The sequence below is a fragment of the Centroberyx gerrardi genome, chromosome 20 (genome assembly GCF_048128805.1).
Source record: "Centroberyx gerrardi isolate f3 chromosome 20, fCenGer3.hap1.cur.20231027, whole genome shotgun sequence".
NCBI lineage: Eukaryota > Metazoa > Chordata > Actinopteri > Beryciformes > Berycidae > Centroberyx > Centroberyx gerrardi.
The window spans coordinates 18,845,408-19,097,175 of record NC_136016.1 but is presented as its reverse complement, the minus strand read 5'-3'; the positions used below and the strand labels follow the sequence as shown (position 1 = coordinate 19,097,175).

The following is a 251,768-nucleotide window of genomic DNA, read 5'->3' as shown; positions in this document are numbered from 1 at the left end:
TTGGTTGGTGGGTGGTTGGGAGTTGGATATCAGCAAATAAATAAATAACACACACGCACGCACACACACACACACACACGTACACACACACAGGGAGGGGGGAGTGGGGTACTTTGTAAAACACGGCGGGTTTCTGCTTTTGGCCCACAGACCAGAGAGTCCTTGGCAGAGGCTAAATGGAGGAAAGTAAATAAAAGTGGCCATTATGTGTGGGCTCCAATAAATAGCTGCTCCCTTGTCTCTCTGTGCTTCAAAAAGAGGGGCGGAAGATGCGATCACAAAGAAAGCCCGTGTCTTTTCTTCTCCAACCACCGTGGAGAGGCTCGCTCTCCTCCTCCGCCTCCCCCGTCCTCCTCTCCCTCACCTCTCCCGTTTCCTTTTCTCGCTCTTTTTCAAGTTTCCCTCTCCGCTTTCTGCGTCCGTCTAGCTCTCCTGCTCTCTGACATCCTTCTCTCCTTCCTTCGCCTCTCTCGCTTTTTCCCTCCCACTCTCTCTCTCTCTCTCTCTCTCTCTCTCGCTCTCTCTCTCTCTGACGTTAAACCCTGCTTCGCCCGCCCAGTGTTTCTCAAACACGCAGGACGGGAGAGATCAATGGTGTCCTCGGAGAGAGAATTACACAGCTGAATTTCGATGAGAGGAGAAGAAAGGAAGAGGAAGGGAGAACAAGGAGAGGCGGGGAATGCATGTGAAAAGAGAGAGCGAGGAGGGAGAGAGAGAGAGAGAGAGAGAGAGAGAGGGAAGGAGGATAGCATATCCTCTGAGAAGAAAAGGGAAGTGGGAGGAATGTGGAAAACTATATAAAAGACAGAGTGTGTGAATACTACCATCCTTGCGAGGCTCAAATGTCCTCACGAGGATAGAAAGATGATTAAAATCCTCGAAAGCGAGTCCTCGAAAGTATAGTTTGAGGTGTGTGTGTATGTGTGTGTGTGTGTGTGTGTGTGTGTACTGGGCCGCTGGATTGAATTCAGGGTGTAAAGATAACATCCATATCTGTCTGTATCGGTCCAAAGTTAGTGCTGGCGAGTGAATGCCTGTGCCTGTGTCTTATTTGCTGGTATTAAAGAGATATTTCCTGTTTATTGGAAAGCTGCTGTGTTTGCATCCATCTGTACACACACACACACACACACACACATCTGAATGGTAGAAGACAGATGGGAAAAGAGGAAAAGACAGAGAGAGAGGAATAGGAGCAGAAGGCAGCTGTAAAGAAAAATCGGTTGATTTGGATGTGTGTGATCAGTCAACTTCTCTCTCCTGTAGGGGGCGCTCTGGTTGTGTTTTGTTCCTTCTCTGTCTTTGGTCTTTTTTGCCCCTAACTCCTAACTTTATTTGCATGTAAAGTCTTAACGCGACCCAGTCAAATCCTCGGGGAAAATCTTGACCATATTCTGTGTGGCGAGAAAACTGGTTTTGATGTAGCCTAATGGCTTCCTCTGGGAGCAAATACAAAACAAGACACAGATGGGGAAAAAATAGACATTCAAAAGTTCAGTTTCGCTGTTAAAATCAGAAGCAGGAACGGAAGCCTTCATGTCTTCTTCTTCCACCGCTCACTCTGCGCCTCCATGTGGTGAAAAAGTGAGAACCAAGTGAGCACGAACTCTGAGACAGCGATTGCTTGTTACGGGCACGAATAATGAAGATGAAGATGAAGATTACGTTCCTCCGCCATGAACGAATTATGAGACAATAGCACTAGTTGGACATGCTGTTTTCACGGGTTTGTTCATGTGAAAAGGTTAGCTAACTGTTACGTGGAGGCAAATAAAACATCTTTGGTTAAGGACAGGCAACAAACTATTATGTTCAGGTTAGGGTTAATAAAGTTGTAACTTTTGGTTATGGTTAAATGAGAAAAACTTCCAGTGAAAATGAAAATTAGAGTACTACAGTAGAAAACTTTGCATGATTGGGAATTGGTCGTTGAACTCAAAGGCAAATTTAACACACTCATCCCACCCCTCCGACCTCAACACCCTTACTTAACACCATGCTATGTCAACGTCAAACTACTTCATGTTTCTATAGAAAACTGAGATACTAACACCGCTCTAAGATCGAACGCCTCCAGTGAGCCTTGGACACCGTGCATACAGCTCAAGAGTTTAGTTCTCACTGGAGGTTTTCGATCTTACAGCTGGTATCTCGGTTTTCTATTGATTTGATTCCTGTTCCCAATGAATACCTATAGCATAAACCTACGGACGTCACTGCTTTTTCTTAATCCGCAAGAGTTACTTCTGTCTACTACCTGTTTCTAGTCGTATCTCCTCTGAGTTTCTCTCTTTGCATTTTAACACATCACACACAAAATTCATGAAAGTTGGTGAGACCAGACTGCCAGAGGCCCTGACCTGCAGCCACTGCTGTATCATACAAGCCTATTTATTGGGTCTGTTGAGGCCGTTCAGGCTACTGACATTTCTGCCTCTCTCTGTAATAAATCAGCGAAGCCATAAAAAAAAAAAGTAGAAATAATTCTCCCATCCTGATTTTCACCGGGTAAGGACCTGGCTGTCCATGTGATAAGTGCCACTCCTAAAATCCTAATGATGTTGGCGGCACCGCTGAGACCCATATAAAGCAGGGCTTCAGCGGAGCGGCCTGTTCCTGGCGCGCTGCAGAGAAAGCAGCAGCGGCGGAGGAGGAGGAGGAGGCGGAGGAGGAGGAGGAGGAGGAGGAGGAGAAGCCGGGACAGCGCCGCGGCTTCTGGCTCTGAACCCCGCGCGGACCTCGAACGCCGTCAATTACCTGGAGATATACGGGCCGGCCGGTTTCCGCCACTTTACTGAGTCCCCTTCAGTTGCAGCCCGCTCGGACTGTAAATTATCGCTCCCCCGAAACCAGATTTGCAGCCGCTCGGAGCCACCGGTGAGACCCTCCTCTGTTTTCGGGCCCGAATCTGAAGGAATTCCCTCCCTCTGTGTGCCAAACCTCAGGCCTTTGCGAAGCGAGGCTCTGAAGTGCGCAGCTGCAGGCCGAACGGACACGCTCAGTCACAAACACTGATTTAAACACACACAAATGCACACAAACGTTCATATACAGTATATGAGCCCCTGGAGCTATAGATCATGGGAACAGGTAGAGATTTTAGCATGCACACGCACACACACACACACACACACACACAGGCTGTAGATCATTGGGGTGGGCAGGGGTGTCAGCACTCCCATACACAGTGAGCCTTATAGCAGAGTTTAATAGAGGAGAGGCAGCATGAATCCACACAGTCATTCTGTTCCAGTCAAACACACTGGGCCTGTGTGTGTGTGTGTGTGTGTGTGTGTGTGTGTCTGTGTGTGTGTGTGTGTATGTGCTATGTATATGTGTGCGTGTACATATGATATATATGTGTGTGTTTATGTGTTACGTGTGTGTATGTATGCAGACATGATATATATGAGTGTGTTTGTGAATGAGTGTGTGTGTATACATTATGTGTGGGATTATGTGTTTTGTGTGTATGTATATGTGGTGTATGTGTGTGTGTATGTGTGTGTGTGTACATATTATGTGTATGTTATATGTGTGTATAGGCCTATATGTGTTTGTGTGTATGTATGTATGAGTGATATGAGTGTGTATGTGTGTATGTGTGTGTGTGTGTGTGTGTGTGTGAGCGGTAGGGACGGGGGCCATATTGACCCATCAGTGCTGCTCTGTCACCTCTCCTCTTTATGAGTCTGGCCTTTTAAAAACACACTGGATTTATGGTGAGTTTGGGCGCTATCTCAGACAGGGTGTGTGTGTGTGTGTGTGTGTGTGTGTGTGTGTGAGAGAGAGAGAGAGAGAGAGAGAGAGAGAGAGTCAAAGGGAGTTTTTTTCCCCCCAAAACAGCAACCTAATGTAGAAAATGTGTCTCATTTGCTGTCAAAAGAGGAATTAAACGCATAAACAGTCAAAATGATGAGAGGAATATTAGAGTGTGTGTGTGTGTGTGTGTGTGAGAGAGAGAGAGAGAGAGAAAGAGAGAGAGAGAGAGTAGATATGCTAAAGGTACCACTGGGAGTTTTCTACTGTATTACACTGTCCCACATTCAGCTGATCTATCACCTACTTCGGGGCCTGGATCTCGCTCTCTCTCTCTCTCTCTCTCTCTCTCTCTCTTGCTCTCTCTCTCGCTCTCTCTCTCTCTCTCTCTCTCTCTCTCTCTCTCTCTCTTCGTTTACATGCAGGGAGTGACTCGGCTATCGGCCATATTCAGGTTAAGGTCTTATTCAGGTTAAACTGTTTACATGAACCTCTGACACCCTGCTATTGAGTCTCCATGTTGCCCTGAATAAACCAGTTAACAGAATACTCCAGTCTACCTGTGCTGTCTTGCCTACAGACAGAACAGGAAGTCTGAAACAGAAGCAGCCATCTTTGACTGAGCAGTAGGTTTCTTCTAATACAGGGAAAATAAATGATGATTCCTACAGTAAGTGCTGCACAATTCAGCAGAGGTGGTAGAAGTACACAAATTCCTTACTCAAGTAAGAGTGCAAATACTCATCTAAAAATATACTCTATACCAGTGGTTCTCAACGTGGGGTCCGGGGACCACCAGGGGTCCTTGAGGGGGATACAGGGGGTCCGCAGCAAATTGATGAAAATGTAAACTTCACCATTATTTCATTTACAAGAAGTTAACAGCATTAGAAAATGTAGAAGAAAGTCTGTTTTGATCATAGTTTCAATGTTATCTCTCTACCTACAATACAGATAGTCATTCTGGACAAATTTGGGTTCTCAGATTTGGGTCCGAGATAAAAAAAAATCTCATCAAATGGGGGTCCGTGGCCCTAATGTGACTAAATTAGGGGTCCTTGATATGAAAAAGATTGAGAATCACTGCTCTATTCTATATATATATATATATATATATATATATATACTTGGCACTTGATCAGCTGCTTCCGGGATGGAAGATGTCTTCGGAAAATAAAATAAAAAATAATTTAAAAAATCAGTTGATGATTTCCTGGAGAGTAATGAGTCTGTTTTGAAAATGTAGTGAGTAGAAAGTATAGATTTTTCTTTTGAATTGTAGTGAGTAAAAGTAAAAAGTCTTAAGTGAAAGAAAAACTCAAGTAAAGTACAGATAGTTGAAAATCTTACTTAAGTACAGTAACAAAGTATTTTTTACTTTGTTACTTCCCACCTCTGCAATTAAGTGTCTTTTGTTGACAAAATCCAAATAAAAAAATCGAATCAAAATGTACCCATAATGCCGTGCGAGTCTGAGTGTGCGCAGGCAGCGAGAACCAAAAGAGAAAGATGTTTACATGCCACAGTAACTTGTTTAATATGGGACTAAAGCAGCTATCTTAACCGGGTTATTCTAACCGAGTTATGATGTTTACATGTGTCGACACAAAGAACTCAATTTTCTGTGCATGTAAACACAGTCATAGTAATTAACACACACACACACACATATATACACACACACAGACACATACATACAGAGCTGAGCGGTACAGATGGCAACTTGGCATCTAGATCTCTGCATCGCGAAATCCCACGTCAACTTAAACTGCTCTGCTTCCACACTGATCTTACACAGCGACAACACTCCTCGCGATTAACAAAGTAAACTCCAGTTGCCGCTCTGCGACGGCAGCACCCACAAACACGAGCTCAGACCTCAACCGAGCAGACTTTGGAGGATGTGCTTGAGAGAATATCCCTTATCTGTGATTCTAGGTGCCATCTAATTGTGGCCGGCGTCTAATGTGTGGCCCGTTTGCCGCAGTAATGGGGCGGACGCAAGCCGCTCAGCCAAGAAAACATCTATTGTTCCCCTTTACCTTCCCCTTTTCTCCATGTGTAGCATTAGTCCAGTGGTCGTTAGTGCTTTGCTGATGGTCAAATGACATGAAGTCTTAATAGAATATAGTGGGAGCGGCAGGACAAAGGTAGGCAATGTTCAGCTGGATGCAGCCAATCTCAGTGTGAGAGGCCTGCCTAAAAACCCTATTCATAGGCAGTCTAATGCTGGTATGTAATTAAATGTGATTACTGGAGCAGAGGCCTTCTCTCTCACTCTCTCCCTCTCCCTCTCTCTCTCTCTCTCTCTCTCTCTCTCTCTCTCTCTCAGCGGGCCACACACAGGACAGGAGGCAGGATGCTTGCGCTCATTAAGGAGGCGCAAACAGATGTACACAAGCAACGACCACAGGCATACCCATAAAAACTAACTCGTATCTCTCTCTCTGACACACACACACACACACACACGAACAGATCGCTGTTGCAGGGTGGAAACCTCGTATCTCTCCAAATAGTTTTCAGGAACCAAGAAAAGCAGCCTTGTTTTTACCTTGACGACCGTGCAGTTTTTGAATTTATCTAATTTGTTTTGAAAAGGTTTCATAAACCCAAGGGTTGTAGAATTTATTTAATCCGTGGAAGACCGTGTAATCCTTCAACTGAAGTTAAAACATGAAAATCAGCAAAACTGGAGGTAAGAGTTTTTCACCTGACGCGACGGTATGCACAAAAAACACACTGAAATGCACGAAAACACACGCAAACACACCGAAATGCACGAAAATACACACACAAACACACCGAAATGCACCATGAACACACACAAATACACTGAAATGCACAAACACACGCAAACCTACTGAAATGTACAAAAGCAAACACACCAAAACATACAAAAACACACACAAACACACCGATATGCACGAAAAACACACACACAAACACACACACACACAAACACAGTGACGGGGCAGTAAATAAAATCTGGGTAAACTCTAACCTCCAGTCAGTGATCACATCATAAGGCCAAACAACCACCAATATAAACAAAAATCAATTATGTTTCCATTCCATCCACACGCACACACACACACACACACACACACATCAACTCAACACACACACACACACACACACACACACACACCTTGTCTGGCCTGCTCTCCGGTCCAGTTTCCTGGGCAGACTCGGTCCCCTGGTGCTCATGGGAAATAGTGAGCATGCCAGGCCCCACAAAGGCGTCCTTTCAGCCGCCCGCATGCTTGACCTGTCCGGGGTCAGCGCTCTGCTTTGTGCCCCGCGACCCCCGAGCGACCCGGGGTCACGGCGAGAGGGCCGGGGTCAGATCCAGATGCCTGCGTCTAATTTCGCCCCAACTGGGTTATCCGCCCAAATCTGCCCTGAAATTTGCGCCCCCCACCCCCTCCTCCTAAAACCCACTTCTACCTCTGCACATGACCAAGTCCCGTACAAATACATAGGTACACACACACACACACACACACACACACACACACACAGGCCCGAGCCCCTGTAACTGCCCTAATACCCCATCCCATGGCCTTTGGTCTATCTTGAGGGATTAGGTGCAGAAAGACACACATACAAGCGTATCTACACACACACACACACACACACACACACACACACACACGCAGCAGGCCTGGCTGAGGGTCTACCTTGAGGGATTAGGTGCAGACAGACAGGACCCTCCAGCCAATCAACCGGTCTGTCACATTGATTTTGAGGGGTCACTGGTGCACAATGGCCAGGGTTTTCCTGCCTTAACCTCTCTGATCACACACACACACATGCACACACACACACACACACACACACACACACACGCACACATAACGATATAATCATAATAAACTCATAGCGTTTACCTAAAAGCAGAGTTGGCAAAGTGCTTTTTCAGGAAGGCGTAACAGCAAGAATATGTAAAATACATAATGAGGAGATGAAATAGAAAGCACATTCAAGAGAAAATGGGGTAAAAGAATTCTGAATAAATACGTAAAATGAAATGAGATTAAATAAAACAAAATATAAGAAACGACAAAAGATTAAAAGCGTGCAAGATGAAAAACAATTACTTAAAAGCGAGTTTATAAAAGTGCGTTTTAAGAGGAAATTTTTAAAGATGATACTGAATTAGCGAGCTTAAATTCCTCAGGCAGGGCGTTCCACAGTCTTGGTCACACACACACATACACACACACACACACACATGCGCGCACATACTGCACACACACTTCCACACAATCCCAATTCCCCCTGTCCACCTCCCGAAGCTCCATCAGATCCCTGCCTCTAAAATCCTCCATCCCCAGGGGAGAGCATGCCTGGCTGGGGCAAAGTTCCCAGGTCACACACACACACACACACACACACACCCCTACTTCTCTTTCCTGGTCAAACGACACAATAGCCACCTATCAGAAAGGGCACCGGTCAGAGGTGGAAAGAAACTCACCAGCAACATTTCAGGTGTTGCGGAAGTCCTCGTTGACTGTTTTTCTGTTGCTGTCCGTGATCATTTTGTTCCCCACAGATGCAGAATTCTGTATCTCAAAATAGTCTTTTTTTTTCCACCTCAAGCCCTCACATCCCACCGTTCCTGTTTCCCTTTCCTGAGGGAATCTCTAAGGGATCTGGATGGAAAAACAGGATTCATGCATGTGTCTGTCATTGTAGGCATTATAGGTGGCTTTGTGTGTGATATAGACAGTTTTGAACAAAAGATAAAACTATGATAGAAGAAGAAAGGGAAGAAGTGATGAATAGAGCAACTACTGACTAACAAATTAACTCCAACATACAATATATCAATGGATGTAAATTCACGTTTCTTGCCTGGCCGCTAGAGGGCGCACAAGCATTTCAACTGCATTGAAACCAGCGGGCTGTTTTCTTCTTCTCTCTCCTCTTTGACTGCAATCCCTACTTCCTGGTTACGCGTTCAGGAAATCGACTCGGATTTGTTATTACATTTTATCGAGTTGTCGCTATAGTATTTACGTTACAGACACGAACATGCAGTTTCATGCGGGTAAATGAGTGTTTAAAGTCTCAAATTTACCGATGATAACATAAACAGGACGGCGAGGCGGAGGGCGCAGCGTCGAAGAAGAAAGGTGAGTTTCTGGATCAACGTTAACAGTTAAATGTCACAGTATTTGAAACTATAGATAGTGCTTTAACCTTAACACCTGCTGGTATTCACTTTAAAACATTATATATATGTTGTATATCGGTGCTTGGTTGGTAACTGTTGTACAAAACGACGAAGAAGAGTGCTAACTAGTGTTAAACGGTTTGTTTTTGTGTTTCCCCAGAGCGCCACGTCATTGATCGGCGGAGGAGAAACACACCCGGAATCGGTCGTGTTCAAACCGTCTGTCAACAGTGACCCTTAGGCTAAAGACGAGAGAGTTACACCCTTTATTTCCGTGTTATTTGACGTTTGAAAACTATAACGGTTCAAGATGACGGCTTCCAACTGGGGTCTGATCATGAACGTGGTGAACAGCATCGTCGGAGTGAGCGTGCTGACCATGCCCTTCTGCTTCAAACAGGTGAGTCAGTGTCGCTGTTGTCTTCACATGCGTGTGGATGCACAAACTGTCGTGACCAAATTTGCATCCTCGGAAAATGTGGTTCCACCTGGCTTGGTGTGTGTTGTTATTTTGCCACTGTACAAGGAAGTTAGAGAGGGAAGTTAGTAGATTAATTTATAGTCTGACAAGTCCTTTGTAGAGTCAGTGGAGGTTTGTGGTTTGAGATGAACACAAACAAGCGGTATTTTTGTCCATTGCGACAAGCGAGGCAACTACATTGGTTAATTTCATTAGCCTGCTTTCATTCTTCCCATCCCATTTTTTTTTAAACGTTGAAAACAATGCACAAAAATTGTAATAACTGTTATTTTCTTCCCTGATGCGAAATCAAGGGGAGGATACACAGGGGAAGTACATTTTATTTTGTGGAAACACATTTTGGCATAACACCTGTTGACTTGTTTCAAGCCCCTGTTTCTGCCAAAGTCTGCCCTGCTGAAGTGCCCTTGAGCAAAACACTGAAGAGCTTGGTGTTGCACTTAAAGAGTTACAGTCATTATCATGTGATCAGCACCCTCAATAGGAACCTATAGGCTGTAAACTATTCCAGCCTACTTCCTGGGTCATGTGCCACATGTGCTGTAGTGTATATCAGCATGTAAATACCAAAGACCATATGTTCATTTTTTGGTTGTTTACTCTGCGCTTTACTGTTTTTTCTCTCCAGGCTTGAGTGAATTCCCAAAATGCACCTGCTAAAATATTTTTTTCCTCCTTCATCGCCCTACAGAATGAGATTGGCTTTATTAGCATGACAAGTATGCATGTTGTCCTCAATCAAAATGCAAAATGCATGTTACATATTCATACAGTACTTACCGATATATTTTAACAAAAGGAACAGAATCAAAATAAATAATTACACACAAATACAGTAAAACTAAGTCTTACATGATAATATTGCAGCAGTATTCTGTTTGTCTTACCAATATTATCTTTGTTACTCTTATACTGGGAATTATGACGTAAATATACAAAAATTGCAGCAACGTCAGATGTCTCCTTGCTTAATACAGTTTTCATCTTTTCTTTGTGTTAGGGCTTGGAAGGGGAATACACATCTCTGAATCTCTGATAGGGAGATATTTAGGATAGTATGCATGTTTTCTTGAGTCATTTTTGCTTGCATTGTGAACAGCGACATTCACATCTTTCTTGCCATGAATTTTGATGACAACCTTTTTCAATTGTCAAGTCGTGGTCTCCAAGTAAAGTAATTGTCTTTTACTGAAACAAGGGATTCTGCTGTATTATAATTACTTTCCACAGAATCATAGGGATAGCCGGGTTTAAGTTTTAATTTTGATATTCTTCATGCCAATTACAGATGCATCTGGTTTTATTCTCATTATGAATTTGGGTGTATATTCCTTAGGGGAAAATAATGAATTTGTAATACGGATATCCTGTAGATGGATAATCCCTGCATGCTTTATCATGAAGTGCGTGTATTTACTTTTCCTGAGGCTTTTATCAACAAGCCCAGGTAGGTGGAACTGGTTTGGCCCGTCACACACCATGCCCTTGGCTGAAGAAATCGGTCATTTGTCATTTTTATTCCAATTTTAATACCAGGGGTCCCACAAGGGTCTGGCAATTATGGAAATGTATGTAAAATCTGTTTGAAAATCCCCATGTCTTGAAAAGTCTGGAAAAACACCAAAAAAAAACTAGGAATATTGGAAAAAGTCTGGACACTCACCATCACATTGCACATTGCCTGCCCTTGAGGCAGACTGTGGACTGGTAATATTATCAATTTATGTAGTTAGATGTATGAAATATGGGTGAGAAGTTTGCACTGTAAAAATTAAGGTCTTGACAGGCATGGACCTTTACCATTGAAAATGTGTAGAAACCCTGCAATACTACATTTATTATTAGTATACATAGATTTTATGATATTGCATACTTTCCCCCCAATGGCAGTTTGGAAAATGTCATGGAATAGACCTTCATGCCAGATTGAGTCAAATGCTTTTCTATGAAATCTATGACGGGTGCAATTATTTTTCCTTTTTGTTTGATGGACTCATTTTATAATTAGTAATTTTTAAGTTTAAATACGGTCAGTTTTACTGTAGTTTGGTAAGAAACCGATTTGACTCTTGGCCACGGCATCAAGTGTCCGCTATCTGCAGAAGATTTTATCAGTGTTACTCGTAACACAGATGCCTCTATAATTTTTGATGTCAAAATAGTAGTGATTAGACCTATTCTCCAGATTTTAGGAAAATGACCAGATTTTAGGACAAGTTTATGGATCTGATTGGATACCTCTCTCCCTCTCCCTCTCTCTCTCCTCACAGTGTGGGATAGTACTGGGGACTATCTTGTTGTTCTTCTGTTCATGGATGACCCACCAGTCCTGCATGTTCTTGGTCCACACAGCCAGCAGCACCAAACGTAGGACCTATGCTGGATTGGGTGAGTTTAAAGTAATAATCTGTGACATTTGCATGTAAATGATTGTCAGTTTTGCTACTTTCTATCGCTGGTTGATATAACACAGTAGTGATTCAGGCAGCCTGTATCCAGGTCGTTAAAGTTTTCACATGTGCACAAACACCTGGTTCCTGGGAAAAGTCCTCTGGCACACAGGAAGTGATGTGTTTTACATTTCCGGCAGCAGCAACAGCGGTTTGTTGGGAATAAACAGAAGAAGAACTGGGTAGTTAGCATGAGCAGCGATAGCCACCATGACTGAACAGACAAAGAAAAGAGCGGCACCTACAGAAACTCAAACTTCATCAACAGAAAATCCAAGGAAAAAGACGTCACAGTCCCGCCCACACTGTTTGATTGACAGGTGATCTCTGGGAAGTGCAGTGCAGAAACACCACAGTGATGTGCGCTTTGCACCAAAGATATCACCAAAATAAAAACAACAAAGAAAACAAGGACAAAACAAAGAATTTGGCGATTTCCACTTTAAGCTGCTGTACTGTAACACTAGAACACGCTGGACTGGGTGCCTCTAGATGCAACTAGTGTGCTATGAAAGCTAGATAAGAATAGTTCAAGCCAGGTCAATCCCAGGTACTATTAAAGCAAAGAGACTATTTTGAGGAGTTTTATCTCGCCACGCTGCCGTCTATTTGTCCAAATGTTGTTGTTCACACTGATATCACCTGTTTCTCTGCAGCCTTCCATGCTTATGGGAAACCAGGCAAAACACTGGTGGAGACGAGGTGAGTTTCATTGTTTATTCAAAGCACACATCAATCTGTAAGAAAACATGAGCATGAAGTAGAGCTGCATGATAGTCATGTATACGTGTATATTGTGATTTAAATGTTCTTAATGAATAACCATAGACTTTGCAGTATTGAAACATTAAATTCAGTTCTTGTCATTTAGAGTACCTGTTTTAGTTGAAATAGTCAAGATGTAGATATAAGAGCCCAAATGTAAAATAAAATAGTTTTGTTCCCAAAATCATGGAGACTAATAATCGTGATTTAGGCTTGTGATCACAAGGTCTAGCACAATAATTAAAGCTATAATTTTGGGTATAATTGTGCAACCCTTGCCAGAAGTAATCTAGTGAATTTCATCTCTCTCTTTATCCCATCTCTCTCTTTATCCCATCTCTCTCTTTATCCCTGCAGTATGATAGGTTTGATGTTGGGAACCTGTATTGCCTTCTACGTTGTCATCGCTGATCTGGGCTCGAATTTCTTCGCTCAGCTGTTGGGTTTACAGGTCTGAGATCTTGCCTTTTGGAATATGCATCACTCAGAACATTTTCTAACACTAAAATGATCTGGTCATAAGTTACTTCTCCATTACAGCCTGCTGCTTTCCTCTTAAAAACACACTTTTATAAACTTGCTTTTACCTGTTGTTAGTTTATTACTTTGCCACTGTTTTTTTGTTCTGTATTTGCCCCTTTGCCTCATTGTTAGTAATACTTTTATTGCACTTTTTAACTGTTTTGGAAAATACTTATGAGTAAAGTAAAGTTGAGAACTAGTATTATCATTGTATGATCGTGTCACACCATCCTCTAAAGGTGACTGGCAGTTTTCGGGTGCTGCTGCTGATTGCCGTGTCCCTGTTCATCGTGCTGCCTCTGAGTCTGCAGAGGAACATGATGTCCTCCATCCAGTCCTTCTCCGCCATGGCCCTCATCTTCTACACCCTCTTCATGTTCACGGTGAGCCCGCCGCCACATAGACAACCATAGGCTCTGGAACTGAGTAGCCTGCATCACGCAAAGAGGCATGACTGTCCACTGTGGAAAAAAAGATAAAAAGGCTTTATTAGGCTACATAGTAGGGCAGCACAGTTAGTCATGTATGTACAGTATGTCATCATTTTAGTTTGCACAGTTAATAATCAGAATTCAGCAACATTGAAAGATGTAATTTCATTGAAATGTTCCTGCTGCAGTTGGAAATAGTCGAGGTATAGATATAAAATGCAAAAAGAGATCACAATATTTAGCAAAATGATTAGGTAATGTCAAAATCATCGAGTCCTACTACATAGAGGATTAAATTCAGGACTGGTGTGCGTTGACTGAGCAGATCTACCAGGGTGAGATGATCAATTTTCATTTCATTCACATTTTCCTGGTCATAGGGGGCAATTTTCCTCACTGCATTTTGGATTTTGATTTTGTTTGGAGTGTCAAGCTTTTATAGGCTTTTTTTTAAAAAACATTTTTGTATTTTTTATGTTACGTGTTTTACTTTTTTGACTCTAAAGCCTGTTTGCTGTTGCCTCTTCCCCAAAGAGCGCATCTGAATACTTGCAAACAGGTCTTCTAGCCTGCAATGCAGCTTACCCAGCCTTAATGTTATTGGCCTTCCATTGTAACTTGAAATTGTATTATTTTGCTGTGAGGTTTTTTGAATATTCTTTTGCTAAGTGTAATCATGCAGTCCGTGTTAACTCTGTTCCTTATTTGCTTCAATGCACAGAACTTCCCGTTCCTTACCAACACAGTATTTTCTTGCTCCTCATTGTTAAATATGCATGTGCAGAGTTTTTGTTCAGTTGTGTGACTTTGTGCTGTAGCCGTGTTTCCACAGGCTTTGAGGTGCTAGTTAGTGTTCGATCTCTCTGACCGACCTCTGTGATCTGACTTCTAGTCCCGTAGCATGGCCAAAACCTGGAGCAGCGGTGTGGTGTGTGTTTGGCTTTAGTACCAGGCCCGGCTCGGCCCGGTCCAGACCTCTAACCCTCTAACAGTGACGTATCTCCTTCCCTCCCTCCTTTCATCCTACCCTTCGTTTTTCTCCTCCCTTTCCTTCTTCCCCTCTGCTCATCGCACCGCATTCCCTCTTCGTCTTCGTCTTTCCCTCATCCCACACTGTTTTGTTCCTCTCCCACCTTCCATGTCGTCCCGCTCTCCCTCGTTCCCGCTCACCGATCCCTCCCCTCCTCTCCACTCCCGCTCCTCCTCCTGTGTCTTGCTGTTGTTCCTGCTGCCGGTGCTGTAGATAGTGTTGTCCTCTCTGCGCTACGGCATAGTCTCGGGCTCCTGGTTGGAGCGGGTTCACCTGTGGCGGCTCAAGGGCGTCATTCAGTGCCTGCCCATTATCGCCACAACCTTCTGCTGTCACCCGTAAGTAAACCACGGAAACCGCCCCCAAAATAACACCCCAGTAAGGGCAGTGGGGGGAGGGGGTGCGGAAGGTACCGGTTTTTGGAGCTAAAGGGAGCCCAGTGTTTTTCCCCTGCGACTTTCAGCTCCTCACCCCCCCACCCCGCCACCCAGTCACCCCCACCCACCTGAGCCTTCCTCCCAGTCCTCTCACTCATTCCCATTTTTCACCTTTAAAGCGATGTTAAACTTTACTAGAACCTAGGGTTGTGTAGCTTCCTGGACATGATACAACCCCAAAATCCCAAATTCTGTTATCTGTTGCTCCCGTAGAGACGATTGGTGAATTGTGTTTTTTTCTCTCTATTTTTTCTGCCATTATATGGCAGAACAGGTTGCAAAATCACACTTCAAATCACACTTCACTAGCACACAAAGGAATGCGAACAAAGCCGAGTCTGACAATATCTAAAAAAAACTAGTCCTGTCATGAATTGTGGTTAGGTGAATCGCTTTCTTTATGTTTATTAAACCTTTCAGTTTGAGCAAGTGCAACACCAAAATCCGGTCGGAGGAGGAAGGAATTTCTACCGCTGGAGCAAAGAAAATAGTATATTTATTTTTATATGTTGGCAGAATCTGCTTTGTCAAAGTCCTGTCTCCCAGTTTTTTTTCCGCCTCTTTACGATTATTCGTACAAATACTATTTTCTTCATTTGGGGTTATATATAATGGCCAGGAGGCTACACAACCCAAGATCCTACCAGTTAAAGTTAAACATCACTTTAATTCAGGTTTGATCTGAGCCATTTCAGCTGTGTGTGTGTGTGTGTGCGTGTGTGTGTCTTCAGTGGCAGTAGCATTAAGGCAGAGGGGTGTAATACAGTCAAGAGAAAGTGTCATGGTGTCATGTTTGTTGGCTCTGCTTGCCCTTACTGTCCAGCTGACCCCCCACCACCCCCCACCACCACCCATCTGTGCCCCATACCCAGGATGAGTGGCCCGGGTCTGGGTGTGGGAGGCTGCAGGGTTACGGAGCTTTCTGCATCCCTTCGGGATCGGGGAATGGAAGTGGCAAGAGACGGGAAATGTTACGTTCACTTTTCATATGCCTGTGATTTTTATTTCACTTCTGTTTATCATCTATCACCTTCAGGTTCATTACTTCTCCTTTTTAGCCGTGGCAGGTTTTTGTTCAGTATGGGGTTTCCTGTCATGTCTCTGTATTGTTTCCCCCCCCTGTCATTTTCTCTGGTTTTCTCTCCTCTACCTCATTCATTACTTTCATTATCTGTCCGCCAGCCCTCAGCACGGGCGCCCACTCCCCCCCCCCCCCACCTCTTCTCCGTGCTCCTCCCCCCCCAGTTGTCTTCGTTTGGTTTGGTCCGTAACTCCCCTCCCTCCCCCCCTCCCTCCCCTCAGATGGTGCTGTCCTCGTTCAAACACGGGCTGCTCAGTGGCTGGTGGCTGGGGCGGGTCAGTTTGGTGCGCTGGGAGGGCGTGTTTCGCTGCCTCCCCATCTGTGGGATGGCCTTCGCCTGTCAGTCGTAAGTACTCCTCCCGCCCCTCCACCCGCACAGGACCATATAATGAAGCTAATGTCAAACAAGACTCTATAAAGAATCCTAAGTTGGAAGCTCATAGATCCAGTATAGGGAAAATCTGACTGTAGCCCTAAAAATCATGTGGTGGGTAGATGCTGAAACGTGGCCTTTCACTTTCCACTCTCTAACTCCTGCAGTGGCACAGTGAATTGAATCTTTCATTGCTGCATGTAGAAATTTAGCAAACGTCACAATCGGTGCATGAATACCTGCATTATTCCTTTAAGACACCGTGGAGGGTTTGGGGTGGGTTCGTGATGTAAAGGGAGACGGACAGATGTGTGGTGGAGAGAGGGAGGGGGGGTGGTGGTGTTAAAGGAGTCCTGGTTGCAAAGGGAGGCTGCTTATTTTTGCTGTTGTGCTTTTCACAGCTGTTCACCTAAACATTCAGCTCATCCATCTCTGTGCCGCCGTTAGGTACGCTGTCTCTGTAATTAACCTCTTCATGTTGTCGTGAGATCTCAACCGCTTGTCGTCCAAGAAATTGTTTTCTTTTATCAGACATGATAAGAATAAAACTCAGTTTGGCAGTCAGGGCAAGCAGAGGTTTCTTATTGGAAAGCTGTGTTTCCATCCAACTGTCAAGTGAATTTTACGCAAACTTTTGAAATGTCGCAAAAAATGAAATGCAAATTAGGTGCAGGGAAAATGGAAATAGCCTTTCAAGAATTGATTAGTTTTGGGCAGGTTGTTATTGTTCTTAAGTATCAGCTAACGTTGGCCATATTGCATGCTTTCATCCAAAGACGAAAACAAAGGAAGGCACTTGGCAATATTGTGTGGCACCAACTAATGGCCATGCAACCATGAAGAAGACTTATACATGGGAGGGAGAGCGGTATGACATTTCTGGGAGGTTGTGGTGGACAGATATTTCAGGATGTCCAAAACCACTTTGGACTATTGTGCAGTGAAACTGAACCAGTCATGCCAAGCCTTCGTCATTATTTATTCCACAAATGCGTTTCCATTACAATTTGTCGCATAATGTCTTCATCGCCAAAACCCTTTCCACTTAAAATGAGCATAAAAGCTTTTTTTGTGACATTGTTTTGCTGTTTCCATTCAGCATTTTTAATTTGATACATCATAATTTTCAAAAAAAAAAAAATACTTGGATGGAAACCCAGCTAGTGTGACAAACTTCTACATTAAGAGCAGAATTTTTTTTTTTGGCAGATAGTAAGAGGCTTTTCATGCCTATCATTGCATTCCATTAACTTTCCCCCACAGTGATTGCAAAGAACGCGTGGCAATATTTCCACTCCTCAGCCTAATCAGGACTTCCCTCATCACTTTTTTCATTCATTCTTCCATTTTCACCCATCTGCATGCTCTGTCGCTGCCTCTGCTGTCCTGTCCTCCACGCCCTAGTGCCTGCTGTGGGTTGGTGGTGGGTCGATGGGGTGAAGGGTAACGTTTGGGGTTTTGGAGGGTGTGAAGGCCTAATGGGATCTGGGTATACGAAGTCTTATCTTTGATTGGAATGTGGTGTTGGGGAAGCATGTAAAGAGTGTTATGGGAGGTCATTAGGGGCCAGATGGTTGGGTGGTGGTATATGGGGGTGTGTGTATGTGTGTGTGTGTGTGTGTGTGTGTGTGTGTGTGTGTGAGTGAGGTAGGTGTCAGGAGTGGGTGACTGTGGCGCTGAGACTGAAACGAGACTTTAATTATTGTAATCACACGAAAGCAACACGACATTACGGTATGGTAGGCGTGTTTGTCAGCGAGAGAGGTGTGTGTGTGCGCGCTCGAAGAGGAAGAAATGTGTGCATGTGCGCGCGTTTTGCATGCTTGTGTGTGTTTATGTGTGTGTGTGTGTTGTGCTTGGTTCCCACTAGCAGTGCTGAGTGATATTTGGCAGGGTGATTTCTTGGCCTGTGGTCAGGCAGAGCGAGGCAAGCGCTCCGTTAGGCGGCAGGCAGCTTAAGCCAAACCACTAATCAACACATTGGACAGCCGCCATCTTACAGACACACACTGATGTATTCACAGGCTGATTAAACAGCTCTCAGCACATTGGATTTTTATTACATTCATGAAATGTGTTTACTTTCAGTTAAAGCATTACTTAACATCACCATTATGGTGGGACGAGGGCTGGCCCCGTTGTTTTTTGGCTGAACCGTTTGAACAGTGAAGAGCAGTTAGCCTGTAATAGAGGGACATAAGAAAAAACATGTGCGATGAAAATGTCCCTCTGTGATGCTACTGTCAACATGCGTTAGAAGCCAAGTTAATGGTATTATCTACAATACAGCCCAACACACACACACACAGATACACACAAACATCCTCAATGCGCTTTAAAGGCATTCTCTGTCATATTTCCTCCATTTAAGAGCGGCGTAAAGCAAATAAAAACACATCGGGTTCTGAGTTAGGACTATTGAGTGAGTGTTAGATCTTTTAGCTCCCTGCTTACAATATGCCGTTTTATTTAACCTTGGCCATGAGATTTACTGGTTCGCAGATTAAACAAGCGTCAAAGAATAGCACCATGGGACAGTGCTCGCTCATAAAACTAGTGTGTGTGAAAGTGAGACAGGGAAAGAGAGAAGGGGAGGCAGAGAGAGTAATGGTCTCTTACTCTCTCTCTCTCTCGCTTGTTCTCTCTCTCTATCTCTTTCTCTTTCTCCCTCTCACATACATATAAGAGAGAGAGAGAGAGAGAGAGAGAGAGAGAGGGAAGGAGAGCACAAAGACTCTGCCAGGAAAGTTTATAATGCTCTAAAACCTGCCAGGCACTAGCTGTAATATATAAGGCCTGTAAATTCGCTGGTTAATGTGCCGATGCCCCCTCCCCCCCCCAACCCTCTCTTATAGTACAGTGCAGAATATGACAGACACCCCAGGAAGGCAGGGAGACAGACACGTGGGTTTACAGACAGACAGACAGACAGGCAGACAGACAGGGAGACCGGTGAAAGATAACGCCCACCAACTCAGTCTCAGTCTCAACCTCAGTCGGCCTTGGCTACTGTCACCCACTCTGTGTCACACACACACACGCACGCATACTGTACACACACACAAACACAAACACTTCTGACACACCCCCACTGCCATGACATTGTTTCCATCTACTGCCATTTTTGAAAATCATCTGCTTTTTGTGCTGTTATAAAAAAAAATGCAAAACATTCCTGATCTTTTTTTTTCATTTGTCTCCAATATATATATGAAGCAATCCCTAATTATTAATTTGAGATTACAAAGCAGAGCTCATGTTAGAGTTTTCATGTTTTATTCCATGCTGAATAATGTAGTAATGTTGCATTGGATGTATTTTTCTCCTAACTGTGACACCCGACTTGAGCATTCACGTGCTTTTCGGTAGGATATAAAAACAAACACGGAGGTTCTGAAGCCTCTGATTTATGTCTGCCTCCTAATTTAAAAACTAAAAAATCTGCAGCGCTGTTACCAGTACCTGCATGGAAATGAGGAGGAAAAGAGAAGCATAAGGTGATTTATCAAGTTTAAAGTAAGCAGTTATCTGGACTGTCATTTTAATTCCATGTTGTCAGCCATTTTGGCAGCAATGTCACAACTCGGCCAATTCGTGCATCGTCTAGAACAGTGATTCTCAACCTTTTTTTTATATCAAGGACCCCTAATTTAGTCCACATTAGGGCCACGGACCCCCCATTTGATGACATTTTGTCTCTCGGACCCAAATCTGAGAATATTTTTATTGTTAGATATGATTTTGTCCAGAATTCCATGACTATCTGTATTGTAGGTAGAGAGATAACAGTGAAACTATGATCAAAATAGTCATTCTTCTGCATTTTCTAATTGTGTCAACGTCTTGTAAATTAAATAATGGTGAAGTTTAACAATTCATCAATTTGCTGGGGGACCCCCTCAAGGACCCCGGACCCCACGTTGAGAACCACTGATCTAGAACACCAATTTCCCAGATATCAGAGCCAGACTCAGGACGTTCTGAGTGGTACTTCGTGATGTGAAAGTCGTGTGTCCGAATGTCCCGGCAGCACATGAATGCACAATAAGCCTCCCAGTGTGGTGCCGTCTGATGTGGCATGCAGAGTGTGTTGTTGTGGGGCTGCTTGTCTCTCACAGGCAGGTGCTGCCGACCTACGACAGCCTGGACGAGCCGTCCGTCAAACGCATGAGCACCATCTTCACCTCGTCCCTCAACGTGGTCACCACCTTCTACATCACTGTGAGTGGAGACGCACTTCCACCGTTCATTCACGGCGATGGCATTTGTCACTATTGCTGCTGTCACGCGGAAACCTCGCGATTTTTATATTGTGTTATTCCAGAGTGTCTGCAGGTCCTGAAAAGTGTTAAAATGTCTAAAAGGCCTCAAAGGTCATTGAATGCTGTTAAATGCAGTCTTCAGCGTAGTTTTAAAGGTCTTAAAAATGTTGCGGTTTCTTGGGCCGCTGTTTTTCTCGTGAGAAATCAGACCAGTCACCCAGACCCACACACTGAAAGCACTAAAGTGTGTATTTTTACATTTATTTTAAAAAAATTTTATATCAGTGGTGAAATTAATTTGGTCTTATATTTCATTCTAACAAAAAAGAAAAACACACTTGCAGACACCCTGTTTTCATTTTGATATTTGAATTGAAAGTTTAATATCCTTAATGTGGTGAAAAACGTTTCAAGGTCCCATGAAACCAAATTGAACTGCTTTTTGCGGTTTAAAAAAATATATAGTTGTCTTTGTAAATTCAATTTTAAAGTCGATTTTTGGAAACGGTTATGTTTTCATCGGACAGCAGAAGCATTATGCACGTGCACACCAATGTCATTTGGGAAACGATGAGGAACCTCTGTCCAATTCTCGGTTCCTCTCTTCATATTCATTCCTCCCTCCTTCTCCTCCTCTTCTTGCTCATTTCTCTCCCACATTACTTTCTGCTGTCCCTTCTCTCCTCCTCGCTCCTCCCCCCCCCCAGGTGGGCTTCTTCGGCTACGTCAGCTTCACGGAGAACATCGCGGGCAACGTGCTGATGAACTTCCCGTCCAACCTGGTGACGGAGATGATCCGGGTGGGCTTCATGATGTCCGTGGCCGTGGGATTCCCCATGATGATCCTGCCCTGCCGCCAGGCCATCAACACCATGCTTTTCGAACAGCAGGTGAGCACACATACCGCACACACTTCCCATATGTTTGAAGACACTCCCTCATCCATATGTAGCGTTTATAGTCTGTCACACCCGCAGTAACACCAGAAATGTCTTTGTGTGCCCTTATTGCGGTCGGCAATCATACTGGAAACTGCTGAATCATTTCCCTGAGGTCACCTTCTTATCTGGGTAATGTTGCTACATTTTCTCTCTGTCTCTCTCTCTCTCTCTCTCTCTCTTTCCATCTCTCTCTTTCTCCCACACAGCAGAAGGATGGGACGTTTGCTGCCGGGGGGTACATGCCTCCTCTGCGCTTCAAGATGATCACCCTCTGCATCGTATTTGGCACCATGCTGGGAGGCATTCTCATCCCCAACGGTACATTCTGTGTGCGTGAACAATCGTGCGTGGATTGAATGGATTGAGATTGTGTGTGTGTGTGTGTGTGTGTGTGTGTAGCTGGCTGACTGGAGGTCTTTAAGGTGCATGTGTTCTTTTATGTAGGCGGAGTAGCCGGGGAGCTTTACGACGTGTGTGAATATGACTTTACGACTCAGTGACTGTCACACTCTAACACAGTCCTTAAATCAGGGCCCTAACTTTTATCTCCTTTTAGACGGGCAGACGGGAAGATAGGGCTATTATTCTCCCAGACTCACACACACACACACACACACACACACACACACACACACACACATCCATGTACACACCCATATTGGCTCCTTCCGTCAGGTTCTTCCTCTCTCTCTCTGTCCCTCTCACGAACAGCTCCAGAATGATGGAGATGTGAAGGTTGGGGTTAGTTTATATGTTTTATTCATCCTTTTATATGGTGGCTGTTTGTTAAAGTTTTGATTGGGTGGACACACACACACACACACACACGCACTCACACAGTGTGTTTGGCTGGCTCTTTGTGTATCTAATCAGACTAATAGAGTGAGGAGAAGGGAGGTAGGGCCCCTGGGGAGAATGGACACTAAATCTGAGGGAGACAATATGGCCTCCGTCCTCTGGATGAAGGATGGGCCCTGGGCCCAGCGCCCAGCCAGCCAGGTCCACAGAGACAGGGGTGGGGCTGGGGCTCGCTGCTGCCAGGAGCTTGGAGCCATGGCCTGGAGCCTGGAGCCTGGGGCGGGGGGGCGGAGCTGGTGGCGGGTATGAATGGCAGAGGCAGGTATGAATGGAGCTGCGCAGATTTGGGGTGTTGTTTTGAGTTTTCCAGCTGAAGAGATATGCGCCGGTGGCCCCAGTGGGAATCAAACCTCTGACCCCTGGCAGTGTTGGTGCCTCTGCTCACTGAGCTATACAGGACCACAAGATAATCCTTGTGAATTTTCCTGCCTCTCTCTCTCTCTCTCTCTCTCTCTCTCTCTCTCTCTCTCTCTCTCTCTCTCTCTCTCTTTCTCTTTCTCTTTCTCTTTCTCTCTCCTTTTCTCTCTCAGTGGAAACCATTCTGGGTCTGACTGGAGCCACCATGGGCAGTATGATCTGCTTCATATGCCCTGCTCTCATCTACAGAAAGATCCAGAAGAACGGCCTCATCGCTCAGGTGACACAGACAACATTTCCACTTGTCCAAGCGCATCATTTGCTGCCTGGAAGTAGAAGTTTATGCACCATTTCTTACCTGTACCCCTCTCTCTCCTCTCGCCCGTAGCTGGTGCTGTGGGTGGGTCTGGGCATCCTGCTGATCAGCACCTTCACCACCCTGTCAATTTCGGCCAGTAGCCCCGCCCCCAAAGTCCAAGCCCCGCCTCCGCCTGCCCCTGACAAGAGCAACCTGCTGCTGGTACCGGACCTCCATGAGATACACGGTAAAGACCGTCATGACATGCGCTAATGGCTGCCGATCAGTTATCCACTTGATGGACTGTAGACGAAAGTGGTTTGCTAATGAGGCATGGGAACATTTACCTCAAAGGGCTGAAGCCAGAGGTGTCTGCAGCATCTGAAAGTGGACAGCAATGCCGCATAAAATTATATGCAGACACCGGTGGCAGGAGAGACATCTTTATTGCTTGTTGTATTTTTGAAGACTTGGACCGCAGCGTCCTTAAAGACCAACGTAAAGAGAATGAAACAGAATAAAAGAAAAGCACAAAGCGAAAGAAAGGGTTTGTTTCATCTCTCTGAGAAGAAAAGGCAGAGGAAAAGACTCTGGGTGAGTGAGTGAGTGATAGACAGACAGGCAGGGCTAGGAGATAACCTCTTGATAATATCTAAGAGCAGCGCTGAGTGCTTGACATTGATGGAGCGAGAGTGATGCCCTTCAAACTCCAGCAATTTCTCACCCCCCCCCCCCCCCCCCCCCCCCCCATCCCCTCTACCTCTGTTCATTTCTCCTGCCACCCCCACCTACCCCCCCCAAAATACATTGTCTACCTCCCCATCTTCCCCCCCATATCTCCTGTGGCAGCTATAAAATGCCTGCGAGCTCTGACTGCATAAAGGGAAGGGGGTGATATGGGCTTGGGGATTGGGGAGGGTGCAGGGGTGCAGAGGAAACAAATGGAGATGAGGCGGAGAGGAAACCTGAGAGTCGGTGTTCTCCCGTTTAGGCTGAAACAGGAGAGGCATGGAGGGAGAGAGGGAGGAAGAGAGGGATGATGAAAATGAGAAGGAGCTTCACAACTCTCCAGACCAAAGGACAGCCTCACCCTCCAGTTTCACTTCCTCTCCTTTCCCCGTTTGCTTCTTTTTCTAACCTGTTCCCTGACACAAAAAAAAATCTCTCTTCTGCCTTTCTGTCTCTTTCTTTCTGTCTTAACCCTGTTTCCATTTTACTGCATTTTTCCTTTCCATCTTTGCTCCAGCTGAAACCCACATGGGTCCACCTCCACACCTGTTTCCTGTTTATGTCAGTTTTAGTTTTAATTTGGGCAATCAAGTGGATACATCTCTCTCTCTCTCTCTCACTCTCTCACTCTCTCTCTCTCTCTCTCTCATATTGTACCTATTGTGTGTCCGCCTTTCGCCATTGTCAGAGTGTTTGCTGCCATCTAGTGGATATGCTCACAAAAACAACTAGACCGTATGAAATTAATAGCAGCTAAATATAAACAGTGCATAGAGTGAGTGTGTGATATTCCTGAGTGTCAGTGTATTTTAATGCCAGCACTTAAGTTGGGTGAGAAAATCCAATTAAATATCAGGGCCAGTGTTGGTGCTAATGAATTACAGTAACATTACTTTTCTCAGAAGAGAAAAACCTGGGATAGATGAGGTGTCATATTTATGGTCTCTTAATTTAATTGCAGTAATATGTCTTACATCTTTCTGACTGACTGCATAGGCTAAGTCTGTGGAAAAAAATGTGGAAAAGGCAAGTAAAAAGCTAGTCAGCAGCAGTATTGGGCTACTGAGATATTACATATTAATGTAAGTGATATACAGTAGCACTCCATGAAACCCATTCAAAGTATGTTATAATAGGCCATGGTTTGTGTGTCTGTGTATAGACAAGCCAGCGGAGATGGAAAAACCTAAACTCCCCGTCGTGGAGGTGGTGCAACCCGTGGAGAGGGACCCGGCGGAGCCCCCCCAGATTAAGGGGCCAGTGGAACTGCCTGAGAGGAAGAAAGAGGAGGAGGTGCAGCTGGACCGTCCTGACGCTGGTATGGAAACTGAACCAGGGGTGGAATCTAAAGTGGAACTTATATAAAATTTTAAACCTAGAACCAAAACAAGGGGGTAAAGCCACTTTTGTGGGGCAACCTCATGACTCCAGATGCCATGGGACATCTGGGGAGGAGGGGTCAGGTTTTCTGGGATAATCCTAACCACCCTTTGTACCAGTTAATATGAACTTTTGTCTAACAGCAGTTTTACTGACCTTGCAGACTTTGACAAAGTCTAGTTTTCGCTGTATGGAATGGGGGTTGGAAAGCTTCACAGCCAGTGGTTGAACCGTGTAGAATGGGTGACGTCTTGTCTGTTTCCCCAGGTGTCGCGGTGCCAGAGGGGGAGGCCCATCGCCACGAACCGCCCATCCCTCACGACGAGGTCAAGATAGACACGAGAAAGAACAATGCAGAGCTGGAGGAGGATAAGAAACAAGCTGTTCCTCATGCAGGCGGAGAAGAAGGAAAGGAAGAGCCCAAAGGGGAGCAAGTAAAGGACAAAAAAGAGGAGAAGGTTGAGGATAAACAGAAGCCTGCAGTGGCGGTTGTGAAGAAAGAGGAAGCGGATGTGGGTGGAGGTGAAGTCAAGCCCAATGAGGTGCTGGAGAAGCCGGGGGCGGGGGCAGGCAAAAAGCAGGAAGTTCCCCCGCTAAAGGAAGCGGAGAAACTGGATCCTGTGAAAGATCTCCCTGCTGGGAATGCAGCTGCGGTGGCTGATCAGGCTGCGGCGGCGGCGGCAGCACAGGTGGATAATGTGGGCAAAGCCCCAGAGGCTGCGGGGAAACGTGAGTATTTGTCACTATGCCTGTATAACTAATTAGGAGACCAGCTCAGTGAAAAGACAGCAATAAAAAATAGCAGACTCTAGAGTCCTGTGCTGTACCTGCATTGAAAGCATTCTAATAGGTTTGACTTTGTGATATTTGGTGATCCTTCAGCTCCACCTCCTGAAGGAGAACACCATGCTGCTGCAGACGGGGCTCCAGCTGCAGACAACAAAGATGGAGCGGACGAAAAGATGGACGGTAAGGCAGCAGATGGAGTAGAATACTTTTAAGTGAAGGGGAGTAGGCTTGGGATTTCAGGTCCTTTTACTCAGCAGCTGTCAAATCAGTGACATGCTGTGTAAAAGGGGAAGAATCCAGTTGACTATCATGTTAAAGAAAAAATTCGCCCTAAAACAATTTCTATTTCTGGGCCAATTTTGTTGCTTGGGGATGTATTTTTCTTATTTATCTTATTTAGACAACCTGATGTCATGTCACAGCTACAATGGAGTTTGATAGCAGGGCATTTTTCTGCGATCTAAAACCTCAACAGTAAACATCAGGTTTTGGTGTCAGTCCTTCAGAATCAAAGAGCGAGGGCTTCTTTCTAGAGCCGCCATTTTGCACCGACGTTCAACAGTCATACAGGGAGAAATCCATCGTAGAAGAGGCAGAGAGACCAATTTCTCCACCCACAGTAGCCTCAATAGACCAGAATGCAATGCAGCCACAGCTTACGTCTTTGTGGATCTGTTGCTTATAGCATGTGAAACACAACACCCTCTTCGACAACCAGGCCCAACACACCGCTGCATTGTTCTCTCCCCACTCTCTCTCACTACACCATCGCTGTTGCTCTCTCCACCTACACATATAACCCAGAGCTGAATGCAACATGTTCACATCTGTTCTCTGGGGGTTGTCGAAGGGCATTCTGGGAATTGTAGGAAATCACTGACTGAAGGAGAGGTAGACGAGGCAGGTTGAGGGAAAGTGGGTTAGACAAAAAAGGAAATGAAAAAACACTTACATTACAATATTGTAATAGAATGAAAAGGATTTTGCTGTGGTCTGCAGCATGCTATTTTATGCCCCTCTCTCTTTCCTTGTCTCACTTTGCTTATCTTTTATCTCAAGTGATATCGTCTTTGTGTTATGTTTTTGCTTATTGTGCCAAAACTTCTACCTATTTTTGATGGTACAAATGGAGTGAAACACAGGAGGGATGTTCAGATGTATTTCTTTCTCTTACTTCTTGACTTGGCTTGATACACTTCAGCGGTCTTTTTGGCCTTTGTTGACTTTCTCTTTCTGTTGTTTACTTTTGCCTCTCTCTCCCTGTCCTTTTTTTTTTTTACCCCCTTTTCTCTGTTTCTCTGCCGGACTCCTATCACAGTGATTAAAAAGCTGGTTGCAGGTATGAATCCCCTCTCGCCTCTTTTTCTCTTTGCCTTGGTCTGTCTCTCTAATCTTCTGTAATTCACATTCACTGGGTCAGTAAAGTATTAGTAGTAAGTTTATAGATAAAGATTATAGCAATTAGTCACCGGTGCTTTTACTGTATCCCTAATTATTTCACCCCCCACCAATCCACCCACTCACCCTGCCCTCTAATGTAGTTTGTGTGTGTGTACAGCTCTTGTTGCCCATCCTTAGTTTATGTTTTATGTTACACCCGTTTGTGCATTTGAATAAACCGGTTTCCTGGAAGGACAACACTAAACCATAGTGGAATCCTGACCGTTGAAATTTAATCTCTGAAATGTACTCCTGGCTTAATCTGTGTCTTGGAAACCTGCATTGTATAATACCCTTCCCCTCTCCACTAGCCTAGAGACCGGCCCCACATTAACCTAATAAGTTTCTTACAGATCCCCTAGCATCTTGCTATGCTAATCCACTTAGCTAATGCAAAGTTCTCAGAGGCAGTTTGGCTGTCAGTGAGCTACTTCTGCATGTTTTTGTTTTTGACTTTGCGTCTCTGTCTCTATGTAGAGGGCCAGATTGACCATGCGGTGCTGCTGCAGGTGATCAAGGAGCAGCAGGAGCAACAGAAGAGACTTCTTGACCAGCAGGAGAAACTACTGGCTGTCATAGAAGAGCAACACAAAGAGATCCACCAGAAACAGCCTGGCGAGGGAGAGAAAGGCATCCAGGAGGAGGGGGGAGCAGCGAAGCCCAAAGACTCCGCCCAGGCCTCCGACCCCAAGCAGCCCAAGGAACCGGCTGGAGCTCCACAGGCTGGAGGAGCTGAGCCTCACGTTGTGCCCCAGAATCAAGCTCAGGCTGGGGATAAGGGTGCTGAGGCTGGGGCCCCTAAAGTAGCGGCTCCAGTGGCTTACAAGGAAGACAACCAGGTTAACCCGGTTGTAGTAGCAGGGGGAGCAGCGGTACCTGCAGTAGAGTCCCATAAAGAGAGGGAGCTGGGGGCGAGGGGAGTTCCACTGGGACAAAAAAGACCAGATGACGGTCAGCCCATACCACAGAATGATCAGGCAGCCCTCCCCAAAGATGGAGGGAGACACCTAGATAGAGAGAAGGAGACAATGGAGAGAGAGAGGCTTGAGAAGGAAAAAATAGAGAAAGATAAGATAGAGAAAGAGGTGCAGGCAAGATTAGAAAAAGAACGGTTGGATAGGGTTGAGAAGGAGAAAGCAGACAAAGAGAGGATAGAGAAAGAAGTGCAAGCAAGATTGGAAAAAGAACGGCTGGATAGGATTGAGAAAGAGAGGATAGAGAAAGAGGTGCAGGCAAGATTGGAAAAAGAACGGCTGGATAGGATTGAGAAAGAGAGGATAGAGAAAGAGGTGCAGGCAAGAGTGGAAAAAGAACGGGAGAAGAGGGAGAAGCTGGCCAGAGAAGAGGATTTGGAGAAAGAGAGAGCAGAAAAAGAGAAACTAGTACAGAAGAGAGCGGCCAAAGAGAAAGCTGAGAAAGAGCGAGCAGAAGAGAAAGTCCGTCAGGAGATGCAGAAAGCAGACAACGAGGAGAGGGTGAAGAAAGAGAAGGAGCTGGAGAAGACGAGGGAGAGAGTGGCCCAGCTGGAGCGAGCCATAGAAGCCAAAAAGGCCGCGGAGGCCGCGCGGGCGGCTGGGGAAGACGACGACGAGCCTTTGAAGAAAGGAGGGCGAGACCTCAAAGAGAAAGCCGCCGCTCAGGCCGACCCCGGAGAAGACCCGGAAGACGGGGCCATCAAAGCCGAGGCTCAGCCCCAGGGGTCCCAGGAGAAGGTCAGGGACCAGGGAGACACAGATCTGAGGCGGCGGCGCAGGGCGCTGGGACCCGGAGGGCTCCCCGAGGAGGCCGGGGCGTCCAGGGGGATGCCTGGGCTGGAGCCCTTGCTGGAGCTGGGCGGCTCAGACTTGCACGCGGCCCTGGAGGGACAGTTACTGGCGGGGGCAATGGTGCACTCGCGGCAGATTAAACAGGCCTCAGAGGCGGAGGAAGAGGTGTAACGCATACATCACACACACAACTTTCTCATTCAATAGGACAAACAAATTCATGTCACCGGTGAACACACACTCACCACCTACCTGCAGAACCTACTAATACTGTGGACCAGAAGCCCTTCGCCTTACATCTCACTTGCCTTCAGAGGTGGTTTGGATGAGCAGGAACATTTCAGTCATATTCAGAAGCTGACTGAGTGAGCTGTGAAGTGGCTGCAGGGAATTTATTAAACATTCGGTGTCTCTCTCTTGTCATTCTGTTGCTTTTGCTAACAAACCAAAAGCTGCTTTACTGATCGCTCCTTCAGTGGGTCAAGAGGATTGTAGTAGCTTGGCAAATATTTTGTTTTTGCTTTGATATTGTATATCACTCTGCAAATAATCCAAAGTCTTTATTGAAGAGCTATTTTTATGTAAATATTAACTTATTTTTAAAGGTGAAAGGTGAAAGTTTTGTATGGGTCACTGCTGAAATGTATATAAATCTATGCAAAGACCATACTGTAAGAGTGTTTTTCAGAGGGCAAATATCCAATGGCTGTATTTGAGTCACTTTAATTCCTTTGTTATTCTCCAGTGACGTAGTCTGTTTTTGTGTAGGGATTAATGTGTGCGTTTTATTTTTTTCTTTCTGTACTGATTTTGTTTTGATCCTTCCCGGTCAGTTTGTGTGTGATTATCTGTTACTTCGACGTGTAAATACTGTAAATGTTTCTGAAATGTTGAATAGTGAGCAGTCGCTCTCACGGTTTCTTTGAATTTACATTCCTCATATAGAGGACTTAATGTGGGTTCAGTCCATTTCAGTATTGTGTCCAATCGTATTCCTTTATCTTTCAAATTCGTTTTTGAAAAGAATTCAGTTCAAAGCCGAAGCTACGAGGTACTGCTGTGTAGCCTTATGTTTTGTAAACTGTAGAATATGAAGCAGCTCGATCCAGATGATCCGGATTCATTATTCAGTATCTCTTGTTAACTTTGTTGATTTGTCAGTGCCTTCCAATCCATATGCTGCAGCAGTAATGTTTTATGAAAAGGAAATGTGGTAGTTCTTGTTTGATTTGTGGTCCTTTTTGCTTCCACTGTGCCTCTCTTGATTTACTGTGAAACAATACAATTGGTCAGAGAAAAAAAAAGTTTTGTAAAGTGTGTTAGGATGAATAATGGAAGAAAATACTGATCATGTTTGTAGTGTCTCAGTAATTCAAGTAACTTTTCTGACAATTTTGTTTTCCTCAGATTCCCCTATCAATTAGCACTTCAACAGATGTTGGATCTTTGCTTTATACAAGAGGCTATTTTTCTGACTTTTTTCCAAGTGCATTGTATTTTTGAACATTTTGCTAATAAGAAATAAAACATGACAAAACCTTAACCTGCGGATTACACCCATGATTGCCTGTGTTCAGACAATAGTGACAAACAATATCTTGTAATTTTATTCACATTTGTACATAATTGTTGTTACATAATTGTCTGTTGCTGTTTCACTTGTATATTACAAGACACGGGAATACTAGAAGAAAAACTGATAACTTTGCCTCACTGCAATAGTGGGTAGTCTGATTTTGTTGTATGGCATGAAAAAGTGTCAGCTGATTTTTCATTCTTCGTAGATCCAACCCACCATACACATTCAGTTCAGTCACAGCAGCAAGTCGTGAAAGTGCTCTTGTCATTGAGACTTGGAGAGTTTGCTTCAAGCATCACTCAAGACCTGCCAGTGTCTTCTCTCACAGCACTAGATGTTGATTCCCGGGGCAGGTCAGTTGAATTTACCCCTTTCATACTGTGAAGACTGGAAACACCACATGGAATAAACACATCCAGGAAGGACTCCATTCACTTTACTCCTTTCTTGGCCTGTAAGAAAGAAAGGAAGAGTTTTCAAATTTGATATAACCATCTGTCAGCATTATTAGGTCAATTAAGGGATTGTGGTTTTGACACTCACCGCATTTGCAAAGCAGGTCTTCAGTGCCTCAAACTCCTTGGCACACAGGTCCTTCCTCAGCTCCTGTCTGCTTGTGGTTGTAGCTGACACACACTTCCCGTAAGCTGCTGCCTGAATCACACAGGGTTGACATTAGGCAGAGAAAAAAAAAGACTAAATCACAATTTTTTCCACGTTGCACCCTGGCGACTTTTTCCATTTAAAGAAATAGTTCACCCTAAAATGAAAATTCAGTCATTATCTACTCACCCCAAACACAGTATGTTAGCCCCTGTTCTGTCTCAGCCTTCTCCCAAATGATTTAAGTTAACAGAGCCATTTTTAACAGCTTCAAAAACAGCAGAAATGTCCAAAACAGAAATTCTCCAAACAGCTCGTGCAGCGTAATCGAAGTGTTTTGTAGACAAACAATTGCACTGTGGGTCCAAAAGTCCAATATTTACCTCATTATCTCCTCATTATGAGCATTGTCAGTGATGAAAATATAGGAGACAATTAGGTAAATGTTGGGCTTTTGGATCCACAATCTTTTGGCTACAAAACTCTTGGATTATGCTGCATGAACTGTTTGGAGAAATTTAAGTGTCATGGAGCTGTAAAAAGACGGTCCCATTTACTTCAATAGTTTGGGAGAAGGCTGAGATGAAACCATAGCTAACATACTGTGTGTTTGGTGGTCCGACCAACGTCAATGGAGTTTCGACTGACATGAGGGTGAGTAGATCATGACTGAATTTTCATTTTGGTGGGAACTATTCCGAAGAAGGTAGGTTTGCGAGAATAATGTCTTCTGCTCGAATATGATAAGATACATGGTCACATCCACCACCATCTTTTTCAGTCCTCACCTCTCCTGCACATTGCGCAAAAAGCTCCGGGAAACGTCTTATTCTTTCCCGGCTACGACTCCAGACGTTTGACCCAGACATGGTGCTGCTTCTGCCGCTGTCAGAGGGAGCAGCTGCACTCAACACACACTGTCACTACAGGTATAGTGATCCTTTAGGTTTGGAAGACAACTAGAAATACAGTAGAGAAGGAACGATATTCCCGGAACAGATGTTGCTGTTGTTTGTTCACTGTAATAACTTTAGAAAGCATTTAAAAGAAAGATATATGAAACAGCAGGCGAAACATTCTTGATAAATCATGGGCAGCGCCATATTGTTGACCCTGTGATCAAGGAAACGTTACAGAGAATATCCAGTGATGTGATTCGCTCAGCTTTACGTCAATCAAAGTATGAGCGCTGTCCTCGTCTAAATGATTCGCTGTTGCTCAAGCTTACGCAAAGCCAGAAAGCCAATAGAAACGAGGTTCGCTACGATTGGCTAGCTGTCACCTCAGGCCCCGCCTTCCTAACGGAAACCGAAGAGGAAGATGAGTATCCCGCAGCCTGGATTGCAAAATCATGGCAACATTTATGGAAAGACTTGCTTTTCTTCAGAAAGTAAGTGTCGTTTACAGTTGTTATTGCCTGTGAATACCATCAACACTTGAACGGAGGCATCACAAACACGACACAACGTTTGTGTAGTTCTGTTGTGTTGTGCAATCAGTAGCTTGCTAGCCTAGGTAGCCTGCTAGCTAACCGCACTGACACACAGTCTGTATTGCATGTCATGTTTCCCTGGCTTGTCAGCTTGTTTCGTCAATGTCTAAAAGCAATACACAGGCATTCCCCCTGTTCTCCACCTGCTAAAACTACCCAGACAAGCAGACCGGCCCTCGCTGTCACTTTTGGACTGACGTGATCTGGAATCTGAGTCACATTTTGGATCTCTCACTGTCCATCATTTTCTCCACCAACTTAAGGTGCCAACTCTGATGAAGGCCACAGCAGATGATGAAAACCCCTGTCCCGGCTACCTCTTCCAAGAGATTGGAAGTATCCTTTGGCAGTTTCTGTTGTGGTCCAGCCACAGCCCTGCTAGCCCATGTAACTGCAGAAGGCAAAATGTATCTGTGCTCACATGTGAATTAGTTTAGTTGAGAGCTGTAAAAATACTTCTAAGATCTCATCTACAATCACATATCCGGTAGAGATGCACTGATAGTATTATTGGATATCAAGCCAATACCAGATTAGGGTGTCAGTATTGAGAACTTTTCCAGTCCAGAGCTCAGCCACATGACATGTTAGATGTCAAAGCTAAGTGACTTATTTTCCGTTTTCACATAAAGAGGCACTGTAGTCATTTTTTGTCCAGTATCCCTAAACTTGTGATAGCTGTTCAGTGAAAGTAATGGATTGGTTCAGCACTTGATTTAATAAAGGTTACTACTCTGAACAGATATCCGCAGTGGAAAAAAACTACATCTCCAGTATCCACTCAACAATAAGTATGACATGGTCATGCAGGGAAATAGTTCCCAAAGCAACAGTTAAATAAGGACATCTTCACATGTTTTCACTAATTTAAAGGATTTATTGAAACCCCCCAAATGTGGATCCTTTGATTAAGTAGATCTGTTATTACAAATAAGTGCTTCTAAACAGGTGGGTGTGTTCTTCACGTTTCACAGTTCTCACGTGATCTTCTACTGTTACGCTCAGGGGAAGATCACGTTGCCTAGATCATACATACTTAAATATTGTGCTGCAGAGGTTCAAGTTTATCGGATCCTTAACCACATTCGCACTGTAGAAATCTCCCATGAGTCATCAGGTTGTGGTCAGTGTTTGTTGGAGTACCTTCTGGAGAGGCTGCAGGTGGAGTCCTGTCATGTCAAACTCAAGGTGGGAACAGGATGTCTGTAATCTAAAACTTTGAAATGGAGCTGTTTGATGTTGATGTAATGTATGAAGTTGCATAAAGCCATACATATTTTCCTTCCTTTCCTGTCTTTGGGCAACTTTGCATTCTGTTGCTGTTCTGTTGTTTCAGGTGCTGAAGATCTTTGTCCATCTGTGTGGCCATGGCTCAAATCATTTCCTCACAGAGCTCAGAAGGAACTCCACCTTCATCCAGCAAGCATCAGGTTAGACATCGGTCTTTTGTGCTTTTAACTCACAGAACTCTATGGTTAGGTTACTCTGTCGCTTGAGTATTCACTTTGCTTGCTGCCGTGTGTTTTGTTCTCTCCTAAGTTTACAGTGGCCCTCCTGATCCTATCCACGGCACAGCATTGTACCAGAGAGTGAGGAATACAGCGCAGGTGAGACACTGATTATATTTCATCATCATGTCAATACCAGTGCAATCCTAAATCATCTCTACTAGGCAAACATACACACAATTATTTGCCTTTTCTCTTCACAGGAAGTGGCCAGGTTGCTTTTCACAGATACAATTTCCACCAAGAGTAGCCTCTCCCCATGCAGCCCAGCCACCCCAACTATGGGTGAGTAATATAAAACACAGCTTGATAATGACGAACACACACTGCACACATCATTTGAACGACGTTTTGATAATAATGCATCATCTGACCACTGATGAACATGACTTAAGTTATCAACAAATATTAGAGATAGCATAAGAGCGCATGGAGAGCTTGAGAGAAAGACAAATGTGTGTCAGTGGTCAGTCATTGTCTTTTGTAAACTGAAAGCCATGAGTGTCATCAATTTTGTCTGTCTGTCTGTTCAGGTATGGGCTCAGTGTCCTCCCACAGGTCAGGGATGCAGGGCTTCGGATACAGTCCAGGGAAGCATGGGATAGGTGAGTGACCAGGGACAGTCTCAATATCATGTCTGTATGCCCATGGGACATGGGACAAAAAAACAGCTCTTACTCATAATAAACACCAAAAAAAAATCACCCTTTCTATTCTCCCATGTCTGCACTTGTGCGTCCCAGCAGGCAGTGACACCCTGCTGGACAAGATCCAGAAGGCTGCAGAGGTAGTGGCCAGTGCTGTCCTTCCCCCAACTGAGCACCAGGGCATCCGTCTCCATGACAACCACTACCGGGCCGTGGTGGCGCCCTCCACGCCCATCGAGGTGGCAGTGCCAGCATGTGCCTATAATCTGCCCCCTTGCAGACCCAAAGGTCAGACATGGTTGTTGTTGTTGGGACGTCCTGGTAGAATTTATAATTCCCCACACTTGATTTTACATACTCCCTTATTGGTGACATCAGAATTCGGGAAGTGGGAGGAATCAGGGTCCAAACTAAAAGTTCCCAAGTAGTATTTAACACCTGAAAGATGATGTGAATGGTATTTTTAAGTAGGAAGCTTGAATCTACTGTCTTAAAAGGTTGTCCTAAAGGTTGTGTAGTGTGTCCCCAGCTTAAATGAACCTTGAAGCAGAAATGTCATCAAAATGATAAAAAAAAAGACAATTTAAATTTGCCAATGTCTGCATCCACGCTACTGTTGATGTGCTGTTGAATCTATAAGGCCACGATGAAGCCAGTCACATTATACATGATCAAATATCAGTTTGTTACATGACTGTTTGTCTCGTGACCCTGTGCTCTCACCACAGCGGTGACTCAGCGCTGCCCAGGGCAGGTAGGCGGGGGCTGGGAGGAGATTGACAGCGGCAACAGCTCCTCTCACAACTCCTCTCAGGACATCGCAGCCAATAGCAGGGCCTCTGTGGGCAGCAAGTCGGGTGGCACCGGGAGCCAATCGGGTGCCAGTAGAGAGAGCAGTGGTGACCTATCAGAACGGTGAGCAGCAAATCCGACCACTATGCAAGACTTTTATGTAAAAACACATCCATCTTCAGCTTAAATCGCAAAGTGGGGCCGCATTGGAGAAGAGCGTCCCATCCCCCCTAATTGAGACCCTGTAGATTCTCCCCATTTGCCCAAATCAGGTGTCTGGCATGGTCACTTCACACACTGGAAGTGATGAACTGAAACTTAAGAGCAAAGTAAAACCTGTCTCCTAAACATTAGATTTTTCCTCTCTCGTCTCTTTGGTTTCCTTTGGTATAAAGCATCACAGACCGGCCGGGTTGGTAAACATGAGTGTGCTGTGTGCAGTTTACTGGCTTCACACTACATGATTTCTGGGTTGTGAAATTCAAATAGTTCATTATAATAGTTCAATAGTTCATGCAATTTGGAGCTGCCAATGTGCAAAGTTGTCTAGTGCAGCTTTAAGTTATTCTTTCCACCCTTTTATTTTCAGTTTTGTTGCATGACTAATATTACAGTTTGCTTAGTAATGTTAGCATAATTCTCACATTTGCTTTCCGTTCTGTTTTTTGTCTGTCATCACGCCACATTGTTATTTCTCTCAAACTCCCTCCTGTCTCCAGGGTGGAGGCCATGCAGCTGGGGGACTGTGGCCAGGAGATGGCGCTCATCAGCAGACTGACCGAAGGCTCCAGAGTCTTCCTGTCCAGAGAAGAGAGCCAGCACTTCATCAAGGAGTCAGTGCATCTAAAATCAGACTGAGAATACAGTAGCTGTGCCTGATACTCCCTTTATCTATACTTTATCTATTCACTTTCCCTTCCAGTATAGTGTGTAATCATAGGAATTTGTTTTCACAACTTGGCCTGATTTCTGTCTCTCTTGGCTGTCAGGTGCTCCATTCTCAACTGTGAGGTCGTGGTGGAGTTGCTCTCTAGCAGACTTCAGGAGCCTTCAAACACCGTTCAAATGGTAACACTTATTATGCTTTTATTTAAGTTAAGACCCAGGTTTTCCTTATATTATAAGTGATAATGCCTGGAAACGGTAATATGCACTGTGTTCCTCCCGTCCTGCAGAGGGCACTGTGTGCTGTAGCCTGCCTCATGACCTCTGACCTCCTGTCTCTGGAGCAAATCTTTGGGGTGACCCAACGCAGGCTGGGCCAGCTGAGCGAGGGGCCTCCTGGACCTGTGGCCAACAAAGCCACCAAGGTACGAGAGATGGAGAGAGAGGAAGGGAAACTAAGTTAGAAAGAACTGTAGAGGGTGTAGGCTGATAAAAATATGACAGAACTATAGAAAACTACCAATAAGGTTTTGTTTTGTTCTCCTTATCTCTTCCTACCAGATCTTGCGGCAGTTTGAGGCTCTGATGGGCGGAGCTCTACATACACCCAGGCAGGATACAGCAACCAGCAGCCATCTGGCTACAGCTGCCCAGCCCTCCACGTCTACATACCCAGTCCCTTTACTACCAACACACTCTGCTGATATCGCCAGCTTCAACCATTATCAGGCGAAGGACGTCCAGTCTGACCTCCCATCCGGAGGTGTCACCGAACCCCTAAGTCACCCAGCGTCCCCTTCTAGTCCGGACTTGGCCCAGAGGGGTTCAACAGTGACGCTGATGAACGTCGACGACGAGGAGAACATTTCTCCGAACCACGAGGAAAAGTCAGAGCAAAGCCAGGCGGAGTCTGTCAGGACTAGTGAGGCTGAGGTCGAATTTGTGGTTGAAGATCCAGAGCTCCTTGCAGATAGGGGCTCTCCTCCTCCCTCTGAGCCCCAGAATGAGCAGCCATGTCTGGTCAGACTCTCCTTGTTCAGCGGTATGGAGCTGGTGACCAGGGGGAGGTCTTTGTGTCATGGGCCGCTCACTGAAAGAGAAGACTTGCAGACAGAGACGGACATGACGGAAGAAAGCTTAAGAGACGCAAGGGAGAGTCAAGCTGCGGAAAACTCAGACCGTGAAGTGAACTCACCTCTCCTTTGCGTCAGTAAAACCAGTGATGTCGCTCCTCCAGTGTGTGATATCGCATCCAATAGCAGCCAACCAGTATCGGCCTTCTCATTTCTCAACTTTTGACCATTATTACAACCGGAACTGTTGTGGTTAAACCAATGATGTCATCACGCACGTTTCTTTTCAGAGTCAGTGGTCCGGTTGAGTTTATAAACCGACCTCTGTATTTGCAGATCTGTAAGGTTAAAGCAATATATAGAGAAGGTCTTTTCAGGTTACGTTTGTATTCGCTATTGCTCTTATTTTGTACGGTGCCTCCTTGGAAGCTGCACTTGTGGCATTAGGTTGTTTGAGTTAGGAGACAAACATCCTGGACACGCGGCTCAAGTCCTTGAGGGTATGGATGGGTGTAGTCCACAGTTGGTACGGCCCTCCGCTGTCAAGAGAGAGGAGCAGACTGCGACTTACCCTGCTGTTTGTCGGGCGAGGAGTCTCATTATTCAAAAGTATTCACAAGTCTTACAGTCTTGAATTACAGGTTATTGTTGACAGTTGCTTTATCTCAGGATTCCTTTGAAGTAACTGAAATTACTCTTATGCCTCTGCAGCACACCCCGAACCTCTCTGATGGGAAATCCCTTGATTTGTAGTTTGCACTATAATTGCTTTTCTTATGGATTCAGAAAACCTACAGTATAGAATTATGTCTTCCGTTATTTTTTGGTACTAAGCTATTAATTATATCAGAGTGTAAATGTTGTTTGAGTGTTGATTCACAAATATTTATTATACATTTCCCCTGTTGACTCAGACTTACCAGTGAGACTGGTTGTAGAGTGCATGTCTATGCGTAAAAAAAATAAATAAAAAAAACCTCAGTGAAATATTGTATAACGAACCAATGGAGGAATGAAGTATTGAGATATCTATGTGTCCATAACCATGTTCAGAACTGTCTTTGAGAACACGTCTGGGCTGCATCAGCATCGTGCAAAATATCTGCAGATCAAAACTTCATGAACGGTTGCTCGTCACCAAATAAAAAGCGGCATACCTTCACTACATCACCATCATTATTTCTGTTGCATAGTGTTTTGCACTGTGGAATGCGGCCCAAATTACGTCCCGAAACGGTAATGCAACCTGCTGGTACGTACAATGAATTGTACTGTTTCAACTTCAGCTCAAGCCATGCTGTTGCACATGTACAGAACGAGACTGCTGCATAATAATAAAACATGCTGTATTTTTGTTACAGCACCAACTACTACATAAATGGATCTTGATCTATTTGCCAGTTATAAATGTTGCAGACATCACTGAAATCAGAGTGATTTTTTTTACATTTTAAAAGTTCAACTTATTTTATTGATAATGTCGAATGATTTGGAAAATGACAAAATATAAAGCACTGCTATCAATTTCACAATTCTTGATTTATTTAATTTGCAACACAGTGTATTGGTCATACTGCACAGGCCATAGACGAGTATGGGAGGCAGGCTTTGAACACGCACGTACACACAATGTGTAAAAATGTTAAAGAGGTAAACATTTGCTTACAAAATAAATCAGAGAGCCTGTTGTTGAGGCCATGTTTTTTTTTGTCAGAAGCTCTGTGCTGATTATGCTGCTGCTACAGCCACAGACTCCAGTGCTTGCTCACAGGTCTCTATAATTAGCCGGGGTCTAATTTGAGGTTGGATTTTGGTGGCGAGGCTCATGAAGAATCTCTGTTCCGTTACCCTGAACCCACTGGCCTTACCACACCCAAACATTCAGGACTTATTTAAATATTGAAACTAACTAGCAAAGGTCTGTTCTTACTTTATCGCTTTGGTTAGACATAACAGGTAAGGCCTGAAATGTGGTTTAACTGGATTGTTCCAACAATGCTCCTTGAGAGTGAATAGGTTGGCCTCCATCAGATGGCCGGTTGGCCGGTTCACCAGATAGATGCATAAATACACGAAAACTCCCAACTTCTGCATATGAAAACATGACTGACTTGCCTGGTCTAGAGTAAACAGAACAGGGAGTTACTGAATAAAGTGCTTAGCTTTATTTAGTTTTGCAAGCACTTTGGATCGTACACACACTTGTAATTAGCACCAATGAAAATGTCCACGCATCAACGCACGCATGTAAAGAGAATGATACCCCTTTATAAAGTGCTTGGGGTGCGCACACACACACACACACACACACACATACACATCAATACTGCACAGAGAACCACAGTGGTTGGGCCATGGAAAGGCGGATGTGCTTATGGTCTTGACACATGGTGAAGTGGGGATGAGCCTTCATGCCCAAAATCTGTAAACCTCCCCACACATGATCCCCTCCCTCCTGTCCCGAGTTTGTCTCTTGATGCTTCCAAGGAGGGGCCGCTGTGCCAGTGGTGTCAGGACTGATGGGCGAGGGACAACCAGGTCAGGAGAGAGGTCAGAGGTCACCGTCACGTCGAGCCCGGCCGCCCTCTGGTCTGCAGACTGCTGAAGTGCGCCTCCCTCAGGACTCTGTTGATGTGGTCGTAGGAGACACTGCTCCCGTCGCCATGGAAACCCTGCAGTGAGGAGCTGGCAGAGTCGTCAGGCTGGGGGCTGAGGGAGTTCTGGGAAATGCAGTTGTTCCGGCCGTGTGTGCATAGACTAGTGCTGGCTAACGCCGCCCTCTCTGGACTACTGATCCCACCGCTGCTGTCGCTGCTGGACGACTGCAAAGATAAAGGGAGAGGCATAAAGACAGACTTTGAATTTCTGTAGAAGCTCTAAATACAACATTCAGAGCTTTTCTGACATCGCTGTAAGGCTAGGTTGCTTGGTCTATCCGTAAATGTTGATGAGCTTTAGATTATCCAAATTGGAAGACGCTGGATAAATGATCTGCTATAGAGATTGGCGGGAACCTTGACCTACTCCCCCCAAAAATGTCTTTTTTCACAGACAAGGTCAACCAGATGAAATTTGGGTAAACCTAGTGCGTGTACATGATTCACTAAGGCGAAGATGAAGGCAAAGGTCAGCTCAGTCTCACCTCTGAATCCCAGACATCTCGTCCCGGATCAGACACCAGCAGGTTGGGACCCCCTCCTGACCTCTTGGCCTGAGGGTTCAGCTGCTGGCCCTCCTCACTGTCACAGCTGCGACGCCGCTTCCTGTGCAAACAGCAATGGAAGGAGATAAGACAGAGGGAGAGAGAGATTGTGAGTGCAGAGGCGAGTGAACATGAAAATGGAAGAGATAGAGAGCGTAAGGGAGACATTGTGGGGAGGGAGAGAGAGAGATAGGGAGGAGAATGGGAGAGTGGCAGAGAGAACATGAAGAGGAACCAAAAATAGAAACACCCTACAGCAGTTACATGATCAGACATGTGCTGCTCCTATTATGACAACTCATTGATTAACCCTAATACCATCATTTCACTGGGGTCTGATCATCAATCATTAACAGACACACAATAAATTGATAAGCACGACATTTCAGAAGGGATTTTCGCGTTACCTGTTGTCGGTCAGCATTTTTGGACGAGTCTAGGTGGATAATGGTTTTGGCAAGAGAAAGGGTGACACTCCCTGTTGAGAACCGGCTTGAGATATCCCACTTTGTAGCTTTGGCCCAAACCCAAGCCAATATGAATTCCGTTAACGTTACAGCTCCACGACCATATCGCAGAAACTCAGTATGACAAGCTCACACTCATCTTATCAGGAAGCCCAGGTTGTGTGAGTCAACTCCAGCTGGTTGAAGCACAGCCTTGTCACCGTTAGAAAGCTAAAATCCCGGCTGTACTTCAGACCCGTCAATTCTCCAAGTGCAAGCCGCCTCTGCCTCTGTCTCGGTGGGAGTAGAAACGGATACTGGACGTCAGAAAGCTAGCTAGCTCTCGGTTACGCAATGAAATCTCGAGGAACTTCAGCCATGACAGCAAAGGCAACAAGCTAACTTGCTAGCTGCTACCGTACTACTCGTTGAGCTGCTATGCTAACGGTAGGTTCTTCCGCTTTCGTATTCCCTACACTCGCCGTAAGTTAACTGTTGCCTGTATTTGACAGCAGTCTGAAACAAGACGAGAAATAATCAAATCCTCAGTAGGATAACTGATGCTGTGGCGAAAATGAAAATTAACTGAAAATAACGACACAAGCCACTTTTTGCTAAACGTCAACGGCTGGCTGAACAGCACTGATCCGTTGCCCGCAGCCGGTTCTGTTTACATGACGTCACGTGACGTAACGACAAGGCGGAAACAGAGGAGGCTCCACCACTCGCCTTCCCGTGTCAACATTATGCTGCTAGGCTGCGCTGTAGTTGTCGCATCCGGGGGCACGCACTGCAAACTTCATCTGTGGGCTCCATGAACTAGCCTGGTTCAGGTAAAACTGCGTCTTTTGCATAGATTTTTTTTCGAGAATAGTTTTCCCACTCATTTACCGAATAGTAGCAATGCTTATGCTGCGTTATCCGACACATTTTCAGTTTCCAAATGTAGTGCGTAGAATGTAAAGTTATGTTTCCCCCTCTTAATTACCTATATGTTCATATATTTTGGTTATGAAAATGTCCAATAAATCCTAGACACCACTTCTCATCCTCGGTCAGCTGATGCAGCTGTACCCAAATCTGCATATACTGTACATGTATCTACATCTATAAAGGGAATCAAATCAACTTGATAGGGTGTATAGATTTTGTCTGTTTTTTTGGTACATCCTATAAATATGCTGGAATTTCACATTGTCTTCATATTCTCATATTGCTTGTATTTGTTATATATTGCATATATAGATATTATATTTTTCACTTATTTCATACTGAACATATTTCACATATTTTCACATTTTAAGGTAATATATTCTCATATTGTACATATTTTTCATTTGTTCTTGTTCTCAGTAAATTCTGCTGCTATTACTATTACTACTACCGCTATTTTGCACACCTTCTTAGTGCTGTAATCCATACTTTTTTTATACTTTCATTCATACATTTCTGCCTAACATGTAGTGTCAGAATATCTCATCTCATCTCATCTAATCTCTCTCAAATATATTTAAATATAAACTGAATATATTTCAGACTTTAAGGATCAAATGTCAACCACCAGTTCATTTAAATTGTTTGTCATAAGCATCCATAGGTTGCCACATGTCTAAAGGGTCACCATACCCAAGCTGTATCAGTGAGGAACAGATGATTGATCTCTACATTATAGCCAGACCATGTTGCTATTTCACCTTGATGTCGTCTGTAACCATGTCAGTGTTTTGTCTTAATGTCTGTCCAACAGATGCAGGTGATCCAGCACTCTGCGGAGACGCTGCGCACAGCTCTGATCTCCAGCCGGCGTGACTTGGCTGATCGCTACAAAAAGTACACCAAAAATGAAAGGCGTCTTATGGAGGAAGGGCTCCAGCCAGGAGGGCCTGGTTCCCTGTTCCAGCCCATCACAGTGCACGCTGGCATGGACTGGATGGCCTCTTACCCTGAGGAGCCCCAGGACTTCCAGAGCTTCTACAGTTACCCGCACCGCAAGACCCCCACCGCAAGCCGCAATACCATTTACATTCAGACCATAGGTAAGCTTGTCTGTGTCCAGTAGGGTTAGATCCTCTGCGTGTTAGCCCCCATGATACACTCGATGATGTTGAGACGAACGTGTATATTTACTGTTGCTCTATGCCAGTCCAATAATGCATACCCCTTGAGCACATAAAAAGCCCCAGCACACATGTTCATTTAAATTTTCAATAATGATTTTGATAAATTAATTTTCCATTTAAAAGCCTAATGTATCCCAGATTTCCCCTACCATTGAATAGGTGTGGTGGGTCACCCTGCCCTTAAGAACTTAACATTAAAAGCATTTCATTAACTGGGTTTCAGTGGAGAGTTTTAGTGTCCTATGATGGTGTAAATGCTGTTTCAGAGGGTTTACCACCCTGAGAAGAAGACAATTCTTGGGGAAACACTAAATACTAAGAATTTGGGGCATAAAAATGGCTAAATTTAAAGATTTTGTATATTGGGTATCGGTAGCTCCAATACAAAAATATAGGTGTTAGTCTTCAAAAAGCCATATCGGTCAAACTCTAGTGTCTAGTCTTTGTCTACCTTACAAACACACAAGCTCAATGGCCAGTCAACTCTGTCACTAACAGATGATGTTATGACCGCTTACTGTAGATTTAGTAAGATTTCATGTGAACTGTACAGTGTAAGTTAACTAGCTGCACAGCTAGACAGACAAGCCAGTCAAGCCAGTTAAATAAGATAATTTACTGTATGTTCCATTAGCTGATTTACTGCTCTTAGTCTTTATAACTTTCATGATGACTTTCCACATTTCTGTTGTAGCTCAACACCCACAATCAACCCACTGATGCAGCTAATGAATAGGAGACATGCATTCAAGAAACCACACACTTAATGTATCTAGGGCTTTACAGATGAAAAGGCATGCATGTTATCCAGGGTTTTTTTTTACTCTGTGTACGGCATGTCACACGGTTATTAAGCCTGACATTTAGACTTGTTCCTACACTGTTTTCTGTTAGGTTACTTCGGGGCGGCGGGGGCGCAGACAGACCAGTATGTGGACTGGCTCAGAGAATACTGCCTGGCCTTCTTCTATGGGCTTTCCATCAAGTTGCTGCCGCCAGTTACTGTGGCTGAAACTGGATGTTCTTTCAGGGTCAACAGCAACTCACACAACCTCCAGATCCTCACTGGTAGGCCAGGGAAGATCCCTTCCTCCACTCCTGGCTAGCCTAGATTCTATCTTTATGTTTTTTTGTCTGCTTTCCATGTAAAAATGTGGGAGTTTCGGGGGAAAAGCAGTTATTTCAAGCTGGAATGTCCATGATAGTGGTTTGGCATTATTGCTTTCTCTCAAAATTCAGGTGACCTGCTGCGATTCCTGGAAAAAAGGAAGCCTGAAGATGCTTTTTGTATTGTTGGAATAACAATGATCGACCTCTACCCTGAAGACTCGTGGAACTTTGTCTTTGGACAGGCTTCGCTCACTATGGGTGAGCTTATACTACAAAGTAGTAGTTAAGAAAATATAACTTGTTCTGAGACTTGGGAGCAAGGCTGTTACCAGACTAAAATTGTTAATAATACCCCACAGTCTCTCAACATATTCTAAATCTGAAAATGTCTTAAAATGTCCTAATATGGACATTTAAACAGCAGAGCATGACATTTTGAACAGAGCATCAATAAAACGAGTAGCCTAAAAAGAGTAAATCGTAATATCCTAATATAGTCAGGATAATTTGCACTCTGTATAATACCTCAACATGCAGTCTCAGATGACGTAATATGTCTGAGGTGCCACTAGATGGGGCTAAACTCAAAAACAATCCAACCCAGTAAATAGGAGCGTTTTTACTGCCTGTATCCTCACCTTTGTCTTCCATCTTTGCATGCAGGAATGGGTGTTTTCAGCTTTGCCAGGTATGATGATAACTTCTACAGCAGGAGCTACGCTGGCAGGCTGAAGAAAGGGCTTCAGCCGAAACGTGGGGCCTATTCTGTGTTTGAGGGTTATTACACTCCCCCCATCACCGGCACTCTGCTGCTTCGCTCCTGCAAGGTTAGTTACAAGCATGCTCTCGCACTCCATATTATTAACACTACTTTATCTAAGGTGCATTAATAGTTAGGTCTAAATTTCATTCAGTGCAATTTGGAACTTTCTTTTTGGCCCTTGGCTGATGAAACACAATAACGTCTGTGCCTGCTGATTGGTAGTATAATCAGAAAACTATTAGAAAGTTTTAAATATTTGTTTCCAGGTAATTACGCATGAGATCGGCCATATGTTTGGGATACAGCACTGCCAGTGGGTGAACTGTGTCATGCAGGGCTCCAACCACCTGGAGGAGTCGGACCGTCGGCCGTTGTTCCTCTGTCCCATCTGCCTCCGCAAGCTGCAGTCCTCAATCGGCTTCAGAATAGCCGACAGATATAAGGTAAATAAGGACATTTGGGGACAAAAAATAAAGTGACCCTCATTTTACAGATAATCATGACCTAAAAAAAATCAAATAGGACATTTCACCAGCGAAATATGAGGTAACCCTGACTGATGATAATCACAACTTCAACATTTCTCCATTTAAGAGTTTTTCTTACATTTGAGTTTGGTATTCACCCACTTGGTGCTATGCCAATGAGTTAAGCCTTAGCGTCGCATACAAAGGAAATCCAGGCTTCAATTTCAACCCACTTTCCAGCAACATCCCATGCACTGCAATACTGAGAACATTGTAGTCTGGCAGACATGTCTGAGTTCACAGGGAATCCTTAAAGCAGCATGAATTTTAACCTGAGTGTGCTGAGCTGGTAGATACTGAAAGACATATTTCAGTCTTCATGTCTGTTTCACAATGACAGTTTGAATTTTAACCATGATGATATGATTTGTTTGAACACCAGTGAGCTTATCATCTATTTGCTCTCTTCATAAAATGCCACCCCTCACTAAATGTAGACAACATGTGCCCATATGGCCATAGAGGAGGGAAATGGTTGTTCTGAATCACAAGACTTTAGTCAAACTTCAATGTATAGTGAAGAATGTAGTCCAATAAAAGGCAAAGACTCATCTACACTTACAGATTATACATTCATCAGCAGGAGCTGCTCTTGAATATAAAGAATAAAGAAGAACAGTCCTTGAGTAATTGTTTGAGGAACAATTATAGCACATTTTGATCAAGGCTTACCAGAAAATCACAATCAGATACATTCATGTTTGTTTGTTTTATTGAATGGTTGTTTCTGTGTTCATCAGGCCTTACTGCACTGGATGGAGGAGGATCAGACTGAAACGTCCCCCACTGCCTCTCAGTCTGTGCTCCACTTCCCCAAACCCACTCAGGCCTTTGACACATCCAGACTGTGGCTGCTCAGGTGCCTGGACATACTGGAAAATGATAAACTATAGTAACTTCCCATAAATCTGTATATGAACAGGGCATAATGCAGGAGAATGGGATGTTGCAATGCACTTAGCTCTGAGCTCGTCTCTTGTACCATGCAAATGATTTCTGTGCTTATTATCTGCTGCTGTTTGACTGCATATCAGAATTTTGAGGTTGGTTTGAGGAATTACAGTAAATCCTCTAATGATGATTATAAAGACAGTCGATCTGTTTTAGCTTAGACCTGCTTTCTTTTCCTTGTCCTCCAATTCTATGATTTAATAACTGTTACAGCCCAAGTACAAAATGACCACAGAGCCAACTCATCAATATAGTATTAAGTATTGGTTACTCATAGTGATATGTCAGGAAGTAGAGGCTCTGTATATTAGGATTATTAGGTATATTGGGAAGCGTGTAGATTAAGGAAGGTGGAGTATTACATTTGTCATATTTTGCAGAGCATAATGTGATAAATACAAGACTAGTTTGAATTGGCCAGTTCAAGTTGACGTTTATGAATGCAGACAGTTGCATGCAAATCTGAGGTTCAAAGCACTTTGTAGCTTTATTGTGAATGAACACATTTTTCATTACAAAAATTTCATATCAAATATTTGACACGGTACAATTTCAGCTTCTTGACAGTTTGATTAAAAATAAACGCTTGTAAATTACACACAGTATTTCCTGAGCTTTATGTAAATTCCAAGAGAGAACATCTCTTCCAGTAGATTTCATGTTAGAGAATCAGTGCAATTTGTTGTGCATGCAGCTACATATACTGCACAGTTTTTATGGCTATTGTCATGGTATTGATCACCAGTGGATAATGAGTTCATCAAGTTTCTGTGTTACATCTCCTTTCTTGAATATCTAAAAATAAGGCACCAGGTGTCATATTTGACTCATATTTGACACCATCGTCCGTTCACAGCAACAAATGTTCAACTACTTTCAGCTGGTATTGAACAGTATATTCTTACATTTTAAGGTTAAAAAACACTGTATGGTACAGCAGGTATGTAAGGTACAGTTGTTAAGTCCATACAGTGTTTTTTAACCTTAAAATGTAAGAATATACTGTTCAATACCAGCTGAAAGTAGTTGAACAGTATATTCTTACATTTTAAGGTTAAAAAACACTGTATGGTACAGCAGGTATGTAAGGTACAGTTGTTAAGTCCATATTGTGATCTAAAAGCTCTCATGGTTCCTCTCAGAGACCAGATCTCCAACGGCAGGTCTTAAATCATGAATATGGGTCTTTCCCTACCCATCGTCTTGTTTAAGCGCTCTGCCAGCAGCGGTCTTCCTCCACCCTCATATGGCTTCACCCCTTTATTATCCTCAGGACTATGTTTTCACCTCAAGCAGAATCAGTAACTTCCTGGCCCTTTCCTTTGGTCCCATTCTGGTTGTGGTCCGATTCAACATCTACTTCCAAGCAATCTTGCGGACTGTCTCTTCTTCTGTCCGGTTCATCCACTCCGCTCTGTTCTGCAGAGTTCCCCGTCCCTCAACATGTGGCCTCGTGGCACTGCGGATCCCTCCTCCTGCAGGGTAATCCTCTCTTAGCGGACTTCACCAAACCCAGGAACATGGCGCCCAGAGCCATGCCGGCTGCACAGGAGTAAAACGCTGAGCCGTAGTTCTGAGTCAGATCCACCAGGACACCTGGGGGTAGAAGAGAGTACAGTGGAAGTATGAAGAAAGAAAACATCTATTATATTAAGCTAGATCTAAGCCTTATCAAATGTGATAAATCTGACATCACTGACTATGGTTACACCTGGCATTTCAATGTGATTTTTGAGATGTGATTCTAAAGTAGGGCTGCAGCTATCGATTATTTTAGTAATCGAGTATTCTACCGATTATTCCATCGATTAATCGAGTAATCGGATAAGAAATACTTTTGCTTTATTAAAGAGCAATAGTAAATATACAAAAGAGAAAAGCTGTCCGCACGAAGCTGTCCATACGACACTGTGATTTACTGAAAACGAGGTGAAATAATAATTATTATTGATATTTATTACTAGGCCTAAATATCATACAAGTTCATAAGACTGGCTAATGTACATTTATTTACTATGTTGAAGGGTTGCCCTACACCTGCTGACCCTACTCACTGCAATCAAACTAAACTGAATATACCTGCTGTATTGGACTGGTGCATTTTAGGCTCCAATTGCTACTTACACCACCTGATATTTTGCTTTCTGGGGTATTTTATGCATCACTGTGAGGGGAGTAGGTGTGTGTGTGTGTGTGTTGGGGGGGGGGGGGGGGGGGGGGTGTATGTGTGTGTGACTATCATAATAATAACATGAATGAAGCTCAGGCTTTCACAAATTGACTGCAGCATTTTATTTTCTGTGGTTATTTTCTTGAGCAAAACTTAGCTAACTTAGGGACATCATAACTAGCCACCATATTGATTTACGTTCTTAACTAGCCATTACATATAGCCATAATTAACGTGCATTCTTTACTAGCCTTCATCTCATCCCGTTTTAATATTAAGTGCTGACTCCGCCCACCCGGCCAGTTTCGGCGTACGCCGGTAGCAATTACAAGTGGACCCTATCCTACAGTCCCTGCTCTCAGCGGAGGGAAGGAGCTACACTGTGTGAGAAGCGCTGTGACCGTCAGACCTCTCTGGATTAGACAAGCAAGTAGAGAAAACCGGCATCAGCCGAACCAATTTATTGCCAAATGCTTTGGGATTCAACACATTAACATTGCTTCCCATGGTCAGAAAAAGTCGGCAGATTTGTCGCTAGTCGCTTAATAAAGTCGCCAGGGGGGTCTGAAAAGTCGCTAAGTCTAGCGACAAAGTCGCCAAGTTGGCAACACTGGATCCGAAACTTTGGACACTTTCTGTCGTTTTCTCTGGCCTGTCTCTTCTCTTCGCCCCTCGCTATTTTCTCTCTCTTTCTCCAGCGCGTTGTGCAACAGTAATAATCATCCGTGCGAAACACTGAGCGTGTATATAGATATATGGATTAAACGAAGCTTCGATGCAAATAATTTGCATCGATGATTTTTAGTAATCGAGTTACTCGAGTTTCTCGAGGAATCGTTTCAGCCCTATTCTAAAGATTAGATTTTAAGAGAACAGCCATATTGTACTTGATTCATGGACCAAAGATTACCTGCAGCTCTAAAACACCTTGTTTACAAGTTTAGAAATCCATTTTAGAAGCTCCTCTCTCTTAAGCAATTAATTGCAGCCTCTGCGATTTGGAAATTGCAGAAGTTCATATTGCGATTTCTAATTTTTTTCTATTCATTGTTCAGCTCTACTGCATTACTTTCTCCCACCCTCCCTCTCCATCTCCTTACATTACTTTTGTGCGCATGGTGGCTGGATTGGGTCCAGACTACGTAGAATTCAGATCACAATTTTTTTTTTGTGTGTTCACATCTGTCACTTAATGCATGCTGGTGTGATCAGATGATAAAAGTTGCATTGAAGCAACAAGTGTAACCACAGCCAGTGTTTCTGGTAAGACATCATTCTTACCTCCCAGCGGGGGGCCGGCCAGCCCAGCAAAGCTCTGTATGAACACATAGACCCCAGCAGCAGAGGACATCCTCTGTATGCCCACCACATCGTCCTCAGCCAGCAGGGGGATGTGAGTGCACGATATGGTTCCCATAAAGAACCCATACAAGGCACAGCACACAGCCAGGCCGTAGAACTCCCACACTAACGTAAAGGCCACTAGGACCAGAGTCATGAAGACTACACACGCCAGAAGCACCAGCAGCTTCTTCTTCCTCAGCCGGTTCCTGCTCAGGAGCCACCCGATGGAGAACCGGCCGAAGATTTCAGCCACAGCCATGGTGGAGAGCATGTAGGTGGCGCAGTCCCGCTCCACGCCTCGACTCACGCTCAGCTCGATGATGTAGAGCGGAGGGGCGAAGAAGCCAAGCGTGGCGAATAGTCCGAAGAGAGAGTAGCAGATGAAGCTGCCCTCTCTGAGGATGGAGAAATCTAGAAGTTTATTATTCTTTGTCGATAAGATTTCATCCCCTCCTTCCTTTTCCTCTTCTTCCCTTGTTCCCTTCTCTGCATCTCTGTTGTTTTTCTCCCCCTCCTGTTCAGGCTCTTTACTCTCTGCCTTCTGTGCTGCCTCTAACCTTTCTTCCTTATGCAGTAAAATCCTCTCCTCTTGGCTTCTTTCACCCGTGTCCTTCAGAGATTGGACACCAGAGTCCACAGAGTCTCTGGTTAGCTCATTGTCCTGACTGTGGGAGATGTTCTGTGCGTGCGAGCTCTCCTTTATAATTGAATCTCCTGAGTTTGTGCCCTCTAAGTTCTCCTGCGTACTGAGGGCTTCCAGTTCCTTTGGGGACGGATTGTCCCCAAAGGCACTGGAAGAGACAGAGACTGACGGATCGTCAGTCTCTGTCTCCCGGGCCACTCTGGGCTTGATAATGATCGGCCGAAGCAGAGCTCCACAGACGATGATGGATCCCTGCAGAGCGCCGATCACCACCATGGTGTAACGCCAGCCGATGCTGTCCCTCAACGCAGAGAAGGCTGAGAAGGGAGAAGAGTGAATGAGGGAGTGTTCACTGATAAAACTAAATAAACAAGACAAGACAAGACAAGACAAGACAAGACTAGACAAGACTAGACAGGTAATATTAGGGTTAGACTGATACTGTATATCAGTTTGCCAATCGGGCCGATATTGGCCTTTTTTAAAAGTATTGGATATCGTCCAGTCATATCGTCCACTGTCAATATGATGGAGGTTCTACTCTGACCACACCTACATAGGCTAAAAACAGTCTGTGAAACCTGCAATGAAATATTATTTTCTTGGGACATTTTATTGATTCATTTAAATATAATCTAGGTGAGTCATCCAGCCTTAAAGAGCTGCTTGTTTGGTTTTCAATGGAGCGTTTTAGTGTCCCATGATGGTCTAATTGCCATTTCAGAGGCTTTTCCACCCTGACAAGAATACAATTCCGGGCAGAAACACTGAATACTTGTAATTTTTTGGCTTTAATTATTGAATACTGGCACAAAATATCAGCCTCACTACAAAAATCCCAGTATTGGACTTCAAAAACCCATATAGGGTTCCCCCACCCCCAAAACACAAAATACACCTTCATTACATGCTTTTCATCAGCCACATACACACACCTCCGTCAGTAGGCATGTAAAAAAAAATATCTAAAAACATCAGTGGTAACTCACACACTCACCGGGTGCCAGGGCAAACATGGAGAAGGACTCTCCAGTGGAGGCCACAGCTATGACCAGAGACCGTCGACGGTTAAAATACTGAGACAGGATGGTCACAGTGGGCAGGAAGGTCAGACAGTAGCCCAGACCTGCGCAGGGGAAAGGAGACACAAATTAGTCGTAATAAAGTCTTATTTAGACAGACAAGTTGACAAAGAACACACAGAAGAACCTCATTTTATATTATGAGGCAGGGAGAGAGAGAGACAGAGAGAAAACCAATGCAATACCTGCAACTACTCCAGTGGTGATGTACATTTGATTGATGGAGGTGGCAAAGCCTGTGGTGATGGTTCCCGTGGCGATGAGCAATCCTCCAATCATAACAACCGGTTGGAACCCAAACCGGTTGGTCGTCACGGAGGAGAGAGGAGCTGAGGACCGGTGGGGAACAAATTATTGTTAAAACGTAGGCCTGATAACAGACACCAAAAAAGTCTCATTATGTCATTATAGTCTCTCCTTTTTGGCTTTCTAGGCTTTGCATCCACTTAACTACATCAGCTTCACTCACCAGTGAAGGTCATGACGAAGACGCAGATGGAAATGATCCAGGACACTCGGCTGTTGGTCTCCCCAAACTCCTCCATCAGGCCCTGGAGGAAGATGCCGAAGCACTTGATGGTGCCGTAGGTGAAAACCTCCACCAGGAAGAAGGCCAGGGCCACCAGCCAGCCCCAGCCTCCGTCCGGGGCCTCTGGGTACACGTTGGGCCCCAGGAAGCCCCCTCCTCTGAACACACGCCCTGCCATGGGTGAGGCTGAAACAGGGAGAAAAGGGATGGAGATGAAACTGAGGGTCAGCTTTAGTATGAGGCTTAGTGGTGTGTGAGTGTGAAAATAAACTAGTCTTATAAGCTATTTGACTGAAGTACAAACTTTGTGAGATTGACTAATTTAAAATGCAAAGGGGAGAGACTGAAGGTTTGTGCAAAATGTTTGAGCAGCGGTGAACCTATGAAGTCATCTGTTCTTGTGGAAGCGCCTAGGAAACGTGAACGCGCACGTGGGTAGCGTCAGTTTGCGCCTATCGAGGTCCGCTGTGAGTATACAACTTAAAGAAAGATTCCTGTTTTTTTGTTCATTTACAGCAGTAACAACCATACTTTTAATGGACAGTCGATATTTTATTAACTAAGAAAGCATCAGCCACCAGCCAAATTACATTTTAACACGTCTTTGATCTTAGAAAAACAACAATATTGCAGCCTTATTCTCGGTTTAAGGAATTAAAAGAATCTCGCGTTATGATACTTAAACTATAAACAACCAGCATCAAGAAATTACGGCTGCACGCAAACCAGCATAAAGTTACACCAATTGTATGTAAGATATTGACTCACTCTGCCTAAACGTGTCGTGTTGCTCCTCTCGTCAGGCAGGATATGTTTGAAGAGGGAAACCTGCTCCTGTTTTGGTTCAGTAATGCAAATGATATATCTGCTGGCTCAGCGGTATTATGCTAATTACTGTATGTTGATGTGATCTCTCTCCAGCAGCGCGTGTCATTTAACCAAAGTGCTTCTATGGATCCTTACTAGGCTACTGTTTAATGTACAAACACTGTCACTGTAACCAAAGATGGTAAGGAGGGAAAACCAGCAGCAAAAGTTCAGCCTCTCTCTCAACGCTTGGCCTGGTCTAATCAATAAGTAATACAATAATATAATACATAGGGAGAACGGGTTGACCCTGTTACTTATTAACCACTTTTTGCATTTTTGCTATGGATATTTAAGGTTGTTGGGCATTTATTGAAATAAAAGTATGATCCATTAATAAAAATGGTATTTTACATAGGAGTAAGTTCAGCCGTATGGGGGTAAAATGTTACACAGCCTAAAACCTCCTTTGTTGCTTTTTCTCAATATATCTCTTCAATGTTATTCTGTATTTTCTGTTCCCTTGCCATTGATCAAATCGACTTCTTTGGCTGTTCGTTTTAGATCCTCCAAGGTGGCTGAACCATATTTGCATTGTAATATTTGAAAATACCACATTAGCCTACCACACATTTAGGGTTAGATTAACTAGATTTTAATAGAATGTAAATATAATTAGATCAGGGTATGTTCAGCTCAACTTGCTCCAGGGCTAGAGGCAAATTCCCCCCCCACAACCAACATTTTGGCAGAACTGCTTTGCAAAGTAACTCAGCAACGCAGTTATGCTATGCGTTTATGACATAATATTGTACCTTTTACAGCCTTAAACTAATATATAATAAAGCCTAAAACGTATCTACTTCCATTTAGACACAAGAATCATGACACCTTTACCCTGATGAAATCACTCCATCAAAAATCACGTTTTTTGATCTGGCTTAGAAAGTAGATTCAGGGAAATGATCACACCACATGATTAGTTTTGTGTAGGATTTCCTTGAAATAAAGGGATTATCTTACCCACAGGTTCAATTTACCCCATTCTCCCTTATATAACATTTAAACCATTCAGATTCAGCATTTAAATCTATTATACACCTGATAAGATCTGCCTTCATGATCTCCAATTCATTCTTTTGTTTGGCCCCCAAATTCTCCAGTTACAAACCTGTTTTGTATTTTTTCTTTTTTTCCCAGTTTTTGGTCAAATTTCACAATAGGGGGTGGCTCTTTCATAAGCTGTTCTGGTATTTCTGCCCTTTCTTTTAACTGTTGACTGCACACACTAAACCCAGACGAAAAATCACTATAATATTCTTATAATATCTCTATAGGGTTTATAGTGAATTTATCGTACTTTATGGCATTTTTATCTTCTACAGTATTGCTATAGTATTCCTATGATATACCTATAAGATATTATAATTTATAGTTTTGTCTCCTCGGGTTCAGGGGAATGCCCCATCTGTTGGCTCTAGAAACACATATAAAGTAGGTGGTGAAGACTGGTGATAAAATAACACTGCAGCTCCAGACCAGGGGGCATAATGGTGTGTGATCATATACACTGAATAATAAAACATAACATCAGACACACCTGACTACACCCAACCTATTTTCTAACAGAATAACTGCCAATGACGACTCAACACATACAGGTTCTGTACATAAAGATGAACCGAAATTATAATTAATACATGAGCGGACAATGACTAACCTATATAGCCTACAAATTTATGTTAAACTATCTTATAGCAAATATAAGTCAGCATTACTTAAAAGATAAACATTACAAGTTAGATTGTATCACTGAACATTCCCAGCACATATATATATCTATATATATATGGCACAAAAAGAAGTATAAACTTGGGGATAACAGAATATTTTGGCAGTGAGAGTATTTTTGACGAACTTAATCCAGTTACAATACAAGCACCACTCAGATCACACACATATTATGAGTAATTAATGCTTAAATTATTTCTGCACGTGGATATTAGGGATCAGATAGGCTATGGGGATCAGGCTATAACTCAGACTATAGCTGAATTTCCATTCAGTCCTCAGAAGGACTTCAGTGGATCTCCTGACCTATAGCCTAGTTTAATTATTGAATTAGGTTATCACATGTTAAATTATTATTTTACTCAGTCAGGTTGAGCACAATGAGAGGATGTATTTGTTTCGTTTCATATTGTCCACTGTAGCCTACTACTGTTACCTCCTCACATGTAGCCTAATTCTGTAAAAGTGAAAAAAAAAAAAAACAACATATATTCAGATAGCGCTCATTACTAAATACTATCTAGCCTATAATTGCAGTCCGTGGGCTGATGCGTATTTATTTGATTGTCCTTCAAATAAAATAAAAAAAAATAGTTTGGGGACCCCCTCGGCTTACTATATGACCGGTGAAACGGCCATTGCCTTCTTGGCAAATAGTCAGAAAACACTGCATGCCTTGTTAACAGGCCACGTGTTTTTTTTTCTTTTCTTACACAAGCCACGTCTTTGTGAACGGGGTCTGGAGCCCTCTGGCATGCTTCCTACGGCACTTACCGAGTCCACTGCAAGATATAACGTGTTTTTAAATAGAGCAGAGTTTTAATTAATGAGAGAGAGAGGAGGCATTGACTTGTAAATCCTCTGGCTGATGCAAGTTTTCTGTCAAGCGGCGGCTCATGTGGCCAGTGGTCAATGTGACTTTGAAAACAGTTTACAGACTGTGTAAGTATAACTGTACGTATCTAATGTATTATTAGTCGTGCATTGAATATATTTAATGCATGACTTGTTAAAATAGTTTTGTTTTCATATTAGTAATTTTACTAAAACGTGCCACATGGTTACAATAAAAAAAAAAAGCCTGTATTTAAATATAGTAATGAGCAGTCTGTTTCTCACCTGTGTTCAGATTCAGAGGAAAATAATCCTTAAGTTTCCTCGACCGTCCTGCTGTAACCTCGCTTGCGTCGCGCTATATGAATGAATGACCTCACTGCCCCATATACTCTCTCACATGTATGTCCACACACACACACACACTCTCTCTCTCTCTCTGGCTGCTACACACACAAGCACACTCTCCCTCACATGCAGAAGGAAAAGGGGATCAGGTTACGGTCTGCTCTGTTCCTATCAGTCTGCAGATCCCCCTCAAGCCCCCAACTCTGCAGGGGTGCAGAGATTTGTTTGAAAAGTCCTATAGTTCCGGTCTGGTGTGCAGTGTGTGTGTGTGATAGAGAGACAGAGAGAGAGAGGTTTGGTTTGTGTGTGTTTTGCAATGCTTTGTGTGTGTCAGGGCGGGTTTGCTGCCTGTGCATGGAGCAGGTATGTGTGTGTGTGTGTGTGTGTGTGTGTGTGCGGAGAGCTGGCTGACTGATAGATAACTAAGTGCATTATGTAAGCGCTGTGTTGCAGAGATGCTCAGTAGCTGTCATGGTGTGCGACCTTACAACACTCAGTCATCAACTTGAGCCACCAGTCCTGACAGTCACAATGAATTATTGATGTTATTCGGCCATTCACACACACACACACACACACACACATTCCTCTTGCACCCTTACAACTTCATTAGCAGTTCACAGCTCACTCATTATCTACCTACCCATCCCTATGTCAGTCGAAACTCAATGGAAGTTGGCAGTGATTCTCAACCTTTTTCATATCACGGACCCCTAATTTAGTACACATTAGAGCCATGGACCCCCATTTGATGAGATTTTGTCTCTAGGACCCAAATCTGAGAATATTTTTATTGTTAGATACGAATTTGTCCGGAATTCCATGACTGGAATTATGTCTGTATTGTAGGTAGAGAGATAACAGTGAAACTATGATCAAAATAGTCATTCTTCTACATTCTCTAATTGTGTTAACTTCTTGTAAATTAAATAATGGTGAAGTTTAACAATTTAGCGATTTGCCGGGGACCCCTGGAACCCCCTCAAGGACCCCTGGTGGTTCCTGGACCCCACGTTGAGAACCACTGTGGTATAGGACCACCAAACACACAATGAGTTAGCCTCAGTAGTTCCATCTCAGCCTTCTCCCAAACTATTGAAGTTGAACAGATACATCATTTTACAGCTTCAAAAAAGCAGAAAATGTCTCCAAACAGCTCATGGAGCAGAATCCAAGTGTTTTGTTGCCAAACGATTGCACTGCAGGTCCAAAAGTCCAACATCTCCCTCATTATCTCCTACATTTTCATCACTGACAATGCTCTGCTCGTTCACACACCCTACAGTAGCAAGTCTTCTGCCAGAGCTCTGTAGGGTGAGTGTAGGGACCAACAGTGCAATCGTTTGGCTACAAAACACTTGGAGGTGTTTCGAAAAATTTGAGGGACATTTCATGCTTTTTTTAGACCTGTAAAAACATGGCCCTGCTAATTTCAATTGTTTTGGAGAAGGCTGAGATGGATCTACGGGGGCTAACTCGCTGTGTGTTTGGCTCTGTGAACATCAATGGAGTTTTGACTGACGTGGGTGAATAGATAACGACTGGATTTTCCTTTAAATGCCCTGGTATGTATTCCTCATATAAAGCATGGCAGAGGTGTAGATTTGGGGGTCAACAGGGGGACATAGGAGGAGGAAGACTTATTTTTACACCTCTATTTTTACAGCTCTATACACCTGTAATGTATTTTACTCACTTTGTGTTTTTAGAGGCACAGTTAAGCTTTACCGAAACACACTTTGTGATTGGCTTTGGTCACAAACACCCCTCCCCTTTAAAAAAAAAAAATGGAGCTCTTCCCTTAGTTGTTTGAATCTCCTTTTAATGCCTTTAAAGGAAAGTGTTACACAGTTACCATGGAAATATTTGCGCAATTTTTATCAATGGCTGCGTATTATTCACAGTGATAAGATGTCTTTCATTTCAGCACAGCTAGGTGTGCTGCTGTGCTGATTTGAAGCACGGTTACAACGCTTACTTGACCAATCAGATTGCGCGGTCGGAACTATCTGTTGGATGCTTTAAAATAGATAGATAAGATTAACAAGCTCATAGGGCTTTTTTTAGATTGGCAATTATGTTTTTCTGGCCTTATTCATTATGATCTTAACTCATTTGATTGACATTCGATTTGCACGTGAACAGAGACTTGTTCTTCCTCCATGCAGGTTTTGACCCAAAATGGCGGAAGGTTTTACTCTGCTGCTTCTGTCTGGCATGCTGCTCTGTGGACTGCTGCTCCACACGGCGAGCCGGCATGGAGCCAGGCTTGATAAGGCCAGTAAGAGACCCAACTTCATTATCATACTGGCAGATGATATAGGCTGGGGCGACCTGGCTGCCAACCAGGCCGGGGCGAGGGCAAACAACACGCCATATCTCGACCTGATGGCTGAGCAAGGAATAAGGTGCTGCGGTTGATTTATTGGCCTTATTATTGATCTGTTATAAGAAACTAAATGTCATATATGATTCAGGTCATATCATCAAAATCTGAGTTAAAGTATTATTACCTAAAGCCCCTTCAACATCATGCATATATGCACAGTGATGATACTTCAAGTCAAATCATGAAGGTAAAGAAAGATGTTTCAAGCTATTTATTTCACAGTCTCTGACATCGATTCTCCCCGTGGTGAGACTGTGTGGCAGAGGCTTTATATGGTGTCTCAATCGTCAACAGGGTAGTTTGCCCTTTCTCCTTAAAAATCCCTAGTTTTTTCCAGGTTGACAGACTTCCACTCCGCAGCCTCGACCTGTTCCCCGTCCCGTGCCTCCGTCCTGACGGGCCGCTATGGCCTAAGGAACGGAGTGACTCATAACTTTGCTGTGGGCTCTGTGGCGGGCCTGCCTCTGTCTGAGGTTACCTTGCCCCAGCTGCTACAGAGGGCAGGATATTACACCGCCATGATAGGGAAGTGGCACCTCGGTCACCATGGACCCTACGGCCCAACTAACAGAGGTGAGTGGGAGAGTTTGACATTTATACCCCAAACTAGGGCTGGACGATAATTCAATATTATCGTTTATCGTCTTTCAATGGGATTATATTGTGATGATATGGTGATTTTGGGATATCGAGACGCACAATTCTGCTGTCTGAACTGATGAGAACAAGCTAATTTTATTTAGAAACTCAGACAAAATGAAGTATGGTAGGAATATTATGTGAAAATTTCAGTTTAGTTTGACATCACACCAAATATTACCATTCGGTTCAATATGATGAACATTAATTTGATTATTTAAAGTGATTTCGTATCATTTCCTTATGATTATCGTGATATTGATTTCAACCATATCGTCCAGCCCTACCCCAAACCCAACGGGACCCAGCTGAATGCAACAGGCCCAGATCAGGCTGGATTTTCTCATTGAGTTGTGTGAATTTGGGTTGGGCTTTGGTTAGCTGTTCTTGGAAAGATTTTCATGTAAAAATACATCCATCATATCTGCCTAAATCACAAATGTGAGGGTTAGGGTTAGGGTTAGTTAGAGTGGTGTCAGGTATGGACACTTCTCGGCCCACAGGAACTGCTGAATCAAAACATCAAACTGTCTCCTAAACGTGAGCGAGCGCTCCGTCTAGAGAAAGCTGGACTCACCAACATTAGATCTTTTCCTTTGGTATAAAGCATCACAGGACGTCCGGGTTGGTAAACATGAGCGTGCCGTGTGCAGCTTACTGACGTGATGTTACATGATTTCTGGGTATTGAGGTTCACATTTTTCAGTTAACTCTCGCTCCAATTTACAGCTGCCAAAGTGCAAAGTTGCATAATAAAATGTTGAAAATATAAATTAATCATCAGAAATTATATATCTATATGCAATATATAACAATGAGAGAGCATGAGAAATATGTGAAAGATTATAGGATATATACAGGGTGTGCAAAAATTTGTTTGTATTCACATTAACAGGTCAAATTATGAAAATGCTTTTTGGTATAAATGGGTTTTGAGAATTGATCTAAAGGTTGACACAGCTTTAACCAGTCTAAATTCTTCAGGCAGGGCAATGACAGTGAAAGTCCAGTCGCCTTTTACACATTTTAGCCGAGTCTTAGGAACTCTCAAGATCGCCTTGCCTGAGGACAGAAGGCTCAAAAGGGCCTCACAACGGGTTAAAACCTTCTACCTGTTGGATAATTTCAGGTTTGGACCAGCGTAAACCAGACTGAAAGAGTGAAACTGTGGGAGTGGTGACATGTTATGCGCATGTTGGGGCGTGAGACAGAGAGATATAAAGATAGAGCAGACATGTGAGAGAAAAAAAAAAAAAGATTTGCATTGTCTTTTTGTCTGTTGGGCAGGTTTTGGCTGCCATGTTTAAGTTGCACACCACCGAGAGGAAAACCACAAATGTTTGCATCATGTGTTCGTCTCCTGGCAGGTTTTGACTACTACTTGGGAGTTCCTTACAGTAACGACATGGGCTGCACAGACACACCCGGATACGACCTGCCCCGCTGCGTTCCCTGTGGCTCAGGTGCACAGGTGTCCAGGTGCGGCTCTGTGCTTACGGTATACACACTTCCAGATCAGTCTGGGACTGGTTCTACTAGGTGACTGATAATTAACAGATAATCACACGCACATGCCCAAATACATGGAAATTCGCACACACTAACTGTAGCAATTTCCTTTGGTTCCCACAGAAAATCCGTCAAAGTTTGTGGATTTGATGAAAAATAAAATAAGGCCTTGAATGTTTTTGAAAATGAATGGATGGCCTTTGTGGTGGGAGTTTTCTGTAATAAAGAGACTTGGAGATGAGAAGTTGTCCTTCTGATATCTTTATTGTCTGCAGGCAAGGCGCAATGCTCACCCAGCAAGTGTGTGAGACAAAGAGCGAAGCAATGAGCTTTGTCCACCCTTCTTATAATCATGTAGTAGAAACAGCTGAGTCATGAGAAGTCCGGCACATTCTTATACTTGAAACATTCTACAATTAGGGTACATCTGTGCAAAACAAAGATAAACGGGCTAGAGTTCCCAGGGTCATCTTCACACAGTAGCCATTGTCTCAAGCCAGTGGAAATGTACTGAGAGCAGACAACATAGAAATAAGGCAGTGCTTCATGCATAGAGAAGCAGAATGGTATAATATAATTTCCACTACAGCCTTGACAGAACTTGATTTTTAAATTAAGACATGGCAACAAAATGTCACCAATATGTCTCTTCATCTTAGGATCAATACTTCACATCCTGAGGAAAAGCCTGTGATGGAGATTTGCTATATATAACAGCATGATATAACAGCAGTTTTAAAATGAACCATTTCAACAGGATTTCTTGACTTTACAAGTTCCTAAGTAAAAAAAATAAGGCCTATATGATGTCTTTGACCAATGTCATGTCTGACCCCAAAACATGCCAACTTGCCAACTTTGATGTCCAGGTGAGTGTGGGAACCCCCGGGATGGAGAGAGATCAGTCCACGTGTCTTTTATGTATTTATTTTTTGGTTTATTTTTATATTTTTACCTTTTGGCAGCCACAACCAACTAATGATTTACCAGACACCGACAGACTCTCCTCCTAATGAGTGAGATCAGGAGCTGTGTGTGGGTTAAATGGGTTCAGTGCCGCTCCCGGTCTCTCTCCACCTCCCAACCAACACTAAACCCTGTCCCTATTTGACATCTGCACACACACACACACCGTTTATGTTATTATCATGTTTTACTGTCATGTTCTAGATTGAAGAGGAGCGTACATGGGGGCTGTTATTCCAAAGTGGGCCTTCCTCTGCTTGAAAACAGCAGTATCGTGGAGCAGCCTCTGGATCTGTGGACGCTAACACAACAATACGAATCCACCGCAACCCGGATCATACACAACGCAAGGTACAACACAGCTGCAATTCTATACATAAAGCATAATAAAGATATATATTAGCGTCATGATAGTATGTGTTATGGAGTGGCCAGACATCCAGAAGTCAATAGGTTTGATCCCCGCAACAGCTATGTGAAAGAGACCATAGGCAAGACCCTACATGTTCGCTCGATGCAGGTCACTCTGGATAAGCGCTTCAGCTAAATGTCTACATCCTCATGTGACAATAAAATGCATACAAATATACATATCTATAATGTTGTCAGTCATGAGGTTGCATTGGTTTAACTGCCTCATATTAGATGAAAACAAAAACACATCATGAAGCGATGAAACTCTCTGTAACCTCTGTTTTGTCTGAGCCCTGTGTGGCCTAAAAACCTTAATGTTTCTGTTTGTGTTCCCTGTGTGGCTTGTTGACAGGCTGCTGCAGTGCGAATGCAGTGTGAACGAATGTAGCCCTGAGCTTCAGGACTTTAACACAGATGTTACTGGACCTGGAGCTTCTTCCAGAGCCGCCCAGTTGTGCAACATGTGTGTTTAAAAGCCTGGCCAGTCCTGATTCCCCATTCAAAGACAGCAAGCTCCTCTCACCTGTCAGTGAACCGTCCACTGACTCAGCAGTCGGCAAAACATAGTCTGCCAAGTGTGTGTGTGTGTGTGTGTGTCTATCCACAGACAGTGTATATAAGTTTAAAACTTAAGAACTCAAATGTGACACGAGAGTCCGGGAGAGACACCCGCTCACACACACACACATACATAGGGAGGCATTCAGGGACAAACCCTGACAAGCAGCCACACATTTGACAGACTAATCTCCTGTGACTGACATTCCAGACAGAAGAGAGGGGCGCTTCAGATTTGCCTACAGTCAGAATGCTGGCGGTAGCACAGTAGGAGAAACTGTGTGTGTGTGTGTGTGTGTGAGGGTGGTTAACTGTGCTTCCTGCAGCTGTCTGCTAAGGGAATGTGCCTGCATTCTATAGCAACAGGTCATGTGACTAGCGCAGTAGTTTTCAGTCATGTGCAACCATGACCCAAAAGTGTGTAGGTTTTCATTCTAACCAATCAGTACAGGAGCTGATTTTACTAATGCTGCGTTCCAGAAATGTCGTTAAGTCAGAAGTTCCAACTTCCTACTTGGAAAAATGCAGTGGAATGGTTCTGCAAGATGCAATTCCAAGGGGCAAGGTTTTCCCAAGATGCAGTTATCTGACATTAAGTCTACATGGTGGCATGCACTTCAGTTCAGTTTTCAGCAGTACATGACCTTAAATCCATCAAAACACCTGAAGTGCCTGCCTCCTTCCAGTTTACACGCAAAAAAGTTAAATTTACTATGGCAATAAAGATCATAAATTTACATTAACTTAAACTATACAGGCTCAACACACATACTAGACAAATATAAGACAATGTACTAACCAACAAATTACTTTACACCATAGATTGACTACAAATGCCATTTTAGAGCTATACTGTATCAAATTTGAATGCAACTCACATCAAAGACATCATGCTAAAAATCATTGTTTCCAACATAAATTTTCAAAGGCCTGAATGAAGAATAAATGCCAAACCATTACAGAGCATGACTAAAAATAAATAAATCATTACAGACATCTAATGCAACTTCAGCACCACGGACAAGGCCCCACATACCACCAAATAAAGCAAGCCCAGTGACTGTAGCAAGCGGTCAGTTCAGATGAGGTGAGGTGACAGTGGGAGCTGCAGAAGGTGAAAGGAGCAGCACATTCAGACTGGGACGGTAGTCCAGACCAGCCCACCGCAATCGGCCGGACACCAGCCATCCTTGCTGGTGATTTCACAACACAACCTGTCAGCTCCGCGGCTCAGATTTAACTGTGCCAGTCATTTTATGTGTGTTTGTTTAACGTGGCCAAGCTTCCCGGTTGGGTGGAGTTTGCGTTTTTAAGCACTGTGATTGGCCCGAAGGTCCAAACACCGCCCAGCCGGGAAACTTGTTGTAAAAACTAACCAAACCAGTTGTTTAAGCCACCAAAACTTGTATAACCACCGGTACTAAGCTGACACCCTCTCAGTCTGTTTATAGAGTAGATAGAGGCCCACCGGGAAGTCTCCCGGTAGTCCCGATGGCCAGTCCATCCCTGAATGTATTGCAATGCGTAGGCTATTAGAAATTATGGTTGTTATAAGCATCACAAACCGCGCATCCAGTTCAAAAAGAAAACCTTTCCACAAGCATCAACTCGACCAGTTTGTTCTTCACTCTTTTAAGTTGTGAAAAATATCTCTCACCCTTACAGTTAGTAACAGAAAATCCTGACTGCGGCAACACACTTAGGAAAGTAGTTTTCAGCCTACCTTTTCGCAGCAGCTCTTTCGGTGAACGGCTTTTCTCTTCCCGCGCAAAATGCTTGAACTGGACAAATTCAAATGTGAGGGGTGAGGGGGTGAGGGGGGGTGGGGGGGCACCTACACACCAATCACGATTCTTTCTCTTTATATTCTTTTTTAGTATCAAAGGTTAATTTTGGCCGTGTATGCATTCCCGCCAGAGAGTAATATATAAAGAAAATATGACAAAACTTTTAAGGGTATAATTGTGGTTTGAATGCTGTGATGCCCCCCAACAAGGCAAATTGGCTGGTGCCCGATGCCATATAGGCCTGTGGATAATCCGGCCCAGGCTAAACAGCTAGCAAACATTGTCATAATATCATTATAGGCAAATTAAATCTCTCGGGCGTCCATGTTTCTTACCTTGTTTTTCTGAGCAGGACCGCTGGAGAGCACAGAGGTTGTACTTCTGACCTACTAGCTGGAAATTTCCTAATTCCGATTTTGAAAGGAATGCAGCATAACTAGCTCACCATCAGCCAGAGAGGAGTGAAAACAGCTGCTTTAGTGTTTGGTCGGAATGAAAACCTGCAGACTCTGGGGTCATGGTGGCACACGGTTGAAGGAGCATTTCTCAGTGAAAGTTGTCTGTCACTGTGTCATCTTGTCTTCCCAGGGAGCGGGGACAGCCCTATCTGCTCTACATAGCTTTGGCCCACATGCACGTCCCATTGGCCCCTCCCCACCCTCCCGATGCCCCGCCCCCCGCCGGTCGCCCAGAGGATGACAGAGTGTACGCTGCCAGCCTGCGAGAGATGGACAGCCTGGTGGGGGCAGTAAAGAGCGCTTCAGATGCTGCAGACAGAGACAGCACTCTCATCTGGTTCACTGGTAACTCAACTCAACACTGCTAATGTCACGCCATTGTTATCCTAGAACAACCTGTCTTATGTGTGTGCTTTTGGGTGGGTGTATGTGTGTGTGTGTGTGTGTGTGTGTGTGTGTGTGTGTGTGTGTTGTGTTTAGGTGACAACGGTCCCTGGGAGCAGAAGTGCCAGTATGCAGGAAGTGTAGGGCCCTTCAAAGGGAAGTGGCAGACCAGCAGAGGTAAATGATACTGGCTTTGGCTACTGTATATCCAATTGCTGTGAATCCATTTATTTCAGTTATTTATGGTTTCAGGTGGGGGTTCAGCCAAGCGGACCACCTGGGAGGGGGGTCACAGGGTGCCAACAGTGGCCTACTGGCCCGGCAGGATCCCTGCTAACACCACCAGCTCCGCCCTGCTCAGGTATTTAGAGAAGAATTTCATTTTCCCAATACTTAGAGACTAGTTTAAATCACATAAATAGTTTCTGGATTCTATTCAGTTTCTCTCAGGGAGTCAGTCTTAAAAGGATGTGATGGTTTACCTGCTGTCTATTTACTGAGGGACATCACTAGTTCACTACAGGCAGGCACATGGATGTGATTCTCCTCTCCTTGTATCCCCTCTGCTCCCCCCCCCCCCTTTATTTTTGTTGTTTTTACAAAAAATGTTTGTCACAAATCACTTAACAGAGCAAGAACAGGATATTCATTAACAAAACAAGAGAAAAATGAACATATCATGGAAAACACTCTTCTCTTCTCTCCTTCTCCTCTCCTCCTCTTTCCTTTCCTTTCTCTCCTCTCCTCTCCTCTCCTCTCCTCCTCTCCTCTCCTTTCCTCTCTCCTCTCCTCTCCTCTCCTTTCCTCTCTCCTCTCCTCTCCTCTCCTTTCCTCTCTCCTCTCCTCTCCTCCTCTCCTCTCCTCTCCTTTCCTCTCTCCTCTCCTTTCCTCTCTCCTCTCCTCTCCTCCTCTCTCCTCTCCTCTCTCCTCTCCTCTCCTCTCCTCTCCTCTCCTTTCCTCTCTCCTCTCCTCTCCTCCTCTCCTCTCCTCTCCTCGTCTCCTCTCCTCTCCTCTCCTTTCCTCTCTCCTCTCCTCTCCTCCTCTCTCCTCTCCTCTCCTCCTCTCCTCTCCTCTCCTTTCCTCTCTCCTCTCCTCCTCTCCTCTCCTTTCCTCTCTCCTCTCCTCTCCTCTTCTCCTCTCCTTTCCTCTCTCCTTTCCTCTCCTCTCCTCTCCTCTCCTCTCCTCCTCTCCTCTCCTTTCCTCTCTCCTCTCCTCTCCTCTTCTCCTCTCCTTTCCTCTCCTCTCCTCTCCTCTCCTCTCCTCCTCTCCTCTCCTTTCCTCTCTCCTCTCCTCTCCTCTCCCAGTGGGATGGATATCTTCCTGACCCTGCTGTCCCTGGCAGGACTGGATCCTCCCTCAGACAGACGTTACGACGGCATTGACGCCACAGATATCCTCCTGCAGGGTCAACAGACTGGACATGAGGTTCAAACACCAAGTCTTTATTATAAACATAACTTCCACTTATATAAATCAGTTCCCTAATGATGCTGGCAGGGAATATCCAGTTGAGTTAAGGCCTTGTTGTAGAAGTTACTCCTAATTATCTGCTCTCCTTCCTTGTAGTTCCTCTTCCACCCTAATAGTGGCGCTGCAGGGAAGTTTGGGGACCTGCAGGCCGTCAGAGCAGGGAAACATAAAGCCTTCTATATCACAGGTAAACCTCAGGAGTACAGTTTATTTTTTATAATAATTTTGTATAATTTATGTTTCAAATACTGATCACTTGTGTCCATAGTGCAACCACAATCAAACTCAAGAGCAATACATGATAGAAACTTCATACTTACACCGTAGATTCCTCCTATACAGTAATACAGTAGATGATTTTGGAGCACTTTGCTGCATAAATTTGCATATTAATGAGGAAAACCAGTTTTTCTTGGAACTACTATAACTCCTTAATGCTTTAAGATGCGGAGTTCATATTAAGTAGGCTATATAGACATAGAAATATTTGCTAATTAATGCATTAGTTAGCTCAATGAATGATCTCATTAGCATAACTGGTTATGTTTAATATCTCCTGGTGATGGTGGGACATTATGCAGCTCAAGTGACTCTTGTTATTGTGTTTTCTGTTGCCTTCTGCAAACTCCTTGCCATCTTATCTTGTCTTTCTGTCTTTTTTATTTATAATAACAGCAACAACAAAAATAATAATAATATATAATAATACTATAATAACAAGAAATAATAATAATGTTAGAATTATTACATAATTTTATGACATTATTTTTCTCCCCTTTTCTCCAATTCTCCATCGAGAGGCATTTTGCATCTTGGCAGGCCATCATTATAAATAAGATTTTTTCCTTAATTGACTTGTTTGTTTAAACAAAAGTTTAAAGTGACCTGTCCCCCCCCCCGCCGCCCTCCAGGTGCAGCTGCAGCATGTGGTGGCGGCTCAGGGAGGCAGCAGCTCCATGACCCGCCATTGATATTTGATCTGGAGCATGACCAGGCTGAGGAAACACCGCTGGAGACACGGACACCCGAGTACCAGGAAGCCCTGGAGAGGATCGCCAGGGGGAGGGAGGGGCTATTATGGGACATTGCCACCGACCAATCGGTGTCCACAGCTGACTACACCACAGACCAATCGGCAGCCCCCTGCTGTGACCCACGACACACTGCATGCCGCTGCCACATGCTGGGCTGAGGGTGGGAAGACACACACAAACACACACACAAACAGCCTAAGAAGAGGCATGCAGACCTAAGCAAACAGATATAACAAATAGATTTGTTTGGATTTGGTCAGTTCGGTGATTTATGGGAAGTTCAACGTTCAAAACCTGAATGCAGCAGGGTGCATGCAAACAACCGCAGAGAGCAAAGAGAAGCAGATGGTCGAACTTTGGCCAGTTGGAACAGAAGAGGTCTGATGCAACTCTCTGTGAGGTCAATACTTTGGGAAAAACACGAAAAATGAGTCCACTAATGCAGAGTCATTAGAAGGTCATTCCTTTTCAGTAAAGAGAAACTTTGTACCAGGGTCAGGGCCATTCATGAATTGAATTGAGAATGCATGGTAAATTCCAATTCAGTTCCTAGAGTTGGAATTGAATTCCATGAAAATTCCATGAAATTCCACTTCTAACAGATGCTGTCTTGACTTGCTAAACATTATAAATCAAACATTACGAATCCAATAAAAGACAGTTAAACAAATCAAATACATTCAATCATACGATTACATGTTATGCACCTGAAAGGTACCGTTAACATTTTATGATTTTCAGTATTGATAATATATCACACTACATGTAATCTCATGTCACATAATGTGGTAAGAAAAAACGAAAAAACATGGAATTTCACAGAATTTCATTGAATTGAATTAAATTCCAAATTCCAATTCCAATTGCTCAGTTGAATTGGAATTGATCAGTTCATTCATGTATTGACCCCAACCCTGCTTTGTACCTGTACATACTTTTCTGTATTGTTTATGGATGTATTATTTTTAATTTGTTGCAGTATATCATCATTTGAAAGCCATGTGTTTTGTTGATTTTTATGGTTTGTCTTGTCTTCTTTTTAATGTGTATTATCTGTATCTCTAACATCTTGTGTACAGTTTCCGAAATGTGAACCGTGTTGCGGGACAGCAATATGTACATTTACATTATAAGCATTTAGCTGATAGTGTACTTACAATAGAGCTACTTACAATGAACAGTCAGAGCCTCAGCGCCCTGACAACATATACAACAAAACATTCCTGTGACCCAATGATCATGTATGATTGCATATATCATGTATGATAGAAATGCTACTGCAAGTATAGGAATAACACCTTTTTTTCACCATCAGGTATGTTCTTATATCCCCTTACAGTGAGGAGATAATGGAAATAAACCAGAGCCTCTCCACATAGAAGAGTTTTGCACAGTAAGGCCATTCCTTAAATTTCCTTTTACTGCTACCATTGATATACAAATCGTTGAAGTTTCAGGGAAGAAATTTAAACCTCTGAAATGTCCAAAAAGGTAGATAATGTTCAAGTACAGAATAAATAACTCGCCTGTCACCAAATTTACTATGCAAAATGCCATCATCTGTGCTTTGAAATGTATTGGTTATTAAGGGTTTTTTTTGATAGATGAGTTTTGATACAATTTCTAAACATTTGCAAAAAAAAAAAAAAACATTTGTTATTTTTCTTTTTGACCAAAACTACACACTGCAGCAGAAGTAGAGATCGATTGACAATATCAGCTTTAATGTGTCTCTGGCTCAAATCATCAAGTATTCAACAGCTCAATGCAGAGTAAGGCTGCCCTAACAGCGCCACCTTTTGGCAAATCAGTCAAATGATATTACCATGTTACTGTTTACAATAGTACTATATATAAATGTATTATATACACATTATACACACAGTAAAAATCCTCAATATTTATGTACGCATGGTAGGTCAATGCGTTGATGTGTAATACTTAAACATATTCCAAAATAATATTTAGTACATCATGTTTCAAAGTAAAAATGTCTATGAATTAATTGTTAACATATTCAACATCATATAGTAAATAAAAGGTCTTAATGATATCACTGACAGGACCTGTAGCTTTCTTATGCACAGCTCCATATCAAGTAATTCACATTTCATTTGCTGACTGCTCCTCCTACCTGACTTTTACAGCCAACTCTTCCAGATATAATATTATCAGGTTACATTAGTGACACTCTACCATAACTGGTATCACAGCTGCTTCTGCAAGTCATATAATACTTACACTGTGCGTCATGACTTAAATAGTGTTTCACACTGACAATGTCCTCTCCTTCTTACACAAACCACTGCCTCTCTCTCTTGAGGTGTGACAGTTAATGCCCATCGATTCGCTCCCAAAACAGTCTGTGGTCTCGTCCGTCGCTCTTCCAAACAGCTTTGTCATAGTGTTGTCTTTACACACTTTTGAGTGATTTCATCCATTTCCATTTTCAAATAACTTTACATGTATTGTAAGAGAAGAAGTCTCCCTGAATCACTACCAGTATCTGTAGAAAACTACGTAGCTCGCATCAACCTGGTCATAATTAAAGGGCTGCAGGTCAGACCCGCCTGTCATCTGCTCCGCTGTCAGTGGAAACCAGAGGCCGGACTCACAAAACCTTATGAGGAATTTTTTTTGTTATTTTACCTCCTAAAAAAAGCTTACAAATTAGTGGGATTCTTTGTTTGTTCTTACATTTTTTTCTTAACTTTAAGAAAACCTTCCACTTGTCTTAAAATTGTCGCAGTGAAAAGGTAAGCCTCTAAATTCATTCATTTAAACACATTTTACACTTTTAGAAGTAGATACCTACTTCTAAAAGTAGGTATTAATAGTTTTGCTTTCTGTAACTTACATTTTAAGCTTAACATTTTATTGTTAAGCTGAGCTTGTCGCTGTTTTTATTTGGTGTATATCTTATGTCTCATGTCTCATTAAAAGATGCTAGCAAATTCGACAGGCTTTTAGCCAAAAGGCAGTAACCAGTGTCTGAGCCTTTTCCTATAGTTGAAGTTAGCCTACTTATTTAAGTAAACCATAAATATTGCCACCATAAATAATTCCCAAATTGTCTTGTAGATGAAAGCACTATGAGTTGCTGCTTGGGAGGAAAATCCTCCTTTTACATCTGTTTACACCACGGTTGCAAGGCAGGCCCTATCTGAGAAAGAGAAAGATTAAACTAATCTTAAGAAAATATTGAGGAATTGCACTTGAGGGCTTTCCTAAGAACTTCCTAAAACGTCTTCTTCAGAAACTTTTATCTTACTGTAAGAGGACTTTTGTGAATCCGGTCCCTGGTTATTCTACAAGGCTGCAGGTCAGACCCGCCTGTCTTCTCCTCTACTGTAAGTGGAAGCCAGTTTACAGGTAAGCGCAGCTGGATCATCGTCTGCTGGACCAATCACGTGTTCGTCTGGCCGCTACCACGACAACAGTGTGGGATAATGATGTAGAGGAGGGTGTCGTCAGGGGGAATTAAGGATTTACAATGGATAGATGAGAAATCTAGCTGGACACAGTCATCGTTTTATACAAATAAGTGTAACACTGTTGTCTATGGCGTGACTGTCATGTGGGAGTTGACAGTGGGAATCTTCCTTTAAATGTCTAGAGATGCAGTGTAGTCTCTTCACTGCTTACATCTGATGGATTCACAGGGGACATGAGGGAAAGAGCTGGGGATTTATTTATTTTTTTAACTGGGAGCGGACTTTCCACTCCTTTTTAGTGTTTCTTTTTTTGTCTTTATTCAGTATAAAAAAAAAAGGTGAGAGGGACACAGAATACAGAAGAGACTGGCAGGTTTTGACCCTAGGCCAGCAGGGGTACATGTGGAGGCAGGCGGGGGCAAAATGTCTGGAATATTTCTGTCCCTTCCTCCCAGCTCGAAACAAACAAGTCTGATTGTTTTGCTGAAGGGGGGGTGGGGGTGGGGGTTGGGGGGGTGGGGGGGGTGGGGGTGGTCAGTTACTCTGGTTGCCGACTGGAGGGAACTCGTTCTCGTCATCTAGACAGACGGGGCCCTCGGCGAATTCGTGCTCTGGGATGACCTCGCCCTTCTGAGCTCCGCCGTCCTCTGAGTATCCTGGGAAGAGAGAGAGAGAGAGAGAGAGAGAGAGAGAGAGGGAGAAAGAAAGAGAGAGAGAGAGAGAGAGAGAGAGGAGGGAGGGTTGGAAAGAAGCAAAACAGAGAGAGGTGGCTGATTGACGAGACTAAATACAGACAAAAGGTTCTTAAGTATTCTATTTTTTTGGCCCTTGCTACCAAAACACCCTCTGTGTCCACTGGGAACCTCTCTTTCTTCTTGAGATGGGATGATATATCGAAATTCAATATATCACAATACAGACATGTGATTATTAATATTTAATATAACAGAATATTTAATTCTACTGAAGTAATCACAAATGATTCACTTGATCATCACAATTTCACAAGCTCTCCATCCATATTATATTATTTGCACTTTATAATGACATATTTAAATAAACAGAAATAAACATAATTCTGCGCAGTCAGACTTTGTTGTCATTGAACTTTTACTTATCACATCGTATCGTGGTTTTATTGAATCGTGAACCTCATGTTGCGTATCGAATCATATCGCGAGATAAGCAGATCGTCCCATCCCTACTTCCTAGCACCTACTTCTTTTTCTTGTTTTCATAATTTTTATTGGTAAGGATGTACTGAGGTTTTTGATTGACATGCAGTACAACTAGCTAAAAAAAACAGAGGTGCCCAGTGGACAAAGAGGCTTAAGGTGTGGCTGTTACAAAGCATTCAGGTAGAGTTACTTATCCCCTTCTCAGTGCCAGTGCTGAAGCTTGGGAAGGTTTTTTATCATTTTTTTTTTTTTATCATTTCCAGGTGTATCTTACCCATGAGCGTGGTGGAGGAGGGTGGGGTTGAAGGGAGAGCCACAGTGGCAGCGTATGATTGGTTGGCCGGTTGGGGCAGGACATCCTCCGCTTTCTCCTCTTCCCTCTGCTCCACCGGCTCGTCGTCGGTGTCGAACAGCCTGCAGGAACACAGGCAGAGAGGGAACGCTCACTCACAAAATACACCCGTCTCATCAGGCTACATCACAAAGTGGCGCTGCAACAGAGGAAACTGTCCCATCCCCACTAACTGAGACTCCATAGATTCGCCCTATTTGCCCAAATTAAATTCTGGTGTCAGGTATGGTCAATGGATTAAGATTACATAAAGAATTAGATAAAAATCATACAAAATAAGTATACATAATTGCATAAAATGCATAAAAAAGAAAATAGTAGTGCTCATTGGAATGGTAATTGGGGTCTTGCATTAAAACATTATCAATGTGTTTTGGTATTATATCACTTTTCTTATTTTCAGTCACCCTCAGTGAAGCAATGGAATATATTTCCAGTAAAAATACAATTTGAGTACTGGAGATTAATTTTATGTTTGTGTATATGGAATATAAATATGCTGTGTGCAGTTTTCTTGTCACAATTTCTGGGTAGTGAAGTAAAAAAAAATCAAACAGTTACCTCTCACTGCCATTTGGAGCCGCCAACATGTGAAGTTACCTAGTGCAGCTTTAATGCATTGGGATAAAAACATATACATAAAGGTTTCCTCCCACTAACACACACACACACACACACACACACACCTGTGTTTTTGGACCAGGACACACTCCCCTCCATCCTGTGGATCCACATTATAGATGTACAGATGCCCATCTGAAGACGCCACCAGCAGGCGAGGGAGCTTCTGAATCCTGACAAGCAGCACACACAACAAAACAGCTCCTGAGTTAAATATGGGAAAACACACACATACACACTTTATTGAAAATCCCTCTCTTGCCTCTGCCTCTCTCTCTCTCTCTCTCTCTCTCTCTCTCTCTGTGTCTTACGTGGCCAGGGCGCAGATGTTCTTCAGGCCGAACATGTTGAGTCGCACGGTGGCGAAGGCTCTGTCCTGGTGCATCATGTCTGACACCTGGGTGGGCAGGTAGGTGCTGGCCGCCGTGAACATCTTCCCCACGTACGCCGACCATGTGGGAGACTCCTCCTCTCGACTGGGAGGAGGCGGAACAGGGGCCGTGGTTAAAGGTTAACATCAGTAAACCATTACCACATTTAGTTTGAGACATTTGTATAATTACTGTGAACAAATGAGAGCCTTGCTGAGAGGTTTAAAACAGAAACACAAAACAGGAAGAGGGCGCTGTTCTTCCAGCACAAACGGAGCTAAAGCTTTCAGAGTTTCTCACAATGGCAGAAGTTGAAGTTCCAACATGTTTATCTTCTTCTTTAAAGCCAAAAAGGAACATCCTCTTTATGACAGGAGGCTTTATGGGAAATGTGGTCTTAAAAGCACTAGCAGGTGTGAGATAGAGGTTTTACAGTAATTATTCCAAGGTATCACAATTAATTTAATAATGATATATTCATGTTTAAAATGCTACCTTTAAAGCACTTTTAAATATGTGAATAAACACAATATTACATAGAGATGAATATGTCCATCAGCATTATTAGACACATAGTTTTTTAAACTGGTGTGTATGTGTGTATGTGTGTGTGTTTACCTGGGGCTATGCTGCTCCAATTTGAAGATATGGACCGTCTCAGTGTTGCTGGAGGCACACAGGAACTGGGCATCCGCACTGAAGGACAATGAACTGATGCTAACATATCTGACACACACACACACACACACACACACACACACACACACACACACACCAGACAGAGAGGGACAACAAGGTTAAGATACACCGTAAATGTCTTGTTTTAGCGAAAATAAAAAAATACAGGGATTTATTAGTGTATGTGCCTACTAACCTCTTCATCCCTCTTCGGAATTCAAACAGTTTCTGTCCTTCAGGAATGGTGAAGACTCTGATTACAGTTCCCTGGAGAGGAGAAGAGGGTCAGACAGAGACTGACAGGTGATAAAAGAGAGGGAGGAATGAAACGGATGTGAGAGAGAGAGAGAGAGAGAGACAGAGAGAGAGAGGGAGGGGAATGAGTGCTCACCTTCTCTGAAGCGCTGGCCAGTTTGGTGCCAGAGGCGTTGAAGCTGAGCGCTGCCAGCGGGCTGTCATGGGCTTGGATCAGTGTCACGGTGCTCTGAGGGACAAACAAACGCTTTCTAATGACATCGGCACAAACACCAGGCTGCTCCCCCCCCCTCCCCCCACCCCACCCCGACCGTGGATGAGCGAGAGATCTGACGATGCTGCAATGTTTCTGCCGTTGCTATGGGAGAGTTTACTGCAGCCTCACCAGGTTGTTGGCATCGTAGACTGTGATCTCTCCGATGGTGGCGTTGCCGGGGTACGCCAGGTAGGAGTTACTGTGGTTGACAGAGAGAGCGCAGAGACCTACAGGAGGGTAGAGAGGATGACGTTTTATAACTCAGTTAAAGCATAACACCGTCCATTTTCAACCTGGACTCTATTTTCCTATCTTTTGCCATCATACGGATCGATTCTGACCAAAATCTTGTCACTTGCTTCACTACTGAGCTTCTTACATGTTGCTTGCCTGGCTGCACAGCTCTCCAATACAGTCCTATAGAGCCAATGGACACATTGAGCAACATATTGAGCAATCAGTATGTTGAAAATCTAAAGTCATGCCGTTGCCTGTCTACATGCACCACTGTGTAAAGTAGTGCAAAATAAATAGTCAAAGTTGTGAGGTCATGGATAAACTGAAAATTAAATATATACAAATATATACTTATTACAGAATGAGTATGAATATGATGAAAAAGACATGCCTTGGGTGCTTTTGGGGTTGATATTTTTGAGTATGCATTGGTTTTAGACGCAAGTAGATTTAAAGTAAAGCAATTGACAAGATTTTGGTCAGAATTTATTGGTATGATGGAAAATGATGGGGAAATGAAGTATTCCTTTACGTTTGAGAAGTTTGTGTGTGTATATATGCAGTATGTACAGTATATATGTGTGTGTGTGTGTGTGTGTGTGTGTGTGTGTGACAGCCTGGGTGTACCTGAGGGGTTGGTGGGTGTGTTGAGCAGCGTCTTGAGCAGTTTCATGTCTTTGATATTGTGGATGTAGATGGACTCTTCCAGGCAGACGACCAGCCGCTGAGGGACGATGACAGTGACGGGCGGAGACGGACGAGGACAAAATACAAAAAAAAAGACAGAGTGACAGAGTGAGAGATCAGCATAAACAATATCTGTGAGAGTGCAAACCAGAAGCGACAACCGTAGGGAACTAGCGGATTGAGAGTCGGTGGAGTTTTGTTTTGGTTCTACTGACATCCAAGACAGTACTACAGCGGGATAGACGCCGGATAAATTCATGCAGAGGGATTTCTCCGCTGTGCGTCCGTTTCTCACCTGTCTGTTGAGCCTGACGGACAGGATGTTGTTGGAGTAGCTGTAGTTGCATATCTCCGTCCCCTTCTTGAAGTGGTAGACGTTCATTCGCCGCGGCACGGACAGACTGACCACCACCACCAGACTGCTGGAGAACAGCCGCTCCACTATATACACATCCGGACACTCTACTGGGAGGGGGAACAGGGGGAAAAAGTCATGGATACTGGTGGATACTGGTCTTCAGAAAAGCTATGAAAACGTAGCTAAACATAACCTCAGATGTGTATATTCACACAGGCAAATATGTTAAATTCTTACACCATTTCCTACACCTTAATTACATACCCATATAAAAATGCTACTACCCACTTACATGAAAAAATTTACTTTTGCACACCTGTAGAATAGATAGACAGCAGGTACATAGGAGGAAAAATGTGCTATCAATATAGAAACGACTCCCGCACACTGCTTCAGACTTGCAGTTAAAACTTTATATGTGTGGGAGTCTTTTCTATATCGACTACCCGCTTACATGCCTTGCGATATGATATGAAACTGAGATAAAATACTGTAGATAAGGACGGTATTTCTGCTCCATTTGTCCAGTACTTTGACTCATAACAATGGCATTACTGCTATCATAGTCTGGCTTTTGCTAACTGTTTGTTTTATGAGAAGAAACTGCCAGTCTCCGGAGAAAGAGCATATTACTGAGCTCTAACTTCCTCAAACTGACTCCAGAATATCTCTGTTTTGTTGCAGCTACCAAGGATTAGAAAATGTTTACCCACTGTATGTGTGAGGCGACAGAGCAAACATGCTGTGGCCTGTCTAAGCACCTGAACACTTTGTATAACCAAGGTGAGCCTGACCACAACATTAGCAAAACAGTTTAGACTCCTGACACTCCAAAGTTATGTCACCTTAAAGGGGAATGCTGCTGTGTGACAGTATACTGATGTGATATACACTGTGTAAGTCTGTGGAGTTAGGCAGACATACAGACAAATTGTGCATCGTAAGTGTGACTTGGTATGGGAACTGTTCTCTTACACTATAATGTATATGGATGGCCTGTTTTAAGACTTGTACTTCACTTTGTTTCCCTCTTACCTCCCTCATGGATGCAGTCCATTTTGTCCACAGCGGTGACTGAGAAGAGCCGGTAGCCCGCCTTGGTTCCCACTGACAGAGAACTAAGACACACAGAGAGGCAAACTTACCAGACTTATCCACAATAAAGCTGTGAAAAATCCTTTAATAACACTGTAATTACATTTTTCAATCACAATGATTTTTTATGTCATCCTTAAATTGTATTGCATGTAATCTGGTGAAATACAATTTTATTTGTCGTCCAGTATGCCCAGTATCCTCTGCAATGTCATGCAGAAACACACACACACACACACACACACACACACACACAAACTATTACCATATCATCAACCCTACCATTGGGATGCGCATTAAGTCTACTATTGTCCCAGTAAAATAGGCCTAGAACAAATCACTGTTTTGTTATTGGCAGAACAATCCGAAACCACTAAAGTCATCGGATTTGGTTTAAAGGGGCAGCTTTCTAATGTAAAACATAGGAGTATTTGTATTCAACATATCCCAATTCACACACACACACACACAGACACATACTTATACCCAGTCATCACCATGTAAATCTTAATAACCGAAAACAAGATGTCTGGAGACATTTCTGTATGTTTAAAGACATCTTCAGACTCAAACTGAAGACATACAGTGTTTGTGTTTAGTCTCTTTGTGTTTGTCACTTTGTCTTGAGTGTAGTGTAGTACACACACACACACACACACACACACACACACACACACACACACACACATACACTCACAAGTACACAGCTGCACTGACCAGGAAGTGAAATAAAATGAATCCATGCCATGTGCCGCTGGCCCTGCGACTATAAATAGCCATGGAGGGGAATATTAAGGATCCAGTGTGGCTGTGCTTTGTATGGTCAGTACAGTACGAGCTGAGGTGAGCGAGGTCAGGTGACTTCTTTACGGCTCCGCTGATAACTCAACCATCGTTGGCGATAAGCAGCAGCTGCATGAAGCCGATGTGTGGCCATAATACAAACGTACTGCCGAGCTGGAGGCAGTTAACAGGTCTGATACAGGCTTCACCTCATCTGAAGAGCCTTCGTGTCTTTATTAGACTGTTTTATCTTGTTTAGAGAACGCAGCCATAACTCACTCTCCATTAAAGTCTGTTTATTGTCCAAAAAAATAAAAGGTTTGTCTTATCTTATCATGGCTGAGGATGAAAGCAACAGGATGGAAAAGGGATAAGAAGGCCTGGGATGACTGTTTGCCCACCTGGTTAGTTTTACAATCAGAGGCAGATGAGATGTTTATGTAAGGAAACACACCTCCAACTGAAGAAGTCACTGAGTTCTGCTGCATTTGTCTGTTAACTCACTTTAATAATCCATCTGGTGCCGCCTAGACCTGGACCAATGGAAGCCCACAGCAAAGGTGTGAATGGTCTTACAGTAGTTATTAGGGAGTCATAAAGGGACACAGAAATACACAGCCATTTTGTGCTATTTTGAGGGCTTAAATCACTTGTAAAGTTGCCTTCAATAATAGTATATAACCTTAGAAAACTGCCCTACACGTCCGCTATTAAGGGTAATGGTTTATAAGTGACAAAATATAATAGGATAAAAATTGGATAATAAAAGTTGTGTCTGATTACACAACAATCAACTGGGATATCACACAACGGCCAGAAGTTTGTCCAACAACTGTCTAGTTTAATGTGCAATAGGCCTTGAAGATTAACACAGTGGCCTACTTCACTCTCAGCTGGTATGGGCCCAGTCTAGAACTTTTAATGAGACGTGGACACGCTTTCGGTTTGGTTTTGCGGTGCCAATCTACACACACACACACAACTGCCTCCTACTCGTTGGCACAATTACAAAGTACCAGAAAATGAAAGCATGCTGGGAAATGATTGCGCTTGGAAAAAATTATGCAACAGTCAGGTGCATCAAGGAGATTGAGTTCAGGCTGGCCCGAGCCCGCAGGTCGCTTACGTGGTGTCCTGGTTGAACGAGGCGCAGATCAAGCCTCGGGGTCCTCCGGGGCCGTCCGGTGTCTCCTGGGACTCCATCCCGGCCGCCGATGAAACCTCCCTTCTCTCTGGCCGAGGTCGGAGGCCTCGGGTTCGGATCGATCCCTGCCGAAACCCGCTCCCCTCCTCTGCTGCCCGACTCCAAGCGCCACGCTCACACTCTGGAGGGAGGAATGTCCGGACGGGCTGGCTCAGATGGAAAACATGTGGCACCGACTGAACTATCACCAACCCGGACAGGGAATAAAGAGAGATACACCGCCTTAATGAATCGATTCACTTTAGTCAGGTGATACTGTTATTATTATGTTATTAACTTCCAATATTCAGACAGCAAAACAAAAACAGCTGATGGGAGGATGCGTCACACTGAGGCGCGTTGCTATTGGCTGACGGTAATAGGTCAAGACCTCCTCTCCGCCATTTCTATTGGTCGAGTTGTTGAGAGCCTCTGATTGATTGATCTTTATGCCAGTCGATCAAATTGGAACCGCCCATTTAGAGAAACCTGTGTTGATTGGCCAATCGTACTTTCAGTCTTGTCACGAGGAATTGTTTTGATCATTTCATTGGATAAAATACGTATCAAGCTTTTTTACTGCCCGCCCGTGCAGCGCCACAACAACGAGCAAACCAAAGGATAGATGACAACAAAGTAATACAATTGTGAAAATCATTTCACTATAACCATATATCAAAATAGTAGCTGATGTTCCCATGTGTGAATTTACTTATATGGGGAACCGAGTGTAGCTTTCTGCATGTTCCCTCCGAGATTTATATTTTAGTCCCAAAAATATCTTCATCAGGGAATTTGGAAGAAATGCATGCACACTGCGCTGTGTTAACGCATCTAACATTCATAAGGGCTGCGGGGAATTTCTGCTGTAACAATGTTCAATCTGAAATCAATTGATTCAACAGATTCAAAACTATTTCCTTGACGTCACGATTTCCGTGCGGGCTCCTTTAAGGTTGCCAGGGGTTACGGCTCACATGTCAGAACGAGGAGAATTGACGTCAATGACGGCTCGTGATTGGTTCTAACCCGTATCCGGTGGGGCAGCGGTCCAGGGCTTGGGAAAAAATCGAAGCGAGGATCTGGTAACAGTACACTTTGGGAAATATCATCCATCCCGAGTCGCTATCGAAGGGCTCGGCAGGAATTTATAGTTTCTTGTAAGTATTTGCCTGTCTCCGTTCGTGAAACATATGACCTCTGGATAGGTGAATTTTGTTTCCTCCGTTTCGCGTTTGTTTATGATAGAGCTCAAGATGGCGTCATTGGATGAAAGCTTTGCCTTTGCAGGCCAGCTGACACAAGCTAGCCAGCTAGGCATCAAACTAGCTAGACACACTCTTTAACATAACGTCTGTCAAAGATAGTTAAGCGAAAGAGTAAAACCTATATTATGCATTTGTATTTGATATTTATTGGTGTTTGCAGTTGAAGCTAGCTGGTGTCTCAGCAGCTCTGGTCTGCTGTACTTGGCTGCATCAGTATCCTCATGAAGCCTTCCTGACCTAGGCTGTTACAGACAGTACAGTTGCTTTACTGTCTCTAAAAGCCACAGCAACGTTTACCAGAAAATGTAGACTAGTCTCATTTAGAGGCGTTACTTTTATCCATCTTCCGGCATACTCCACCGCCACTTGTTCAGCAAGGTCATTTCTGCATCGTTGTGTTTTCTTTAATTGAATTGACAGCCCGCTCTTAGTCGACAGGTGAGGTGAATTTGCTCAGTAACTGACTGACTGACGGATTTGTATTGCATATTTTCACTACTTAGGGTATTTGTAACAGCGGAAGACCGACGGCATAGCAGCTTTTCTGAGACAATAATTTCCTCAAATTATAAGTGTATGCGGGGCCTAAATATCAAGGAGTTGTTTTAGATCTTGGCTTTGGTCTTTATTCTTAATATGCATTACCTGGTCTGAAAACAGTATCATTTATCACTCCGTTGTCCCTATGGTAGATTTAGATTTAGATAGGCCTGCCAAGTTTCCACCACGACTGTAGTTGCATAAAGGCTGTGTTGTGCCAGCCCCATCTTTGATAACATGGCTGGTAATCTCCCCTGGGCCTTGTCAGATTAGAAATTATCTGAATCCTATTATACTGCTGCACATGCATGACACACTTGCAGGCGCAGGGCAGATCTATCTGTTTGCTCAGTAGACCTTATTGTTACTGGGTGGCATTTACTCATTTAAAAATGCATGTATTAGTTACAGCAGGGCTCTCAAGGCCTTCCTGTTTTTAGGCTGTACAGTTGAGCACTGAGCTGTCAAAAGTAGCTTGTATCACAGAAGCTAATCAAATAATCTGGGGTCTGTCAGGCTATTTTGCTCAGCTGCGATATCATAGCATGAGATGTTGCAACCTCATGGAAATGCACACACTTCTATGGTTTGGTTTATATCATGTGGACTTGATTCAGTGGCCTTAATCTCACCATTTAGCCTAAAATTAGGCCTTATTTGTATGGTACGGTTGCAGGCATAACCAGTTACTATCTCTGTGGTTGTACATTTTATTTAGGCTGGTTGAAAACTTATTTTGTTTTGTGTAAATAGAGCCAAGCCAAACAGTTTGCTTGTCCTGGTTTGTTGTCTAGTCAGAAATGTGTGATCACATCATATGACCAGTTTTCGCTCCTGCCACTTAGAAGCAGTCAGGCTCCACAGTGACAAAACAACACCCCGTCTCTCTGTGCTTTCTCACTCTGGCTCTATTTTTCTCACACTCCCTCTTTTTTCTCTCTGTCCATTTCACACAGCCACACACAGCCACACCTACTCTGTTCCATGTTGTGCCCTGATCATCTTAAATCACGCTGCTGTCTGTCTGTTACGGTCTGCTCTCTCCAGTCCAGAGGTTAGAGGTCACGGTGCAGGGTTGCGGTTGTCGTCATGGCGTCGGGCAGTACGAGCAGCGAGGAAGAGCGGAGCCTGAGGGAGTGTGAGCAGTACGTGCAGAAACACAACATCCAACAGCTGCTGAAGGACTGCATCGTCCAGCTGTGCACCTCCAGGCCAGACCGGCCCATGGCCTTCCTCAGGGAGTACTTCGAGAGGCTGGAGAAGGTGTGTGTGTGTGTTTCTGTGTGTGTATTTGCACAATGTACACGCATGCTTTTTGGTTGTTTTTACTGGTTGGTGGACAGAAAACAGATCATTATACACTACATTATATTACATTAGGCAATTACTGTTTAATACGCCAGCCAGTACATGCAGTCATAAACTTTTATTTCTTTCCTCATGGTTAGGCAATATTTTCTTTATTTCTTTTGCAAAATACAACCTGATTAAATCAGTTTGTCAATTTGACAGAGCCTCAACACAAAGGATCTCATGGAAAAAGCAATTTCTCAGTCATTACCCTGAAGCTCTCTCTGTTTCTATTACAATTCCCCAGCCCTATTAGAGCTGCTACTAGCATTTATTTTGTTATCAATTAATGTGTTCATCATTTTATTGATTAAAGGTTTTATCCATTAAAACATTTAGTTATATACATTTTCATGTGTAATAATGCAGTAAAACCTGACTATATTTCAGCTTGTTATTGTCTGAGTCCAGATCCTAATAAAATACAGCATTACAGCCGTCGCTAGGTAGTAGCAATGTTACAGTAATGTTACATTTCAGTGAGTAGACGTACACAACTATTGCAGCACACTTTCAATGACCAAAGAGCTGATTTCAGAGCCGCACTGAAAAACAAAAGACTGCCACTTAAGAATTTGCACTCCTTTAACTTATAACATTTCCAATATTATATCTGAGAATGGCAGTAATGAAGCAGCAATAGCCAGAAATTCTTTACAATATGTTGGAGGCAAGCTAACTAGCTTTCTTGCTCGCATACTAACCTTGCTTTAATATCATTTGCCATTCTCCTGCACCGTCATGTGCATCAAATTGCACGCCTTGGATTTTTTTTTTCTGTTCAGCTGTTGCTGTATGTTGTTGAAACGTTGCACAGTGAACAAAACACTATATTATTGGGTTTCTGTTGACAGTATCCACTTGCTTTACACAAGCTTCTGGACTTTGGGGTTTGGGTTTGCAGCAGCCATGTTCAGAAGAAAACACTGCACTGACTATGAATATGCACAATCAATAAATTTACTTAATGTAATTGATGATTGTAGCAGCTCTATTGGCTGAAGGTGCCTCTTTCCCCCCTCTCTTTCCAGGAGGAGGCCAAGCAGATTCAGAACCAGCAGAAGGCCAGCAGTTCCCGTTCAGACTCACGTGATGAGGAGGTGTCTCCCCCCATGAACCCTGTGGTGAAGGGTCGCCGGCGGAGAGGAGCCTTCAGCGCAGAGGTTTATACAGAGGAGGACGCCGCCTCTTATGTCAGAAAGGTAGATATTTCCCTGACTTCAGAGGGACAGTTTTTTAAGATGTTTTCATATGTCTGTCATTATTAGTATTTTTTTAATAATTTTTTTGTTTTGTTTTGCCTTTCTTTGCTCTTTTATGTATTTTTTTGGTTTATTTTCACATTGATCTTTTTCACTTTAACAATAAAAACAAAATGGATGGAAGTGAAGGATTTACTTAATTCAATATCAATGAATGGCAATAAAAATTTAAAAAAGAAAGATAGGGACACACACACTAGGGCTGAACGATTTTGAAAAAATATCTAATTGCGATTATTTTGACTGATATTGCAATTGCGATATGATTTGCGATATTAGAGGGAATGATAATTTTTACATCATTATTCTCATTTTCATTGAAAAACGTATTAAAATGATTATGGTGTGATTTTTGCGGGGATCTGTACCAAACAAAGATGTTTTCTTAAGTCTGTAGAATATGATGTGTAGGCCAGGACATCTCTGCAGCACGACAATATTTCATTTAAAATGGTATTTTGACACACATTTCGCCTTTAACAAATATTGTACCTCCTGCGATTTGAAAATTGCAGTAGGCCATATTGCGATTTCGATAAAATTTTGATTAATTGTTCAGCCCTATCACAAACACACACTACAGCAAACACGCTGTGGCAGTGGCAGTGTCAACAAAACAGACCTACAACACTCACTGTTATATCCACAGTGATATGTAATCAGTGTTTCCTTAGCGCACATTGGGCTGAAACTCTTGTGCTACACAAAGCTAAGCACAAAGTCAAAATATCCTAACACGCAACATGTCTGTGTTGTTTTCCAAGGTCATTCCTAAAGACTACAAGACGATGGCAGCCTTGGCCAAAGCTATTGAAAAGAATGTGCTCTTCTCACATCTGGACGACAACGAGAGGAGGTACCTATCTTAAACAGTGTTTGCTTTTCAGAGGTCTTTTAAAAATGAAGTTTGGATATTTGTGAGTCTGTATTCAGCTGATCAACACACAAATCTGTTCTTTTCCAGCGACATATTTGATGCAATGTTTCCAGTTACCTACATTGCTGGGGAAACAGTTATTCTGCAGGGTAGGATCTCATCTTTTCTACAGTATATGTTCAGTTTAACAAAAATTAAAGGGGATCAAACCATCTCTTAGTGTGACTGTGATATTAACAATTTCATTTTATGCACCCAGGTGACGAAGGTGACAATTTCTATGTCATTGACCAAGGGGAGATGGATGTGAGTATCTGACCCTCATCATGTATTTTAGGAAGCAATGTACTTGCTCGATATAAAACTATTGAAGTACTAAGAGCTTTTTATAGAATTCCTTGTTCTCACATCAAATTTGTTCATTATCTATTTGTCTATCTAGCTATCTCTGTAGTCCCCTTTGGCCAATCTGGCATTAACATGCACCTCGTACCAGGATGAGAAATCTGATTTCTCTTTACTTGACAAAACGCAAGTTGTTGCACTTGTCACTTCCTCTTTACCTCCTTTAAAATTGACAGTAAACACCTCATCTCCCTTAATATATACATAACATACATTATTTTACTACTCAAGCTGTCTGCAACGTGTTTTATTTTGTTTGCTTCCTGGTTGGATCCGCACATGAAGGTTTTTCTGTTTACATAGTTGCTGTATGTTGATTGGAGATGAATTGTATCCCACTTAATGTGGCCAAATATGTCTCTGGCCACCTCCTGAGATGGTTTCAGTGATTTGATCTTCAATGCGTTTTGGGTGAATTTACAGCTGGATTTGCATGTGTTCTTGCTCTATCCAAATAGTTTGCATAACGCATGTTAATTCCAGGTATAAAGGGACTCTTTCTCTCTATCTATAGCTCTCTGTCTTTCTCTCCAAAGGCAATTCTATTCCTCTCTCTCATTGCAATTCTAACGGTTTTATCTGTAAGGCCTTTTATACCAAAAGTACTTTGAAATATCACTTTCATCACTGTTGCAGTCCCCGATACCTTTGTTTTTACCCTGCCGATCTACCTGCCTCTGACAGGTGTACGTGAACAACGACTGGGTGACCAGCATCGGGGAGGGAGGCAGCTTCGGAGAGCTGGCCCTCATCTACGGCACTCCGAGGGCCGCCACCGTCAGAGCCAAGACCAACGTCAAGCTGTGGGGCATCGACAGAGACAGCTACAGGAGAATACTCATGGTGAGGAGACACTTCACAATACCTGTGTGTGTGTGTGTGTGTGTAATGCAGAGCAAGAACAGGGCTGAAAAGTGATGTTGAGATCAACTTTCCTAATGTTTTAAAATATGAAAATGTATGATTTTATATATATGCTGTAAATTCCTCATTTTTCATATTTTTACATACTATAAATTCATATATTTTCTTTTTACTCTCAGTATGTTCTGTTGGTTATAATTATTGCCGTGTAATGTTTTTATATCCTAGCCATTGCTATGTCCTATCCTTTGCTGGTGCAATGACCTAATTTCCCCACAGGGATCATCCAAGTTTGATTTAATCTAATCTAATCCACTGCCATGGGGTGGCACAGCTCTCACGCTCAAACTTCCAGGCCTGCAGTGGGATTCTTCACTGTGTTTAGTTCCATGTTATTTTATAGCACCAAAACAAATGTCTTTGTCTGCAGGGAAGCACCTTGAGAAAGAGGAAGATGTATGAGGAGTTCCTCAGGAAAGTGTCCATCTTAGGTAAGTGACTTAATGTTTTTGGATCTTAGTTTTTATCTGAGTTGTAGCTATTCCTCTGTTCTTTCTGTCCACGTTCCTCACTGCCTTTGTTTTGCTGAAAAGGTTCAAGGAAAAAAACGTTCGGTCTTTTTCATCAATAATATAGTCAGTTTTGAAGTGTAATTTTACAGACATAACAACAGCATACATCATCTTTCCCTACATTTCCTAGTGTCCCATCCTCTCTCTCAGGTCGCCCTCATCCCCCCCCATGAACAATAGTAAGATACAATAATCAAAAAATACACCAGAAGAAGAGAAACACCTTACTTATTTGTGCTGTTGAGATAAAAAAAAAAAAAAAAAACCTAAGGGGCCTATAAAAACATCTCGCCTAGAAACAAAAGAGAGAAACAAAACCAAGTAACAGACATGTTTTCAGGGTTTTCTGTCATTTTAACAGAGTTGTTTTCTGTGTCCGCCCCCCTCAGAGTCTCTCGACAAGTGGGAGCGTCTGACAGTGGCTGACGCCTTGGAGCCGGTCCAGTTTGAGGATGGACAGAAGATTGTGGTGCAGGGAGAGCCTGGAGATGAGTTCTTCATCATCCTGGAGGTAAACACTCACACACACATACACAAGTACACATACTAGTGGTGTCACGATACCAGAATTTTGACTTCGATACCAATGCTAAGTTTAATGTCTAAAAATATGATACTGCTACGATACCACAGCAAAAGAAAAACCAACAATGTCGCAGAGCAACCATTCTGCTTTATTTTTACCAAAAGGACCATAAATTCAACATGAATATGAATATTGTAAATAACTTAATATATATTCAACTCTAGATTGACAACAAATAACAAAATAACTGTGCGATGATGTCTTTATGATGTCTGAAAATCACTGAGATGTTTTGATAACTACTAATTTTTGTTTGACACTGTTTCATGTTTTCTGCTGTTTGATTCTGTTGAATTTTGCGCTGCTGCAGTTTGCTGTCAAGAGTCAGACTGTGACTCTATTCCAATCCTTCTTCTTCTTCTTCTTTTTCTTCTTCTTCTTCTTTTAAATATTCCCATCCACGTGCCATCCACACATATACACAGCCTGGTGGTGACGTTGAAATGGAATTTCAGTTTATAGAACATATTTGGTTAAAGTTCATAAAATGAAATATCAAATTTAATCTTAAGTCTTTAATCTTTAATATCAGTTTTGTTGAAGTGGTAGTAAAATTTTGGTTATCGTGACAATGCTAACACACATACTGTACACTCAAATACATACACACATACACACATATGTAATTTCACCTAGTGACTGATAGTTTCAGTATGTTGCTGCTTTTGCATGAAAACCAGGCCATTTCAATGTTCTATCTATGTATTGATTTTATTGATTGACCGATTGATTGAACTGAAACTTTATAAGGTCTTTAATATGCTGATTGAGTTTGATAACCCTAGGGCCCCTGAACTCTATCAAAAATCTACTCGGTAATATCAAAAATGCATTTTAGTCAATCAATAAATGTGTCTACTTTTTTACTGATTCCTCAAAAAACTTGTATGATAGGTTTTCATCCAATAGCTGCACACACAAAATTCCAGATTGGAGATAAGCAGGATAAAGCTTGTTGATCCAGTTTGAGCTGATGTTGAATGTTGTATATGTGTGTGTGTGTGTGTGTGTGTGTGTGTGTGTGTGTGTGTGTGTGTGTGTGTGTGTTCCTCAGGGTTCTGCAGCTGTGTTGCAGCGTCGCTCAGAGAACGAGGAGTTTGTGGAAGTGGGGAGGTTAGGACCATCTGACTACTTTGGTAAGAATAAAGAAATTATCAATTATCAATCAATTATTATTATTATTATTTTTTTTTTTTGTGATTATTGCGACCAAAAATGCATGATTGTCCAGTTGTTTTTCGTCAGAAATTGTGTTGAAATTTGTTTTGTTTTAGGTGGGGGTTTTTTTGCAGTAGGAAATGGTAAAAATTAGAAGTAAAAAAAAAAATGGTAGCAAAGTAGCATTAAAGAGAGGTGAGAGAGAAAAAACAATCTCCCATTAAGAGAGTAATTTATCGCCTTTTGTGATTAAGAAAAAGCACCACTGCAAAGTTGATGATTGGACCATTTCATACAAAGAAGTGTGATGATTGACCAAAATTACAGCCTCTGTTGATCTGGCCATTTCATGTGTAAAAATTGCAGTAAGTTTGCAAAATTGCAGGTTCTCACAAGTGTTGTGAGGATTGCTTGAATTTGCATTAATTATTGGTATCCCAAAATTGACAATTCCTGGAGGGACTGTCAAAGGCTTTCTTTTTTTAGTGCACTGCACTCAAAATATCCTTCATTCAATTGCTTTGTCTGCATCTAAGACATTTTAGGATTTTGGAGATTTTGAACCATGACGTGTGTGTGTGTGTGTGTGTGTGTGTGTGTGTGTGTGTGTGTGTGTGTGTGTGTGTGTGTGTGTGTGTGTGTGTGTGTGTGTGTGTGTGTGTGTGTGTGTGTGTGTGTGTGTGTGTGTGTCCTCCAGGTGAGATCGCCCTGCTGATGAACCGCCCCCGCGCTGCCACTGTGGTCGCCCGCGGCCCCCTGAAGTGTGTGAAGCTCGACCGGCCTCGCTTCGAGCGCGTCCTGGGTCCCTGTTCGGACATTCTCAAACGCAACATCCAACAGTACAACAGCTTCGTCTCGCTGTCTGTCTGAAGGGGCGTCTCTCCGCACCCACCCTGACCCTCCACCCTTTTCCCCATAACCCCCTTTCCCCCTTTTAGACCCAGGGTCCACCAATGCAATTTGCTTTATGTCACTTTCTTCTTACTTCTGTTCGCTTTTTTTCCCCCCCTTTTTTGTTTTACACACACATTCATTTTATTGTTACTACCAGTCACGCAGAGGTGACTTTTAGCCATTCACCAGCGCTTGTACCAGCTGCTGTACGCTACCTTATAGGCACAGTTACATCACATGTACGTCATAAATGTATTTGCTGATTTACGCTTTCCTTTCAGACTCGACTTTAAACGCAAAGCAGGATCGTTAGGAGATCTGACAGACGTTAGGGTCTCCGACTGATGAGATAGGACAATCAAACTTAACGCGGCGAAGTTGGCGCTCTTGTTCCAGATTTATGTTCTAGATTGACTCAAAAGAGGACCGCTTCTTTCCTGTCTAAGAGTTTCCCGTTGAGACATCAGATAGCTAGATTAGATATATAATGTAGAGCAGAACCTAGATACTGTAGAAGGCAGGAAGCATATGATTGCATCTAATTTTGTCAACCATTTATAGGTTTAAGCTGTGATAAACAATGGTTGTACTCCATTTATCATTTTTGGTTACCTTTGATTGGTCTGACGAATCGATGATGAATCTGTTTTTCCTAGTTTGAGCGAGCCTGTACAACTTAAAGGTTTTTATTTCATTGTACAGCTACCAGGCTAGTGCCAAATGTTGATTATCGTCACGACGCAAAGATGCATAGCCGTGGAAATAGAGCGCGTGTTCTGTTCCAATCTGTTTGGAGCTCAAAACGGGAATTAGTTGTCACCACATTATCCTCTAATTGGTAGAACGACCATACAAGAACTGCCTTGACTACTCTGAGAAGAAAAAAAAAACAAAAAAACATAAGAGTATTAAGTGTATTTCAGTATTCAGAATTTTTTCAGTATACACCAAATAACTTCGTCACTCTTCTGCTATGGTTTGTAATCAAAAATGTTATTATAGTATAGTTAAAATTATCATAGTTATATTATTATCATCATTGACTAAATGATGAGCTAATGTTTTGGCTATGGTTTGGAGTGATGGTGATCTTAAAAAAAAAATATGTTTAACTGTCTTTTGTAAACACTTATTTTTCCATAAATTCTATTTTAGGTGTCCAGTGCCACAAAGTAAATAAATGCTTCTTCTTGTCAACCGACAAAACAGTATGTAATTGTATTGTGTAAAACGTCATGGGTTAAATCTTTTCTTTTTTTTTTTTTTTTTTTTTTTTTTTTTTTAAAGTAGGTCAAATGGGTAAATTACAAGTTATTGAAATGAAGTCTTGAAAAAAAAAAAAAAAAATAGATGGTTTTATGGATTCAGGGCCTCGAAGTATTTATGTATCTACAACAGTAAAGCCGGCAGAATCCAGCGGTAAACCGACGAGAGAGAGGCATTTACCAGGCAGAGAGTGAACGGATATTTATTTAAAAAAGCTAGTGTCATTGCTTATGCCTATTGAAAAGGTGACTTGTCTTTTCATCAGAGTAGCTTGTGATCTGTTCTCTATGCTTACTTGGCATAATGTTTTAGGCACCCAGTGATCTGGTATGAATGGAAGCGTGTATTAAAAACTTGCCCTGCAGCGACGTGCAGAAGCAGGATCTTTGTCAAATATTTGGTTAGTTAATCCCTAGCTTAACTGCTTGATGACTATTTAGATGGCATAAAATGTAATTCTGTCTTTTTTTTTTTGTTGTTTTTCTTTGTTTTGTTTTAACCTTTACCAACTCGGCTTCTGGATTATAGGCCTAACTCTTCATTCCTGCCTCACTGCTTGTTCCCAGAAATTACCTAGAACCAGTCATGTTTATCTATTTCAAAGCTGTTTTTTCTTTCATTTTCTGTTACAGTATGTCTCCATTCTAAGATCTTGTATGAACAGAATGGATGATTGATTGATTGATTGATGAATTGAGTGATTGTATGTCCAAAAAGATTTGATTTTGGCAGGATAGTGAGCTTAGAGTGATGAGTGTATTTGTTAACGGACACCGTTATATTTTTCGTTACAGTTAAATCGACCATCCTCCTCTGTTCCCCTAACCCTCAGGAATTCCTTGTTGATTTGGTTACATTTGGATTTGTGTCATCATCAGCTTCCTTGTGTATGACATCACATCCTCTTTATCCTCATCTACAGGAAATGACTCCGTTAGGGACAAAGGGTTTGACTCACTTTAGTCAACATGTTGTTTTCATGTAAATAGGAGCAGCATCGTCACCATTAGTTTTAGTCCAAACATTTTTAGTCACACTGCAATCGTCCCGGTTTGCCTTAGCTTACCTAACCTGGGCTTACAGTAGTAGTCAGTCACTCCTGCTAGCCCGAACTTCAGCAAGTTTGTTAGGCCTGCAGCGGAGAGAGCTGCAGGTTATCAGAGGACCATTCTTTTTCTATTCTACCCTGTATTCAGTTTGACCTCCTGTATGTGCAAAGACGTTTATCCTTTTGGTATAGATTGTTCCAGATGGCAGTTTAAGCAATAAAAAGTAAAAAGAATTGAGTTTTGTCTTGGTCTCGGTCCTTTTCGAGTCTTGTGCTGCAGCTTCGACTGCATTCCTACAGCGGTGGCTTTCCTGGCTGGAGTTCAGGACGCTCCTGATGGGGCTCCAAATAATGTAATTACAGCCATATTAGTGTAATTTGACTTGTACTCGCTTTTCCTTGTGGCTTAAATGGTGTGGAATGTGTTTGAAAGACACATTAACCTCACCGACATTGGGTGGAGAGGGAGCAAATTTATCAGGTGCTTTAAATGGGCCCTGAAGGTGAAAAACAGTTTGGGAGCCAATGTTTTTGAACATGTTAATATTTAGTGAAGGTGTAACCTGACATCTGTACACCAGGGGGAGATATGGAGCTGCTGTAAGTGCAGAGAAGCCTGGTTTCCATTAAGGCAAAACAAGGATACCCTTCTTCTCATGTTGCTGGACTTGTTCTTGTACCAGAAACAATCATCTAACTCCTTCATATTTTAAACTATAACCACAATCTAAACATAAAGCTGATGTATCATTCCTTTTCTCTGTATTCTGACATTCTAACATTTATTATAGAAAATATTCTTTGTCCAGTTAATATACATCACTCAGTTTTTCCTTTAACAAGATTTTTATGACTTTATGCAGCTTAGGTCATTTTTCCATCGAGTGATATTTTCAAATAATGAGTATAAGTTTTGACCTTTTTATTATTAACAATTACAGTTGGCTCTGGCAAGCTCCAATTTTTGCGTTGCTGTTGGTTATTTGGAGTCACAGATCTGGAAATGTAAAAAGCAAATTACTCTCTAGTTCAGTCTGCGCTCCTTGGTTTCCCAATCTCCTGCCCTTCATGTCGGAGGTGTTTGATATGTTCATTCCTGTAGCTAGGTTTCAGTGTGAATGCTGTGGCCTGATTGGTTTTACCTGTGGTAGAAAGCACCTTTAATGATGAGGCAGAGTTTTGAAGGAACCCTCCACCCCTCCGCCTCCCTCCACACCTTTGTTGGTATTTGAAAGATCAGACGCTTTATTCCTGCTGACACCTTATAAAATGTGCTGCTCATCAGCCTCCCTGCCTGCTTTGTCAGGCTGACGCCCAACTTCGTTTGGCACGATTCACTAACTCTGGGACCTCTTTAAAATAGTTGTGGTCGTTTGTCTTGCTTCACATCTCACAGAGACCCAGGATCTGTTAAGGTTCTGTAGGCACCGGCATTAAGAACGATGAAAACGACACACGAGCCGAAGCCCAGACATGTTCTGAGCTCCGAGGAAGATGATCATGCATTTTACAGATTTGACAGAGGACAGTTGGTCTGCCTCAGAATTATTGGAAAAAATGTGTTGAGGTGTTATGATATGACACATGCCATGCAGTAGTTTCAGGTTAGCCATGTCTCTGTCTCAGCCTGTTTCAGCTGGGTTGATGTCGTAAAGCCATTTAAAGGCTTTGATGAGGCAGACAAGGATTACAAGTCTGGAAAATGGGCTGGAGCAACTTAAATGACTGTTTAATAGGTAGCACTTTTCACTGGGGAGACACCTCACACACACACACACACACACACACACACACACACACACACACACTTCAGCTATCTTACTCGTAGGTGATGTCTTCACTGACTTCAGAATTGCACCATATCACCACACAAAATAACTTTATTCAAACTTTTAACATCATGTGGACACACAAACGTCTTGATGCCACAGTCACAATATTTACCACCATTCATTTGATAAGACCCAAACAACTTATCCAGTGCTTCATGCTCAATATCTCTCTCTCCTTCAGTGCTGTGAATGTCAACTCCGTTGCTGATTTCGGTGTGTGTGAGAGGGAGAGAGAGCGCCTGTGGCATGTGTCAGGGTGTCTGCAGGGCCTTAAAAGTCAAGTTATCTGAATTCAAAGCCTTAAAAGGTCTGCGTTTTAAATGTTGCTGTTTCTTGCTCCAATATCTTTCAAGTGAGAAATCTTTGGTATTGTCTGATACTGCTACTGCTTTGTTTTTACTCTTCAAGCTAATTTGACACGCGGAATTGGTCTTAAATTTAACTTAAATTGCTATTAAAAAGGTCTTAAAAAGTGTTACATTTGATTTGCGGGAACCTTTAGTCACCCTGATGTATGAGCTCATGGTGTATGCAGACGTTCAAAGTGGGAACCCTGTCCAGTAATTAACCTCAGACACATGACAGTGAAAGAAAGAAAAGGAAAAATGAGTCTGGAATGTGACAGAGTAACATGTTGCTCCCTTTGTGATTGGTATCCAATGGACAGATGAGGAAACTAGGAGAGTGTATCCCGGTGAAGCCTGCAGTGATTCCCATTCTGAACGTCCAGATGAGACTCAGCACTTCTTCCTTCCTTCTCAGGCGGACTCCTGTACCTTCCACACACAGAGCGGACAGCTGGGCCTCTGCCTCTGGAGTCAATGAGGATTTCACAGCTTCTCCCATGTATGGCTTGTTCCTTAAATCCAAACCATCTAAGCCTCGTTTGCCCTGGGCTTCACCATGAAGTCTAAGGAGCGACGTCCCCTTCGCCCTCCGTTACCTGGCCTTGCTCCTCTCTGTGGCGGCCTGAGGTTTAGCTGTGGATCTGATGAAGTCCTTGGTGACGACCTCGGCCTCTCCCAGCCTCCGGACGCAGCGCTGCACCACCCGCAGGACCTTCTGCAGCCTGCGGTCCAGCGCCTGCAGGTGGGGCTCGGTCAGGACGGGCTGTAAGGGGTCTCCCTCCAGGGACTCCCTCATCACATCGCTGAGACGGTACCGCGGCTGGAGGAGGAGCTGCAGCCGGAGCAGTGTGGAGCGCTTGATCCTGGAGAAGGTCGAATACAGGATGGAGACAGAGGAGGAGGAGGAGGAGGATGGGAGGGTGAAGAGTGATGAAGGAGAGAGGGAGTGTGGAGTAGGAGGGGAAGAAGAGGGAGACGTAGGATTTGGGATGAAAATACCAGACAGGGAGAGATGATGAATTGGTATCTGGTGTCTGATATTTTGTATTTTGGTTGTAAATGAGGAGTTTCGTTCCAAAATAAGATCTCCACCATTTAAAAAAATGACACCCACTCTCCCATATTGACTTCTGACATGAAACCTAAGCGCATTATGGGTTAGTATTGAAGTTAGGAGTCATTTTAAGACATTTGCTTATAAAATAGTTCATGTTTTGAGGACAGAATCATTTATGTTTTTCGAATATTAGATAATATTATTACTGATTAATGAATTTCATGTAACATGTTTTTTCGAAAAAATACATATATAGCATTTTGGAATAATACCCTTCTACTGTATCCCCCTCATAGTCCAGAAACAGTAAATAGAAACAGGCTGACTCTACTTACATGCAGCACTGAGATAGCGGAGCCAGAATGGACATCTCGTCCTGGGAGTGCTTCCCAAACCTGAAACACAGGACGTGACATCACAGGCGATAAGGAAACTGAAGTGCAAACATTATTTCACGAAATGCTCCATGACTTCTCCTCTCACCCTCTGGCGTTGTCAAAGTGTAGAAGAAATCCATCGTCTCCAAATTTGGTGAAAATCTCATAGTGGTGTCTGTCCATGTTGCCTGAAACAGAGGGCCGAGGAACATTATAGACTTTTTGACAGATAATCCAGTGGTTATATGAATAGTGGATGATGTATTGGGATACAATACCCATAAGGAAGTCGAAGATGGACATGTCTATGATGTTGAGGAGCCGGTTGCCTGAGTTGTAGGGATACAGCTGCTTTATGGTATCACAGTAGAACGGATTCACCTCCCACCTTTCAGACAGACACAGAGGAACAGAGACGCAGACGTTAAGAGTAAAGCAGAGCTGAAAGAAGAGAGGGCAGAAGGGCATTATGGGGAATATTCTTTTACCGGAGAATGATTGAGGTCACTGCTCCGTGTGAGAGTGACTCCAGATCCAGTAATCGTCAGATGTTAACTGTATTTGGATGTTATTCCTCACCAGATATTTGTAACAATGTGGGAAAAGTTGTCTGTATTTGCCCTTAAATTTCCCCAATAATGTTGTGTTAAAGATGCCTTAAAGATGCCAGATTAATTTTGAGACATTATTATAATTACCGTAAACATGCAAGAGCATTGCCGAGATGATTGCAAGCATCTGCATCATGGATTGCTTTACGGCACAAAACAGGAGGAGGGCGCTCTTTTTTCCAGAGCAAACGGAGCTAAAGCTTTCAGTGTTTCTCGTAATGGTATAAGGTTGAACGTGTGGAAAGGCCGATGGAAAAATCACTTCCAACATGTTTGCCCTTTTCAGTAGAGCAAAGGAGAAAACCTTTGATCGAAGAAGCGAAGATCCTTTTCGCGACAGGAAGGAACAGGGGTTTATGGGAAATGTGGTCTTAAGTTAAAAACTAGCACTCAATTCCACTGCCACTGAGACAGAGGCTACCAATCATCTCTACCAAGGTCTCATTTGTAATTTGACAATGATGTATTGATGTTTAAAAATGCTACATGAAGCACCTTTAACTAAAACTCAACTTATACCATTTGTTGGACACTTTTATCTGAAGTACCTAATAATACCATGGCTGCATACATTTTTACTATAGGTGGGAGTTGAACCCTTTCCCCTGTCAGTATTAGTGCCATGCTGTACCCACTGAGCTGCACAGGACCACAGTTCTATTTCTATGAGGTCTTACTCTTCGCGGCCAGTGAAGGTGTAGGAGCGTATCCAGGGGTTGGGGATGGAGATGCGGGGAGCGATGCTGAGGCCGGGCAGGTAGGCAGACAGCGAGCCCTCCAGCAGGTCCGGGCTGCCGCACACCGCGTACTCCGTCTTACACACATACAGGCACTTGGCAAAGAAACACGTGTTGTTCGCTGTTGGGAAGGAGAGCAAAATGGCAGAATACAAATGAGCGCACCGTTCAGTTACAATTACATGCCTTTTGATCAGCTTTGTGTTTCCCTCTAGCTAGTTGTTCTGTTGCCACAACGGAAACCCTGTCAAACCCACCCAAAATACACCATGCTTATGCTTAGGGTAACGTTAGACCGACATATCCGTTTGCAATTTATTAAATATCTGATATCGGCCAGTCATATCTCCAATATGATGTAGGCTCCTGCCTGACCACAATTACATAGCAAAATCTATAAAACCTGCAATGACATTTTCTTTTCTTTGCAGTGTTCAATAGCATTCGATACTGTTTATTTGTAAATTAATTCTTCATTTGAAGACATTAATGTATTCCAGATTTTCCTCTACCATTGAATAGGTGGGTCACCCTGCTGCTAACTCTACTAATTTAGTCTCAATGGGGAGTTAGTTTCAATGAAGAGTTTAGTGTCCCATGGTCTGAATGCTGTTTCAGAAGCTTTTCCCGTGCCAAGAATAAGGTCACTGAATACTTGTCATTTTTTGGCACAGAAATGGCCAAATTCAAAGAAATTGAATATCTGCACAAACTCTCAGCTGTCAACAGCTTCAATACATAAATATTGGCATCGGTATCGGCCTTCAGTCACATTAGTTGCACAACAGTCACATTATTCACATTAGTCTACACTTGCACTTGGGAACATGGAGGTTATGAGAGGACTTCGAGAGAGAAGTGATGTTTTACCAGGCGAGGTGAAGAAGACGCTGCGCAGGTCCTCGTTGTGGGTGACTTGGAGGACTTCTCCTGTGACGTTCACCAGCCGGCCCACCACCGGCGGCACCCTCCGGAAATCCAGGACCCTAAAAAAACAGGTGAGGAAAAGAAAAACCTTACCACTCTCTTTCTAATAAAGGGATTTCTCTCTCCCTCACACACATACACAGTCGGTTCAATTCACACTCCCATTCCTGTTACGCAAATGTAAACCCACTTGAACCCTCGGTGATCCTCTTTACATCTTTATCTCCTTACCTCATTTCACAAGGCCCACAATTCATTTTTACTGATTCTCATCAATGAATAACCCCCATTCACAGTCTCTGCTCTCTGTAATTCAGCAGTATCAAGAGCCCAGAGCCTGAGGGCCATATTCCAGTCATGTCTCAATAACAGTAATCAAACTATAATCAGTGTGTGCTTTTCAATGGCTGTATGTCAAATTGCTGGCATTCCCCAACTGCTGACTGTGAGGGATAATGATAAGGGAACCTGGCACCCGACACACACAACACACTTCCAAAGATATAAAATAGATAGCAGAGAGGTGGTTCATCTGCCTCGTTTGTCTTTGGCGAATGTTTGCTGAAATGTTTTTTCTTTATTTTTACTATTTTCCACATTTTAGAATAATAGTGAAGACATTAAAACTATGAAATAACACAAATGGAATTATGCAGTGACCAAAAAGTGTTAATCAAAACCATCTTATATTTTAGATAGCTTTGGAAAGAAATGTAGAAATTTACATAGGCATCAACTTCACTATTTATATTTGTCTAATAAGCATTCAAGCATTTAAGCATAAGCCTTTAGATCAAAATGGCTTTAAGAGAATGAAAAACATAGCACATTCAATCAGGTGTGTCCAAACTGTTGACTGGTAGTGTATATAGAGATGCAGCATATGATCAGTGAAACTGAAGAGATACTATACTGTATAATAAGTGTTTGAGTGCAGCCATGGTGATTGTTTGAATCCAGCTGTTGTTGACGTGGCACTGATGTTTTCTGTCTCGTGTCGTGAGGCAATAATTTATCATCGTGTGTGGCTTCTTAATGATACCGTCTAGCTCAAATGACTGTATTCCAGAGTGAATCACCTCACCTCAGCTAATGTGCAATAACACAGACAATCGTCAGTGTGTGTAAGTGTGTTTGTGTGTCCATAAACCATGGTATTTATACTAATCAGCTTGAAATGTTGGGCTGGGCAACATGTTGCAATCCTTGTGGAGGCTGGTTGGTGTTTGTTGGAAGCAGCAGAGTTAGTTTTGCAGCTGTACCTATTTGAGGACCATTAAAGAGTTTTTTTTTTAACATTGCTGATTGCATTCGTAATCAAAACTGACTCTTTTGTATTTCATTCATCAGTGGTGGGTTAGGGTTAGCTACCACAACAAGAACGCTGCTGCCACTGCTTGGAAAAAATGTAAAATAACAGAAATTATAATCAATAGAATAATCAATATTCCTCTAAAACACAGTGAATTAGAATTAACTTAACCAATCTACTTTATAACTAGCAGCACTCTGTTTCCATTCTTAATAATTTTAGATCTTTGCTATCTTCATTTATTATTTTCACTTTTTTATTTGTACTGTCTTCCCTTCCTTCTTAATTTAATTGTTTTATTGCTATTTTATCACTTTTATTTGTTATTCATTTTTTAAAACTTTTTTAATTGTATCTGTAATTTTTCTTTTTACACTGTCTTTTTATTCATTTTTAATTTATTGCTAAATTGTGAAGCACGTAGAGCTGCATTTTATGTATGAAAGGCTATTGTTATTATTATTATTATTATTAATGTTTTATTTTTAATAAAGGGCCCAAAGAGAAACATTTGAAGCACGTTAGTATGCGCCAGAACCATAACTGGGACCAAAACAGGGACAGATGTGGAAGCAAAACTAAAATTACCCCCAAGCAGCGCTGCTGAATAAATTTACAGAGAAGACAGTAAAGAAACACCCCAGGAGTGATGTAGACGACGGTAAAACAGGAAAACATGAGCAAACAGGGAGAGGAGGCACCTGTCGAGGTGGAAGGCAGCGATCTCTGCATTGTGTCTCTGGAAGTCAACAAAGTAGAAGAAGTCCTCTGGAGTCTGCTGGTCCCTCTGCTGCCTGAGACACACACACACACACACACACACACACACACACACGCATATAGAATAGGCAGAAAGTCAAATACAAATTCACTAAGTAGTCAGATATAGATAGTGCATCAAAGGTTGTATAATAAAGATTATAATAATGTTGGAAAAGACTCTAGATGACGTGACGTGACGTGACGTGACGTGACGTGACGTGACGTGACGTGACGTGACGTGACGTGACGTGACGTGACGTGACGTGACGCGACGTGACGTGACGTGACACAACCTGACAACATGGTACATGACATGACATAACATGTGACTTGACCTAAGAAACGTAACATGACGTGACAACATGGTACATAAGATAAGATAATGTAAGTTGGGATAACATAACATAACATAACATATGACATGACCTATGATAACGTAATGTAATGTAACGTAACATTTGCTTGACACCTATATTAAAAATGCATTACAGTACCATGCGTGCATTCCTTTTTTTGTACTGGTGTCCGTAGTGGTTTACAAACCTCTAACTGACAGTGTTAGTGCTTTGCTTTACCCGTCAGAGACCACATAAGCATCACTGACGGTGTGTAATGAAGACCCAAGACTCGACTGATGTGGATTCAGTCCTCACCTCATGGGCTTGAACATGGCCTTGCCGAAGTTCTGCATCTTCAGAGCCAGTTTCAGGTGGTGTCCGCTGGGCTTCACCACTGGAGAACAGCACAGAGAGAGAGAGAGAGAGAGAGAGAGAGAGAGAGAGAGAGAGAGAGAGAGAGAGAGAGAGAGAGAGAGAGAGACGATTGGTCAACCATGTCAGCTCACACATCAGCTCAAATACAGGCCAACCAACACTACATCGCACCAGAATTCACTGAAATAATGTATAGACTGTCTGACTTGTGAGCTGATATCTAACTTGTACTCCCACATTCGCTTTGAGTCCGCCTTGAACGCTGCCTGGAATAAGCAAAGCAAGTGAAATAGCTTTGACAAAAGTGAAAGCTAGACATCAGGTAATTGAGCCAGCATTTGTTTTGCAACTTAAGCCCTGGAGGCTTGTTTTCGAGCCGCCGAATGTTTTCTCTAGATCTGCCCCGGGGCCCTGTTCCCAGTGATAAGATAATTAGGGGTTGGTCACACAGCTTGGGCTCTGCTCTCAGCGACTGGCGTTCCCTTCTCTCTGTCTGGCTTCATGTTATGTCACAGCAGTAGGCCAGACTAACCACACACGCCTCCCCTGCTGCGCTCTGTGAAACTCCAGGGTATTAATAGTTTACAATCATGACTATAGTTCTTCTGGAAATGAATCAAAGAGAGCCAAACTGGCACAAATGTCCTTTGAAGCCGAAGCACATTGTTGCTTCTCTGCTTATTGAAATAATGAGAAAGTCTTGCGAGGTTAAATGTAAGAAGGAGGGGACGCAGATTGTTTTTTTGCATTTCTTCTTGGCAGTGTGTGATGTTTGTGTGGTCAGCCAGTGGTCAGTTTCCTGTGGAGGGAGAGTGGTGAGGACAGAGCAAAAATGTGGAATATAACGTCTACAGGTTCCTGGGATTGAGAAATATGAAGTATGGGATCGAGAAGTATGTGCGAAGTATACAATTCAACAGTAAGTTATATAATGGCATTATTTTAATGAATAAATATGTAATAAAATGTATTTCTTTTCAAAACTGAAGCTCTTTTTGTAATGCAAATGTACTTTTAGATTCGTATTTATACTTGAACATTATATCCACATATTATATACACATATCAGGGGTGGTGCTTGCCATTCATGCATGGCAATGCAAGCTATACTTGTGATTTCTGTCTCCTCAACCATGTTGCAGGTCTAAAAGGGCAAAAATACTATTATGCTACAGTCCCAGTGACCTGTTAGCTGAAATTTGGTGGTTTTATTGACCATTTCACAGTAAGCAACAACATTTTTTTTTTCTAAATCTGTCATATTGCACCAAGCAAATTCTTTCCTCTAGATTTCATCTTTGCAAATGTGTCAGTAACTGTGTTGATAAAGGTTATAAGAGTGAATCAGCAGTGATTGTTCATAATGAATGATAAGCTTATTCAACTTATGAGTCATTTTTTACCAATATTGCTGCATTCCAAAGGATTCTCTACATTGTTGGCCATGGGTGCCGGGCACCCACACAGCACCCATTCAAAGTCCGCTTATGACACATATACAGTAAGTAGTTAACGGCTACCCATGCTTTGTTGGTTGCTATGCCAACTGTTGTGGTAACCAGGGAGGAAGTCAGCAGTCTGTCTTGTTTTCTTGTGGGTTTTTTTCGAATGTATGTACGCTACTTTGAAAAAGCCTTTTCAGTCGGTACTCAAGCATTGGTAACAGTTGTATAAAAACCAAATCACCCTTTAGTATTTCAGTGCTGCATCACCGTTGTTCCAATAATCACGGTAAAAGAAACACAATCTCTGGTAATTATTGCTATAACCTCTATTGAAAAGTAATAAGATACATCATTTTTTTGGTAGAAACTTCCTCAGTTATCCATCCATACGTGTGTGGCTTTGATTTGTGTGCTGCTCGGAGGTATGAGATGCTGTGTGGGTGGGTGCTGCTGTGTAGGTTGGAGCCTGGAAGCGCCGGCTCCCCTCAGAGCACGAAGAGATCAAACATTTAATTAACAACTCTCCCTTTGAACATAAACAAGCCCCCGCTTTTTGCCCCAGAGCTATGTCTTATACAAAAAGACAAATCACAATCATGGTAATATATGGGATTTTGGAGCCAAATGACAACAAAATCCCTCCTATCACAAAGCACGCAGCAGGGTGTTTGTGTCTGACAGTACCACCAAGCACCGCGGAAAAGACAGGGAGAGGGAGAGAGAGAGAGAGAGAGAGAGAGAGAGAGAAGAGAAAAACAAAGGGGCCAGTCAGAAAGATGTTAACTCCAGCGCTCATTCCAGTATTAGTGCTGTTGCACAAAATTGTCACTAGAGCACAACAGACATCACAACATGAGATACAACACAAATTACATCAAAACCCAAACAGTCTGACAAATATAGAAATGTCTTTGAAGTCAGTGGTGAATTGATCATACCTTGGGTGCAGTCACATGCTCCTTTTAGGGCCTTCTCATCCTGAGTGTAATCTGCATGAGATAAACATATGTTAGCTGATCATTTAGCTGTAGCATGTAGCATTTTTACATCAATAAATCATTACCACATTCATTTTGAGACATGAGGCCATCGGCGAGGAGATTAGCAACTTCTACACTGCATTTTACATCGTGTGATACCGGGTCGGATATTGCAGGAAATTGCTTTACGGCACAAAACAGCTCTTCCTGTTTTTGTGCCGTAAAGCACAGTTTTTTAAGCTGAAGATTTCAGAGTTTCCTCGCAATGGCAGATGAAGTGAAGAGCCGATGGAAGAATCGCTTCCAACATGTTTATCCTCATCAGTAAAATTAAGGAGAAAATAAATGCAGGAGGAGCAGGGGGGTGGGACAAGTAGCAACAGCAACAGGGTTTATGGGAAATGTGGTCTTAATTTTGAGATACACTTGTAACAAGAATTTGACAATGATATATTGATGTCTAAAATGCTACACAGCATCATCAAGCTTCCATCCATCCATCCATCCATCTATCCATCTGTCCGTCCATCCATCCATCCCTCCATCCCTCTATCCTTCCATCCCTCCATCCCTCCCTCCAGTACCTGAGCTGATGACCGTCAGAGCCTGCATGTCCTGCAGCAGCTGCGGGATAGCGGGGTCATCACGGGCGTACAGAGCGTAGCGGTTTATCCCCAGGTGGAACTTCAGCCAGCTGGCCTCGGGGTCAAAGGTCGCTTCATGTTCGGTCACAGTGATGTTGGAGGCGGCTGCTGCCTCGCTGTAGTATTTCATATGCCTGAGGAGCAGGAGGGCAGCTTTAGGAACTGAACACAGACTGTACTACTGGCTTCTTTCTACTGTGATATTTGACCCTGAGGAAATGGTTTGGATATATAGTGTGATCCTGCATTTCCTTCTCACTGTGAATGACGCTTAACTTTACATGACTAAGAGTCTAGTAGAGGGGATTAGTGCATAATAAGCCGTGGAGCTGACTCAAACAGACCAGGGCAAAGGAGAGCAGCAGCCTGAGATCCTGAAGCTCTGCTCTGGCTGCATCTGGGTCCCGAAACTTTACAGCACCCTGCTTGGGAATTTTACTACATTTTTTACAGACAGGCTTTAATTTAAAAAAGCCCAAGGATAAGGAGCGCTTCTTGGTACCAGAAATGTCCATGGCAGAAAGTAAAACAACAGGTGCTCTTTGGAACGGTTGCTACAAGAAAAAAACCTGAGGGTCCGAGGCACTCTGTTGGGATACAGTGCCTTGGACCCTCTTTGATTTTTAATACAGGATTTTATTTGTTTTGACATATTTTATTGTTGATTTATTTCCCTAAGTTTGTTCTTATCTAGCCCAATTTTTGATTCATATCTGGCATTGTTTTTGTTTGTTATGGAGTTTGATTTTTTACTGTTCTGTTGTTGTTGTGTCTTAAAGTGGTTTGAAACAAGATTTGAAATTTCCAGAGCTTCCAAACTGATTTCCAACATACTTGGAGTTTTCACCTCTCCTCTCCTCTCCTCTCCTCTCCTCTCCTCTCCTCTCCTCTCCATACCAACCCCACTCACTTGGCACCTCTCCGCTCCCTGACAGTTGGACACACATCCCATCCCCTCTGCAGCCTATACTTAAAGGATGGGCAGGAATCACTCTGAGACCAAAACAAATAAGCCTGCGGTGAACAGGGGCACCGCACCGCCAGGCCTGACTGCACCGAGTGGGACGGTCAGCTCTCTACCCAAACAAACTTCATCACGGGCCGGATAAAGTGCTCAGATAATAGAGCGAAAGGCTATAAATATGAATTTGTTCACCCCGGGTCATCCCGCCAAGCCATTAGTCACCCAGCCAGCAGAAGTGACAGACCGGGGTAATCAGGACGAGGGGCAAGTGCAGACCGCAGACCACAGACTGGGGAGCAGAAGGGACGAAGGAAAACGGGAAGAGGAGTAGGAAGCAGACTGGAGCAGCGTGAACCTTGAACGATTCAGTCGTGATTGCCTGCAAAATTTGAATTTTGTTTGTGCAGTTATTAATAAAAGCAAGATGTCAGGAAAGAACACGCGCACGGACGAACACACACATTCGCACACATATGCAGGTTGACCAGGAAATCAACTTTAAACTTCAAAACCTAAACTTAAACTTGCTGCCTTTTTTCAGCATGCAAATAAAACGAGTCTTAACTGTCCAGTTAAGTAGCCCCTGACAAAAAGCTCAGGCTCCCCTCTCGTTAAGTGCTTTTTTTGCTGTATTAAGGGGCTGTTGCAAGATTTTGCAAGACTTACACCAAGCCTGCGGGGTATCCATTGTTATGTGCACATTTATAAGGCAGCTGAGAGAGAGAGAGAGAAAGGGAGAAAGCAAGAGAGAGAGGGGAGAGATCCCTTGCTCATATTTCTTCTTATTTTCCACCGTAGGAGCCCAAAATCTCTATCTCTCTGAGGGAATGCACTGTGTTGGGATAGACAGACCCGTTCACGAGCCAAGACAGCTACGGCTCCCACAGATTTAGAGGGATTTTAGCAGTTTTAAGTCCTTGTTTACCTTAAAGAGAGCGCTCCAGACGCTCGCTCTCAGAATGACATGTTTGTGAGGTTTTTTTCTACTCCAGCCCACTCAACGTTGGACTTTTATGACGCAGACTTTACAGAAAGTTTATGGGCTTTATGAAAATTGCTTTGCCTAAGAGCAAATGTTAAGGATTGTTTACACGCCCTGATGCTTGTGGGTGTTTGCGCCTGTGTGTGCATGAATGAGTACATATGCGAGACTGTATTGCATGCATTTGCATGAATGTGTGTATGTGTGTGTGTGTTTGTTTGTGTGTGTGCGTGTCTGCGGTAGGGTTGGGAGCCTCAGCCGTAGTGTCAGTGACCCTGCCCCTTGACCACAGTCAAGCCTCAACACGTTTTTCTCAGTCAGTCATTTCAGCCTTTCCAAAAAGTTACACCTAATTTGTATGAAGTTCTTTATAATGTCAAACTATATGGAAGCAATTAAGTTGAGTAACACTGGTGAAAGTGTGAAAAGATCACATTTAAATCATTCGCAGGATAAAAACAGAGATAAAAATAAGCAATGTCTAAAAAATTATTATTAAATTCAGACAAAATTGAAAACATGTAACAGGAACCGACCTTTCCCAGCGTGACACCTTCCTCCTGTAGTACTCCATCAGCTGCTCCGCCTGCAGCAGCCTCTCCTCCGGCCCCAGCGCCGGCGTCTGGATGTTATACAGGGGGTGAGCGAACAGCCTCCCCAGCTTCGAGCCTCCGCCCGTGGGGTCGGGCGCCGTCCCGTCCAGGGGCGGCGCGGAGGTCCCGTTGGAGAGCCAGGGGGTGGCGAGCCCCCCCTGCCCCGGGAGGGTGAGGTTGTCGGGGCCGCAGGGGCAGCGCTCTCCCGATCCTTGCCCGATGTTCCGCAGCTTCGGCAGGAGGATGAAGTAGAGGTCAGCGGAGAAGATGGCTGTGAGGGTCGCGGCCAAGAGGAGACGGTCTCTCCTCATCATGACAGAGGGAGAGGAGAGGAGGAACCAGAGCAGAAAGTGAAACTATAGACAGAGTAGAAAGAGAGGGGAAAAAAAAGGAGAGAAAGCTAAAGAAAGTCCCAGGGAGCAAAATGACTATGTGCTGCTCCAGTGTGTGCGAGGCATCACTTGTAGCCTGCCTCCAGTCTCCCACACAGTCAGCCAGACAGAGGCGAGAGGTAAGCAGTCAGAGGTTGGTCCAAGTCTCTCTTTCTCTCTCTCTCTCTCCCTCCCTCTCTCTATCTCTCTCTCTCTCTCTATCTGTGTGTTTCGGTCTGTGTGGAGCTGTTCGTTCCAGCCTCACTTCTCCTCCTCCTCCTCCTCCCTTGGCAGGAACTGAAGAAAGAGCCGAGCTGACCCCGAGCATGTGTTAGCAACAGTCACTGACAGCTTGGCTGCTTCCCGGGACCTGCTGCTCCGAGGGCGAGAGAGAGAGAGAGAGAGAGTGTGTGTGTGTGTGTGTGTGTGTGAGAGAGAGAGATGAGAGAGAAGAGAGAGAGAGTGTGTGTATGTGTGGGCATGTACACAAGCGTCAAATGACAGGTTAGCAGATCCAGGATTCTTTTGTTCGGATGAGATCAGAGGTGAGAGAGAGTGTGTGGACTGAAAACACACGCGCACGCACACACACACACACACACACACACACACACACATGCACAGGGAGTGACAGGCTTGGAGGGTCAAAGCAGAAGTCCTTGGCAGCAGGACGGGGTGGAGACTGTGTGCTTCTTATCACAGCGATCTGAATGAAACCCGGTCCAGCTGGCTTATCCACTCGGTTGCGCTCTGACGCAATGCATGCGTGTGTGTACATTTGTGTGTGTGTGTTTTATGTCTCGTCAGTGTGAGGCTGCAGGTCCAAGTCCAGTTTTTGTTTGAGTGTGTGTGTGTGTGTGTGTGTGTGTGTGTGTGTGTATCCTGGCTGCCTCTTTATTTGCAACCTGTTCTGGTGAGTCGAGAAAGGTGTAGATTTACAGGTGTTTGTGCAGGCATGCGCTCAGCCTGTGTGTGTGTGTGTGTGTGTGTGTGTGTGTGTGTGTGTGTACTTGTGTATAGTCTCAGTCAACTTGCCTCCTCTCTGGACATCCCTGTCCTTTTTCCAGGCTTTTCCAGAGCGTGAAGAGCAAAAGGCGTGAAGACATGATTCGCTTTCTTCAGTCTTGTCGTCTTCTCATCTCCTCCCTCCTCCTCCTCCTCCTCCTCCTCCTCATTAACCGAGCTCCGCCTCTGCTCCCCCCCCCCCGCTCCTCCCTTTCTCTGATCAAGTCCTCTTGGCTCCTCCTCCCATTCCTCACTTCGTGTCACCTGCCGTCTCCACTCCGCTCATTCCCGCCTCTATCTCTCGTAGTGTATTCTCCCCCTCCACGCCTCTGTCCCTCTCCTCTGTCATCCCGAGGCTCAGCTCTTTTCCTCTCTCTCCCTCTCTTCTCTTTTCTCCCCTCTTCTTGACTTTTCTCCACAGCACTCCACAGCCCGTTTCGCTGCGGGCAAAAAATTCCCAGCTGCACCTTCCTTCCTGCTGCAATGCATGCAGACAAACGCGCACAAATCCCTCACTCTTCCTGTCAGGCTGAGCTGTGGAAAGACAGGGAGAGAGAGGAAAGCAGAGCTATAGAATCTACGGCGTCAAATAAGGAAACGTGCAGAGAGAGAGAAAAAAAAAAAGCCTTCTCTCATTCACAAGTAACCTTTTCTTTGCTCTCTCTCTCTCTCTCTGCTTGTCGTCCTGTCTGCTCTAAAGCCTTAAAGCAGCTTTATACAGAGGCAGTGAGGATCTCGCAGGGCATTTCCCAGCCTGCATCTGTGCTGTTGTTACTGTGGTATTTTGGAACATCTGTCGTCTGTTTGGGTGTGTGTGTGTGGAACTCTGGCAAAATTACGCGCCGAGGTCTGAGAGTCGCTCTCCGGGGTGTTTTAGCCTCTCTGAAGAGAAAACAGGCTGAGAGACCTCCTGATTGATGTCGGGAATTAGTGAAAGGCAGTTTTAACCTGCTATTTAGCCAGGGTGAAAAAGTGCTTCTGTTCACACACACACACACACACACAGACACACACACAGACACACACAGAGGCGAAGTGGGTGAACGCTCCCTGTACGGTTTCTGAGAGAACCGCAGCTAGGAAAACAAGAGGAGCTATTGTTGTTCGTATGACCCAAATGCTTGATGTGAAAATAAGCTCTTTTCGACAGGCAGGGGCCACATTTTTCACAACTGAATGAGTTTTCCATTTCAATTTTCTGTCGGGTGAGTGTGGTCCCTTAAAATGCTATTTTCAAACCAATATTAAAGGCAGAAAAAAAAAGCCCACAACCAAAGGTCCCAAATATAGACCTTGAGGGAAAAGTGACAGAGGAGATGTACTAATATGTCATTTTGTTTCTATTTCATTGCACAAAAAGCATAGGTAAGGTATAGTCCTTCATGTTGAAAATGTAATCATTCAGTGAATTAAGGCTTTATTGAACCCTCTTGCCAGGTCACTGGTGTGTTAATGATGGCTGGTCACCACCATGGTCAAACAGAAGATATATCTGATGTTGTAACAGCACACATATTTGGTATAATTCAATAATGCTGTGTTTTCTTACAGATCCCCGGGGCTTAAGTGCAGTCTAGTTGACTTGCTCCGATGCTCACCCCAGCTGTGTCTGTTTGTATTTATCCCCGAGAAACAAACTGGGCTCTGCTTCTCGAGAATGAACTCTGTGCTCACTTCCTCCCCCCCTAAAATATCCAGGACTGCGCTTAAAATAACCCAGTTTTCAGGGACGAGAGGACAAACACATGCAAACAATTTACGAAATTGAATAAGGGAAAAAAAAGATGACAAAAACAGGGCCTCGGGTCGTGCGTCACCGATTTATGTGATTCAGCAGAGCCGTGGTGATAGGTACCGCGGCTTGTACCGAGACAAATGGGTGAGGTAGCTCAGATATGGGATAATGTCATCGCCATCAGGCCGCTAACCGACGCCCTCCGTTTCTTCCGGACAGAGCTGGGTGGGATTGGTTGACTCACAGGTCACACATATTGAGACATTTCAACCTGATGATAGAAGAACTGCAATAATCAGATCTGATTTGAGCCTCTATCGTTACCAGAAGCGGAGGGAGTTTGTCAGCCAAAGCCTGGAAACAAGGCCGAGGAGGAGTAAGCAATCAGAGAGATACTCAAGTCAAGTCAAGTCAAGTCAAGCGCTTTGCATGTTACAAAGGGAACAAACACAGATGAAAATGATTAGAAAACAAGAGATGGTAAAAACAAGAGGTGGAACAACTCCAAGAAATGTGGAAATGTGACCCGAGTTTGGAGGTGCATGTGTGAGGAGCAAATGAGAGATAGGATGAGAAAAACAGATAAGGACAATAGAAAATAGAAATAGAAAATACTAAATGCAGTGCAGAAAAGAGGGCAAAACAGACAAGGCATGATGAGAATCAGTCAGAAGAGTTAGTCTAGTCTGGGATTTATCATCAGCTCTATTGAAGGAGAAAGCCTGCCAGCAGAGTATTGACTGGACATTTTCACCCAGACGTTCAGATTGTGAACAGTAGTAATGTCTTGCTGCAGCAGCTCAATGCAATCAAGCCTAATACATCTTGAAACTCCCAAAAAATATATAGAAGTTGACATGAAAGTTGAATGAAAATTAGATCTTTATTAATCTTATATTTACATATTTTCAAAGTGTTTTACAATGGAGTAAATAAAAAAAATCAACAGTATAAAGGGCAATGTAAGCATTAAAAGGGAGGTTGAGACCAATTCATAAAGGAAGAAGAAGACAAGGGAAAAGCAGAGGTGTTTATGTCTGTATCTCCATCTTTGTCTGGCTGGTCATGTGACTCACTCTTCCTTTTGCTAACTGACAGCTGCGGGGAGCCGCCGGTCAAACTCTGACACCAAATCCAGGGGCTTGTGGGTAAATCCTCAGGTAGGTTCATCTCCTGGTGAGGGGGTACAGGTGAGGAAAGGAGAGAGAGAGAGCGAAGAGGAAAATGAAGAACAGACTTTCACACTCAGAAAAGCATTTCTCACAAATATGAAGCCGAGCTGACGGAGCAGCGTCATCAAGGCATTTCTGACATTCCTCCTCTGAAGGCCTCTCTCTCTCTCTCTCTCTCTCTCTCTCCTTTCCATCTATTCATCTCACCAACTTCTTCTCAGTCTTATAAAGTTTGTTTCTGTCCTCCCTTCCACGGCCATTCCAGATGAATTGGCAGCTACAGTAAAGCCTCTTACTTCCATGTCTGGGCCACAAACGCACATTGTGGTCACAAACACACGACATAAAGAAAGAGACCGTGGTTGAGAGAAGGGAGAGTGAGAGAGAGAGAGAGAGAGAGAGAGAGAGAGAAATGACAGATCGACAGAGGGAGAGATCAAGAAAGAAAGCCTGAGCAATCAAGAACAAAAAAAGAAAGAAAGAGAGGAAGTGGGAACGACATGCATGCACCAGAGAAATGAAAGAAATAAGGATTTTCTTTCTCCCCTCAGATGTGTCTGAAATAGAATAGGCAATATTCCTCTCCTCCTCCTCTCATCCGTCTCTCATTATCCGTTCCCATCCATCACGCTTTTTTGGACAACTTTTCGGCCCGGCGGTGGGACGCTGCAGCCACAGCGCCGGCCGGGTCTCGAGGATGTGGAACGGTGCTGTCACATTCCTCCAGCATCGATCGTGCCTTTTATAGTCCTGTTTACTGGCCAGTGTTATTATACCAGCCCGCTACTGGATGTTCACAAACCTACACAACCACAAGACGGTTCCACTACACAGGATTTACATAATGCATAAAGATGAGGTAGAGCGCACCACCGAGGCCAAAGGCTAAACGCTAGGTACTTGTGGGTGGAGAGTTGATGAGATGGACTTTATTGATCCTTCAGGGGAAACTGAGTCACTGCAGCACGAAATAGCAAAAGCATTCTGAAGATTAATCCGTTGCACCCTGATCTCCCTTTAAAATTCCCCCTGAAGTAGCTTTTTTCCATACTGCACAACAACGTCACAAACATATTCTGCATCTGCTCGTTCCAACGCTTCATTGAAGCTACAGCTGCTTATACTGAGTGAAATATTCAAACCCAAGGCGGCATGTTTTTTATGGCTGCACCATTACATCAAGTGAAAAACATCTAGATGTCTTGTGCATCATTTTATACACATTTCCCTGTAATTTAGCATTACGTATTTGGTATCTTTGGAAACCTTGGGATCTTGACTAGAATTTAAAATAGAGTTCTGTGGGTTTGAACAAAGCTTGGCCGCGCAACATGAGTTTGTACTGGTGATCCCACCGGCGGGACCGGCAGGGTTGAACATACAACGTCCTGAATGTGCTAATACCAAGTTCCTATTGGCTAGGAAGAATTTGTGCTATGTTGACCACTGACAGTTTTACAGATGTTTGCAGTTCACAGGTGGATAAAGTTTGTATCATACACAAAATGGGCAAATCTGTGTTGTTGGATTTTCACATAAACAGATTTAAATGTTTGATTCGCTGGTAAAAAAATATTGTCAATTTAACCAGAACTCTTCTTACTCGTCTCATCATGGACAGGACATAAAATCGCCCTTGTGACCATCTCAGTTTTTAATTCTGATTAGCTCATTTGCACAGCGATAAAACAGAGAAGCGTAGCAATGAATGAAAATGATTAAATGGGTAAATAAACACTCTGTTGCTGCACTCACCTGTGCTGACATTATGGTCAAAAAGTTTGTAGTGAACATTCAGCGGTTGGTGGTTAAGACTCACCTGCAGGACCAGAGCCTGATGGGGAGTACACACTCCATCGGCAAGGAACAGCTTGCTGAGGTCGACGTCACCACACAAACGTCTCCTCTCATGACACAAAGCCACCTTACTGCAGAAGTCCTCACACAAACTCTGACACACACACAGATGGAGGGATGGATGGATGGATGGATGGATGGATGGATGGAATATGAGAGATATGCATGCATGAAGGGAGGGAAAGAAGAAGGCATGGAGGTGAGATGGACAGAGAAGCGGATGGACAAATGTGTTTGTGTAGGTGTGTGTGTATGTGTGTGTGTGTGTGTGTGTGTGTGTGTGTGTGGTTCCACAGACCACAGTGTTTGCACTCATCAGTTTGTTTGTGTGTGTGTTTGTGAGTTACCGTGGGTTGCTGAGGCTCATGGTCACTCTCTAGTGTGCTGGTAGACTCAGTCTGGCTTTGTGGTGGTGCTGAAGCTATACAGTGGATGACAGCAGACAATTTTATGAGTTAACTTTTGTGTGTGTGTGTGTGTGTGTGTGTGTGTACGTGTACGTGTGTGTGTGTGTGCTTGGGTGTGGTTGCAGAGAAAGCACAGCTAATCGCTTATTTTGGCAAGTTCTGAGTAATGGGCAGACAGTGAAAGGAAAGTGCAGGAAATGTCTTGCAGATACACACACACGCACACACTCACACACACACACATACACACACACGTAACATTCGGCATTTCTGCACTTAAAAATCCTGGCCTGTGTCTCTGGAGCAGAACATTGCCCAAATGTTCCCAAGTCGAGCTCCAGACTTCAGAGGACTAGAATGTGAAGAATGCTCCGACTCTTCTCTTCATAACGTGGTGAAGTTGGCCGCGATTGAATCAGAGTATCGGGTTTTATTGGCTTGGAGAGCCGGCCTGACCCGTGGGTTTAACCCCTTTTTCGTGAATCCAATATCTTCCGCTGCATCTCGGCACACGGTCGCACACGTATGCGCGGACGTATGTGTGCACCTGCATACACACGCATGCACACGCAGAAGAATTTTGAAGAGAGTGGTAATTACTGGAAGGGACATTCCCCGTGCACAGCCAAATGTGACTGGAGCAGGCTTAGGTCAGGGAGAGGGCGTTTATGAGTGTGTGTGTGTGTGTGTGTGTGTGAGTGAGAGAGAGAGAGAGAGCAAAAGAGAGTGAGAGAGAGAGAGAGAGAGAGAGAGTTCAGCACCTCGAAAGCACCTGTTTGTAGTGAATGGTTACCTTCAGAATGACATTTCTCCTGTGAAGTTTGACCCCTGTAGGCGGGGTCGGATGCGTGACCTTTGACCCCGCTGGGTCCCGACCGGTCAGCGTCAGTCCTCTCCTCCTCCTCCTCCTCCATGTCTTCTGTCAGGTCGCTCTGTTTCTCCCTAGGGCGCCAGGGCCGAAAGATATTGCTCTTTGCTAAAGGGATTCATTTGCGCAAACACAAAGCTATTTACTTTAGATAAGGGTTTCCCAAACTTTTTCATGTCACGGACCCAAAAAAATAGACGGACGTTGGGTCTTTGGACGATATTTTGTCCCACAGCTGCCTATCTGTGAGGATGTTTGTTGTGTTAGATATGATTTAGTACAGAATTGTATAACTGTTCTCCATCTCTGTGGTGTAGCTGGCTCACACATGGGTACTCTGTGTGCTCCTTGCTTCTGGAATGCCTATGTGTGTGTGTGTGTGTGTGAGTGTGTGTGTGTGTTTTAGGGCTGCATGAATAATCAATTTAAAATAGCAATTGCAATTTGAACATGTGCAATATTTTAAACCGCACGAGGGTGCAGTTTTTTAAAATAAATATTCACTTTTACACTCTAAAAAGAAACACACAGAATTCCACTCTGCACTGTAAATGGACAAGGCACATGCACTTGTTAGCCAATTAGAGGGCTCCTTATCATTTGTTAACCAATCAGAGGCCAGAGAGGCAGTGACAGATGGACTGTGAGGAGAGAAGAAACCAACTGGACAAAATGAATGACAGTGAGGAGGGGGTTGATGGTAAAAAAAGTTACAGTGAAAGAGGTTTGGTCCTGAATAAGACTTAAACACCAGGCAGTATTCTGGAGAGCAGATGTATTACAAACTCAGGTACTGAGCAAAAAATGTTGGACAGTTGTAGTGGCAACCTGAGCCAACACAGCCAACTTGTTCCAACAGCTCAAACAACGCCACGGAGAACAGTCTGAAGAACACATAGCAGCCAAGTCCCAAGAAACCAGTAAAACTGCAACCCAAGCTCAGATTCAGCACTCGATAATGCCTTGTTAAACAGCGCAGGCAATTTTGTTTTCAAACGTGCTTTATAACTCGTAATTACTCATAACTTTATTTTTTATGAGGATCCCCATTACCTGCCTCGTGGACTGCTAGGCTTCCTGGGGTCCACAATTATAAATATTGTATTTGGTAGAGGCATTCACTGTAAAATAGACATGTGATGTCTATTTTACAGTGAATGCTCCAGCCAGTTACACTAAATAAACTTTTAAAAATTGCCTAATTGGTTTTAGTTGTTATGATACTACTATATTAATTCACTGGTCTATATAGTAGAACAGCAAATCTGTGATTTTAGCCTAGTAAAAGGAAACAAGAGATGTTAACTCAAATGTTTATCATATTACAATCCAAACTGCAATCACAATATTAACTGAAATGATAGCAAAATGATTTCCCCATGTCATGCAGCCCTTTTTTGCACGTGTGTGTGTGCTTGTGTGTCTATGTATGTGTGTGTGTGTGTGTGTGTGTATGGGCATGTGCATGTCTGTGTCTGTGTGTGCAAGTGCATGAGTGCCTCTGTTTGTATGTGTATGTGCGTATGTGTATGTGTGCCTGTGTGTGTATATGTGTTTGTGTGTTTGTGAGTGTGTGCATGTGTGTGTGTGTGTTTGTTGAGGGGTTTTGTCAGATGAATTTACCACATCCACATCCAGTTAACACACAAGGATACAAACCATCAGTATAATTGACTTTTTTATCCACTCTCACTCTCTTTCTCAAAACACACACACAGAATCAGACGTACACACACTCAATCACTCTCTATAACCAATAATTTGCATTTCAAAACAATCATCCATGTGGCACAGCTTAATTTAGAGCCACAATAACCCATCAACAGCATGTCTTGACAACAGTTAAGCCTTCATAAAAAGTTTAGGGAACTATATAATGATTTTGCCTTTCTGCTCCTCGTTGAGCCTCATATGCATAAACCTGCATTTATGCGTCTGAGCATGTGCTGACTCTCACTTTTCACTCTCCACTTTTCTCTCCCTCTCAAACTCAATCACTTCAGGCAGCTCTTTCCTTTACGCTTCAATTTACCCAATGTGTAACAGAAATACAGTCAAGCCCACAGCGACAGCCCGGGCCAAGCCAGAGTTTATGATCTATAACCATGCTAAGGTTTCTATAAAAGACTCAAGCCTCTGTGAAAACAGCGAGGGGAGTTTCTGATGCCATTTTAGAAGCAGCAGTCGTCCAACAAGTTGAGGGAGTTTCTTCTGGAGTTGCCTACATTTTCTGCAATGGACCAGGTGCATCAAATTTGAGGCTTACTGTTTTGACATCATTACTTTTTTGTACCTGTCCCACAATGCAGCTGTATCTGTTCTTGGCAGCCTTTAAATGCTAAGTACACAATAGAATGTGCAGGGAGAACCGAAAGTCATATTTCCAGAAAGGCTGCCATGTTTATGCACCTCATCATCTAAATTTGGAGGACTATTTTATCTGATGTGCCTCACAGTACCATGAGAAGTTGATTACAGCCAGTTTTCCAGTTCTCTACAACTTTTACCTGAAGGACTACAGGAATAAACGTCAGGGAAAAACAATGCTTGCACTGCAGAAAACGTCCATCTTAACAAGTCATTTAGTCTCATATTCAGCCTTTAAATCTTATTTTTGTTAAACCAAGAAAAAAATTCTACCAATGAGGTGAGATAACTCCATTTGTTTCCAAAGTAGTTTCACTTGTTTTAGGAATTTCCTAGAAATGAGTATCTTGAATAAGTCAGAAAAGGCAGATCACTGCACTACTATCAAGAAAATAACACTGGATTCTGCAAAATTCTTGAAACAAGTTGATTTGCATTGGAAACAAGTGAAGTTACCTAAACCCATTGGCAGATTTTTTTCACTTATTTTAAGAAAATTACAATTTTAGGACTCAATAATTGACAAAATTACTTTTTTGATTTTTTGCAGTGTGGAGAACAGATGCATCCATCATTGGGGTCGATGGTAAGCTCTGAAACAATGTTGTTGGACCACCACATAGATGCAATCGGAGTCAGAATAAACACAAATTACACGCAGTTTGTGTTATTTCTCGAATCCTTGAGCTATGCCGGTTTAGCAGAAACCGTCTCATGAGCCTCACCGCTGGTAAGTAGCCGGGTCGGTGATGCTCCACCGCTCGTCCTGTCCAAAGGAACCGACTCGATGCCCGTCCTCCGTCCACAGTCCAGCAGAGCCGTCAGCTGAGGCAGTGAGGAGGAAGAGTCTGTCAGCCAAATCTAGGACTTCCACACTTACCAGCGCCCCCTTATGGGCCTCCCAGCACCGCAGGAGAGGAGGCCGCTCGCACACTGGCTGTATAGAAAGAGAATGCTCAGAATAAATGAGGATACACACACTTTCTTCCTTCGTACGCACAAACGCACACACACACACGCACCTTCTCACCTCCTGTGTGCTGCCCAGTGCGTAGTCTGAGATATCCCAGATCTGAAGCCGGCCTGTTGTGTCTCCTGAGACCAGGATGGAGTTATTAGACTGGTCTGAGCTCAGGTCCAGCACACGCTCACCTGGCTGATCTGGGGCATAGAACTGGCCTGGGATAAGAAAGAGGAAACAGAATTGTATCGATGCACACATCCTAACACATGGAAACCAGCTAGAGACTTGTATGTTGCAAAATTTAGTTGACATGAGCCTCCTGTAGGTTTTTGTTAGCAATACTAGAAGAGGTCCAGAGGTAGTGAAACTGTTTTTACTCAAATACTGCATGCAAGCCAATCTATTTACATTCAGAAGTTGTAGCAATAGCAAGAAAACCCGATTGAATTGTTTTGAAAAGGCTTTAATGCAATTTTGAGAGAAATTGCTGCCCTTTAATGGATTCTGTTATGTCTTGCTGTTATGTCACACTCTCACATTCCTCTCAGCTAGAAAAATGCATGTACACATATACAGACATATACACACACAAATGCACACTTGCTCTCTCTCTCTCTCTCTCTCTTCCTCTCACACACACATATATATGCAGTGGCCGCAGTGCATGAATCCCTCACCACTAAACACAGATGGGATCTGGAAAGAGACATAGCTGTGGGCTGCCAGGAATGGTACAGGCGTAAGGCCAAGTCGACAGTTCAACCTAACTGTCAGAGCTCTAGCTGTTCATAAATCCATCCTGCGGAGGGATAATGAGAAACGACAGCTGGTCGTCACTTGGTTAGAACCGTATTTTGTACAACTAAGATCCCTCGTACTGTAAGAGGTCCATTTTAAGGTGTTAAGCGTGGTATTTTAGTTTTAAGTGTCTTTTTCATCCCATTTTTCCAAGATACTCCATCCATCCATCCCTCCATCCATCCATCTCTCCTGTCACTCTCTCTCCCAGTCCCTCTCACCATAAGTGTGTGTGTGCCCAGTGATGCTCCAGAAGCAGAGGCAGCCAGCCTGCGATGAGACCAGGACAGCTCGGTTCCTCAGCTGCCTGTTCGCAGCTCTGTGCTGCAGGAACAGCAGGCTGTCCACAGGGGGCGCCGCACTGGACGCACACGAGCAGGGAAAAAAACACAAAGCAAAAAACAGTAAACATGTCGTCCCGCCACAAATGATGCAGTCCCCCTCACGGCCAATCAGGAACAAATATGTCACCAAAATGTTGAAATTTATGAAAACTTCCAAAATGCAATGGTGAGATGCGTCATTCCTCTCTAACTCTAATCAGTGGTTTTCTGGAAACTGCACATGACACATGGACGAACAAATGAACACTACAGCGCCCCCCTTTGGCCAATCAGTGTAATTTGTCGGAACATGGTAGCGAGATACATCATGCCCCCAAATTTCCGCAAATCTGGTCTCTATCTGTGATGAATGAATGAATGAATGACCAAAGGAGGGAAACAATCGTCCTCTCTTCCATTTTATTGTGACTCAAGATCACTGAACTCAGTATTTAAGCACTTAAAAATGAGTTTATATAGAGACGATAATACAGTAATGATACCTCAGAAACTAGAGGGCTTCACATCGTTCAGTTTCAGCAAGAAAAAACACACACACACACACACACACACACACACACACCCCCGCAGCTGCATCCTCTCACCCTGGCTGTGTGTCTCTCTGTAGGCGGAGCAGCGGTCCTTGTGTCTCCAGCCTCCAGATGATGACCTCTCCATCGTGGCTCGCCGTGGCAACGACCCCCAGGGCCGGACACTGACACACCGCCAGGATGTCTGAGCTGTGGACACCGCCGGACTTCCACGACATGTCCGCCCTCACATACACATCCTATATATATATATACACACACAGATGAAGCCATCGTGAAAGTCTTACTTTTTATTGAATGCTTTCTTAGCTACTGCTGCACTTTGGCTCCATCCCCAAGAGAAACTGTTTTTAAAAATCAAGTTTTGCCCTCCTACCAGCCTTTCGAAGCTACACGGAAGGCCTGGTAACTAGTTGGCTAACTAGAGTTTTATATCGCAGTATACTTATTTGATTATACTCATTAACATTAAAGGTTGAATTTCATGAATTTTGGCAGGTTTGTACTAACAAAAGTCCCAAAACTAACTGAATTCTTTGCACAGCACACTGTGTGACTGTCTGTAATTGGTCTAAAATGTCACGCAATGGGTTGTGTTGCCTTGTGGGACAGCATCTCTGTTTCCTTTTCTAGTTCATTGCCTTTGCTTACATCTCTGTGCTAACATCTCATGGTCAACTCTTCAAAATGAATCGTTTGGAGGCTCGGCTTGCTGAGCTTGTTACAGGAGATCTGCACCTTTTATGAATGACCAAACAGGGTTTATAAAGCCTCATATTCCCTCAGCAGCCTTTGTCACTTTTTGTCACTTTCACCGCAGCTGTTGTTGTTGTTCCTGTTTTTGTCACCGCTATTTCCAGTTTTCCTAGTTTAAGGTTACCTCTTTAATCTTCATACGCCCCCCACTGGCGCTGAGTTTAAATAATCCAACAATACAAAGCCACAGCGAGTATACAGACATTTATATGCGGCGACGTGTTTCACTGTGTTTCTTTTTCAGGCAAGTTCAACTTCATTGTTGGTATCCAGACAGCTTTAACGCAGAATAGATGCAGGATAAATGCCTGAAGGGGAACCAAATCCGTAAATATCACATAGAGTAGACAGTTCACACTTATTGATAATGTACTGCATTCTGTTCAATACGGTTGTTCGTTTGTCCAAGCAGTGGGTTTTGTCCAAACAGTTTGGATTGTTACATACAGCAGATACTAAATGCTCAAGGACAGCTTCTATTGTTGTTGAATCAGCACTCTTTTGCCATCAGGTTTTAGGGATTTAGAACTAAATTTCAAAATAAGTCTTTGAAGAACTGTATGGGTAATATGAAGGTTGTTTATTTCAAGAAATGTCTATTTTATCTGTAAGTCAAAGTGAAATTCAGTTAAAATTGTTGTTTTTCAGATGTCAAGTCAGATACAAAGTGATAATAAAACAGCTTGATGGACTTCAGGAGGGAGTGAGACATCTTGCATGGCTCCTACTTCTTTGATCTCACCAGTCGCACGAGTAAATCCATCTTTTCACATTTTACGTCATTCACTGATATCGTTTACTCCAAAAACCATTCCTCCCATATTTATGCGGACCGAAGATGTTTTCTCAAAACCCCACCTGGCTCTGCCGACACTGGGAGACCTTGCAACAAGAAACATTATAACTGGAAAAAAGGGTTCAGAATTCGCTGGACGAGCATAAATACTGAAAGTTGCTACTGTAGTCTTCTAGGAATGAGTCTCACCACAGAGCAGATGGTGTTTAAAGGTTGAGGTGAAAGGTAACACTAGAGTTTGAGGCGTGAACATGTGCACGTCTGCAAACCCAGACTTTTGTCTCACATTGCAGTTCATGTGTTTATATTGGCAAATACTTTTTCCTCAATTCTTGAGACCTACAGTATGTGTCAGTGTGTATAAATATGTGGGTGGACATGAGTTTATCTATCTATAATCTAAAAGAACCTTTTACCAGAGAGAGGAAGAGGCAAGATATCTCACTCACAGATTCAGCTCTCAATCTATTGGATATAATGAGAAAAGTTGAAAGATATTGGCCAATACTGCAGGTAATATTTTGTTCACAACATCTGAGACTAATTTGAGACTAATTCTCCATAAGCCTAAAGTGTTGTCAGCATTCTAAGCTAGAATTATGTTTTTGTGACAGTTTTTAAGAAAAACACTGTGTTTGAAGTCTGCACCAGATTAGTCGCTATGGTGACAACCGTGTGTGTGGGACAGACTCATCTGCCCACATTCAACATCTGGGGAAGAGCTTGTGTGGAAAAGTGAATGTGTGAGGTTTGAGACTCTGGATGTAGGACCAGTTTTTTTCACTACAGAGTTCAACATCTTTACATAATAAAGTGGTAATCCTCAAATTCCTAGTTTTTTTAAATTTTTTTATTCATTTTGGCGCCATCTTTGGTGCTAAGCGGCCATGGGCCTGTGGTGTTTCTGCTCTGCACTTCCCAGAGATCACCTGTCAATCAAACGGTGTCACCGGGACTATGTGGCGTCTACCCATTTCTTCTTCTATTTATTCCAAACCAACTGCTGTCGCTGCTGCGGGAAATGAAAATACATAATGCAGTGAGGGGCGGGACATAATGCAGTGAGGGATCATTCAAAAGTCTAAACCAATGGAATACGAGTCAGGAGAGGAAGGCAGTTTTATGTGATGGGAGGGGTGCGGAGGGGCGGGACTGTTCAAAAATCTGATGGTTTCATTGGTTAGAAATGTATATTTACACCTAATAGTGCAGCATGAGGTCACCATGAAAGATACTCTGTTTTCCAGTAAGTAAAAGTGATGGGAGTTCATTTCATGGGGACTTTACTGTAATAAAGTATCTTTGATTTTACCTTGGCACCTGTGATGTCATACTGAGCTATCCGCCGGCTCCACCCCACGGCCAGGAGCTGGTTGCCATGGAGACAGACGACCCCTGTGACTTCAGAGTGGGTGACGGGCTCCAGCTTGTGCAGGTTGAGGCCGTTCAGTAGGTTCCACACCTTGACGGTGCCGTTGCGAGCCCCGGTGATCAGCCTTCTGTGGGAGGAGTCTAACGCCATGCAGGTGAGCTCTTCTTCTCCATGAGCATTGGAGACAGTAAGCCGCCTCCTCCCTGTCTCCACGTCCCACATGGACACGGAGGAGTCAGCGTGTCCCGTCACCACCTGCCTCAGGGTGGGGTTGTACAGAGCGCAGGAGAGGGCCGCACCGCTCTCATTTTTCACTTTGCTTTCGGCCAGATTCAGCAGCGCCAGGTAATCTTTGCAGCCCACCAGCAGGTGAGGCTGTGTCTGTCCGGGAAGAAGAGGGCTCAACAACAGGAGGGGGAAGCTGCCGTGCTCTGGGATGCGCCCCGGCTGCAGGCAGGGGAACTGCAGGTGGACGCTCCTCAGACAGTGATGGGTGGAGATGTCCCACACCCTCAGCTCCTGATGGAAGAGCAAACCTCACACCATTATAACAAAGTATTATACAAGCAATTACAGGTTCTCTGCAGTTCCATGGCACAACTGTGGCAATGATGGGTACTTCTTTCAGAATACAAGAAGAGGATTGTGGGAGTTGTGTGAAAAGTTGTAAGTGTGAGGAGTATCGTTTAAGTGAAATGTTCACAATATTACAACTTTTACTCCTTTTTTTAACTAGAATTTTAACAATAATACAACTTCTCCTTCCTTTTTGACTAGAATTTTCACAATAATATAACTTTTTCTTCATTTTTTAACTAGATACTGCTCAATAAAGAACAGACATGATTTGTAGAAAACGATTCTCCCAAATTCTTTACACCGTGACAAAGGTGTAACAGGTAAAGAGGAGTGAAGTGTCTCAACCCTGTCTGATTGGCCTGAATTTGCCTCTTGATGGCCATGGCACTGTGCATCACACCATAGTAATAAAAATAATCTCTTGGTTGACATCTAGCTCTGAACAGACTCAAAATGTTTTGGTTCGTTGTCAAAATGATAAAAGCACAATTTAAAATTAGATAGCTCCACACAGATCCATTGTCAGGCCAGTTCCCCTCCTTTTCAGCTTCGTTTGAAAGACTCACAGCATCTTTGGAGTAGCTGAAGATCTGTCCGAAGGGTTGGTAGATAGCAACATCCAATACAGTGGTGCGGTGACCCGGCAGAGTAGCTACAGGCCTGGAGGTCACAAATCGAGTCCACAGCCTGACTGTGCGGTCGAAGCCTCCTGTCACCACCACCTGCAGAGGCCTGCAGTAGTCAAAACATCTGGCTCCCTGTGAAGCAGACAAGAAGGGAGGGAAGGGGGAGAGAGTGGGATAAAATGAGACAAAGCTGGCATGCAGGAGTCACGGGAGAATGCGATGCTTTGTGAGACAGAAAGGACCTTTTCATAACTTGGTGTTTCATAGTTCTGTGCGCTTCGGAAAGTGTAGCATGACCCCTTCTAATAATACAAATCAAGTTAGCCAGTCTCATTAGTTTGCACTGGGAAATTGTCGAGGGCAGTTTCATTGTTAAATTGGCCAGACAGTTTATTGGAGCATAAAATCAGTGTACTCTTTCGAAAAAAAGCCATTGTGACTAATAGGAAACATCACCACCCAGTTTAATATTGTTTTGTACAACAGCATTACCCCTTTTCTCCACAGCCAGTGACACTGTGTCTACCAGTGCATGGTGGGTGGGAGTGAACCTTTTAAAATAATAAACTTGGCTCACATCTGATATCTGGTCTTGCAGATAAAATCTTTAACTCGGGGTAATTCAATTAGTAAATTATGTAATGTAACATTTACCATGTGAGGACATTCACTGCCGTCGGACCATTTTTGTGAGATCTACCACAAGAGCAGGCAGAGTCTAATGGAGTGAGAGTCGACCTTGACCCAGTCTGCTGGGTCACTGTCACCCAGACCAGAGGACTGTGACCCGCACATGTCCGTCTGACCGCCATCTTCTCCGTCAAAACAACCTCTAAACACATTCTGGGTGTTGCTGTCTCGGTCCAATCAAAAAAGACTTTTTTGCTCTTTATTCTGGCGTTGCTGTCATGGCTCAGTCAGAATGACATCACTACTCTTCACCCTTTTTACAGTCTCTTTTTACAGATTTTCTTTTGCATACTATTGTTTTTATGGGAATAAAGGTCTATATAATGTAGCTAAAATCAACAAAGGAAAATACATACTTAAAAATATATAATAACAAATAATAAATACATATCCTTCATTTTGAGGCTATGGAGGGACTAAAAACACCAAAGGCTTGACTCCAGACCTTAGTGGGCATATGTGTTTCTGAAATTCGGGGTCTTAACAATTACATCATCATTATCCAAGTCTCATCTCACCTGAATAAGCAACATAATAAACTAGTACTGACTACGAAAAATACAATACCACAACACATAGTACAATATAACATCAGATTAGGTAAAAACCAACACAGTGAAGTGAATTACCTGCTCAATCTTCCAAATGTAAGGCTCCTGCTTGAGCGACACGTCCATGATGACCACAGAGGTGGCGTTGCTTTCTGATGATGTCATGATGAGGTCAGTGTGGGACTCCAACATCACTCTGTTGATTGGCTCCTGGTGGATGTTGGGGATGTGACGGTAAGAGACCAGGAGGCTGTGTTCACCAAGGTCCTGTTGTGAAGAGTGGATATCAGTACACCGTGTGAGTTGAGATGTGATTTGTGAGATACAAGTGCAACATATAATCAACAGGTGCATGTTATTACACAGGTCAGACCTACGGGGAAATAGATCCTCTGCGGGCCTTTGTCTTTCCTGAAGGGATTCTCAAACAGGCCCTTAGAGGGGTTCAGAAACCGCATGAGGTGGACTCCTCCCCTGTCGTCTCCCCACAGCAGCAGAGAGGGCTGCTCTGGAGACTTGGAGGGACAAATACAGCGATGAAACTGATGAACTCACTGCTTTCAAAATGAATTCAGTCGGATGAAGGAATAATAATAATAGGCTTACCTGGACATCGTGCCAGTAACAAAGAGCAGTTGGGACATTACGAAACCCTTGGAGGGAAGATGAGGAAAAAATTCACAGAGAAAATTAAAAGTTTGAAGATGCCATTTCGGTAAAGTAACTTATTTTCAGTTAGTGAGCCATGTTGAAACAGGGTGTTGGGGCGGGACATAATGCAGTGAGGGATCATTCAACAGTCTAAACCAATGGAATTAGTTTTATTTGATGGGAGGAGTGCGGAAGGGCGGGATTGTTCAAAAATCTGATGGTTTTATTGATTAGAAATTAATATTTACACCTACTAGTGCAGCATGAGGTCAACATTTTCCGGGAGGTAAAAGAAATGGGAGTTCATTTCATGGGGACTGTAAACAATATAAAGGTATACTCGTAGTATCCAAGCCTACCAAACAGGTGGACATCCTCAAAGATACTGGCTGTGGACACATTGACAAAGTGGATGTCCCTGCAGTCGGTTGCTATGGCAACCTTGTGGACGTTTCCCATGTAGACGGCATCAGTGGTCCAGCCTCTGAATCTCCTCTTGTTAGCCCATTCCTCTGCAGGATCCCCGGCAAGCTGAGGATTAAATGTAAAAAGTGTGTGTGTGTTGTGTGTGTGTTGTGCATACTTCTGAGTGCATGTACAAGTAGCATCAGCTCACTCACCCCGAGCGTCTTGAGGATGTGTAGGCCGCTGTTCCAGACAGTGAGCTGCCCCCCCTTGCTGACACTAATATAGCGGAGTGGGGGAGGATGGGGAACAGCGACCACACGCACCGTTGGCTCCCGCTGCAGAGCAATGAATACAAGAACAATCAATACAAAAGACATTGGAGGAATTAAAGTACTAATTTTAGAAAAAGAAATAGAAAAGGAAAGGAAAGAAAGGACGGTTGGACAAAACAGAGAGCAGAAAGACGAGAGTGTGAGGTAAGAACAAGTAAACATGTCGTCTCACACAAATGATGCAAGCACCTTTGGCCAATCGGTAACAAGATGCATCATCCCAAAATCAGACCAGTGGTGTAGCAGTTATAGCCTTGACAGCCTTGAAATTTTGACCTTTAATTATACTGCCCTCATTAGGCCAAAAAACATATTTGTGAGGATTGCTGGGTATTTATAGCAGGTTTTGTGTCAATTGGACTTACAGTGTGGGAGTTAAGGATTTTAAAGTTAGAAATGTATGATAAATTTTGACCTCATCAGGCCAATCAGTGTCATTTTTTAAACGCTGAAACACGGTGCAAAGATGCTTCATTCCTCCACATTTCACCAAAATCAGACGGGTGGCGTCTGAGATATGAGCTCCCCACCTTGTTGTGAGAGCAGTGTCTGATCTGCGGCTCGGTGTCCAGCAGAGCGGCTCTGGGGTTGGAGGCGCGGTCTCTCTCTGTGAACTCCAGAAACAGGTAGGAGCACAGCCGCTGCCAGTCCACCCGGCCCACACAGTCGATATCTACCTGGTTACGAAGAGGTGGTATGAGTCACGGTAGCCGGGGATCATCATCTGTATTTACTTTACCGGCACGGTGGGTTCACACAAGGACTCGACTGATAGGATACTCAGTAGGGCTGGGCGATAATTCAATATTATCGTTTATCGTCTTTCAGTGGAATCATATTGTGATGATGTGGTGATTTTGGGATATCGTGACGCATAATTCTGCTATCTGAATTGATGATAAGCAAATTTTACTTAAAAACCCTGAGAAAAAGAGGTATGGTAGGAATATTATTTGAAAATTTCAGTTTTGTTTGACATCACACCTAACATTACCATTCGATTCAATGGGATCAATATTAATTTGATTATTTAACATGTGATTTTGCATACGTGAGCCATATTGTGATATATATTGATATCTTTATCACTGCTTTCACAAACACATCTCTATATTTCTCTTCACCTCGCTGAAGAACCTCTCCACCCATGTGGCTTCAACATCTGGCCCGATCACAGAGCTCAGAGCCTCCCGGAACTCCTCAAAATTCATCCCATGTTCTCCACTTGCTCCTCTGTTCCTTCCACTCCATCCATTCTGTCTGTTTTCTCCTGTCTGTAGTCCAGCAGCTCTTGGACGGGACGCCCTGTCCGACGGGGTGTGACAGGTAAATGCGTCTCTCAGGAGCTGCAGGTGCTCCAGGCTAAGTTTCTCTGCAGGACTGACTCCACAGGCTGGATCGCTGCAGAGAGGACCAGAGCAATGATCAGTTAAAATAATACGTTAAGTTTTTGGGAGACTGGCCCGTTGGTCAACTTACTCGTTAAGTGATCCCCAGCAGACTTGCAACTAGATTTGCAGTGACACTATGTTTAGTGACTAGGCGACTAGCGTTAGCTCAAAAGTGAGAAAATATGAACTTAGTAGCTCTAAAGCTAAATGTTAAGTAATCTTAAATGATATGTGGCCATGTCTGAAAGTTTGGTGTAGATTGGTGAAATTTACAGGAAATAAAAATAATGTTTTGAACAATCAGGGACTATCATAGGAAGTGAAGGTGTTGGGAAACTGTGCACCACTAAAAATCACTTTGCGGCGGATGAATACATGATTGATCACATGAAATAGTTCCAAAAATAAATCTGGCTACAAGAAATATAGCTAGTTAATGATAGTTCATTTTTAAAATTCTAAATCTACAGGCAATATAATAAACACGACTTGAAACTTTTATTACTTAATTGTCAGTCTTCTTACTTTGGATGCTAGATATTTCTTATTTGGATGCTAGTCACCTACTATCACTCAACACACTGTATGCTAAAGTGTTAGCATGGAGCACTGGAGTGAATGACCAGGGACACATGGATGACTTTGGTGTCTATGCTCTCATCACTTAATGAATACGTAGACCAATCTCCCAAAAAAACTTGGTGTATTCCTTTAAGTTTGGAGGAAGGTCCTGTATACATCATTTGCATCTTGTAAAGAGTTCTAGGTCTATCCATTCTCTAGCTTCTGGTGAAAGGCTCGCTGCAGAATGAATGCAGCACTCCCCAGTGGCGGCAGTGGGTCAACACACTTACAGTACATAAAGAGAGAGAAGTTTAACATCTAGTAACAACGCACACACTAGATGTGGGGTTACATAATGCATATGAAGCTGAAACACAGGACAAAATGAAAACACAATTCCTTAACTCTTCTTCCCTACCGCCCCCGCCACTGGGTCCATCATTACAAACGCAGGTTGCACGGCCAAGCTTAGTTCAAACCCACAGAACTTTATTTTAAATTCTAGTCAAGATAACAAGTTTTCCAAAGACACCAAATGTGTCATGCTGAATTACAGAGAAATGTGTAGAAAATGATCCACAAACATCTAATTTTTTTTCCATTTGATGTAATGGTGCAGCCATAAAAACATGGCGTCTTGTATTTTAATATCATTCAATATAAGCAGCTAGAGCTTCAAGAAAGCGTTGGAACGAGCACATACAGAATATGGATGTGATGTTGTCGTACAGTTTCTTTTTTCTAACTTTGAAGCTGCTTAAGGGGAAATTTAAGTCGGCTAAAGTCAGGGAACAAGGGGTTAAAAAGCAGTTGGGAACCCATGTGATTGATATGGGGGATTTAATGAGTGTGTGTGTGAGATGGGGGAGGGAGGGGTGGTAGAAATTAGGTTTGTGGGTTGTGTTTAAAAGATGAGAAGTGGCCTCAGTGCCCCCACTTTAGCAGAGGAGGACCACCAGCAGCTCTTGTGTGGCCCTGTTGCTCAGGGAAACTGCAGACTGGAACAATGCGTCACATGTCTGGGCATTGTGAGCGCTCTTCCAGGTCCATCAGGCCGTGCATGAGCGGTCTTTTACATCGGACGGGACATTTCTCACAGCCACCCACCCCTAGCTAATCATTCATACATTCTGCCAATGGGGCCACAAAATGATAAAGTAATAAAAAGTGTGTTAGTTTGCTGAAAAAAGAACAAAGAGTGTGTGGTGAAGCTGTATGGGGAGGATGGAAACATTTAGGTCAGGGTCTTATGTCAAAGTGAAGCTGAGTCAAAATAAGTGTGTGGAAGTCAAACTTGACCTATAACTTGTTTTAATGTTATTGATCTTACTAAAGATCATAAGGTGAGGTTGGCCCTATAGCAACAGCATATGGTTCTCTTTAGGATTTGGCAGTTTAAAATACTACTACTATTACTACTACTACTACATAATATAATAATACAGTCTCATACACTCAGCTTCAACTAATGAACCAAGCTGTGTGAATGAAGATTGAAGCCAACACATCTTTTTCAAGAGGATTGCAGATTTATAATTGAGAAATTGAGGAAATTGGAAATTAAGGTGATCACCATGTGGGACCATGGACTGGTGTCCAGTGGTGATGGTGACCTCCATGTTTAGTGCATGGTTGCATTCACCTATGGTATCCACTATCAATTACAAATGGAGAATTGAGACAGTAATTGTATGAGGGATACATACTGTTGTCTGCATTTATGACGGTTTTGCAAATTGAGGAACAAACACAGTAGTAGGTTAAACACTGAAAAATAGGCTTTTGTATGAAACAGCAACAGGTGATACACTGTCAATGTGGATTAATTAACTTTATAAGGATCAATAAGATAGAAACAAGCTAAAAGAAACTCACCAAGTCCTGCTGTGGGGGATCTCTTTTTTATAAACAGTCCATGGATTAGTTCTTCTGTTTCTTAAAGCAGCCATACTGTTAAACTGAACCTAACTGTCTGAATCTCTGGTCAAATTCTTCCAAATAGAAAACATAGTTCAGATACTTAGTTTGGCTGCCTGCTCCAGATCTGTTCACTGTTTAATTAGAGCAAACTATCCAGTGTGTTATACTAGGTTTATCTGTGTTACATCTTCAGGTCCAAATACGGCTGAGAAGGGAAGATGCCGCAACCACAAGCTCCTCTCAAAATCTTAGAGACCAATCTGAGATCCTCGCCATCCTCTGAGTCCAAGCATCCAGGGCTTTTGTTTCCATCCCCTCCTCTCTCTCTTTTCAGACAAACCCAATTTGCTCAAACAAAGCTCCTTGTCTCCAGACGGGGGAAGGAATGTCCAGGTCCACAGATCAATAAGCCATCCGTCACAAGTGTTTGACCACACCGAGAGAAGAAAGTCAGCACGTCACTGATGAGAGGACCGTGGAGAGACGGGAGTTTCCACAATAGTTGCAAGTCTGCCGGGGGGTCACGGAGCCACAAGCCCAGCAGACGAATCCTCTGTGGGTTAATCATTTAAAGTGGCTAAGTTAGTCCGAGCCCGGGAGAGTTAGATCATTAAGTTTCACACATGGACATTTCGGCTGTTACACCTAACTGATAATGACCATGCAGCAGTCCTTGAAGAATTAGCCCTTATTTCCCCTGTGCAAATAGATAATCTCAGGTCAAAAAGAATAACAACAACAAAGTGATGCAGCTTTGTCATATTCTTTCACCCTTTAATTCAGACCTTCCTATCTAATGTAGCTTAATGATTGCCAGGCAACCCACGTTAGTTTCACACACCGCTTCGATGACGAGTGTGAGCTATCCAGAGTGGCCTCCCAGTATGTTTATTGGAGGTAACCCAGTCCCAGTGAAACATGGTCTACTGGGCAATTCCTTGCACCTTATAGAGCCATATCTAATATTAGACCTAATCACACCAGTGAACTGTACAGTTGGCTGCAGGTGGCTCTTTGGCTATGATGCAATGGCCAGTAATGGCCAAGAGACACTGAACCACTGACCCAAAGCAATTATCCTGCAGAACCCAAGCTACTTTATCTGTTTATGAGTAACTACCCCACGGAGTGTGTGTGTGTGTGTGTGTGTGAGTGTGTGTGTGTGTGTGTGTTAACAGTTAACAAACTGGTCTGTGCCAGCACATTTTGTGTCTAAGAAAACTCAATGTCCCATACAGATTTACATAAAAAGCTGTACAAAAAAAGACATCTTGCTTTTTTTTGGGCATATTTCTGTGTTAAAACATGATTTCAAGATGTATTTGATGGGAGATGATTCACCACTTTCTTTCATTTTGAGCTAAATCTAAATTGTCTGATTGGCTAAAATTGTATTGGCACTGTATTTTTAACCCTGTGTATTTGTTGTTAAATAGTGTGTTTGTGTGTGTGCGTGTGTGTGTCTGTGTGTGTTTCTGTGGCTGCAGACTGGGCCGAGTCAGGAGCTGGAGGTGGGGGCTGGTGGTGGTGGAGGTGGTGGGGGCTGGTGGTGGTGGGGGTGTCAGCTCTGTTGGGACCGGTACAGGCAGTCCCATTCCTAGTCACCTGCATGCTTGTGTTACCTCACGTCACCTTTTGGTGTGTGTGCTTTGGTTTCTGACCTTCACGTGTGGCCTTAAGGACCCCTCCCCCCGGGAAGAACTCACCTTGTCGACTCAGCATGGATCGCTGTGGGACACTTCCAGCACCTTAAGAACTGGTGTACCAAAGTGGATAATAATATATTTTAAAATATGCTTTGCTGAGACAATTCAAACTAACCAGCATTACTGTAAATGTGCCAGTGTTGGCCATCTGGCTAGTTTTCAGCTGCTGTCCCAGGGGAAGATGAGGGGATGAAATAGTCTTTGAAAATACAATATAATGCAAAGCAATGTAGACAGATTGAGAAGTATATAAATCAGTGATCTTCAGTCCTGATACCAGAGTACTGCTCTATTCCTGTGCTTTTTCTGTCCTACCAGCTGGTTAGGTGTCCCAGGTGTAATTCAGTCCCTGATTAGATGCTACAGAGAAAACCAGCAGGACTCTGGGTGCTAAAGACAAGGATTGAGAACTATAAAGCAATATAAAGGAAAACAAAGACAGCAGCAAGTATCCTCAAAGACAGCAAGATTGCATCATGCAGACAATATAAATATCGGTGTAATGTCAATATATTAATAAATAATATATCTGAGGATAAACTCATATTTCAGAATACACTCTTGGATGATATAAGGCATATCTAAATATATGTCAAATTTATTTCTGTACCAGGTATGTAAATGAATTGATTGTGGCCATTTTTGTAATATTGGCATACATTTCCTCCATATATATATATATTTTTTCTTTCGCTTTAGCTGTGCCATTATGCCATTTAGTGGACGCTTTAATCCAATGAGCTTTGCAGTCCTCAGTACATTTAACGTGAACGGTCCCATCAGGGCGATGCGACATGTTGTTGCTCTAAAGAGCCACTAGATGGAGCCAAAGCAAGACATTTGACCCGTGTGGCGAAACGGTAAACTGAAACCCAATGAGTGGTTTATTTTAGATTTGGGAACTCGGGTGGATTGTCTTGGCTATAATTAAAATACAGGACATGTTGAGAGTTTGATTAAATGTAAAAATCAGTGGACAACCTGAAACTTACTACTAACTGCTTACTAGAAAGGCATGTTGGTAGTTTTTTTTCTCTAGATTAAGTCTTCCCTCACGAAAAATCACCACAATAGATAGTTATAGGAACGGGTTTATAGTGACCTTATTATAGGCTACTTTGTGGTATATTTATCTCGAATAGTATCACTATTCCTATAGCATTCCTAGAGGACATTTTAGGTAGTTTATTGTTTTGCTGAGATTTTTATGGTATCCTTTGTATGGTATCCTCTTTGCTATAGTTCTTTTCCCCCACTATCTGATTTATTCACTTTAAAAGAGGCATTTTGCTGTGAACTCGTTTCCTCTCCTGTCTGCTGGAGTGTGTGTTTGTCCAGCTCGGGTCAGCCTCTCACAGGATGGCAGCAGCAGCAGCAGCAGCTCGCTGCCAGTCGGGATAATTACACACCCGTGATCCGCCCTCACTTCCCTTCATTCTCACACAGGGAACTGGGGAATATATTTCCTTCGCTCTGCCCCGCTGGCTTCAGTGATGGGGCGGTGAGGATGCTACAGCACGACGGTCCAGGTTTAGTCTAGACTTATCACTTCCATTCTGAAACTTCACTGATTTGTTTTTTTTTACAATGTTGCGGGTTGTAGTAGAATCCGCTACAGGCCTCCCTAAGAAGAGGGTTGGAAGTCCTGATCCGATTGCATCTGTAATTTTTAAAGGTAAGACATGAAGTTCAGAGCTTCAACTCCAACTTCCCTATAAGGAAAATTCACTTATAATATTCCTAAAGTGACTCAAAGTGTGTCTGTGTCTTCAAAAGTGAGTTTATAGTGACCTTATTGTACTTGATGGTATTTTTTTTATCTCGTGGTGTCACTTTAATAAGGGATTTGTAGTTTTGCTGTGGTATTTATAGTATCATTCAAAAAACTGTTATGGGGTTGCTGTGGTTCTTTTTCATCTCTTGCCTATTGCATTAACTGGTAAGATAACCATTATCCTACATAGTCCACACAGCTTTCAGGAATGTTAGGCTATCCATGTTTTAGTCAGTATAGTCCATCTCAAGGCTGTACACTTTAGGCATCACTTTCAGAAAATGAGAATAATAATTATCATAATTGCCTCCTTCTAAACACATTTCCAAATGCAAAGGACAGCTGGAGGCAAGCAAGGTAGGGACCTGGGTGGGATCTGTAGGCTTCTGTACGGAAGTAGAAATAAGCAGGAATACAGGCTAAAAGAAAAGAAAGGAGTAAGTATAATGGAAATGCAAAGAGACTTTAGGAATTTGAGGGATAAGTAGCTCAAATGAAATGACATAACTGTGAGAAGAGACACGCTGTCCTGTCAGCATGGTATTTCCTCCTGAATGAGCAGGTTTGATGATGCTGGCAATCAGCCCTAGTTGCTCTCAGCTGTAACTTTATGCCAGAGTCTCCTCAGCTTCAGGTGTGGCTGTTTTCCTTTGCTCTTTTCCTTTATGTTGCAAAGGCAGGAACTGCAGCCCGCTGACACCAAGATCCCATTTACCATCATGCAGAAATGTGCCAGTTTAGATAAAAACATGAATTCAATAACCATTGGTGTAGTGGTAAATAAAGAGATGAGTAAGCTGTAACCTCCAGTTTGGTGAGGCAAACAGCCACAAATATAAAAAAGCATTAATTTATTATTTTTTCTCCTAAAAAGCCTATCCCCATATAATGTACAACAGTTTGATACTACTTAGTATGATGTAGGCTTTATCCCACCTTGCTAGAAATCAAACACCTGAGTTGTTTCATTGTGAAGAGGAAGTGGGAGTCTTCTTATGTTTTTTTTCTGAAGTTAAATGGCAACTCAGTGAGCCAATGAGAAACTGAAAACGCTTTCCAATGAATTTTCACCAAAATCAACTTCACTTTCAGATGAGAAGAAGAAGACAAAATCAATTGACAGTGAGCTGAATCCTGTATGGAATGAGGTAAACCTTCTCTTGTTTACACACACACACACACACACACACACACACACACAAAGGAGAGTGCTTACACAGATATGTGATATGCTGTGTTGTACATGCTTGAGTTGGCAAATCACTATTCGTCTCACTCACACAGGTTACATTTAATTAAAGACTCTCATCTCATTGGCTGGATGAAATATCTCTTTCTTGGCAACATTATAATTAGTTTCCATAACTGACGGTCTGTGTCTCTCCCATCCCATCGCCTTCCAGGTGCTCGAGTTTGACTTGAAGGGCACGGCGCTGGACTCTTCCTCCTACATAGACGTGATTGTGAAAGACTATGAAACTCTTGGGAAAGATAAGTAAGTGTGGCCCCATGCACAAACCCCGGCTCCCTGTTAGCTTTGTCTTTACGCTGCGCAACAGAGGGATTGCAGTGACGAAAGAGAGAGGCTGTCTGCCCCACCTCACTGAATCACAGTGCAAACTTTTTCTTGTCCAAACGGAGACCGGATTTAGGGCTGCGTTATCTTCAATCAGAGGAGAATGTAGCTGAGATGTGTGTGTCTGTTTGTCTCTGTGTGTGTGTGTGTGTGTGTGTGCACGTGTGAGCATGTGTGTGTTACAGTAAACCAGCAATCAGCAATCCTAAAAGAGCATTTTTCATTTGCATGGATCTGTCATGTCTTGATTTATTTCAAGAGTGATGCATCTACAGCACAGGCAGTCCAACACAAGCTGCTGTTAAGACAAGTCTCTTTGTAAAGTGCAGTACCTTGCTGCAAAATAACCATTAGCACATGCCAAAGGCCGCCACCCACTGATTATGATACACATTGTTATCGACGTTGACACAGTAATATACAAGGAAATGATAAGTCAGATATAAGCACAGTAACCCAGTATTTGAGCTGTTGCTAATACAACAGCTGCTTGTCTCTCTCTCCTCCACACCCAGCTCGCTCGCCATGCTGGGACTTGCATGGCTTGTGTAGGACGAGTGATCCTGGTTGGGCAACAATGGAGGGATGAATCGCTGTTTGTTTTCTCTCTGTGGGAGTTGCATGGCACTCTGTCTTGACGGAGGAAAGGGAAAAAATCTGCCTGAGAGGGTCTTGGAAATATGATATGTGGAGGTTACTTGCCAAACTCTATATTGCAGTTTCCTCAGTCCTTAAGGGAAACGGTGGGAGACTTCAGCATCATGGCTCTTGTTGTTAAATTGCGATTAACATAGGTATGAATTATTCTAATATTATGTAATGGGAAAGCGCGACAGTGATGTTGTAATGCAAAGAGTTGCTGTGTTGCTCCAGACCGATTCAAAGACGATGGGTTAGTGTTTACTTCCAAATAAAGCCAGAATCACATATGGGACCAATCTAGACAAAACCACTGAGAATGTTTCCAAGGCTTCACTAATTATAGCGATCAAAGTCTTGTCTACACTGAGAAAACAAAGCATACGACACCAGATCTTTCTTATGAAATATGTCAAGCGGACTACATACGTTTTTCTGTTAAAGTGTGAATGCTTTACCTAGTTAAAGTTTCTCTAGCGCATGGCAGAGTCATAACTGAGGGCGGTGCTTGTCAAATGTGTGTGTGTGTGTGTGTGTGTGTGTGTGTGTGTGTGTGTCTCCAGCCCACGAGTGCAGGCTATGTAAATTGAGTAAAGTTTTCCACTGGGCTGGCCCGGCTGACACACTCCCTAATGATCTGAACATGGGGAGCAGAGAGGGACTTCTCCTCTCTCCCTCAAATAGTTTTCCAGGCGCTGTTGTGGTACTCGCTGTCGTCGTGGCAACTGAAGAGGGAGAAAAAGTTGGAGCCTCTGCCTTCTGGACTGATTGAATTTTAGGAAGAAATTGCCTTGACCGGCCCAGAGAAGGACTTAAGAAAGGCCTCTGTGTTAATGACAGCGCAGTCTTGATCATAAGATTTTACTTCTACTTTCCAGAAAATCTGATTCCTGACCACAGTGAGCCTCAAGTGTTTAAACTGGGACAAAATGATGTTTCCTTTCCTTACTCTTATTCTCTGGATGGGAAATGACACATTGACTGAGGTTAAGGTTCAGACTGTCTGCTTTAATTTGAAGGTTTTTTCAGACATGAGATGAAGAGGTAAAGAACTACCAACCGACTAGTTTTCCTATTGAAGTAAACTCTGGAAAAATGACTACGGGGGGAAAAAATCTAGGGAGGAAAAAAGTTTTACAAGGCTGCAGACTTTTTGCATGGTAATATTTTGGATGACCCTGAAATGCCAGTCAAATGACCACTTCATTAAATATAATCTTATTCTGTACACACATTTTTGGGGGCTGAAGATCTTCATTGGATATGGCAGAAAATACCTTCACTTTAAATCTAATAATATCTGTCATTTCTCATCTTAAGTAATAAAAAACATCAGTGAGTCAGAACATTGAGCTTGTTGCATCTGTGTAGCAGTATAGCTTTGGTTTAATGTTGCTGTGAAAGAGTAACGCTCAAATACACGTTGACTAATGAAATAATCGTGTGCTTTATTGCCTCGAGGTGCTGAAAACCGTTCAGATAAATAGGATGTAACAGCGATGATCAGGGAAGCGCACCATCGCTGATAAAGCTGCACCACGCCTCCGTCCCTGTTCACACCCTCTTCACAGATCTGAGACGACACTGATCTCATCACACTCCTCCATCTTAACAGATCTGTGAAAGGAAATGAGCGATGATGACAGGGGGAGGGAGCAACTTTCTGAACTGAAATGCAGCCAAGGAAATCGAGGCTGCTTGCGCTGAAAGTCGTTCCCTCCCTTCACAGATGGGTGATCCTAGTTACTTGGCTGGGACTTGCCAACATTTCTTCATACCAGGAAACAGTTGATTTGGAAAGAACAATAAGTTAAAGGGTAAACTTGTTTGCATGCGATGACACTCTTTGGTGACACATTGGGAGCATCGGATTCTGTTACACTGGCTATAGAAAAAAATAATAACGCCACACACATGATATTACCATTCCTGTGGGTGAATGTTTCCGCTCCGCTTGGACGTGGGGACTTGCTCATCAGTGGAGGGATGTTTCTCGGTGACTCACCAGGCCTTGACAATAGTCACACAGTCTGTTTTGGGTCTGTCCTGCTGCTGTTTGCGTGGAGGGTTGTTGGAGGGCCATTTTTCCTCCTTTGGAACAATGTGAAGGCTGTCTGTGTTTTGGTCAAACAGGAGCAAGATCCTTCCTACTTCGGTCACAACATATACAGTTCTGGGCCATAATTAGTCTCACAAGTTTGCTGTTTGGCGCAGTATCATTGCAAGTCAGGTTACAACAATATACAGTCATGCACTTCGAGCATTTGAATTCATTATACAGTTAAACTAGAGATGTAATGCAAAATTAAAACATGTCAGAATACATCAGGTCAACTAACTTAACAACCAACCTTCCTATACCTAATGGATTGCCATTGAAAAGTCTGGAGCCAAACTTAAACCATGAAAAACCATCCACACCCCCTTTTAAAATGACCTAGCCTTCCCTGAAGTCAAAGTCCCGTATAATATGAGAATGGAAAAAGATCACATTATTGCTAAGATGCCCTTGGGGAAACAAGGCTACAGATTTCTGGGCATCCCAACAGATTTATGAGGCTGCATACCACGTTTATACAGTCACTGAATCTTTGGAGAATCCCTGCCTCAGCTGGTGCACGGCTCTGAACGCTGCCAAGACAATAATACTCCATCCCTTGTCCTCCCAGCAATATTTTCACCCCACCCGCCGCCACATCCGCCGTCTCGTCCGCCGCAGATCCATCGTGTGAACGCGATAACTTGAACAGTTTTTATAACAATCTTTTAAAATTTGGTATGGACATTGATGACCCCTAGAGGAAGAACTCTATTGATTTTGATGTATTAAGATTATAATCGGCCTGATGGTGGCGCTATAATTAAAGGTCAAAAATAAAAAGTTTAAAGGGCTGTATCTCCCACACCGTTTGTCCGATTTACATGACACTTGGTACACATATCCACCTAAACGTACTGAATTTGCCATAGGGACCCTCAAGGTCCGCCTGGAAAATTTTTGAGATATTTTGAATTATTTGAAAAACACATTTTTAACATCTCCTCCTACACCGTTTGACTGATTACCACCAAAATCGGTCAGTAGCATCTATGGTCCTACGCTCTTTAAATTTTGATCATAGATTGTTGATATCTGCTGTAGTTTTGAAGATATTAACTCTTAAAGTTGTGAAGGAGGCGTTTTTTTCAGTCAATTTTACATGCTCCAACGCAGACCGAGCAGTTACGTCATCCAGCCTCCATAAGATCAACAAAAACATTTATTGGCATTTCCATGTCAGTATACAATCAAGGCACTCTTTTTATCTGGCAGCCTCATCCAGCACTGGGTTGATTTGAGGAGCGCACTGTACCTTCTCTTCATTTCAGATAAATCATGTTGTTGTATGTTTGAGCAAGTAACAAAATGTATGTAAAATGTAAGTCGCTTTGGACAAAAGCGTCTGCTAAATGACGCTAATGCAATGTAAATTAAATGGGGAATAGTCCCCATATCAACTCCATTCAACTTCTAACAATCAATCTCATGTTCAAAGCCATATGCAGGCCTATAATATTTAGCCTCTGTTATTTGTTCAAACTGGGTATTACCATTGACTAAGTAAAGGAGTGATGTGAAGTGCAATTTACTTTTTTAAAAATTATTATTTATTCAAAATTAACATTTTGACTAGTCCTAATGTAATGAGAGATATCTTAAATTAGCATTTTGACAAGTCATAATGTAATAAAAGATACCTTAAATTAGCATTTTTACTAGTCATAATGTAATAAAAGATATCTTAAATTAGCACTTCGACTGGTCATAATGAAATGAGAAATATCTTCAATTAGCATTTTGACAGGTCATATTGTAATTAGAGATATCTTTAATTAGCAGTTTGGGGAATTGAACCCCATCTCCTGCGAGACAGACAGGAGCAGCACAAACTGTTTGGACTGGGTGGCAGGTTGGCTTCAGTGGGAGGCGAGTCGCATCTCAACTGCGACAGCCAGACCAACATTTGGACCGGCTGGCAGGATTGCTTCAGTGGGAGGCGAACGGTGTCTCTTCGCATCAACCACCAGCTTTTAATAAACCGCCGTCGCTAATCGCCAGACCACACCTTTGGAGTGGCCGGCAGGTTAGCTTCAGCGGGACGCAAACTGCCGGTTTTCACAGCGTCCAAATTTCTCTCAGAAACAGATTTCAGTGAAAAAAGCTACTGGTCTGAAAGGAGGAGCATGTAAAAAGTTCCCAAAGAGAGCCTCTTTCCACGGTCCAAGCAACAGCTGTGCCAGCTTCATACCTTACCACACAGCGTGTAGTGAGGTATGAAGCTGAACACCTCGAGCTGGGCTGTTTATGCTGCTGCTGATTGTGATGTCATCAGTGCAGCTGAGACAGGCTCTGATTGTCCAGCTCCATCCAGTAATGTCATAATCGGTTAGAATGGCGAAGTGAAGCCCTGTTCTGATTGGTGGAGGAGAAACAGCGGGCCAATCTGCTGATTGAATGCCAAAAATGAGTTTGGATTATTAGAAATGATATTTAGCCTATTACGTAGAACTTTATTTCTATTTGGAGTAAGCTTGTACCTAACCCTAACTAACCCTAACCCATGCATTTACAAGTCAAACTTTTCAAGATTAATGTATGTAAAATAAGTCAAAATGTATGTGCAATTGGATGTCACATGCTTCTTAGGTGTGTGTGTGTGTGTGTGTGTGATATAGACCTAAATGTTGTCTAACAGCCTTGAAGCATAAACATGCCGCCAAACAGGTTAATCTTGGGGTTAATGTTAGAAATAGGATCAAGTTAGGGTTACTATAGTCTGTAGAGATGCAGCAAATAGGCAAGTGTCACTTTGAACATTTACTTTTTATCACATGATAGTTGAGTATCAACATTGGACTGTCCGAATAACATGTTACCATTTACTGCACATTAAACCTGAAACTCAAGGCTTTAATTTCCGGACAGTCCTGGTTGTATCTAAACTTTCAGTGGTTGATATTGGGCAGAGGGTCGATACTGAGTGACTGTGTGAGTCGATATGTTTGGAGAATCCCTCTCTCAGGAACGCTGCCAAGACATTATTACTCCGTCCGCCCAAAGAATGACCCAGGATGATAAATTTTACATGATGTGCTCTACATTCCATTAGCTACACTTTATGACCTTGGACACAATTCAATGTTCATGATCTTATCTAGCCAAAACATAGCTGACATTTGAAATATCCAGGCTTCTAATAGTGTTTCCAGGCTGCAAAATTTTGCCAAGGACTCCCTTAAATATAAAATGCCTCCCTGGAATTTGGTCAGTTCGCTTCAAAATCACAGCAACAGAAACTTCAGTACAGTTTGCACTGACCATTGCTGTTCAACTCATAACCACTCCAACATCCAACACATTTCAACTTGCACTGATTCCATAATGCTAGAAAAGACTGCCGGAGATAAGGTTATACTTTATAATGAAAGTAAAGTTGAAATAATGCAATGCGATAATAAGTCCAACTCAAACACATTCAGCTCTGGCCACAATATCTCATTACTACCAGCTGCTTCAGAGAGTATTAATATTAGTCAGGCGACACGTAGACGTACACTTTCCCACATTTTATCAGTGTGTTATTTTAGAAAGAACAAACAAAGGAAATGTGGTCGTTTATATTTCAGCCTCCTCTACCAAAGCTAGTCCATCCTCCTCCACTCTCTCCATGTGATAACGCCGCCGCCCAGGCAGCACCGCATCCTGAACTGCATCACAGCATCTTCTCAACAACCATTTGATTCATTAGATGGTACTTAAAACCTTAATGATTACTAGATTTTACAGAGAAGGCAATGGCGTAATTTACTTAGGAAAATGTTTGGCATGCATTCATTTGCAAAGGTAAACGGCTTTATAGAAAAATGGGTTGAAATGCTTTCATTTACCCAATGTTTGGATTAAAAATATTGGGTATTGGGTATTGAATTCAAGGTACAGATCGCACTGTTGGTATCCGAAATTTCCCAGCAATTCTCAGTCCTAGCTGAAGTCAATGTGTTGTTTTCCATCTGGTATGAAGGCAGTGTATTCATTGCCTATTGCAGAAAACTCCTTAATTCATTAATTCCAGGTGGTAATGCAGTACATTTCCCCAGGCAACGGTGTGAGTCATGCATTCCCCAGATCAGTGTTTTCTGTTCACCCCTCATTGACCCATAGAAAAATAGCAGGGGGCCAATTTGAACCCCTCCAGCTGGGATTCAAGTGAGCCCCAAATGAACCCTGAAAGGACATGTTCTCTTCTCTTCCCTTCAGTGAGGACGGTCACATCGCAGGTGATGTCAACAGAATACAAATCTGTGGCTGGTAGCTTCTGTGCAGTGTTGACTGAGTCCTGGTCCATGGGTGTGTTCAGTTTGTCTGAGCGGGCAGGGTTTGTTAGCTCTGGGTGGAGTCCCGTCCTCATGCCTCTTTTGTGGATGTGACTTCACTCAGCATACACGGGGCATTTTCCCTCTGTGCGGCCCATAAATTCAGGGTCCACTTGCTGATATGTTGGTTAACTAGAGTGGCAGCGTGAAGTTTTTCCTGATCAAATTAGGAAATCTCTGCAGAAATGTAATTCTCAAAGGAATTTCACCCCAGTGCATAACCCAGTCAGTCATCTTTCTGACATTAAATATGGATCTATTCCTCTATCTAATGTTTCCTTGTCATGTTTCCCTGGCAGATTCCTTGGATCGACCAAAATCCCTTTGAGAGACCTTGCCACAGGTCAAGTGAGGTCACTGCCGTCCAAAAATGTTCCTTTGGTCAGTGAAAGCGGTCAGAATATTGGAGTAAGTTTCTTCTACCAATATACATTTCCAGATATTGTCCCTATTGTGGATTTTAATGTGGATAAATGCCAGTGTGATAAGCACAATATCATGAAATGATAGACCAGCCAATCATTTTCCTTCCAGGCTACAATCAACCTTGTGATTGGCTACGATCCTCCAGCCAATGCCAATCTGAACCCAAATGACCCTCAGGGAGGAGATGCCACAGGGGATGCCGGTATGTTTATGCGATCCTTAATGATAAAGTAGCATGCAGTGAAGATTTACTGGTAGAGGTTTATCAGATTAGTTCATGTCATCATACCATGCTCTCAAAATCACTTGTACAGTAGTTTGATCAAGCAGGATATGGTTCAAACTCTTTAGAGTGAGGGAAACTCCTAGTACCATTTGGTGTTTTATCAAGTATTTAAACTCTAATAATTTGGCCCTTCTGTTTGTTACCTGGAGGTGGCGAGGAGGGGGACGAGAACGTGACGGATGGGGGCCAAAGTGGCTCTGCAGGGGGCCCCTCCCCCACCGGCCAGGCTGCTCACCTCAACCAGCGGCTGGCCAGGAGGGCAAAAAGTCGGCACCCGCTAGCCAACAAGCCTCAGGACTTCCAGGTGAGTGTCTTAGTGTTGTGCCGCAATATTTATCCCATAAAAAAAGTTATTTTCCCCAGACGGTGTGTCCTCGGTGGTGTTGTTTTGCCACTGCACAAGGTAATAAATGACTTAATAAATGACAAATAGCCTAATGTTTAGCCTGACCACTTCCTTGTAGAATTAATGATGAAAAGATGACAAACAAGCCTGATCTCTATTCATTACAAAGCAACTATGTAGGCTGCTTTCATTCTTTGTAATGCTGGGAAATGTTTTGTTTTGTTTTACCGTTTGAAAAGCCAACGATCGGAAAACAATCCACAAAAATTGAAATGATTTTGTTGTTTTTTTCCCCAACATGAAATTAAGGTGAAGACACAGTGCCAGGGGAAAGACATTTTTAGGGGGAAAAGGTTTTGGCACAACAGTTAAGTTTAGCTAAATGCAGTATCTCTAAGGCTACAGTACAAATTTAAAAAAACGGAGGTGCTCTTGGTCCAAGTCAAGTTCTCTCGTACAGATTTTCACTCTCTGATGAAAAACATACATTCATTCATACAGATTCATGCTTTCCGTGTTTCAGATCCGAGTCCGGATCATCGAGGCTCGTCAGTTGCCTGGCAACAACATCAAACCAGTGGTGAAGGTGAACGTGTGCGGGCAGACCCACAGGACGAGGATCAAGAGGGGAAACAACCCCTTCTTTGATGAGGTATACTCTCACTTTACTCAGTCATCACTGTGTTCAGCTTAGACCACAGACTACACAGACCTGGGATCAGATCAAAATGTGTTCCTTCAGATTTCAATAGATGCACACTAAAAGAATTTGACCAAGTTTAGGGTTCAGCTATTCAAAAGTACAGTGTCAGTTTGTGTTTGAGGCGCTATTGCTGTTCTCTATCCTCATACAAACTTTGAATAATCTTCTGTTTTTGCAGATGTTCTTTTACAACGTACACATGCTACCATCGGATCTGTTTGATCAATACATCAGCATTCGAGTAAGTAGATCTGTCTTTTGTATTCCTATCCACTCTATAAAGATGTTGCCTATATCTCAGTACATTGACTCTTACATTGACTCTTCTCTGCAGGTGTATAATTCCTTTTCTCTGAGAGCAGACAGTCTCATGGGGGAATTCAAGGTACTTTATCTCTTTTAACCATTCGACATAGTGGCACATAATGCAGTGAATGTGTTCATATCAATCCGTCTGATCTGTTCCTGTCCTCTCTCTCACAGCTGGACGTTGGTTATGTCTATGATGAACCTGGTAAGCTTGTCGCAGAACCACAAACTGGATTTGCATGCTCTGTGTGTCATTTTCATTTGCTCAAAGGAGGCTATTGTTGTGTTTGTTTATGTGTGGGGACAGGGTTATTATAGTTACTAAACTAAAAACATAGACTACACAAGATAGTTTTAATTCAGTTTTACTATATTTCACTGTCTTGTTTTTATTTTTATTTCAATTTAGAACAATTTTTAACACCTGGTTTTCAATTTAGTTTTAGTTTATGATAACCTTGGGAGAGGATTGTGTGTGTGTGTGTGTGTGTGTGTGTGTGGGTGTGTCTGTGTGTGCACATACATATGTGCACACATGCGTGCAGATGTGTAGAAAGGTGTCATGTGTCTGTTTTTGTGAAAGCCTTTGCTGTCTGTTTACCTGTACGTACCACCTGGTTGTGTTGTCTGTGTTTTTATGGACTCTGTGTGTATTTGTGTGTGTGTGTGTGTGTGTATGTGTGTGTCCTATTGCAGCCCACAGCATCACGAGGAAGTGGCTCCTGCTGAATGACCCGGATGACTCCAGCTCCGGGGCGAGGGGTTACCTCAAAGTCAGCCTCTTCTTAGTGGGGACCGGGGACGAGCCACCGGTACGACCGACCGAAAGCTGATGACCTTTACTGGCTCGAGCTCAGCTGCTTCCTCTTTTCTCATGTAAATATGTGGGTAATGCTTCTCTCTTTCTCTCTCTCTTTCTGTCTCCCATAGGTGGAGAAGAGGGAGCCTAATGACGACCAGGATGACATAGAGAGTAACCTGCTTCTGCCCACCGGTGTGACTCTGCGATGGGCCACTCTGTCACTCAAGGTGTTCAGGGCTGAGGACATTCCCCAGAGTAAGACGAGTCAATAGTCAATCAATAGTTATGGAAGGAAATGGTCATTTAACTGGCACAGTACACACAAAATCATAGATACACACACAAAAAATAACAGTAATTTGCAGGCTGGCAGCAGTACAGTTTGGCCAATTTAGTGTTTGGTTCGTTGAAACTTAATTATTCACATTTCATCGCTGTCAGAACTGTTAAAATCAGAAAAATACACCCATGTTGTGCTTCTGTATTCTCATACTGTCAATTGTTAATGAAATCGCTAAAGGGCTGCGTTCCTCCGTTGATTTCTCATTTCAGTGGACGATGCGTTTGTCCAGTCGGTGAAAGAAATATTTGGAGGAGACCAAAACAAGAAGAACCTGGTGGATCCCTTCCTAGAAGCTCGCTTCGCCGGCAAAAAGGTTCCTGTTGAACTCTCCCGCTGTAGCAACAGTGTAGATTATTAAGCTGAACGTTATATTATCTAACATTTATGCAGTGAAGCTGATGTGTGGTTTTGCCGTCTCTGCAGCTGTGTACCCAGACCATTGAGAAGAACGCTAACCCCGAGTGGAACCAAGTGCTGAACCTTCAAGTCAAGGTAAGAAGTCCCAAGTTACAGATAGCTGTATTCTGAATTGGCACCAAGGAATGACAGGAATCAACAAATACATTTTCAGTCTAGTCTTAATCTACCCACCGGTCCCGCATGCAGGACCATCATTAGAAACACATGTTTCGCAGCCAAGCTTTGTTCAAACCCAAAGAACTTTACTTTAAATTATTGTCAAGATGCCAAGGTTTCCAAAGATCCCAAACATGTCATGCTGAATAAAATGATGCACAAGACATCTAGATTTTTTCCATTTGATGTAAGCCATATAAAAATGGCACCTTGGGTTTGAATATTTCAGTCAATATAAGCAGCTATAGCTTCAATGAAATGTTGGAACGAGCAGATACAGAATATTTGATATTGTCATACAGTTTCTAACTTGGACGCTACTTAAGAGGAAATTTAAGGGGAAACTCAGGGTGCAAAGGGTTAACCTGATTCTTTCATCCTCTGCTGTAGTTCCCCTCCATGTGTGAGCGCATCAAACTGACAGTCTTTGATTGGTAAGTCAAACAAGAAACTCATTTAGCTGTACAACTTTAGCCTGTCGCATTTTGTATTCGAGAAGGAAGGAATGCAAAGAAGCAAAGTTATTCTGTTCTCTGCAACTATAGAAGAGTTATTTAGGGTTGTCCCACAATATCTCTGGAGTGTGGTCAGTAGAGTGTGTGCATGTGTGTGTGTGTGTGTTTGTGTGTGTGTGTGTGCATGTGTGTGTTTGTGTGTGTGTGTGTGCATGTGTGTGTTTGTGTGTGTGTGTGTGTGTTCCCATGCCCCATTACCAACCACATGAGAATACTGTCGTAGCCTATGACTCAGGCTGTACTGGCCGCTCCCTTCCCCTCCATAACACGCTCTGGGATCCTGTTGGCACCAACTTATCCTGAACTCATTTCAGTATTGTGTGTGTGTGTTTGTGAGCGAGCGAACAGTCATAATAACTCGTGTCCAGGAAGGCTAAGGGGAAATAAGGGCAGTGGAAAGGTTAGAAAAACTAGGTGTCCCTCAGAAGGTGTTGAAACCTCACTCAGATCCTGGAGCCACTCGCTGCACTGTTGAAACCTAAAAAGTTAAAGCATGAACAGCAATGAACAGTGAACAGAGCCAGTGAAAATTTAGGGTATAACATTTCACCCACACATAATGGAATTTGCATGTTATTTAACAGTTAAGAATATGAGTAGTGCTATCTCAGTGTGTATGCTAAGTCTAATGTTTGCATGTGTGATTGCAGGGATCGTTTGACCAGAAATGATGCTATTGGCACCACATACCTGAACCTGGCCAAGATAGCCTCCTCCGGTGGAGAGATAGAAGGTATATATGCTTACTGGGGCAGGAGTGGAATTCAGCGAACGAAACTGTTAAAAACAAACAACGAAATCACAAGTAATAAAGTTGCTGCATTGTGTTTTTTAAGTACCAGAATGAGGAATAACTGAAAATTGTAATTTGTCTTGGAATCAAATGCCTAATAATGCTGGATCACTTGTGAAAAACTGAAAAGTATGTATCCATATGTTTATGTCCAACTCTTTTTTTTGAGTTGATAATCTGCATTTCACCAAGATATATAACCTGAGATATTCAGCGGTGTATGACTTTATGTGTGGAAAAACTAGATTTTACAATTGAAAACAATATTGTTAACACTTGTGTGCCTATTTCTACTGACCACTAAATGGTACTTGCCTTGTCCTTTTTCTCCTGGAATAGAGGAACATGCGGGAAATGGGGAAATGGCGTCATACGAAGGTTCACCTGTGCTCTTTTTTGCTCTGTGTAGCATGTGCATGGGATGTGACGCAATAAGCATGCTGTGTGCGCCAGACCACTGTGTACAAGTCTAATACTGTGTGTGTGTGCGTTGCTGCGTACAAGCTGCGTTGTGCTCTGTTTTGATGTCAGTATTACCTAGATTTTAAATGTTTAATGCCTAATTGTGTCGTTGTCGTCGTGTCCGCCACTTGCTTACCCATCCTGTGACCCGCATTCACTGTTACGCCTCAGTCCGTCCATCACCTCCTCCCCAAATACAGCAACACTGACCTACTAACATTATAGCTTTGCTCAGCTTAGCTCGAGTCTAATCATAAAGAGGCTAAATCTGTAACCATCAATCCCCCCCCCCCCCAGCTAACACAGGGGAGTCAGAGGTGGGTTTCCTGCCGGCCTTTGGGCCCTGCTACGTCAACCTGTACGGCAGCCCCAGAGAGTTCACCGGCCTGCCAGACCCTTATGAGGATCTCAACTACGGCAAGGTATTGGTTTTATACTTGTTCTAGATTAGATTTGCATGTTTTACTTTCTTCTAATCTACGATCCCTGCTTTGTGAACTTAAGCAAAAGCACTGTGGAGCGGTGCAAATTTAGCGGTCAGTGTCTTATCAGTCACTTAAAATTTAAACTTACGCTACCAGTCAAAAGTTTGGACACACCACATTTTTCTTTATTTTTACTATTTTCCACATTTTATAATAATAGTAAAGACATCAAAACTATGAAATGAATTATGCAGTGACCAAAAAAAGTGTTAAACAAATCAAAACTATCTTATATTTTAGATTCTTTTAAGTAAAACAATTGTTTTACTTTGCCTTGATGGAAAGGCAAAGGCTTTGGAAAGAAATTCATACATAGGATCAACTTCACTATTTATATTTGTCTAAGAAACAAATTTCAAGCATTTAAGCATAAGCCTTTAGATCAAAATGCCTTTAAGATAATGAAAAACATAGTACATTCAATCAGCTGTGTCCAAACTTCCCCTGTACCTCCCCTTTTTTGGCTGTTTTCTCCCCTCTAGTTCACTTCTGTATCTCCTTTAATGGCTTTTCAGCGTCTCACACTAATGCTAACCTGCTGATCGCTGTGTTGTCTTTGCACAGGGGCAGGGGGTGGCGTACAGGGGCAGGATCCTGGTCGAGCTGTCCACTAAGCTGGAGGGCAAAGCGGACAAGACAGTAGACGGCATCTCCAGTGATGACATCCTGGTGGCCCAGGTACAGTGACTATTGCTTTACCGAGTCATGCCTGACAAGTGCGGTTAAGTTCAAGCTCAGTGGGGTGTTCAAAGTGTTTACATCGTGCTCTCAACAGACTTCTCAGAGGGTAAAATAAAAGAAAGATAAGTGAAAAGAATAGACAAGGTACAGACAACAACATAAGAGCACCGTTTTGGTTGTGGTTGTTTCGATGGGAGAGGATCAGGGGCTTGGCATATGACAAAATGTAGAGATGGGTCTTGGGTCTTTGCTTGAAAATAGTTTCAGATTCCCTAATGGGGCTTGGCAAGCTGTAACAAAATATAGAAAGGAGAAGGACCTGTCACCCGCTGATTTTTTTCATCGGGTGTCAGGAGTGAGAAGAATGACGTATGGCACTATGACACAGAATGATTGTGCAACTTCTTTGGCTGTGACTCAAAAAGGTGAAGTCAGCCCAGACAAAATGCAGTTTGAGGTTGTGCCAAAACACTCCCACTGCTCTGTATGTGATGTAACTGGAGAGGAGAATGGAGAGGAGATACTGATGTGACTTGGGAAGAGATTGGGGACATGGTGGGATGCAAAAGGCAAGGGAATTGAAGTGGAGAGCTGCACAGTTGGTGATGTAACCGAATGAGAGTGCAGTGATTGGATGACTGGGTGTGTCCAACTTTCCTTTCCCCCCCAAACTTTCATCATGAATTTTAATAACAGCCTTGTATGAGGAGTGCTATTGAATTCCAGCTGTTAAAAGATTGATTTCCACTCATCCCCTTCTCTCTCTCCCTTCTTCTCTTCCTCCATCCTTGTTTCCTTCCCTACATCAGAAGTACCAGCGGAGGAGGAAGTACTGCCTGTGTGCCGTCTTCCACAGCGCCAGCATGATCCAGGAACCGGGCGAACCAATCCAGTTTGAGGTCAGCATCGGTAACTATGGCAACAAACTGGATACCACCTGCAAGCCGTTGGCCTCCACCACCCAGTACAGCTGTGCTGTATTCGATGGTGAGTAATAAAACTACAATCAGTCTTGGGAAACTTTTAGGATAACTTATTTTCGGGGGGGGGGGGGGGGGAGTAAGACAGGGTGTGTTGGAGAATCTAAGAAACTGTGTTATATTTATGTGTGTTTTATATTGAGGAAACCTAGTGCTAGGTTATACACTGAAATCAATTACTTTGGCATACAACTTATCACTGAAAACAAGATCTACAATGTTCTTTTTGTTCTGTTCTCTTTTCAAATCTCACTAAAGATAATTTTACAAGCTACTCTCCTAGCCAAAAGGTTTACATGGTTTAGGTATTTGCTGACACTTTAATCCAGCACATTTTTCAAGGAGTGCAAAAATAAACACGCCAATTTACAGACTCTTCTATCCGACACGCCTTACAGAACCATGAGTTGATGAATTGATCCTCTATCCATGGCAGTGTTGGCTGCATTAGAGCGACACAGGAATTTGTCTCTTGCTATAGGTAGGACCAGATCATCCATTTAAAATAACAGATTTGGCTTATTTATTTGTGTATAATTTGATTAGGTAACCACTACTACTACCTGCCCTGGGCTGACACTAAGCCAGTGGTTGTGGTCACTTCATTCTGGGAAGACATCAGCCATCGCCTGAACGCTGTCAACATCGTCCTCTACATCACTCATCACCTGGTAAGACAGACAGCTTCATCCTTTGTTACTTACAAAAGTGAGACTTTTCTCTGAGAGTTGGGCTGGGTTTGAATCAGAGTTTACAATCTACTGCCGGGAGTTAAATCGTTGGTATTGATGTTTGATGCATGTGCGTGCTTGTGCCAGTGTGGGAGCCAGGCTCATAGTTGTGAGATGACGACATCAGGACTGGTGGGGTGCTGCATGTACTCTGCATCTGTTTAAATCCCCACCCATGTTCTGTTCCTATCACAGCAAGCTAACCTGGAAACATTTAAAACCGCCATCTTGGCTAAAGTCACGGACAAGCAGCTAGATGAGGTGTGGCTGAAGTTGCTCAATCAGCTCATTGAAGATCTAGAAAGGTAAGAAGAGGATATGGTTCTCTTATAATAATGCAACATGAGCTCTATTGAGCAAAGAGGGGAAATTGATGAAAATTATAATAGTTCTAGGAAATATTGGTTGGACAGATAATATAGCAAATGCCCCAGCTTGATAATATTGTCAGATTTATTACTTTATCAATTAAAAAAAAAATCTTTTCACACCACTGGTCTGATTTTGGTGAAATTTGGAGGGATGATGTGTCTTGGCACTGTTTTCCAGCGTTTAAAAAATTACACTGATTGAGTTAAAAATGTTGACTTTTCATTATACCGCCCCCATTACACCAAACATGATACCTCAGAATCCACTGGTCTGATTTTAACGAAACTTGTGAAACAGCGGCACAGACAGGAGAGGGTTTATCAGATGCATAATCCCAGTTTTCATTTTGATTCGACTGAACTGACCCCCACCTCGTCTCTCCGCTGTCCTCCAGTCTCCCGACCCCCGAGCTGGAGGGCCGGCCCAACCTGACGGCCTTGGACATCCAGATCAAGAAGCTGCGGGACAGCGCCATGGCCACCATCAGGGAGGGAGCCAGACGCATGAGGGAGGAGGCCAGAGAGGTCAGAGACACTCTGCCAGACTTGGAGGCATGGCTGGACAAACTGAAGCTGCTGGCTGAGGAGGTACGAACACAGCAAGCAAATCTTCCAGCGTTATAGTATTGATTTTTCAGTGGTAATTATTTGGAGTTGACAAGTGTTGATTGCAGAGTTGTCTGTCCACTCACAGAGCTGATATGGCTCTGGGGCGGCAGTTCAAAACTATCTAAAAGTGCGAAATTAACTCTGCTAGCATATTGTTAATTTTTACACTCTGAATTAAATTAACATTAACGATTTTGCTGTAAAGATGGAACATTCTGAGCCAGTTTCAGGGTTAAGCTTAGACTTAAACTAGCATGACTTTATTTTTAAAGAGGTTTTGGATTTAGAGATTTAGAAGAGGATTTAGATTAGATAGTGATTATTATTGCATTATAATACAGTCAGTTATTGTATTGAGGTTGTGTGGTATTCACATGCTGTTTGGAAACGCGGTAGCATTGAACTGTAATATTTCACTGTGGTGCTTTGTGTTACTTGCATTATGTTCATTTTTCTTGCTTAGTAGCACTGCATTCAGTCACATTGCATGTATCATATGTTAACGTCTGTGTTTCCAGCCCCAGAACAGCATGCCGGATGTGATCATCTGGATGCTGAGAGGTGAGAAGAGGGTGGCATACAGTCGCATCCCAGCGCACCAGGTCCTCTACTCCACGTACAGTGATCAGGCCTGTGGACAGCACTGTGGCAAGACACAGACCATCTTCATGCAGGTATACAACAGTCGTCAAGTCATAACAGTCCAAGAAAGTGGTGGAAATTAGCTTTTTGTCTTTGTATTTTGCATTCAGATTTAGCAGTCCAATATTTTGTTATTAGATTCTGCTGAAAGGTAGCACTAGCCTCCGTTTGTCTGAAATCATGATTTTTATGTTCCCCCTCAGTACCCCATGGACAAGAACAAGGGCTTGAAGGTGCCGGTGCAGATCAGAGTCAACATGTGGCTCGGTCTCTCTGCACATGAGAAGAAGTTCAACTCCTTCTCCGAAGGAACGTTCAGCGTCTTTGCTGAGCTGGTACGTTGCTCTCAAAGAGAACAGCCATAACAGAGCAGGAGTCTGTTTTCTATTTCTTACTGACAGAATTAAACATTTTACTTCTTCATTATGCTTATAAAGTATTGCAGGGAAATGGTGAAGGTTTTGTAAAGCTCACAAGTATGTTTTTGAATCTTTGACGTAGTAATTTCTGAAGTAGATAATGAAGCCATGAGGTAGATAATTCCTGATGATTGTTTATTTTACAGATGTTCTAAGGTACATAATGTAACTTGTGTTTAATTAGACATTTATTCAGAGCCAGCAACCAAGGCACCACCTAAAACCAAACACATGCATTCCTTTGCATTGCAGTATGAGAACCAGGCCCAGGTGTTTGGGAAGTGGGGGACCACAGGGCTGGTGGGGCGCCACAAGTACTCAGATGTGACGGGCAAGCTGAAGCTGAAGCAGGAGTACTTCCTGCCCCCCAGAGGATGGGAGTGGGAGGCCGACTGGTTCATCGACCCAGAGAGAGGGTGAGTAAGATTGAGGATGATTGAACCAGTCTGCGACTATAGTCTTTTCTAAAATATACACCATTTGACCAGGACAAAGTGCTTTGGATTTGATGGTGACGTTTCGTTTCGGGTTTAATATACCAGAAGAAAGCATGAGTTTGTTTTAAATCTAGACTGTGTTACTGCCCCAAGAAAATGGAAAAGACTGGAAAGGTGAACTTTGCTTGTCTTACTGGCTGCTGTATTTTGTGTACAAGAACCTGGCTTCTGATAAGGCTATGGGAAGGTATTAAATTGGACTGATGGTGGTGATATTGGTTGAATGTGTTTTGCACTGAACACACATGATTCTGCCTGTGTGGACTGAAGCAGAGGAAGTGGGCTAAGTCTACTGTTTACATTCCTCTCATGCCACTGACCATGATTTAATGACAAAATACCAGTGTGCGCCAGCTAGCTGAAATTATTTACCCTTGGAGCAACACTTTTCCCACAAAACAAAACATGGGCAACAGCTGGGGCCAAATTCAGTTTGCAAATCTAATTAAGGCTGAAGTAAGTTCCTTACTTTTATTCAGCAAGATGATCATCTGATTGGTGGTCTCCCCCTACTGCTCTATTCATGTGCAGCCTGGCCTTCTCCCAGATTTCAGATGCTGATGAGAGGAGCCAATCTTTGGCTAACTAGTTTAACAGTTTGATCATCTGATCACTGATCCGATCACCAAGTGGAATGATGCATTTTATACAGTGACTGCCTCCTCACTGCTAGTGCCTGACAGTTGTTGAGTTGTGCCTCCATAGCTTGTTCACCAAACGACGCTCCCTCACCTCAAGTAACCTGGTTTTGGGTTGACAAATGTAAATGTCATGACTCTATTACAATATTAAACAGGTTACTGCTGCATGTAACACATCTTACTCCTTTCATGGTTGGTTTTCACTGTCTGTGCAAACTCAACACAACAATCCCTGCAGCTCCCTTAGTTATATAGGACTCCCATAGCAAGTGCTGTTCAGTACACAGTGGGATGGCCAGGCTTCATTATAGGCTCCATAATGCTGCACAACTTGACAAATAAGGCCTGTGACATGCAAATGTTTTCTTTCCAGTCTACATCTGTAAACTGAAGCACTGCCACTGCCTTCCGTCAGTCCAACTTTCATGCATAATCGTTGGGTATTCTGTACTGGCATCAGCAGAACGCTTCTCAAGCAGCAACTACAGAAGCCGTTCCCTGACATTGTTGAGGAAGAAATGGAAAAGTACCTATATGAAGCAACATTCCTATATGCTGACTTAATATGTAACCTTTGACCCATATCTACACTTTAAGTGCCTAAAATTCAAGAATACTGAATCTGCTTTATTATAAGACTAAACTCTAAAAGTAACATCTTTGTGTTTCTCACAGTTCTGTTTATAGGTATTTTTCCATTTCTTCCTCAACAACGTCCATGAGTCATATGGAAAATATTGTACTAGTGGGGTCATCATTTCTTTCACATTCATGAGAAGTAAAGCTACTATTGATCAGTCGAAGAGGGAGAAGCATCAAGTGACAGGAGTGTTCTATTGATTGGCTAACAAGGATATTAAAGTTGAATATAAACAGGTTAATCAGTAGCATGGCTAATAGACAGGTTACTCCCTGCATGTAAACATAGTTATTGTAAAAACATGCAACCCTTCCCTTCTCTCTCACACTGCCCTAACGTCTGCCACGTTCAATAATGTAATAATAAATTGATCCCCATAAGGAAATTCTATTTTCCCAACCTATAATAGACCTTTAGTTGAAGGGCAGCCTCCCTACTCACTACACCACTGTCACACAGAACCTCTACTTAACCTCTTTGGAAAATATGTGTTTCCATATTTCACACACAGATACTATGTCTGCCCCTGTGTTTCAGTCTGTTGACAGAGGCAGACGCGGGACACACTGAATTCATGGACGAGGTGTTCCAAAACGAGACTCGCTTCCCTGGTGGAGAGTGGAAGGCGGCCTCCGAGCCCTTCACCGATGTGGTGAGAGCAACACACTCGCATGCAAATAGAGGACAGTGTAAACACATCAGACACACACACACACACACACACAAACACAGTCTCTCTTTTTCTTTGTCCTTTTCACACGCACATACAGAAATATAACACACCCACATGCATACTTTCACATTCGCTCATCTCAGTTACTCATTTACTTATTCTCCCACAATTCCTAAACATTAATGTAAGGAACTGGCATGGTGGGTCAGTGATTAGCACTCTTGCCTTACAGTAACAGGGACACGGTTTTGATTTCCGGCCCTTTCTGTGTGGAGTTTGCATGTTCTCCCTGTGTTCGCCTGGGTTTAAAATAACCTTACATTTACATGAATTTACATGAATTCACCCCTTAATTCATGCAAAACCCCATAAAATTAGTTAAGGGAGTTATTAATGGAAGAGACCCCATTGAACCCCCTTAAACACCCCCTTAATTTTTGACTGCTTACTTGCTAATATAATGAAAAAGACAGGGAGACAGGAACTTTCCATTAATAACTCATTAATAACCCTTTAAACCCATGCACAAAAGGTATGAAAAATCCCATAATTACTAGTGTTCATGAATCAACCTTCCATGAATAAATTCCTTAAAAACCCATGATACTAACCCTTACTTATTTGAAGTTATGTTATTTTTAATGGATAATTAATGTTTATGTAATGGAGAAATAAAGGATATTTCAGAGATAACATTATGGGGTTTGGTTTCATAGACCTGTCTGGTGTGTTTCTCTGCCCCCCGCCTGATGTATGGATATGAATAATCAGGTAAAGAACATGAGTGAATGTGTGCAGCTAACTGAGGTGTTGTTGTTCAGAACGGGGAGAAGAGCCAGAGCCCCGGAGAGTTTGACTGTCCTCCAGGGTGGAGCTGGGAGGACGAGTGGACCGTGGACGACAACCGAGCCGTGGATGATCAAGGTCCGGCCGTTCATCTAAACCGCTACAGGCTAGAGCCATAGAAGTCTTTCAAGCAGTTTGGTTCCCAGTTTATCTGGTTAATTTAGAAATGGGGGAGTATGGGATTGAAGTTTATGAAATTTTATCAAACATTTGCAACTCCTGATTTTCCCTGGTTTTCCTGGGTTCCTGACTGACACTCCTCCTTAAAATTTAGTAAATTCACAAGGTAGATTCTCAAAACTGAAACTGAAAATAAATTCCCAAATGTTCTTACATCCAAAACATAATGAAACAATTGCAAATGAATTTTTCTTCCTCCTAAATATTCTCAATATTACTGCTATCTTATCTTATGTGCAAATACTACATTTACATTTACAGTATGTACACTGCATGTGTGTCTATTTCCAAGGGCTGTGGTTGCCATGTCATGTGTTCTTGTGTAACTTAATAAGCTGTTCAGTCAGTAATTATTGTGTACAATTGATGATTTATGTGAGTGACTGTGTGTGTGTGTGTGTGTGTGTGTGTGTGTCTCTGAGTATGCAAATGCATGTCTTACAATCAGTGTGTCTGTCTTCCCTGTGACTGTATTTATGCTTATGTGCATTTGTGTGTGTGTGTGTGCATGCGTGTCCTCCAGGCTGGGAGTACGGGGTGACCATCCCTCCAGATGACAAGCCTCGGTCCTGGGTTCCTGCGGAGAAGGTTTACCACGTCCACCGCAGGAGGAGGCTGGTCCGGCCTCGCAAGAGAGCTGCGCCCCCTGCTGGAGTCGCTATGGAGGTCGGCACATGGGGCAATATGGCCGTACTGTTGAATAATGTGGCAACATTCATATTTACATGTCGTTAAAAAAAATGTAAAGTTCAATCTCAAGTTTATTGAGGCTGGAGATGCAAGATACATTTCCGATGAAGATGTAACAGAGATGTTAGATTAGAGACAGATCAAAAAGCATTATTAAATGTTTATCAGTGGTTTGCTGTGGGCGGAATTTATTTGATAGGAGAATACTGCGTTTTGTGATTTAGATAAGTGAGAGATGCTCAACAGCACATTCATTCATTCATTCATTCATTCATTCATTCAGTTGCTCTGAGTAAAGAGTCATTAACTGGCAGTGCATTCTGGGTGCATGTTTATCTTTGTCTCACAGAGGCGGGACCAAGGTGACCCGCAGGGCTGGGAGTTCTCCTCTCTGATTGGCTGGAAGTTCCACAGGAAGGAGCGTACATCGGACTCGTTCCGTCGGAGGCGCTGGAGGAGGAAGATGGCGCCAGAGGATCGCCTGGGAGCAGCCGCCATCTTCCAGCTGGAGGGGGCGCTGGTGAGGAGAGAACATAGAAATAGCTTTGGCCTGATTTACACTGCTGGCTCAAATGTGATTAGTGTTATCTGTGAGACACAAATCTCATATTTTCTATTGCTGTGTAAATGTAGAAAATCTGATGTTGATTTGTATAGACGACAATGAAAACATCAACTCTGTGCCTTGGATGAAAAAAGAAAAAAATCTAAAATTAGGATGCCAGTGTAGAGTAAATCCAGCCCTATTCTATCCTATAAGATAACATAAGCAAAGCAAGAGACATAAAAGCAAAGTAAGAACATAAAAGCAACACCTAAAAAGGAGGTGAAGAGCAATTAATAAAAGATCATTCCATAAAAGCAAGTCTATAAAAGTGAGTTTTAAGAAATGATTTTAAAATGATCCAGATCTAGCCATCTTAATATTCTCAGCATGTTCCAAACTGTAAGAGCCTTGATGACAAAGTCTCGATCACCTCTTGTTTTTAATCTAGACTTTAGAGCAGCCATTACAAAGATCTACTTTACTAGGTAGGTAGAAAATACAGCGGGAGAGAGAGAGAGGGATTAGATGAAGGAATGAGCCGGATCTGAGCCCCGTTGAGCCATCATACGTCAAATATTTTCAAATATTTACTCAGGTATTCAAGCGCATCCGCAGTATCGAGGCCTGTTTCATTTGGCAGTGTGTGACGCATGACCCGGTGGTTAAAGCTCCCTGATGTGCTGCTGGTTCTCTCTGCAGGGCGTCGATACAGACGAGAAGGAGAAAGGCTCCAAGGCCGACGCCACCAAGCTGTTTGGTGCCAACACACCCACTGTGTCCTGCTCTTTTGACAGTAAGGCATGCAAACACACAGGGTGGCACACACTGACACACACACACACACACACGAGTGAATATGCACTACACGCACGCAGAAATACATGCATGGACAAAAAAAGATAACACGTTTCAATGTAGGTAACTGGAGACGGTATGCAACTGTCATAATGGTATATGTTAGGCTTAGGCGATATCCAAAATGTAATATCGCGATGCTGTCCTGCCAAAATATCACGATATACAATATTTTATTTTATTTCTTCTACATTACATCAAATTTCTAGGCTATAAATAATAGTCTAGAATTATAGCCTAGAAGCCATGTTATTAGATATTGCAGAAAATATTGCGCTATTTGCAAAAAGTTCGGCACAAGCGTATATTTATCTGTTAGACATATTTCTAAGGTCTGTTTTTTTCTCTCTAGGGTCATATATTGGTATATTTATCAGTTAGACATGTTTCTAAAGTCTGTTTTTTCTCTCTAGGGTCGTATATCTACCATCTCCGTGTCTATGTGTATCAGGCGAGGAACATGATGTCTATGGACAAAGACAGCTTTTCTGGTAAGATGTTATTTTGTGGTCAAATGCTTCTTCAAATGCGTTTAAATATACCAAGTATTGATCAAGACTGCCGATGGTTTCTGAATTTCACCATTCAGATGAGATGATAATATTGGAGATAAGTGACATTGCAAGAAATTGTTGTTTGCTCTGGATGGGAAAACAACAAACTTAAAACCATCTGTTTTTCTGCCACAGATCCATATGCACACGTCTCCTTCCTGCATGTCAGTAAGACGACAGAGAGGCTGCGAGCGACGCTGAATCCAACCTGGGACCAGACTCTGATTTTCAATGATGTGGAGATTTACGGAGACCCCCAGAACCTCGCGGACCACCCGCCTGATGTTGTCCTGGAGTTCTACGACAGCGACCAAGTGGTAGGTTGTGGCAAATATACATACATATATATATATATATATATATATATATATATATATATATATATATATATATATATATATATATATATATACAGTATATAGAGGAACAGGTACTCAAAGCATTTGTATGACCAAATTATGCTTAATGAAGTCTGCTTTGAAATATTTCACTGTGGCCTCACTTGTTGGATTTTCTCAGTAAATGCAGATAATTGCTATATATGAAAAAAGCAAAATGACTGCAGTGTTTCTATGATTTATCTCAAAACAAATATCTGTAATTGGGGTAATTTAAAAGTTTACTACTGGAATAAATTTATCAGAGAATATCCCTAATACAGGCGGAAAATGTCCATTGGAAACTCAATTGGTCTCAAACCTCAAGTTTATTATACTAATTTCCTCCTCCTAGTTGCACCTAAACTTGACCCTGTCTTGTTTAAAAAAAACAATTTTGCTTGGCTCTTATTTCTTTACCTATCACTTCTCTAGTTCACATGAATATTCTGGGGACACAGGAATATTTGCACTATCACTCATTTTAATTTTCTCCAGATGAGAGTATCAGCTAAAGCTTTAAGATGTAAATCCAAAATGTAATTCTGTGCCCAGGGGAAGGACGAGCTGCTGGGCCGGAGCGTTTGCACCCCGCTGGTGAAGCTGAACCCGGGCATGGATGAGACGCCTAAGCTGCTGTGGCACCCCATCATCCAGAGAGGCCAGAGGGCAGGAGATGCACTGGTGGCTGCTGAGCTCATCCTTAAAGACAAGGTTTGCCCCAGTAGCAAAGGATGGGAGGATACTTTTTATTATAATATTTGTAAGATGGCAAGGGAAGGAGAGAGACCAGAGGGCAGATGAGGCACTGTTGTAAGGCTAATGTCAGCGCTGTAGTCAAGACCACCTTAGTCGAGTCCAAGTTAGGACCGAGACCAGAGCGTATCGAGTCCTATTCAAGACCAAGAGCAAAATAGGCAATAAACAGTGTGCAGGTCTTTCCAAATGCAAAAATAATGATTGAGGAGTTTCTTAAGGATGAACAAAGATGTAGATCTATCTGTAAATCCACTCTGTGCTATACCATTCAACAACTAATCAATGTATAGAAATTGCCTAATTAATGCATAGAAGTTTGAGGACCATTACATGGTTGAAAACAGGTTGAAATCCCTGAAATTGTTGGGGGGAAAAAAAAACTAACATGAATAAAATTTAAATAAAATAACCCTTTTTTGCATAGGCAGGAAAATGTTGAGACAAGATTGGGCACGATACTCTAAACGTCTAATGTCGACTTTATTGATGTCTAAAACGTCAACAAAGTGGTCTTGAGACCAAACCACTAAGCCCGAGACTCAAGTACTACAGCCCCAGATAATATATTATTTTACAGGGTCAGTGTTATGAAGAGCAGAGGATAACAATGATAGGTATTGCTTGAGAAAGAGAGAATGATGGTAGTAATTGACAAAAAGAGAGCAGAGAGAGCAGGAGAGGCATTTTTTCAGCTGCTCATTTGGTGTCTGCTCTTGTGTAATTAAATGTAAATTGACTTGGGGCGGGGGGGGGGGAACAAAAATAGGGATGTAAACCATACCCTCCTATCCTTCTGTCTGTCTTCCCCTCTTTCTAGTCAGGTGAGTCAGATCTTCCCCTGGTTCCCCCAAAGAGAGCAGAGAACCTCTACATGGTTCCTCAGGGCATTCGGCCCGTGGTGCAGCTCACTGCTGTGGAGGTAACACACAGTCACACCCACACACACTGTGCCTCTGAATTGATATCCATATGTTTCTCACACCTCATATGTGTATGTGTGTGTGTGTGTGTGTGTCCAGATCCTAGCATGGGGTCTGCGGAACATGAAGTCGTACCAGCTGGCCTCAGTGTCTTCTCCCAGCCTGGTGGTGGAGTGCGGGGGGCAGAGGGTGGAGTCGGCCGTCATCAAGAACATGAAGAAGAGCCCCAACTTCCCCGGCTCTGTCCTCTTTATCAAAGTGGTAATATATGGGAGGGGCTGGGCGCGATTGTGTGTGTGTGTGTGTGTGTGTGTGTGTGTGTGTGCTTGAGCAAGACAGAGCCGGAAAGAGAGAGGACTTCTGATGACAGTCATCAATCTTAAGAGCATTAAAGTGGTAATCTGCAAGATTTTGCCACTCATCACTGTGGTGTTTCTGCACTGCACTTCCCAGAGATCACCTGTCAATCAAACAGTGTGGGCGGGACTGTAACGTCTTTTTCCTTGGATTTTCTGTTGATGCAGTTTGAGTTTCTGTAGGCAAAACGGACATTTATGTGCAAATGTTGCAGATTGTTACTTAAAAGAATCATTTTCATGTTCTCTTTCTGAGTCAATTCAAACATTTACATCTAATTTTTTCTGCCATCCTCTCAATCTCCAGCTCCTTCCCAAGGATGAGATGTACACGCCTCCCATCGTGCTGAAGGTGATCGACCACCGGCCGTTCGGCAGGAAGCCGGTGGTGGGTCAGTGCACCATCACTTCTCTGGAGGAGTTCAGATGTGACCCGTACGTCATCACCGCAGAGGGAGCCATGGCTTCCAAAAGTAAGGACAAAAACAAGCTCACATGAACACACACACACACACACACAAAGGTCTTGTTCTCATGTTGTCTTCCCACCGTTGACAGTGTCTCTGATGATGGCTTCCCCTATCCAGCATGTCTCTATTGACATGGGTGAGACCAGACCGCTGCTGGAAGCTCAGGTAAAGTCTTTCTCTTCTCCTAAATCACTAATTCCTCATGTAGATCATAACTAGTAACTATATCTGTATAGGACTTTCTCTAAAAAATTAAATGAAGTTAACTGTCTTGCACTAAGAACGGCAGAATTTGACTCTCTGGTCAAATTTGACACACTTTGTTACTCTGGCTTGCAGTTTATGTACACTATGTCAACTGCTGTCAACAAAATGGCATCCCCTACCTCCCACTTTGTATGTATGATTACTTATTATAGCTTTCTAATTCACAAGGCTGGGCACCAATGACACCCGAGGGCTCACTAATGAACACTAATGAAAATATCCACTCCCAATAAACAAAAGATTGCTTGATTCACAGCGCTATGACCGCTCCACAACGGCTTCATAATAGTTCCACAATGCAATTAATTCACCTGTAAATTGTCACAGCCACTGTGATTGTTATTAATACACTTAACAATTTATTAATTCACCTGGAAATTGTCACTGCCACCGTGATTGTTTTAAATTTACTTTGCAATTTCACAGATTTGTTGTCAATCATGAAAATGCAGCTGGGATCTCTTTATCAACCTATAGTTCACCAGATTTTCTGTTTCACTGTCTTTCTGCTAATATTAACTTATATGTGCATTTGTATTTATGCTATTGCTCCATGTTTGTGATAATTACTTGTGACATCTTATGTTTTGTATCGCAACGCATCATCCCTCTCCAAAGCAGGCAGAGAAGGTGAGAATTAATAAAAATTGTGACATAAAAATTAAATTATCATATATCAAATGCAACAATTGAAAGAACTGTGTGTATGAAGATCAAAATGATGCGATTCAATCATCATAGGAAAAAGAGACAGTTGATTGGTGGAGTAAATTCTACGCTTCCATCGGAGACCAGGAGAAATGTGGTCCTTACCTCAAGAAAGGATATGACACCCTGAAGGTGAGTTTGCTTTGTTTGAAATTAAATTCTGATCACCATACACACTTTGTCCAAAATGTTTCCATATTTTATCAGGATTAGATGTTGCAAACTGTGCGAGAAGCCTCTCTCTCTGCAGCTGTGCATAACTTGAACATAACCGTGCGTTCGCAGGTGTATGACACTGAACTGGAGGATATCCCAGAATTCCAAGGGCTGATTGACTTCTGCAGCACCTTCAAACTGCAGCGAGGCAAGAACGAAAACGGGGACGATGACCCCACTGTGGTCGGAGAGCTCAAGGTAAAGTTTCACCCCTCCCCTCAAAGCACTATCATTTGATTAGATACTATCAAACATATAGATGTTTAATATTTTCATAAATCTAACATTCCATTTGTTGACATAGAAACAACAGGTGTTATTTGATACTTCATATTTGTTTGCATATAATATACTTTATTCAGACAGGAGGAATTAACCGAATAGGTGATAAAGCCTTGAAATGAGCTGAATCTTCTCGGCTTGGACCCAGGCCCAGTTCTTAAAGTCCAATCCGCTCTGCACAAAACACTCAAGTTAAAAAAAAAAACGTGTGTGTGTGTGCAGGGTTCATTCAAGGTGTACCCTCTGCCGGACGACCCGGGCGTCACCCCTCCTCCCCGTCAGTTCAGAGAGCTGCCGGAAAGCGGGCCTCAGGCGTGTCTGGTCAGGCTTTACGTGGTCCGGGCTTTAGACCTGCAGCCCAAAGACAACAACGGCAGGGTGAGGAGCGCACACATGGCTGTATACCAGCAATAAAGCCAGCATTATCCACACAGAGACCAACCAACAGGTTTGGTTTGAACTTTTGTTCTCTCTCTCCCCCTCACAGTGTGATCCGTACATAAAGATATCACTGGGAAAGAATACGATTGAAGACAGAGACCATTACATACCCAACACCACCAACCCTGTGTTTGGAAGGTATGTACTCTGAATGGATGAGTGAATGAATGAATGAATGAATGAATGAATGAATGAAATGCAGACCATACCATCTTTTAAAGGAAAAATCCACCCCTAAAACACTTAACATTTCTGTCCCATTTTGTTGTTTGGTGGTGTATTTTTATTATTCCTTCAGATAACTGGTCAAACGTAGACGTTACAATGAGATATTTTCAGCGCAGTTACAACGAGAAAACCATTTTTCTCGCAAGAAAAAGAGTGCTTCATAGTTACTACAAATAATTTATACATTTTTTATACAATTTTATTTAGGCTATAGTCTGGCCCGAAGACAATCTACCTGTACCCTGATAGTGTACAGCTTACATAAAAATATAAAAAAGGTAAATGTTTCACTTTTTCTAATTATAAGATGACTCCAGGAGAAGTCATCGAATTTCATGCAGAAAAAAAATAATTTAGGAGGTTTTCACTGCTGTTAAACTCAGAAACGGGTAATTTTTGACCCAAGGACAACACTATGTTAAGATAACAGGGAACACATAGTTACCATCACACACTTTGAACACTTTTCTTTTTGTCTTGTTTAGGATGTTTGAGATGACGTGTTTCCTGCCCCAGGACAAAGACCTGAAGATCTCTGTATACGACTACGATCTTCTGAGCCGTGACGAGAAAGTCGGCGAGACGGTGATCGACCTGGAGAACCGCTTCTTGTCCCGATACAACTCCTACTGCGGCCTGCCGCAGAGCTACTGCGTGTGAGGAAACAAACTGGGGGCGGGACGTTTAAAGACTGAGGAAAAAATGTGTTGGAGTGGTGAAGAAATATGCAGAAATAATCCTGGAAAAAAACTGTCAGGATCCATATTTTTAGGTTATTCCATTACTAATGGCACTTTAGACATTAAAAGTTATGTTTCAGCATATGGGCCTTATTCAGCATTCTTTTTCAGAAATATTGTCATTGGTCAAAGTGCATCATTGCTCTCAATTTCTCACAATTTTGCATTATAGCAGACTGCATTTGGACTGTTAGTCCTCCTGCATTCTGCCCTTGCTCCCTTTGCCTGTTTTAAGATTTTATTGATTCACTCCCCTATGTCAGATTTAACTGGATAGCTGACAAAATGAAAGAGACAATCTGGTCTCCTCTTCATCTGCCAGACTAATTATGTAGAAGAGTTTGTTAATCTCACACCTAATCTGCCTCAAGAAAACAAATCTCTTCCAAAAAGGTGAAAGAAATCTGAACTCCAGAAATGTGTCTTCATTGCTCTTAGTTCTGGTATCAACCAGTGGCGGGACCAGTTGAAGCCGTCTCAGATCCTGGAGAACCTGGCCCGTCTGAAGGGCCTGTCCAAACCCAGAACCGAGGACAACGGCACCTCACTCACCTTCAACGGCAAAGACTACACACTGGCTCAGTTTGGTAAAGTCAATGGGATTATTATAAAACTCTTCTCAAAACTCTCATTTACAATTAGAGGGACATGAGATAATCTATGAACTCTATTGACAATTAAGGATTTACAAAACCAGAAATTTTAGCGCCTAGCGAAGTGATCATTGAGTTATTGGTATTGATCAACAACCCTATCAAACCTTCACAGATATATTATGGTCATTTTGTGCTATGGGGCGGTAAAAATCGTACTTATTACACCTTTTAAATGTAATAATAGAATACTGATCATGACTGATTTGAATAAAACAATGATTCTTCATTCTGACGGTTGTTTCTAACAGCACACAGTTCAGAATAATGTGCTATGGTATAACTGAGGACTAATTAAGGTGTACATGTACCATCTTGTCACACCCAGAGGGCAACAAGGAGGTCCATCAGCACTTGGGTCCGGCCCGAGAACGAATCAGTCTGCACGTGCTCAGAACACACGGACTGGTCCCAGAACATGTGGAGACCAGGACCCTTTACAGCAGCTTCCAGCCCACACTCTCACAGGTTAGAGGTCATGACTCACACACACACACACACACATAACACCTGTACATCGCATGTCCACATCCACCTGGACTGAGCTACTGTCTGCTGTGTAACCTCTACATTGTCTCGATTTAGGGAAGTCTCCAGATGTGGGTGGATGTTTTCCCCAAAAGCATTGGCGTGCCTGGAGCTCCCTTTGACATCACACCACGCAAGGCCAAGCAGTATGTGCCGTGTTTCTCTTCGGTGCTTCACATGAACCCGTCACTTCAAATGCCACCGAATCAACTAAATCCTGTCTGACTTTTCAGGTATCTGCTGCGCGCCGTCATCTGGAACACCACAGACGTGACTCTGGATGAGACCAGCATCACTGGAGAACACATGAGTGACATCTATGTCAAAGGGTATGATGAACACACAGCATATTCACATCATGTTACAGGGTGGATTTCTATACATTTTCTATAGCTACGAATATGTATATGGCTTTGTTCACTGTTGGATGAACAAACTTTGACTTGAGGCTCCTTTCTTGGCCTTCAAAATGCGATTTTAAATTCAGTGGGACTACCTGGTTTCCCAAAAGCTTCGATCTGGCCTAACATTATTTTGGTTTCATTGTAAGCCAAGTTAATGACCGATTCAGTGTTTATACCTTTTTTTTTTTTCCCATATTGACTTTCTCATCTGTAACTAGTTCAGAATGCAGCAACTAAGAGGAGAGAGAATATAAATCTCTTATTTTAGCTGTCTTACATTGGTGTGTTGGTGATTTTAGAATTGATTTTAAGACGTTACTAATTACTTTTAAGGGCAAAGCTTGGTTTGGCTTCATCTTATTACGGAGCCTTTGGGGTGCTGTGCCCAGGACGATCTCTGAATCGTAGAATGATCAAACCTGTTATTCTCTCTGCCAGCTGGATGCCAGGTATGGAGCAGAACAAGCAGAAGACTGATGTCCACTACAGGTCTCTGGACGGAGACGGCAACTTCAACTGGAGGTTCGTCTTTGACTTCGACTACCTGCCTGCCGAACAGCTCTGCCTGGTGTCGAAGAAGGTGAGTCTTGGCTGGACTGGGTTTCCAACAAGCGATGAGAAGCTCTGCAGTCATCTTCTATTATCTTCTGTTAGCGTAAAACAGAGATGAAACATTCATTCAGAAATACTACCAAGCAATATGTAAGCAGTGTGTATATACATTATGCAGTGTTCCCTGCATGCCTCTGTAAACATCTACCATTATATTAGGAGAATATAGAGAATTGAAGAGGCAGGCCATCCACATAATGATCAATAGGAACAAAATTAGAGGCCAGCACTGTGTAAATTACATCTAAAACTTATTATTTTCATATATTCTCTCTTCAACAGGAGCACTTCTGGAGTCTTGACAAAACAGAGTTCAGGATTCCTCCCAAGCTGATTGTACAAGTATGGGATAATGACAAGTTCTCATTGGATGATTACTTAGGTAAGAGACTTCATTTAAAGGTCAACCAAGCACACTTAACTAGCTTCAAGTATTTTATTTACCTACCTGAGCTGCACACATTTCCCACACCAATACAAAAAGCATCATATTCCAAATCTAAACTGTGGCAACGTTCCTACAATGTCTTGATAAACACTCGGCTGCAAATTGGTTCTGACTAATCTGCTGTCTCTACACATCCCAGGCACCTTGGAGCTGGATTTGCGTAACCTGATACCTCCTGCCAAGACCCCAGAGAAGTGCAGCCTGGACATGATGGATGTTCTGGACATGGGAGCGCCACACAAGTCGGAGCACGCCAAGTCTCTGTTTGCCCAGCAGTCAGTCAGAGGCTGGTGGCCCTGTGCCATCGAGCAGGATGGGAAGAAGGTCCTGGGCGTAAGTGTGGATAACAGATTCTTGCTTTTTTTTTTTTTGGCTTGGCTTGTTCAAACCTGTACTGCTGAACAAATGATCAAATGCCACAAGGCAGGGAAGAAAATAAAGGCTGTTAGAAACCTAAAGAGAGGTGATTTTTACAGTAGCAAAATTGCTTCCTTACTTTAGTAGTTTTTCCAAAACCATCATAACGCATCCATATTGTTATGTATATGTTATGTATATGATCTAGTATATGATGTATAGCATGTATATGATGTAGTAAAATGATGTATATGAAGTATTTATATGACCTAGTATAGGATGTGTATATACAGTATATGAAGTACATATATGTATGATGTAAAGCCCTTTGAGACTTGACTGTGATTAAGGGCTATATAAATATACTAAACTAAATTAAATGTGTGTGTATGTATTATGCCTTGTTGTCCTGTCTATATAGGGGAAGGTGGAGATGACACTAGAGATTGTAAGTGAAAAAGATGCAGATGAGAAACCTGCAGGGAAAGGAAGAGACGAACCCAACATGAACCCAAAACTGGACCCTCCCAAGTAAGAAAGCTCCATGCAAACACACACATTCACACACACTTTCATCCAGGGAAATGTCTGTGAAACATGCTTTGTATTATGCACATTTGGCCTCTGAAAGCTTTGTCCCACGCATATTGCTCTTCCATTAGTTGGGAGATCAATATGTAAAAACATGACATTTTTACACATATAGTTAACACATCTAAATGTAAATGTCTAACCAATACACCTTCTCCCTTTCCTTCCTCCTTTACCAACAGACGTCCAGACACCTCCTTCTTTTGGTTCACCAACCCCTGCAAGACCATGAAGTTCATCGTGTGGCGAAGGTTCAGGTGCCTCTTCATCGGACTCATCATTCTGTTCATAGTGCTCCTCTTCGTCGCCATCCTGCTGTACTCTTTACCGGTAAGGACAGGCGGGAGGGGGGACAGTGGAACTTGATATTTCAGATCAGGCCAATTTTAAATAAGAAGCATCTACACTACCAGTCAAAAGTTTGGACACACCACAGTTTTCTTTATTTTTACTATTTTCCACATTTTAAAATAATAGTTAAGACATCAAAACTATGAAATAACACAAATGGAATTATGCAGTGACCAAAACAGTGTTAAACAAATCAAAACTATCTTATATTTTAGATTCTTTAAAGCAGCCGCCCTTTGCTTTGATGGAAAGGCAAAGGTTTTGGAAAGAAATTCATACATAGGCATCAACTTCACTATTTATATTTGTCTACAAAACAACTTTCATGCATTTAAGCATAAGCCTTTAGATCAAAATGCCTTTAAGATAATAAAAAACATAGTACATTCGATCAGATGTGTCCAAACTTTTGACTGATAGTGTATGCATCTACATGCCAGAAACACATTTTACAGTCTAAATTGTTGTCAAATGCATGTTTGTGCACTTACAGATACATGATTATTGTTCTCTTTTGCTTATTCCAGAACTACATCTCAATGAAGATTGTGAAGCCACTACGATAACTCATCAACGGTGAGAAGCAATGGAACTAAAAACAATTCAAAACATCCACAAAACCACTCCAACTGGACGACTACTGCCAAACCGCCTGAATAAGGACTTCGTTTACTGCCTGTAGTATTTTTGGACAAGGCTTCACTGACTGGAAAGGGTGGGGTGGGGCTTGCACTTTTGCACTACATCAGATTTACCTTGCTTTATCTTGTACACTCTTTTCACACCGCTAAACTGTGATAGACTTGTGAGTATACAGCAATAAATTACCAACTGTATGTCTGTGATTTATCTTTCCAAATCTCCAGTTAAGATAGTTTATCAACAATCATATTAAAAGAGCTGATCTTTTGTGTTACATTTTCACAGATCTTTTATATGGAACATATTAAACTTCACTCAACGGATGCTTACTTCCCTTTGATGATATAGTACCAAATGTTTATAAAATACATGTTTATGTGTAATCTGTTAATCAACAGGGAACTATACGAGTAGCAGGAGCCTGAGTGATTTCCGATTTTCTCTTTTTCTCCAATTTTCTTCATCAATTAGAATTATCTTTTCATTGTCTGTGCCTTCTTTGCTGTCTGAGGTCCTGTGCTCTCCTTCTGAGGATTATACATGACTTTCTCTGGATCATTTCAGGTCACCAAATTTAGTTCAAGGACAAGCTGGAAAAGTATCTGCTGGCAAAGTGAATGAGTAACACTCACTGCCCCAATCAACAACAACTGCCAAGGTGCCCTTGAGCAAGGCACTTAATACAACAGCTCCCAGGTGTGACTGTGCTCAACTGTATGAATGTAAAACAGGATGTTGCTCGAAAAAATTGTTTTAAAAGGGTTTTAAATAAAGGTCTGACCACAGAAAATATAAGATTTCTTGTATTTTAAATGACTAAAATCAGTACATGAAATTTAAGTTACATTCACATATGTACAGTACATGTTGTATTGTGCAGAAGTCTAAATATATTTTCATGACATTAAACAAACTTTCCACATTGTTCAGCTCCTTCTGTACATGTGTGTGCTAAAACGGAACATTTAGGGTTCACCACAAAAAAAAGGACGGATATTTAACACTCAGGCAGTGAGGTAAGGTAACCATGTTCGCTTCCAATTGTATTGTTCCGCCTTGATATAAAATATTCCTGCAGCTTGTTGAATGTATTTAGCTGTCACTGAGTTCATTCTTCCTCTGAAGCGTGATGTTTGCAGTGCTGCTGCAGCAGAGCCTCCAGCTCCGCTCTCCGCGCCAGGCTGTTGGCTTTGCCCTGGAAACGTCCGTTCTTTCCCGCTCCCTTCCCCTGGAGCATCTCTAGCACCCTGCAGAGGACACAATTACATAGTTACAAACCTAGATTAAATATTACAGATGATATACTGTAGTTTGATTAAGTATATGGTGTTGTCTATCTTACCGTGGTCCCATCTCCGTCACCGGTCCGCTGGGTCCGGTCAGTAGAAACAAGCCCGGCCCCTTCTCCTCTCCAACAGTCAGGAAAACCAACGTTTCCTAAAAGCAGACGATAAGAGGTTGGGCTTGGCAAAAAGGTTTTATAGATAATACACAACTAGGCAGTTATTTTATCATCTTACCTCTGTGCCTATTTCATTGGCAATGATATTCATGAACTCATTGTCACCCTCTTTTCTGTAGGGAGAAGGAAAAAAACTAACCTCATTTTCTTTCCAAAACAAATTGGGATGCTGTAGTTTTGTACTCTAAACAAGCCTAGGTGTCTCTAATGATGGCTGGGCCGGTGTATGAGCCACGCCTCCATGCCCGTGCACTTCAAAATGTTTAACATCAGGGAGATGTATGGTGCTGTAGCTACAGTACGGTCCAGGCCATCAACTTCAAGAAGAGTCTCTCACTTGTGCAAGCTGAAGAAGTTGCCTCTCTGTGGGTTGGTCTTGAAGTTCTGGGCAATGAGGACGGCCATGTCTCGCAGCAGGCTCAGGTTACTCTGCCAAAGGAATGCATTTTTATGATGCTTAGGATGAAGTGTGAAACCTGGATTACGCATAATCTGTATGTTGAAGTCAACTAGATACAGGGCTGCATAAGGATCCTGTGGTTCAAATTTACTGGAGTGAAACTCATAAGACATGGCTATTGATTGTAATCTTACAACTAATTTCTGTTGCAACTTGGATTCAGTGAAGTGTTTCCATCACAAAAACTTCACAGAGAGAAAATAAAATCAGAGCAGATCATTAATTTTGGTATGTGCATTCATAATCAACAGAAACAAATTCTCTCATTTAAAATGGGCATTAAGTAATTGATGCCCTCTATTGGCCACCAGTCAGAACTGCAAAAAACATAGACTTATCTCCTCCACACGTCTCTGGCACAAAACAGAGAATATTGGCCGAAAAGTGAGTTTTGAAAGCCAGAAATCTCAGCACTGGGCGAAGTAAGTGTTGAGTCATTGGTATTGATCAATAACCCTGTCAAACCCTCACATATATGGTCATTTTGTGCTGTGGGGCGGTAAAAATGATATGCAATACCCCTTTAAATGAATGAACTTCAATCAGAGACCAACCCATTCAGCACATTAACTGTGATTCCAGCCTAATCCAAGACTACTGCATGTAAAAAACACGTCACAGTGAAGAACTTGACAGTGACAGAGGATATTATATTTGCTTACTTTCTGTAGCAGCTTCACAGACTTCTGGATCTTGTCCACTGCCTCAACGTGCTCATCAGCTCCAGTCCTGTTGAACGATGACAAGCAAAGAGTTTTCTCAGTTCAAGCTTTCTGAATACGTTTTCAAATCCCACAGTCGGGATTCTGATCATTCAGAGACGTGTTAAGAACTCACTTCAGAAGAGACACCAGCGACCGCTCTGTGCTGTAGCTTTTCTCAGCGTACTTCAGTACTCTGTTCCCTGTCAGGAAGATCAGGTTGGTTTTGTTCTTCTTTCCTTTCTCAGTCCCCAGTAGCTTTATTACCTAAAATACAGTTGATTAAATATAGCTGAAATCATCATTCAGAATCATTTGAAAGACACTGAACTAAAACTGCTGATAAACATTTCCACTCATATATTTTTACTATCAATGTTGATTTTTCATCTGAAATTCAGGCTTCCTGCACAGTTTCCATTACATATTTTCCAGATTGTCATTTTTTGACTGGATTTGAAGATTTTTGTCAGTGGTCAAAATGATGTATTCTGTTAGTTGCTGGGCAGTATGGCTGTCAACTAAGCCATACACTAAAAATAATAACTAATACAAAGTAATAAATGAAACTTATTCTTCACAACAACAATATTACTATGTGTGAAATGACACAATATGAAATGTGTATCGGGACTGAACAGCAGATGTTTCCCTATACTTTTTCATTATGTGTGTGTGTGAATTCAAAACTTTTCAAGACCTGGAAATGATCAAATTCAATTTCCATACATTTCCAAACTTCCTAGTCTTGTAGGAACCATGTAAGTGACATATGTGTGTGTGTGTGTGTGTGTGTGTGTGTGTGTGTGTGTGTGTGTGTGTGTGTGTGTGTGTGGTCTGGAGTTTCACCTGTAAGTGACTGAGGTTAGACACGTGTGTTCCACAGCACATGTTGGCATCAACTCCCTCGATATCAATGATCCGAATGGGTCCTGCATGGTCATCTGGCAGCCCTCGGCTCCTCACCTGGTTCACACACACACAATCCATTCAACACACTGTACATGTAGCAACTTAATGTATTCATGGTCAACTCAATAAATACTGTATATCAAACAGAAGATATCAGTAAAAATCAGCAAAATTAGTGTCGTCTTTTAAATCACTTCTTAAAACTCACTTTTATATGAAGGCTTTCTCATAGTTTTATTGATTACAATTTTTTTCTCTATACCCTTTTACCCGTTTTATCTTTGTTTTTATTGATTTTACTTTTATTTGATATATTGTTGCTTTGCTTATCCCTTGTGTTTTTTGTAATCGTTATTTTTCATGTCCTTTATTTTTTTATGTAAAGCAGTTTGTAACTTTGTTTAGAAAAGTACTACGTAAATGAAGTTATTATTATTTGTTAAAATAGCATCATAACCTTAGAAGTCAGTCAGACAGCATGAGGAGTGTTATTTTTTCCTGCACTTGTATGTATAACATCTGTATACACACCTTTTCCACAGCAGGATCGTCTATAGAGAGAAGCTGTACAATGACAGGAACGTGCGCTCTGATCTTCTCGTTCACGGCTTCCTCCAGCTCCTGGATCTGGGCGGGCTTCACACAGGGAGTGTCCAGCTCTATGGTGCTTCTCTGACGCCCCAAGTCCCTGCAGAGAGAGAAAAACACAAGTCTTTATAGTGACTGAGGAAGGGGAAATCATTTCAGTAAGGTGAAAGTGTTAACTCCGTGGTAAGGGGATTTACCAGGATGTGGTCTTGTATCCAAACATCGTATCTGCCAAGGCTGTGATCAGGTGTTGACCTAAGAGTAAAGAAAGGAATAATCATTACAAGGTAAGAAAGGTTACATCAAGTGTGTGATAACAGCCAAAACAACAGTTAGTTGTCAAGTGCGATACATGTGATGCAGATGTGCCCATGGTCAGAAAACATTTGAGCATTAATAGCTCTATATGGGAAACAGGTAAAGCTGGGCGATAATTCAATATTGTCATTTATCATTGCTCAGTGGAATCATATCATCATGATATGGTGATTTTGGGATACTGTGAGGCACAATACTGCTGTCTAAACTGATGAAAACAAGCAAACTTTATTTAAAAAGCTCTCTGCCAAAACGAGGTATGAAATATTTTAAGGAATATTATTTGAAAATTTCAGTTTTGTTTGACATCACACCTAACATTACCATTCGATTCAATGGGATGAACATGAATTTAATTTATTTTGATTTTGCATACATGTACACATACAAATTGCTTATTTAGCCTCACCAGCAGCCAAAAAAACCCAAAGAATTAATTTTATAATGATATGAAACAGAGAAAAGCTACAACCAGCAAATCTTTGGTATTTTTACCAAATCAATTAATCAGCTAATCGTTTCAGCACTAACACACACATACACACACACACACACACACACACACTTCTGACCCTGCATTCATGAGTAACCTCCAACATTCAGCTTTGGCTCGCTGCGTTCAGCGGTCCTCACCTGAGTGTTGCTGCATGTGGTCAAACCTCCTCTCCCAGTCCACCTTCAGCTGCACCTCCTGACCCGCCTCCACAGGTGAGCCCACAAAATGAACGGCCTCAGCACCCTGCCGCGTCACCCGCAACACTGGCACCTCTCCGATCAGCCCATGGTCATCCGGCTGAAGGACGACAAAACAGGACATGAAAACTATGAGAATTAATGTCTTTATATGTCTTTTTTTCAATAACTGGTAGACTTATAATTAATTAAATACACATAAGAATTTGAAAACCCAACTTACTTGGCCACCTCCCTCAGGAAACAAGATGGTGTCTTGGAGCTTGACGTTGAAACCCTTGACAGTTTCCTTCTTCCCATTGATTTCTTGTTTCAGTTCAGCAGGGCAGCAGGACACTACAGACGTGACAAACTAAAAGGAATAATAATCACTGAAAACTTGCATCTACCAATAACAGACAGAGGCTGACATGCAGCTGTTGAAGTGGGTTGAGAAATTCATTTTAAACACTTTATTTGGCTCTGGCTTTTGTACAGAATTAGACTCTGACAGGCCTAGTAGGTACAAGGGTGAAGTTTACTGCGTTTATTTTAAAGGTTAAGTTACTGAATATGTCTGTGTCCATAAACAGAAAAGTTAATGATTTTCATAGCATTACTGCCATCTGTAGCTAGCTATAAAGGCTGGTTAACTACATGAATGCGAGTAGAGGTATTAGGCTGTTCTGCTATTGATTTTTGTCATAACTTGCATAATGTATGACACTGGAAAGACATATGCTAAACTTATGCCTTTGGTTTCGTAAAAGTGCAGGTAGTTAGCTAACTCTGTTACTGGCAGGCATTTGCTAGCATGCTAACCGTTAGCTTGTGCAGAGAAAGAAGCTGTTAATTTACCGTCAGTTAGTTTCTCAGGGTTTTAAACACTTCGAAGTTGACAAATAGTTTGAAACACTTTCATACCTCTTTCATATAGCAGTCCCGTTGACACTGAAAAGCCATGTTGGAGTGTTTTGAGTGAAGACCACTCTTACTTGCACACCACACTAGATAATGCAACTACAGCTGTCAATGGCGTAGTACGGATAGCACAGTGGTCCAAACTTAGTTTGTACCAAAAACCGTTTGGTATAGTATGACCAACTGAGACCCAGTAGCCTATTTACCAGCCATTAATAAGTATTTTAGGCAACTTCCACACACCAAGACATTATTTTATCACACCATGGTTGATGAAAAGTCACTTTTATTAAAATACAGCGGAGAACAACTTGTCAATAAATAATGTCATAGAAAATTTCACATAAGTAAAAACAGTAGCCTAGTTTGGAGACATCATGCTTCTTCAGATCATCAGCACATAATTACAGCATTTAGCAAACATGATAAGATCTTAAGTATCTCCAGGGCAAGTATTGAAGCACTGCTAATGGTCTCCAACACTGGATCCAAGAATATAAGTCTCAGTCAGACTGTAGGGGAGAAAAGAAGAAACTGGTCAATTCAGGATAGTATATAGCCTATAGGCTATATTCCAATAAGTCATACATCACAACATGCCAATATGATCAGATGTGAGTCATAGTAACTGAGAAAGTACAGTATTGCAAGCAGAGTTGGAGCATAACGGAAACACTTAACAAGATTACATTACAGAAAATTTTACTTAATCTGCTATAGGTCCAGTTGGCGTACAGTAATTAGATCACATATAATTAAAATTACTTAATGCTTGAAATGGAAAATAAATGTATTTGTGGGATTATAGACATCTTGAAATAACAATTGCAAATGATTAATCTTATAACAGCACCATTCAAATTACAGCCTATGAATCGTTGAGTCTTAGTATTCCAGAGGATCATATTATTGATCAGGTAAGGTAGTCAGTAGTGTAGATCTAGTCTATACTGTGATATGATTGATATAGCAAGGCTAAGAATACTGCACTTACATCACTCAGATCACCCATATCTGGTGTCATTCCTTTTCTATCATTAGCCATGTCATGGATCATCTGAAAAAGAAAGCCAAGTATTTGTTCAACACCCATCTCAATCCAAACAAAATCTGAGAAATAATGTGAACGTTACAAAGTGCATACACTATTTCCCACATTCTCAAACAACATCAAGATCACTTTAGCTTGACTCACATCCATATAGTGATCATACTCTTCCTTTCCCTCGTCCTCTTCATGCTCCCAGTCCCTCCAGTTATCAAAGTCCACAGCCATCCAACTGGGCTGCAAAAATAAGGAGAAAGAATATATATTTAATCTATATTTATCCAGGGAAAGTTGACTTGGCATGACGTTCTCTGTTTCAGCAGCACCTTACTTCTCATTCATACAGGTCCACACTTTGACGCCTGGGAGCTGCTCAGTACAACCTCAGTCTCCTCATGTTGACACTGTTGGTGCTTCAGTGTCTTGCTCAAGAGCACCTCGACAGTAGTTGTGGAGGGACGGAAGAGTGTTTTTTATTCACTTTCGCCACCCAGATTTTCCCAGCCACTATAGTGATTTGCAAGGGTGGAAGTAAGTAATTACATTTACTCTTGTTACTGTAATTGAGTGGCTTTTTTGTGTAGGCCTACTTCAACTTTTTTGTCAGTATTTTTTTTACTTTTCACTTTTACTTTTCTTTACTTTTACTTAAGTATGTTTTACTGAAGTATTGTACCTCTCTACATTTTAAATCACATCCATTGCAGAGTACAAGAGTACAAATTCAGCAGCTCTCCATAAACATCAGAAACTGGACAATCGTAAATTGGCCAATTGTGGAGCCATTCACAGTAAACAATCAGTCAGAAAAGAAGAGTAATCTGGCTTTACTGTGTTTGTGCAATTTATTTTGTAATTTTCTAATTAAAGAATCTAGTTTGCACTCTGTCCTCTTGTCCTTTTAGAATTACATGGGAAACATCACATCTAACAGTTCTTTTTCTAAAAAGTAACTCAGTAACTTTCAGTCTGAGAACATTTTAAATGAGCTACTTTTCACTTTTACTTAAGTAGATTTTTACACCAGTACTTTTACTTCTACTTAAGTAAAATATCAGTAAAGTAACAGTACTTCTACTTGAGTTTAAAATTCTAATACTCTTTCCACCACTGGGGACTTGAACCAGCAACCCTCTGGTGACAAGCCCACTTCTCTGAGTTGACTGTTTGTTGTAGTTTGAGGCAGCAACAGTGTGTGGGCCATTAAAACCTTATGACTGACAAATTAGCTTCAAAACACACACACACACACACACACACACACACACACACACACACACACACACACACACACAGATGTACCTTAGCAAGATCTTTCTGGAGACGAGGCCATGCAACATCAGGCGTCAACTTCCTGAGCAAGAAGTTGATGGAGCGGTCATACACTCTCTCCCTGGAGTCCTTTTAAATAAGGGATGAAAAGGTTTTTGTTTGTTTGTTTTTTACTCATTTTATTATTATTTACTCCTTTACTCGTTCTCTTCTTTCCTTCTCTTTCTTTTGTCATTTGTGATCAGTGTCTGTCAATCTGGTATTGTTTATCTGTATACTGTCTATTATGTAAATTCTGTACTAAAAAGGGATGAAAAGGTAAAAATACACTCTTATGACATACTGTATGTAACTTCACATCCAATATATATTTTAACATGATGTATTATACAAGTATCTTCCATGGGTCACATCAAGCCACAAAACTGGATGCTTACATGGATCATCACTTTGTCGTAGAAGTAGAACTCGTTGTAGATCATGTCATCTTCATCATTCTTGCAACTGTTGTAGATACACACAGAAGAGGGTTATAGAGGATACAGTATACCACAACATAGACACCACTTGCACTGTTTTGTATAGATATTGTGTCACATTAGTATGTTCAATAACTGCACATATCATCATTTAATCATCTAAGAATAAAAGCTCCAGTTAAGAATCTTTTTACAAACTAAAATTCATTATCTCTCTCTTAGTTGCACGTGTGTGTGTGTGTGTGTGTGTGTGTGTGTGTGTGTGAGTGAGTGAGAGAGAGAGAGAGAGAAAGAATTTGGAAAAACAGATGAAAAAAACATCCTACACATGTTGTAACCTCACCATAAAATCATTTTGTCCTGCTGGATATCAACCTGGACATTCTTAGGTCTCTGAACCATGAAGTTGATTGTGACATATTTTTTTCTGTCAAACCACAGCGCCCGTGCTGGTTGACTGTTAACAGAGAAACAGAGAAACTGTTATAGTTGCAGTCACAAATATGCGTTAAGTCAGTAATGATAACTTTACATTAGTTTATTCAAGAGTGAAATCTGGCATGCTTACTCAAAGGGATTTACTTAGGCAAAAAGCACATGTGGTTTGCTCCGAGACGCCAACCTAGTGTCACGTAAAGAGAAAGTGTCAGTGCTTACCTCTCCTCTGGTCTGACAATTTTTGGCTTGTTCATTCTCTCTTGATTCTTGCTCAAAAATAGAGCAGAAACTATTGTGTATGTAGTATTCCTTTAGAGAGTGGAAGACCTGAAAGAAGTTCGAAGGTTGCTGGTTGCAGGCTGGTTGCTCTAATGCAGTGGCCAGGCCCTGACACACTATTTTTAGAGCAGCTGGTATCAGCTGCTGGGGGGGAAATGCCTACCACAGCCCCTTCCCCTGCCCTTTATAGGCTGTCTGAGGAACTCTCGAGAAAACAGAGGCATTTTCTCCAACACCTCCACCACCCCCAGCTGGGTGCTGAGAGGGGGCAGGGAGACTCAAAACACAGAGGAACACAAGCCAACAAATGGCACACAGTGTGATCCAAAATGTTGGATCTGAAAAAAAAAAAAAAAAATTAAAACAGCCTTTGGTTTCATTCATACAACACATTTCATAAACAGCTGAATCTCACACATAGCCTACTTGATTTACAACACACGGTAAATAAGAACACAGCAGGCCCTTGCTTACAAAAATGGTAACATTTAAGAGAATGTAGGCTATAGGCCTTCTTGAAATATTGATCATTGGACATCAGGTAATATTTTTCCTCTAAAACTCAAGTGAAAGTTTGAACACATTAAAGTGTTTGTTGAGCATGAATAGCAAATTGCTTGTTTTTTTTTACCTTTAGTTGTAGGCTACATAGTGTTGGGGAAGGGGAAGCTGCTTTGAAAGTATAGTTTTACAAGTTCCCAGTTACTTCACAATGGAAGAGGCAAAGCTATCCTCAAGAAAAGTATCATAATATGTATATAATATAATATAACAAAATCACATGACTCCAAAAAAATACCACATATTAGAATGCTAGTATAATAAAATTTGGATTTTATTTTAAATAAGGTTCTAGGAATGTCCATTGAATGCCCACTCAGACAGCTGCCTGCAAGAAACAAAAAGGCAAATCAAATAGCCCATCTGGGTTCATCACAGAAAGAAATGTAAGGAATATTAACTTTCTTTTCTTGGCTATGTAATGTCCATCACTCCTGCATTTTCATTCACACACGTCTGCCAGAAACTAAGCCTAAACCTAAACCTAAACCCAAACCCATAGCTATATAACAAACCTGTTGCATGTAGCCTACACTTAAAATAAATAAAGCGGTCCTTGTTCCATACACAATCCATGTACAACCTTAACAATTAAAGGAGTAAATAATAAATCAATTTGTTTTTCCTGAACCTTAAAGCATTTTGAGTTCTTACTAACTTATAATGTCTGAACAGTCAACTGAATTTGTGAACTTGTCAGAGCAGAATGTCTTATTTTTCTTTTTTTTACAGGCAAACATAGTTGGTATGGTGGATAGCCTACAGTAATTACTCTTCAAATGACAAACAGGTAATAAACCACTAAAATCACTATTAAAATTTGAATTTATTCAATCTATCATTAAGATACTGCAACATGTAGTTAAACAGTTAGTTAAACTGCTAGTTTAATTACATGTGATGAAACTACTCCCCTAACTAACCTAACCTAACCTAACCTAACCCCAATCCTAGCCCTAACCCTAACCCTACACTAGCTAAATAGTGCTAGTGCGTTGGCACATGAATCCTCTGGGTCTCCTGCCAAAAGGTGAGTCTGTACTTTGCGGCACACTGGCGCCCCCTCGTGCCTCGTGCAGGATCAGGTTCCATTCAAGGCTCTCCGGAAGTGCAATGTTCTGTGCGGAAAATGCGGCGCGGGAGACCTAGCCGAAGCTGTGTACATACAAACCAAACTTTTGAAGAGAAAGCAATCCAAAAAGATTTTTTATTTTGTCGTTTCGTACACATTTTTGGGATTTTTTACTGTTAACGAAGTCAAACGCACAGAAAGCGACTCTCGCACACGTGAATATGCCTCGGAGACGGCAGGTAAGAAAAATGTAGGTCGCGCCGCAGATAGTTAGCTTAGCACCGATACGTTCCATTCAATAATCCGACAGTTTAATGTGTCCCTGGCAACGGTTCATACCCGGTAGAGCGTGACTAAAGACCTTTTATGAATCGTTAGGGTCCACTCTTCAATTTGACAATGCCTCCAGTCCGTCGAGCAGCACTTATTTCAGTGAAATTTCAACTTTTACAATAGGTTTGCCTATTTATTGCCATAACCATCCACCAAAATACACCGGGGTGGGCGGTAGCGAGCAGTGTGAACAAAATCTAAAAGTTGAAGTTTTATTGAAATGAACGGCTGCTTGGTGCATCAGATGTATGCCGAACTTATCACAAGACCGTATTGATTAATAAAATGTCTTAAATCATGGTCTGTCAGGCGTTTACGTTTGCCACTAAGCACCGCCAATTTAAACTGCCAGATTTCTCAATGGGGTTTGGTGTGTTGTCCTCTCCATACGAGGGAACGGAACGTATCGAGGTTAGCGTAGCTAGACGCTAAGCTAATAATAGGTTGCTGAGCTGCTAGCCTTGCTAGCTACTTTGCTGTGCAGCCACTGCTGTTGGTTAACTATCAACGGTATTTGGCTTGCTATTCTTTAAGTCACATCTGCAGCATTTTCACTACTTAATTATGGTTTAAATATAACATGAGCCACAGACATTGGTCATTATGAAGTCTGCTGGAAACTGATTGCCGGCGTTAGCTAGTTAGCTATCAGCTGCCTATTTACATCACTTGAAATGGCCAACAGCTGTTAGCTAGCTGGGCAGGTAGATTATGACAAGATGATTTGTGAAATGTGTATTAGGGTGCTGCTCATTCAGTTGTGTTTCCCTGACAGAGGCATGTGGCTGGGAGTGGTTCAGATGGGACCGAAGACTCGGACTCCTCTGCAGAAAGAGAGCAGACCAACAGCTCAGAAAGTGACGGGAACATGCCCAAGAGACAACGCCTCACCAGAGCCTCCACTCGCCTTAGCCAAAGCTCACAGGGTTAGCCAAAACATCCATGAAATGTAATCTCTAGCCTTTACAATTTTACATGTATCAGCCATTTAATCAACATGGCATTTGGCCCTTTCCCACTTCAGATACCCCAGACCTGAAGCGGGCTGGGGACCACGATGAATCTCCACCGTTGACGCCCACGGGGAATGCCCCCTCCTCTGAGTCTGAGCTGGATATCTCCAGCCCCAATGCCTCCCATGATGAGAGCCAGGCCAAAGACCCAGCCAACAGAGACTCAGACAAGGACCTCTCCCACCGCCCCAAGCGCCGCCGCTGCCATGAGACCTACAACTTCAACATGAAATGCCCCACGCCAGGATGCAACTCCCTTGGTAAATAAAATCCTGTGTCCTTTTGGAAAGTGGCAGTCTTTTACATAGACTCAACAAGGCTTCCCCTGACTCTTTATTTGGATATACTAAATGTGATTTACATTCAGCACCATCCTGTCATGTCATTATTTGGTCATGTTGATCTGAATGACTTTTTTTTTTTTGCCCAGGTCACTTGACAGGGAAACATGAACGTCACTTTGCTGTATCTGGATGCCCTCTCTACCACAACCTCTCTGCAGATGAGTGCAAGGTGAGTATCTGAAAACTCCACTGAGATATCTTTGTAGAGCATGAGTTGTGGAATGATGTAATGAACTAATTTACAAGGTGTGTGTTGATCATGCTATAGTTGACATTTCTACCAATTCCATACAAGTGGTCCTGACAGTCATCAGATCATTGCGGTATGAAAAACTGAAGCGTTAGCATAGCCGGTGTCTTCCAATAAGAGTGTAGAGGCTTGGTATGAATGGATGATGGACAGAGTAAAACCCAAATTAATTAAGAGGAATGCTTACATGGATTATTTGCATTGAAATATGACAAGTTGCATTGTTCTGCCCTCCAAACAATGTTACAGTTTAGGCTTGTTTTCGGTATTCTGTCATTTGCTGGTTGGGAAAGACAAACGCTGCTCAGTATGCCAAAAGTTTAAACATACTGTTTTGCTTTACAGCCTATCCACAGGCTACAGTAATTCATTTAATTAGTGGATATTTGCATTGTCTGCTTGGCCTGGTGCATGGCCAGTACAGTATGTTCGTCTGCTTATCGCATTGTCTTGATGTTGCAAGTGTTACTTGTATGTCAGTGTTTACTTTATTGTGCATGGCTGTCTGTCCTTCTGTATCTGCCACGGTTTATTTTGCGTTCATAATGCAATCTTCCTGCTTTTTATGCTACTTCTGTATTGTTTTGTGATATCTTCTCAATTTATCTACATTGTTTTGCATGATATTCTGTTTTATTGTTTTTAATGAATATTTAACATCGTGCACAGGGACAGCAGTTGAAAACTAGCCGGTTTGCCAACACTGGCACATTTACAATAATGTGGATTAACGTGCATTTTCCTTGTAAAAAGAATACAATTTTAAAACAAATTTGAAAGTTTGAGGTGTATCAGCCCTTTAACACTTCGAAAGGGAGTAAGGAGAGAACTGAGATAGATAGAAAGCAGTGCGCTGGTGTGTTTTCTGCTCCTTGTGTGTGTTGCTGTTTATCCGTGTCTTTCCAAAACAGGAATCAGGATCATGCAGAAGAAACATGTAGTTAGGCTAATGAAAGCAGTATTTAACTACAGTCTGGCCCATTCAGCCCGCCCATAGCATTTAAGTTTCTTACTCAGACTGTAATCCATCCATTGCTCACCATTGGCAGGTGAAAGCCATCAGCCGTGAGAAACAGGAAGAGGATGTGAAGGGACAAGACGAGAGCAACACACGCCACGCCACACGTCACCAGGTAATCTCATTTTGCTGTAGCTGCCATCAAATCAATTGGGTTTACTTTCTGATCGGGGAGATATGAATATTATGTAGGGATACACAATAAATGGTGTATAATCGTAAATCACAGGTATTGTAGAATATTGGCATATCGGCCATATTGAAATAATTGCAGTTCATATTTCATTTAAAATGTTCTCTGTGGTTGAAAATGTCAAGATGTTGATATATGATTCCAAAAAAGAAAGAGTTGAGTTGGTCCTCAAATATCACAATAGTAAACTCATCTGGATTATCTTTTTGTCCGTAATTGTGCAGTTCTAATATTATATAATAAAAATTAGTGGTTGTAATTCTCTTGTGTTTTTCAGACCCCTACGTCGAAACAGAGCAGATACAAAGAGCAGGTGGCTGAGATGAGGAAAGGGAGAAACTCCGGACTGCAAAAGGATCAGAAAGAAAAGCACATGGTACGAGATACACAGTCCAGCACCCTGTAGTAGTTCATTAGGACAAAACCTTGGCATAGTGCACTTTGGCTGTCATCCCGTGTTCTGCTGTCACAGTTGGTGCTCCATCACATGGCTGGTAGGTTGTCTCATCCCTGTTCCTCTTTGTGTTTGGCCTGTAGGAGCATCGTCAGACCCATGGCAACACCAGAGAGCCGCTGCTGGAGAACATCACCAGTGAATATGACCTGGAGCTTTTCAGGAAAGCCCAGGCCCGTGCATCTGAAGACCTGGTAACGGCCTTTTTCAAATCTCCATCAATATCACACTCTGCCAATTTGTTCTTATAGTATACAGACCAGTAAATGTGTCAGAAGTAGCCTTTGTATTGCAGAACTGAATATTTCGAAGGATCCTAGCAACGATCAACTAAAGTGGAAATGGTAGCTAAGGCAATAAGCTGTGGTGCTCACCTATGAAATGTCACCTACTTTGATATTAGACACACACACACACCGATCATGCTATGTATCTCCTCATCTGCACATCTGCTCTGTAAAGCTGATCATCTGAATAGCCAACTATGCACATTTACACACACTGCATATTTCCTTTTCCACTAATTTTGTAAATCGGTAAACTGCAACTCTGAAAATCTGTAGTCAGAATAGTCTGTCAGAACTCTTTACAGCCAATATGAACTTTATTTGCATGATGAAGGCGCTATCTTTTATCTTCAATATGCTTTATTGTTGCATTTTTATCTTTATCCCATTTTGCTGTTGCATTGACCCCCTTGTCCCTCAGGGTATCAGTGAAGTTCATCTTATCTTATAATCACACTGATTTTCAGCAGATGACCGTATCACACAGGTTGACAGTAAGACCAGCAGTGACGACATGTTTTCCTCCTGTCACCCCTCCCGCAGGAGAAGCTGCGTATCCAGGGCCAGATCACGGAGGGCAGTAACATGATCAAGACCATCCTGTTCGGCCGCTACGAGCTGGACACCTGGTACCACTCGCCCTACCCCGAGGAGTACGCCCGCCTGGGGCGCCTCTACGTCTGCGAGTTCTGCCTCAAGTACATGAAGAGCCAGACTATCCTCAGGCGACACATGGTGAGACGTCTTTAGATATATCTATGTACCCCTATCTATTTTTTACATTATACCCAATGAGTTATTGGGAGTAACATTGATGTTTTTAATCTGTGTGTTTCCAGGCCAAGTGTGTGTGGAAGCATCCACCAGGAGACGAGGTCTACAGAAAAGGGGCTATATCTGTGTTTGAAGTCGATGGCAAAAAAAATAAGGTAGAGAACCGTGTCTTTTCTGCTTTCAGTTTGCTCATTACATGAATGCTAGATTAATTCTGGTGTCATCAACAAGTACATTTAGTTCCTGAGTTTTTTTAGACACTGCTTTGTGATTTGCCTTACACACATGCAGAGCAGACTCCACCGTGACCTTGAGTCCTTTAGAAAATCAAATAATTGAATGAGTGAAGTCAGGAAATTGGATTTTGTCCCCAGATCTACTGCCAGAACCTGTGTTTACTTGCCAAGCTCTTCCTGGACCACAAGACGCTGTACTACGACGTGGAGCCTTTTCTCTTCTATGTCATGACTGAGGCCGACAACACTGGCTGTCACCTAGTGGGATACTTCTCCAAGGTAAGTACAGAACAATTGTAGGTATGCTGCATGTCCTCGAAACATTATATTTAGTAGTGATATAATTATGAAGCAACTAAAATGTGTTTTTTTTCCGGTCTCCAGGAGAAGAACTCCTTCCTCAACTATAACGTCTCCTGTATCCTGACCATGCCACAGTACATGAGGCAGGGCTTTGGCAAGATGCTCATTGACTTCAGTATGTATATCTTCATTGACTTCTTCTTACTTTGTCAGTTGGTTATTGATGTGGTAATAAGATAGGGAGTGCAAAAGCTTGTTGGAATAACTGTCGGCTGCCGTAACAGCAGGCTTAATCACTTAAAGAGGAACACCACTCAATTTATGATTTTATGTTATTCCCATGGGCAAGGAACAGACCGGTCAATATTTGTGAACATGGAAAAAGTTGAATCTCGAGCTGCTCCATAGACAATGATTTGGAAAGATAAGAATTCAGATTGTCTTGCCACTCTTAAAAATGCCTTGCTTACATAAAGTGTCTCATCATTCCATTTCTGGTATCCTTCACTGGTTACCTGACTTTAGGATTTTATAGATTTTAATAAGATAAACTGAAACTTTATTCATCCATGACCTTATTTTCCCACAGATCACCTTAAATATTATGTACTGATAACATACTCATCTTTTTAAGCACGGATAGGTTTGGCCCGCAGTTATCTGACTTCTTAACTCTTCATGAGTCTGTGCACAACCACTACCATCTGGTCATCCCTAAATCTAGATTTCAGACTAAAGAAGACCGGGCCTTTGTCATCAGGGCACCTAGTCTTCTGAAGGCAAAATTGTTTTCATCTTTTAAATAACTTTTAAAGACCTTTTTAAAACCTATTTCTACAGATGCGTTTTTATGTTTCTCTTTCCACATTTTTGTCTTTGGTTTTACTGCTCTCCTTTCTTGTGTAAACTTGTTTTTGTCTCTTTTGTCTTGTATTTGAAGTTCACTTTGTAAACTTTGCTTTAGAAAAGTGCTATACAAATAAAGTCATTGAGATGGTGAGAGTTCCCAGGGGAAGTCTCTGGTGAGAACGGTTCATTTTCAGAGTTGGAACTGTTTACACTCTGAATTGAAGCTTCTCACTCAAGCTCACTCCTCCATTCATTGTCGATGGAGCAGCTGCAGAGTTACATGTTGATGAGTTTGAGTCTTGATTCTCCTTTCTGACAGAGTTGTTCATATTCGAATTAAGAGTTTTGTTGTAACATCCATTTGAATAAATTACCGCCCACTTTTACAAAATAATTGCTGGCATGAAAGTAAAGCACATTAGGGGGTTGCTGTTTAAAGTTATTAGTTTAAAGTTGCAAGTCTTTTGCTTACAAAATTGTGTTATTGATGAGTCATCTGTGTTTTGATTTTGAAATATTGTTGAATTTGGCATAGTGTTTTATATATACCTTAAATGTATATATATAGCATCCTTCAGATATTGTTTGGACTGTGTGCCGACCGTAGGAATAACATGGAGCATTCTCCTTTAACTGCTCCCCTGCTGACTGGTCTCCATGCTGTGTGTAGGCTACCTGCTGTCCAAGGTGGAGGAGAAGGTGGGCTCTCCAGAGAGGCCTCTGTCTGACCTGGGCCTCATCAGCTACCGTAGCTACTGGAAGGAAGTGCTGCTCAGATACATGTACAACTTCCAAGGCAAGGAGATCTCCATCAAAGGTGAGTGAGAACACAGAGCTGAAATGCAACTTGCCCATCTGGGAATAGTGCAATACTCCACTACTATTGAGATAATTGACAAAAGGGAATGTAACATACATTACCATTCAAATATAGCTCATGATCAGGTTGGGAAATACTTATTTAACGCATGAAATGTTCTCTTACAAGCGTTTGAACAAAGTATACACACATACCTATACAAAAACATTCACTGTTGGAATATTTGCTTGGTGTCTATAGAGATCAGTCAGGAAACTGCCGTCAATCCGGTGGACATTGTCAGCACCCTGCAGTCTCTTCAGATGCTCAAGTACTGGAAGGGGAAGCACCTGGTCTTGAAGAGACAGGTAAGATACCAACCTGTTGGCCTGTGTAGCCTGTATTCATTCACAAGAGTATGCAGTTTTGCTCTGTCCACTTAAACTAACTTAATTCCTGTGATTGATAGCCCAGTTTCTCACTTCTCCTCTTCCTCCTAGGACCTGATTGATGAGTGGAAGGCCAAGGAGACGAAGCGAGGCAATAACAACAAGACCATTGACCCCAGCTCACTAAAATGGACCCCACCCAAAGGGACATAAACACTAAGAACCCCAGGCTACTGAATAAACTGACCACCAGCCACACCAGCCACAAGTAGCCTAGACCTACCAACTCCCAATAAAAATCAGTGTTCTTTCTTTCTTTCCATCTTTCTTTCCAGTTTTTACCCTGGTTATTCCCCAGCAGCTTTCTCCTTTGTGTCATGGACTTTATTACCTTGTTGTTTTACACTTCGACTCATATTTATGTTTTAATTACCATGCGTCACAATTCAAAGGATTCTTGACTGAAATATTGTCAAACAATTAAAGTTAAGAGAATCTGAGTTTCTCCTTTTTGTTTTAAAATGATCTGCTTCCGCTGCGCTTTGAATGTCTTTGTATATTAGATGGATAAAAGGTCCAATGTGGTGGATGCCATGAATGTCTGCTTTGCCCACGTAAAAAAAAATACATACCTTGTTTTGGCAGCATTTACTAGCTGTTACTTTTTATTTCTTTCAAGAAAAAGTGCATTTTGAAGATGGTTGATATTTTTGTTTGGGATTAATACAATATCATTGGCATGAACTTGAAACCATAAGCAGAGTGTTTTTTGAGGAGTATGATGTTTTGTATTGTAGTGTCTTTTTTTGGTTGGTATAAAATTGTATAGATGATAATATGTAATTCTTTTTCTAGCTCTAGTAATACCGGAGTTGGGCCCATTCCTCTTGCGAATCTGCCAAATAAAAGAATAATACCATTGAGATATTTTAAATTTCCTCAGAATATCACACATTTGACCACAACATCACTGTAAAGAAATGCACACAGAAATAAAACGACCTCAGGTTTTTGTATCGACACAATCATACCTTGCTTGTGTGATTCCTCCGAAACATCAAGAGCAGTGCTTGTTGCAGATGGAATTATTCTGGTTAAAGATTCTGCAATAAACAAAACACATTTTATCTCGACATTTTAATGGAATTGTTTAAGCCTGATTGTACTTTTAATCCTAGGTGTTAATTGTGTAGTAGCAATTTGTTATTTTTTATATCAATAAAGTTGCCTTGAGATTTTGTCTGGTTTTATTTGTCCTTACCACCACTAGAAATGCTTCTTCCCATCAGGCCCACAAACATCTCTCCTTTATTTCCTTAAGGTGCATGAAACAAAGGCATATTGGCAAAAATAGCAATTTCATGGTAATGTATAACAAGCCCTGCTATAAAGGGAATTATAATGATTTAGAAATAATTTTTAATGGTATCTCAAAGGTAATCGTTGAGAAAATTGCTCATTTTCAAAGGTATCAAGTTAATTGCTTTGTTTAGATAAGACTGCTAATTTCCAAGAGTACGACAGTGTAATGGGGTAAAACCACATCAACATACTTACGTCGTCTATTCATTTGAACAGGTTGCCTTACACCTGTGAGACAGAAAACCTTATTACTGGTAAATCTATAGATATATAGCCTATCAATCTATCAATACCTATCACCAAACACATAATAACTTTACCATTCATACATAGAATGCAACTCAAAGTGCTTTACATGAAGTAAATGGATTAAAACAATTGCAAGCAAAATTTTCAAGCAAAACCAAGACAGAAATTAAAACAGTATTAAAGAAAAGCAAATCAAAGTGCTAAAAAGAGGTTTTGAGCTGGCGTTTGAAGGAGCTCACTGAACTCGCCTGTTTGACATCTGTTGATAGATACATAATAGGTTGAATGCATTTAATAATTGACACAATTACCTGAGCGTTTGCCCATGAGTCCATAGAAGCGAAGGGCTTTAGATCTCTTCATTAGATCGGCCACCGGGCCGGTCAGACTCGTCTTCACTGACTCATCCTGCCAGAGAAATCCATAACAGCTTTTATTTCTCATCCTAGTGTACTAAAAAAAATCATTACACCATTTACTATATTTCCATTTAGTCTAAACACTAAACATTTTAAGTTTGTCAACAAATAACTGAGCTGGTATTTCAGAATTCCTTGAAATCTGTTCAATGCCTCAAGTGATTATCCATGAAGCAGAGATTTGTGAACATTTCCTTAAATAAAAACAAATAACAGACTCATAAATTATTGATGCTCACCTGCCAGTCTTTGGCTAGCCCTCTCTCCTCTTCCACACTCAAAGACAGTCCCTGATAGGTTTGCACCAAGGCACAGAAAGCAACGACAACAAGTTGGAGCTTCCAGTTCTCCATTTAGGTGTTGAGCTGGTAAGGTCACAGAGAAATTATATTTGTTTTCGCGTCTTTTTAATCAAAGCAATTATTATTATCAGCTGTATGAGCCAGGAATTTTTTTTTGAGATGATCTTGGGCAGATGTGATGCGGTGATGTCTGTATACTGTCTGCTCCAGCTGTATGCAGGCTGCCTTTATACCCCCATGCACCATGTTGCAGTCCCCTCCCCTTCAAACTCACCCCGCTCACATCATTACGCACTTGCTTCCATTGCGTTTGCTCTAAAGAGAGACTAAGAAACTTCCAGATTTTTCATATGTATCAGGTTTATAAGATCTCTTCAGACTAGCTTTTGTCACTTCACCAAGTTTTAGTATTTTGCAGCCATTGGCATATCAAATATAGTATACTGTAATTCCTCATTTGTTCCAACTGGAACTGGAAAGCCATCCATAAATTTCCTTTAAGCAGTGTTTTATTCTCAGAAAAGCACACACATGTAACAGACAGAGGGTATTACAGTGTAAATATTTACATTTTTTTCTTTCATTTTCATGTTTATTAGACATCCGGAACAGCGTTGGTCTGAAAATATCCCTCCTGTTGCCTCATTTGTCACCTTGTGATGTGCATATGCTTCTTTGATATCACCGTGGAAGAGAGCAGGACAGCAGTCGCCTCGGGTCTTTGAACAATGCTTTGTAAACACAACCACCTGCTTTGAGGTTAGAGCTTTAATAGTTAGCCAACTGACTTGGTGAACTATTCCTAAATTAATTAAAGCAGCGCAGGCCAAACTTGACCTTTCAGGTCAAATCCAGTCACCTCCAGAATTACTGGCATCCTTAATTAAAATGTGCACAAATGATTGTATAAATATAACATAACAATTCAAAATTTCTGCTCAAACATTTGGGGAAACTACTTTCACTCTAATAAAAATGATTCTTAAACTAAAAGTAACAGTATTTTACTCAAAAATACAATTCTTTTACTTTTTAATTGGTCTTCAGAAGCTGTATTGCTGCCTTTCACCATTCCCTGTTTCACTGGGGTATAAATATGAGGTTGCACACTTGTAAAACCCCTTTGTCATCCATCACCATGGGGAAAATCAAAGAGCTTTCAACTCAGATGGCTGTTGACCTGCACAAATCAGGTTATGGATAATAAAAAAGAAAAAAAAAAGACATAAACAGTTGAAAATACCACTAACCACAGTCAGGGCAATAAGTCTGGAAGAAGTGTAGGAAGAAAGTGAAGGAAGAAAAACTGTTCCAGAAGTCTGGAACAGTTGCAAATTTGACTGGAAGAGGACACATTTGCATATTGCCCCCACACACGGTGAGGAAGATGGAGAAGAAGTGTGTTCACGCCTATTTATATCTTGACTGCCATAGGCAATATGCAGGTCTGCCAATATCCATCCTTGGTTGGTTGCTAGAGTGTCTTGACTTGGAATGAACTCCTGAGACTTTGATAAACCTTTGAATAGAGACAGCTCAACCCCAAATACTGATGCATGAGATACTCAAAGTATATATAGCCTGTTGGTATGTTAACCTGGAGCACAGATGTACGGGATTCATGCAGTAGATGATGTTGATAAAGAAAGTGCTCATTATTGCCAAAAAGCGCCAGCAAATAGATATATACCATTTGGAGTGCTGTCAAATATGTGTGAGTTGTATGGCACAGTATAACCTGTATTACTAAAATAGTAATATTAGTTCATAAAGTTCATAAAGCGATAGTTCAGTAAGGTCATTTATTTTCCATCTCCTGGGGTAATTACGTTATTATTAAACCTTTTCATGATCTTTACTTACTTAGCCATTTAAATACTCTGTTTTTAATGAAATGTGATGTCGTTTTTTCCAACACACTCTGGCTATAGAAATTTCTGGAGAGGCAATTACTTGTCAATCTGTGTGCTCTAAGGACACCCTCTTGAAACAAAGCTGACACACACATCAAATGCTTTGATCCCCGCACAGGTGCTTCTAAAAGCAAGAAAAGCCCGGGACAATTTGGCCTGAAAGGCAATTACACCTGAACAGCCCTTGTGTGCACATAGTCTAACCCACAGCTAACGTGGAGTGGTGAATCAAAAGAAATCGGAGGCCCAGAATTTGCATTTGAAATGGTTCGTTCACAAAGAGCTCTCGTAATGACAGAACTCTGTATTTCCATGTTACACATGGCAGCGGCTCAGCAGGCCTTTTCAGGATTTCCACTGTTCACGGTCGGTGATTCACTGCGGATGTTGAGTCTGGTGTTAGTGACATCCATTTAATCTTCAAATATGTGTTTGGGCATTATTTTATTGTGTTTTCTGTTCAATTATGAGTCATTTGTGCTTTTACAGTGATGTATGCAGAACAAATGTAGACATGGTTATGCTGATAAGATCAGATGCATGTTATCTTCATCGTTGTAGATCACCTTCTTACAGGTGCATCATGGGAATCGTTCATCGGTACAGCAAGCTACCAATCTGGTTTCTGTAAGAACAGCATTGAACCCCCATTTTAGTGTATAAATGGATCTTCCTACTCTATTCACTCCTATTTGGAGCATTCATTGCTGCAGGGGTGAATTGTGATTCATTTCTATCGAGTGACTTGTCCATCTGGATTGTATCCTGTGATTTTTTATGGTTTTTATTGTGACTTTGGGAGACTTTGAAATTGCCTCTCTTGGTGTCCTCTGATGGGTATGAAAGAAATATAGACTGTGAAGAGGATGGCCAGAGCTTAATATGTACTATCCCATACTCTCATATAATTCTTAATCTAACAGGGAACATGTGGTCCTGGCTTTAAGTAGGCTCTCTTTTGAAATGTTGACTTGAATGACAGCACCAAAGAAACAAGTTATTTCAAAGTGGGCCATGGGAATCCATTTATCCAGCTCATTGATCGGAGGCATTACTGCAGGCTGATGATTTCCCAGAGAATCCTTCTGCTTCATTTCAGAGATTAGTAAATGATGCCCATCTTTCATGTATCATACACACAGTCATCTTTTGATTTACTCAACACTTACTGGCTTGACAGCCCTTTTATATTTAGCTACATTATTATTTCGATTGTAGCTATTACTTCTGTTATAGACGCTGAAATACAGCCTACTGTGTGATACTGATAATCATCAGGGAAATTGTACATGACAGATTCATCTGTGCATGATTTGTTTGTGGTCTATACTAATAAAAGCCATCATCTCTCCTCTTCTTCTGACTATTGTGAATAACTAATGTCATATGACGATTTCTCAATATCACCATATTGCCAGTTACCAGTTCTCACAGCTTTGCTTAGCCTAGTCTTATATTACTCTTAAGTTCGTGTTATGTTGATTCCTTGTCTAGAGGTAAATACAAAGCAGGTAAATACAGATGCAGGACACAAGGTGGCACCGCCTGACAAAAACAAGACCCCAATTGTTTCAGTCTTTGTTACAGTGTTACAGTTGGAGCCGTGGCCTGTAATCTCCTGTTGACAGATACTGTGTTATCAGATGAGCCAGGCCCCACAGATCCTGAAATGTGGTGAGTTTAGTGTGGAGGCTTGTTATCATCACCTACTGGTCTGACAGAGCTGCTTTAATGGCTCCTAAGGCCGGCAGTTAGACCTGCTGCCTGCTTATCTGCACACAATCTGGGATCCATCTTAACAGAGACAAATTAGTCCATTCATGGGACTAAGTGGGGTTTACTGGAGCTGGTCAGTCAGGTGAGCAGAGGAAGAGAAGTGACAAAAGGTGGCCACTGGAAACATGTTGTACCATTAAGGTATACTGTAAAAATATTAAGGCGCTTCCACTTAAAAACATAAGTTTCCTTGCTGCTTTGAAAGTTCATCAGTTTTTCTAATGTAATAAATCTCAAAGACTGAATTTAAGACAATAAGTTTAATCAACAAATATCTTGTCATGTTGACAAGTGTTTAGTAGTTGAATTATTGTCATTTTTCTCAGAAATAGCTATGATCCTTGTTAAACTGTTATATGATCAGTAGTCTATAAATCCGTTGACTGATGTTTTTTTCTAGTAATAATTTTAAGTCAGCTCGTAAACTCATGATTATAGGTTATGAAGCCGATAAATAGCAGTTGTAAGAAATCGACAAACACATCTATATCCATTGAGTTAATGATGAGTTAGTTTAACTAAATTGCACTGAGTTTTCCTGCATGTTGTATTTCAAGATGATGAAAATGTGATACAGTGACATATTTCATTAAAACAGCACATGCAGCACAACAACAGCACGGCAGTGGTATTTCCATGTTTTATTTTAATATGTGAAACGTTATTGATTACAGTGCGTGAAGATTCCTTTAAAATTGGCTCGCTAACATTATTTTGTCCTTGTGTCAAAATCTCAGTCAAGTTGAAAATTAAAATTAAAAGCTCTTAATACTAGCATTTGGATTTCTTTGAAGGGCTAGTCTTAGTTTATGTAGACTGAGCTTTTAACATATATTTATTTTTATGTAAATTTCCATGATTTCTTTGAAAAATTTCAATCTGTAGTCTAATCAGGATTCACTGACTCTTTATCAACAGGCGTTATGATAAAGTAACATTCGTTTGGGCCATTAATTCAGGATATGTAATTCTGCATTAGTTATGTCCTGAATCGCGATCGTTTGAAAAAAAATGTAAACAATGCATTGTTTACATTTATTTTCAAACGATCGCTACCATTCCATTGTGCAGTTTCCCAAAAAAATCATCGTTTTGCGGAATTTCGTTATACCATGAGTACGCCTGCTACTACATCTGCTCAGGTAAGATGAACAACAGTGTATAATATTATCCGAGCTTGGTCTTTGGTGAAACTTAACAGTTTGCAATGCAATTTTCCTCTGTCAGATGTACATTCAGAGTGCTGAATACCTGAACACTGTAGAGCAGTGCTGGAGTAAGAGCTGTTTCTATCAGCAGGTAGGCTCCTGTTATATTGCATTTCATTAAAACGTTTTTGCTCATTAAAACACAGCGTTTTGTGCAACTGCTGTATTTTATCTCACTCTGTGTGTGTGTGTGTGTGTGTGTGTGTGTGTGTGTGTGTGTGTGTGTGTGTGTGTGTGCACACGTGTGTGTGCGTGTGTGTCTATGTGCACATTTCCCTCTGCAGAAGCAGCTGATGAAACAGTTTCTGGTTCTCCAGAGCAGTGATACTGAGCTTCTGCCTGGCAGAATCACACTGGAGGACATGAGCGACTGGCTCATATCCCAGAGGAAACTCATCCCAGAGCGGTCAGTTCAAATACAGTTTCATGTACTGAATGCTGTGCGTCCAGATAAAGGCATCATACTGAATGCTGTCAGTTTATGGTAGAGTGAGAAGTGCTAGTGTAGTGTACAGGCAGGAAAGCTGAGTGTATCTGTTTGATTTAAAGGCTCAGGGTTGCAACATCTGAGGAAGGGATCAACCTTGCTCACTTGGTAAGAGATAGGAGATAAGGAAATTGCATAGGGAAAGGTGTGAGTGTAGTATGTTAGTCACTGTGAATCATCCTGTTTCATGCTGATGCATTTCCACTACTGCCCTGGTGTAACCTCTTGTTTTCTGTCTGAAGACATCGTGGGTGAACACCAACCTCATGATGCGCACCATGGAGCTGCAGGCCTCTGGAGAGTTGAATGACAACCTCAGTCAGACCAACCAGAACTTGAATTCAAGCAACCTCTCCTACCTGTGAGTCTCATAAATAATATTCATTAACACCCTCATAACACCCCCTGATATAAAACTATATGTTATCTCAAACATTATATTATACAGTATATTTGTGAATCAAATACAAAAACACAATATATAACAAAAACAATTAAAATGTATAACTTAAAAGCGCACACAGCTTATGTCATACAGACAAACCTCAGTTGACAAGACCAGACAGGGAGTCAATAGCTCAGTGCAGTTCACTCATCAGTCGTGTGTTTGTGTTTAATTCCAGTGCTGATGGAGTCAAAGCTGAGGTGGTCAGAGGTCTGAGGACCATTTCCCGCACAGTGGCCTTCCAGCCAGTTTCCAGGTTGTCCTGCTCAGCCGATGTGCTGGTGGATCTGGTGCCACGGCTGCTGCTGAGCCTGACCAACCAGCCGGCTCAAACTCCCTGGGATGACAGCGTCTTCTTGGCCCTGAGTAACCTGGCTGTCACCATGGTGCTGGAGGTGTTGGACAGGCTGCCTTCTACTCTGCAGAGCCCAGCTCCCAAAGTCCAGTACTCCAAAGCCACTGGGATCTACATGGTCCGCACTATCCTAAGGCGGATCCATAAACTCTGCAACATTGAGGAGTTTAATAGCGACCTATATTCCTGGAGCCCCAGCCTGATCAGTAGCATGACTCAAGCAGTGACCACCCAGGTCCAGAAACTGGTTGAAAAACCTCCAGATTTCATCCTGGCTGAAACAGTCTTCAGTTGGCTGTCAAAGAACGGGGCAAAAGCCGAAAAAATCTGCGTCCTTCCGGAAAACCCCCATGAACTAGTGCTGCACCTTGAAACCATCAGGACCATCATCGGTCTGGCAGTTATCCAGATATACGATGGAGAAATTGAGCCTCATGTTGACCTACAGAACTGGCCCGTCATTGTTGAGGTTCAGAACAAACTTGCTGTATATAATCTGAAGGTCTCCAAGAAGGCGGAGAAGGTCAACTGGCACCTGAACACACAAGACGTCGTCAAAATAGCGACTCAAATCCACAACTACATCCACAGCTACTTTGGCAGCAAGCTGAACATGAAGATGGCCCTTTCTGCCAGAGTTCACTTAATGACCAGAGCAATGGCTCACGTTGTAGTCCAGCAGATCCTCACTCTCAGGGAAACAGCGTATTATGAAGATGTCGATGACGAGGACGATGACGACTTCTCTGATGACATCCTCAAGTACATCCTGATTTTGTTCCTGGAGAAGTTCCTTCCTGTAACAAATGGGATGGGAGACCGTCTGAAGTGTGTTTCTTTGGCTGCTCTGATTTCCGCAATGGTCCTCAGCATCACAGATAGAGCGAGGAAGACCAGCATGTTGTTTCAGAAGCTGGAAGAGCTAAAGATCCGCGGTGGCCTCGTTCCCCTGGCTGACACCCTCTATGGGGACTACATGAGCAGGTGCTTCTCCCCCCTAGCGCTTAGCCTGGAGACCTTTTGGGACCGGGAGAAAAGTCTTCTGGTGGCCAACATGTTGGCTGACAAGCTGCTGGGTCACGTCCCGCCTCGGCTGTCCCGCGCCACCACCCACTTTGAGCTGAAACCTACTGCTGAATCCTGGGGAAGGGCCAAGGCTGACAAATGGCAAACGGGGAAGACAGCTACTCTGTTTGATGATGAAGCAACTCAGATGGGCACAAACCAGGAGAAATTTGAGGTAATTTTCAGTGTCCTCAACTCTCATTGTCCTCTCATTCTGGTCTTTGATCTTATAATCTAGAAAGACAAGCTGTAATTTCACTATTTGGAAATTATTAATTGCAAAGGTATTGTTTCTCTTCTGTTTTCAGGCGGGGCGAGCAACAGCTGAGCTCCAGTCTGGTAAGTTATCTATCTGTTGCACACGACGTAGAAGCCTGTAGCTTCATACAGTTCATTTAGATAATGATATGGATTTCCTCTGTTTGGTTTCCAGCTAATGCGGACGTTGTGGTCAAGCCCAAGAAAAAAAGCCGGATTGCTCGTTTCTTCCGCAGAATCTTTTGATTCCGCTGCATCTCCAAGCCAGATGTGGAGGACTGAGGCCTTTCGCCTCTTCATTGCACACTACCTCACCTGCAACACATGCGCCTATTTTACTGTATTTTACTGTATGATTCTGATTATTGTATGATCCTGATGTTACCATGATTTTTCTGTATAATACTGCTGACAACTTGCATCGGCAGAAAGCTTTTCATGGATTTAGAAAAAACATTCAAAAATATGACATTTTTGGGTTTCTCTGAAACCTTGTCTGTACGTAAAGGAACATGTTCACATTGAAGAACATGGAGTTGCACGCTTTTTTTTAACGCGACAGCAGCAATGACCATGCATTATATGATGCATCAGTTGACGCCTATGAAATGTAGTGTTTATGAAATTGATCTTTGCTTTTTAGTAAGCGTGCCAATTGTCTTATTTGTTTTGTGACACTTTTTCATTATATTGTTCCACTAATTTTCAACTGTAGCCCCTTTGAACATCTATTGACTGTTTTGAATACTGTAGATGTCTGTAGTCATCCAGCAGGGGGCAGTGTTCTCTAACAGTTGAATTCAGAGGCACCAAAATCTGTATCACTACTGGCTCACTGCCAATATATTGCCACCATCTCATGGTCATTTTTGCAAGACTTATAAGTCCTCCTGATGAATGTATGTCTCCTTTATGTTTCCATTTATGTCTAACATGCATTTTAATAAATATGCTGATGTACCTCAAATGTTTTATGTCACATTACTTTATTTTTCTTTTCACTTGGGTGAAATAGCCAAAAATTAAGGAATGTGCAAGTAATGTCTTGGTCAGTAGCAATGTGACATGTATTAATAGTTGTTTTTGATTTTTGCAGTCTGTTTCTATTCTGTTTGTAAATTTACAAATAATGACTTTCAAGTGTCAGCATATTTTTACAACCACAAAGAAATCTGACATTTGTTGCACATAGTGAATTTTTAAACTTCTGTTCTCACTATATTAAGTTACCTCTACTTGAAAGATGAAAATCTGGTTACTGCAAAATGCCAGTTTTGCAGGATTAAAGAAAAACAGCCTAATATTTAGTTTGCTGCCCGTGCATTTTTGAATTTTTTGGAATTACAAAATAGGTTTTCAAGTGGTTTCATGGGCCTTTGAGTAATGAAATTCACTCAGCACACACACAGCCATGTAAACACTTGGTTCAAGAGAAAACACTGAAAAGCACCAAAAGTGGAAACACAGGATTTTCATGGTGAAATGATGTTATCCTGCATATTCAGTGAATTGTAGCATAGGTATTCATAGTGAATTTCTGTTTCTTGAATCGTGCCTATTGTTTAATGTCTATTTACTGAACAGTTGAAGCATTAAAACAAGAAACAAAGGCAAGGTGATAAGTCAAAATGATAATAACTTAAAAACAGACCAATATATATGTCTATTACTTTCAATACAATCACCAGACATCCGCCGCTTTCATATTAGAGTAACTCTCACCAGAACAGAGCAGACACTCCATGAAAAAGACTCCATCTATACAATGGTAGGCGGTACAACCTTGTCTGCATGTAGCTATAAATTATCATAGGAGTTTTCACTGCTGGAGTTGGTCTGAATGCCTTACTCTCTTGTTCCCCAAGTTGTTTTTCCCGTTTGGTGCCCTGTGGCACTTTAGTGTGGTTTCTCCAGAGAGCCATAAATTTGGTCCTTCAAGGCTCTCTGAGAGTGAAGTCCCACTGTCTGCCTTTGCAGGCTGGGTTGGACCAGGGGCTTTGGGTTGGTACTGCGGTGGTTCTGTTTCTATGTATATGGCAGTGAGAGACAGGCTGGTGTCATGGGATGGGCTGCACCAGTCACAGACCATGAAGAAGGGGGCTTAAGAGTAACAATCTGGAATAATATCTGCCTCTCACTTTGTATGTGAATGTGTGCGCGTGGGTGTGTGTGTGCGTGTGTGTGCGTGCATGCGTGTGTGTGTTGTTGACTTTCTCTTGAGGAAATGCAGGTGCTTGGCCATGCTTGATGGCACGATTTTATACAACTAACACAATGAGCTGGGTCCAATGTAAACACACTGTAAAGAGCGGATGTCATCGCCAACGGATGATAAAGGCATTCCCCCGGCTGCACACTCAGACATCGGCAGGTTGTGTAGGTGCCTTATCGCTGTGGTTACGCTTTTTGGAGGTGATGTCAGGTGGCGGAGGTTCACTGGAGCTTCCCCAAACACAAACAGCAGCAGGCCAGAGTCGACTGGAGAGCCCTCAGTCAGAGGCAGCAGATTCTTGGCTTTGAAGTTGTTCAAAATCCTTTTGGAGGCCTTCTGTTTGAATGTTAACTCATGGCTGTTTGAAGTTGTTAAGTAAAATACCCCCCTAAAATACCCAAATCCTTATGGTTTTATTATTGTTCTGGCATCGTTCTGAATAACAATTCTATTTCATTGACGTATGGATTGAAACTGACTCATGACCTTTCACTGTTTCATACTTGTACCATTACAAATCAGTTTCATTTGTTGCTAACTGTGTAATTATTTTGTCATCACTGAATGGTTATGAATGGTTACATGACCTTTAGGCATACAGCTCATGGGAATTTTTTACTCATATTAATGTGAACTATTTCTCCGTGTGGAAGTAACTAAACATCTATAGGTTTTGTTAAGCCCTTGTACCCTGACTTTACCTGACTTTACCCTTAAATTTCCCCTTAAGACGGCATGTTTTTATGGCTGCATCATTATTCAAATGGAAAAAATCTAGATGTTTGTGCATCATTTTATACACATTTCCCTGTAATTCAGCATGACACATTTGGTGTCTTTGGAAAACTTGTTATCTTGACTAGAATTTAAAATAAAGTTCTGTGGGTTTGAACAAAGCTTGAGTGTGCAACCTGCGTTTGTAATGATGGACCCAGTGGCGTGGGCGGCAGGGAAGAAGCGGTTAAGTTGAGGTCCAATCCTTATCTATTATGTCAGTCATCAATATGCTGGATCCCTCTGCCTCAGTATGATTGCTCCTTGTCTTTTCCCAGCCTCACTACAGTATTCGTCTATTTCTTCTAACACTTAGGTCAGACTCCTCGGGTCCCTAGAGCCCCATAATTGGCCCTGTTAGAGATGTGCTTGTTTGCTGGGCTCTTGTGGCTTCTTCGACACTCTCAGCCTATGGCAAGGCCTCGTTCGGTCAGATGTGCTTACTTTGTCCATGAGCCAATCACCAATTCATTCCCAAAGCCTCAGGGGTTCAAAAGCCAAGTGCATAATTGCTCCTTAAATCAATCTGCAAATTTCGTGGTATCTGAGCTGCAAACAGTTGGCCTGGAACCATCTATTCACAAGGAATGGCTGCCTATGGTATGTGTTTAGAGTCACAATAAATACTACAGTGTCTTGGAGAAAATTATATTTGAATCAGAGGAGATACAGCCAATTATGGGCCACTGGCTTACATGCATTTCACATTAGGATCTGTACAATCCATCCCATTTGTTCAACCTTTATGGGTATCATCATGTTTTTGTGGTTCTGATGGTGGGGGTACTGGGCCGGGCCACACAGCTAGAACTGTGTCCCGGCTCTGCATTCGCCGGAGGTTTTCCCCATAGTTTGAGAGTTTCTCCCTCAACCCCTCTTCATAAACTTGAGTCAGCTGCTGCAAGTCTGTTTGTGTGTGTGTGTGTGTGTGTGTGTGTGTGTGTGTGAGTGAGAGAGAGAGAGGTAGGAGACAGACGTGCAGGTTTTGGCAGTGTCACTTTAAAAGACAGACAGGACTCGTCTCCCTCGGTCTCTCCACCTTAATAACAGCTCCTATCCACACACACTTTGATGCCCTGGGCTTTACGAGTCTTGTTTAATGCACACAGTCTCTCTCTTTCCCGCTCCCTCTCTTTATTTTTCTGTCTCTATCTCCTTCTTCCTCCTTCCGTCTTTCTCTCCCTGTCTTTTCTCTCTGTCTCTCCACTCCTCCTCCTCCGCCGCCTCCTCCTCCTCCTCCTCCTCCTCCTCCTCCTCTCCCTGCTGTATTTGCAGGCAGCTTTAGTGCCAGACACCCTGAGGCAGCGGTAGCGCCAGCGAGTCTTCCCACCTCTGTTTTTGTGGTGGGAGATGACATGTCGAAGCTTTGAAGGGCAGGGGAAGGGAGGGAGAGGGGGAGGGACGGGAGGGGAGGGAGGGAGCACATCACTCGGCGCGGAGGAAAGCGAGGGACCCAGAGAGAATGTCATGTGGCCTGCAGTCCGCCCAGATTCTCTCTCTCTGTCTCTCTCTCTCTCTCTCTCTCTCTGGCTGTCTATGTGGGCAGGGAGGAATGGCGACAGGAAGCAACCAACCCCCTCCTCCTTCCTCCCTCCATCCCCTCCTACCCTCCTTCACTCACTCACTCACTCACTCACTCACTGCTCTCCTACTCTCCTACCCCCTTCCCCCCTTCCTTCTCTCTCTCTCTCTCTCTCTCTCTCTCTCTCTCTCTCTCTCTCCTTCCCTCTCACCCCCCCCTCCCTCCTTCCTCCACTCAAACTCATGCTCCTTCCCTCTCAGCCAGTTCTGGGCCCAATTTCTGCCGTGTGAATGTGATTTCTGAAGTTGCAAAACTGTTCTTTTTTTCTTTTTTATTATATCTGTTTTTCTGTCTCGCTCTCCAGTGGGCGTGCCTAGGTGCATCGTAACTCACCCGGTGTTGAAGTGTGTTGAGGTGTGTTGGGGTGTGCTGAGGTGTACGCTGCGAATGAGTAGCAGACAAAACATGTTTGATTCCAGATCCTCAGGCATTACTCACCCTCTCATCTGAGAGAGGAAAGCAGCAGTACTTTTCCAATTCTACAGCAAGTGTAGGTTCCTGGTTTATTTGTGTCACGCCTCCAGTGTGTAGATTTCACACGCAATACACAACCAGCAGTCAAAAGTTTGGACACACGCATTTGTCTTAATTTTCACAATTTTCCACATTTTAGAATAGTAGTAAAGACATTTCAACTATGAAGTAACACCAGTGGGATTATGCAATGACCAAAAAAAGTGTTAAACGAATCAAAACTATCTTATATTTTAGATTCTTTAAAGTAGCCGCTCTTTGCCTTGATGGAAAGGCTTTGGAAAGAAACTCATACATAGGCATCAACTTCACTATTTATATTTGTCTAAGAAACACATTTCAAGCATTTAAGCAGAAGCCTTTAGATCAAAATGGCTTCAAGATAATGAAAAACATTCAATCGGGGGTGTCCAAACTTTTGACTGGTAGTGTAGTGTGCAGGCACTTTGTCAGGTGGGTACTGAACCAAATAATTCATTAAAATTAAATTGCAACAAAGGAGAAGTTAACACATGTTTAGTACAAACACCCAATGAATAAATAAACACAGACATAGCTCAATAAAATACCAGGAAGCACGGAGCGCTCTTTCAGCTGTTTGACTGTTTATATTTTCCACTGGAAGAATGCTGGGTTAGTGTGCTAAGTTGTGAATCAGAGCGCTGGGATTAGCATGGAGGCAGACAGGATGGGACCACACTGAAATGATCAAACATCCTCGCTGATATGCTCTCTTGAATGTATGGGCAGGGATGGGATGGGGGGGGGGGGGGGGGGGGGGTTACAGAAGAAACACAACACATAGACACCCACATTGATATCTCCCAGTCAAGCAAATAAAACGATGAAAGGAAAATGGAAGTCTCCACTGGGGTAAAAAAAAAAAAAAAAAAAAAAAAAAAGGCTTCCACTGACTTTGATATGTGCCTCTCTGATGGTACTTCAACCATACCTGCCTGTTCTTATGTGGCTACATTTTCACCTGTGGTCTTTTTAAAAGCCAACACACATAAGTAACACATTGTAAACCATCCTCCGAGACAGGGATGGGGACTTTTCAGACTGGTATTCTTCAAAGTGGAGACAGCTACACATGCCGCTCGAGACCCAAAGAGACCTTTAGCGACTTTTACTTTTATCCTAAATGAGTGTGTGTGTGTGTGTGTTGTTTGAGGCGTACTCTGCTACTTTCAGATCAACATTTCCAGTCACAGGCAAAGTGTAGCCTGCCCTGAAGATAAAAACAATAGATCTGTCACTCTAAGAATGACTACTGTTGTTGACCAAAGCAGCTTCCTTTGCTGGCTCAGGTGAGCTCACTGGATGCTGTAATGTGTGTGTGTGTGCATGTGTGTGTGTGTGTGTGCGCCTCTGTTTGTGCACAAAAGCGTGTGCGTTTGTGTGTGTGTGTGTCACCTTACGACATTATATGCGTGTTTGCATGTGCATGTGTTTTGTATCATTGTAGGCCAGTTTGATATTTCAGTCATTACCAGCGTCAGAAAGGGAAGAGATTACAGGGTACAGCAGCCATTACATACACCATTAGTGAGACAAGGTGTTATTATGCCTCTGGTGTCAGGTGAGATGTCAGAGCAACTAGCCTCTGTGTCATTCCTACAATCGCTAGATCAGCAGGCTTACTTGCAGTAACAACTGATAGAGTAAAGCAAACACACTGACACACAGACACATATTTACATCTTTTCTGAATGCCATGTCATACGATTCTTTCATCTATTTTGGTTATTGATTTTATCAGCATCACTGGACAAGTTTCCAACTTCAAAGCAAAATATTCTGGACACCAAATATATACCAGTATTTTGAAATGTCCGGTTATGTAACTTCATAACATTGCAGCATCTACTCCCACTATTGTTTGAATAGAGTCACAACTTTACTGTTACAGTACAGTTTTTTCTTTCACTTTCAGATTTGAAATTTCTCTGAGAACTCTCCCCTTCACAGTAAGTGTGTTAAAGGCATCAAGAAAATGCCCACTGCCGCAAATGTGAATGAGCACATAAATTTTGCCCGCCTCTTTTTTCCTTCGTCTTTCTTGTTGCGTCTAAATTTTCCATGGCCTGGCCTCCCTACTGCTGAGAGTGCTGTTCCTCGAAGCCGCAGTGTATTTTGAAGCAAGGTCGGGAGAGAGCCAGAGGCTCCAAAAGCAGGCACAAGACTCCCAGTGTTCCACTGTTCGGCTTGGGCTTGGCATCGGCTCCTGACCAGAGAGGTCCAGCTAGCCACAGCCAGTGTGTGTGTGCGTGTGTTTGTGTGTGAACATATATAACCCCCGCTCCCTCCCCCCAACTTCTAAACCTATGTAGAAATAGCCTTGGTTGACTCATTTATGGGCTTTCCTGCACACAAACAGTACCTAGGTGTGAGTCAGAGAGGCTCATGCACAGTTTCTGTTGGGAGAGTTTTGCGGGTTTTCAGTTTTTCTTAATAAGCCCCCCTCCCCACACACACACACACACACACACACACACACACACACACACACCCCGTCTCCCCGATAGTAGACTATGCTCGTAACTGAGCTGGAGGCGGGCCCAAATGTGCTGCAGTTTGACAAATCCACACACAAGGAATAGAGGGGAGCTCTTCTAAATTGGTTCCATACCTTGGCTGACAGTGGTGAGGTCATCCCCCATAGAAAAATGGCCTGAGTTGATGATACCGAGCTTGAGATTCTGACAACTCTCAAATTTCATAGCTTCACTATAGCTGTCATTATAGACCTTCATACAAAATGCCAAAACTTAAAGGGAGGACAGCCTGTCTTCAGCCATAACCTGTTCTGAAAGATAGACCTAGAGCATTATGTTTTAAAAAAAAGAGAAAAGAAATAGGGTGGGGGTGGACCACACATCAAAACCTCACACTCGATTAACACATATGGATCTGACATTAATCCCGAAGGTTCCTTTATGTCAACGGAAAGCCATCCATCTGTCTTCGTCCTCAGTCGGAATATCCTCCCGGGGTCTGGAAGTCTAGGACGCAACACGCAAAACCGCAGCGAATATAAATAAATGGCTGTATTTCTCTCTCTGCTTTTGTCTGGTCAGGACACTCCGTCGAGGGCCTGCCAAGTTGAGCATCTACATTTGGGTTTGGCTGTTCCCCTCTCCCGACAGCTCAGCCCGGGCCAAACCACAGGAAAAGGAAGCGAAAGGCCCTCTCTGAAGGGCTTATAAAATATTGTCCCGGGTAAAAATGGCCGCCGTGAATGGCAACATTCAGTCCCTCCACTACAAACAAAAGGCCTTTGAAAGGGAGATGTGGGGTAGTCACTGTTGTTTTTGCTGCCTTCGCTGCCCAAACTCTTGTGTTTTACTGTTTCTCATAGTTCATTTGCGTTTCTAGTAAGTGCTGTGTGTTTCCTGGCAGAGATATGGTGCATGATATGGTGCAATAGCCATTTGAGAACAGTACTTTAACTGTTTATTGTCATAGTCAGTGGTCATATAAGTTTGTAAAGTGAAGTCTGTATGTCACACAAATAAAGTCACACAAATAAACAACCTACAATTACATGCACCATGCAGGCATGTTGCTCTAGTTGTATTATGGGTCCACAATACATGGAAACATTGTCTGATGTATACTAAATACTGTCAGTGTTGTCATTGGCCTTATTTCACTGTGGCTCAAACAACTGAAGAGCTTATTTCCAAATTCCTGCGTATTCATTTGAAAAAAAATATTTACCTTAAGATCAGCATTCAGTATCTCTAAAGTCAGTGTCATTTTGTCAACCAAAGACTTACGTTACAGACAATTTAGCCTTACTTAATTTTATGCTATCAATCATCGATACATAAGTGGGATTAGAAGGTCCACCCATGGTTCAAATCCGTGAACAGGATGGGAAAATCTGGGTAGAGAAAGAGAACAATAAATGTTCTCCCGGCTCACAACAATTACTGCTGAGGTTCCCTTGAGCAAAGCATTCAACCTCTGAACTGCTCCAGTGGAGCTGCTCAGTTGCCAGCAGCAGAAGACTTTATTTGTAGTGGGAAGCTCCCAGATTTGAAAGTGTGGAAATGTATGTGAGTGGAGCAAGGCATTGTTGAAAAAGGGCATGCATGCTCAATCGACTTTCCCTGGATAAAGAAAGGTGAAAAAATGCGAGGGTAAGAGTCGCTCTTTAAAATGGAGGATTTCTCATTTTGAATTGAAACTCTTTTTCTGCAATGTTACTGCAGTGGTCGTGGATCAATCTGTTCTGCTTTTTATTTCAACACCATAAGTAGCATAGTAAACTATCAGCACTATGAGAATCTCCCAAACAAAGTCAAAACATTGTATTTTATTGCAATGGTCGTGGATCAATTTGTCATGCTTTCGGTTTCAACACCATAGCTAGCGCAGTAAACTATCAGCACTATGAGAATCTCCTAAACAACGTCAAAACATTGTGAAACTGCTGGATGTCACTTCAATACTTCAGTACCAGTAACCCTAACCCTGAAATCAGTTTCACAACAATTGCAAATGGAAGAGTTAAAACTTAACCAGTGTGTACCTGCAGTGCGGATGCTTAGCCGTGAAATTGAACTGATATGTGGCAGCAGCGGTACGGACCTCTTTCCATTGCAATGTTTTTCCATCCCCCATCTATGGAGTTTTATCCTCCCAACAAACACACAAACACACACATACATTGTAAACCAATGTCACAAATGCTCAAACTCAAACAGTAAAGCGTACTAATACTCAGCCTCCTACACACAACTACACACACACTCACACACTGACCACACACACAAACACACGCTACACACATCCTCCCCTCCTCCCACCCAGCGTCTCGCTCCTTGACAGTGTCTGTGACAGAATATAGTTGCTTGGTTTGTGTGGATGGATGTGTGGTGTGTTCTTGTGTATTTCCTTGCATGCACAAGTATACATTAGGTCCATGAGTGTTTTTGAGCATTTATACGTGTGAAAGTGGCGTGGACGCGCACAAACTTCTACATACACACATACATGTGTAGACACACATCTACATGAGCGTGTGGCTATATGCGTGTGTACGCGTACGGGTTGTTGTCCGTACTGTACATGCATGCGTGATGTGTGTGTGTGTCTGATGTGTGCGGAGGGCCATCTGGTCACCCTTGCCATGCCGTGGTCCCTGTGAAGTGCTGTCAGCGTGGCCGCTGTGGTCTCCCGTGGCGACTGGAGGCTTGCTGCACAGCACTTCCAGCCCAGGCAGCCGACCTCAGAAAAGGAAATTTGGGTCGCTCAAATGGAGGGGTTGCTCCCGAGCTATTTACAGAGCCCTCTACCGGTCCAGCGCCACCCACGATATTCCATATGAGAACCAGTGTGTGTGTGGTGCCTGTGGTGTGGTGTGGTGTGGTGTGTGTGAGTGTTGGGGGGGGCGAGGGGGGGAAAAGAGGGGAGAAGGGAGAATGGGGGTGGGGTGAGCCTGTGTGTCCGCTTGTGTGTGTGTGTGTGACATTATATGGGAATGTGAGCATGTGTGTGCTTTTATAAGGAAGTGCGTGCTTTATGTGTGTGTGTGCAAGCATGAGTGTAGTGTGTCCATGCGTACAAATGCATGTGCATGTAATGTTTCTTTTGTTTTTATTAAGCTCAAATGATAATCACAACTTCACATGTGACATTTTGTTCAGCTTCAGATGTTTAAGCGTATAAACATGTGCGTGTAATGTTTCATGAAATACAATCACATCCCATTATCAGAAACTACTCATTATTACTTGGCCGCCAACCTGCAATGTGGTAAAATAATAATTAGTAACGCAACTGTATTCACACCTTCACACACACTGACTCGCTATTAATGTGCCGTAGATGAAAGACCAGCCATGCTTCTGCTCATTCATATGCCGCTGCACAATATGTTCAATAACAAGGACATAAAACCACAAACTCATATTCCATGAATCACAAAGCATAAATCACTGTCAGATTTATGGATATTGTATCTACAGAGTGCATACCTTAGCAGAGATTGAGACGGCCCTTTCTTGCCTCGCCTGTATAAACATTTGGGGCGTCATGGTTGCTGATCATGGAAATACGATGAGGATACGGAGAAGCGCGGAGCCTCAGATTAATGAGAAACCTGCCTGTAGGAAACTTTGGTTCAAGTGAGATCATGGGCATTTCTCTTTCGATGCCCATCAATTGGGTTTAGTGGTTATATGGTTGTGCTCTGTAGACTTGGGGAATAATGCTGAAACAGGGCCGTGGATCCACTTGCCAAGAAGCGGAGGATCTGCTGTGTAGTCATTTCAGTGATAACCCACATCATGTCTGCTGAAAAAAGATGGGTCAGTTTATTGGGAATCGGGATATCAGTTGACCGGATCTGCAAGGTTTATGTCAAACATGTTTACAGCCATATGACATGCTGTGGTTTCATTGGATTCATGTACAGGAGCTCAAATGAGTACCTCGCCTACATGCTCCTGATGTATCTAAGAGAGGTAAGCAAGTAAACAAACTCTTAACCGCCTACAGGCTCGAGACAGTCCACCGCCACCCAAGGGGAGACCTCCAGCATCTCTCAAAGTCTCTCTATGTTGTGAATATTAGGTTATGGTTATTTTAGGCTGACCCGCTGCAGAAGCAAATTACAGTGCAAGGAAGGGGGTGAAAAACCGAGTGGGCCGTCCACCGTGTAATTTTCCTGTTTCTCTTTCAAAGGATGAGGTATTCCTCGAGGAAGCCCTGTTAAATTTACAAGCCCTATGGTCAGGCCAATGACCCCACATCAACGGGAAGGGGGCTGCGCTGACAGGGCAGAGGAGACATGGATGGAGCTTTTACGCCTTTATGTCTAGCACTTGATGGAGCTCTAGGCCTTTCAGGTCATTACTGTTAAGATTTATCTGTATGAGAAGTCAGAGAGCATTGGGAGTCTATTAATCAGGACAGGTATTCGGAAGTTGGAAGGGGTCATATGAATCTCACTGCATGTTAACGCTTTGTCATTGTTAGAAATGCTTTGAATTTGAAAGAAACTACCGATGAATCCTTTACCTTGGGTGTTTCTGTCGCTGTTTGTTATGTTGCACTGGAAGAGCAATAAAGCTCACGCATACCGCACTCGGTTGGTATAAGATTCCTGAATAAGACCCTCTGGCTGATCTAAAGAAACCTCACCCTGAATAAAGGTCTCTCCTGCCTCAACAAGAGAGCAGCCGTAGAAGAATGAAGATGATCACTGCTTACTCCTCAAGTGTTTGTACCTCCAGACGTCTCAGCCATAATTATGCCAGTCTGGAGGAATTACAGGTACCCTGGCATTACTTCTGATACACACCAAGATGCAAACACACCCTTACCTCGTCAAATGCTACTATCCTCCCTCTCTCTCGCTGTCTCTCGTGCTATAACTTCATAAACTCTTCAGAAAACCATCCCGCTTTATACCGTGACTTTGATCTCTGCCAAGAAGGCCTTGCCGGCTATAATTACGTGTTAAATGTCACATGCTAAATTACGACCAGGCAATTCATTACACTTGAAAGCAGATGAGCGGCGGCGGTGACACATGATGCTGTTAATACCCGTACATACATCATGAACCGTCGTATCATCAATACACTGATTGACAATTAGCACCTCCTCCTCTTGAAGTCAATGCATTGCTTACGTCTTCCAGTGCATCCTCATCTAGTAGCAGCAGTATAAGTGTATATAGTCTTTCTCTGTGTTTCCAGGGGCCCCTGCAGTGTGGGGAGGGGGAGGGGACGTGCGCTGCAGTGCGGCTTGCTGGTTAATTATGGGTCGCGAGCTGCAGCTCGGCTGGCCTGGGCGGGTGTTGGAGCCAGTGGGTCTGGCACAGGGAGGTCTGGCCACAGACCCCGGTGGTGACGGCATGAAGTCTGGGACGAGTCAGAACACCAGCCCGGGGTTTGGAGCATTCCTCGCATTCCCTCCTCCCATGGCTGCCTGCCTGTGTGTGTGCGTGTGTGTATGTATGTGTGTGTGAGACAGAGAGCGAGAGGAAAAGAGATGTGTGAGAGAGGCAATGTGTGTACATGTTCATGTGTGTGTGTGTGTGCATGTTTTATATCCTGGCTACATGGATGGTGTAGCCAGGCTCAAATACAGGACAGTATCAATGCAGAATCCATCCCAAGACGAGCGAGCTGTCATGATATCTTCGGCTGAGAGTGTGTAGGACAGCTAAGCCCTTGATGAAAGGAGCTAAATCACTGTTTGTGAATAGAGAGATTCCCTTGGCACATGAAGTAATTCTTCAGTGCTTTTGAGATGCATAAGTGGTCTGATATCTTACAAACTCGATTAAAGCAGAGTAGCACTCAGTTTAACAGTTTATATACAGTATGTTGCTTCTGTCTTGGAAAAACTCTTTCCTGAAGGCAGAATCCAGAGAACCAATGTAAAATCTGTAATTCCCCACCAGTGTGCATCATGGAGCTGTGCACTGACAATAAATAGAAGACTGATATTGCGTCACATAATGTTGACTCTACTGACTCTGTCTGAACCCACCTGAACCTTATTTTATGGAAGAACTATCAAAACAGAGAATCACCCTCATGCCCAGAAGGTCATATTTGAGTGGTCTCACTATCATCTTTCCCATGTTTTCCAGTTTGTTCTCTATCTAACTGTATGACATGACAAACTCATGCTGGTTTTAACAGACAGAAGTGAATGTTGATTTATAGTCAGCATATTTTAAAGATAAAATTCAGTGGTATTCCATTTTGAGTCTAGTCTAGATTTTTATTGTAAAAGTATTGGTTTTAGCAAATCTCTCGCAACAATATTTCAAATTTAATTAACATCAGACATGTCATTTGCGGTAGAGATGTTACAATGTTGCATGCAAGCTAGCTGACAGTTGCTCCTCTATGCAGCTGAAGGATTTATTAGCTTCTTTGCATAGGATCAATTAAGTAAGCTACATTGGTAACGGTGCAAAAAGGCAAATTTGCAAATTGTCTATTCTTTGATGTCAGTGTGAACAGGCGTGGGACTGCTTGTGCATCGCAGTGAGAGTTGAGAGGAGCTGAAGATGCAGGCAGAGAGAGGAATTAAATTGTAGGTTGTACTACATTGCATACTTATGTGTCTGTACCCAATATGGGTCAATGGCCTACTTCTGGTGGGTCCCCACATGGCAAAACAAGTACTATATTTATATGAGCCTAGGTTCCAGTATGAGAAAGTTATATCACTCTCAATGGATGACACAAAAGTATAAAATATGAGTGATGAGGTTTTAGTCTTATGAAACCCTGGTCACAAGGTACATCTAGCAGGTGAGGAAGCAATTTTAGCCCAGATCTTCGTATATTTGTGTGTTCACAGGAGGCGAGACATGCTGCAGACAGAGACAGGTGAGTGGGCTGCAAAGAAAACGAGGTGTGGTGCTTCTCCACACGCTAAAAACACAGATCAAAGCGGGCTGCACGTCAACAGGCTGCAGTGTGTACTCAGCTCAGGCAACTCTTTACAAATCTCGCTAACTCTTTCTCTACCACTGTGTCAAAGGATTTAAACCTATTTTTCAACCCGACCACATCCAGCTCACCTGTATGTTGTAATAAAGGTGGCATGTCAAATATGTTACAGTGTCAGTGTCAACATACTGACATGGAGTAACCTTTGTCGCTTGGCTGTGTATGTTTTACAACTTTAAGGAAGGACCTCCGTTTTATTTTTAGCTCTCTTGATGTTGCTCTATGCTAGGGAAAAAACTGACGAGGAACGAGGAACTCCTCAAAGTTGTCTTCGTGTATCATACTCAAAGCTTCGCAGCTTCACCCAAAGGTACAAGCTAGCTCAAAATAGCTCCAAAGTGGGGGAGAGGGCCACCAAAAAAGCCCTATTTCTTTCTCCCCACACAACCTTTATTTTGACAAGGCTGGGAGAATAGGGTATTTATATATGGGGCTGTGTGCTGTGGTTTCTCCACAATTACAGAGTGGCAGTGCTCAGACTGGGAGGCGTGCTGGAGGTTTATGGAGGGGGACTGAGTGGGGACATGAGGGGACCAGCCCTCCTTCGCCTCTTACAACCTGACATATAGACTCAAATACCACACACTCATACATACACATGACTTATACCCGCACACTTCCATAGTCAAGCACAGGCATAGTCATGCAGACTTAGATTTGCTGAAAATCAAACGAGCCACACAATCATATGCACGCATCTCCAGAGCCATACATGGCCCTGGGAAAATACTGTGGGTCTAAATCCAGGTCTTAAGGTGAAAATACATTTTATGCATTTAGAAGTATGAATAGAATTTTTCCCAGTTGAGCCAAACCTCCGTAGCCCCAAACCTTTACATTGCAATAAGGCTCAATTTCAGTGTTTAGAAGGTGGTCGGTAATGTTTTGAGTGGTTCTGGCGTGGGCCGGAGCCTCTCTTTGTAGATCTACTGTATTATGGTTGTGATATAAACAAGGATTTTCTCCCAAAGTTCTTGCACAACCACTGCGAGCCACGTAGAAGAGAACAGTGGGAGTTTGTGTTTGTTTCTTGGATGCTGTGTTGAATCTGGCATCGGCCTCTGCAGGGGCGAGCAGAGGGGGGAAGCGGGGTTTGTGGTTCTGTGGGGGAGCCTGGAAGTCAGTCAGGGCGGTGGCTGAACCACCTTCCCTCCGCAAGCCGACATCCACCCCACTCCCCAAACACACACGTATATGTGAACACACACGTTCATATAGGCACTTATATTACACAAATATGAGTGCAGGCACACAGGGACACACACACAAACTCACACACCTCCCTCTCCTCTTTTCTTCTTTTCTTCTTCAGCCCTATCCACTTAGTACAGTGCATCCAGGAGGGTGGCGTGCCAGACAGGCAACAGGAAATACAAGACGGCCTTGTTTACAAGGATAGCACGTGATGCAACAGCTACACACACCAGAACGACTGGTGCCACAAGACCAGAATTCATTAAACACCTCTTTAACAGTTTCCAGTAATAGCCAAACTACTGCAGCAAACCAAATAGGTAATTCTTTTGATGAGGATTTAGACCTCTATTTACCATTTTTGGTTTTCTCACCACTGCACTTTATATTGCTTTAGACTTGCTCTTGCCTGCCTATATAGCTTCATGTCAAGCCGGGCTTTGAAACGTAATACATCTGTAGGGGTGTGAACGTCCTCAACACTCGGCAGTGAGCTGGTTGTGTCTCTATGCTTGAGTGACAGATACCTGCAAATGGAAAACAAACAAGAGCAGCTAGTGCTGATAGGCATATCTATATACTTCTTAGTGGACTGGCATGTATCTCCTCAGTGGTGTAAACTTTATTTTGGCACAGCTGGTACTACATATGTGCTGTCTAAGGTAATGGTATTTTCCTGCTTTGTAATGGCAACCTGTCCATCAGAGTCTCCTACCACCGCGCTTGTTCTTGTTTCCAAGCTTGTTCTTGTTTCCTCCTACGCCTGGATTTAGTCACCATGGCGGCAAAACAAATACTTGCATCAAATGTAGCATTTGAATCACAAAACCTGTATTTTCTACCCACATTAAAGGATATCATGGTTTCAGAACGGAGACAATAGTGCATTAAGGTCTATAGAATGCTTTGTAGGCATTGTTTGCATTTGCGGTCGGTGGAGTCAGGGTGCATTGTAATATACACGGTGTGGTTTTATGCATAACTGAAAATAAATAGGAGCATGTTGTGATGTCAGAGATATGGTGAAACGGGAAGATGCCGCTAGCCAAGCAAGTGAATGACTTATTGTAATATGAGCAGACTGTAACCATACCCACACATCTAGCTAAGTGTTTTTAAGAAAAAATGAGTGTTGCTGGTCCATTTTTAGCCACTCCATTAGTATTATATTGTATCGATGTTCTTCTCCAACCAGCTTTGACCAGACTATCATCCTGTATACAATACAGTGGAACATTATTTATCTGATCCCCAGTTATATGTTGTAAACTACTTCAAAATACAGTATCTTTCATTTAATTATTGACATTTATTAGAAATGTTGCACGACATACATCAACATCTTCATCACTAACTTCTGTGGGCCTGTACCTTACCGCTCACTATTTGCCTTGCAGATTTGTCACAAGAGACATACGCATGGCAATTTTATTTTCTCTAGCTCTTCCTCTTCTCTCGGCACTCTGAAGCAGATCAAATAGGAGCTGCTCCCGTCACCTGTCAGAGGAATGTGCCAGAACTCCCATCCATCAGCAGCTCGACTAGAACAGGCATAGCTGTGGCCCACTGCAGGCCCCAGAACGGCCCCGAGGCAGGAGGGCCTGGCTGGTGGATTGGCTTAGCGGCGCGCACGTAAGCTTGTGCGTGTGTTTGCGGTGTGAGTGTACTTCAACACACACAGGTTCCGGGCGCACACACACATACACCAGCGCACTTGCACTCACGCATGTTTACAAGGCACCGACGCAGCCAGTGGTGCCATCACGTGACCAAACATGTCTTGCTCTGCTCGGCGGCCTGTGTGATGTCTGCGGTTTAGACAGGGCGTTCCAGCGCGTTCACCACCAACCTGAGAGAAAGAGGGGGATTTGGCATGTGTCAACAGGCATACCTGTAACCTGGGAGATGTGCCCCGGAGGCACCTAGTGATTTTCTCATGATTGTGATGGCCAGACGCAGACGACAGGGCTTGCAAAAGTAGACTCCTCAGCAGGACTGAGGTGGCTTAGTGTGGCGTCAGACACACACACCACTGCATTCCATTGGGATGCTCTTTATGCAAAGGGAGGGGTGTAACACGGAGGGTGTGTGTGTGTGTGTGTGTATGTGTGCGCGCTCTTGCTTACATGCGCTCATGTGCGCGTTTGCACGTTTGTGTGTGCGTCTCTCACAATTACTGTTTGTGTTTGCGGCCACCGAGGGCCAGTGTCACGGTAGCGCACAGGGAACAGAACACAGGTCCAACCCTGAGAACCTGAGGAACCTGAGTAGACGTCAGGGGACTAAGGGAGTCTAAGGGGCTTAGGCCTGGCCCGACACAAACACTTACCTACTGTGTCTGCTGTCTCCGTCACTGTGTACTGGAAAACAAGAGCTTTGGTGGAGACACTGTATCCGAGGGGTACCCCAGGGCTCCTACCTAGGCCCGAGCTTTTTGTTACGTACCTTGTGTTTGTTTTAGGTTTTGCTAATGTTGAAGTGATACTGTATCACTCACAATATTCCTCTTGTATTTTTTTTTTCTCTCCCATGGAACTGGTATGCCATCTTCCAGCGCTAGCTTCTCTCTGAAGTGGTTCCCAACCCAAGCAACAACAAGGTGGCCCTAAATGTGAGGTTGGGAGAGTGTGAAGGGTATTAATCACACTCTCTCTGTCAGTTTGGAGACAAAAGGGTTAGGGTTAGACCAACTGATAAAAGAAAGGCTTCGCGTGTGAGAGTATGGGGGGTCTTTAAGCGAAGGATGGCATTGCGTGACAAACAATAGCAAATGATTGCCATCGGCTGTCAGGAGGCAGAAGATGAAACGCTTGCTCAAGACAGATGAAGAGGGTGAGAGAGAGAAGTGACTCCCACCGCTGCATTTCTACAACCGCCACACCTAAGAAGCTGCTCCGTTTGATCTCATTTGTCACTATTGCCTTTGTGAACTCAAGTGACAACTGAGAGGTACAAGCACATTTTCTCTGTCAAAGGATGCCAATCAAAAAAAAAGACAAGAAAATGGAGTGCTTGTGTGTGTGTGTGTGTGTGTGTGTGTGTGTGTGTGTGTGTGTGTGCATGTGTGTGTGTGTGTGCACGCACTAACACGTCTTTATGTGCGTGTTTAATTGTGGTGGGGAACATCTTGTCAATTAGCATAAGGTTACGGCCCTACATATTCATTGGCCTCATGATAGCAGTCATTATGTTGTAATTACCCCTCTTTCGCTTGTCAATAATTTACATTAGTCCTGCATTTGTAGTACATGCGTATTGGCTCAGGCAAAACCCTAACTGAGGCAAGCTGATATGATAATTAAGATAAGCTGGCTGCAGACCCTGAGGTGAGTCTTCCTGGTCTAGTTGTGTAATAGTAATAGCAGGGTTCCTCCCGGACCAGGGATAGTGAAGCAGGGGAATCTCTAATTGCCCCAGTTATCAAGGGAAACCTGCATTCCAGCGGGTGGTAGAGTGAGCAGGGAGCCGCTGAGTGTTATGACATTAACTGTGTCATTATCTTCTCATTAGATCGTGAGACTAAAAATAATTGCAGCTCAATTCCACCCTTTCCGGTGCACAAGGCAACTGAGGGCAAAATTAAAGATTGAGATGAGATTCTTAACAGTTTTGACCGACAAGTGCAGATGTTGTCTGTTTTAATAAAGCGGATGGGTTTCATCCTTGGATAAACAGAGCGGCACCTCATAAAGTGTCTGAAGGGGTTTTTGGGTGTGGAGCCACCCTGTTCCCTGCCACCCTGTTCCGTGCCAACACTGGATTAAAACCAACACATTGACACAATGTAATCAAATGTTCACCTAGCATGAACTCAACTCATTAAGTTCATGGACTGCTCAAGGCAAAGTCCCAGTTGGTGTTATTTCTTTGTTGTGCTGCCAAGTTCTTCCTCAAGATGGACTCAACTGGTTTTCACTCGCATCATATTTTAATAGAAGATGAGCATAGCAAATTGAACTTGTGATTTGTTTAACAGTGATGTTGCACGCACACATATGAATGCAGAGATGCTGACATGCATGCTTTACATGTTTGTTCTCTCTCTCTTTCTCTCTCTCTCTCTCACACACACACACACACACACACACACACACACACTTCCCACGTGCACCTACACAGCTAAGAGGAGAGCGTGGAGGTGTCAAGGGTAATGTCGTGGCTAAGCCTTGGCCATCTCGTGTCAAGAGGTTTGGATTAGTCACGCTCTGAGGTGTCCCATGTCCATTATTTATCAGCGTGCTCCCTTGTCACCACCCACAACCCCCACACCTATCCACCCTGCCAGCCAGGATTTATACCTCTGATGTAGCGGGCAGAACACAGAGGCACGCATTAATTAAGGAAATGGAGACAAAGTGCAGCCGGACCGCACTGACACCTACTTAATACCACTGTATTAACTAGGTGTTGTCTCTCCCTATCTAATTAAAATCATCGTATATGCACAATACATGGGGCTGCAGCTGAACAGGAGTCAGCCGGAGTCAGAATCGGAGCGTGCGTAAAAGCTGAGGCAAGAGCGTATCGTTTTATAAATGACTGGAGAGAGCAGTGATAGGCGTTCGGCAGGATGGGAGACACGCTCTCTTGTGTTCAAGAAGTTACAAAGTAGTGTTAGGCCAGAGGTCTTAGAGAAACTAATGGGGAGAGGTGAAGGGGTTTCGGTGTTGCCGTGAATTATTGAATACGATCGGGTGTCCTGTGCTCTCCTGCACACAAAAATACTCACACACATGCACAGCGGAGCAGTTCCCCAGGTTCCTCTTGCACAGTGGAAAGAAAACCAACACCAGTAATCCCTACAAGGTGTAGGAGAGCCGGGGATCAGACTGACGAGACCCGAGTGTGTTTTTTTGTGTGTGTGCCTGCATGTGTGTATGTGTATCTGGCTCCGTATAGCTCAGTGGATAAGGCATGGCATTAACAATGCTAGGGTTAGACGTTTGATTCCCACTGGGGCCACCAATGCTAAATATGTATATTCATGGTACTGCTTCAGTTATGTGTCCACCCAATGGCATACTTGACTGTCTGTGGGAATCTTACAACTCGTGTGTGTGTGTGTGTGTGTGTGATTGTGCTCCACGACACGTGTGTATTTCAGACCCTATTTTCAGCCAAAGGGGAAAACAGCAGCTTTGCCGTAGTCCAGCTTGAATTATTCAACCGCCTCCACCTATCTCAGATCTCCAGGAGGTGTGATGGGTCCCCTCAGCTCCTGTTTCCTCCCCATTGCTAATTACATCTGCATGTTGACGGGCCGTTCGTCTTCTCGGGAGAACCGGCTAATGAAACGCTTTCTATTAGGATAATAGCAGAGGACGATGCACTAAAAGACTTTGGGGACAGAAACATTTTGCTAATCTCTCCCAAATGGCTCTGAGGTCTAGCACCTAGTTTAGTTCACTGGCCAAATGCGAACGTTAGTGTTGATAAGACTTCTATGACTAGATTTTTTATGGTATGATATTATTACTATGCTGTCAGTTAGATGTAAATGTGATTTTATGAGTGATTTCACAGAAAAATGCTATTTGAGAAGTAATCTCTGAGGCTTGACATATTTGGCATTGAAAGTCTCTTCTCTTCCACAACAAAGAGGCAAATACAAACTCGCTGTCTGTCTACGCCATTCACTGATCTGTCTGTGATCGTCTACTTTGTTCAAACAGATCGCAGTTGGCAGAGATATACAACGCTCGCTCAATGTTTAGGAATGAGTTTAAGATGTGTGCAATGGGAAGAGACTAGGAAGAGGAAAAATGAACACAGCGATGACCAAAGTCCATTTTAATAACCAGGAGAGAAAGTCAGATAGGAGCAAGTTCAGGAGAGAAAGCAAACATAGAACCGTAAATTGCATGTTCGGGCTTTCATGGGTTTCCAATGCAGACTTTTCTGACTATGTGGAGCACTTGTCTTTGTTAGCTCATGGTGTAAGGAAGGGTCTAGGCATACTCCTTCCAGGGTGCAATGGAAAATCCCATCCCATCCTGTCCTATGTATTTCCCTGGCAGTGAGGTCATGTTGTCTGCCTAACCACAGCACAGCCTCACTGCTTGAGGCCTGAAGACCGACGACTGACTTGCTGATGATATTTTTACTGGGTGGGATCACTGGGTGGCAGTGTTGAGCCAGAATGGACAGAAAGAAAGATGGAGGAGAGAAGAGAGGAGAGAGGAGGACTGAATTCTGGATTGACAACTTTATATGCACGCAGTATCAGGCTACCACAGGCTGGTTAAACATGTTAAACATGAGCATGACAACCAACAAGCGTCTCTTTGGCTTTGTTGATGAAAACAAAGTCATACATAACAGTGCAGAATTTTGTTGTTGAGCCTGGAAGGAAGTTTGGTCACAGAGTTTTCCCTGACCATCACCCACCTGTCAGTTTCAGGTGTAGAGGCAGTCAGAATGCAGGGCGCCCCACACACCCCGACCTTTCCTGACTGAGTGACCCCATTGTTCCCAATAGGGGGCCTGTAAGAGACTGGAGGCATTGTGTGGCGGTTCTGGATCCAAGGAACTTGCCTGTCACCAGCTATAGCCCAAAGGACAAGCCCCTATCTCCACTTTGTTATCGGAGTGACAAGGGGACAAGAGGATACTTCCAAGGGAGCCTTGTTTCAGCGATCAGATGATGATGAAGTGACCCGGTCTGGATTCACTGGTGTCGATGGCTGCCATCAGCACTTGTCTGATGGGTGACTGTCCCTCAAAACAGCCAGTGGATTGATATACGTTAGAAATCAGAGACAGAGCAAGCCCTTTGGCTATATGCATGGTGTTTCATTATTATTTTTGCATGATTTTAGAAAGCGATTCAAGTATTAAGGAGAAACAATGAAATACTATGAGTGTGAATGTGTAGCTTATTCTTTAAAACATTTTTAAAAAGAACATTTCATATGTCCCTTTCTTCTTCTGGCTGAAGTCGTGACCCTTTGCACACTCTCCGTAAATCTCTCCCTCTCAATCGTTCTGTAGTGGAGACATGCCCAGCTCTCCTTAATGGCCCTTTGTTCAACCTGCAGGCTTACAGGTCAAGGGTCAACTGCACCTGAGGCCGATTCCCACAAACAAAAGCTCTGTGTTTACTGGCACCAGGCCACCACTTCCCTGTCTCCTGTGGGGGAACAGCACCATGAGAGAGTTTCTCATCGGCTAAAGCAAGATAATGTCCAAGAACTGGTTATTTTGTGCGTATATCTTGTTTTGGTGTATATATGTATTTATGCATGTATGTATGTATTTGTTAATATATTTATTAATTTGTTCATATTTATCTATCTATCTATCTATCTATCTATCTATCTATCTATCTATCTATCTATCTATCTATCTATCCATCTATCTATATCTGTTTGTTATTTATTAGTTGTTTATTTATCTGTCTGTTTTCTGACTTTTTTTTCTGACATAATACAATGAATAAAAGTGAGGATAAAACAGATCACAGCCAACTGAACTGATTGATCTTCAGGGACTTGTTCCTGATTTTATAATTAAATATTTGAACTATTTATAATAACTCAAAGCTCTAGGATATTAGTTGTAGAAAAAATATGTATTTGACAAATTTCTGTGGGTGCAAAGTTTTGTTTTGGGAATGATAAACCCAAATATAATCAAAACCCTCTGAAACTGGAGCTAAACATTTTTTTTTTCATGTTAGATTTTCATGCAGATTGACAATTTGTACAGTAAATCTTCCAATCAGTACAAACACACAAAGAGAAAATCTTATTAACATCTCTGAAAATGGAGAAAATAGAGTTTGTCATTTCAGCAGCATCGGCCAATATCAACACTCGCCGCCGCTTCCAACACAAATATCAAGTAATGCTCTCCAACCCTGAGCATGGAAATCAACAAGGAAGCGACGCCTCGACACTAAACACATTCCCCGCACTTCCTGCTGCGGAGTCGGCCATTCCCATTTTCCTCTGGCACCGAGTCAAGGACAGCAGATGGGAATCTTTAAGCTGCCACACATCCGCCCAGGACGGGAGCATAAGGGGCTGGATGGGCCAGATTGAACCATGGGATGGAACAGAAGAAGCTGTTGGGTGGTGGGTGGTGGGTGGGGTGGTGGGTGGGGTGGGCGTTAGTTGGCAGAGGGAGGTCCTACCTGTCCAGACATGAGTGGAACAGGTGAACCCCGTCCCCAAGGCCCACTTCACACGCACTCACACACACACACACACACTCGCTCACACACACACACACACACACACACACACACACGGGCCAACCCCCTCCACCTGTCACTCTGTCACCTGGACTGGGAACCAGCAGGGTTCCTCCCTCCCTTCCTCCCCCCCACCCTCTTTCCCCCTCTCCATCTCTGTTACACCCCTTCTATCCTTCCCACCCCACTAGCTTGAGGCTGCTGTACCTCCTCTGACACCCTTTTAACCTCCTTAATGTAATCTCTCACCTGTTCTTAAGCCTCTTTCAAAGTAATTGTGTAGAAATGTAATACTTCATTACTAGCGATTTTGGCAAATTAAAGCAATAATCAATGACATTTTCATAGAAATAAATGTCTGTTTTGTTACTCTCTATCTGATTGAACACAACAGTGATTCAGCTTATAGCCAATTCATGAAAGATTTTCCATTTGCTTGTTCTAAACACCAATCCTTTACATTTCCAGCAGCAGCTACAGCGGTTTGTTTGGAATAAGTAGAAGAACTGGGTAGTTAGTTATTATGAGCAGTGATAGCCACCAAAGAAAAGAGCGCCGCCTACAGAAACTCAAACTTGATCAACAGAAAATCCAAGGAAAAAGACGTCACAGTACTGGACACACTGTTTGATTGACAGGTGACAGGTGAGCAGTGCAGAAACACTCACAGCAATGAGCACCAAAGATGTCGCCAAAACAAACAAGTAAAGATGCTGCATTGTTACTGTGGAATTAGTTGGTCATATTGGACAATGTGAATGTTTTATCACTTCTGAAATGTTTAATCACAATAAAACACTAAAAAGGTTTTATTATCTGCTGAACAAGCCAGACAGTTTAATTCCGCTCCCTTGTCATTATCTCACCTCTGACTCAAGTCCATCACTCAGCAGGTATTGTAGCGCGTCTCTTCAGCTGCACAAACAACTTGGCACTTCAGCTTGAGTGAAATGTATCTATTTATTTATTTATTTTTTCATTTTTAAAGGTTTATTTGAAGGTTTACCTTGTCAATAAGTTGAGTAAGTTTCTTTGTATTGTATCACATTGTAATTTGGGAAATTGAGTGGGCATTGGTGGGAAAAGGGCCAGCTTCTCTCGGTTTCTGAAAAGAAGAGTTTTTATATGAGGATTTCATCTGAGAGCAAGGATATGCACTGGCTGATATCTGCTCCCCATCATCATCATCATCATTATCATCATCTTCATCAATACCACTGCTATGTCTACCAATGTGGCCGTAGCATAAAGATTAGAGAAGCAAGCTGGTGGCTGTAAGGTCACTGGTTCAGATACTCCAACCAGCTTTGGAGATGGGACACTCTCTCCTTTCCCTCACTAACTTCCCTTCTAGTGCCCTTGAGCAAGGTACTTAACCCCAAACTGCTTCCGTGGCGCTGCTCGGCGACCGACAGCAGATGACTGCGGTCGCACTGGGCAGCTTCTAGGTGTGAATTTGTGTAACTGTGTGAATGTGAAGCAGGGCGTTGCTGGAAAAGAGCGTGCATGCTCAGTTAACTTGCCCCGGATAAATAAAGGTTAAGTAAAATAATAAATAATGTTTTGGTGGTGAGAGGGCAAGAAATGACTCACCGCTGCCCAGCATGGCATTCGGTCTGACTCATGCCGACTCCACAAAGTAGCAGACGGCCGCTGAACGCTGTTGTGATGAGTGAAGAGAGGGAGGGAGGGACGGGACGGCGCCTGCACAAAGAGACTTCATGTTAAATCACTGAAACTAAATGAACGGATATAGAATATTAACTGAATTTCTTCACCCATAAATCTAGGTGGCTCGAAGGTTTGCTGGGAAATGTAGTGCTCACTTGCGTCGGCATTGTGATCTCTTTGTGTACTGTGTCTCTACCTGAGGGGTTTGCTGTTTTACATGGCTTTTAAAAAGTTTCTGTGGGATTAAAAGAGGTTAGATGCACACAGCACGCTGCTATTTCCCTTAGGCAGGAGAGAAACCATTCCACTCTCTACTCACACTCCTCACTAGTCACGCAACCCCTGTCAGAGGTAGGTGCATACACACACAGGAAAACACACAGACAAAAAACGAACACACTCATACAGTGTGAGTCACCTCAGAATGGGTAATTTCTCAAGTTGTGTAAGGCTGTGCTTGCGGTCTATGTGGCTATTTGAAATTCTACCGTTTTCATCTTGTGAATATGAGTCAGGCAGGCAGTGTTTTGCCCAAAACGTATTCCTGATCACTTTTGACAGTTTTATTTTTCTATCCAGCAGTGGCTCGGATGTTTTCAGCCTAGAGCAACAGTGAGAACTGTGCGCTACCAATGGGGAAGTTGGAGTTTGCATTCGCGTGACAGAATCAAACAATGCTGACTTTGACAACAGAGGTGGAGAGAGGCTGTCCGCCGGTGCAGTATAAAGAAACCTCAAAGTCATCAAACAAAGATCTTCACAGTTCGGTAGTCTATATAATCTAACACTGACATCAAATTGACACTCATACTGGACAAACACAAAGACAAACAGAAGTAAACTAATAATCGCCCTCCCTGTTGTGATGCTACCTTATTTATGTGGTGGAGCACAAGCGTGTGAGCATGCTGCATACTTTAAGTGTGTGTGTGTGCATGTGTGTGTGTGTGTGAGAGAGAGACAGAGACAGAGAGAGAGAGAGACAGAGAGAGAGAGAGAGAGAGAGAGAGGAGGGCCTATTCAAGCAGACTGTCTGCATGAGAATAAGCTGCAGGGCATCGCTGAGTGACTGATAGGAGAGACCTTTACAACAAAGCTCCTGACACACACACATGCACATCACATGGGTACACACTCCCACCCACCCCCACACACCAACCCCCCCTCCATCACCCCCACCCCCACCCACCACCCGCCACCCCCCGACACACACACACACATACACAAACCAAAATGAATAGAAGGCGAAATCTCCACAATGCCTTTCCCCGCCTGTCTGCTCGTCTTGCGATTGCAAATTTTTTTCTCTCAAAGCAGTTCATGACACACGTAATCCGGCAACTATAATTCAAGTCAATCACACGGAGACAAAGGCTTTTGCTTTGTCTTTGAACGTTGCATCCACCCACGGGCGCACAACAACCTCCCAAGTGCCAACTGCCACCGCCTGCATGTACGCTGCAGTATGGGCGGGCGCTGGGCGTTGAGCGGGCGACGGGCGCTCTTTGTTGTACTCAGCACAGAATCAACCTGTCATGGTAGACTTTTGTGTTTATGTGTGTGAGTGTGTGTGTGTGTGTGTGTGTGTGTGTGTGTTTTCTGCCTGTGTAGTGATAACGGCCAGAGATTGCATCGAGGGGTCTGGGTGGGGGTCAGCAGGCTCGGTCTTATTCATTTAAGCCTGAACGTCCTTGGTTGTAGACCTGTATTTCATCTGCCAGGTGTGGGCTTTAGACCCTCTAAATTCCAACCCTATATAAATGCTCTCAGATGCTCGGGGCTAAAATGGGCGGGTGGAAGGGGAGGGGGGGGGGGTTGGGGGGGGTGTTGCCCGAGGTCTTGCCGTCAGTGTGGGACAGTGTGTGTGAGAGAGAGAGAGAGAGAGCAAGACAGATAGAGAAAGACAGCAAGAGAGGAGCTGACCAAGCCAACCGGTCCGAGTACATGAGAGAAATTTCGAGTCCCTTCTCCCACGATCTGCGGCATTGAGGCTTGGAGGCTTTTGTAACACTGGCAGGGATTTCCAATTAAGACGGCCACAAACTGTCACCGCCACTCGAACCGCAGGGCATGGTAGATGCATATTAGGGTCTCATAAGTCTTGAGCATGGCAGCTTTACTGTAACCGTCTGCGCTGTGTGTTACTGGAAGTCCCACACAATATGTCCAATGCTATTCCACGTCAGAAGACAATGAAGCAGCCCTCAGCCTTTTGGAGGTTGGACTTCAGCGTAATTTTGTTGTATTCAAACCGCGGTCAGAGGATTCATCGCACAAAAACGCCAAAGAAAAAAGAGTCAGAGAGCGTTTGATTTCACTCCTGGAGGCCTCCTCGAGCTCATCCATCTCTCCGGTAGGCTATGTGAGAATCCAAAATGGCTGCCCTCTGAGCCTCCTCGCCCGGTGTCACCAGCAGCCCACAGCACAGCAGAGCAGCTCAGTTCATGTACAGTGTGCAGGAAGTGATTAACAGTAAAAGATCAAAGGCGGTGGACAGGATAAACATTCCTCCCCGGGACCCTACTCCTCCGGGCTATACAGCACCACTTCCTCTTTTTACAGACTGACTGCTGCCTCCACCGCCACAGCACAGCGCACACATTGTCACCACATGAGGTACTGACACACAATTCAGTCTGTGTGCGTGTGTGTGTGTGTGTGAGAGAGAGAGAGAGAGAGAGAGAGAGAGAGAGAGAGAGGGAGATAGGGAGAGAGGCAGAGTGGTGTGTGTGTGTGTGTCTGTCTCATTTTTTTATGGTCTATGGTCTGAGGCAACATCCTCGCCGTATTTGAAATTTGAAAATTATTATGTTGTTATGTTGTTCCCATTTGCATGCATGACTCCACTGTGCAGCCATACCAATCCATTGAGCGCCTTGTCTAATGCTAATTTCCCCCATGCTGCTCTCATTGGTGCACAGCTGCCGAGTTAACGGACTGCCATTGGGAGTTGATTATCTGACCCGACCAACTGCAGGTGTGGAAGAGGAGAGCGAAGGCAGGAAGGGAAGGAAACCCTCTCTGGCCCACTGATGTCAGCAACACTGGATACAAAATGCAAATTCAAACCAAAGCCGTTATTATGCAGGATAACTGTCTTGTATATGTGAGGGAGGAGCGGAAAGGATGAAGTGTGTGTGTGTGTGTGTGTGTGTGTGCTTGAGAAAAAAAATCCCTACTAAATGCTATAAACCACATATTTCCATATTATCATTTCAAGTTCAACATTACATAACATTATGTCTCAACCTGAGTACCGGCATGAATGAACCCTTCTTAACCCCGTGTTAAAATGTCGGCAAGTCTTAGATGCTGTCACTCAGCGTCAGCCATTACGAAACAACGCGACGTAATATAGCTGCTGCTCTTATGACTCCAGTTTTAACCTTTTGATGTTAAATCTGTGTTTACATCAATATCAAGGCAGTCTGGTTGAATCTGGGACCATCTTATCCCCCGACCTGAAGTGAAACATAACCTCCTTTGGGTTCAATGGATGGCAGATCACAGGCCCTCGAGATCTAAAAGAGACAATTATCCTCAATTGAAGGCTGACAGGAAGAACAAACGCTTCATAAGTGGTGCGGGGGTCTTGCTTCTCTTTTAGGAGAGGGTGTGTGTGTGTGTGTGTGTGTGTAAGGGGAAGGGGCGGGGTAGTCCACCGATAGGGGCATAGGAATGACCAGGTCAGCCCATAGCCAGGTGAAGGTGCCCCTTGTATCCCCCACTGCCTGACCGTCCCCTTCCCTGAATAACAGGACACTGGTTGAGTGATCATAGGTGTGTGTCTGTGCCAATCAGGCGCCCTGGGCAAAACTATAAATGCCGCCCATCCGCACGTTCTCACGTTTTATCAATTATTTCACGTAGGGTTGCCAACTCAATGGTGGGGGGGGGGTTATACAATTTATATAAATATATGATTGTTATTGCCACACAATGACCCATAGCATCAGTCAGTTCTCTCTCTCTCTCTCTCTCTCGCTCTCTCTCTCTCTCAAACACACACACACACGCACACACACACAACGTTACCATGCAAAACTAGAAAAATAGGATAATCTACTATGAAATTTTTTGTGAATGTGAATCTTTACTTCATTCCTGACTGTATTTTGTTGCCAAATTGCCATATGCTGTCACCATTACGCAATGCCAAATGTCAAAAACGATGTGTCCCTCTCACCATTACGCAGTGCCAAATGTGCAACGTGCATGTCCCGTTAACCATCATCACACATTGCCAATTGCTAAATATGCAACCTAAAACAAAGGAAAACAACACAGTAAATATGTAAAAAGCACAGCCCAGCAAAAAGTCATGAAAATAACCTGCAAGGCATCTTACCTTCACCCGAAGCACAACATAGGCCTACAAGACACACACACACATCGCCCTTGATTGGTTAATACATTACGTTACATTCAAAGCAATTTAGTAAATCCTCCCCAGTTGTGTCTCATGTCACTTAAATCAACTCACGTAGTGTAATTTTTTTTATTTTTATTTAATTTATTATAATTTTTAGTATTACTTTGACTGTGATGATCACTCACTGATTTGGCGCCCCCCTCGGGATGGCGCCCTAGGCGGCCGCCTAAGTCGCCTATAGGAAGTGCCGCCACTGTGTCTGTGTGTGTGTGTGTGTGTGTGTGTGTGTGTGTCCATGTATGTGAGAATCATCAAGATACACCATTTGCTGCTCTCGGAGAACCCGATCTACATGAGGTCCAGCGAGCAAGACAGAGTAGCCCTGTACCAGAAACTAAAAATACAGCACTTGACCTTGTTGTTGTTGCTTTGAAGCTCCAGTCCCAGGGACGAAGTCTTTGTGTTGGGTTCGATGGCGGCTCAGAAAGCCTTTGCTGCGGTAGGCACCGAGCGCTGAGTCCAACTGGGCGTTTAAAAATAGCGAGGCCTTTGGATGTGTGGCTTGCTCTCGCTGTTTCTCTTGGAAGATTGAGGTCAGAACATATTGCTCATAATCCGCTTCATATGCAAAGCTACATAATATGATTTCATGTCCTTGACGCTTGCCAGTTATTCTCATAGTCAAATTTTAGAACATGTTGATGTCGGAGTGATATTGACACAAGGAAATAAATTATTACAGTGTTGTTTTTGTGTGCTGTCCCTGAGGTAACAAACAAGAAATTTCCTCCACATTTCAGCCAGAGCAGATTGGTTACAAATGAGTCTCATTTGGAATGATAACCAGAGAAAAGCACATATGGCTTCAACTGAAAGGCCCACATTTGGCCTCTCTGCCTGCCATTAAAAAACATTTAATCTGATAGAATCATTTGTCTTTGTGTCTGGGGCCAGGCAAGTCCAAGGGCAGCTTCCAGCATCTAATTGGTCGAGAGGATCGTTGACATCACCAGAGGTGAAAGGTCAATCTGGGACAACCTTGCAGGTTCTTTGGTGCCAAGTTCTGTTTGAGAGTTGCCAGGTGTGAAAAGCTTCCCTTGTTGTTCTTGGGCCCATGTGAACATCTGTGTCGGACTACTAGCCAGCGCAGAGAAACAGATTCATGCTGAACCTGGCTTTGAATTCCCCTCAAACAGGGTAATTTAGAGAAAGTACACTTTTGGGTGGGGATAGGGGTTTGGGAATTGTATGTCTCTGTGCTATCCATCAAGGGTTTTGCATTCCTCCAGCAACCTACTATCTGAAACATTTCTGAAATGATCCACCCCTTTCTTCTTGGAGAACAACCAAAATGTTAAAAGGAAACATTTTTTTTATTTGGAAGACATTTGTTGGCACACAGATGGATGACTGACTAAATGCTTAACTCCTGCAGATCCTGTTTACTCATGCTGAATCTTGGGTACAAACAGACCAAGCATGGCGCTCCTTTTATGATATAAATAGACACTGTTTACTCACACTTGCTAGCTTGCCCTACAATGGCCTACCTCTGTGCCCTGACCCCTAACATAAACACAACATGGCTCCTTTCCCCAGTGACCTGGAGGGGTGCAGGTGGTCCACATGGACACCTCTATATAGGTTCTGACCCGGGTTCAGGGGTCAGGCCCCTCAAATGACGGCCTTCCTTGCCGCCCCTAATTGCCCTGTTTATTTTTAGTCCACACTGGGCCGTGTTGAGCTATTAAAAGAAACATGAACATGAGGCCGTCTGCTAATTACTGTTGGGCCAGCAGACCCTCACTTTCCCCGATTGCTACCATATGCTAACCCACTCAGAAAGGAGAGTCTCATCTGTCACCTTCACTGTCTCTCACTCATTTTGTTGTTTATGCAACACTGCAGGATGGCACTTTGCATGCAAGTTTGTGTTAATAGATACTATAAGGAGCTGTTTGCCCTCTGAAATCTGTGTTGAAGTGTTGATAAAAAATGCTATCTTCCTAAACAGGATAATTAGCTTTAGCATAACCATAAAAACCACTATCTGTTGGATGTGTTTGACTCTGAAGGAAGTGTATCTCAGAGCAATGATTTCTACTGCCAGTCTTCAGTTCATGCAGTCTGTCACAATGCTTTGAAATTCCTAAAAGTGACAGCAGAGATGCTAGCAGGCAGACTAACTGTAATCTCCCAGGATACACAGGAAGACAACAGATGAAGCAGATAGTTATCACAGACCCATTGCTGGGGAGTATCAGTAAATCTGGTGAGAGCGTTTAAGGAAGCAGTAAGTAATTGGGTCGATTTAGGCCTATTTGTGGTCAGAGGGAGGTTGAAATAAAGCAGCAGAGGCGGCCATCTTGCTGAAGTTGTGAAGTTTACAAAGGTTTGATTGCAGTAGGAAGCTGGTTGTGTGGATTAGCGGATGGGCCTGCACAAAGAGAGGATACGCTTCTGTTTAGTCTTAGAGAGTGCTGCAGGTGTTACAGACATTTGATATGACAATTAGAGATCTGTTAGAGAATTAGCCTAAAACATTTGAACAGTTTTGTTCCAAAATGAGATATCCACCATTTGAAAACAATGACACCCAGTTATAGAAAATGATACAGCACAAAATTTAAACAAATCTAGTTTTTAACAAGGACAGTAGATAATTAAGTCTTTCATTGACAAAATGCTACTTGGCTTGATCCTCTATATTTGAATGATGAACTCAAGTAATAATCTTTTCTTTTCTTTTTTTTCAAAATGAATACTGTAGCTCTTCATTTGCATAATTCACATGATCCCCCATTTTCACTGCAGAGACACTGAATGTGGTATTGATATGCAGGAACAGCACTCAACACTTGCTAATGTGTAAGTCTTCTGTGTTTATGGCTTAATCACCAACATTTTATGTATTGATATATTCATCGGTCTATGTGCGGTAACGGTAGAATTACCGCTCGACAAATTATGTGACAACAAACCAGCCCTTTCATTTCAAGACCTTTTGAGGTTCTGATATGTTGCTACTTGCTTTTCACCGCTCTCTAGTCTCTCCCTCGGTGCCAGCTTATGTTGCTGGTAATGTGTGTGTCAGTGGAGCAGCCGGAGCTGTCAGGGACGTGTCTGGATACTGTCAGACAGCACAGGCCCACCCGCCTCGATGGATTGGGTTTCCGCCCCACCTAGATGCACACAAACCTGCAACTTCCTGCAGAAATGAATCATTGACTTGGAGAAAATAGATATTCGCTAGAGAGCAATGCATTATACTGCTTAAGGCAATAAGTTAGCTGTGATGGGGCTGTGTGTTTTCTGAGCAAATAAATGACCTTTGAAATGTCAAAGCCAACTCAAAGGCAGTCCTGTTCATGGTCAATATCCAAAACAAACGCCTTAACATGAGGCTGGCTTGGATCTGGCAATTTCGAGAGGTATTGATTATGACTGGCAAATCATTTGCATAATGAGGTTTATGCTGTAGAAATACTAATTTGTTTGGCCACTATAATATGTTTCTCTATAGGTTAAACACATGTAAGAAAAGGGGAAATATACACTTTGTACACCCTGAAATTTAGGTCTGGTCTATACAAACTAGACGAACCAGAGACCAATATTCCATATTTTTAAATATTACCTTTTTCATGCCAAAAAAATGGGACACTAAAACTCTCCATTGACTAATCCCAGACTAATGAAATTGTTTTAGAGATACCACCTTATGGCAGGGTGACCCACCCCACCTATCCAATGGTAGGTGACATTCTATGATATATTAGGGCTTTCAATTAAGAATTAATTACAAAAAACATAATTGAACAATTAAATGAATAAATGAAATATGCAAAGAAACTAAAACATTGTTGCAGGTTTTACAGACTGTTTATATGTAGCTGTGGTCAGGGAGGAGCCTCCATCTAAGACACTGACTGGCCAATATCCAAGACCAATATCAACCTGATGTCTTGGTTAAAGCCTAATGTCAACTAACTGTTCATTGTCTACTGTAGCAGATACAGTACGTTTAACCACATATGATGCAGCCACAGCCTTGTTCAATTGTTCACTCGTTACCTCCTTCCTGACAGTGTAAGACCTGGCCTGCTGGCTGTATTTGGAGCTTGATAGGAAGCTTAAGGCTAGTTATTACCCTGTTACTACTCTGTTATTCCACCGCCACCCCGCCAGTCATCTTGATAGAGCCAAGACCCTCTCTCCCACCATCGCTAGTCATTTACTTATGCTCTCAACTGGCTGTGACTAAGATGTCCCCTGTGTCAAGGCTAGATTTCTAAACCTATTTGTCTGCTATGACTGTTTCTATACCTCAGTTTGAGTGATAGGTGCTTTCAGTTTTATTTTTGTGTATGTAGATATTATTTAAAAGATGCAGGGTCTGTATGTGTCACACCAACCTGAGGATATAAGTGCGAGAAAAACAACAATACACTCAGACCAAATTGACATAGATGCCAATTGGATGCAATGGAGCATGAGGGAAATGTGATATGAGGAAAATCAAGAGCAAAGATACGATAACCTGGACCAGTGACCATGCTGTGGCAGCATCTGGTAGCACTTTGAAATAATGGTTGCTAACCCTGGTTATCAGGACTGAGCACTCTGGATTACTCTTTTATCTCAGCGCTGGAATTTCAAACTTTCTGCTTTGTGAAAGCCTTAATTGTGGAAAATTCAGAGTTTTTGGGTTTGGTCTGTTGAAGTAACACCCAAGTGTTACGCAGACTTTAATTTCCTGCGTATTTGTCTATCAGGGGCTCTTTGTTGCCACTTTTGCTGTTGTTTTTCTTTTCTTTGTAACGTGGTTTGACTTTATATGCTTGAGGTAATCCTTAAAATATGCTGTGCAGATGTACCTACAGTAGATTTCCTTACACCACCATTTCACTCTTTTGCTTTAAGACGTTTTGTTTTGGCATGCGTCACTTCTCCTGACATAAATTTGTTAGTTTTAACAATATGTTGATAGTTTATTGGATCATAGGCATACAGTAATATGCCTTTTTGTAATTCATAATCACATAAAAGAAAAATCTTGTTAAGAACATTTACCAATCATTTTATGAGCTTATAAAAGGAAGGGAAGGGATCTTATAAGAATTGAGAGTTATTAAATTTACGGAAGCGATTTTTACAACATTCATGTAATGGCATTATGCCAAAGGCGTGCATTCATTTATAATTTGTGTGTGTAGTTTGTGTGTGTGTGTACATTTTCATATGCTATATAAAGGCTCCAGAGGCTTTCCTATAGAGCTGTGGGTTTGCTGTCATGCCAACAGTTGATGCTCCCTGTATCACTGGTCCTGTGGGTGCAGTGTGATGTCACCAGTTGGTGGGTCACTGTTGCCACCCAGACAGCTGCTGCAGAGCGCCAGGCCGCCTGACGAGCACCTAACCATGATGAACACACCTGATGGCCCTCCCTGCGGTTCTGCGCTCTCGGGAGCCTTTGCAGATGACGGGAACATCGGTTTCGGGCAGCGTTCCAACAACAACATGGAAGTCAACGGAAACCGAGTTTGAAAGCAAGGCTAATAAAATCACCAATCACACTTTTATGTTCGCTGACAGTCTGCTACCACGGAGTAGAAGCCCTTTAATGAGGCTGTGTTCAGATATTCATAATGGAAGGCCCCGGTAATAGAAAACTGCTGTGTCGCTGCTGCATGGTTTCGCATGCTTGAATAATAGCCAGACCAGTGAAATGTAAAAAACCCTACAAGGTTCTTGCAATGCAGCATGAAATTTAAGACCTCTGTGTTCCAAAACTAGTATCTGGTCCTCCTCCAAAATCTCTCAAACTACCCTCTGGAATCCTCTCCAGCGAGCTTCATCGGACGCTCCCAATTCCTCTTCCACCTCCTAATCTTCCTGAGAAACGAAGGTGGGACTCTTGGGGGGAAAAAGGTCACTGTCCCCCAGCATTCCCGGCTTGGCAGGGGGGCAAGGGTTGGGCTGGAGTGGAAGGGCAGGGCGAGCATTGAGGTAAGCAGCGGCATTGTATGTCCAGGGGCGGTAACTAAGTTGGGCTTGGCCCTTTTGGCTTTTGTTGATGTTTTTTGTTGTCATTGTTGTCCAGGCTTAATACAGCATTCCTTCTGGCTCTACTGTGTGAGTGTCTACTGGAGAAAGGTGGCAGCGAAGGGGGGAAAGACGACGAAGCAGAAGGGTTTTTAAATCTTCAGGGAAACAATAGAAGGTGACCCCCCTGAGCCATGTGGGGCCTCCGGGGCCTCCGGGGCCTCGAGCACAACACTGCATGACAATGACACAGTCAGTAAAGAGGCAGAGGAGACGTGAGCGGCCTGAGGAGAGTCACCTGAGGAAAGATTTACTAGATATTTATCTCTGCAACCAATGACAGCACCTTGATTGGTTTTTAGAGCAAATGGTGAAATACAAGCTAAATATTTTCACAGAGTTCACCTACTGTATAAGAGACGCCTTGCACGACTAGTGTTATTTGCATATTTTGCATTGTTTGTCCAGTGTACCATGATCTTCCTATTGTTCAAACGATTTTCTTACATTCTTATCTGTTAACAAACTGGGAGAGTTGAGTCCTTTTTGTAAAGAAGAGAGCGTCACAAAAGTATCATGGGACAAAAAAGGTACTGACAGGAAAGTAATGTGTGCACACTCTTTGGTTTACAACAAATTTATTGTCTGCTCATCCCTTTTCTATCCACTGTCGTCCATTGGTTTGTTTATTTGTTTATTTGTTAGGATCCCCATTAGCTTTGCCCTAAAGCACAGCTAGTCTTCCTGGGGTTGCAGGTACCTGGGATCCTTTAAAATCCTCCCTTCAAATTACGTACATCCACGAAAATCCATCAGTTTGCCTGAAGTGACTTAGCCAGAGCCGCGGGGTCAAGCTCTGGTCAATTGAAGCTTCACCTACCTCCTCATCCTTGTATTTTTCAGCTCTTGACACGTTCTCCCAAGGCAGATCAGCTCAGACAGCTTCCTCATAGTTGCAGGCCTCCTTTAGTCCTCCCAGGCTGCTTTTAAAGCAGATTACAGGTAAATGGGTTGTTTTACCCCGGAGCCTTCTGTCACTAAAATATGAATGTGTTTGAAGTGCTAGCCCCTACACAGCCGATGAAGAGGTTACATGTTTGGGGTATGAGCGGGATCAGTCATTCTGCCGGCGTTATCAGTTCGTCATGTCTGCCAAAGCTCGACCAAATTCCTCGGCACAAGATTACTATCCTCAGGTCACTGCTCGGTCCTCGGTTTCTCACTGCCTTCTCTCAAAATGCTTGTGCAGTGTATAAGAGCACACAAAGAAACATGCGAATGATAGAACTGTTGTTGTTGTTGTACGCGTGTTTTTGGCTGGTCTTGTGGTTATTCATGAGTAAACTGAACTCTCGTAAACACACGCTTTCACAAGAGGGATGCACAGTTATCAGAAACAGTGCAGCTACACACCCACCTACCCGCCATAAGGCATATAAGGCATATTTGTCTACACATGCAGATTTTAGGTAGCTATTTCTGTTATCTGAGGTTCCACTTTGAGAGAGAGACTTTCCTTTCTGCCCCATTCCACCAGGAGAACTGCCAAAACTCAGTCCATCAGATAAGGGATTTTCTGTTTTCGTCTTTGGGTCAGGCACACAAGAGGAGCTTTTTTGCTTGGAGCATTTCTATGCAGTTGCCAGGCAGGGAGTTTTCAAGGCTGGCCCTTGGGACCAGATTATGACTAATGGGGCCAAGTTAACGTGACCAGAGGAGGCAGCTGGCGAGAAGCGGGCCCTGGACTTACCCTTTATCATGAGATCTCTCACTGCATGGGCCAGACTGAGGGACAAACCCACAGGAAGTGCATCACTGCCGACGCCGGTCACGTCCGCCACGAACCATAGTGAGCCACAGTGACTTATAAGGAAATGTTGCAGAAGACAAGTGGTTTGGGTTCACATTGATTTGGTTATTCAGAAAAATACTTTCAGTAATCAAATCATTTCAGCGTAGCTTTTGAGTGTTATGGACACACTCAAATAACTGCACATGCTTCTGCAAAGTTTTTTCTTTCAATATACCAACAACTGAGTGGTGATACAAGTTACCTGGTTATGGCAGATGACTTTGTGTGGTTTCATTTACCTTAAATGATGAAACTATACATATACAGCACACCTGTTCCCTGGTCCCCTGTGTGTTCTCCAATTATGTTTTTTTGTTTTTTTCAGTTTTTTCAGTCTTTTTGTTTTCTTTGTTTTAACAAGACTGTGTATGTTATTCACAAGGGATGATTGCAGTAATTAAATGCAAATTATTCAGTTCTAAGTTTTGTCAACTATTTTATTCTGCTATGCTAGCAGAATAAATGACAAAAATCTAAATTGTCCTTCAAATTCATAAATTCTCTATGCAATGCATTGGAAAACTGATTACCATTCCAGTTTCTCCAGTGCAGAGCCGGTGTCCCCTGTGTGCACTCTTGTTTTCCCCACCTGCTCGCTTTATTGAAACCCCTGTTGTCATAGCTGACAAACACAAATAAGTAATCAGTAATTGTTTTGTGGTTCTGGGGCCCAGAATCTATTATTATTCCTCCCCAACAATAATTTCCTTGGGTGGTTTCAACACTAGCTCCCTCTAGGTAAGTCATCAGGGCTAATTGAGACCTGGGGAGCTCGACTGCAGGACACACTGCTGGTTTTTAAGTGGTTTGATGCTGTGGTGCATCGTGGGGTCATTGCAGAATGTTTTATCAGTGGCGATGTTTGATGATAACATGACTTTTGCACAATTTCTAAGGGACTATTACAGTGCTGGACACCCATGTTATAAAGCCTCTGTGTTCTAATTAGACTGACAATATTTGATTGTGTTTGCATGATAAACACAAAGTCCCAGTCGCACAGCTAAAGCACATCTACCTGCTCTTCTCCTTGTGGCACAAGTCACAGACTGCCATTCACAGTGCCAAGGTGAGAGCAGCAGGTGTGGGAATAATCTGGGACCCACCCAGTTCGCCCGGGCCCCTATTCACACTCTGCATAAGCTGTCACCCATTGTGCCCTGGTGGCTGCAGAGGAGCAGAGGAACAGCAGAGCAGGACAATTATGACATTAGGACTGGGTGGCTGAGCAGCCGTCCCAGCTGGTGAGAAACAGAGGGGAGGAATGGGCACGCAGGGAGAGTCCGTTCCCACAGGAAAGCAATCCAGCACATAGAGAGACTATGTTCTGTCAGGGTGTCTCTGATACTGGACCGCTCTGTTGGAGGCTGTTTACTGATGTACGCTGCAATCTGTTCTGTTCATGTCTATGTATTGTGCAAAAATACAAAGCTATTATGTTCAGACAGCAGGCAAATCTGATCTTCAAAGGAGAACACTGGTGTCATTTAGTGTTAAAGCCCGTTTACTTCTGTCTAGTTTACATTTCCTCCAATCATTTTCCAATGCATGTAATTATATTTTTTTAACATTCACTCATTTTTTGTCCACAGAATTTATGGTGTCAAACCTCGCTCGAAATTAACTGCTGTCTCGGCTAACAAAGACGGCCCAAATAAGAAGACATGGATCTGACAATAAAGTTTGTAAGGCAACATGTTTTTGAGGGATTATTTCCTGGCAGAGACGTTTCTTCCTGTGGGTGTCAGGTGATTGACAGTAAGCAGAGTATAACGTAATGCAGCGCTGATATTAAAACTCTGGAACAATGACATAACGATAAAACAGAAACTTTGACAAAACCAAATTAAGGCTGCATGTTTACTGTGATGGATTATCTAGTGCGGCCACTTTTCAAGTCTAAGTCTTCAAATTTATGGTACTTGAATGGCAGCAAATGGCTTCTTATGAAGGGAAGAAAACGATCCCTGATATCTCCAACTATGCTGACTGTGTGCAGACACCAGCAGGCTGAATGTAAAAGAGAGGGGCAACCTAGATGATTGGCACAAAAAAACACTGGTACCATCCTTTAAGGCTGACCGTCTGCAACCATTGTTGTCATAGTAACAGCGCAGGTGTGCACACGCTGACTTTAAGGGTGCTTTTTCTGTCCAACAACTGTGGGTGCTGCAAGCTAGTAACATGAAAGTTTCACCGCTGCTTTTTCATGTCTGTTTTAATAATAGTATTTTCTAATCGCGGTGTAGAGCGAGTGGAGGCATGAAATCTCTTCATTTGTCCAAAAACAGCATTCTCTTAATGGCTGTCATCCATTTTCGTTGTTCTCTGCTTGTCTTGTGACGTCAACTATGTGTCACATATAGGGAGTGACGGAAAATGAAACTTAAAATCTTAACTAAGTGGTCAGACTGAGTTTAATTATCAGAGATGCAATTGAAATTGCATTTCAAACCACCTATAAATGTGATCTGAAATGATGAAGCTCCATGTTTTTTTTTTTGCTGTTCAGACTGTAGAAGAAACATCTGACTCATAGCGGACATGTCAAAATTTTAGCTGCCTGTCTAAACATAGCTTATGAGTTTTCGGGGGCTACCTGGGTACCAGCTCTGTTGATTCAGTTACAATACATATTTCTGAAATATATTGTGTGCATTCCTGGGGAACATCTATATCTTTTAATTGCAGGTATGACATCAGTTCCTCTACCCTCTAAGCAGCATTCTGCACCCCCCCTGCACCCTTTTACTTCCACTCTATCCAGGTGTATCGCCCAGTTTGAATCTCTCGCGTCAGTGCCTCATCCTCCAAAGGTGGCCACTTCGACATCAAAGCAAAGGGGGGCGGGGTTGTTCCCTCTCAAGACGGGAGAGAATGTCATGGGAGAATGACCTGCGAGAGGCCGGTCCAGCCCCGGGACGCTGTGGAGCCACCTGAGAGGAGCGGTCAGCGCATTCCTCGGTGTCTCTCCACTGTAAAGACCGACCGGCCCTACGCATCGGACAAAGCCACCGCGTGTCTGAGGGAGAACTCGTTTCACGGTCACACCTGAGCTGCAGACCGTGGCTGGGTGTGCCGGGTCGGGGGAACGGGGCTGAAGCAGGTGGTAGCATGCACCGTGTCATGAGACCCCTGTGACTGGAAATGTGTTCTCACCAAAACTGTCCAAAATGGGAAGAAAAATCATGTGTAAAGTAGTTTTTCACAACATCTTTGGTGCTCAGCACTCATTGCTGTGATGTTTCTGCACTGCACTTCCCAAAGATCACCTGTCAATCAAACAGAAACAGAAACAGAAACAGAAACAGAAACAGAAACAGAAACAGAAACAGAAAGAGGACGGACAAACCCGTCTTTATTTGTCACAACAGTGTGGGCGGGACTGAGACGTCTTTTTCCTTGGATTTTCTGTTGGTGAGGTTTGAGTTTCTGTAGGTGGCGCTCTCTTCTCTGTCTGTTCAGCCATGGTGGCTATCGCTGCTCATGCTAACTACCCAGTTCTTCCTCTGTTTATTCCAAACAAACCGCTGTTGCTGCTGCTGGAAATGTAAAATCACTTCCTATGCGGCAGAGGATTTTTCCTAGGAAAGAGCTACCTGACACCCTGTGTTTAGAACCGCAAATAGCTTTCATCAACTGGGTGTAGAATTATTGTGTTATGGAGCATTATAGAGCAATAGAGAGTAGGAAAATGGACATTTACTTATATGAAAATGTCACAAGTTATTACTTTAAGTGTGTACAACAAGTCTTTTATTGGCCAAAGGCTTTACCACTGAGCCTGTAAAGGGTGTATTCCTCCAGGTCTTGTTTTGATGTGGATTGCAATAACAAACCTTCCACCTAAGCGTACATCAGGACAGTCGCTCCCAGTCCTTTTTAAGGGTCAGTGTGTCTGCCCTCTGCTCTGTCCAGTTGCATACCTGAACCGACGCTGCAGGTAATAACGAAGGACCTCCTTTGATCTGATGTCCCACCCAGAGGCTTCTCCCTCCCGGCAGACAATACTCTAATTCATTACTGGACCTGCCTCTTCAAAGTTCAGTCCCTGTGTGCTGGGAAACTCTAAACGTAGGTCCCAGACAGGCCCTTTTAAACACCCACTCACCCCCTGGGCACTGAGGTGGTGGCTGGATGAGTCCACATAAGTCACGGTAGCCTGCACATATCCCCCCCCCTCAGCCCTGCAGCACCACACCTATCCCCCTCAGGTGACGGGTGGATTATTGGGCATTCATGGTATTTCTGCATTCTCTTGCCCATCTATAAGCACGCCCACTAACCACAGGAAAATGTCACGCAAGATTAGCAGAGTGTTACAGAGTATTTTCTGCAAAAGTGGTGTGTTGTCAAATTATTGTTGTTATTATCAAGTGATTTCTGGGTTTACGGGGAGGTAGTGAAATGTTAAATCATGCTAATTCTGAGGTCACATGATGAAAAGGATGAAAGTTGTATGGAATATGATAACTTGCAGGAATAAATTAAAGCATAGCTGTAGATCAAAGGCCAGCAGTATCATAGGTAACGCAGCCCTGAACGTAGCATCCATTTATTTTGTATATTCACAGCATCACTTTGCACTGGGATGTGTTTGTTGTTGCTGTGTGTAATCCCTTGTTATGGCCTCAAGTGGAGTGAATGGCTGGTTGGGCGTTAAGGAGACCGTTGAGCCACTTGAGTAATGGTGGGGGGACAAAACTGGGCTAAAGTGACTGTTTGGGAGAGGGGGTCAATTACAAAGTGTTTGTTTGTGTTGTCAATCCATAACACAATGCTTTTTGCGCGTAACTTCAATATTTATTGTCTTGTTTGAGTTTTCGCTCAACACTCGGATGCAGATAGTCGTTTTCATGTTAATGTTTTCATAATGTGGCCGTTGTGAAGCCCTTTGAGACTGTAACTGTGATTAAGGGCTAAGCAAATAAACTTGACTTGGCTTGACTTAAAATGTTTTCATCCTTAAAAAGCATTGTATTTTTTTTATACGGGACTAAATGTGTAGTAACGCCGAAGACATGAAGAAGATTACCCCAAAGTATTATTTAACTCACTATATAAACAAAGATATGCTCTTACATCATTTGATATGTTGATGAGCAGTTTACCCCTTGGGTGGTAAGAAGCTGAAAGTCTCACAAAAAACCTGCACATCTCAGCATCTCATCTTTCTCTCTCTGTCTCTCTCTCTCTCTCTCTCTCTCTCTCTCTCACTGGCCCTGTTTACCCAGCACTTGCCAAGTCTGATGTCAGCCCCACTGCACACAGAGTCCCCGAGCGAGTGTACAGTTTCTGTTTTGACACCCGTTCCTAATTACACATGTAAATGATTGATCACCTGGTCTTGGCAGGGGAGCGGAGATGGAAGTCCCTGTCACATGATGGCTGTGCGGTTATGTCCAAGTTCAGGACAGTTGCTGCTGCCGGGAACAGGGAAACAGATACCTGCAATGTCCCGAGAGCCCAGAGATTAAGTTCTGAGCACCCACCATTTGGACCAAAGACTCTCCCTATTAGTGGTCCTCCAGGAGCAAGTTGCACAGGTGTGAATAGATATCTGTGGCTCTTTGTTCGGCCTAATCCCACACAATTCTTGAGCCAAGGCCCACGGCTCACACCTAAAAGCCGACTCTTTGACACCTGAAGGGGCTGGCCACTGGAAGCAGAGCTCAGCTACTTTTGTGAAACGTGATTTGGCTAATTGACTTTGGAGTGGCCGGTCTAGAGTGCCTGGGGAAACGCTCAGGGGCGGATTGTGATGGAAGCTGGGGCTGCTGCCATGGTTTCATTTACCCATAGCAATACAGGTAGCAAGATGAAGCTTCTTCTACCAGCTGTTTTCTCTTTTCAGGTCCAAAAAAGATGCTTACTGAGGGTCTGGCTTTCAATGTATTGATACGAAATACAGGCATCTTTGCTCGAATCGTTAACAAAATAAATAGTGGGCTGAAGCCAGAAACCATGTAATGCTTTTACAGATGGGGTGAGAACCTCTGTTTCCTTGTTCTGCCTAGCGACAGCTGTTGGTTAGTCTAAGCTTTGACTCAGGTATGGAGCCAATCTGAGGGCCAGGAGGGTTTTAACCCCAATCTTCTCTCCTGTCTCAGCCTGGCACACATGGGCTGTGCAGCTGCAGTTCCCATTGATCTACTGGGCTGCCTGGATGGCTGGCTGGAGGGAGATAGATTGGAGGGGAAATGGCTTAATTGTCCTCACTCTCGCTGCTGGAATGCAAATAGCCCTCCATCGTTGGCCTCCACTGTGAGGAGAGCCCCACGTTGAGAAACCTGAAATGTCCTTTTTGTTGCAGTGAACAGCAAAAACTGTGATGTATTACAGCACATGGAATCACCTACCAACTACTTTCTATCTGGTCCTTTTGTCAAAATTGTCAATTTTAGCAATCGAAAAATGTTTCATATTTTCATTTTACATTCCATGGTTTGCCTTTTTTTTTTTTTGGGGGGGGGTGAATAAACTGATATACTAAAAAATGGCATTCTTACCAAGTGCCAATACCATTCATCCAGTCATCAAGCAGAGGTCAAACAGATAGACAGGTGAAGGGTCGTGACTCACATAGAAAAGCCTAGAGATGAAAGAGTTAAACGGTGAGGCGTATGTATCCTGTCTGACTTTGATCTCTCCCTCAGGTAGCTCTTTCATAGCCATCAATCTTGGCCAGGAGCTGCTGGGAGGCTGCTCCCTCTGAGGCCGGGCTTGCTCAGACCGAGGCTGACAGAGCGCTGGCATGACATGTCATACTCCCACGCACAGCCAGAAACCCCCAACAAATCCTCAAAAGATGTTCCTGGGCACAGAAGATCTTTTAATTTTCCCCTGGGTGTGTTTTTGTTCTTCTATTTAATACATTTCTATTTAGAGTTTTGGAACAAAATATTATAAGGAACTACCAGCAATGTAGGGCAAGAATGCACAAAGGGAGAGAAGAGGGCGTGTTTTGGTGAGGTTCAAAGATGATATGAGCAAGTCCCTGAGTCTTTGATGTTTCTTGGCAGACTTCAGACAGCCATAGACAATCTGATGATCTGGGAGCGCAGGCCTTTTAAATCCCTGGCCCGTCCTGGCCCCAGTCGTCTAGCCCTCCAGTGACAAACGCTTTAATATGACAAGGTTAAACACCTGAAGCACCGCAGGAAAATGGTCGCGACGAAGCAAGGGTCAGGAGAGCAACTTTAAACGCCAGGCTGCTTAGTAGTTCACATTTTCATGGTCATTAGTCACAAAAGGTTTCTCTTTTTAACTATGTGGGGAATATCACAAAACCCTCTTGAAAAAAAACATCTTCTTGCTACTTTTTTTCATAATTTAGCTGAAGAAAAAAGTTGAGAAAAGTTAAGATTTATCCTAGTATTTTCTTAACTTTCTTCTTAGAAAACTTAAATCGGATTCTTGAAAGCAAAGTTCTTAAATTTGTTTTAATTTTTTTTCTTAACATTAATATAATCTTCCACTTAAAATTGTGGCAGTGAAAAGATAAGCCTCTAAATTAATTAATTTAAACATATTTCACACTTGTATTTTAAAGTATTAATAGTTTTACTGACTGTACTCTTACATTTTAAGCTTAACATTTTATTGTTAAGCGTAGCTTGTAACAGGTTTTATTTGGCATATATCTTATGTCTCATGTCTCATTAAAAGAAGCTAGCAAATTACACAGGCCTTAAGCCAAAAGGCAGTAACAAGCGTCAGAGCCATTTTCCTACAGTTAAAAGTTATTTATTTAAGTAAACCATAGCCACCCCAAGGAACTGTTGCAAATTGTTTTCTAGAAGGCAGCGCTATGGGTTGCAGCTCAAGAGGAAAATCCTCCTTTTATGCTTGTTTACATTGCGGTTGCAAGGCAGGCCCTATTTGAGAAGTTTGTAAGAGATGAGATTAATCTTAAGAAAACAATTGGGGAATTGCATTTAAGAGCCTTCTTAACAACATCCTAAAATTTCTTCTTAGGTAACTTCTTACAATTTATCTTAAGTGGACTTTTGTGAATCCGGACCCTGAATATTTGCATGCACAGTGCAGTGAAATTCTCAACATACGTCATGCTGCATCATTTAAAAAAAAAAAACTACCACATGAATGACACACATATATCTTAATATCAGTTTGTTCTCTCGAGAGACGCTGTGTTATCCGATAGGCAGCATGGGACAGGCTGGGTGCTGTGGGGGCCTTTGTGTCCCATTGTAGGTCACAATGGAACTTAACACTTGACAGAGCCGGGGCTTGTTGTCAGGAGCTGAACTTGATCCTGTCAAGTTGTTCCCATTGAAGAGCCATAAAGAGAGGGATTTGACCCCACGGCTGCCAGGCTCCATATCAAACCAAATATTAATTCTCTATTCAAAGGATGGACACATATAATAGAAAACCTGCTGTAGGCCTCTGCACTTTGCTGGAAACCTGTTTTGACATGTAGGTCATGTATAAACTTTGTACTTTTATACTTCTCACAAAAAACATTCGATATGTCATTATAAAAGGATATATAAAGTGGAGGATTACATGGCCGCTGTTCTTTAGAGCTGTCTCTAAGCCTGGCAACCCCGGCCAGAAGAGTGACAGGTTGACCGTCCCGCCGCCCAGACAGATGTCCCATCCTCCAAGGCCTGTCACCCCCATCACCTCCGGCATTTCAAACTGACGCTTATCTAGCACACTGTTGCCCTGCAGACCACAAAAGGGGGTTCACGTTACCAGAGGGGCAGGTAACTTCAGATGGATAATCCTTGGACCTGGTAAACCGGTCTTTTACAGGGCCTACTGTCTAAACCTGGCAACCCCAAGCCGTGTGTCATTGTGTGTTGATTGGGTGTGCATGTGCGGCTCCCCTGGGCAAATCATTGTTCTGTGTGTTGACTATTTCCACCTCCGTCTGTCATCTCATCTGGTTTCTCTGCAGAGGTGCAAACAGGAGAAAGAAAAACAAAACATAAAACCTCCACAATACTTCATATGCTGCTGCTGTGTCAACATCTGCAGCATGTTAAACCTATAGGCCTTTCTACTGACTTTATGAGCGTCATGAATCTTTTTATTGTTTCTAGAGGAGAATGATGGGCTGAACATATTGTCTGTGGACTTCAGTCTCCACAGTTGCCTCACAAAAGGCTCCTCAGATGTCCCTGCTAGCATGTATCCTCAGATGCCTCCTCAGATGTCTCCTCAGATGCTCGTAAATAGACAGTTAACAAACCGAGCCATGGCAGCCCGTGATGCCACTCCCCCAGCTGTGGTGACCTCAGCTGAACTCGTGCCATCTCAGCCACCGAGCCAGGCGGGATTCTCAGACAGACAACTGTCTGTCTCTCCGCCGCTCCAAGCCGCTGCCACCCTCTGTCGCCCTGCTGATCCATGCCAGCTTCCAGCTTTTGTTTTTCTACTAGCCTCCCTGGCACTGGGGGTAAGATTTACAGTGGAAAAATATAGTATATTTTTCCCCCCATGTTGAGCTGGTGAGTCTGGAATGTGTGTTTGGGCACCATTTTGCGAGGAGTGTGAGAAAACAACAGAGTTGTAAACACCAAGGGTAGACCCAGACTGGCTTCTTTGTTCCAGATGTGGAGCAGGCACAGACTGTTAGGAGCTACAGCCAAGCTGAGCTGTTAGAGCGAAGGCTGTAACTCAATCCACAGTCACTACTGTCACACTGGCTGTCCATCAGCTGGGCTCTCACTCAGTACTGAACACCCTGGACTCATATGGACAGGTCAGCTGGGTGATTTGTGCAATATTCAATATTATACAGTAAACTAAAGCCAAGTAAGTGTGTGTGTGTGTGCGTGTGTGTGTGTGCGTGTGTGTGTGTGTGTGTGTGTGTGTGTGTGTGTGTGTGTGTGTGTGCGTGTGTGCGTGCGCGTGTGTGTGTGTGCGTGTGCGCACACCCTGCTCATGTGAGAATTGGTGCCAAAAGCTCTCGCGTGCGCGTCTGATCTGCGGCCAGACGGCGGATCACGTTAGGAAGAAATCAGCAGACTATAATTTTGACATATGACCACCGCTCTCTCCCAAATGAAGCCATTTAAATCAGATGCCCCCATATGACACTGAGCTCAGGTTGCACAAGAATGGCTTATACGCGTATTACGGTTAACGGATTCCAGACGTTTTTTTCCGAGTTGCCAAGGCCTCTATATTCAACCAATCAATTAAAAGTTTAAATCTAACAGTCAGCAGCAGTGTGCGATGTTGCTGTCATCTGCTCTCTGGCAACAATTATGCCAATGATGAATTCAAAGCTTGAGCCAAAGACCAGACACACTCTGGCATTTCCCACGCAGTGGTATTCACTTTGAGTCACTTTAGTTTTGGGGGCTAATTGTAGGTCTATTTTGCTGTTGTTTTTTTGTGTTTTTTTCCCCGGTGGATAGCTGCAGGTGCTTGATCAGAGGTCCCGCTGATGATGATAAAGAGCACGGAACTGACTTGCGCAAAATGGGGCCAAAAAGCGCACAAATGGTGATTAATTTGTGGCTACAGTACCTGATTAATTAATTCGATTTAATTTTAGATTAATCTATAATTTGACTTTCAATCAATTGGTAAATTAAACTATGCAATGACGATATTAGTCAATTCATCCCGAAATAATATTAGTGAATGGTGGGCAATTATAGTGAATGATCAAAGATTCTCATAATTCTTGACCATAGATATAAATATTTCGTACACGCTAAATTATCAAAATAGAGAAAAACTAAAGAGTTTGTCCCAGTTTTCAGACATTGTAATAAAATCGGTAAATTGTTCCAAAACAATATTGAGTCTGAAGTGCAGTGTGGGAAAAAAAATATGCATGACATTTTTATCATGTTGGAAAACATATAGCAGAGAGAGACACATCAATTTTGTCCTCAATTTAAATTAATAATTAAAGTGCTGATTTTTTTTGTTTTTATTTTTCATGTCGACCTGTAGCTACTCAAGATTATTGATGACACAACATTTTTTATTCATCATATTTTATTTTTATACTATTGTTGGCTCAATAAAAATCAATAAAGCTCATAAAATTTAGATTTTCTGGATTAAGATACAGTAGAATATGTAAATTGCAAACCAGAAAGTTTGTTTGAGTAGTTTGAGTCTTATTTTTTACAGACAGAAATGGAAACTGGATCAGACCTCACCTCAAAAATCATAAAGAACTTTGATTTTAATAAAAAAAAGTTCATAAAGGTTAACAGAAACCAGGTCCATGTCACATTTTAACAAAACAATAAAAATGGGAGAAATATATGGCCTGTTCTTTAGGTTCAGAATTTGAAACTGGACAAATCCTCTCCACAAATAAATCAAAATACTGAAAACAAGATATGAACAGTTCACTTTAATGCTGGCCTTTTACTAAACCAAATCATAAAGCATCTAAACCACATCATAAACACCATTCGAGCATGTATAACTATAATAAATCAGTGGTCTGTTTTAAAGGCGGAATTTGAAACTAGGCAAATTCATAAATACACCAACTTACTTCATAAGAAAATAGTCCAAAATAACAGGGCTGTTGTTTTTTTTCCATCAGCAGGATATTAGTCATAGGGATCAATGTGTAAATGTTTGATTTGTCTGAGCCAAGCAGTTTACACTTGAGTGATGTTGATCTTTTAACACCAGTGAACTCTGCGGCCCTCGGAGGCTCCCAGCAGGCACAACACACATCAGCAGCAACATGGCTGCACTTGAGGAATGAGACGCTGGCCGGGGCAGATATGAGTGTTCTCCTCTGATGCTGCCTGGAGGAAAGATTAGGCCGTCCATCCTCCTCCACCGCTCCGGCTCCTCGTCTGTTCCCTCCTTCTCTCTCCTGAGGCGAGAGCATGAAGAGAGAAAAAAAAAAATGTAAATCCTATTGTTTGCATCGGCTTGAGGCAGTAGGTTTGGTAGATGTTTTAATACCAGGAGCCGATGGTATGCCCCTGCCTAAAGTGGGAAAAATGCAAAGGCATGTCACATCAGACAGATATTTTCATATTAAAACAGAGGAGAGAAGGGGTGTCTGGATTTGCACTATATGAAAGCAGGACAGGTGCTCTTTGGGGGCGGGTGCATATGGAAATTTCTTCCTGGTAAAATGTCAATACCCGAAAATGTAAAAACAGAGATCTCCAATCAGTGGAAAAACCCCAAGGCTCTCCAACTGCTGCTACAAAAGTAATTTAAAAGCCTTTATTAAAGTGGCATTAAAAAACACATTTGACCTCTTAATCAGGGTCAAATGAACAAAAACACCTCTTCCATTGACTTGAAATCTAATGTGTTTACACTTTTGGATATTGATATTTTACCAGCAAGAAAACTCCAGTAGGGCCTATATTGTTATTTGAGATATTTTCATGTTTCCCACGGCTTGTTTATACTTTGATTTACCCAATCTGACTGAATTATGCATTTTTGTGGGGATAATACCCATCAAACCACACCTCAGCTCCAGATCCATCGCCTCAGCTCAACAGAGAAGGGACATTTGGGGGTTTGGGTCTTTACTCTTGTCTATTATGTGGTGAGCTGAGCCTATGATAATAAATTCTGGCATCCTGTCAGGGTTGTGGACTGTCACTCCAACACAAGTCGGCCTCAGCTCAGCCCCAACAGAGGTCTGCTTGTAAAACATGACGTGCCAGTGGGGGAGATCACAGCCCCAGCAGTCGCATGAGAATGTGCACTTGGTTTGTACACAAGGAATGCTGTCACTCTGCATCAGAGCCGCATGATGGACGAATCCGACTGATGTGTGTGTGTGTGTATATGTGTGTGTGTGAGAGAGAGAGAGAGCGTTACGCAGACTAAACACACCTACACGCCTACACACACACACATCTGCACACGTACTGTATGCCCATGCGCACCATGTGGGATAGCAGACGCCAGTGAGTCTGGGCCGTGTTCAGGAGTATTGTTATTAACATTTTCCCTTTGCGTGTATTAAGACAGCCACGGCGAGGACCCATCCCAGCCCTATGACTGCGGGGCTCGCCTTTGTTCTTCACCCGTAATGCAGACATAATTACAAGCCTTAAAGAGCCTCCTCTCTACCTCGCTTTCTCTCTCTCTCTCACTCTCACACACCTCTTGCCCACACCCTGGCCCTCACCCTGCGAGGTTATGACAGATATTCACATGCAGGGTTCAATCCTCTGCATTCAGCCGCTGAAGTGCCTCACAAGAGAGCTGTGCTTGTTTGCCCATAGGCCTCAGTCTCCAAAGCCCCGTGTTTTCCTGTTTCTCTTCATTTAGTCCTATTGATCCCATTCATCTGTCAAACGGCGACTTCCCTGTGAACTAACGGCCATAAAACTTGTTTTCCCCATGATAAAACTGGGCTCTGAAAGCAACACCTGCTCATATATAGCAATAGCAATGCTACAGTCACTGGGTGCCAACTGGAAATACCTTACTGCTACCATGATCCCAACTCCAAGAAGCAGGTTACCCCACTAATGTTGCAATAAATCCATAATAGGGTCAATTTTTAGACATGCAGCCATGGATATCACATTCTCTCTCCCAATCTAGCTAAGTAATTTCTCTCTCTACAGCTGCAAGGCCTTTATGTGTGAAGTCAGCAGCCTGCGCCCACAATATGAAACTGGCCTCTCAGCAGCGTTTTATTGTGACTGAAATTTTACTATGATAATAATTTGTGGCTTTGTTCTGGCTGGCGGGCTGGCTGAGGCCTGTGGGGATTGGGAAGCGGTCCAGCCCCCAGCAGGCCCGGCGCTGCTGGGTTCCCAGTAGTTGCAGGCAGGGCAGGACATGACCAAAATGACTGGGTTGGACAGCAGCTCAACACCGCGCTCAACCCACCAAACACTCTGTTTATAATTTGACTCGAGCTTACATGTGATTTAGCCGAGGCAAAGGTGAAATCCACTGCAGCGGGATGATGCCACAGTGTGACACACGGTGGCTCCGTCAGGTTTTCTCTTGAATAATGGCAAACTATGTTGAAAATACAGTAAAGGCAGCAGGATATCAAGACTGCTTCTGCTCCCACAGTGTTTTTCTCCACCTGTGGATTTATTCTGGTTGAGAGTGAGTCAATATTGGCTGGAATATGGAGACAGGGTTGCTCTTTAAGCCTGTGGTCACCATTTTCTCTCCATTCCCACAGTATATCTTTATGCACCTTGTGGTTTTTGCTGACTGTGCAGTCTGCCTTACAATCCCTCCATTCCTCTCTTGGCAGGTATGTTTTCACACCTTTTTCCTGATTTCCCTGACAGCGGGTCAAAAATAAAATGAGTGACATGCTGTGGGCTTCATATTTTTGTTTCATACTGAATTGACAATAAACATCCTCTTGGATTGTGATCCCTTGCACTCAGAGTTCCTCATTCTTTCCTCTTCTCTTGCTTCAGGTTATTAGGGATGAAAATCTATTGATAAATAAATATTCATTCTTCATCCATTCTTAGAGCAAGCACACAAATAAACTAAATTATCTGCACTGGCATCAAAACACTTCACCCAACTGCTTTTTCATTGTGTGATGTCACTGTATGTCTTTTATACTCTGCTGCACTCAAGTATTTTGATTTAGGTTACTGCGCATGAATTACCCTAATAATTATGGAAATTAACTAATTGTTTTGGAGCAGTATTTGTAGTAGGCGAGCTTGGCTATTTTATAAGATGAAGCTGAGACTGAAGAGTGCTGAATGAGCAGTATATAATTTATAGAAGTGTATTCCTCCCGGATGAAGCCTGACTCAGGCCGCAGCGGCAGCAGCCAGCAGCTAGCCGTTAGGAAGGTGAGTAGACATGGAAACACCAACCTGCTGTCTGTAGATAATGAAATAGATTTTATTTTGTATTTCCAGATATTTTTCCAGATACTTTTCATAGAGAAATTTCTTTGTTTTGTGATTAATTTTACACTTACGTGCCATTATTTCTACCAGGCAGTAAAACTGTGAATATTCGGCCTACATGCTGCGGAATACAAGGAGCAATATGCCAAATATCAGAAAATATTTTCATAATAATCATGAAGTTTTCGGTTTCACGATGAAGTTAGGAAAAGTGTTTCTAATAAGATAAGATAGTTGTTTTCTAGTTTTAAACCGGCGCCACTGCGGGAATTAAAGAGGACAGGTCGCCTCTCCAGAGAGACATCAGCCTCCTGACGACTGCTCTCGTCCAGAGTTAAAATCCAACAAGATCAGGCTGTTCGTCACCCACTCGATTCACTTTCAGTTAAACTGCTTTAACCCGAATTGCCAATACATTGGGCGAATTATTACAGTAAACTATTAAGACAGATAGAGAAATATAGCTTGTTTTTGCCGTGAATTGTGCACAGGGCATTACAATGAAACAATGTCATATTTTATTCAGGTTATCTATTAATACCAGAAAAGGTTATAAGCCTACCATTTATTTTTTTGTATCCTATGCTCTTGCATCAGCGATTGCCCTTACCAAAGTCTTTTGCAGCATATCCATAAACCATGTATCTAATTAGCAAACCCTGATTTCTGTATAATTAACAAAGCATGTCTATCAGCATAATCAAAATTGTGTCTTGAAAAGTGAAATAATAGCTGTTTATATAATAATATAAAATAATAATATTATATTATATTATATGTTAATAATTTTGTGAAATATTTCTATATTGAATCGCCTGAAAGCGGCTTATTTTGAGAAAAATACAGCAATATTAACTCTGCACCTTAACATATTTCGATTTGACGATAGCCTATTGAAATCTTTATGGAATGATATGATCGATGAAATGATAAAAGAATATTTTATACCTATAAACAAATTATGGATTGTCAAATGCTCAATCAAAGGAGTCCCTGTGGCCGCGGAGCTGCATCCAGTGTGATATGTTAATGAAGTTAATGTGGAGCTCCAGTGACAGCTGGCTGCTGGAGACCAATCAGAGAGCGCGCTGATGGAAGGCAGTATGTCTGAGGCTCTGCAGGCAGGAGGTGTCTGAGAACCATGTCAGCTCAACAATGATGTAAAGAAGGATCCCTTTCGCTTTTATTCGTTTTTTTCACCCAAACAGTCGTGAACATATCCATTTTTTTCTTCTGGAATACTTTTTTTTCCATGAGCAATGCGCTGGACTTGAGTGTGGATTTGTTCCATCTTTTCCTCGTTGTCCGACAGAACTCATGAAACCCTCTTCAGAGCGACGGGTTTATGGACTTGCGTATTAGCTAATGATGTCTATGGGTTTTATGCCTGACAGTCTGAATGCCGCAGATCCCTCCAAATCGGCCTTTCTAGAGTTTGGCCACGGACACCCGGCGCACCAGCAGCACTCCCCCGGACTCTCTCACATCTACCCCGTTCACGGCTTGCATGCTGCCGGGCATTCTCAGCACGAAAGTCCTTTTCCTCCCAGCGCGTCGTATGGCCGCTCTCTGGGCTACGCCTACCCCGGCGCGGTGAACACTCATCCCCCGTCTGCTTACATGCCCTACCCGCACAGCAATCACAGCAACAGCAGCAGTCTGGGCCACACCAGATTAGAGCAGACAGGTATGTGAGAAAGTCCTGTAAATCGAGCCGTGCCTGGCTAAATTACTGTATCATATCATATTAGAGCTTATATAATTTTTACTGTTAGATTGCCATTGTGCATAGGTGTAATTACGCACAGGCCGCGCAATTATCTAGAGGAGGTTACACTTCGCCTGGTGAGAATAATAGTTCACTTGAAGGTGCAATAGGCAAGTCAATTTGCTGCACATATTATGTCATGTATTGAAATACAATTTAATTAAGGCTTTGACAAAAGTAGGTCTATTGTCACCTCTGCTATTTAAGAGGCTAAACGTCAAAACGAGGCCTCTTCTTCCACCATGCCTCTGGCAGGGATACTCTCTCTTTACCACTCATGTTATATAATGAAGGCAGATGGCGCCATTAATTTTATTGACCATAATTTTCTGTGGGTAAGTCCAATTATGGACCGTGTAGCCTGGGCCTACCTCAGGAACTCGGTTTTTACCCCCATTGTTAGTGCAGATTAACAAAACGATTCCAGAAAATAGGAGTCCTTTAATCTCTGTGGAGTGGTGGGGGTGCTCGTCGTTTGCCACTTTAAAAACAATTTTCCCTGTATTTTGCGCTTTTGTTATCAGTCTGATCCAGTCTGTGCAGAAATTTGGCGCGTTTCTAACAGTTACCACTGTCACAGGTGAACCCTCCACTGGAAACACTACAGAAACAAGCTTAATTTACGTGGACTGAAAAGTCGAGAAATAAAAAATATATATATCTATATAGGTTATAGGCATATGCATTTGTGAGCATGAGATCTGGCAATGCTTTAAAACTAAATCAATAATGATTGTCAAATAATAGTATACGCTGATTTGTTATTGTTTTTACACTCGTGTGTTTAGGCCTTCAGGCCTTGAGGCTGTGTGGATAGCCTGCAGTCCAAGGCCTGTGGGTCAAAACATCCAGGCACTATGTTTTCACT

General features: G+C 42.8%; 17 protein-coding genes across 24 annotated transcripts in view; 8 read left to right on the top strand and 9 right to left on the bottom strand.

Annotated features, from left to right (window-relative positions):
* The first annotated feature begins 8,732 nt into the window (after nucleotides 1-8,732).
* Nucleotides 8,733-30,606, top strand: slc38a10 (solute carrier family 38 member 10). 2 transcript variants are annotated; one of them, XM_078290661.1, is made up of 17 exons: nucleotides 8,733-8,903; nucleotides 9,105-9,344; nucleotides 11,696-11,813; nucleotides 12,532-12,577; nucleotides 12,998-13,091; nucleotides 13,402-13,545; nucleotides 14,837-14,961; nucleotides 20,633-20,735; nucleotides 21,484-21,666; nucleotides 21,924-22,035; nucleotides 23,106-23,212; nucleotides 23,321-23,477; nucleotides 25,122-25,277; nucleotides 25,607-26,068; nucleotides 26,222-26,308; nucleotides 27,447-27,467; nucleotides 28,046-30,606. In XM_078290661.1, exons 2-17 carry the CDS (start codon nucleotides 9,255-9,257, stop codon nucleotides 29,503-29,505), a joined length of 3,465 nt encoding a protein of 1,154 aa, XP_078146787.1. In that variant the 5' UTR covers nucleotides 8,733-8,903; nucleotides 9,105-9,254; the 3' UTR covers nucleotides 29,506-30,606. The 2 variants fall into 2 exon arrangements, with proteins under 2 accessions (XP_078146787.1, XP_071782807.2); XM_071926706.2 differs by lacking the exon at nucleotides 27,447-27,467.
* Nucleotides 30,607-30,904: 298 nt separating this feature from the next.
* On the bottom strand, nucleotides 30,905-32,626 carry ndufaf8 (NADH:ubiquinone oxidoreductase complex assembly factor 8). Its single transcript, XM_071926801.2, has 3 exons — nucleotides 32,305-32,626; nucleotides 31,457-31,567; nucleotides 30,905-31,365 (listed from the first exon to the last, which is right to left on the bottom strand). Exons 1-3 carry the CDS (start codon nucleotides 32,383-32,385, stop codon nucleotides 31,345-31,347), a joined length of 213 nt encoding a protein of 70 aa, XP_071782902.1. The 5' UTR covers nucleotides 32,386-32,626; the 3' UTR covers nucleotides 30,905-31,344.
* A 190-nt stretch (nucleotides 32,627-32,816) lies between these two features.
* Nucleotides 32,817-39,269, top strand: tepsin (TEPSIN adaptor related protein complex 4 accessory protein). Of its 2 annotated transcripts, none has more exons than XM_071926767.2 (13): nucleotides 32,817-32,906; nucleotides 33,272-33,344; nucleotides 34,105-34,196; nucleotides 34,345-34,438; nucleotides 34,548-34,615; nucleotides 34,720-34,801; nucleotides 35,050-35,121; nucleotides 35,263-35,451; nucleotides 35,892-36,078; nucleotides 36,675-36,788; nucleotides 36,945-37,023; nucleotides 37,131-37,265; nucleotides 37,402-39,269. In XM_071926767.2, the coding sequence occupies exons 1-13, from the start codon at nucleotides 32,868-32,870 to the stop codon at nucleotides 38,137-38,139; spliced, it is 1,962 nt and encodes a 653-aa protein (XP_071782868.2). In that variant the 5' UTR covers nucleotides 32,817-32,867; the 3' UTR covers nucleotides 38,140-39,269. The 2 variants fall into 2 exon arrangements, with proteins under 2 accessions (XP_071782868.2, XP_078146899.1); XM_078290773.1 differs by having other exon boundaries at nucleotides 35,260-35,451.
* Nucleotides 39,270-39,433: 164 nt separating this feature from the next.
* Nucleotides 39,434-42,216, bottom strand: LOC139932807 (protein VCF1). Its single transcript, XM_071926709.2, has 3 exons — nucleotides 41,523-42,216; nucleotides 41,056-41,176; nucleotides 39,434-40,735 (listed from the first exon to the last, which is right to left on the bottom strand). Exons 1-3 carry the CDS (start codon nucleotides 41,537-41,539, stop codon nucleotides 40,478-40,480), a joined length of 396 nt encoding a protein of 131 aa, XP_071782810.1. The 5' UTR covers nucleotides 41,540-42,216; the 3' UTR covers nucleotides 39,434-40,477.
* A 29-nt stretch (nucleotides 42,217-42,245) lies between these two features.
* amz2 (archaelysin family metallopeptidase 2) lies at nucleotides 42,246-47,630 on the top strand. Its single transcript, XM_071926708.2, has 7 exons — nucleotides 42,246-42,394; nucleotides 43,309-43,597; nucleotides 44,576-44,749; nucleotides 44,921-45,049; nucleotides 45,455-45,618; nucleotides 45,821-45,997; nucleotides 46,822-47,630. Exons 2-7 carry the CDS (start codon nucleotides 43,309-43,311, stop codon nucleotides 46,972-46,974), a joined length of 1,086 nt encoding a protein of 361 aa, XP_071782809.2. The 5' UTR covers nucleotides 42,246-42,394; the 3' UTR covers nucleotides 46,975-47,630.
* A 440-nt stretch (nucleotides 47,631-48,070) lies between these two features.
* On the bottom strand, nucleotides 48,071-65,311 carry slc16a6a (solute carrier family 16 member 6a). Its single transcript, XM_078290950.1, has 8 exons — nucleotides 65,178-65,311; nucleotides 52,741-52,986; nucleotides 52,457-52,600; nucleotides 52,187-52,315; nucleotides 51,355-51,506; nucleotides 51,240-51,285; nucleotides 50,484-51,071; nucleotides 48,071-48,628 (listed from the first exon to the last, which is right to left on the bottom strand). The coding sequence occupies exons 2-8, from the start codon at nucleotides 52,976-52,978 to the stop codon at nucleotides 48,471-48,473; spliced, it is 1,455 nt and encodes a 484-aa protein (XP_078147076.1). The 5' UTR covers nucleotides 52,979-52,986; nucleotides 65,178-65,311; the 3' UTR covers nucleotides 48,071-48,470.
* On the top strand, nucleotides 58,762-68,346 carry arsg (arylsulfatase G). Its single transcript, XM_071926778.2, has 10 exons — nucleotides 58,762-58,988; nucleotides 59,307-59,542; nucleotides 60,976-61,087; nucleotides 62,288-62,434; nucleotides 65,431-65,645; nucleotides 65,781-65,861; nucleotides 65,937-66,045; nucleotides 66,989-67,109; nucleotides 67,251-67,341; nucleotides 68,066-68,346. Exons 1-10 carry the CDS (start codon nucleotides 58,762-58,764, stop codon nucleotides 68,344-68,346), a joined length of 1,620 nt encoding a protein of 539 aa, XP_071782879.1.
* A 1,544-nt stretch (nucleotides 68,347-69,890) lies between these two features.
* On the bottom strand, nucleotides 69,891-79,971 carry LOC139932845 (WD repeat domain phosphoinositide-interacting protein 1-like). Of its 2 annotated transcripts, none has more exons than XM_071926766.2 (13): nucleotides 79,620-79,971; nucleotides 77,651-77,733; nucleotides 76,553-76,722; nucleotides 76,198-76,294; nucleotides 75,463-75,560; nucleotides 75,214-75,306; nucleotides 75,019-75,089; nucleotides 74,763-74,870; nucleotides 74,085-74,249; nucleotides 73,839-73,946; nucleotides 73,075-73,214; nucleotides 71,046-72,278; nucleotides 69,891-71,002 (listed from the first exon to the last, which is right to left on the bottom strand). In XM_071926766.2, exons 1-12 carry the CDS (start codon nucleotides 79,694-79,696, stop codon nucleotides 72,157-72,159), a joined length of 1,332 nt encoding a protein of 443 aa, XP_071782867.2. In that variant the 5' UTR covers nucleotides 79,697-79,971; the 3' UTR covers nucleotides 69,891-71,002; nucleotides 71,046-72,156. The 2 variants fall into 2 exon arrangements, with proteins under 2 accessions (XP_071782867.2, XP_078147008.1); XM_078290882.1 differs by having other exon boundaries at nucleotides 76,553-76,719.
* A 741-nt stretch (nucleotides 79,972-80,712) lies between these two features.
* prkar1ab (protein kinase, cAMP-dependent, regulatory, type I, alpha (tissue specific extinguisher 1) b) lies at nucleotides 80,713-92,004 on the top strand. Its single transcript, XM_071926739.2, has 11 exons — nucleotides 80,713-80,836; nucleotides 82,532-82,747; nucleotides 83,866-84,036; nucleotides 84,861-84,952; nucleotides 85,061-85,122; nucleotides 85,233-85,279; nucleotides 86,063-86,221; nucleotides 86,673-86,733; nucleotides 87,204-87,325; nucleotides 88,455-88,536; nucleotides 89,256-92,004. Exons 2-11 carry the CDS (start codon nucleotides 82,574-82,576, stop codon nucleotides 89,426-89,428), a joined length of 1,143 nt encoding a protein of 380 aa, XP_071782840.1. The 5' UTR covers nucleotides 80,713-80,836; nucleotides 82,532-82,573; the 3' UTR covers nucleotides 89,429-92,004.
* A 1,632-nt stretch (nucleotides 92,005-93,636) lies between these two features.
* Nucleotides 93,637-106,845, bottom strand: fam20a (FAM20A golgi associated secretory pathway pseudokinase). Its single transcript, XM_071926732.2, has 11 exons — nucleotides 105,993-106,845; nucleotides 103,451-103,644; nucleotides 102,825-102,875; nucleotides 100,382-100,460; nucleotides 99,668-99,760; nucleotides 97,598-97,713; nucleotides 96,668-96,848; nucleotides 95,658-95,767; nucleotides 95,486-95,567; nucleotides 95,338-95,397; nucleotides 93,637-94,808 (listed from the first exon to the last, which is right to left on the bottom strand). Exons 1-11 carry the CDS (start codon nucleotides 106,361-106,363, stop codon nucleotides 94,538-94,540), a joined length of 1,608 nt encoding a protein of 535 aa, XP_071782833.1. The 5' UTR covers nucleotides 106,364-106,845; the 3' UTR covers nucleotides 93,637-94,537.
* Nucleotides 106,846-107,675: 830 nt separating this feature from the next.
* LOC139932881 (cilia- and flagella-associated protein 337) lies at nucleotides 107,676-132,245 on the bottom strand. The gene is made up of 19 exons (XM_078290941.1): nucleotides 132,166-132,245; nucleotides 126,353-126,629; nucleotides 125,759-125,905; nucleotides 125,109-125,231; nucleotides 124,848-125,019; nucleotides 124,444-124,490; nucleotides 124,215-124,352; nucleotides 123,916-124,104; nucleotides 122,537-122,728; nucleotides 121,332-121,910; nucleotides 118,522-118,706; nucleotides 117,815-117,954; nucleotides 116,862-117,010; nucleotides 116,557-116,768; nucleotides 113,390-113,538; nucleotides 112,537-112,610; nucleotides 112,152-112,283; nucleotides 110,237-110,333; nucleotides 107,676-107,959 (listed from the first exon to the last, which is right to left on the bottom strand). The coding sequence occupies exons 1-19, from the start codon at nucleotides 132,243-132,245 to the stop codon at nucleotides 107,676-107,678; spliced, it is 3,366 nt and encodes a 1,121-aa protein (XP_078147067.1).
* A 4-nt stretch (nucleotides 132,246-132,249) lies between these two features.
* On the top strand, nucleotides 132,250-168,959 carry LOC139932847 (myoferlin-like). 5 transcript variants are annotated; one of them, XM_078290831.1, is made up of 55 exons: nucleotides 132,254-132,484; nucleotides 133,676-133,731; nucleotides 133,987-134,078; nucleotides 141,512-141,620; nucleotides 141,747-141,840; nucleotides 142,074-142,228; nucleotides 142,794-142,922; nucleotides 143,152-143,214; nucleotides 143,308-143,358; nucleotides 143,457-143,487; nucleotides 143,979-144,094; nucleotides 144,213-144,339; nucleotides 144,637-144,740; nucleotides 144,851-144,919; nucleotides 145,394-145,437; nucleotides 146,169-146,251; nucleotides 146,651-146,689; nucleotides 147,071-147,195; nucleotides 147,823-147,936; nucleotides 148,749-148,926; nucleotides 149,466-149,590; nucleotides 149,846-149,955; nucleotides 150,417-150,609; nucleotides 151,149-151,304; nucleotides 151,476-151,607; nucleotides 151,944-152,107; nucleotides 154,007-154,121; nucleotides 154,964-155,066; nucleotides 155,692-155,834; nucleotides 156,208-156,378; nucleotides 157,105-157,198; nucleotides 157,674-157,751; nucleotides 157,950-158,131; nucleotides 158,747-158,905; nucleotides 159,768-159,869; nucleotides 159,970-160,131; nucleotides 160,534-160,699; nucleotides 160,785-160,861; nucleotides 161,036-161,092; nucleotides 161,582-161,593; nucleotides 161,705-161,803; nucleotides 161,957-162,085; nucleotides 162,392-162,547; nucleotides 162,657-162,748; nucleotides 163,324-163,494; nucleotides 164,017-164,165; nucleotides 164,560-164,699; nucleotides 164,817-164,905; nucleotides 164,993-165,088; nucleotides 165,602-165,743; nucleotides 166,058-166,157; nucleotides 166,363-166,556; nucleotides 167,002-167,111; nucleotides 167,354-167,501; nucleotides 168,050-168,959. In XM_078290831.1, exons 1-55 carry the CDS (start codon nucleotides 132,397-132,399, stop codon nucleotides 168,086-168,088), a joined length of 6,222 nt encoding a protein of 2,073 aa, XP_078146957.1. In that variant the 5' UTR covers nucleotides 132,254-132,396; the 3' UTR covers nucleotides 168,089-168,959. The 5 variants fall into 5 exon arrangements, with proteins under 5 accessions (XP_078146958.1, XP_078146957.1, XP_078146955.1 ...); XM_078290829.1 differs by lacking the exon at nucleotides 161,036-161,092; XM_078290830.1 differs by lacking the exons at nucleotides 146,651-146,689; nucleotides 161,036-161,092.
* On the bottom strand, nucleotides 168,955-174,311 carry aarsd1 (alanyl-tRNA synthetase domain containing 1). Its single transcript, XM_071926771.2, has 12 exons — nucleotides 174,202-174,311; nucleotides 173,522-173,650; nucleotides 173,239-173,398; nucleotides 172,485-172,542; nucleotides 172,231-172,387; nucleotides 171,637-171,753; nucleotides 170,924-171,054; nucleotides 170,749-170,815; nucleotides 169,964-170,055; nucleotides 169,685-169,739; nucleotides 169,507-169,601; nucleotides 168,955-169,411 (listed from the first exon to the last, which is right to left on the bottom strand). Exons 1-12 carry the CDS (start codon nucleotides 174,238-174,240, stop codon nucleotides 169,273-169,275), a joined length of 1,239 nt encoding a protein of 412 aa, XP_071782872.2. The 5' UTR covers nucleotides 174,241-174,311; the 3' UTR covers nucleotides 168,955-169,272.
* Nucleotides 174,312-174,536: 225 nt separating this feature from the next.
* On the bottom strand, nucleotides 174,537-177,806 carry ptges3l (prostaglandin E synthase 3 like). The gene is made up of 7 exons (XM_071926772.2): nucleotides 177,655-177,806; nucleotides 177,341-177,454; nucleotides 176,956-177,022; nucleotides 176,549-176,647; nucleotides 175,394-175,483; nucleotides 175,193-175,255; nucleotides 174,537-174,710 (listed from the first exon to the last, which is right to left on the bottom strand). The coding sequence occupies exons 1-7, from the start codon at nucleotides 177,687-177,689 to the stop codon at nucleotides 174,702-174,704; spliced, it is 477 nt and encodes a 158-aa protein (XP_071782873.1). The 5' UTR covers nucleotides 177,690-177,806; the 3' UTR covers nucleotides 174,537-174,701.
* A 1,603-nt stretch (nucleotides 177,807-179,409) lies between these two features.
* On the top strand, nucleotides 179,410-187,812 carry kat7b (K(lysine) acetyltransferase 7b). The gene is made up of 14 exons (XM_071926711.2): nucleotides 179,410-179,586; nucleotides 180,456-180,606; nucleotides 180,705-180,953; nucleotides 181,124-181,206; nucleotides 182,337-182,420; nucleotides 182,776-182,874; nucleotides 183,036-183,146; nucleotides 183,783-183,974; nucleotides 184,079-184,168; nucleotides 184,388-184,528; nucleotides 184,634-184,727; nucleotides 186,072-186,218; nucleotides 186,462-186,568; nucleotides 186,701-187,812. Exons 1-14 carry the CDS (start codon nucleotides 179,569-179,571, stop codon nucleotides 186,800-186,802), a joined length of 1,668 nt encoding a protein of 555 aa, XP_071782812.1. The 5' UTR covers nucleotides 179,410-179,568; the 3' UTR covers nucleotides 186,803-187,812.
* Nucleotides 187,447-188,972, bottom strand: LOC139932811 (uncharacterized). Its single transcript, XM_071926712.2, has 6 exons — nucleotides 188,859-188,972; nucleotides 188,512-188,608; nucleotides 188,147-188,179; nucleotides 187,851-187,904; nucleotides 187,621-187,692; nucleotides 187,447-187,484 (listed from the first exon to the last, which is right to left on the bottom strand). Exons 1-6 carry the CDS (start codon nucleotides 188,970-188,972, stop codon nucleotides 187,447-187,449), a joined length of 408 nt encoding a protein of 135 aa, XP_071782813.2.
* A 61,297-nt stretch (nucleotides 188,973-250,269) lies between these two features.
* Nucleotides 250,270-251,768, top strand: part of dlx4b (distal-less homeobox 4b) — a 4,494-nt gene continuing 2,995 nt past the window's right edge. The window contains exon 1 of the mRNA XM_071926755.2: nucleotides 250,270-250,819. Coding sequence (XP_071782856.1) covers nucleotides 250,498-250,819 — 322 coding nt within the window. The 5' untranslated portion in view covers nucleotides 250,270-250,497. The remainder of the gene's footprint in view (nucleotides 250,820-251,768) is intronic.

Coding starts and splice junctions, on each gene's coding strand:
- LOC139932847 (XM_078290831.1), top strand. CDS start 132,397: ATGTTGCGGGTTGTAGTAGAATCCGCTACAGGCCTCCCTAAGAAGAGG. Junction 144,340..144,636: donor GGCTGAGGACATTCCCCAGA/GTAAGACGAGTC, acceptor TTCTCATTTCAG/TGGACGATGCGTTTGTCCAG. Junction 146,690..147,070: donor GGAAATGGCGTCATACGAAG/GTTCACCTGTGC, acceptor CCCCCCCCCCAG/CTAACACAGGGGAGTCAGAG.
- LOC139932811 (XM_071926712.2), bottom strand. CDS start 188,972: ATGGAGAACTGGAAGCTCCAACTTGTTGTCGTTGCTTTCTGTGCCTTG. Junction 188,609..188,858: donor GGCTAGCCAAAGACTGGCAG/GTGAGCATCAAT, acceptor TTTCTCTGGCAG/GATGAGTCAGTGAAGACGAG. Junction 188,180..188,511: donor ACTCATGGGCAAACGCTCAG/GTAATTGTGTCA, acceptor TCTGTCTCACAG/GTGTAAGGCAACCTGTTCAA.
- ptges3l (XM_071926772.2), bottom strand. CDS start 177,689: ATGAACAAGCCAAAAATTGTCAGACCAGAGGAGAG. Junction 177,023..177,340: donor CAGGACAAAATGATTTTATG/GTGAGGTTACAA, acceptor TATCTACAACAG/TTGCAAGAATGATGAAGATG. Junction 175,256..175,393: donor AGTATGATCACTATATGGAT/GTGAGTCAAGCT, acceptor TTTCTTTTTCAG/ATGATCCATGACATGGCTAA.
- prkar1ab (XM_071926739.2), top strand. CDS start 82,574: ATGGCGTCGGGCAGTACGAGCAGCGAGGAAGAGCGGAGCCTGAGGGAG. Junction 82,748..83,865: donor ACTTCGAGAGGCTGGAGAAG/GTGTGTGTGTGT, acceptor CTCTCTTTCCAG/GAGGAGGCCAAGCAGATTCA. Junction 84,037..84,860: donor CCGCCTCTTATGTCAGAAAG/GTAGATATTTCC, acceptor TTGTTTTCCAAG/GTCATTCCTAAAGACTACAA.
- ndufaf8 (XM_071926801.2), bottom strand. CDS start 32,385: ATGTCTGGGTCAAACGTCTGGAGTCGTAGCCGGGAAAGAATAAGACGT. Junction 31,568..32,304: donor TTGCGCAATGTGCAGGAGAG/GTGAGGACTGAA, acceptor TGTGTGATTCAG/GCAGCAGCTTACGGGAAGTG. Junction 31,366..31,456: donor AGACCTGCTTTGCAAATGCG/GTGAGTGTCAAA, acceptor TCTTTCTTACAG/GCCAAGAAAGGAGTAAAGTG.
- fam20a (XM_071926732.2), bottom strand. CDS start 106,363: ATGATGAGGAGAGACCGTCTCCTCTTGGCCGCGACCCTCACAGCCATC. Junction 102,876..103,450: donor TCTGACGGTCATCAGCTCAG/GTACTGGAGGGA, acceptor TATCTCATGCAG/ATTACACTCAGGATGAGAAG. Junction 100,461..102,824: donor AGCATGTGACTGCACCCAAG/GTATGATCAATT, acceptor GCTGTTCTCCAG/TGGTGAAGCCCAGCGGACAC.
- slc16a6a (XM_078290950.1), bottom strand. CDS start 52,978: ATGGCAGGGCGTGTGTTCAGAGGAGGGGGCTTCCTGGGGCCCAACGTG. Junction 51,507..52,186: donor CATGTTTGCCCTGGCACCCG/GTGAGTGTGTGA, acceptor CTCCCTTCTCAG/CCTTCTCTGCGTTGAGGGAC. Junction 51,072..51,239: donor AGATTCAATTATAAAGGAGA/GCTCGCACGCAC, acceptor CAGAGAGTAAAG/AGCCTGAACAGGAGGGGGAG.
- tepsin (XM_078290773.1), top strand. CDS start 32,868: ATGGCAACATTTATGGAAAGACTTGCTTTTCTTCAGAAA. Junction 32,907..33,271: donor GACTTGCTTTTCTTCAGAAA/GTAAGTGTCGTT, acceptor CACCAACTTAAG/GTGCCAACTCTGATGAAGGC. Junction 37,024..37,130: donor CTTCAAACACCGTTCAAATG/GTAACACTTATT, acceptor CCCGTCCTGCAG/AGGGCACTGTGTGCTGTAGC.
- arsg (XM_071926778.2), top strand. CDS start 58,762: ATGGCGGAAGGTTTTACTCTGCTGCTTCTGTCTGGCATGCTGCTCTGT. Junction 61,088..62,287: donor TCAGGTGCACAGGTGTCCAG/GTGCGGCTCTGT, acceptor GTCATGTTCTAG/ATTGAAGAGGAGCGTACATG. Junction 65,862..65,936: donor GAAGTGGCAGACCAGCAGAG/GTAAATGATACT, acceptor TTATGGTTTCAG/GTGGGGGTTCAGCCAAGCGG.
- LOC139932845 (XM_071926766.2), bottom strand. CDS start 79,696: ATGGAGTCCCAGGAGACACCGGACGGCCCCGGAGGACCCCGAGGCTTG. Junction 76,295..76,552: donor CCGTCAGGCTCAACAGACAG/GTGAGAAACGGA, acceptor ATCGTCCCTCAG/CGGCTGGTCGTCTGCCTGGA. Junction 74,871..75,018: donor TTCCGAAGAGGGATGAAGAG/GTTAGTAGGCAC, acceptor TGTGTGTGTCAG/ATATGTTAGCATCAGTTCAT.
- LOC139932807 (XM_071926709.2), bottom strand. Junction 40,736..41,055: donor GAGATGTCTGGGATTCAGAG/GTGAGACTGAGC, acceptor TTATCTTTGCAG/TCGTCCAGCAGCGACAGCAG.
- amz2 (XM_071926708.2), top strand. CDS start 43,309: ATGCAGGTGATCCAGCACTCTGCGGAGACGCTGCGCACAGCTCTGATC. Junction 44,750..44,920: donor CAACCTCCAGATCCTCACTG/GTAGGCCAGGGA, acceptor CTCAAAATTCAG/GTGACCTGCTGCGATTCCTG. Junction 45,050..45,454: donor ACAGGCTTCGCTCACTATGG/GTGAGCTTATAC, acceptor CTTTGCATGCAG/GAATGGGTGTTTTCAGCTTT.
- kat7b (XM_071926711.2), top strand. Junction 180,607..180,704: donor CCTTAGCCAAAGCTCACAGG/GTTAGCCAAAAC, acceptor TTCCCACTTCAG/ATACCCCAGACCTGAAGCGG. Junction 184,169..184,387: donor TCGATGGCAAAAAAAATAAG/GTAGAGAACCGT, acceptor TTTTGTCCCCAG/ATCTACTGCCAGAACCTGTG.
- LOC139932881 (XM_078290941.1), bottom strand. CDS start 132,245: ATGAAGGGAAGTGAGGGCGGATCACGGGTGTGTAATTATCCCGACTGG. Junction 125,906..126,352: donor TGGAGAGGTTCTTCAGCGAG/GTGAAGAGAAAT, acceptor CTTCGTAACCAG/GTAGATATCGACTGTGTGGG. Junction 112,284..112,536: donor ATGAGCCTCAGCAACCCACG/GTAACTCACAAA, acceptor TGTGTGTGTCAG/AGTTTGTGTGAGGACTTCTG.
- slc38a10 (XM_078290661.1), top strand. CDS start 9,255: ATGACGGCTTCCAACTGGGGTCTGATCATGAACGTGGTGAACAGCATC. Junction 14,962..20,632: donor ACAACCTTCTGCTGTCACCC/GTAAGTAAACCA, acceptor TGTCTCTCACAG/GCAGGTGCTGCCGACCTACG. Junction 25,278..25,606: donor GCTGGACCGTCCTGACGCTG/GTATGGAAACTG, acceptor CTGTTTCCCCAG/GTGTCGCGGTGCCAGAGGGG.
- aarsd1 (XM_071926771.2), bottom strand. CDS start 174,240: ATGGCTTTTCAGTGTCAACGGGACTGCTATATGAAAGAG. Junction 172,388..172,484: donor GGATACAAGACCACATCCTG/GTAAATCCCCTT, acceptor CTCTCTCTGCAG/GGACTTGGGGCGTCAGAGAA. Junction 171,754..172,230: donor ACGATCCTGCTGTGGAAAAG/GTGTGTATACAG, acceptor TGTGTGAACCAG/GTGAGGAGCCGAGGGCTGCC.